This window comes from Rattus norvegicus, chromosome 9, assembly GCF_021556685.1.
Source record: "Rattus norvegicus strain SHRSP/BbbUtx chromosome 9, alternate assembly SHRSP_T2T, whole genome shotgun sequence".
NCBI classification, from domain to species: domain Eukaryota; kingdom Metazoa; phylum Chordata; class Mammalia; order Rodentia; family Muridae; genus Rattus; species Rattus norvegicus.
In genome coordinates, this window is record NC_141542.1 from 80,597,084 (window position 1) to 80,885,441 (window position 288,358).

General features: G+C 43.1%; 1 protein-coding gene and 2 long non-coding RNA genes across 8 annotated transcripts; 1 reads left to right on the forward strand and 2 right to left on the reverse strand.

Annotated features, from left to right (window-relative positions):
- Window positions 1-37,808: 37,808 nt before the first annotated feature.
- On the reverse strand, window positions 37,809-131,466 carry Klf7 (KLF transcription factor 7). Of its 5 annotated transcripts, none has more exons than XM_087566711.1 (5): window positions 131,382-131,466; window positions 130,110-130,349; window positions 88,238-88,865; window positions 50,514-50,637; window positions 37,809-44,102 (listed from the first exon to the last, which is right to left on the reverse strand). In XM_087566711.1, the coding sequence occupies exons 2-5, from the start codon at window positions 130,209-130,211 to the stop codon at window positions 44,051-44,053; spliced, it is 906 nt and encodes a 301-aa protein (XP_087422837.1). In that variant the 5' UTR covers window positions 130,212-130,349; window positions 131,382-131,466; the 3' UTR covers window positions 37,809-44,050.
- LOC103690543 (uncharacterized) lies at window positions 130,419-190,146 on the forward strand. Of its 2 annotated transcripts, XR_015629608.1 has the most exons (3): window positions 130,419-130,849; window positions 161,803-162,080; window positions 186,728-190,146. It is a non-coding gene; the product is annotated as an uncharacterized LOC103690543 (long non-coding RNA). The 2 variants fall into 2 exon arrangements; XR_015629609.1 differs by lacking the exon at window positions 161,803-162,080.
- Window positions 190,147-252,460: 62,314 nt separating this feature from the next.
- On the reverse strand, window positions 252,461-260,557 carry LOC148003761 (uncharacterized). Its single transcript, XR_015629610.1, has 3 exons — window positions 260,469-260,557; window positions 257,375-257,611; window positions 252,461-253,102 (listed from the first exon to the last, which is right to left on the reverse strand). It is a non-coding gene; the product is annotated as an uncharacterized LOC148003761 (long non-coding RNA).
- Between the last annotated feature and the right edge of the window lie 27,801 nt (window positions 260,558-288,358).

Consider the following 288,358-nt stretch of genomic DNA (forward strand, 5'->3'; position numbering starts at 1 on the left):
TCTTTAGAGATACCTGGAACACGGTTATCTAGGGCTCCCCTGCCGAGGGTGGGGTTCTCATCCTCTTTATTCGGCAGCAAGTACAGGAGGCTTGTTTAAAGCACCGGCGTGATACGGGTGTGAATTGGCATCAGTAGCTAGATTGAGAAAGTCAGGAGCCAACGCTCACCTCCTTTAAAAGGTAACTTGTCATTTAAGAAACCAAGCACACTTCTCCCTGTGTGGTAAAGGTCACAGTGTCCCAGGAACTGGAAGGGGCAAGAGGGCAGAACGTAGTTGGCTCATTTGGGGTTTTTGTTTTGTTTTGTCTCTTTGGTTTTATTTTTTGTTCCTCATTAATTAATTTATTTATTCACTTTTCATCCCGATTGTAGCCCCCCACTTCTCCCAGTCCCCACCTCACCTAGCCCTTTCCCCGTCTGCCTTGCCTGGTATCAGTGGGAGAAGCTGTGCCTAGTCCTGCAGAGTTGGGCTTTTTTTGACCCTTGAACAACCCCACTCAATGGCCCTTGAATTTGAATCTTGTTTTTCTTGTCTGTGAAGAAGAGAAAGTATTTACTAGAGAGTAACAGTCTCTGTATGTTAAAAGCTAAATTGTACTCCTCTCTGAACCCCCAAAGGTCCAACCCCCAATATCTCTGAGCATGACCTTATTTAGAAATAGGAGTTTTGTTGTTGTTGTTATTGTTGTTGTTGTTGTTGTTGTTGTTTGTGAGGCAGGGTTTCTCTGTGTAGCCCTGGCTGTCCTGGAACTCACTCTGTTGACCAGAGATCTGCCTGTCTCTGCCTCCCAAGTGCTGAGATTAAAGGTGTGTGACACCACTACCAGCTTTAGAAATAGAATCTTTACATATATAATTGGGTAAGGGTGTATTTTAGTATATCTGGTATTAGAAGAAGAAATTAGGCTGTGGATATAGTTCAGGGATAGAGTGCTTAGCTAGCAGGCATAGGGACCTCAGTTGAGTCCTCTGTGTCGCAGTAAATTAGGCAAATAAACAAGCAGCACATAGGACACAGGCACTGGCAGGAGAGATGCAGAAGAATGTCTTATGCAAATCGACTCGACAAGCCACAGAATGTCAAAGATTGCTGGCGAGCCCCAAGAAGCCAGAAAGAGGCTCACAAGGCAAGGGCCCTTCCCCATGAACTTCAGAAAGAAAGTGGCCTTGCCATCTTCTTGTTTGTAGACTTCCAGTTTTCACAATGGTAGAACAATATACCATGTGTTCTAAGCCACCTAGTCTCAATACTTGGCTACAGTATTAGGAAATTACCATGCCGTCAGTATTAGAACCAATGGCCCCAGAGCACACACAGCAGGTCCTCCATCCACACATGACACTCTAAAGTGAAGGAGTTATACAATATGCGGACAACTCCCATTTGCTTGGTGGGTCTTGGCTCATGCCAGAGCAGACAGGCATTCTCCAGGTGGGTGTCAGAACTTATCAGGTCCCTCGGGGAATCTCTGGGATAAGACAGGGCTGAGCCAAAATTCCAAGGTCTCAACTAGACTGGATGAAGGGACCGAAGCATAGGCTACCATTTATTAGGAAGAGCTGAATTGTTCTTCTTCAAGGAACACTAGGTCATAGTGTCAGGTCTGGCCTAATCTCTGCTGCCCACCGATGGACTTCATCTCTCTTGCAGGATCAGTCATGCCCCAGGTTCTAGGGCAACCGAGTCCTTAAAAGATGTTGAGGGGAGGTTCTGCTCAGAAAGACTTTTGGAGCAGTACCTGAGAAAGGCTCTGGAGCCAAATAGGCATGTCGTTCCCTAAATCTTGGTTTCCTCCTTTGAAAAATGGCCATGAGCATAATTACATCCTTCTTGTTGGTGGATATGCTGTCCTAACCTAGCCAAAGCTGGAGCTCCGATCTAAACTCATGGATGCTTCCCCATGTCTCGTGGGCCTGACATCTTTCTTTCACTGTGGTTGGAGATCTGGTTCCCACCTGTTCTCCAGCACTGGAAGCTGCCTTCTTAATCTAAGGCCCAAGCCTTTGTCTCGAATTCTTGCCTAACAGCTTATTTAGAACAAGGAGGCTTTTGCTGCCTCCTCCCCTACTAACAGGGAGGAATCTGTGTCTGTAGCCCCGCTTTCTTCCTAAACATACGCTTAATGCTATTTAGCTGCCAGCATGTGCAAAGGCTTGAACTCTCCACCTTTTTATGGTGTCCCTTCTCCCCCTCCCCTTTCTTCCCCCTTCCATGGTATATGTATGAAATGTGTGTGCTCATGTGTGTATGGTACACATGTGCATGTATGCATGTAGAAGCCAGAGACCAATGCTAATTCTCTTCCCCCAACACTTTTTTTTTTGGACACAGGTTCTTCCACTAAGACTGCAGTTCACTGATTGGGCAACACCAGCTAAGCACAAACTCAAGGCTTCTCTGTTTCTACCTCTTAGCTGCTAGGATTACAAATGTGCACCAGTAGGCTGGGGACTTTTACATGCTTAGTGAGGATCCAAACTTGGGTCTTCACGATGGCATGGCCAACCCTTGACCAACTAAGCCATCTGCTCAGCCCTTCATAGAGTCATCTCTGGTCCTCTGCCTTACCTTCTCCAGTGACGCTAAGCGGTGGGGCTGTCACCCACTGCCGCCAGCTACAGCGGATGTGCTTTATAGTGGCAGATGCGTTGTCGCTGAAAAATATGCGAGGACATAACTCGAGCAAGGCTCTGACATCTCTTTTTCGCTCTAGATTTCTGCAAGGACTTTCTAACTAATAGCACCCTGTCTCAACTTCACCAAAATGGCTTTCCTTGTTTTGACCCACAAAATTGTCAAAACACTAAAAACATGTGGGGCTGCATGGGCCCTTGAAAATATTTATTTAATAGTGTCAAACCCATCACTCATATGGTGCTGTACTAGATTCCATGATACGGTCTTATTTTATCTTAAACAGAGCAGGGCAGCAACATTGGGAAGTGAGTCTGCTTCTTTTCCAGTTACTTAGCTCATTTGCATTAGCTGCTCTCTCTACAGCGTCAGTGGATGCTATTCAGAAAAAACATCAACAATGCACCATAAAAACAAACAAATAAAAACTCAGCCACATTTAATCCCTATTTCCCCCACATTTTGTTATATTACTGTTCTTGTTGCTCTGATAAAATGCTTGGCCATTGCAGCTTTAAAAAGGAAGGTTTTACTTGTCTCCATATGAGAGGAAGGGTCCAGGAAGGCTGAGAAGGCTTGGTACAATGTAGCCTATCGTTATGTAACAGCAGGTGGGAAGAAAAGCGAGAGATGAATGGTAATGCACCCGTTGCTTGCTTGCTTGCTTTCTTTCTCTCTTTCTTTCCTTCTCTCTCTCTTTCTTTCTTTCTTTCTTTCTTTCTTTCTTTCTTTCTTTCTTTCTTGCCTCACCCTCTTATTCAGCCTGTGTGGTGAAGCAATCTACGTTAAAGGTGGGTCTTCCCTCTCAGGTAAACATTTATGGAAACACACTCATAAACATGCCCTGTGGCATGTCTCTGAGGTGACTCCAATTCTGGTCCAGTTGACAATGAATACTAACCATTGCATACACAATATGGATAGACAACTGAGGAGACAAATGTGTAGGGAGAAGGCTGTTGAGCTAACATTAGCTAACTACTAATTCTGTTTCATACTCTGCAAATGTATGCCATACAAATAACATGACGGGATTCCTCACAATAAATTTGCAAGTTAAGTATTTATCATATACTTTCTGCATCTATATGAAGGAGCTAAGGCACCAAAGAGGTTAAATAATTTAATCAAGATTCAAAACCTGCACACGCTATGATTTGACCCTAAGTCAAAGACTGACTTTGCACAATAAGAAATAAAACTCTTATATTGTTTCTTCCCCCTTTTCCAGTTAATTTTGGTTCCTACAGCATGGCAGAGTTAGCCAACGCATGCTCTTTTCAACTGTACTCTGTGACATTTGCTTGTGAGAGCCATAGTCAGTCAATGATATCCTCATTGTCCTGGCATAGAGCATAGTCATGGTGGCCTTGGGAATGAGGCTACAGGAGCTTTGATTCAATTCCATTACCAACCTTGAGAGAGGCTGGGACAAGGGAACGAATGAACTGGCCTCCCAGTGGAGTGGGCAGCTCACCACTGAGGGAGCCCACCCTGAGAGGTCTAGGAACTTGGATGAAATTTTTAAGAATGTAGGTAGGAAATGAATGGCAAACAATTTTCCATCTTCCTACCCTAATCAAAGAAAATGGCTTTAGGAAGCTAAGCCTCTACCCCTGTTCCTGTTTATGCCTTATAAATCTACCTCAGGTAACCTTTAGGGGATTAGAGTGGGTGGATTACCCCTGGCAATGACGGGAATTCCATCCACCGGCCAATTAGAACACACCCAGATCTGCCAGGAAAGTGTTTTACTCACTTGACTTTATTGGCTTCATAAAACAAGTGAAAGAAATCAGCAAGCTCACCATCCTGGCCAAGATGTAAGGCAAACCGGAGGCAGTACAGGCTCCTGGCTGCTACCCTTCTCCTAGCATGCTGTCCTGATCTATCACCACCTGTACAGCAAGCACCCTGTGGCCTCAGGAAGACATCAGCTCGTGATGCAGATCCCAGATTCAGTCTCTGCACCCCTGGGTGTGTGACCTGCATCCTTGGAGAACTCATACTGTTATTCTGAGTCTCGGCGTCCTTGTCTGTCAGTTTCAGGCCACTTTATACAAGCTCGAATGTACATAATTTAAAGCCTTAAAGGAAGCCAAATACTGAGATATGCAAAGGATCGCCTTGACTCTCTCATTACACTCCTGGGTTGGTGTTTACACCTAAACATAAATTATCTTTGCTATTATTGACTCTCTATTGCAAGTAGTGAAGAGAGAGAGGGGAAGGAAGGAGAGGGAGAGAGAGAGAACATGTGCCCCTAGCTTGCCTTTTCTTTCTTTGTCACTTCTTAAGGTTTCCGGGAAAGGAGCAAATAGAACAGAATGCCTTTGTCCACCCTCTTTCCCCTCCCCCGACCAGAGATGCACACTTTCTAACCCCTTTTGTCCCCTCCCCCATCCTCATCAGAGCAGTCAAGGATGTGAAAGCTGAGGCCAGTGAGTAATGCCAGGATTTGCCTGACCTTCGCCAAGCAGGGACAGTGTGCGGTTCATGTACTTTTCTGGGGTCCACCACAGGCTTTTCTGAACCTGTCCTCAGAGGCGTCCTGGCAAATCAGACTGGTAGGCTGATGCTGTTCAAGAATGAGAGCAGAATCAACCCTCCTTCCTGAAAACAATATATGTATATGTCTTTATCCCACTGTGTTCAGTGCCCCAAACAATTACTGACCGTAATTAACCGTCCAGAACAACAAGGACATTCTATCTTTCTCAGCTGTACTGCTATGGCCTGTGAGCAAAGGGCATTGTGCCTGAGCAGAGAAAATCCCCTGTGTGGATTCTGGGAAAACACGGCCCTTGCCACTTCCCTCCAACCTGGAGAACCAACCCCTGTTTATTAAGTTGGAGTTTCCTTTGGGGCAGAGTTCAAAAGAGAGGCAAGAGAACTTGTGCTTAAGAAAACTCTCAGTTTGTCCATAATTTCTGACAATCCTACTGCTTCGTGGGCTATTTTACCACAGGCTGGGTCTCCTGCAGGTGCATCTCGGGTTGGGAGGCTTCCCACGGCCTTGATGCTGTCAATATTGGAGCACAGTCAGTTAAAAAAAAATGAGGCGGGGAAGCAAAGGGGTGAGAAGTTACCATTCTTTAAACCACCGGAGGGTTCGCAAAGCCAACTTACCAAAATAGCGTACAAAAAAAAAATTTTTTTTTTGAAAAACAAATTCACCAGCAAACAGTTTCTCCTGCTCCATTTATTTCAACTAGTGTGGTATTAATAGATCGCCTAACAGCAGGGAGCAGGGAAATAAATGTATTCTCACTCACAAGGGAATGACTAAATGACTCACAAATGCAAAAATAAATAAATGGTTCCCCGTGAAAATCTGAAACTGTATTACCCCAACTGAAACAACGAAGCTTTTTAACTGTAACCTAACATGCTAAATCCGATCAGCTTTATTTGAGGCCACAGATAGATCGAGCAATCAATCTCTGTTATCCCCGGTTCCTTTTCATCTTCGTTTGCTATTTTTCTTCCTACGAGACATTTCGGTTCATTTCCTCAAGCCTTCTTCAGTTTAATGGCTGATTTTCCCACCAGGAAAAAAAAAATATCCCACTTCCTCCAGAGGGAACAAAGGAAAGCAGAACCTGTAAGGAAGCTTTAGAAGGAGAAGTCTTCAGACTATTCAGTGAAGAGGAAGCTCCCCGGGGTGAGAGGAAGATGACCCGGTAGATAAATACTGGGCACCCCAGCTTCTCTCAAACCTTCTGTTAAATGTTAACAGGTGCTGCCTCCCGACACTATAAAAAGATCAACTTTTGTCTCCTGTATAATTTGTGAACAGGTAGGCCCCGGAGGGCCTGAATGAGGTCATGCCAATTAACTCACCGGTTCCTGCAATCAGAGTGATAATGACATCCTTAGCAACCGTGCTATCACTATGGCACCACCCTCTGCTGTGAAAACCCTCTTCATCTAAGCAGGTTAAGGGGTGCCTGGCCAGAGCTGTGATCAGGGACCCTGCAGGCTGAGGATTACATTCACCTCTCCTCCTCACCCCCGCCCCGACCCCCGCCCCACCCCAGGGTCGCCCAGACACTCCTTCCCTAACGCGAAAGAGGAACGAGGGAAAAAAATCAAATCCAAACAAATAAACCAAACAAACAAACGAAAAACTCTGTCCGTCCACAAAAGTAGAGGCTCGGACTCTCCCCAGAGTCTACAGCTATTATGAGCTGGCTCTTCAGAACCATCCTAGTGAGAGGAACCATCTCTATGAGCCTCATCCGCCTGCCTGCTCCATACATATTTACCCCTTGCTTTAAAAATCCTCCTAATGGGGCTGCCTTTGCCAATGGACGCTCACAGCTCCTTCACAGGATGAGACTGCATATGCTGAAGGCAGGAGAACAGAAGGCATTGCACTGTCCAAGATTAAAAGTGCTTTTAAAACTCAGCTTCCTGGGACACACTGACTATATATGACAACCGGGACAGCAACCAAGAATACATCACGTAAGTGGGTAATTATCTCAACAAACGTAAGCTCTAGACATTTCGGGTTGAGTTCACATTTATTATGTGAACCCTCTGCCACCTGCCTCTTGGTATATTAGCTATTTGGGGAAAACTAATGAAAAAAAATGTGAGACAAATCAGTATATCCTTACTTTTAAGGAAGTTCAAATCTGTCTGGGAAAAAGGCAAGAGAAAAGGAGGAAGATAGAGACAATGCTCCCAAACCAATAATATGACTAAAATGGAAAGTAGTCTTTAGTGTGTGGAGTTCTTATAGATATAGACGTACTTAAAACATCCTGTCAGGACATTTAAATAGGTATTACAATGAAAAGCAGGAAGAGAGGAAAGAGGTGAGAAAGGCAGCAAAATGGAAGCCATTATATAGAGGCCAAGGAATAGCTAACACTCCTCAGAAAAGCAAAGAACATGGCTAAGTAGATGTTATCCACCCCCCACTTACCTGAGGTTTCATGTCCCAGTAGCGTCAGGTACCGGCTGTCAATCATGGTCTGAAAATATTAAGTGTGAAGTTTTGGAAATAAGCAGTGTGCAATTTTTGAACTGTGGTTGTGAGGAAGTCTCCTACTGTCTGGCCGCTTCCTGTCTGAATGACACCATGAGCCAGCATACATGAAGGTGTGAGTCTTACCTAGCCATTGGTCCCTTGGGAGCTGTCTCAGTTGTCAGGCTGTCCTGGGTAACACAGGGCTTATGCTCAAGATTGCTCTATTTCATTTAATAATGGCCCCAAAAAACTAGAGTAATGTGGCTTGCAATTCTATGTAGTCCATTGTTTTAATGTTCTCTTATCATTAGTTCCTATCATTAATCTCTTACTCTGCCTAATTTATAAACTAAAGCTTATCATATATATATACATATACACACTATATACATAACTATATGCATACACATAGTATATATACACAGTGTGTATATTTATGCATATATAGTATTTACACACACACATACAGGGAAGACATAATATACACAGGGCTTGGTACCACCTGTGGTTTTGGGTGCCTACTGCATGTTTTGGAATATCTCCCTTGGATAAGACGGAACTCTTGTACATTTCAGGACTTCCCACTTGGTTCTAGTATATGAGAGACTCTTTACCAAAAACTTCAAAGAAAATGTTTTTCTTTGCGGTTTTTATTTTTTATAAGCTCCTTCCTTTGCCAACAGAGTTCGCTCATTCTAAAATAATAATACTAGCACAAAGTAGGTTCTCTACAAATGTGTAAAGCAAAAGAGAAAAGGGGGAAGAAAGGAAAGAAGGAAGGGAAAGAAGGAGAGAGAGGGAGGGAGGGAGGAAGGCAGGGAGGGAGGGAAAAGGAAGAAGAGAAGGGAGATGAAGGAACAGAGGGAGAGATAGGGAGCAGGGAGAAAGAAGAGAGACAGGATGGGAATAAAGGCAGAGGGGAAGAATTTGCCAGTTGTTTACTGACTAGCTATCACAGGGCCACCTACACTCTCTCAGGTCACTTCCAATTGTGTTTCAGATAGTGTTGGTCCCAGTTAGGAAGAAGTCAGACAGGTCTGAGGAAAGGAAGGCAAGAGGGAGGGCAGAAGGAGTTAGTTGGGCACGATGGAAACTGCCAATGCGAGAAATGTATGTGGAACGGACAGTGTCTAGCAGGCAGAGCTGAAGACTGCATTTTCAGCCTGAGTCCTTATGAGCACATGGGTGGCAGCATATGACAAGCCTATGACTTCAGAGATGATTTGCAGAGCCAATGTTATCTGTAAAGTCAGCAGTTAGCATGTGTTTCTTATTGGAGGATATCAATTCTCTGTTTTCCTAATTAATTCCAGTAACATAGATACCCAGAATGCTGTATACCCCTCCCTGATTGCTGGGCAAACATTATTGAAATGTCAATATTTGCTCTTTTTCCTAGAACATCATTGTCAACAACTGCAAATCATTTGGGGGTGCATCTCTGATATTTAATGTATGGAGAGTGCCGATCAAAGCTAAATCTCTCTATTCTTCTCCATGCTTTCTCTGGTCACAGATCTGGCTGACTTACCAGCCATCATTACGGTCCACAAATGTTCCTCTTAGTTCCTGCCACCAATACCTGCTACAGAATGCAACTTCCATTTGCTCTCACAAGCCTTATGAGAGAGAACCTAGAGCATCGTTGGGCACTGACAGTCTAGGTCCTTACTCCTCCTCGTCAGTGCATAGGAAGTGGCAGCTCACTTTGCTGTCTCACTACTTGGCCCTCCGTCTCACTTAGCTTGACTAAAACATCCATTAAAAGCCCCAGCAACCATCACATGGCTTCATTACTGCAATGGTAACTACATATAACATACATTGGGACAATCTTGTCCCCATGTCAAACGAGTACGCAATTCCTTTCTCAGTGTGTTTGTTTTGCCTTAGAGAGAAGGGACTTTGTCTTGACATAGTTATTGACCTTTTATTAGGACATTCGCCATGACTCATCTGGAAAGATCCTCCCTGCCCCCCCCCACACACACACACTTATTTGTAGGTATTTGAACAGTTGGACTCCAACGCTTGGTTTCTTCTGGGAAAGTTCCCGTAGCTTTATTTTTTGAAGCACATGTCCTGTTACCTCATTAAATTATCATGTATTATTCTGGACATGAGTGGTCCCACTTTTTTCACATTATTTTCCTGTTCCCACTAGGAAAGAATTCTTGACTTGGAATCAGATCACATCACTGGTGTATTACATCAGTCAAGAAAGAAGAGCCTCAGCCCTTAGCCCTCCTGTCCTTCCTCACCACAATGCCTCTGAAGATAACTATAACTGCTTTATTCTTCCCAGCTATGTTGGTGGCGATCCGGGTGTTTTGACCAATCACAGGACCTGTAATGTTTCTCAGATGTGATGTGACTTGCTAGCTAGTCATATTTCTGATTAGCTATCACGGGGCCACCTATACTTTCAGCTTATTTCCAATTGTGTTTCAGATAATGCTGTTCCCAGTTAGGCAGATGATCACTGTAATTTCTGGTAATGAAATGGCTAGGGAGCCCAGCCTATGCTGGGAAGAGAGCCAGAGCCCGGCGCTTTGTGAGAAACTGTGTTATGATCTAGGACAGAGAGATGACGCCAAGGAGCTGGTTGGGCAATTACAGCAGAGATCAGCTTGAATCTTGATCGACTGCCTATTTATACTTAAGACTGGTAGCATTTTGAAGAGACAGCCCTCCATGAAAGCAACTCCATAGAGAAGGCAAAGATACTTGCTATTTTTCTCCTTAATGTACCAAAGAATCACTATGGGGCTTCCACAAATGCAAAATTACTTCCTTTCACCATGAACAGCAATGGCTTCCTGCATAAAGCCAGCCGGGTAAGTTAAGAATGGAGCCTTTGAGCAAGTGCTGTGGTTGGAATCCAAAATGTCTCACCGCTGTTGTAAGCTCATGCTTACAGTGTTTGTTTCTCAGCCAGTGGCACTGTTTTGGGAGGTTCTAGGAACTTGGGGGAGGGGTTCTTCGGAAGTCCTACCTGGCCCCTGATTCCTGCCTTTTTCTCGGCTTCTGGGCTGAGATGTGAGCAGACTACTAGAGATTCTCACAACCACGAGTTGAGGTGACCTTCCATAATGATCTGAAAGCATAGGAAACTGTGAGCCAAAATGAATCCTTTCTCCTTTTAATTGTTTTTGTCAACAATTTTGAAGCACATGGAAGCAATTATTGCTGTGAGTTTTTAATTTGCACATTGTAATTCACATATTTTGATTCATGATTGTGAGAACTTTCTAGAAAGAAGGAGAAAGAAGTAGCACAAAAGAGGATTATCAGCTTTGTTTTTCATACTTTCTAACACCTTGTACCTTGAATATAATTGTCCATTTCTTTTAAAAGTCCAGTGAAATACTGAAACCCAGATCTAGGTGGCTTCCTTCTGGCATCTTAAGTATGTCATCTAGAAATGTCACCCAACCACATAGCTATGAAGAGCTTCAAGGTAGACACCCATCAATGTTGAGTTTGCTTGTGTGGAGGAAGTGGTGTTTTGCTCCCAACAGGCTTTAGACCAGGTTCAGTCAATGAAAGAGAGTCCAGGGCCGGGAGAATAGAGGGCCATGAGTAAGTCTGTCTGCCTTAGCTAGCAGTTTACAGTAATGGCTGTGTGTCCTCTGTGTCTCTAGCTGCCTTCCTGCAGACCCTGGATTCTGTAACACTGACTTTCTCTAGGCTTCTCTAGGCCTAAGTGAGGCAACAGCTCTGGTTAATTTCTGAGTTGAATCTCCACTTCCTGTGTGGCTTTGCCTCTCTTCTATCCCCCACACCTCATCCCCCATCCCCACCCCGCACATTACTTAGAAGGAATTCAACTTTTCTAAATTGATCCTATCACAGCGTATAGTGTCACAGATCCAGATTAAATCTTTAATCAAATGTCAAGTCAACTTATCAAAAATTAAAATTATTAGGGGAGAAACAAGAGGAATAACATCAATATCTCAGCTGTGCTTTGCACGATCCTTGCTGCAGCCAGTAGCAGTAACTAAGCACATTGCTCATATTAGCCAATCAAATTCTCTCAAAGCATTCTGAGCTAAGTGCCACAATTATCGCCCACATTTCTAAAACTTTATGACACATTAATTGTAAAAAATACTTGGTCCATTCATTCTTTTTTGAGTAGGTTAATTGTATAATATAATGGGCTTCTTTATAACATTTTTATACATATGCACAGAGCACTCTGATTATACCCAATCCCTCCCCATGTTGTCTGTCTCTTATCTCTTTTTATCAATGGGGATTTGAGACCGAGAGAGTTTAAGTAACTTGACCATGGTCATATGGGTATCGAAGGTCAACCCGCTGCTTGGAAAGCATGTTCATTTAGTGCCTTCAGCTTGTAGCTAGCCCTTCTGTTCTAGTTTGCTTTTTGTTGCTGTGATAAAACATCATGACTAAAAGAAAGGTGAGGAGGAAAAGGTTTTTTTTCACACCTTACAGATTATTGTCAATAATTGAGAAAAACCAAAATCAAGTCAAAAGTTCAAGGCAAGGACCTGGAGGCAAGATCTGAAGCAGGGATGATAGGGGGTGGAGGCTTAATTGTTTCCTCTCCATGGTTTGCTTAGTTTGTTTGTTTGTTTGTTTTTTAAAGATTTATTTATTCTATTTATGTGAGTACACTGTTCCTGTCCTCAGACAGACCAGAAGAGGGCATCGGATCCCATTACAGATGGTTGTGAGTCACCATGTGGTTGCTGGGATTTGAACTCAGGACCTCTGGCAGAGCAGTCAGTGCTCTTAACCGCTGAGCCGTCTCTCCAGCCCTTAGTTTGTTTTCTTATACACCCAGGATCACCTACCCCCAGGTAAACTACCCAGAGTGAATGCCCCTACAGGCTTGCCTATTGGTACTCTTATGGTGGTAATCACTCAGTTAAGGTTCCAAATGACTCTAGCTTATGTCAACTTGACAAAAAAAACCTAACCAGCACATCTGTGTCAACCTGACTGAAGATTCTGACAACATCCCACACCTGTGTTGAGAAGATACAAGACCCAAAGAGAGCGACCGTTAAGGACCCCAGGCGGTATATTTTTGAATAACGCTGCTCTCTCTAATCCTTTGAGGGCATCCCCTCTGCTAGAGACATTAAAACATGTCTTTTCTATGTTTCAAGACACGCAGGAAAGAACAACTGTTGACAGCTATGGGAGACAACTATAACCGGCCTTCCTAGGATGCAGCGAGGGTGAGAAACCTGCCTTCTGCGCACAGCCCTCTGCGCAGGTGTGGCCTGGAGATGGCAGTGTATTTTGGCCCCATGAGCTCTGCTTCAGCTCGTGCCACAGAGCAGCTTCTGGAAAGGACGGAGGCTTTGATCCTCCATACCTAAAGGCTGAAGGAGGAGCAGCAGAAAATATTAATAACAGCAAAAGAAGAAACCTCCTTAATTGGAGGAGGGGAAATATTGCAAACAAAGAGAGATTTTCTAGACTCAAGTGGCATTCTTCCCACAGGCACCCCCCCCCCCCCACTTTCCTTTTCTAGAAATATTTTTTTTAAAGAAGAGTCATTGGTCAAAGAATCTCTTTCTCTCTTTATTGGCCTTTTTGTTGGTATTCTGTATAAGTTTCACCCCCACAGCTACCTGGCAGAAGCCAGGTATGCTCCGCCCCACAGTTGCCTAGCAATAGGCAGCTGTGCCTGACACTATAGAAGGGGGCTGCTTGCCCCCTCCTCTCCCTCTTACTTCTCTCTTACTCTTTGTCAATTTCTGTCCTTGCCCCCTTCCCACCACGTGCCCATGGCCGGCCGCCTTTCCTCTCCTCTCCTCTCCTTCTCTCATTAAACCTCTCCACGTGGAACCGTGTCGTCTTGGTGTGTTTTGTCCGGGCGCGGGCCGAGATTTAAACCCTAACACTTTCTCTTTCCATATATGTATATGGATTCCACATATAGATATGGTATGAGCTCTATGGTTTGCCTTTGAGACCTATTAATTTAAGAAAAGAAATAAAAAGGTATTGGATGCATAAGGCAGAGCACAGAGGGTGAGAGCAGGCCAGAGAAGGGTTAAGACTCGCACCACGTGTTCGAACTCGATTTCTGGCATGGATCAAGTTCATGTTCCTCTCAGGATCCGGTTTTGAGAAAAGGAAATGACAATATGCCAAGTATACATTCTAAAATGACCATGTAGTATATTAACATGCTCCTGGGGCCTCTGGGGACAGGCGTAAGGGAGAGCCTACAAGCTCCCTAGTTGCTGGGAAGTACGGAAGCGGCCTTCACTCTAAGAGTCCAGAGAAAGAATGGTCAACTAGTGATTGCCCCAGGGACAGCCTACTCAGCCTGTGGTTGATGAAATTCTTTGAGTTTAAAAAATTCTACTTCTTTTTAATCACTCTTTGCTGTCAATCCTATCCACAGACACTGGCAACGAGAGGGAACTTAGAACCCAGCAGCCTGGCCTGTTACTACTGCTTTCTAAGCAGCACTGACATGCCTTGCTTTGTATTGGTTTTGGTAGTGTGTTTTATGTTGAGTACACACACACACACACACACACACACACACACACACACACACACACACGAGATGTAGTTTTAATCGAGACCCTTCCAATTAAACTTAGTTTACACCTGTGTCTGATAGGTGCCGTTCTGTAAAGGGGGTTGGGTGGGTCTTACACGAGCTGGGGAGCTTCCTTTTCTGCTAGCTCGGTGTAGTCACATCTTTTTATACCCAGAGTCAGCAAGCGCCTTCAGTGCTGTAGTACTGAGAGCTATCTGGGATGGAGGTTTTCTTTAAAAGGGTTGGGGGGGCGGCACTTGCATGCAAACATTATCGCTACCTAAAATGAAAAAGGGAAGCCATCCAAAGAAAAAGTCCTATGAAACAGATGTGCCCGCAATTTTCCTTATTACTAAAAAGGAAAAAGAATAGCAGATGAAGAAAACAGAAGGCTCTGAGGCATGGTCTGAAAGACAAAGGAAATGGGGGTGGGGGTGGTAAATGAAGGCCTAACACCCAGAGCCTCACCTCAGCTGCAATTATCACGGGCATAGTCTGCTCTGACAGGGGAGACTCAGGCTTGATACAAAAGGGCTTTTTTCATTTCGGCTTCCTAGAGTTTGTGAATAACTGGCTGTCCAGGTGTCAATTACTCTGCTTCCTCCAAACACGCTTCCCCACTCCCCCTCACAGCACAAGCACTTAAGTGATAAAACCCCACTGGGTCCTCCGCAGCTCTCTTCTACCTCCACCTTGCAAGGCTGGCCTTGGTGGTCTAGAGTTAGGAGGTGGGAAATAGGAAAAGAAAGGCTGAGGGTAACGAGAAATTTCCACTTCAGAATTGAACAGCCCTCCAGCCTCACCTGGGACTAAAACAAAGTCCCTTACTGCCTTGCTCAGTGAGCCTGTCAATCAAAGACCTAGACAAAGGGCCATGTGCTTCCTTAAGCCACTGCAGACCTGCTAGAATACCTGATGGTGGGCACATGAAAAGCCTGTAGGCAAGAGGGACACCCTGACCTACAGGAAGGTGGACTCTGACTTGAGGGCCTCCAGGAGGGCACTCACTGTAGAGTGCCAGTAACTCCTTTCACTCAATGCTCTCCCCAAGAGAGCCAGAGAGTCCATCAACAATGAGTTGTCAAACTGAACAAAAGCCACAAGTTACACTGATTCTGTGGAGTAGCCCAAGGCAGCATGCTGTCACGGAAACTACACTAAATCTGCTTTCCCCTCTTACTCTAGTACATAGGGAAAGCTCCCCTCATCGGCGGCAAAGTGCCTAGTATGAATTTGTGTGCTCAAATTAAACTCCTATAAGCATATTTTAACGAAGCCACGTACATCGGTCACTTCTGTCAATGCTAGAAGTTGAAGGAACATTGGAATGAATACAGAAGTTACAGAAATAGAGGACCACACACCTGTGCCAAATGGATTTATCTAACTCTGATAATTTGCAATGATTTGGAGTAAGAGCCGATCCTGGAAAGCCCCTCAAAGAAGGCAGCAGCCTTCTTTTTGATTTGGAAAGGCAGCCAAAATAGAAATATAAGGGTGTAGAAAACACCCAGCTTCTTACATCGCTCCCCATTTGGAGGCTTTTCTCTATAGGGACTTCATCAAAGTTAGCATCTGAGACAAATCGGTGTGAGACGACCTCAAAGTGTTTGGCTCACAGAACTAGGATTGTCAATGTTAGCATTTTGTCCAAGCTCCACCCCACAGTAACCTGGCAACAGCCAGGTATGCCTGACTCTTTATAAAAGGGGTTGCTTGCCCCCCCCCTCTCTCTCTGTCTCTCTCTTTTCTGTCTCTCTCTGTCTCTACTACCCACTTGACTCTCCTCCCCATGCCCTGAATAAACTCTTTTCTATACCATACTGTCCTGTGTGTGACTGGTACCTCAAGCGAAAGGGACGCCTCAGCATGGGCCTGGGGAGGCATCCCCTTTCCCCCACACCTGACAACACATCCACCAAACATATTCCTTCTCTCTTTATCTTTTTATAAAACACAGCAGACTGTCCTAGACTGTCCTGTTCTTCATCCTGTTCTTCAGTTGTTTCAAGAGAGAGCAGCACAGATCTAGATCTGGGTCTTCCTGTGGCTTCTCATCAGTTTTAGAGGAAATGTGTGTGTGCCTGCACACACACACACACACACACACACACACACGTACACACACGTACACACACACACACACACATGCATGCACACACAGTTTACAAAATGCCATTCTCAGTCCCAACTCTCTTCTTCCTCAAGCCTGAATTTCAGCCATACCCCTCCTACCCTCAAACATGAACTTACCCCTGCAGATCTCCATTCCACCACAAACCTAGTTATAGCCTTTTTGATGTTCCTGTCCAATCAAACATAATTTCTTTTAGAAAGCTAATCTGGCCATCCAGGCTAGCTTCCTTCCTGCCATGTGTCAGCAGTTCTGCAGTCTGTGGTGACCATGCAGGCAGGTGAGTCACGGCCCTGGCACTCAGGGAGCACCCAGTTTGGTGGGACAAGACACCAACCTAGCAAGCATGGACATATACAAGTGTGATAATTAAACATGAGGCAGATACTGTGTGGAATTAAATTATGAGCTGGCAAACCCCACGGGCAGTGAGGGGCAGTGAAGGGCCATGAGTAGCATAGGCAGGTATCCTGCTTAAGGGAATGGTCAGAGAGTGTGAAGCCCTTCCTACATATGTTCTGTAGCCTGCCCTTCCCCATCACAGGCAATAAGCAATATTGATAAGTGATAAGTGTATCCTCCAGGTGGGATTATAAATCTATTCATTTCCTCATGCCCCGCCATTTAATCTGGTGTCTGGGATATGTTGCTTGAGAAATATTTGTTTGGTAAGTGCATATTAAAAGGAGAAAGGGCCAAGTTTAAAGATCACCACAGTGGTCAAGTGAGAGCTTATGATGAGAGCTGACGGTGTAAGGGATGTAATGTGAGACTACATGTGGTACTGTAGAGACCAAAGGAACTGGTGACTAACTGGAAAGGGGAGAGCATTCAGAAGAGAGGGAACCTTCCTTCATGACTTTGGACGTAAATTTCAGAGAAACTTGGAGAGCAGCAGCCACCCATTAAAACCCTTCTGGGCCCGCAGTGAGGTAACATTACACTGTTCCTTGCTGGTATGCTGGATGACCAAGTGTAGTCAATGTAGACACAGCTGCGTGTCACTGTCTAACCTGGCCTGTGTACATCTCCAGTCAGGATTCTCAGTGCACTGTTTCCTCTTGCCCTTGGGATAGCAACACCTGAAACTTCTGTGGATGTCATGTATTAAAGATGGGAGCATCTTCATGACCTGGTCATGACCTGGCCCCTGAATGGGGTCCAAAACCAAACCTGCTCTTCTCTATCCCTGAACATCTAAAACTACCCGGAGTTGCTTCAAAGTCGAGAAGGGAATAAGATTCGGGAATTTAAAGAAGAAAATAACGGCTTGGGTTTCGGGGCTGGGAAAAATGATCAATTTAATCTCTATAAAGCTGAAAGTTTTGGAGAAGAATGTATAGAGGGAGTGGGAAAAACTCGTCCAGACTGGGGATGAAGTAGACAGATAGATACAGGTGTCATCTGTAGTAAAAGTGAGATCATGGGAGTGGGAAGAACTACAGATCACAACATCTGGAGACCAGGAAGAGGAATAGACCCAACAGAACAGTGGAGCTGAGAGAGAAGACCAACATGGCAGGCAGCAAGAGACTCAACATCCCCCATTCCCACTCCATGGCAAGGCCAGGAGGAGCAGAATGCTGTCAGGATGCTGGTGGTGCTGAGGCCAGGGCAAGAGCACAGCGAGAGTCGAAGTCAGATTGTACCTGACGTCATGAAAACACACGGAGGCAGTGTGAATAGAAGCCTTCCCATGAGCTTCCAGAGGATACTGAAGCAGAAAGCTGAAGATGCCTCTCTCATGAGGGTCCGGAGGGTGAGCATCCATGGGATGAACAGTTTAAAAGATGTGGCTAAGGACATGTCTCATCAGGGACTCTTTTCAGAGGACTCATCATCATTGAATGAAAACACAAGTGCTTTGACTTCAAAAAGGGTCAAAGTATAGAAAGAAAGGAAAGGTTCCAGGCAGAGGCGCAGGTGGCAAAAATTTGTCTGCACAAGGACCAGTTCTGCCATTTGGGCAACCTACTCCTTAGCTCTCCCACCAGCCTGTAGTTCTCATCCCGTTTTAAAACCTGTCTTCCTTTTAACATTTCATGTCTCCAGTTCTACCAACTTCTGGCCTCCAAATTTTAAGACAGTGTCTGGTGACAATGCTTGGGACTCAGCTGGCACTTGAAATAGGTGTGATAATCAAGTGAAAACTGGACAAAGATGCACCCTCTTCCCCACTGAGACAGGACCTGAGGGGTCCTGAACTGCGAGGCAAGCTGCTTCTCTTGAGTTGTAAATTCTCAGATGTCTGGACCACTGGAGTGGGAAAGGAAGATCTCCTTTCTGGCCCTAGTACAAGCCCTGAAAGATAATAGAAGCTCACTAAATGTCAGCAGCTCTCATATTAATATTAACCATTTCCCCATGGAGGGGACTTGTTTTTCCCCAAAAGCATTACTATGGACTCTAAAGCCAAAAGATCTTTCATGGCTACAGCTAAAAGCCAGGACTTCCATGACAGGGATATTTGCAGGATCGGGATGGAAAGGGGGACAAGATGACCACTAAGTCTGGGACTCCCCAAAACCAGGGTCCTCTTTGCACTTTCATCATTTCTCCAGGTGAGGTGGCACCCTCCGGTCGGACCCGATAAGACTGGAAGAAACAATGAAGAATACATACAGCCTCAAACTTGCATTCTAATCTTGCATCACTCTGTTACCCATGGCTTCTAAAAAGCCTTTCTTTTGTGCCTCCTTTAGCCATCATGAGATATTAAACTGAATTCCAATTTATACCTAGTGTGATTAGGCTAACTGTAGGCACAGGTTACAAAACATGCTTACCCGCTTGTGTAATGTTAAAACTCTCTGTCCACTTTCTCTTTTTCAATCATGCATATGATTGAAAACATCCCAATCCATAAGGAATGAGGTTACCTGGCCCTCTCTGACCTTTCGTGGCTTAGTGATTTTTAAGCACAGGAGCATGTTTGAGTCACCAGAAGAATCTTGGGAAATGAAGCTCCACCTGACCCAAGATCATTATTCTGGAAGTCTGGGGTATATTTGGGACCCGTGTCTATGCTGAAATGCCCTGGGGTGTTCTGATTAATACCCATCACATGGCCCAGTTGCCTCTCCTGCTGCCCCATCTGGGGCTCCACTCAGGTTCTCAGCCTGCACGTCATTTACCAACATCTGCCCTGCCTTGGAGGGCCTGGGGCAGCTGCACGTGTTCTTTCTTGGTGTGGGCCAAGTGAGGGGTCTGTTTCTTGCCATCCTTATTAGGTTGAAGCCCTGCAGCCAGACATCAGTGCAGTGCTTCTAAAAAGCCATGTGAATTTGCCTTTAGAAATGGTTTCTGTATTTTTTTTAAAGAACCATCTATCTTTCCTTCCCTCTCTCTTATGAAATTTCGTGTGGGAAGCACATGTCCTCAAACTTGGATTGCTGATGAAAGAGAAGCTTGCTGTGTGGGTGAGGCTTTAATTCCCACAGCACTGGACATGGAAATATGCTCCATGAATTCCTGCTTCCCCTCAGCTCATGTGTTCTCAGCATCCCAGAGCCGTGTGCCTTACATTGGCATTGAGTGGCTTTGCTCTCCCCTCTAGGACATTCAGGACCCTAGGGATACATGTGTAGCTCAGAGCCTCCAGGAAAAGATCAAGCGATTGCTGATATGCCGTATACTCTTGAGTGATACTGTGGGACACAGATGCTCCCCGTTGAGGTGACAGACCTCGTGTCATCTTTGCACCACCAGAGGGTCACAGCAAATTAGTATTTCTCTTGATCCCTTTCAAAGAGAGGAAAATCTGTCTCCAGATCACATTTAAATTCTGGACTTACTGGCTATCTACATTTGATACTAAATCATACCCTGTCTCATAAAATCAATGATCATGCCTTTCCGTTGTTCCATGACTTTATATGAGGACGAATTACACTGGACCCATTACACACACGCACACACACACACACACACACACACACACATCTCCCCACCCCTAACCCCCAATTACAGGAGATTACAGGACTGTCCATGGCTATCAGCCTTTCTCACAATTTGGAACCCTGGGGGTCTTCAGCAACTTCAGATCAAACGAACAAAAGAGCTTAGAATAGCACCGAAGCACTTCCTATTACTGGGCCAGTGTTGGGAATGTTGTCACATGCAAATGTCACCAACACTTGAGCCTTGTCCTTAACTGGTGGCAAAAGGTGATAAAGTTAGTTAGCAAAAATATTCCTATTGTCCAGGTTGGCTCCCTGGAAACGGTCAGTCTTTACTCTATCAGGGGCTTCTCTGTAGACCTCACTATCTCAAAGTCCTGAAGCTTCCTGAATCCTAGAAATGACACAGGAAAAGAAAGAAGAGGTAAGAACAATAAACCAAGAAAATGGTTTGGGAGCTTTCTTACTTGACTTACAACTTACATTTACACAGATGTTGCAGCAATTGCCTGGGGCCTAAGGAGCCATGCAGTCTTAAACACAGCTGGCAACCATGTGAATCAGCATTGCCCAAACCAGGATCCACCACTTTAATCTATTGGGCCTCGCAGTAATTTTTTAAACCAGCAAAAATTGCCTATACTTACTATGTATATATGGCGAATGGCTGAACCAAGCTAATTCACATTTGCATTCCATCAGCTCTGTTTCTAGGAATGTAACCCTTGGAAGTAAAGAGTCAAAGGTGCAAAGATACCCATTTGAAAGTTTATGAGAGCCAGGCATGGTAGCTCACAACTGCAATCTTAGCACCAGGGAGGTGGAGGTAGAGGAGGGTGGGGCAGTATTAAGGAAAGTCTTGGCTGAATAGTATTCCATGGTGAGGCTTCATGAGAAAGGCAAAGCAAAAACAAAACAAAACAAAAAACAAAAAAGCAAACAACAAAAACCCCAAAAACAAACAAACAAAAAAAAATAAACCAAAACAAAAACCCAAAACATAGTGTGTTGGTTACATTTTTAAACTGCTATTCCATGCTTCATCGACTCAAAGATACCTGTAATTTAAAAAATTCCCTGCCCATAAAAAGGAAGAGTGACTACTGGTTATCATTGGCAGATTTTTTTAACTGTAAGAAACTAATTACTTTCAGAGATGTTATACTAGTTTTTTTTTTAAAAAAAACTTATAAGTGATAAAATATTTTCCCTTCCAAAGTGGACATTTGTGTAAAGGAGGCAGGTGATAACCTCAAGGCCACGTCCACTATGGCCCCCAGAACTCAAAGTCCACCATCAGACAGTTTTCTGTGAAGCCCATTTGCCTGACTGAGCCCCTGTGTGAGCACCATTTTCAGTTGAACTTAGCTAATAGGGTCAGGAAGAACGCTGGAGGCCTTTTCAGAGAAGTTGCTTGATGGGGAGACAAAGGAGACGGAACAAGCTGGACGTTATGTGTGTGAAATGTTCCCTACAGGCTTGAGTTGTGAGCATTTGATCCCAGAAGGCACGCTGGTTTAGATGCTGGAACTTAGGAGGCAGGGCCTAGCTCGAGGAAGCAGATTAGCGGGCACACATCCAGCATGGGTCCACGTGGAGATTTTACCCTTGGCCATTTCCTGTATCACTCCCTGCTTCCTGGTTCACTATGATATGACTATGCCTTTCTATCATGATGGATTGTACCCTTTGAAACCATGACCCTAAATAAATCCTTCTTCCATGAGCCATACATGCTGTCATGTGTAGATGCTGTCATGAAGAGTGGCCACAGTTCTGGTTTGTTTTGTTTTAAAGTTACGCCAGTGGTATGTGAAGGAAGAGGGTAACTACTGTGATCATGGAATAAGGAAAGGAGAGAGAAATCACAATAAAGAATTTTTGAAGCAATCTATATAATTTATCTTCTTCACAGTTGCACCAGTTTGGTATGTGGTGGCCCTGGGGCTTGTATTCCCTCTAGCCTCGACTGCAGAGCCAAACAGCAAATGCTTAAAAGGAGAACTCAAAACAGGAGAGTGACTGCTTGAAATACCTTTTTTTGCATTTAATTAGATTACATTATTTAAACAGTCATAATTGGATGATAAGCAATCATTTAAATTTATTGAATGTGCGATTTTTAAATTCCCAAGCATTGTACCAGGTGGAATGTTATTATCAATTAAATTAGCCTTCCTACCACTTTTGTTCTCAATAACTTTGCAGCCTCTACCCCTGTCATCTGGAATTTTAGTAGCACCCAAAGTAACAAAGACTCTGTGGTTACCTGTGTGTCTCTTTAAGTAAACGAAGTGACAGCTGTTCCCTTGTCCACACTCCCCTGCCCCCTTCTTTCTTTACAAAGTAATTTCATTCTGGCCATTTTCATTTTTATTCCTGAGCTGTTTCTTTCTACACACACACACACACACACACACACACGAGAGAGAGAGAGAGGGGGGGGGAGCTTAACTCCTAGTATCTTTCACAAATGGACTGCACAGTCTCCTCTAGTGCTCGCCCCGCCCACCCCAATCTGTTCTCTCTTCTTCCTCTTGGTTTCATCTCTGTATTCATTTCCCCTTCAAAAGCTGTTCTCATCCTCAGCATCTCTCCTTTGGCTCTCCTCATACCACGGCATCTTCCCTTCGCTCGTCTTCTCTACTCACTTGATTATTCTCCTCTGAGCTCTCATTCCTCTCTCCAAAACAACTCAACCACATTCTATTCTTTTGGTCCCTTTCTCTGACAATTTGTCCATTGTGGTCTAAATATACAGGCATAGGAAGATACAGAGAGGGAGGGAGGGAGAGACAGAGAGACAGAGAGACAGAGAGACAGAGAGACAGAGAGACAGAGAGACAGAGAGACAGAGAATATGTCAGGTTCATTAGGGAAACCCCTTGTGATCTTAAGACTGTGGCCATCATGAAACAATTCCTGGTTAGGCACACATACCCTTTTAAAAAATCAACTCTAGGTTTTTCTGTAGCTATTTTTCCTAATGAGAAGGAGAGACTGTTAAATTTGGAACAACTCCATGCACAAATATAACTCCCAGGAGACTGTTTCTTAGGCAGTTTATCTTCCAAGGCTGCCTTTTGCTTGAGACTCTTGTTTTGAAGTCTTTCCTCTTGTTGATACATAAACCAACTATGAACCTAAAAAAGAGTCTAGAATTATACTCAACTCACAAACAAGAAACCTGGCTGAGGATTCAGCCCTTACTGTATTTGAATTGGCTTATTTACTTCTGAATTGTGGATCTCGAAGCATACATAGTTGGAAAGGTCCTTGGCAGGTTTTCCTTTATAGACTGGGACCCTGAAAATACAAAAGGCTTGTACTTGTACTGGCCGTTCAGCAAACACTAGGCAATTTAAAATTTAAATTGACTAAAAGCAAAAACAAAATATGCATCATTTCTTAGTAACAGTGGCCATTTTTGAGCATTCAATGGATAAAGTGGCCAGTGACTACCAACATTGGACAGAACAGTTACACATTCCACATAAGCAGAAAGATCAGTTGGTCTGACATCGTATGGGCCGACGTTTAAGAATCAGGAGCTCGTGCAAGCTAAAACCCAGTGCACTACAATTTTCTTTTTACTTTGTGGTGGTTTACAGTATAGAAACTGGAGAGGTCACATACAGCAGGAAACAGAATTAAGTACAGTTTCATAAAGCTGATTGCTCATGTAAACGTGAGTTTCTGCTTGCAAAGCGTTTTTCATATCTGTCATCGTATTTGGAGCCCTGTGTAGAAGGAATGACTCGTACTCAACATCCTCACTCACAGAGAAGAGATTCGTAGCTGAGAGAAATTAGGGCTTGCCCAAGGCCAGGTGTTTTTTGAACTAGACGCAAATTCGAGTCTCCTGTCCAAAATCCCTTGATCTCTGTCATGTTGAAATGTACCAGGAAGATGGGAATTAAAAAAAAACTGATCAAATGTATGGAGAACACATTAAAAGCCAAATGCTGTGCCAGTGACCTCAGTATGTCACCTTATATAGCCTTCAGCCTGAGTTTCTGCCTTAGATGCCCTTCTGAGTGTAGCTCAGGCTCAGAAGCAACCACAGCCGAGGCAAGAGGGTGGAGCATAGGGGGAGCCAAGGAGAAACCAAGACATGTTGGGTTTGTTTGCTCTTGCTCATGACCGGTTGACTGGAGAGGAGAGGGAAACTGAGGAAGCAAAAATACCTCAGTCTTTTTGCCTAAGGAATTGGCTAGATATGGAAGCTCTTTCCTGACACCGTGCATATTCCTCTATGAAAATCAGGAAAGGATGCTGCTATTAAAATTGCCATGACCCCTTATCAGCAGGGATAACTCATCTCTGGTCACAGGCGCTTCCATCCTGTCCCCAACTCTGCATCCTATGTCCCCTCTATAGCACCTCTCTTTCTGGGTGCTCATTCTCACTGGGTCTTAGTTCAAATGTCACAACCTTAGAGAAACCTGTTGTAACCATTCTAAAGTTCACTGTCACGTGCCTTGTCTGTCTCCTTGTAGTGCTGTACCAGAATTTTAGCTGACACGTTCACACAGTATCCTCCTCAGTCATTGTCTAGGGGCCTTGTCAACTCCACCTGTTGGTGTATCCCTCAAACCTTGAACAATGTTTGGCATATTATCACATTGAATGCTATGTGATTTATTTCATTATTTCTGGACTTCCTTTGCTCCACAGATGCTAGGTAAGGTAACTAGGTTAAGGGAACAGAGGGGCGTAGACGTCTGTTCTACTGCTTGGTTTGATTTGTTTTATGCCTCTGGGCCGGTTTCGTGCCTCTGGACTTCCACACGTGCAGTTCCCTCTCCCTGGAACGCCTTTTCCTTGCCGATTTTATTTTCCCATTTTGTGGCTTAGTTGAGCTTCACTTCTCTCTGTATACCCTCTGCAGTTGCAATCCTCTCCTTTGGCAGGACAGTTTCTCCTTTAAGACCTGTGTGTTTTTGAGCAATGTGGATCTATACGTCCATAATAAAGCTCATATTAAAATTATAGCATTAGGTTGGGACACTAGCTTAGCTGACAAAGTGCTTACTACATGTTGAATTGAGTTTGATTCCCAGAACAAGTGTGTGTGTGTGTGTGTGTGTGTGTGTGTGTGTGTGTGTGTGTGTAAAATCTGGGTTTGGTGGTGTGTGTAATCCCAAAGTCCTGGGAAGGCAGAGATATGTGGATCCCTAAACAAACCTTAAAAGGTGAGCCCCAGGACACTGAGAGGCTCTGTCTCAGAAAAACAAGGTAGACACTACCTGAAGAAGTCTACCCCGTACACACACACACACACACACACACACACACACACACACACACACACAGAGAGAGAGAGAGAGAGAGAGAGAGAGAGAGAGAGAGAGAGAGAGAGAGAGTCATGATCCCAGGGTTGTCTTCCCATGATTCCCCTTCTAGAAACGGCTACCTTCCACTTACACTCACGTGGATCTCATGTGGATATCACAGGCTCCATTTTAATGATCCTGTGTCTTTGTAAAACCACACTTGGCCCTTGCTGATTCGTTGAGGTTCTGCCCCTAACCGAAGAGGAGGAGGAGGATGCCCTTAGTCAAGAGTCAGTGGGTATAGGGTTTTGAGCTCTTGGCCCAAACAGAGTCATCAAAGGCTTTCCCTAGGAATTATGGTATTGCAACCAAGAAGTCAGCGTCTCTGGCTTTGACAAAGTGCACTTTATAGCTATGACAGCCCCATTTTCTGATATGAAGGCCAAGGAGTAGAAGTTTTTATAGAGAGAACAGTGAAATAAATGAGCGGAGGGGAAGGCCTGAGCACTTGAGTTCCTAGTCTGAATGTTTCTAGAAGTATATTCCACTCTATATTCCTGTAATGAAGTATGTATATGCTAAGATACTTACAATGAACTCTGCTTTGTGCAAGGCCCCTTTATGTTGAGTTTCTGTCACCACCAAGGCAAGTGAGTAAGTATAAACACACAGTTCTAACTAATATAAATTGCCTTGTGCGTCTTTGAATTCCCAGTGTTTAGCACAGTCTTTAGCTTAGCATAGACTCATTAGCTAAATTAGTAAATTAATTAATCCCAACTCCTGTATCATATACAACACCAAACAAAAAATGCCTCCTCTTGTAAAAGAGCAAATACAATGGTGTAGTTGTGTTTCAGCTTGTAAAACAAAGCTGCCTGCTTTACTCTAAACAGAGTAGAGCATATCTTCAAAGCGAGCAAGTCTACAGAATACTTTAACTCAATTACAAACGAAGATTTGTTAGGCGATGTGAATCTTTATACAACCTATCATTGTTGGGTTAAATTTACTTGGTATGGGCTGAACAGCACACCAAGGAGAAAGAAAATTATTAGAGTTGCAACGTATTTTTTTTTTTTAATCTCAGGCTTCCTATTTAGGGTCCTGTAGCCAAACCTCCCTGGGCTAATGGAACCTCCCTGGGCTTCAGTGTCCTTCAAATACAAAGGAGAGGTGGCGCTAAGGATACAGGCTTAGATGGAGGCTGCTTTCCTAGTCCCCTGCCATGAGAACGATTATTTATAATCTAGATAATAAAGCAGTAAAATAAGATGTGCTATCAGAGTTGTAACCACACTACCGCCTGTGATCAGTGTGTGACAGTCACTGTCAAGTGTCTCCTAGAGGAAAAACAACTCGTTTGGTCCAGTGTTAGCAAGAATGAGGAGTGCCTGAGTCTAGAGCTACAGCACCAGCTAAAAAGGCAGGCGTCTGTTACTGGGCAGGGAGCGATGGCAAAGACTGGAGGCTTCCTGGAGCTGGTTGGCTAGCCACCTTAGTCCAATTTGTGAGCTCCAGACTGAGTGAGAGGCACTGTTTCAAAATAAGGTAGAGAAAGACAGAGGTAAGAACTGACCTTGACCTCTGGTCTTCACAGCTTAAACACATGCATGCATGTACACACACACACACACACACACACACACACACACACACACACACACTAAAAACTGAAAGTTCCTCTTAGACCCATGTGGGGATGATTTGGAACCCTTGGTGTCTTTCCTTTCTCCATCTTCATCATTTCTCCTTGAAAGCTGCTCCTCCAGGCAGGAATGTTTTCTAACAACAGCGTGTTGGCCCTGCTTACATTTTATTTTGAAGGAAATCCAAACCAGTGAACAAGCAAGTAAGTGGAAAGGCATGCTGTTGGGGAGGGGCAGGCATGCAGGGATCATTCTGTTCAGATCATCTAAAAATACATCATCAAAGACACTGTCCTCCGAGGGTGGGGCTTGTGGAGAGCCGCTGGTTCAGGGTACCAAGCTCACCCCAACCTGGAAAGGAAGGAGAGACCGGAAGCCACCCAGCTTAATCACAGTCCCTCTACAGGACCCGTTTTCCTACCCTCTTCCTGCCAGTGCTCTCCAAGAATTGTAGGAAATAGAGGTCCAACGTGGAAAAAAAACAACACTTAGCAAAGAAAATGATAAACATTCCTACCCAGGTCCCGTTTCTGAGAACACATTGAATTAGTTTTTGAGGAATTGAGTCATCGGAGAAATGACCAGAAGGAAGCCGGGGAAAGCCCACCTAGTAGCCCCACCAACTACTAGGTAGACTCTGAGGCGGTGGGGGCACCGTGTTTGGGAACCCTGAAGGGCAGTCAAAATGACTAACAAGAAAACCGCACACGTACTAGGAAACTCCCCCAGTGATTAAAAACTTTGTTTGTGATAATATGCATACTACCACAGGAAGCATACAAGGACACCCCGATGTTTCCCTTGTGTGGACTAGGGTGATTCCTGCAGACATCTTAAAGAGCTGAGAGGGGCCGGAATAGTACGGGTGGTGGATAATTCATAATTAGTGTGTGCTCAAGTCTCCTCAATGCTTGTAAAATTAATCTTAGAATATTTTTGGAAGTAATTCTAAACTGCAAGAGGAAATCCTGTTTAAAAGACCTGGTGCAGGAGGGGAAGTGGCCTGGTGTCTCCCTCCTCCTATGTCTTTTTTTTTTATTTGCAGTCGCTGCAGCACTGCTGAAGGAACAAAGCCCAGAGAGGCCTAGCAATGGGCCTCAGGCCACACAGCTCACCAGAGGCACAGCCGGAGAACTAGGGAGATAAATCTAGAGCCTTCTTCACCTATCTTTGTCTTCTAGTAGGCTGTTTTACACATGACAAGAAAGGCGTGTAACGTAGACACAGATCTTTGTCCTAATTGGAATGGAATTAGGGGTTTTTCTCTCACTGTGTTCTCTGCTCTTGGCTCTCGTGGAGCTGCCTTGAAGAATCCCTATGTTTCCCTCTGTCACAGGTGGATGTCACAGGTACGAATGAGGAGGAACTCATCTTTCTGTTAAGGTGAGTAGGCGTGCCTTCCCTGAAGGTAGGAGTTCACCATGAACTGTCAGCACACAGAGTTCAGCTGTTTGCAGGGCTAGATGGAAGGTTCTAGTAGTTTATCTCACTCTGAAAGGGCAGACCTTGTGCTATGCCCTGTGGAAGAGTCCCTGGGTAAGATGCTTTGCTCCTTCCTCACCTATGGCTTACCTATGACTACCTGAGCTCTAGAAGGATGAACACATATTCCTTGCCAGGGTTGAGTCCCTGGCCCTGAACAAGCAAAATTGTTTTCTTTCAGGAAACCAGAATGGGGGACCAGGAGATTATCAGCTTCTGTGGGGAGTCAGGTGATAAGTCATGCCAGGAAAGAAACTCAAAGTGGGGGAACTGTGGTGGAAACTAACATTGCACCATATGCAAGAAATGAGGAACCAAGGGAATTGGGAGACACAAATGAAGTGGGGGGGCAGAAAGGAGGGGGAAGTGTGGAAGGGAAAAAGGAAGGGAGGAGGAATGGGGGGAGGGAAGAGGGAAAGAGAGAAAATCCTTACATTCCCACAGGGAGTATTTTTCCCACAGTAGCTTTTCCACACCCCCACCTCTGCATCTTTCTCTGAATCCTGGATACAACGGTAATATGTGGGGGTTTTGTTTTTGTTTTTTGTTTTTTGCCTTTCTTTGCATGTCTTAGAGAGGACATGTTGGCTTCTGATTCATGGAAAAGCAATAGAACGGAAGATACCTTGCTCTGAGCCAGGTGAACAGGTGCTGGGAAGGGGTGCCCCTTTGAAAACAGGGGAACCAAACACAAGGCTACAGAAGAGAGCGAGTGAAAACAGAGGAGACGGGGTGTGGGGAAGGCCACCCATCCCTGCCTGCTTGTGAGCCCCGGCAGCAGGGGAAGATGGCTGACTTCCAGACACCCATCGACTCCCTGCCCAGCCAGTTGCATTTTCCATCCCCCAGAGCCAATCAGCTGCTCATCAGGGCTGCACGGGGAGAGCATCAAAGGGATTTAATAATGGTTGGCAAATGTCAAATTACATTGAATCTAAACCAAATTCCAGACATTTAGGACTGTGCAGTCATTAACAATCAATTAGCGCTCTCACTTTTCAGTCAAAGCATTTTTATGCTATTTCCTTTCCAGGATCAGGAAACATGCTTTGCCTGCCCCCTCCCCCACCCCCGCCCCCAGCAGTAGCAGGACAAGGCATGGGGCGAGCTTAGTCAGTGGAGGAACAATTGAGTCCCTGTTCTCATTGTGGCTTTACTTTCTCTTATTTGTTCTCCCGATAGAATTTTTTCAGGAGGAAACGTTTCGAGTTTGTACATTCCGTCCTGCAAACGTGGCTTTGGGGAAGAGAAGTCGTCTTTCCTCTTTTATGGGCAAACACAAAGGAATGAAAAGCAGAGCTGTGGAGAGTCATCCACACAACGGTTTTCTCGAGTTGGACACTAAGGGGTCTGTGCACCGAGGAACCACACATTCCAACCACAAGGGAGGGCGTTCTGTGAACTCATGTCACCTCTAACGGCTCAGCGCTAGGTGCAGGGGGATCACATTCCAGCAGCAGGGCCAGTAAGCACTGACCACAGAACAGGACATTGCTCTATTGATTACTGTATATCTACTTCATCCTTCCCTTTCCAAATTAGATCAGATTTATGGCAGGCCCCTTCCTGTTCCCCAAGCCGCCCACAGCATCTCCATCCTGTAGGTCAGGTGAAGGGGATAAGCAAGAACCTGTATATGAACATTTTAAGAAAGAACTTTCATAATCCCAAAAACTCCCACTCTGTTTGTGTTTCTCTATTAGGGCTTCCAGAAATGTTATTTTTAGAGTAAATTTCTCAAAATATGGAGAAGCCCAGATTCTACAACTATGACACATAGTCCTTCCCCTACAGTAGTTGATAAAATATGGACATAGAACTAGATTTAACTCAAAATGCTTTGTTGACAGACATAAATCTACCGCGCTCTAACATAGGGTTCCTTCAGATGCTCAGTCCTAAGTGTCTTCGAACGGTGAAGAGAGACTTGGCTGAAGATAGTGTCCCTGGCTCCTCTGTAGCACAGGATGGCCCACACTGTGATCTTATACCCCGAAGAAGGTGAGTCCTTTGGACTTAGTGCTTCATATTCCACTTAAGGCTTTGTCATAGCACGTCTCTGTGCAGGGTATCAGCTGCCAAGTGAAACAAGATGACTGACTCAAGGCCAACAAAACGAAGAGTCATAACTTCAAGGAATGTGCCCGGAGAGAATCACGCTCAGAAAAGGGGCAGAGAGGGGATGGCCACAGGGTCAGAAAAGGGTGCCTGCTGTCAAGACTGAAGGCCTGAGTTGGATCTCCAGAATCTATACACCAAGTGAAACTGATTCCCCAAAGTCAGTCTCTGTCTCTGTCTCTGTCTCTGTCTCTGTCTCTCTCTCTCTCTCTCAAAAACAAATGAACGAAAATGTATAAAGGAAAAGGCCCATGGAGGTTCCATTTCAGCACATCTTCAGAGGGAGCTGTCTGTGACTTTTTTTCCTTCCACTCTGAAGTCACCTAAAGTAAGGGGTAAAGGAGTGTCTTCACTGTGACCAGCTCTAGAAGACACAACTCTAACAAGAGATGCACCAAGCTAGCAAGTCACAACTGCAGCTGTTTGTAAATCAATATTTTTACAGAGCAAAACCAGGAAAGTGTTTATTTGCTTTATAAAAATATTACTTTGCTTTGCTATCTGATTCTTTCTGGATAGTGTCTCTGATATGAGGGTGCCCTGGAATGACTTGCCAGAGTCTGTTAAAAATATCCTTGTCTAGCCCACAGCACTAATTCCTGGCCATTATGGTCAAAATAAAGTCTGGAATGAAACAGAAAATGGTACTTATAAAACAAATGCTGGCTGAGTCTGATACCCGTAGTCATTGACTTCCACTCCAAGAAACATTGCACGCAGTAGTCTTCTGCATACATTTAAACTGAGGTTAATACTATTTTCCATCAGTGAAGTGAGCCAATTCAAGCCAAATTAAAATATATAAAGGCAGGTTTATTGGTAAGCTGCTCTTGCATGGGTTCACAGCTCCCAAGGAAGGAGTCCAGGAGTCAGGAGACAGAAGGGAAGGAGAAGACAAAGAGAGAAAGAGCATGATGCATGAAGAGAGAGAAAGAAAGCAGAGAGGGAGAGAGAGTAGAGGGGAGAGACCAAAATGCCTGAGTTATAAAGGGAAGAGCTTCTGGAAGAGGGGAAGCCCAGTCCCTGCGCCATAAAGTTCAAGGTAGGGATGGAATATGTCAGCTATGCCCTGTAACAGGTAGGGCCTGAGGGATATTCAGAGAACCTGGAGGCCAGGTCTGCTTTGGTACGTAAAATATACACCTGAGTCATTTGTCTGAATCCCAACAGTTAATTTCTGTTTAGGAATTAATTATTTCATGTAAGTCAAAGCCTACCCTACAGTGGTAGGACAGACTGCAAACTAAGGGAAGTGGTTTGCATTTGGTCATGTTAGAATCCTGTCTCTCTAGGATTCATGAGCTGACTACTCCGTTATTACAGATACTTTATTGTCTATGTGTCTTAAGGAATATTGACATCTGTAGAACTGACTCACCTTACACAGCATGTCTTCTAAGTGGCCGGCTCGCTGCCTGGCACAAGTACTTAATATGTGAAGATAGGCTGGAGTCTGCCGTGTACTTCTCAATTTTATGACTCCATGAGAAACCAGAGAGCCACTAATTGCATTTGTTATTTATTACCATCCTAAAATTTGCGGAGAAACAGAGACTTGAGTTGGGAGGTGACTGTACAGAAGAGGAAAAGAGAGTGCAAAAATGCTGGAGGAAGATGGGCCATGGCACTGGGACCGTCTTAGAGAGGGGTGCCCAACGGGGATGTTGGAATTGGTTCTAAGCAATAGGAGGACAGAAAGATGGGTGAGAAAGGAAAGGAAAAAGAGAATAAATGCAGAGAGAAAGGAAACAGCAGCATACAAAGCTACAGGATCCCAAGACCAGAAATTGAAAGTTAATGAAAGCCGAGGTTTAAACTTTGCCCATCACTTAGTACTGTTGTCAGGCACTGGGTACCCTCTGCTATGAGTTCACCAGAGCACGTAAACATTACCTTCCATTTATCATTTTCATTTCTAATAGTTGAATTCTTTGATCAGAAAGTCTGCACGTAGCTCCCATACATCTCAAAATAGTTTGCGGTTTTAATGCCAAGAACAGAATATGTCGTGGAATAGCAGAAAATACACCATTGCTACTTTGGCTCTGATGTTATTTAGAGTCCTAAATGATGTGCCTTTAAATATATCCCCACTGGCTCAATCATCTTCAACAGTCTAGAGAGCCAGTTGGCTTTATACTCAAGAGACCAGGGTTTTGGAAGCTGTCACTTCAAAAAACAGAGTCAAGCTGCATGGTAGTGATATGCAATCGCCAAGGTTATTTATCTAGAGGTGACCCGTTCCTCAGTAGCTGTTCCTTGAAGTCAGCTCTGCAGACCTAGGCTCTTGAAGATGCTTCTTTTGATCACATGGGAGACCTTACTGACAACAAATAGTGCTTCAGCCCCTTGATCCCCTGGTTGCCCCATGGCCTGGCAGGAATGGGTAAAGTGTAGCCTGTCTGGCTGTTTATCCCTCCAAAGTCAGCCACTATTTCTGTTTGTTTCACCTATAATGTCAATACCTCTCGTCATCTCTGGCTTTCGTGTGGAAGAAAAAACTCATGTTTATTAACTCATATTAAAATGTATCCGTATTAAGAATCCGTAAGACAGAAAGAATTGCTTCTTTTTGGCTAGTTTAGGTGACAAAACAGGAAAGACCTTATGCAAAAATAGAACTGTTGAATAGAACATGAAGGATCTGCAAAATGATTAGAAAAGTATTTAGGAGTCTGAGTTGTGTGTCTGTGTACACATGTGGGTATGGATACTGCCTAGCGACCGAGGAACCTCACATGAAGGTGAGTCCATTTTGAAAATGGACTACCCAGCATGCTTTGCTTTTCAGGCACTGAGTATTATCCATGGAGCAGGAATAAAGGAAGAGAATTTGTTACTGCCGCTTCCTACTCGAGGCTCCTCTGTTCCCAAGCTAACAGCGTACACAACATATATGTGAGCCCACCGTGAGAATGTCTTCAGAGCTGGGTCTTCTGCAGCAGAAGTGAAGCAGAGCACACACATCTGTTTCCCAAAGAAGCCTAGAGGCTGCAAGAGCACTCCGTCCGGAAGTAACGTCCCATCAAATCAGTCTGTATTACATTCACATGCACTTACTTTTAGATTCAATTTGAAATGTGCTCCAAGGAGAGGCATAGGGGCTAAACAATTAGCTAAAGAGACACGGTGCAGCAGACACTTCAGAGAATGGCAACAGACCATGTCTCTCAAGTCCTTACAGCAATTGGGCATTGTAATGTAATTCAAAGACAGGTAGTTAAAATTTGAGTTATTCTCTTATTTTCATTTATATTTTAAAAGAAAATAGTTACCAAACCAATGGTCTGGGAATGACTTTACTTAGCACAAACTAGAACCTAAATTTAATGCTTTAAGAAGCACATTGATTTCTGGGTGTGGTGGGCAGATGCCTTTAATGCTAGCATTCTGAAGGCAAGCAGATCTATGTGAGTTTAAGGCCAGTCTGGTCTACAGAGTGAGTTTCAGGACAGCCAGGGTTACACCGAGAAACCCTGTCTCAAACAATGCTAAGCATAGCAAAACACACGAAATAAAAACCAGCCAAAAGCACACTGATCTGAAGAAAATTACTAGGAAAATAGTTACTAGTGCAAAGGTATCACCAGGTTCGTGAAGGTCACACTTAAATAGCTCTAGCTGAAGAACCACAGCCAAGACCAGTAGAACTCGGCTACCTATCAATACCCCTGGGTTGACGTCATTGTGCAAAGAACACGCTGTATGAACCTGCACAACGGAACTCTCTAAACTCCACTGACTCAAGTAATACAGCGGCATTGGTAGACAACTCCAAGATGATTTGTATTCTGGGTAACTTGAGGGTTTCCTTCTGTGGTAAGTGGGGAGGAATGAAGGAGATGGTATCAGTATTGATACTGATGTGATTTGAAACATTGAGGTAGCTCTTGGTTTCCCTAAAGCAGGGACACAGAAAGTAAATGTATCAGGCTAGGAAACTGGGGGCCACCTCTGTCATGTGTGTAATGTGGCACCAATAAAGATCATGGACCCTCCTTAAGCCCCAGTTTCTTTCCTTATTTTTATTAATTATTTTAACTTTCAAAACAGTATATGTTTATTATAGAACATGATGTTTTGAATTGAATGGTGGACTTCTCAAATCACCCTAATTAGGATACTATTTCACATACCACCCATTTATTTACTGTGATGAGAACATGTCACATCTATTTTGCTTGTGGTTTTCAAGAATATAATTATTTGGGACTGGAGAGATGGCTTTGTCATTAAGATGACTGATGTTCTTGCAGAGTTATGTTACGTTTCCAGAACCTACATTAGGGAGTTCACAACCACCTCCTTCAGCAACAGATGCTCCAATGCTGTCTTCTGAACTCATGGAGCCTGCACTCACACATGCACACACATGCATGCCCCAACCTCCACAAACAGAAAATACTAGAAACAAATCTTTAAAAGAGGAGTGCATTTAAATCGACTAGAGTCCATATGTGGTCCAACAGATCTACTGAACTTCCTCCTTCCCACTGAAATTTTGTCTCCTTTGATCATCATCTTGTCCACTCAGCCCCACTCAGCTCTTGTGGCCTTCTGCTTTTGTGAGTTCAACACAGAAGATTCTCTCTATAAAGGACACCTTGCAGTATTTGTCCTTGAGGGTGTCCATTTTCTCCACTTAAGAGTCCAAATGGCTATGTTGGTGGACAGTTTCTATTCAACCTATATACTCTTAATAGAAAGCTGGAGGTAACTTAGGGAAATGAAAAATTCTCTGAAAACAGAACTAGTTTGTGTAGATTTTCTTGGGCATTTTATCATTAAAAAATGCCTTGGTTGTATGAATAGCTAGAGCAAAATCAGATGTACTTTTCAAAGGTAATAAAACTCAAACCAGTTAATACGGACAGTTTTGAAGGTTTCAGATGAAACATTGAAAGCTGGGAGCTGAAGTCAGGGAGTTGGCACATCATAGGTCAACCGGAGACCCATCACTTTTAGGTAGCCTCAAAATCTTATTTTAGTTAAAAATTGTAACCATCTCCTCTTCTAAATCTGTAAGTGGAAGATGAGCTAAAAACACTAAATTATTTATCAGTTCCATTGAACTCTGCGTTTTCTGAGACTTCTTAGTGCACCGTTCTCCACTGGGTACATAACCTCATATTATAACTACAGCACACTCAGCTTCTTCCCATCCAAGGGAAGCCAGGTTACCCTCTCAGACTACTGTTGGGTTCCAGTTGCAGGTTTTTATTTTTATTTTCTTAATTAAGACATTCCCAGTCTCATTTTTCTGATCTGCTAAAAAAAAAAATCAAACAAAAAGGCTCTGTCATATCCAAAGAGAACAAAGATAACAAAACAAACAAACAAACAAAAAACCAAACCAAAACCATAGAACTATTCCACATAAAGTATAGTCTTCCAGGGCCAGGCGAGCAAAGCCCAGAGACCGGAGCTTCTCTCAAATTTATACTGCATAAAATGGATGCCAGCAAGATTTGTCAACAATGAAAGGTGCTTGACAACAAGCCTGACCATCTTGACATCTTGAGTTTCATCTCTGAGACCTACATGGTGGAACGGTCTCCTGAAAGTTGTCCTCTGACCTCCACATACACTCCATGGTGTGGTGTGTGTGTGTGTGTCTGTCTGTGTGTGTGTGTGTGTGTGTGTGTGTGTGTGCATACTGGCACTTGCACATGCATACACACAAGTAAAAATGTTTAAAAAACAAACAACCCAAGTCTCAAGGCCTGTGAGATGGCTCAGTGTGGAAAAAACAAACAACCCAACAAACAAGGAGTAGAGGAGTGAGCCTTGTCCCAGGGTAATGTTGCAAAGCTATCTTTTCCCTTCCTGCTCAGAGAAGCTTCCAGAGAGTAATTTTGATTATGAGAATTAAATTGCTCATCTGCTGAGGCCAAAGCAGGGGACTAAGGAGTTCCACCGTTTTAGTGTTGTGTCTTCCCTCACTGGGTCAAGTTATTGCCTTTCAGCTACATTTGGGCCACTCCCCTGCTCAGAGGTGGTAGTGGAGAATTAAGACTTTCAAAAGCATTTCTCTGGCTCCAAGCACCTATTGTTAACATCACTGGACTTTGAAGTGGGAAACCAGTCTGGTATCACCCATCTATCTCTTGGCAGCTCCCAGCCCACTCCTCATACTCATTGTCCAGGAAGCATGGCCTGCTCTTGTAGCAGGTTCAGTCCCTGTAGCCATGGTTTCTAATGTGGACCCTTATTGATGCTTTTCTTCAGGTTTATGCCACTAGGGGTAGAGGATTTTAGTCATCATAGCCATTTTAGAAAACCCAGAGCTTGAGAAGAAACCCCCAGGAGCTGTGTGTCTCCAGGGACAGTGTTTATTGTTGCTTCCAGTTAATAATACTGCTTACCCGGGAGACTGGCTGGGCGAGGAATGCTGGTTCCTCTGAGTCCCTTCCTACCTTGATGTGCCTTCTAAAAGCCCAGCACAGAATCCATGTCAGAAAGCTCTTCCTTCTGAGAATTCTCTCAGATCTCTCTTCTCTTCTGCTCCTTGGGGTGCTTGTATCTGTTCCTTCTCTGTGGAGCCACCTGGGTTTTCCTGCCCTGCTTGGTCACTTCTTGCCCTTTCTTACCCACTGTTTCTTGTACATACCCCCTCATCCTTACCTCAGGGGTTCCCTCAACCTTCCTACCGCCATGCCTTCTCCACAAACCGCCTCAAATGATCCTTTCTAAACACACTCCTGGTTAATACCAGCACAGAGCAAACTGCCCCTTTTCCCTCATCAAATAATCTGCTTTCAATAAGCCTCACCCAGCTCCCTAAACAAATAGCACTCCATAATCGACCTCATTCGAAAATATTGCTTTTCATAACCTCTAACCATTTGCCATTTCTCCTTTAATTCACCATGAAGAACACACAGGCACACTCAGATGCGTGTGCACATAAACTTGCAGGCGCACATGCCCGCGTACACATCACCAGAGAAAAATGACAGTTTTGCCTTCCCTTCATGAGAAAGAAAAGTTGTTTGAAGAATATAAGGAGCCACTTGTGTCTACATGAGGAGTTTCTCCCTCCTAATGGAATGAGCTGAGGGGGAAAACAGTGAAACCATTCCAAGGCCAAACACATTCTACTTGTTTATTACACATATTACGTTCTTAAATAAAAATGCGTCACATAACATTTTTGCATAGATATCTTACAATATACCAATTTAAAAAAGAATTATGAAACAGACCAGTAACAAAAATAAATTTTTTCTTCATTAATAATTTTGTAACATTAACATACCACCATCATATAATACAAATAATAGTTTTAAATCTTAAGACTTTTGTACAGCAAAAAAACTTGACAAAGTAATATATTTATATATATATATATAAAAAGCTTAAAAAAAATAAAATGTCAAAAAAAGGCATAACCGAGGGCTATAAGACTGGGTACTTCTGTGATATATTATAAATACCAGAGAAGGCCTGAGAGAATGTGACAGGGAGGTGGGGAGAGGGGAGGGGCTGGGAGCAGGTCTTTCCAAACACACTTGTTAGACACGTCCGGCAAAATGAAAATGTATAGTGCAAAATTAAATGTCTTCAAGCAACTGTGAAGAGGATGATGGAGGGTAGAAAAAAAAGTTATGGCGGCTGGGAAGTCATGTGTTAAGAGCAGGAAAGGGAGAGGGTTGGGGTGTGGCTGGGAAGTCTCGTGTTGAGAGCAGGAAGAGGGGAGATGGGTGGAGGCCAGAATTGGGGGATGGTGTGGTGGTCGGAGGGAAGGAGGGGAGGCTCTGAAAACATTAGACATTTAGTTTGCCTCTGTGTTAGCAAGGGGAACTTGGCCCTAACAGGTGTATTTTTTCCTCCCTGGAATGAAGCAGAAGTGAAAATGGAAGAAATCAAATTGTCTGAGCTTGGGTCAGGAGATGCATGCTGGGAAGCAAAAGAGAAAAAAAATGGCCATGAGCCCCCAAATCTTTAGGACCTTGGTTTACAGAAATTATTCTACCTCTGGTCCCAAAGACTAGGATTGAAATGTCCCCTATCCCCACCCACTGCCCCTCCCCTGAATGTGGAACTAACTCCCAGTGGTATGCTTTGTATATACTGGCGTTCTAAGCATTCATCCCCCCCAAAAGAGATTAGGCACTGGTGGCTACCCCTCTTATACCTCAGTAGCCTGTTTCCTTCTGCGAAGGTACAGTAGGTACATGTGCACACCCATGCCGGTGTGTGCACACGCACCACCCTCATTATTCTGACGTGGGGTCCTTCGTATGGCAGTAGACAGAAGCTGGGCTCAAAGCAATTACGATTCCAAAGCTCACAGTTGAAACCAAAATCGTATAAATGGTCCCAACCAAGGATACATCAACCTTCCCTCATGACCAGAGAGGGAGCCCTGTTTGGAAGAGTCTCTTGTTTGGGATATTTGCTAACTGACAGCTTTGATCTCACTCCCGCTGTGGATCCCTGTTTCCCAAGGACTTACACGAAAATGCAGAACACCTGAAGAATACAGTACTATATTGGAAAGATGCTCGTAAGAAAGTTAGTTGCAGCTTAGCCATTCCCTTTCTGGGATCTGTTAGAGGAACCAAGAGAGGAGATTTACGTGTTAAAAACAAGAAGCCCTGAAGCTCAGGCATTCGTCGTGAGATACCACATTTCATAGGAGCAGATTTTGCTTCCTCTGACATATTTCTGTTGTCCATCTCAAGTGCTTCCAAAGATCCTCAAAGAGAAAAACAGGCCATCAGGAAGGGCAGCAATGGATACTTAGGCGGGGCCCTCCGGTTCCAAAGGAAGCATCACCGTGTTTCCCGAAATGCAACCCAGACACTCAGAACCAGGTATTCTCCTGCCCCAACTTCTGCCACTTCTATTTAAAAAAAAAAGTTGAGGGAAAGTTTTCATTAATTTATTTCAGCAAAGTCCTACTTACTGAATTTTCACTTGGAAAATATTCTAGGTGCAAGATTTCAGCCAGATGTGAGGTCTTTTGTTTTCAAAGGGAGAAAAATCAGACTGATTTCTGGAGTCAAATGGGTTGTTCATATTCTCCTCTTTCCTTCTGAAGTAACACACGCAGAAGAGGAAATATAAGTAGTCTCCACTTTTACTTTACAAAGTGACTTCCACAGAGAAAATCACTCAGAACCATGAAAAATAATCACGCCGAGATTTGCACTAGCAAACCGTTTCTTTGGGACGCAGAAGTGGAAGCTGCAGGCAGGACAGTTCTGAATGCTTGAGTTAGCCAAAACCCCCTCCCCATTTGTTTCCCTTGGATGCAAATAGACACAGATCATTTGGAAGCATATCCCAAATTCAAGTCCCTAAACAAACTCTTCTCAAATTCCAAAGAAGATTTAAAAATAAAAAATAAAATAAAACATCCTAGGAATCCATTCTGCTCATCAGACATGAGGTTGGCTCTCTTTTTACCCTGTTATCAGCAGGCAATCGAAGGTGGAAAAGGGTAGAGGTGTGCGTGGGGAGGTGACAGCAGGGAGAGAGGGGAGTGGCCGAAGGGCTTTGGGAAGGAAACCGGAACGGACAGGGAAATGGCCAGCATGAAGGTCATTTGGGGGTCTCCAATATTGTTTTACAAAAATGCAGCTTTATCACGGAATCCAAACATCTCTTTTTTTCTGGACAAAGTACTCATCTGCACAGGCCTGACGCCGGGCCAGTAAGCTGAGAGTGGAGGAGGCCAGGAGCAAGGAGCAGCATTACAATGTCGGGTCTCCACGCCCCTGAAGGTCACGTGGAGGAGGAGGAGGCGTAACTTGAAGTAAAGAAAGTTGCCAGTGGCTTAGAACCGTGTCTTCTACATAGCCAACTCTGGACCCTGGATAGAACGCTCAAGAGGACAGCCTGTGCCACACTGTGCCAGGCTTGCCCTGTCAAATTTGGGATCCCCTTGGAATGTTAGGAGGTAATGTCTTAAATTGTGAAAGGGATTTCGTGTTTCAAATATCCGTGACACTATTCTAGATACCCAGTCCTCTTGGGAGCCAAGTTCACGTTGAGGTTATTTCTTGAAAAACTTGCTCCCTCCAGAGGCGTCAAGTGACCACCTCTGCTGTTGAGAAAGAATGGAGGCCATGTCACCGACCTATTTCTAAAATGTCCAAGGGCTGCCCGCCCCGAGCTGAGGACTGGTTATCCTCCCCAGGTGTTCATCGGGGCTAGAGAAGAACAGATTCAAAGCCATGCGCTTAGCACCCACCAAATTCTCAGGCCAATTCCCACAGTCAACAAAGGACTCGGAAGCAAGCAAGCACCATCATGGTATCTTAGCGCATCCTGCTCCAAGAGAAGTCAGGAGCAGAGCACAAAGACCTCACTGATACAAAAGAGAAATTACCAAACGTTTCAGACACCAAAGAGGACCAAGGGGCCTTTGTTCTGCCACATTCAAATGAAACCACAGATGACAAGGGGGGGGGACGAACAGCAACGATTACTCTTTTGCATTTCTTTCTTTTTTTTTCTTTTTCTTTTTTTTTTTATAGAGCCTTGCATTGGTCAGTACAAAAAAAATTAAATTAAGTACTATAAACCTTAGTAATGACATTTTGAGAGCAAGAGCAGCTCCAGCCTGGGAGAGAACATCTGTAAATCGTGGCAGCCATGGCTTAATGCCATCCCTGGCGTGTGCGTGCATTCATGCTGGACACTGACTGCTACAGAAGGGGGAAAAAGAAACAGAGCAACAGAATCTGGGCAGTCTAAAGTTTTCATCTAGTGCACTGACTGGAGGCGCTACAGTTCAATACAGGTGAGGTTCAAGGTCCCTCACACATCCTTCATCCAAACAGGATGCAGCACACATTCAAATATAATCCCGTGGTGTGCCCTGGTGGACTGGCACCTGTATAGTGCACTCCATTGCAGTAACGAGATTGTCAGCAAGCAGTGCTCCAGAGCAGTCCTAAGTCATGTCCACTTTCAAATCTTTGGAATAAGTCAGATTTCTTTTTTCTTTAATTCCCTCCAACTAACATATACATAATTGCTTCTGGCAAATGGGGTGTGTGTGTGTGTGTGTGTGTGTGCGTGTGTGTGTGTGTGTGTATGTGTGTGTGTGTGTGTGTGTTTACAATGGTTTCTTTTTTTTCTCTTTTTTTGGTCTAAATTGAAAAAGTATAATAAAAAAGAAATTTCTAAAGGCTAGACCTTGAAATGCCCCAACTGTCCAACGGGAAGCTATACAGCATTTGTGACAAAGCGGTCCCTTTACCCTCAGACAAGTAGATTCAACATTTCAGTAAAACCAAAGTTGTAGAAAGCTGAGAGAGAACCCAAGTGCCAAGGATCTTGAAGGCTGCTGTCATATGTGTTTGTGATGCTTATAGTATTATTATTATTATTATTTCCTTTAAGAGACTTCAGTTTTGCATCCCAAATATGTATGGGCGGCATTTTAACAGTCAGTGGGTAGTGGGTGAAACAGTCAGAGGAGGGCAGGAGGGAGCCAGCTGGTATGAGGAGCAGCAACCGCGGACGGACCGAATGCCATTTTTGTTTGTTAGACGTGTCTTGAAGGGATGGTCCCAGAATATACAAAATATACAATCTGCCTTAATACCCACCCCGCTCGCTTGCATAGGCCAGTTAGTGGTCCTAAAGGCAGTCTTTGGAGTTTAGGCCACTGCCAGCTAGCTAAGAATGCGGGAGGAGAGAAACCAACATCGGGTGTGTGTGTGTGTGTGTGTGATATGCAAATGAGCAAAATAAATCCCTTGGAGTCAGCTTTCAGGGTAAATATGAGGCCTCTGTTGATCCTGGGTGCTCTAGGTCACAAGCCATGGTGGGTCTAGACAAAAGAACAACCCCCCCCAAAGAAATCCCCCCTTTACCCCTAGAGACATTGTAAGAGAGACACCTCTGCCCTTTCCTTAACGGACAACCTTCATTCCCACAATGGCATTTTGAAGTATGTATTTAACAAGTGGGTACCATGATCTCAGTGGGTGAGTGAGGGAGGGATGGGGTGATGTTTTGGGAAGCCTCTAGACGTGGGAGGCATCCGCAGGCTCCCCCGCTCCTGGAAAGAGTGATATTTTTGGCTTTTTGTCAGGTCATAACCCAGAGTTAGATTAAATACGCAGCTGCCCTTTGAGACTAGCGAGACTATGCTGTAACTGGTTATAGGGTAGCAATGACAACACAGGAGCTGCTCACTGCGAGCTGAGGTCATCACGCCTTAAGGAGGGATGAGAGAACTCTGATGTCCCGTCTGATTGGCTGCTTCGAGAGCTAGACATCCAGGTGCCGAGAGAGTCCTGGAGAGGTTTAGTCCATGGAGACAAGATAAAACATTTAAGCTTCCAAATAAGCTTTTTTTTTCCTTTTTCAAGTTTTCATTAGCAAAAAATCAGAGAGATTTAAAAAGAAAAAAATCTAGCACTGGCAAGAAGGTGAGGCTCAAGGGTATACTGTGATTTATCGTCAAGGACTTTATTCTCTTGGCCACTTTGCAGTCATGCTAGAAGTTTCCAGAATCCCTAGTGCATATGATGTGCGAGAGTCAGAAAAAGTAAGAAAAGAAAACTCCTCCCTCGAGAGTAAAGTCTAGAGAGATGCAGGCCAGAAAGGTGTAAGGTGTAAATCCATAGTCTGCCGCCGCTAAGGCCGTTGGTAGCGATTCAAAAGATCTCAGAGGTCCTAAGAAGAACCAAAACCAACCGACAGTTCTGTGAGGAAGTCTGACGTACAGAATAGCAGGACTTTGCACACACAAAGGACAAATAAACCAGGAGTTAAGTTTGGCTACCAAACTGCAATTTGGTTTTCTAGGTCAATCTCCCCCAACTATTTAAAGAGAAACATTAGTGCTACACATATGCAACCGTAAGATGTTGGATTCTCTGAGCACGTTGCACTGAGAAGTAAGTTATGCAAGCCTCTCGGACTGCCGGCCACCATGGAGACATCTGTTTGCTTGGTTTTCCCTTGGCAACAGCAGGAAGAGATCCAGTAGTGCTGGAGTCAGCAGCCAGTGCTCGCCCAGTTCACCTGGCTTCCTCCTTCCTTGTCTTCTATCATCTGGCTAGGGCAAGGCATAAGAAATAGATGTATATACTTTAAATATAGTTGAGTGCATGACAGTGGGTATGTGTGTGGGTCTGTGTGTGAGAGGGTGTGTGTACGTGTGCGTGTACATGTATGTACACAGAGGTTTGTAAGTGAGAACTTTCTTCTGCGAGGCAGTGCTCCCGCCTGAAGTCCAGTCCTCTGGTCACGGCATTTCCTTCGGACATTGGCTGCTGCCATGGCAACTCTGGCCTTTGCGGTTGTTTTGCTCTTGTTGTTGTTTACTTTTGTTTGTTTTTTTTTTAATTTTGTTCTGTTTTGTTTAGATATGTCTCTTCATATGGAGAGCAAGATGATCAGACCTGGAGAAACACCTAGAATGATAAAGAACAAGTGTGTTAGAGAGGTCTGGCTACTTCAGCAAATGATCAGTTCTAAAGAGATAGCACCTGTGAGTTCCAGAGAGAGGAGGCGTCAGCTCTGGTTAAACTGCTTTAATTCAAACCCTAGCTCTTCCAGTCACTATGTGGCTGATAGGGACCCTTGGGGCACGTCTCATACTTTCATTTCAAGGATTAAGCAAGATAAGTATTAGAATATCACATTACAGGCTGGAGAGATGGCTCAGCGGTTAAGAGCACCGACTGCTCTTCCAGAGGTCCTGAGTTCAATTCCCAGCAACCACATGGTGGCTCACAACCATCTGTAATGGGATCTGATGCCCTCTTCTGGTGTTTGTAGTGTCTTCTGGAGACAGCTGCAGTGTACTCATATATTATAAATAAATCTTAAAAAAAAAAGAATATCACATTACACAGATTAAGATTTCAATCCATGGTAACTTATGATTAACTGTTATGGCAACAATAGCTATCTAAGAAGGAACAAAATGTGGACGTGAGCTCTAAGCACACAGCTTGCTCATGTACTGAGTATACAGTAATGGATAACTGGCCTGTATCATCAGCCAGTGGAGCACTGATGTTTCAACACCCAGAGTGCAGTCTCGAGCTTTATAATGAAAGCCTAGGAGTGTACAGCCTGGAACTCCAGGGCCACACAGGCATAATATACTCACACCAAGGCAAAGAGCAGAGAGCAGTGCTCATAGGCTGAGTATGTTATCGAATGTGGGCACTGTGCTTGCATATCTCCAGTACTCTCTGACATCTCCATGGTGAGTCAGTGAGTGTGTGTGTGCACGCTTGCTCGTGGGGGCGCATGCATCTGTCTGTCAGTCTGATTCAGTATGTGTTGAGAGCTGAGTTGAGGCTACATAGGTGTAGAGTCCTGGAACAGAGACTGGGGCTGAGGCTCTTGGACTAACAGTTGGGGCTTGAGTTCCATAATGGAGCGCCTTCCTTGGCAGATGTTACGGTCATCCTCCTTCCTCTTTACTCTGGTAGTAGACACATGATAGTCTCTTGGGTAGGAACCCTTTTCTGTTCTCAGTAGTATAAAGCCGACTTTCCTTCTAAAGCGAAAGCCACGGCGGCAGTGACTGCTAAGCAACAGTCACGTGACCCGAGAGGCCAAAGTGGTTCTATAGCTGCGGAAATTACTGGAAGAGAGACATGTTCCTTCCACTGGGAATGCTAAATTGCTAGGAGATGAGCTTAGAGCTGCTAGTGTGCCCATATTGCTGCTGTGGAAAAACCTGCTGCAGAAGGAAGTGGGCAGGGGAAAGAATTTGAATGGTATCTGGGAACTCGGGTTTAGCCAACCTTAAAGACAAACTGAATTCCATTACTCATAGTTATCTGAGCTAATAATCTAAGCTAGTAAGTAACCTTTTACACTGACATCGGTCTAACAGGTTTCTGCATCTTACCAATAACAGTGTGGGCATTTCCATGTTCTAACAGTGCACAATATCAGGCTCTGGCTGAAGTAGCAGTTACAATGCATGTAAGTCAACAGCCATGCATGGGCCGGGCTGTGTGCTCTCTTTCCTTAAGCTAGCCCTTGCCTTCCCTATAACGACATTCCTAGGCATCCCTGTAGCCTAAGATGTCTCAACCACTCAAAATTCTTGCAAGGACCTTAGCAAGCTATCCATTCGGGTTTGCAGAGTTTCCTGTCCAAAGCAAGACTTCCCTATGTTTGCTCATTCTTAAACAAACAAATCACAAATCCACCCTGTTCCCTGACCCCATACACTCCACACCCTCTGTTTATGTCCATTCCTTAAATAGGCACATGTGTACAACAGGACCCCAGGAGATGACGAGGAAGAAGGACAAAAGGACAATGGAAAACTCATGGAATGGGAAAATTACAGCAGGACGATCCCCTGAAAACAGTACCAGCCTCAGAAGCTTATCTTGGCCCTTCATTTGGAGTGAACAAGTTATCTGGGCAATCCCCATGAAATAGTGGAGACAGATTTGATGTATTGTGAAACCGTGATAAAGCTAAGCGATCTGAGGAGAATTCAGCTTTGAACTTGCACGATTCTGTACTGTCATGGGGCCTACTGTTTTCCTTCCTTCCCTCAATCCCCCTCTTTGCCTTTAGCATCTAGAGGCTGCCCACGCCATTTCTGGAAACTCCAACTCTCTATCATCAAAGCAGAATCCTTGAAGATGACAGAAGACAGAGCAGCCTGTAGGATGGAGAACTGCAGTCTCCAGCAGTGGGTGTGAGCAGCCTCTAGCCCAGCAGTTCTCAACCTGTGGACCGCTACCCTTTCTTGGGGGTCACCTACGACCATCAGCAAACACAGATATTTGCATTAGGATCCATAACTATACCAAGATTAAATTTATAAAGTAGGATGGAGATAATTTTATGGTTGGGGGTCACCACAGCATGAGGAACTGTATTAAAGGGTTGTAGCACTAGGAAGGTTGAGAACCACTGCTCTAGAACCTAGAAAAGGGCAATAAATAAACTCCAGACCCTAAAATCTCTAGAATAGAAGACAGGCTATCAACACCTTGACCACAGCCTAGGAAGAGGGATGTAGGTTGAACTGGAAGCTATAGACTGTCTAGAGAATGATTTTGTAATGTAAATAAGCATGAGACATCTGTTGTCACTGGTTGCTATGGCAGCAACCTAGAGCATCAGTGGTCAGGGTAAAGCTAGGATCCTAGAGAAATCAGGAGAATGGGCACTTGGGATCCTGTCTGTCTTCAGGGTATGTGGGGATTTGAACTGTCATGTTAAGGAGAGGCCCCTAAGGGGGTTAAGCCCCTTTACTTTCTAGGTCCTGGGAACATGTCCCTGGTGTAGAACATTGTTCATCCACTCATGGGTGTTCTGCTTTTCCTCTGCTTCTTCTATAACAGGACATCTAGCCACATATGTTCAACTATCTGCCCTTATCCTGCAATAATTTTTCAGGAAAAAAAGCCAAGCCCTTTAGCATGTTATGAAATATAAATTGTGTACCAACTGACCCAAACAGGCATCTTCATTTGCTCAAATTCCAGGAAATGTTTGATATTTAGACTTAGAACAGGTTCCCCACCATTAAGATTTCCTCTCAAATTCAATATACCAGGTTAGGTACTTAGTTGGGACCAATTTATATTTATCAATTTATACTTACTGAGCTCAGCCTAGAAATAGGAAAGAGAAGTAGATAAACTGGGCATCTAGAAGTACAGAATCCAATCGTTTTAAGCGTACCACACCCCAGTACATATTCATAATGACTCAAAAGCCCACTGACCTTACACAACAAGGTCTTTAGTGATTGTGACTGCTGTATTATAGAGGACTGATGATGCCCACCAGTGTTCTCTTGCTTATGGTCAGGACCCTTTAGAGGCTAATACTTTTCAACACCTAAAGGGTTATTCCTGTCAGTACTAAAACACCCCCACTCAACTATCCAAGACCATCTACCTTAGTAACAGCCCCACCTGGATTCTAACAGTCTACTTAGGAGGCTTTTCTGTGTGTTCTCTGGAGAAGTGAGGGCCGATATGCCACCAGCAGTAACCTCATGCTCCCTAGGCTGTGAAGCACACATCCCTCTGGCACTGCATCACTTGGTGAGCTACAGAAGGTTGTGTTTGACGGTGAGGCCACACTAATCATCGCACTGGTTTTCCCTCCAGCCTGAACCTGAAGCCTGAGTGTCTTCGTAGGCCAGGCAGGGAAAGTATACAATGCAATGGGGCCAAGTATAACAAATACGCAACACCCCCAGACTGTCTCTTTACATTCGTGGTAAGGCACCAAGTATGCAGAAATAGTACTCTCTGTAAGAGGAACTAACGTACAACGTAGAACACCAGACATCAAATGACTTGCTCTCATGTTGAACAGGCAATAGGGAGTGGTGGGGATAGTGGAAAAGTAATCATCACAATACGTGACAGTTATTCAGCTCCAGTCCATGACAGCCATCTGGGAATGCAAGCCTACAGTGGTCAGATACAATCGTTCTAGATAAAAATATAAATACAGACCTGTTTTATATTTAACAACCTTCAGCATGAGCGGAGAAAACAAATATAATTACTTCATGTGTTTTTAAAACTTGCACACATAAAATGAAAACATAAATTATACATGGTATATGTTTAAGAGAGAGAATGCTGACTGCTCACACTCTGAGGTCGCACCCCTGCATTGTCACCGAGAGAAGACAACAGGGAACAGGCTCCTGCTACCAGGTGCAGATATCCTCAATTTCCAAAGGGCAGTGCCACCTAAGGAATGGCAGCTTCCCCTCATGCCAGGCCTTCCTCCCTTCTGCTCCGGGGCCTCATGACAGGTCTCAGACCTGTCTATTCTTGGCACCCTAAGCAGCAAAATGAGAGGTACTGCCTGTCATAAGACACTAGTGAGTTCCAGCCCTCATTCCTGACGTTGAAAATGGACTCCTGACGGAGGGCATGGGACTCTGGTGGACTCAAAATCTCCCTAGGTATCACCTCACGGCAGAGTCTATCTCCAGAGACCGCAGTGTGCTCTGGAGAGGAAACCAAAGCAAATGACTAACAGATGACCCATCGCTGCTATTCCCTTCACACCAAACAGGCTTGGAATATTTTCCCACATCACCCACATGAGTGGGTGACTGCTAATGTATCGGCTGCTCAAAGTTAGGGATTCCTCAGCGTGTTGAAATGGCAATTTCTTAGTCAGTGCTCACTCTCCAAAACTCGCAATGCCTGAGCCTCAACACCCCTGAGATGGGTACCTTCTGTAGCTACCTCCAACCACTACACTGGGACAACTCACAAAGAACTCATCTGCATCCTGGGTGATACAGTGGAAAGGTCTTCTGCACAGGGCCGTGGCAGAGTCAACACCTATAGGCTTCTTTACTGGCCAAGGCTGGCAATAACTCAATCAGGGACATGAGAGACAGAAGTTGAAGAGACTGCCAAACACAGAGACACTGACGGGGACACACGAAGGAGGAAAAGCTGCTGCCCTCTGCACATTCCAGAGGCCTTCTAGGGACTGGGATGGATACTGAACCAGGGGCTGTGTTCCTGGGTAGCAGACACAGCTCTCCAGGCAGCGGAAGACAATAGCTGTGACAGACATACTTCCTCCAGCCTGGGGGGAGGTTATCACTGCACACCAGGAGCCATAGGCTCTTTATTTAGTTCTCAGAGGATGAAGATAAGAGGAAAATAGCCTCTTCAGGAAGAATGGGGGAGGGAAACCAGGACTGTCCTTTATGTGCAGCCCAAAGGAACACCAGGCCAACTTGGCTTAGCATGGATTTGGACATCCTCACCCTACTCTCGAAGCAAGCAAACCCTCAGAGGAAGGTCTGGCCAGTGGGTAGTGCAGGTGTGGAGCACAGGGACTGGGAGAGGCAGGAAGTAAGGAAGATCTCATTTCCTTCCAAGGACAGCCAGGCCTCCGTGAACATCCTGCTTCCCCCTCACCCCCCTCCTGCTATCCTGCAAGCGGCTGTCCAAGCCGAGGGGACCCTGAGGCTTTCAGGGGCTTTATTGTATTAGAAGCATTTTTCTCATCATAACTGAGACCTTTAGTATTGCATTAAAAAGATGGTTAATTTTCTTAAGCTTCCTTTTAAACACAGAAATAGGATTAGAAGGGTAACGTGCTCAGATGCAAGCCCATTATTTGATTATGTCTAAACCTAATCCTGCCTTCACCTTGGCCTGCAGAGTCTCCATTTTGGGGTTTATCGGCTGATAATGCCAGGGCTGTCAGATACTATTACTTGGGTACTATCTGTTGCTGCGTGATCCTTCGACTATCAAATACTGAAGGTTTGAAATTGAGTTACAGGATGCGTTTGCAGAGTATTGCCATCTTTGGACCCTTGAGCATGTCTTCAGCAAGGAAGGAAGAGTCGAGATGTCCAAAGAGTAGGCCCATCTCCAATAATGCTTCAGGAAAAAGCCTTCCAAATCGGCCTTTTCCCTATTAACCAAACTTTTTCTTCTTTTCATTTGAAAGATGAACAAAGGTAATATGAATGATACCGAAAAGGTGAGAAGAGGCAACTTCTATTACCTTTTTCAAGATGCTGTTAATTCTCTGCCTTATCATCTTACCTGCGTGAGGAACAACGTCTTGTTTGTACCTAGTGACTGGCACTAGTTCAAAACCAGCACTGAGTGAATGCTACATAACCGAACAGAGAGCCTGAAATTGTATTACACGAGAGACTGCATTTTCTCACTCTTTCAAGCAGTAACCCAGTAAACCGTATTGCCAGGCTCACAGAGTTGGGCATGAGACAGGCCTGTTACTAGACCCAGTTCATACATACATACTAGCCTCCAACCTACAGCGCTACCTCCCTCCTCAGTCCAGGAGCTTCTAGGTCGCCTTACCTGTCGCAGTGGTTACACTTAAAGGGCTTTGCACCTGTGTGTTTCCGGTAGTGCCTTGTGAGCTCATCGCTCCGTGCAAAACGCCACTCACATCCTTCCCATGAGCACTTGTAAGGCTTCTCACCTGCAGAAGACACAGAAGGACCATGGTCAGCAAGGAAGGATCTCATGCCCGCTGGGTTCTGCTGCCCGGTGGCTAGTCTCAGCAGATGACCTCTCAGATCATTTTTGGTAGTCTACATTCTCTAAAGTAGAATGTTACTTAAAAAAAAAAAAAGCCTCCTAGTGCTGTGTGTTTCTTTTGTCTCTTTCCTTTTTTTTTAACCTTCAAACCTAGGACTGTCATTTCGGTTCCCAGAGTCAGGGCACTTCCTTCAACTGGTGAGGGATCAATTTTTATTTATTTTCTATTCCCCGGAGCACTCCGAGCCTCACGGTCCAAGCAGAAAGGAAATTGCTATTTTCATCTGAACCACAAATGCTTCTAATTCTATTTTTCTCAAGAACCTCCAGTAACTTACCATTTCAGTCTTTTTTGTCTCTCCCTGCCCCCTCCTCTTCCACCACAAACCATAGCCAGGGATCTAAGCGAGGAGACAAACACCTCAGCCTCCTGGAACCCGTGTTCCTTCCAGTAAATATGACTGGGTGGACAGACAACAGGACCATAACTGAGAGGGAGTAAGACGGAATTACTTCCCGACTCCCAGCATTCGTGGAGAAACTGCCCAGAGGTTCCCATGACTCAGTGGCTCTTTTAGAGTGTTCATATTGGACAGTAATATACATCATTGCAAAATATTTTAGAAGTCAATTTGTAGAGCATGTTTTAGCCGCAGGGAAGCTGCTGAGAAATATGAAATTCGAGCACTGGTGCCCAAGTGACCTTTCCACAGAATAAATACAGATGGAGTATACGTACGGACAAGTGCAGGACTTTTTTTTTTTATAAACCCATCACATCTGTCACCAAACAGGACAAATATTTATCCTTCCAACTATATAGTGAGCTGGTCCTAATTAAGTAGAACAATAATGTTTATAGATCCATGAAATCATGAAGTGGAGTCCCTGCCCACCAAAGGCAGAGGCGCAGAATGGTTTAGGATTCAAATTCCAACCTATGGGCAAGGCTGGTCAACCCTGGGTGACTGTCTAACCTTGGGTAAATTAACCAAGTTCTCCATGCTCCTGTTTTCTCAGGGATAACAACAGTGTGTTCCCCTAAAATATTTGGAAAGATTAACAATGTGGCTATGAATTACATATTAATTAGAAACAGTAGTTAGCACATGGGAGACTCATATAATCAGTAAATATTATAAAGTATGTAATTTGAGGTCTGGGGAGATGGCTCCCTACAGTGCTTGATGCATAAGCATGGGCACATGGATATACACTCCCAGCACCCATATAAAAGAGCTGGGCACACCTGTGCACACCTGCAATCCTGGCACCAGACAGGTGAGACAAGCAGGTTCCTGGAGTTCACGAGCCAGCCAGCCAGTTTGCTTAGCCAAGCCGGTGAGCTCCAATGAGAGATCCTATCTCCAAAACCAAAGGGGAGGGCAATTGAGGAAGACCTGATGCTGACCTCTTCCCTCCACATTCGTGAACAAACAGTTGCACATGTACCTGCATGCACACATAGACACAGCTACAAGAACACATACATACATATGTATATATAGGCATACCTCCATATCCACCCCCCACACACACACGCACACACGATTTCAGGCTACAGAGACTACACATCCAAAGTATGATGTATGCACCCATCTTCCTCCATTTTCAACAGCTCCATCTCCATCACATGTCTTTAGGAAGACATTACTCAGGCTCTGTATGTCATATTTTTTCTTCCCACATTTTCTTCCCTTTAAACTTGACTGCAATACATCCACGATTCTCTTTTTATATCATGTAAAATCAAATCTAACACGCTTGAAATTCTTATGAGCCCACTGCTCTACAAGACCCTGTGCAGAAGAGGAGGGAGACATGAATTTCTTTCAAAGGGAACCAAGAATACATAGAGTACTGAGAGCCTGGAAGGAAAGATTCATTTTTGGAAAATGTGTGTGTGTGGTGTGTGTGTGTGGGGTGTGTATGTGTGTGGGGGTGTGTGTGTGTATGTGTGTGTGTGTGTGTGTGTGTGTGTGTATGTGTGTGTACCATCAAACAGTGTTGGGTTTACCTTATTGCTAGCTCCTTGATATAAGACACTAGAAAGCCTATACCTGATGAAGGAAAGAGAAGAGACATTCTTTTAACTTGGGAGGGACTTTGCTTGAAGTCACGATTCTGTGCCTTCATCTTCACTGTGAGTGAACTTATTAGTAAACCCGTGATTTTGAAAGAAGCTATGGTGCATTCAACAGGCACTTACTGAGTAGACAATGAACCCCAATTTCTTGCCTGACTCCTATATTTGCATGAGCTGCTTGTGGGGAGAGAGGGGAGGGGGAAACCTCGTCAGATGTCAATTAAAAACACTGAGAGCTCATGGCTCCAGACAGTCAAGGCTGGAGCCAATGTAGTCAGCTTAAATACCAAGAAACAGGAAGACAGTTCAAGTTTGAATAGCTCTTTAGTATGTGGGTAGAGGAAAGACAGAGTGCACTCTTCAGGAATGTTCAGAATGAGAAGGACACCATAGGAAAAGCAAGACACCCAGGGCCCTGTCCGAAAGCCTGGTGGGCATAGTACTTAATGCTATGAATCACTCACAGCTTTGTTCTTTCACATGGAGATCTGATAAATAAATATGGAAATATGAACAAATTCCCTAAATGGCCAGAAATTCAAAATGCCTTCCAGTCCCAAAGATATTCAAACAACAACAACAGCAACAACAACAAACAACAAACAACACTGTCTAAAGGCTGGAGTTTCCTAGTACCAGGGACCAAACCCGGTCAAATCACAACAAAGAACTGAGAGAACACCATGAAATTCCACAGCAATAAGCCGATATCCTTTGCTCCAAATCACCCTCAAACTGGAACTGGTTGGTCCAGCATAGTAACCATGTTGTGAAGGACAGAGGCAGGTGTTTTGTTTCTTAAACAGATAACACTTAAGTTTTAGTCATTTTCCCTAAAATCCCACAGTTGCCTGATTCATTCCCTGCACACAGCAGTTCTATGCAGAAAGGAGTTCTGAGTCCCGGTGGCTGTGACACTTTTGTCACAGGGTAGAGTGAGAGAGCAGGAGGCTTGATGTGGCTCAGGGTCCATTCTCCCAGCACTGTCTACTGTGGTCAGGCACTGTGGGACAGAGCAGAAGGCAGGCCCCTTTGTGACTGGCATTTTAGGCACAAAATTATATTACGGGTGACTCACTAGGCTGATTTTGTTTTTGTTTTTTTCCCCTAATGTCTAATCAGTTTACCTTCAAGTTACCATTTTTGCAAAATACTCACTAATGAGAAAATTTAAATAATCATGAGAGAATGAGAGAATTTAGCAAAACAAAGGATCTGTGTCGAGACCACATAGAGTTCAGAGGTCAGAGGGGCAGAAAAGACATAAGGAGTTGGGACTACACCTCCCCATCCAGGAGCAGGGTACTTGGGCTGCAGTTCTTCCGCGTTCGGTGTCCAGACGCTTGGGTTGGTCTGTACTTGTGAGATGGGTTTGTAAAATTCTTATAGCATTTCTATCATGGCCCAGACTCCTTCTCTATGGACCCCGACTCCCCATTAGATCTGAGGCGGGGACACACTGATACCTAAAAGTCACCAGTTCCTATTCGATGAGTGTACCTGTGGGAAAATTCACTCACTCAGTAAAGGGTTTAACCTTCTTTCTTTATAAAGGGATTTCCCTGTTTGGAAAAGAAAATGAAATTAAATGAGAGAGAAGGAGAAAGGAAGGGAAGGGAGAAAGAGGAATTGAAGTGGGGGGGGAAGTAGGCGGAAGGGTGGGGCAGAGGGGGTACAGAGGAGGCGAGAGAGAAGGAGAAGAGGGAGAGAGAGGGGTGGGAGCAGAAGGAAGAGGGTGGAGAGGCATAGGTGGAGGAGAGGGGGAAGGAGAGGAGGATGAGAGAGGAGGGAAGGAGGAACAATGGGGAAAGAGAGATGGGGTGGTGGTGGCTGCTCAGCTCTAAGTGGAACAGGTTAAGCTGTTATGCAGTTCTTTGTCCCACCTGACCATCTCCTTCCCCCTGTCTTGTCTATACAGATATTCCTCCAGGATATAAAGATGAAGCACACGGCAGGTATGTGGCACCTAGAATGGCTATACCATTCAGCTTGCTGCACCCCAAAAGTGAGCAAAAATGTCCAGGAGAAAGGCTTTCCACACAGGTAGATTAAGGGACACATAAAACCTTGGTGGATCACATAGTAGATATAGGCGTCCCATTACAGAGGCGGCTCCGAGCCCAGCTAAGCGCCCAGCTCACCGTGAAGGGAGGAGAGCACTCTTCAGAACCCCCAGATTTCACACTGAATATCAAGAACCACTTTCCCTGCCTGGCAATCACCTCAGGAAACTTGTTTCTCTGGGGGAGGCATACCACCTCAGAGGTGATTTACAGCTGCATGAGGGCTCTTAAGGAGAGGTAAGGGTGCCTGAGAAACACAACTGACATTTATCGAGGTTGAATTACAGCAAGAATTCACGCACTTCCACAAAATGGATCTGAAATGGAGTAGGCTCCAAAGCAGCATGGTATTCTTCCTCCTTCTCACAGGGCCACTCTCCCTAAACTGTGATCAGCAGACGTGATCGATCAAACGCCATCATAAACGCTTTCAGAACATGCACCCTAAACATATGTAGATTTATTCATGAATTATATAAATGTACTAAAGTGCTACTATGTTAGGATATTGTAAAACCTATATTGAACAGAGCAATTAAAAAGAATGAGGGCAAATTAAATATAAATAAAGCCACACATTATTCTTCTTGCATTCAAAAAGACTGTAAATTAAATATAAATAGAAGTGATACATTTTTCCTGCTGCATTGAAATGAAGGAGTTGCACAGCCTGGCTTCTTGGGCTAGGGTCCTAGAAGGTAAAGGGAGTTGCACAGCCCAGCTTCTTGGGCCAGGGTCCTGGAAGGTAAAGGGAAGCAGCTGCTTCGGCCCTATGCCACTGGTTGGTTTCCACTCTTGGCCTGTAAGCTTATTCTTCTTACAGTAGTGAAAGAAACCTTTGGAAACTCACATCACAGCATGTGTCTCTTTCAGGGTACCTTGACATATCATAAATCCATACAATTGGCTTCCTTGACATTCCGTGGTGAATTTTGTCATAAGCTTTTGGATTTTGCTTTACAAATTTGAAAACCTTATTCTGAGGGCTGGGGAGATAGCTCAGTAGGTAAAGTCTTTTCCATAAAAGTATGAAGACCTGAGTCTGGAATCCCTAGACCCACGTGAAAATGTAAGCATCGTGGCATCTGCTATAATCTCAGAGCTCAGTGGGTGGAGTCAGGATACCTGAAACTCGCTGGCCAGGCAGCCTAGCAAAATCAGGGAGCTCTAGGTTCAGTGAGAGACGCTCTCAAAACAAATGAGGTATAGAGCAACTGAGGACGTTATTCAATACTCAACTCCACACGCACATATGCACATGTGCATGTTCTCTCTCTCTCTCTCTCTCTCTCTCTCTCTGTCTCTCTCTCTGTCTCTCTCTCTGTCGTCTCTCTCTCTCTCTCTCTCTCTCTCTCTCTCTCTCTACACACACACACACACACACACACACACACACACACACACACACACACACAATTTTTCTGTGAAAGGTGGCTATAGACTACACCAGCCTACCAAAAACATTCTCACCTTAAAAATGGTGAAATCTAAGTGTATAATGAATGGTCTCCTATCACTCTCAGAATAAACATCCCAAGGCTACAAGCAGTAGATGATGCAGTCAGGATGACCTGAGCTACCTTTCTCATCTCCTCTACCAACCTCCCCTTCCAGGAATCACCACCTGCCCCTTTGCTTCCTGCATGCACTCCCACCTCAGGGCCTCTGTCCGCCCCTGTTTTGCTCTATGCCGGGAACATTCTTGCCCTGTCACATAATTCTTCCTTCAGACTCTGGCTCAGAGTATACCCACCCTCTGTTTAAAAGTCAGTAAAGGGTGACACGGTGGCACACACTGTCATCTTAGCATGTGAGAGGTGGAGACAGGGGGATGCAGAATTCAAAGCCAGCCTGGACCACAAAGGGAAGCCTTGTCTGTAAATGAAATGGAATGAAAACAAGGTGTTTCCTAACAATTGTTTCCTAATCCACAGCACTTGGTTGCTTCTAAATGAGATGGCAAGGTATTAGTGGGTACTATCATTCCCTTCCTCAGCTTCAGGCAAGTATCCGTTTCCTTACTGCAATGCCAACAGCCCTGAGCATGCTGTCACAGGTTCTCTGTACAACATACCAAATTAACAACAACAACAACAACAACAACAACAACAACAACAACAACAATATCCCCCAAACCTATTGCACCTTCATTGTCAACGAAGACTGGAGTCCACACAGGAGAAAGATAGCTCCTGTGAATTCTAAGCCCTTGCTGCTGTAAGAGGTAAACCGTGCTTGGCCTTTTAAATCTGACATTCCTTTTGAAAGTAGACTAAAATGTGCTCCACTCTGATGTATTCCTTCACTGTCAGAGGTTGCTTCTATCTCTTCCCCATCTCTCAGGGCCTAAAGAAAGAGTCCTGACCATCTTTACTTCACACAGACAACCGAGGCCTCCAGCGTAACTGACCTCTGGAAAAGTGTCAGCTTATGAAGACCATTTGTAAGCCTCTGGACCGGACCAGAGAGCAACCCTGGTAGAGCAAATGCACCGAGCTTCAAGTTCACCTTTAAGATACAGACGGTGCCATGAAGGATGAGCATGAGGCAGGATCATGTGCTTGGGGAGGTTTTTAAGAGCCTTGTGAATGAGCACTGTGCATGCAAATATTCTAAATCCCCTTCCTGATCGGCAAAAACTTCACTTCTAATCCACATCTTAGAAAGAGAAGAACGTTGACATGCCTGGAGTTCTGCAAAGGTTAATTTGAATCCTTATTTATTTGCAATGTGATTACTAGGCACCTGGGCACGTCCAGGTTAGGGTCCTTTCAAGACTTGGATTAAGAATGTGGGAATCTCTCAGGCCAGGACACGGAAAGGATAAAGAAGACCTGCAGAGGCTCCTTTTCCCTTTAGGAACAACAGTCAGCCATTAGCAAAGAGCCAGGGAACGAATCACAGGAGAGACAATGCCATGAGGCCTTTCCTAATTTCAGAAAGAACAACCTGCAAACGTCTGCTCTGCTACTCGGCAACCCCAGCTCAGGTTATGGGAACTTCAGTTAAGAAGTTCCAATACTGAGTTACTGATAGGTTCTGCTTTGGAAAGTTGTCAGGATTTCTCTGTGATTCTAGCTGTATCTTAAGTAGTTTCTCTTTCTCTCCAATAGTGAATTAGCTGACAGAGAGAAAAGAAGACAAAAGCTATACTTCTCCAGAACATCAAAAGCATCTGCAACAGCTACTACAGAAAATGAAGAGCATCTCCACTAATCCCCATTCCGCACTGACCTCTCACCAAGGCCTCGCTGGTGCCAGGACCTGAGCCACCGCAGTTACACAGAGCATGGATCCATTTTCAGGGCAGGTCACTATATATCCTATTTTCAAATTCATTCTTCAAACAGCTTTAAGGCAATGGCCAGCTTGGGTTAGCTGAACTCTTCCCAGCCTTGGTTGTCTTTACAGTGGTTGTTCAGAAATAAATAACTGAAGTCACATCCTCAAGGATGTACAGGTCCTACACCAGAACATGGAGATGGGACAGGTCCTGACTTACTGTCAGGGCCTCTGGTCAGGACACTGGACACAAGCCCCATGTGGATGTGCCTCCTTGAAATGCCCTAAGAGAACCAAAGAGTTGAACCTAGAGTTGTAAAGTGGACCTAAAGAGCTAAGGCAGTGCAAAATGTTTGTACTCATAGCAGGACCATATTCCTGTAAGCTTACCACATGGATTCAGATATGCCATCAAAAGTAATATATTGTGGATTTTAAAGACTCACTCTAAAAGGAGTGGAGAACATGATGTATCGATACATTTTTTCATATTGATTTTATGTTATCATATCGGTTCACATTGGTTTATGTAAAGTATCTTGCCAAAATGACTTTTACCTTTATTTTTTTTAATTTTTGGCAGAGCTTTGTTTGAGCTAAGCAAAAATTCTTGCCAGTGAGCTGTAACCCTTAGTCTCCTTTTTACCTAAGTAAGATTTAAAAAACTGACTCCATGGCTTACATACATTTCTGCTCTGGACTGAGCTTCACACAAACCCCATGACCAACGCAACCTTAAAGGTTCATCCTCCTCCATTTTATCATCTTCCTGCCCATGGCACCCAAAGCCTCACACCCAGTGTTGACATTTCCATGTTCTTACGTGTGGGAGAAGCAAGCTTTCTCCCACACTCATAATCTTGCATGAATTCTCAAATACAAGGTAGCCACGCTCAGTTATTCTACTTTGGTGTATCCTCAAACCTCCTCTTTTCTCTCCCCCTGCTCCTCTTAGTCAGTCCCACTCCCTGTCACTTATGTCTCTGTCTGGAAGGCTCTGGAAAACTCCCTAAATGTGAAGCCATCCCTCCCTAGTTTAGAAGATTTTCCTTCTTGTTGCTACAATGGAATTGATCAACCAAGTCACCCAAGTCAATGGAATTGATCACCCAAGTCACCCTTCTATGAAAGAATATGCTCTGAGAATCTCTATGCATGCGTTTTGGAGCCTGATCAAGTGATATCCAAGACAAGGTGTTCAGGCGAAGGCAGTAGGTATGTGTGGAAGGAAAGAAACTTTGTTAGGTTTAAACAGCAACATGTGCAAAGGGCCTAGGAACAGAAGATTGGAACATTAAATCAAAAGACTCAAAGAAGCCTTCTCTGATCTCTCACAGCCAAACTTAATAGATGGCTGGAGTATCTCCCCAGCTAGAGAGCAAAGTTCACTGAGATCAGGAACCATGATTAATGTCTTTACCTTATTCACAAAGCATAGTATAAACCTCCTTCCTCTGTGTATGAGTGAGTGAGTGAGAGAGAGAGAGAGAGAGAGAGAGAGAGAGAGAGAATAAACATACATACAAAACAAAAACGGTATAAAAATATTTTAGCCTCTTTGTAGGGCTTCATTAACTTTCACCATTGAAAGTTTAACATATGTAATAAAAATGTGCTCCTCCATGATGTATTCCTTCACTGTGCCTTTAACATATATGTTAATTTTGACATATATATGCTAATGTATATATTCCACAAAAGTGCCATAAAAGGCTCAACATAATTTTTAGTTTTTGTCTCCCATAGCAACATCTCGTGTGGTGAATAATCTCTTATTGCGGAAGGTCTCTCAGTTCCGTTTGCACTAGAGGCCCCTTAAAGTCCAGGAAAAACAGTTGGACTCCACCCTCAGTCCTCATGTGAGGACTCTGTAATCCCAGCTGATGCTTCAGAAGCCATTGTTCCAGAGGGGAAAATGTCTTACTCTAGCTCTACTGGTGTCATACAACAGCAGCGTGTCCATATACAGTCCAGTAGTAGTGACCTTCTTTAAGACTTAGGAGTTCTTTAGGCTGGAAAGACGGCTCAGTGGGTAAATGCACTACCAATGTAAGCCTGCAGCCTGATGACCCAAGTCCAACTTCTGAAACATGTGTAAAACAGATGGATGTGGTGGTGTACATCTGTTATGCCAGCATTCTACAGTGGGATAGGAGGCGGAGACAGGAGAATCACCTAGAAGCTGAGTACCAGCGAGCCTAGAGTACACAGCACAGTTACTGTGAAAGCCAACTTTGCCACTGACATCCACATGCGCTTTGGGGCCTGTGCTCATCTGCTCTGATGAAACCTAGTGTCTTACTATAACTTGTGAACTACAAAATCCGACTTGAACAGGAGGTGTTACTTTAATCTGTGGTGGGGACAGCAAAAAGGATCTGGACCATGGGAGGCCAGGGAAAAGGGTAGGAGCAGAGTCCCTTGTCACGTGTATATAAGTGAGGGCAAGGACACAGGGCTTCTTCAGGAGGCTTACACTGCAAGTGGGGAACACACCGAGTCACTCCCTGGCTTACCCTGCCCTGCACATCACAGACAGAAGAACACACAGAAACAGACAATTCCTTTGCAGCCGTGTTCCACTTTTTAGTTCTTTATTCACAAAGCATAGCATAAACTTTAGGAAGCAAAGTGTCAGGTTTGTCGTGACTGTTTGAAATGTTGGAGGAAAACTGGGTTTGTCATGAAAACAAGGAAACGACTTAGATACTGAAATAAGTTTAACTGTTGAAACTTAAGCTTTTTCAATGGGGAACATGGGATTCCATCACACGTGCTTGGAGACACACCTCACATGGGATTCCATCACATGTGCTTGGACACACCTCACTGAGCTTCCCATAAGCCAAAGGATGTCAAAGGATAGTCACAGGCAAGTTTCTTGTCTAATTAAAAATGTACAAAGTGTTCTAATATATGTAATAAGTGTTCTAGTGGGGCTGGGCAAAGAACAACCAGTGAATATCAGACCCCCAACACTGCAAAGCCCCACACTGAATAGGACAGGTGTGCTGTTACTTCCCCAAGACTGTAGGCTCATTTACACATTTAGGCATAAAGCAGCAATTCAAGGTCATTCTTGGCTACACAGCAAGTTCAAGGAACCCCAAAGAGAGGGACAGAGGCGGGGGTGGGAAGGGGTGAAAACAGACAGCACCGTATTCAGCATTCTATGCTCTCAAGTTATGAAACAGGAAATGATGACCTCCTGAACTTGAGGCAGTTTAACTACTACTTTTTTTAAAAAGGCACCAAGATACTTACAAAAACATTTTTCTTGTTTTGTTTCTCCATGGTTTGAGTTTACTTTTAAAACTTTCTTTTCACCAGCTATTTTGGAGATTAATCTAACAAAAAACATGAAACTTAAATATATTTTGGAAATCTAAATTATACTTAGAGACTTAAATACATTTTGCTGATGACTGGTTACAATACAGTTACAGACTAGGTATATGTTAAATTTGAATAAAAAGTTATTAAAGCATTAATCTTTTTCCTTTCGCAAAACAAGTTCACCACCATGTGAAATAATTTCAAATTAATGCATAAGATGTTTCTTCCATTTACAACCACAACGATTCTTCTGTAAGTCAAGCTCCTACCATTCATGCTGACATTTAGGTAGAAATTTGACTGTTAAAAAATATGAGCTTCATTTAAACTCACCTTTGGTCAATCCCTGGGATTTGCTTTCAAACATAAAGATCACCACAAAGTATTAAAGAACAGGCTCTTAGCACAGCAAAACTTGTAAAGGATAAAATCATTCATCCTTGCCTCTCAGACAATGCCTGGATCCCTAAAGAGACAATCCATTTCCAAGACTGACAGCCCCAGAGTGTGTATCCAATTGAATATCGCGATGAGTTTATTCGTCTTGACTGGAATTTGGTAGTAAGAGAAGGAACATCCAAGTATAAGTAAGGGCTGGCCTAAATGATACCCCACCGTGTGAGGTGACCGGTGCTTGGGAATCGTGGAAAATAGAAGGGACTGGAAGGACAGGACAGGTGAGAGAAGCCAGAGCTGAGAAGGCAGACTGAGAATGCCGTATCTAGCTGATGATATCACAGACTCCAAACGGCACATCGAGCTAATGGCATCGAATGTACTGCCGTGGATATGCTGTACTTTTCTTTAGTGCTGACTAAAAACTGAGTAATACCAGCCTGAATTACTATTAGGATGAAGAGTTAGCTTTTTACTATGCATGTCATAAATATAGAGAGATGATATATATTTTTTAAAAAATAGAACAGGGTTATCAAAACCACTTGGAGCTGCTTTTCAAAAGCATATATACTATCAAATGGCTGGAATCAGCATCCTGAGTAAGTGTTGATTAAAATCATGATGGTATTAATTGTTTTTCCCTGAGTATACAAATTCAGACGGTAGAGATAAAGCCTAACCTCAGCCATTTTCGTAAGATAGTTTGCTTTAAAATTTAATAAGTAAAAAAATGTAATCCTATTAAACCCCAGAAAGCTCAAATTCAATAATTTACACAGAGGTGATGGAGGTCAGATGCTTCTTCTGAATGAGCTACCTTTCAACAGAGTATGTGCGAATCTAACTTCTTTAGAGGCAAATGTCAAACAAGTGAAGGGTTAAGTTGTCAGTAACCTACACCAATCTCTTCCAAAATGATCAACAGTTTTTCCAGAGGTTGGATCTCTCTGTTATCTTAATCAGCCCAACTTTCTATTTTACCTTAGCATAGAAGTCTAAGACAATATTAACCCCAAGATGAAAGTCTACATTTCTTACTTTTGACCAACGATAATGTAGGGCTGATGCTGTTCCCATGCCACTGTCGAGGCATTTAGAAGAGGGCGTCCACGAAATTGTCACCTGCCATTTCCAAAGTGTGGCCTGCCCACCCTCTCTAAATACCACCTATCTACACCACTACTTATTGGAGTGTCCACTCAATATGGTGTTTGCTTCCCATGTCACCCCTTACTGAAGCATTTTACTTTCCCCCCTAAATTTTGGTCTTCTCTACATCTCCAATCTTTGGCTCCCTACTTTCTATTTCTTGTAGATGGTTATTTTTTCATGGTACAATATTCTGTCCTGATTTCCCCCACCCGAATCAGATGTAAAGAATTTTTAAACAGGGACATTTTATACTTGCAATTCAATGAATACTACACATATAATAAATACTATATGCTATATTCTATATAATAAATACTATCCCAAACACTGGTACAGATGTTTTGCTGTTTGCCTCTTTCACCAGGAAGTGTCTAACACAGACTCAGATACATGTCTACACCCAATCCAACACTTGCTAATTAACAAGTCAGCGATCAACCAAACTCCAATAGTACAAGAGGCTTGTTACTGCCTTGCCTCCCAGATCCCACAGACCTTTAAGATGGATTATCTTAAAGATAATGGACTCTTCATCTCTGTCCACAGTAAGCAAGCCAGGTCAATCTCAGACTTCTTCTCTAATTCACGGATAGGAAAAAAAGAGGCTCTGCTTTGTAACACACACTGGGTTCCAACAGCATTAGTTCTAATATGCACCTGCCAATTACATGGCTGGAGATGAAAGTGAATGGGAAAGAATTGCTCCATCAGGGAAATCCCAGAGGGAAAGAACTAGGCCCACAGAAATACTGCAGGGCCCAGTGTGTGTGTGTGTGTGTGTGTGTGTGTGTGTGTGTGTGTGTGTATGTGTGTTGCCATGTGGAGAGGAAAAGCCTTCAACTCATTAGGACCATTAAGGCAGAAGTTCCCAAAGGAGAGGGGACATACTGAAATCTGAAGGATGTCAGGGACAAGGGCATTCTGAAGAGAAGAACCAATGTGAAAAGGCCCAGGTAATGATAAGCAGCAGTGGCTTTTCATAGCAGAAGTGAAGGGTAAATACATGGGGAGCAATGGACAGACAGATGGTAACAGCCAGACCAAGGGGCCTTAATTACTAACTGATTGTCTTGAGGTCAGAGGCCTTGAGCCAGTCTGTGATACCTTTATGTTTGGAATGTGACACAATGTATGACCTTCATACTTCCAGAAGCCTGTCACTACCACAGGCAGACTATCCACCTTCCCTATCCCCCCAGTTCCCGATGCTGCCCCCCCACTGCTACCCTCTATCCTTCTGTCCTTCCTCCTCTTCTTCCTTTTGTGGCCTAGAAGAGACTAAGCATACCGAGAAATCCATTTGCAAGCCATAAAATTACAAAAACCAATGGCAACACCAAGTGTATCCATTTCAGGGTTTCCAAGACATGGAAGCCTGGAGATCTGTCAGAGACACTCACACTCATGTCTGTTCTATCTTCTGCCCTTTCTCCCACCACTGTCTTTTCAATCTGCATTTGTCCTCTGTCTGATGCTTCCTAACAGGGATCAAGAAAACTTGATGATGAAGTCCTCCATGGAATCGACGTTAGTACACACAAGACCTCCCCTTCCCCTCAAATCTGCAAACAATTCAGCGCAAACACCTGACACCCACATATGCAGAAGCACCCCCTCACAATCTGTCAGACTACAGAGCCCTAACCTCAAACAGCCTGAATTTCTTCAGTGCTAAACCCACAGCTATAATATTTTCTCTTTATTCTTGTACTGAAAAATGAAGGCATCCTGGAAAGAAAATGTCAATGCAATTTGACTTTGCATTCAGGAAGGAGAAAATGTGCAAGAAATATTAGCATGTGGCCAACCTGACCCTATAGACTGGCTCTCTCAAGGTGCTGATTTCTTATCTGCTCCATACTATTCCAAAATAGTACTGTATTCCCACGAAATACAAGATATACACGAAGCTTCCAATCAGAACTTCCTCCACTTCACAGGGATCTAACTTCCACACACTTATTTTGATTCCCAAAGCACCACCAACTAGAATACACTAGGGATTGCCCCTCAGAAACCATGGGCCACATTAGGAAATTCATGAGCCAAGCATTTAATATTAGGAGGTCTGTATTATAGGCTAAAAAAAGAAACTACTTTTAAGAGCAAAAGCTTATAGCAGCAACCGTCTCCATTTACATACTTCTTAGCTACAGTAAGATCCCCTGACTGTTAGTTAGACCAATGACAGTAAGACTAAAGACCAAGTGAGGATCCACGTACCTATCATCCAAGTGCTACAGACGCTGGGGCATGAGCAATGCAAGCTCAAGGCAGATGGGGCTATAAAGCAAGACCCTGCCTCAGAAGGTCTCAAAAAGGGTTGGGGATTTAGCTCAGTGGTAGAGCGCTTGCCTAGCAAGTGCAAGGCCCTGGGTTTGGTCCTCAGCTCCGAAAAAAAACGAAAAAAAAAAAAAAAAGAAGGTCTCAAAAAGTAAAGTAGTAAACAAGTTGTTCTTGCATACAAGACACCTTTCTGCAGACTCTGACAATGTGACTGAAAGGGAAGGAAAGCAATTGAGTGAGCAAGCAAGCGAGCAAGCGAGCAAGCAAGCAAATAAATGCTCCAATGCAGTTGCTGGCTGATGCACGACTAAGCCCTGGCTGTTGAGACAGGAGTGGAAAGAGGACTTGCTAGGAGCCATCTTGAATAATGGGGACAAGCAATTCCTTACACATGGTCCTTCAGGACAGGGAACGCAAGACAACGGTAACTCTAGGTGTTGAACAACTTCTTAGAACAGAGCTAAGAGCCCAGGCTTCTTGTAAAAGAGGGAAAAAAAGAATCTTACACAGAATCTTCAGCTAGCTTGAATCTTGGACACAAAAGCTCTGTTAAGGACCCAATGAACTTATAGGAAACCAGACAAGCAGATGAAAAGGATCCATATCCGATGACCAGGACCTACGGCATAAAAATTATTCCATCACTCAATCGCTTTCCTTCCCTTTCAGTCACATTGTCAGAGTCTGCAGAAAGGTGTCTTGTATGCAAGAACCACTTAGTAGAAACACATACACATGCATACATGTACCACATAGGCACGGTCCTCTCCAGCAGGAAGCCTGGGTTCTAGTCTAGCTCCGGAGGTTACTATGCATTCTTAGGAGAGTTATGTGGTTTGTGAATTAGCTCTCCTCAACTAAATAGAGTTAATTCCTTCGTTGGCATCAGGTCTATTGTGAAGTACAGAGAAATGATGTCTAGAGACCAGTGGGAAGGGTCTCTGGATGACAAGCCCCGAGACTGCTGTTTCATTCAAGAGATGCTCCTCCGTATCCCAGCTCTTTAACACATGACTAGGTGCTGGTTAGAAAAGTAAAGGGTTTGGGCACTACAACATAACCTCCACACTGCATTTATAAATATAGCCCAAAGTCTAAACGGTACTCAACTACGGTGTGTGACTCACCGATGTCACATATTTCATTCAGTGAAATGTGTTTCCCTTTCCTAGATGCAGAATCAAACCCTGAAGGGATGTCTATGTTTTTGCCCAATACATCTAGGTATCTATCCTAGTGGGGGAGAGAGAAGGGGAAAGAATGAGAATGAATGTGGGGGAAAGGAACAAATGTTCACCTGGACAAGTTTAACAATTAATGTGTCACTGAGGAGTCACCTTGAATGAGTGGCCTAATTCTACCTCTTTTTAATGGCTGATGGTATTTTACAGATCATGGTGGGATAGGCCATAGGTTAACTCATTCATCAAGCACCTTCTAGAAACTGTATCCCTTAAGACCCTGAGCTGCTTTGTGGATAGCCTGTTCTTTAACCCTCTCAATAGCCCCCAATGAGACAGTGGCCCCTTTGTTTTTCTAGAGGAGAAATGAAGCCATTTACCAATTTACCTAGAGTACGAGAGAAAGAATGAAGGTTGCCGACCAGGCAATCTAACCTTAACTTACGTAACATTCATAATCACGACATCACTGCCTCTTTCAACAATTACAATAGAAAAAGAAAATGCACCTTTACACTCCCTTTGGAGATATGTTCTGATAAATGTTTCAATGGGAAAGAACATCAGAGCTACTCACTTAGTGGTGCTTTTAAAACATGAAGAAGCAAAGGGACGTAACCCACAAAGACTGGAAGCCCTCCTCTCCAAAAAGGTTTGAGGCCTCATGTATGGTGTACAGCATAGCAGTGCTACTGGCTACAGGAGAGAAGTGTGGGTAGGCAGTCCATTTTTCTTAGACAAGACTGCCTGTCACCTTTATTAGCATTTTCTCATTTTGCTTTCTCTACTTTCTCCAACATCTTTGTTACCTGAAACAGTTCTAGGGAAACCAAAACCAAAATGCCACAGGCCAACTACAGAGCAAGTAGTCATTCTTCACCAGTGTCTGCGATGGCTGTAAACCTTGCCAGAGACTGTTTCCCACAGTTTCTCCACAGGGATCGAGGTTCTCTCATTCCTCAGACATATCCTCTCCTATACCTGGCCCAAGCAAAGAGAGGAACTGAGCTGTGGAAGAGTGTTCTGTGGAAACATTTGATCCTGCAGAGAAGCTCCTTAAGATAGAAGGTAAACAACCCAAAATAGCTTCAGGAAGTCCCTGAAATTGATCAGATTTACTAGGCCCCTCCTTCCCAAGAATAAATAGTAAAGACTGATGAGAGTTACCTCGGACAAGACAAGCTGCAAAAAAGGACTGGGAGTAGACCCACTGCCTAGAACAAAGAGAAACCAGAAATGTTTAGATCAACTGAAGCACCTGGAGAGGACACACTCCAATCTGTTGAGCTGCCTGCCTGTGGGCTATACAGTGTGTACCAGGTTCCCAGCCCCTGTGAGTTGTCACCCATGCTGGGGTACACTGCATAGGCTGCAGCTATCTTTGAGTCTTTCTGTTCCTGTAAGTAACCTCAAGAAAACTCATTGGTTCACAGGTTGGTGGACTACTACTGTGCAGATGTATGCTGCATCTCCTCAGAAAAAGTCTTGTCACACGCCAAAGAGATAGATACACAACGTGAATAGAGAATAGGGAGAAGGCAGAGTGTGCAGGCTTTCCGAGTCTTCAGCACTGCAGATGCTGAAGGATTCCGATGTGATCAATCTGTACAGAGATGCATCCTAAGTGTACAATACACACAGGACTGCAGTCCGTGAAATGGGGGAAGAAGGTAGTAATAGGAGGAATATAAACTAGCTCAGTAGCTATTTATATTGATTACATTTCAAGTTATATTTTGGATATGTCAAGTAAATAAAACAGTATTATAATTAATTAATTGGGGCAACTAATTGCTTTTAATTGAAAGTGGTAGAAAAAATTTAATTATATACATGGCCCCCATGGTTTTCTGTTGAAACTTCTTATCGCCATGTTTAACATCTTGGACTTCACTCTATGAGTGTGGGACTATGAGCTTTAAAATGGGGGCCGGACATGATCAGGATTAAATTTAAGATGTCAGTAGAGATGGGCTGAAGCAGATGCTGGTTTGGGGTGAAGAGAGCAGGGGACCCTGGAAGGTTCTACAAGCATCCCAGGGAGAGAAGATAGTGGTTCCAACATGGATTTTACCATTCACAGAAGTTGAGCTGGAAAAAGTGGGAAGACAGAAAACATACGTAGACAGCAGTGACCTTAGAGATGGCCATTGGTTGAAAGCAGGACTGTCTCCCAGGGCTCTGCCATGTGCAGCATGGCCGTGCCGCCACTAATGTTTATGGTTTATCGAGTATCCTGAGGTTGCAGCAGCCAGTGTGCACGAAGCGCTTCTTCAAGAGACATGCATCATAGATGCCCTGGGGATGGTGGAATTAGAGCACGTTACTCCAAAGTGCTTTCTTTCTGAAGAGCTCAGACCAACTACCTCCAGTTTCTGTTAAGCCAAGAAACACTTTGGAATGCTGCCGGAAATGATGATAGTAATTGATGCTGAGTCCAGGAAAGAGGCTGAGAGTGCAGCAAATGGGACCCACTGGACTGGAAGGGGCGGGGTCTTTGCTATCGGTACCCTGCTTCTTGGTTTCCTTCCTAGGGAATTTTAGCACAATAGTGCGGCGGGCAAAAAAGCTTTACAATCACGCCCAGGCTTCAAGGTTGGCTCAACTCAATGACCACTTAGTGCAGACACCTACCTAAGCTCCTGCACTGAGAAAATCCTGCCTTCCCCGTAAGCGTTCAGCGAAATAGCCCAGATAAAGAACCACTGGACTCCCCAATTTTTTCCACTGACTTCCAAAAACTCGGTGTTTTCCCTCTCCTCCAGCCAATATTGATTCCTCAGAGAGGGCGCTGGGTGGAAAGGAAACTAGTCCTCGGGTCGCAGGTGAGGAAAGCACAGGAAATCTCACAAGAAAAGTGAGGTGGGCATTTCAGTGTTAACTGCACAGAGAGCAGAACACCAGCTTGAGGCTGCCGTGACATCAGAGGCCTGCTCCTTCCAGGGCAAGCATTATCATGAATAATTAAAGCCAAGCTCTGCTTATCAAAATAAATGAACAAAGGATTCTCTGACAGAGCAGTCCCTGCCCCCACCTTTTAAAGGCTGTTCAGGAGACCATTTTCCCAGCTCCATCTCTTCCTTCCACCCTGAGCATCTTCAGAGTCCTCCTTGTCAATTTGGCTAAATTAGCAAGCCTCCCCTCCATATGGACTTGCAGCCGTAAATCACAAATATGACTGTGCGTAAAATTATATAGCATGGGCCCAGTATAATAATAAACACATTTATATTTTATAACTGCTGTTTTCTCCACATCCAGGCTGCCTCATTGCCTGGGCCCCAGAGGTTCCCAAGTACTCCCCGCCGGCCCCCCATATCCAGTCTCTCTTCAAGTACCGTCTCCCCCATCTCCCCCGTCTCCCCGCTTGTCACACTCAAACTATCTGCCAAATGCCAGCCAGATCTTCTTTGTGCTGTGGCGCCAGGCAGGAGCTCCATGGGTTCCTGGCCCTCTATGCAGTCACACTCACAGGAGTAATCAGGTGACTTGTCAATCCATGGCACTGTGGGCCCTTGACCCACAGACCTCAAAATCTCAGTGGTCTGAGTCTCAATCACATCTGAAAGGACTTGGCGTTTGGACAATGTAGTTGTGTGTACAAAGATTTAATGCCTCAATAGAGCAAAAGCTGTTCAGCTAATTTTAAGTATCGCTTTATTCATCTCACAACAATCAAAAAAAAAAAAGTGTAACAGTGTACCCGTGGTAACTGATCCAATAAGCTTTGTGCACATGGCCTTGCAGGAAGGGTGCACACAGCGCTTTCCTTGGCTGAAAAGGGTCCTTTCCAGCCCTTGGCTTTGATCATTAAACATCCCGGTTTTGGAAGAAGGAGGGGACAGCAAGGAAAATCACAGGAAACTCTGTGGCAGCACGGCTGGGAAACAGGGACACACAAGTGGACTAGTAAGTGCTCTAAATGCTTAGCGGCAAATTCCAAACAAGCCAGACTCTATTATCAAATGGAGATGGGGGGTGGGGCATGCCAGTTACAATGGCTTCTGACGCTTACTTCCTGGCAGGTAGGACAAAATGAAAGGGAGAAATAGATTTGAACACACAGTGATTCATGGAAAGAAAGGAGCACACAAAAGAGAATGCACAGGCGCAGTCCTCAGAAGGGTGAGCCCTCGACAGTGACACTTGCTGTCCACTTTGCCGTCTAAGAGTCTGCCCTGGTTGGTGTTAGCCTCTTCCTTTTCCTTCAGATCTCTGGAAGACAACGAAGTACCCACTGTTCTGCTATTCCTATACCTGCTTTAGACAAGATGGTGCAGGACAGTCATTCTTCTTCACTGTGTGCCGTCTCTGAATACAGAGGAGAGAGATCACAGCACACAACGGCCAAGTCTAGCCCAAGTGAGTGCTCCTGCTCATTAGTGCACACACGGTTTCTGCATTTCCCAAGCCGTCCTCTTCTGAAGACATTTAACTCATCCATAACGGCCCTCAGAAAACGGGGCATGGGGGCAGGGTGGGGATTCACACCAAACAGAATTATTCCTGACTTGGTATTTTTCATATAAGCCAAAGTAAAAGCAAAGAAACCATTCTTTCCAACACAGCCAGGAAGACTCAAAAAATCAGGATGAAAACCTTGAATGAAATCCATACACGACATCCTTTCATTTCCTTGCAGTTCCTTCATTTGATTTCCCGGCTTTATAACCAAAGGCAGTGGCTACTAAGGGGCCAGGGAGAAATTTCTCTTTACACTTCTTGCCATCGATTCTCTGCACCTTGCATTTGTTTGCATCTTTCAAACTAGCTTGTGGTTGAGAATATCCACCTAAGACTGAGCACTACCCAAGGCAACCCATGGAGAGAATGCACCAGACACTCTGGTTTCTCCGCTTCTGTGAATCTGTCAGTCACTGGACAAGATGTCACTGCCTATGATTGCTGGCACGTGTGTGTTACGCAGAATAGAAACCAGCAAATCATTTATTTTCCCAAACACAACTAAACACTCTTGGTCTGTGTTGTCAGGGTTCCCCAAAGAAACAACGGGCTCTCAGCGGAAATAGCGTGAGAAGTTCTGCTACAGTCACCAGTGACTGCAGTTAGTAATCTTCTATTGTCCTTTTCATCTGTAAAATGGGTATGAGAATAACTAACTCAGCAGGTGAGAGTTAAATGAGAGGATGCGTGAGAGAGAGAGAGAGAGACCTTTGTACGCTACAGACTGATGTAAGGGACAGTATTGCTTACTTGAGTGTTTAAATGATATAGAAAGGCTATTCCCAGACTTGGTACCAAATTGCCTTCTCACCCTCAAAGCCAGCCTAAGCCACAATGTCTCGGCCTCTCCCTTCTTTGGCACATCTGCTGTGGGGAAGTGGCTAAATAACCATTGCATCTATAGGTCATCAAGATAAATATTACTGATTCCCAACAGAGTCTAAAACTATGGTCCAATAACAACTGTGATCCAAAACATGACACTTACTGTGACCCCACGAGGCCGGCTCACTAATGGCAATCTCTCCAAGTGGCAATGGATAAGCTAATCTGCGTGAAAGCCACAGATGTCACGTACTCCCTACAGCCACATTCACATGGATAAGAGCAATATTGTCGGCAGTATTGTGTCCAAACAGCAAGAACAGTGGCAGACAATTATAACAGCATATCGTCCATTGTATCTGGGGAGAGCATGTCTGACAATCTTATTTTCTACGCACGTGAATAAAGCTAAAAGAGTCAATGCATAATTCACATCTCCTCACAAAATGCACATATAAAGTGCATGTGCAGTAGACTGTGTCACTTAAGTCCTTTTATCCGAAACAGCACCGTTCTCCCTACAAATTCCAAATACTTCTAGGCTATTCCTTATGGTGCTATTGCAGATCTTAACAGTGAATGACGGAAAACATACTGGAGCAGCAAATCAAATACAATGCCAGGTCTCCTCAAAAAAAGTGATATTTTCAGGCTGGAAATACATTGCTCCTATTTCTGTACTGTAAGAGTTAATCTTTTTGATAGCAGGGAAATCGGTTTCATAAATCTCTGTGGGCACGCCACACGAGCAGACAGGTACAGAAAGACATACCACACGGTAGTGCAAAGCGCGTGTCCGGATCTGCCAGGCCCACTTCCAGCAAATTACTGCCCTCCCATATACCAGCCTGGAAACTCATGTAATTCAAACCTTTGCCTCAGCAAAGTCTCAAAGTGTTACAGGTCAGGAGCCTTCAGCAAAAGCAGTATGGATGGTGTTCACGAATGTTAATCTAGAAAGCTAAGCATCTAGCAGGTAAGGTGATCTCCTTCACCTCCTGAGGGGGGAAACAGCATATGTTCTAAGTCTCAACAGAAATAATAAGGTACATAAGCATCTATTTGGTCCATATTGTTAAAGACCATTAAACAACCTGGATGGTGCTCTTTCTTTTCTTTTCTTTTTTTTTTTTGGAGCTGGGGACCGAACCCAGGACCTTAGCGCTCTACCACTGAGCTAAATCCCCAACCCCCAGATGATGATCTTAAGTGGATAGGAGATACTTTTCAAGTTGTCTATAGCAACTTGGAGAGTAGTGGCGAGAGTGTTATCAGACAACTAGCTCTCTCCTCAGGTGTGAGGCTGTTCTGGGCATCATGGGATATTCAGCAGACTCTTAACCTCTATTCACCAGATGCCAGTATTACCACCCTCCACCTCTACCAAGATGACAGAAGAAATGCATTCCTCAGACCCGGGCAGATGTCACCTGTGGGGAAACTCTCCCCACCCTTGCCCTGGAACCACTGTATTAAGCAACTGATGATCTCACATTTGTGAAAACAGCAAGCAACTGAAGGTTTGCCTTCATGTGTAGTGGCCTGTTCAGCCATGAAGAGAAGGCCTCAGTTTCCCCTTGGACTCCTGACTTTCATGTTCCTGTTGAATCCCCATTAGTCTCAGTGCTTTAGAGTCTGGAAACATGTATCTGAGTAGGTCACTACCGTAGTGAGAAGGTGGCCATGTAAGACAGTAAACACACAATGCCCACCTAATCAGCAGAGTGGGTTAGAATTCAGCTCTGCTCCCAAGCACAGGGCTGCACCTACCCCATGCTGGGGGCACCAGTTCCAATCCCCACAAAGGAATGCTACAAGCGAGCACTGATCCATGCCAGAAGTACGATCCGATTCCTCTTCCCAGATATCCCAGCCGTCTTACCTGATGTAATAGGTGTTAGCATTGTGAGGCACGAGCATGGGAAGCCTGTTTTTAGGACTAAGGAGTTGAAGCAGCTATGTGGTCCACCTCCTTGCTTCACACCCCAAAGAAGACTTGATTCAATACCTGCATTTTTATAATTGCTTTAGAAATTGGGATCTCCAAAGACAAGAAATCTATTTTCTCAGAGAGTACAGAGGGAACTCAGAAGTGTGTACTGATGGTCACCTGTCACTGGGACTAATCACAACCACCCGAGACTTCAAAGGCCCTACCTTGAGCTTCCTTGATCAGAAACACAGTGTGGCCATATTACCATATCCAAGTAATGGAGGAGACAAATAGGGCCAGGTACAAGAAACCCTCAGAACTCCTTTGGGATTTTTCAATTCACACACTGCTTAAGTCGGCTAGGAACAATCTACAGCATACATTTAAAACGTTGCCATTCCTGCAATTTGCTACCAACAATGACTAAACCTTCCAATTACCAAAATTCTTCCCATCGGGATATACAACTTGCATAACCACAAAGCGATGTTTTGACCTTTGGTGGTTCCATACTAGCAAACGGTACACCTTGTCAATGTATAATATTTAGGAGTGATTAACAGCTAGAACTCTTAATACAGACAACAGGAACAACACTGTACCTGCTCTGGTATCCAATAAAGGTGAGATTTGTCTCTGGCTTGCTAAATGCAACTAATGGCTAGCTGGTTTTCTGTTGACCAATGGGACACACCACAGTCTCGACATCACCTAGCAGAATGTGAGTCCACCCTGTTAAGCACAAATGATTTCCCGGAGCCTGGACTTAACTCACAGTGGAATGGCCTGCACCTCCGTCAGAGTCTTCCTTTCATACTTCCGAAAGGGCCTAGTGACCTCACTAGGATAGAAAACCAGCAGCATCAGTAAGTGTCAAGTTAGAGTGAGTTGCCTTTGATCACTATTTCTGTGTACAGTCACACGACATGCTCAGAGTTTTCTCAATAAAACAGCTCCATCCCAGGGGAAAGAGCTGTCTCTTCAAGGGGCCCCAATTTACACAGACTTTCTCAACCATTTAAAGTGGATATCCTTGGAGCATGACTTCACATCTGAAAAACCCTCCTCACACTTCCAGTGAGAATTTCAGTAATGATGAAATAGAGACTTCTACTTGAACAGGTGATATCAACTGTAATTATACATTTTACTTAAAAACAAACAAAACCAAAAAAACACCCTTCTTAAGAATCCCAGAATTATCTTCAAGTTTACTTTGCTTCATATCTGGTCACTTGTTGTAAGTGATCGAGTTGTGTAAAATATGCCTTATAATTCTTTGTGGCTGCAACAACATACTGTCCTTAAGCCTAGGATATGCGCTGTGCACATCAGAGGAACAAAACCATAATGCCAAGTCAGCAGGGTCCAGAGGCCTTCCTTTATTACTTGGTAGGGAACAAAACCACCGGGAGAAAACCCATTATGTTTTGGTTCACTTTATTTTATACTTTGTGCACCGTGAATCAACAAGCCTTACAAAAGAATCCTGTCCGTTTAAGAGAGAAAGTGGCACTACCCTTGAGACGCTTGGGCTGCTGCTTTGTTAGTGACTTGGTAATTTTAATGTTTGTGCAGATTCTCCTGGTGCCTCTATCAAATACCAGTGTGTAATGTTCTGCCAGATTTTTTTTTCATAAGAAGGCCCAATCTATCATTTATGTGATTGGTCTTTAAATGCCTTATTTCTTTTAAACTACACTCATAAGGCATGCAGAGAAAGGAAAGACTTCAAGAGCCTAATGTGTTTTTCAGAGCTAAAGGGTTTAGTGGAGAAAGCGGGACGAGGGGACGCAGGTGCCAGACATTGTGTAGAATTCGCACTTATGCTCCATTAATTGCCAGCATATCTTCCTCTCCTCTTTCCTCCCCTCCCCCACTAAATCCCTCTGGAAAACAGCAGAGCAGCAGGCCCAGACTGGTACCCAGCAGCAACACCAGGAGCAGAAGTAGCCAATTACCCTCCAGAATACAAAGGGGGAGGGGGGAGAAGAAATGATGCAGTTACCTAGCAACCAGAAGGAGCAGAAACAGCTGTGTAGCAGGCCCAGGCTGGTACCCAGGCAGAAGCAGGATAGCCAATTAGCACACTGTATTTAATGCTGATGTGGTTTCCTAGTAACAAGCTGTACAAGTCTGTGTGTTGAATTCTCTCCCCCACCCCACGTTTTCCTCAATCATGCACAGTATTACTATTTGCCCTAATTACTGTTTCTCCTCTGCTTCAAGCAACCATTATTTTGTCCCCAGAGAAATTGGAAGAACTCAGAAAAAAAATCTTCTGTAATGACAGTATTTAGTTTCAAAATCAGTTTAGCTGTAAGCCTTGAAACGCTAAACAACAACAAAGAATGAAGAAAAAGAAAAGCCAGCGATTCTCCTTCTGCCTAAACGTCTAGGGAACCTGTGAAACCTTTTCTACATGAAGTGTTTGCATACAAGTGGAATAAAGGTATTTCTAATATGTCGTCCTAGCATTTGCCATGCTCTGCATCCTCAAATAGGCCGGATCCTCTCTGTACTTGAATTTATTCATATTGATTTTCTGATGCTCGCCTGAACACTAGGAACATAAAATGTCTTATTACCTGTATCACAGAAGGGAGATGGATCTTTTGTTGCTCTTTCTAAAATACCAATACTAGTTCCAACAGGCTCATGAACAATTGCGAATTCAATATGAGCAATCATTTCCTTCCTACAAGTCGAGGGGAGTGAAGGATACTGTGTATCCCACTGTAGGGAAGCTTCTACTTCATGTTATCAGTTCATACCACGCAATGAATCCCACTGAGGCAAGGTTGAACACCATGAACATACAAATAAGACAGAACAACTTTTAATATGACTTTTCTAAAATATGTCTCCTGCTATACTTGATGATATTCGGCGGAACATGTATCAGAGTGAGCATTTCCTTTATATTCTATCCACCACCACACACTGGACAGTTCGACTTTTCAAAAGTGTGCCCGTCAGAATACTAGGATCTTCCTGCTGACATGACACAGATTGAAGAACAATGCAATCTTTTCTTTCAGACCCCCCCAATATGGAAATGAATGCTCCAGAGGACCATGTTTGAAAGAATAGCACACCTAACTGGGCAATGCCCTATATGGAGGAGAGATGCTCCTTCTTGAATGCAACAGAAAGACTGGCATTCTTCATGATCTTTAGCTCATCTGGTGAAAAGGGTGGACTGCTTTGTCACAATACACCTGGGAACCTTGAAAGCTAAGTTCCTGAGAACAGAATGCACCACTTTCCTGATTTCCATATATTTAGTGTTCATCGTGGCTATATTGTGAAGGCAGAAACAACCAAAGAAACGTAAGTAGCTGTTATGACTCTAAGTGAGTTGTTCATAACATAAAAGAGGTCCAAATTATAAATGCATTTTAATCTGTGCACATAAACAAAAACGATCTTACCTGGGTGCAGATCCAAGCTTGGGGGAGAGAAAAGAGAAGATACAGGTCAGAAGAGAAGAGAGCCTTCCAAAGAGGCTAGGTTAGGACAAAACTGTTTCTCGGCTCTGTAAGGAACTGTCAATGGGTTATTTCTTGATCTTCGTTTACCTGAAGGCTTGAGCCTCATGCATCATAGGCTCTGAAAACTTTAGCACTGAGAGTCTGAGAGCAGAGCACCTACAAATGGAGGATAATGCCAGCTTTGCCTCACCAAATAACGAGCACGTGAAAAGCTGCTACCATTGGATTATTTAAATGGTCATGTCTCCACTAACATTTAGTATGATAACTGTCATGCCAGTATATTATCTGTACACAAAGCTGGAGAGAAGCTAGTCTTAGGAAAAGACAGAGAACCCAGAAAGGGTGATGAAGAGTGGAGTCACTTATATACATACATCATGTCTCCTAGCTGCCTTAACGATTCTTGATATTCTATAATCTCCTATGACCGAGAATTTTAAAAATTAAAAGAAGAAATCACCCTATTGTTTTCAGTTACATGTAAGCCAACAGTCAGCCTTATTTGCTGCTACTGGATCCTAATTTAAGGAAGGCTATAAAGAGAACTGGAGAAGGGGACCTAGGGCTCTGCCTCAGCTATCTGGGTAGGGAGTGCAGAAGAAAGGAATTGAGATTTGAGGAAACCAGACTAACCAGGGCCTTCAATATGCTCCCATTAGGAACTGTCTGGATGGGAAGGGTCAGGCTTTCTATGTGTCTAGTCAGCATGGAAGCCCAGATTCCCAAGCACCTCCATTGGCTTCTCAGAATTCCTCTATATGAAAAGCTGGTTTCCCAGTGATGCACTGTCAAGGCTTCAACTGTAACTTCCACGAGATTCAAATTAACTAAATCGAATGAAACAAATACCAGACAAATACTGCATGTTTTCCCTCATATGTGGAACCTAGACCTAGACTTAAGTATAAATACATCCATGACATGAAAGCAGAGAAAGACTAGGCGTGGATAGGGGCTGGAGAAGTCTAAAGAAGGAATGTGACCAACACAGGGTAATCAGGAGAATGAAGAAGTCACTCACAGACAGTCTAGTTACTTACATGCATGGACACACGCACATACATGCACACACTCAGAGACATGGAAAGCAGAAGGCAATATATGGGTATATGAATTGGACAAGTGAAGGGATAGGAAGGGGTGAGGAAAGGGAAGGGGACAACTACAATGAGAAATATATGCACACACGCACATACACATGCCCACACAAACACACACATACTCTAATATATCCTCCCTCTAAAACAACAATAGCAAAAACCAAACAAACCACTTTTTGTACAGCTCAGTCAGCTAAGTGCTTGTTCTGCAAACTTGAGGATCTGAGTTCCACCCCAGTGCCCAGAGAAAGGGCTGGACGTGGTGGAAGGAGTGCATTTGAAATGCCAGCACTGGGGTAGAAGAGACAGGAAGAGGAGGCTGGCAGGCTAGCCAGCCTGGTCTAATCAACCCGCCTCAGCTCACCTTGAGAGATCCTGTCTCCAAAAAAGGGTGGAAAGCTTCCTGAGGTTGCCCTTCGGCCTCCACACATGGGTGTACATGCACATGTGCACATGTGCACACACATCCCCCAAAGACACGTTGTTTTCCAAGGATGCTTTTATCTGTCATCTTTTTACTTTGGGGGAAATGACCATGTCCAAGTAATTGGTTGTCCTCTAATTGTTTTTGACTCTTTTTCCCAATTCAAACTGAATCACCTCATTATTGTTCAATTGCAGGAGATCAGGTGACTTAGAAAATCTATTGTCTGCTGCCAGCAAGGTCCTTTAAGAGCACCTTACCCCTCTAACATCTACTCCTTACAGAGCACCATGTCACTTTCCTCAAACCTGCTGACATGTACACAGGGGGACTGTGATCATCATGGCTCCTCCTGTGCTTCCTGTAACAGAAAACACCCAGCCGCCATCCTGACTGTACTCTCCCTTGAGAAGAGGTCCCAAGTCAACAATGTTAGGAAATTGCATTTTAAGCTTCTGTTCCAGAAGAGACACATTCTCAGAGATGAGGGTAAGGAAGTGCTTCTAGTAGAGTAATAAAATACTGATTAATTTCATGTTTCTCTCGTTTTTGGCTCTTGTATTTTAACATACTTATTTACTGTGTGAACACCAATTATCCATTAAAAGGACATCTGGAATAGGCGTCCCACAAAGCCTGTATTTATTACTATGAGTATAATGATAAAATTAATGTGCTTATTGTGTATATGCAGAGTTTAAACCATTCTACCCAACATGTGTTTGGATAAATTTATCTTCATAAATGTTTAGAGATTTCACATTACTAGATTATCATGTGGTGAAATCTAGATTTCTCAGAATCATACAAGTCTCCTATTAACTGTCTCCTGCCACCTCATTTTAGAATCTTCAATTCAGGCTCCCAAGTCTACTAAATGCAGACTATTAAACTCTCCCCCCTGGTAAACTCAGCCTTTAACCCCTATTCTGCATCCCGTCCCATAATAGAGGCCTAAATGAGTTTCTGCCTCAACACTGGATAAATGTCATTAGCAGCCATGTGTCTTAGCAACTTAAAGGCCCCTTTAATGTCTTTAAATTGTCCCCATTTCAGTTACTATTGTATAAATTCAAAGGAATCCTATCTACGGCACTGAGGCAGTTGAAAGTGGGCCAATAGGCCCCCTGCAGTCTGATGCTGAGGTATTTAATTTTATCCTGCTGATATGCCTGACCTTGAATTAGGTCTTCTATTTATATAAATTAGTGTATTATAACATTTCTGTCATTTCAAAGCATGAACAGCATCACTACACATCCCATGCAAAAAGGGAAAAGTGACTTTTTAATCCCAAATCTTCCATGCTGCCTCCTCCTCCTCCTAATAAAGCCCTTGCACTTATCCAATGCACATTCCTCCTGAGGATTCCTCAGAGTGGCCTTCCCTGTTCTCTGATGGCGACTGAGTGGCATGGTGCCTCATACCTATGGGCAATGTGACAGTCAATCTTGATTCTCAACTTCATGGGATTTAGCAGTGTCTCAGGTTGAAAATCTCTTAGCGTGCCTGTGGAGGGAATTTCCTACATGTTTAACAGGCAGGAAGACCCGCTCTAAACATGGCCAGCACCATTCCATGAGCTCAAGTGCCAGAGTGAATAAAAATGAGAAAGTATAAGTTCCAAGATTCATTTCTCTCTACTGCCTAACTGCAGTCACAATGTGATCAGCCATCTTGCCTGCCTGCCCCCATCTTGCCTGCCTGCTATGATCCTGCAGCCATGATGGGCTAGCCCCTGAAAGTAAGAGTCACAGTAAATTCTTTCCTCCTTAAATTATCAAGTGTTTAGTTACAGCCACAAGGACAGCAAGTACTGTTAGCCCTTAATACCCACTGGAGGGATAGCTGAAGATCAAATAAAGGGAGCACACAACTGTCACACTGGATGAAAACCCATGGGCCAGGAGATCAGGTCACACTGTGACTCTGCAGAGCCTGCTCTGTCTGCCTACCCTTCTAGACCTCAGTTTCCCCTGTGTGTGATGTTTCTTGCCATTCTTATTCCACAGAGATAGTGATTAATACTTATCATTTAAACAAACAAACTGCAGTATCGCCAAACAAGTTCCTCCTTAATCCTAATGGTGAAGACGGTAATGGCCATAAAGATTAACAGCTGGGCTTGCTATTTCCTTGTTCCCAGTCCCAGGGACCGAGAGAGTAGCATTTAAGGTGGTTCTAAGTCTTGGTTTTAAAGATGTTTTCCTTGTCCATCCATAGTCAATAGCATTTTCATCTCCTCTTAAGAAGAGGTTAGGAAGAAAATCTTACTTCCTCGTGTCATTAGAGCATGAAAGTTAAAAGCTGAGAACAGAGTGCTGTTTCTTGATTTAAATCCTTGCCCTGTGAGCTGTGCGATGCTGAGAAAATTATCTGACTTTTCTGATCATTTCATTTCCCATATGTAACTCAAGACAGTACCCGTGTCATTTAACATGAGAACTGAAGGGATACTATTCGTAAAAGATTTGTGTAAACAAGAACTGGCATACAGTGGTACTTTTAAAGTGTCTGTTGAACAGGTAAATAAACTAATTACGTTCAAATTTAAAAAAAAGTTTGCTATATATAATTATATGTGTATTATATGTCTATCAAAATTACTTCTGTTTACCTCCCAAACACCCACACCTGTCCCTTTGACATATCTTCTCATTTGGAATAAACCCTATCACCTCTTCAATTACAACTTCCCCAAAGCAGATGTAAGTGCCAAAGTCAACTTCACTCTTGTGTTCCCTTTGCTGGAAAGCACCCTGTTACACCTCTCAATGCAATCCTATCCCCTCTTGTACATTAAATACCTCCCTCCAGCACTGCCGTCCTGCAGAAAGAAATCTCCAAGAAGCACCCAAGAGAGCAGGGCCCCGTGAGTGACCCAGAAACCAAGATTTAATTGCTGATCTCTGTGTTGACTTTGTCTGCACAACTTACTCCTAACACAATGAACTCAGACATGCCTTTCTGTGAATCTCCAAACAAGCAATGCTGTCTCCTGTATAGGGCACTCTTCCTTGGCAGTCATTTCTTCTGAGAAGTGACCAGGGAGAAGTGGGAAAAACAGCTTTGTCTCTGTGCATAAGACTGCTCTCAAGAAGTGAAGAAGTGCATGCTGACAGGAGCCTGATATAGCTGTCTCCTGAGAGGCTCTACCAGAGCCTGACAAATACAGAGGTGGATGGATGCTCACAGTCAAGCATTGGACAGAGAACAGGTCTCCAATGGAGGAGTTAGTGGAAGGACTGAGGAGCTGAAGGGGTTTTCAACCCCATAGGAAGAGTAACAATATCGACCAACCAGATACCTCAGAGCTCCCGGGGACTAAAGTACCAACCATGGAGCGACATATGGCTCCAGTTGCATATGTAGCAGAGGTGTCCTTGTCAGGCATCAGTGGGAGAGGCCCTTGGTCCTGTGAAGGCTTGATGGTCCAGTGTAGGGAATGCTAAGGCAAGGAGGAGAAAGTGAGTGAGTGGGTGGGTAGGTGGGTGGAGAACCCTTATAGAAGCAGGGGGAGGGGGACAGATAGGGGGTTTTCGGAGGGGAAACTGGGAAAGGGAATAACATTTGAAATGTAAATAAAGAATATAACCAATAAAAGAAAAAAGAAAAGGCTGACCATGTCTTAACAGATTGTGTGGTACTAGGAATGAGTACTACGGGATTATTTTCTTAAACACTGGAAGCGAAGTTCCCCTGGTATTCAAATGTAAGGGTAATTCAGATGGTTGTGGACAGGATGGGGAAAACTATGGCCACAGCGAGGCAATAATCGAGAAAGATTATCACAAATATCAGAAAAGGGGGTGTCAAGGGCATCTAATGGCATGACTGCTGGACAGCTGAATAAACTACATGTCAACACTATACACACCTCCCTCTTCCAAGATCCTTCTCAGCATTCCTGGCATCTAGTTCCCTGCCTCGTTTTCTTGCCCCTCAACCCTGGATCCCATCTCTAACTTCCCCTCCTTTAGAAAACAGTATTTGGGTCCAAGTTACCAACTTGAGCATCATCTGTTACAAAAACCAACCCCCCTCAAAAAAGAAAAAGAAAAAAGGAAGAAGAAAAAAAGCCCACACCTCATTGCTTGATATCCTTTGGGCCAAAAACTTTGCAGAATTCAGCATTTTCAAAAACTCCCAAAGAAGAAGAAAAAAAGAAGAGCGAGTGTTTTTCCAGCCCACTGAACCTCATCTGTATAGAGACTAAATAAATAACATTTTAAAAATTCCTCAATGTGAGCAAATCTGCATCACCAACAATGCACTGTGTTTATGTGGAGAAGACAGAGGCGCACACATTTTATTTTACTTCATTTCACTTTGCAACTGTGTCTCCTTTCCAACATACATCTAGTGTACACACATATATATATACGTGTATGTATGCATATATGTATGTATGTATGTATTTATATAAAAACTCTAGAGAACTCGAGGCCAGTATCTCTCCTTTCTTTGGGATCCCTTCCTCAAGGCCTTTCTTTTTCTGTCCCCAAACACCAGAAAAGTAAGAAATATTTCTACCATCTTGGAGTGAATCTTATCCTTCAATATTTTGCCTGGATCCATCCACGGCCCATTTTTTAACTTCATTTCGACGGTTGGTCGGTCCTCTCACCACTACGCTCCTTCCATCAGCAAGCAGACCCTCCCACCCCACACCCCACTGCTGCCTACCCTCAAGCTCTCTCCAGCCCACTCCCTTTATATGTCGGCACTTAATCTGATTTTCCCCTCCATGCCTTTTTCATTACTTAGTTCATCCACAGCACATAAATTAGCGCCTTTGTTTTCAGTTCCCCATGTGCCCCATTCACACCAATTCCAAATAAATACTTGATTCCCATCCATTTAATCCAAACTAATTCATATTCCCTCTCCCATCCCCCACCCCTACTCCTGCCCCACTTCTCATGCATTTCTCTCTCTTACAGCACTGAGTCCCCTCCTTGTACTGTTCTTGTCTTTCGGGACCATTTAGATAGAGAAGATTTTTGTAGGCTGGATAGAGACTGCTCCCCTTGCTAGCTTAGGGAAGTCCTGTCCTATATCACTGCCAATTTCCACAGGCTAGAGCTCGCAAGGTCAGTTTAACTCTGCACCCTGGTGTCCATGAGCATCATCCCTCCCCACGGGCACATCAGCCCCTGGAGTCAGGAAAGAACACTCGCTCCACTGTGAACGCACTTCTTCCAAATGCTTGGGTGCAGAAACATCAGAGACACTGCTTTCTGATCTTGGAACACCCATGTTGAAATTTCTTAGGCATCAGACTCAGTTCAAACGCAAATCACTTTTGTCTCATAAGCACCTTATATACATCGTCTGAAGGTAATATTTTATAACAGTTTTTTTCTTTATCTGCATTTTGGCTGTTGTTTGTGTAAAAAGCCAGGGGTGGAATTGCCTACTGGTGTCAAATGGGGATCTCAAAAAGACTTGCAGAGGGTCTGCAGAGATGACTGTTGGTCCAGTGTTTATCACATAAGCATGAGGATCTGAGTTCTGATCTTCAGCGACCACATAAAAGAAAGGATAGATGTGATGATTCTTAATGATATTCTGCTATCTTAATGATATTCTCACAAATGGTGCCTGGTCCTCATCAGAGACCTTCCTCCAGCAGCAGATAGGAGAGGATGCAGAGACACTCATTAGTAATTATGTGGAGAGAGAGTCTAAACCAGAGATCTTCATGGGCTCCCTTCCCTCAGAGCTCAGGGAACCCAGAGGAAAGGAGGGAGGAAAAATTACCCAAGTAAGAGGGGATGGAAGACACCAAAATCTTACTTCCCATGATTCAGCGGGAACATGGCCTCAAATGGGCTCACAGAGCCTGTATCAGGTCCTCTGCATATAACTTTTGACTGTTAGCTTAGTGTTTCTATGGGACTCCTAACAGTAGGAGTCAGTGTATCTCTGATTCTTTTGCATGCTCTTGGGATTCTTTTCCTCCGAAGGGATTGCCTTGTACAGTCTCCATATGGAGGTTTTTGCCTTGTCTTATTGTATCTTGTTTTGTTGGATTTAGTTGTCTCTGAGAGGTCTGCTCCTTTCCGAAAGGAAATGAAGGGGGAGCAGATCTGGGGGAGAGGGGAGGGAGAGGGAGAGTTGGGAAGAGTGGAAGGAGGGGAAACTTTGGCTGGGATATACTGTATGAGAAAAGAATCTATTTTCAATAGTAAGTAAGTAAATAATTAAATAAATGAATAAGTAAATGAATGGATAGATAGATAGATACATATAGAGATAGATAGATAGATAGATAGATAGATAGATAGATAGATAGATAGATAGATGATATATATAGAGAGATAGGTAAGTAGGTAGATAGATTTTATACATAGAGATAGGTAGGTAGATAGATGATATATACGTACACACACACACACACACACACACATATATATATATAGAAAGAGAGAGAGATAGGTAGATAGAGAGCTGATATATAATATATACATAAATAGATGATATATATAGAGAAAGATAGACTATATAGTAGATAGATAGATAGATAGATAGATAGATAGATAGATAGATAGATAGATAGATAGATAGATAGATAGAGAGATAGATAGAGAGATGGGTGGGTAGGTAGGTAGATAGATAGATAGATAGATAGATAGATAGATAGATAGATAGATAGATAGATAGATAGATAACAAGTATGGCAGTGTACTTTTATAATTCCAGAGCTGGAGAAGTAGAGACAGGAGGATCCCAAGCATTCACTGGCCAGAAAGCCTAGCCAATCAGTGAGCTTCATGTTCAGTATGAGAGTATTTCTCAAAATCTAAAGATAGGAAGGAGATTGAGGGAGGCACTGAATGCTGACTTCTGGCATCCATGTGTGAACACACATGCACAACCCCCACAAACACACATACAAACACTAAAAAGGAGCAAGATTTTGGAACATTTGGGGTTTGTGGTCAAGGATACTCAACCTTTCTGTAGCTCTAGCTGACCGACTCATCTCTAGTTTGCATAAAGCTGTTTCAGTTATCGAGACCAGTGTCACCATCAGGAATGATAACCCGAACCACCACAGCAGTAATAAGAACAAAACAACTCCTACTGTTGTTAATAAGCTACCATGACCTGCCACGAGAACTGCCCATTCAACCTTGGAAACTATCTGTTATGTGGACACGATTACCTTTCTTTATAGATGAGGAGACTGAAGCTCAGAGGAACTAATGTCTATGAATCATAAGTCTAGTAGTGACAGAACACAAACCCAAGTGGACTTGGCTATAGCGCCCGGCTCATAACTGCTATTCAGTACTGCCCTTCTCATAAGAACACTAGCGAGGCCAGTAAAGATCCTTTTGAGAGGGATGTTGGCACTTCCGTTCATTACAAAGCAAGCAGTTGCTGGAACTGTGCATAACAACCTCCACCTCGGTATGCACTCTCAGTAGCCGGTTTTAAAGGACAAACCCCCAAGTAACATATCAGTCATCAGCCACCACCTGGATATCTCTGTGGGGTAACAGGTGGAAAGAAGAAAACGATCTGGATTTTTACCCACCACTCCCCAAATCTCTGTTCCTCCAAACTGCCTTGAAACTACACAAGAGGGAACCTGTTTGGGGTCAAAAATTCAGAAAGGTATCTATTCACTGCCATGCATTTCCCAACCCAGCACGTCTCAACACTCTTGCTTAATATTGCCTTCTCTGGTTTCCTTGGGGCACAGGAGGAGTGAGCTGTGCATTGCAGCCTGGAGGTACTGTAACATCTTGTTATTATTTTCTTCTCTGACTCAACAAAGAAATAAAAATTAAAAGTTGAGCATGGTATCAAGAGAGGGAAAGGACACACAACACAAGGAAGCATTGATGTTGGTGTGGGGAACTGGAGAACTTGAGCTGGAAACGCAAAAGCTGTGCTAGGGAGACCACTGCCCAAACCTAGCAAGAGTCACGCAGAGCTCTTGCTTGGTCCTAGGGGTGTATGCCTAAGTTAGGACATAGGAAGCAATGTGAGTCCTCCTCACTGCATGAGGAGTACCACGGATGCTCAAATCTATGGCTTCATTTTCCTTCAGGAAAACTGTTCACAGTCTCACGAAAACATCACGGGGTCCACCCGAACATCAGAGCTGAAAGAGGCCTTCGGGGCCATATTGTTTGACAAATGTGGAAAAAGGGGCTCAAGCAATAGACACACAGTCACAGAGTTAGTCGGTGGCAGAGCTAGAAACGGTACCAAGGTTGTCTGACTTTCTAGCCAAGGTGACTTCCTTGGTGACACGGGGTACAACAATCACCACCACCACATGCCACCACACTCCCATGCCTCACCCCAACCCCAGGTTGGATGGGCTGGTTTTAGGCAGGATCTCACTCTGCAGCCCTGATTGTCTGGCACTAACTTATGGAGCTGAGACTGGCCTAAAACTCATAGAGATCCAGCCACTTGTTCCTTCTGCCTTCCACAACCTGGGACTGAAAGGCCTGCACCACCATATCTGACCCCAGTCATTGCTCTTCCCTCATAGGCCATTACCCACTTACCCTGAGAACATTCGCTCTCTAATATCACTGGGGAGTCCCCATAAGCAGTATATAAGAACCATACAAGTGATACACTGTTAGCAACTCACTTAAGAACTACCAATCCCAGTAATTGCTCCTAGTGGCACTTCAGCCGACCAAGAAGAAACATCACCCCAAGCTCCAACCCCAGAACTGAAAACAAAGACCATCTCAAGGAAAATGGCCATTTCCTTCTTTGTTGTGTGAACCCCTGACTTCCAAATAGTCTCACTGCCCCAAAGACCAGTATGATTCCTTGGGATCAGCACAGAAATTCTGAGTAAAACACCCAGAGCCGCAGTACTCCCCCACCCATCCTTCCCACACACACATAGAGCAATGTAATCACTTTAGCAACTTCTCGGTAACAAGCTCATTAAAAAGCAATTCTGCCATCTCCCCATAAAGCACGCGCCAGAGAACAATGCAAAAGAGGAGATGCCAATTAATTATAGAATGATCACATCTAATGAACTCTGAAACCCTCCTGCTGTTGGTGACTTTGATAAAAAATCAGGGATGCTGGGAAAAGAGTGGATAGGGACACCCTGGCTACCTTGTTCAACTGTGAATGCTTTGAAATGAAACCCTTCAACTTTTAATGTTGATCAAACCTGCAGAGACACACTCACAAAACAATGGCCAAGGCCAGCATGGAGGGACTGGGGAATGTCACGTAAGTCTGTGAGTCCTACCACCACTATCCACTTCCATCAGCCTCAGGACTGCCTAGTTCTCTGCTGGGGTTGGCATTGCTTCTGAAACTAGCTCTCTCCTCAACCAGGCAGTGACAAATCCATGTCCTAAGATCTTAGGGTCGGAAGTGAGTCACTCCACTTCCTCTCTGTACCCTCCTAGCGAGCATGAAGATAACTTCTTATAAGAGAAGCCCATCCCACCACAAGGGGAACACACCCAAAAGAGGAAGAAAAGACCTGCGGCCAACTTGTACCACTACCTGTGTGAGTCCTCTGGTGGGCCTTTAAGTGGGAGCTTTTTGTATAAACTTTCCGGCACCCGTTAAACTGACAGCGATGGACCCTCTTCTTGTTTTCAGGGCATGTGTCAGCCCCTCCCCCTCCTTGCTCACTGTCACTCTGTCCACTCTTAACTGCTCCAGCTGGTGTCACGGCTGCTGCGGCCGCCACCCCTCCCACCTTCACTGAGCTGAGGGAAGCCTTCTTGGCCACCAGTTTCAACGTCACTGTGCCATCCACGGCTGAGAGAGTCTGTGAGGTTTTGACCAGATGGCGGCTGAGCTCAGGGGATGAGGGGGGCGTTAATGAGGTCACTGCGTTGAGCTGGGCCTGGTTGACGGCTGTGTAGCTGTCTAGAGAAGAGCTGGTTGGCTGGAGGCTGAGGCAAGTCTCAGATAGCAACTTGTCCCGAGAGAGCAAAATGTCCACTGCAGAGCTCTTCTCGCAGATGGTGGCTTCCACTGGGAGCAGCAAGGGGTCTAGGCGCCGGAAGCTCTCTTCAATGCACGGGGGAGGAGAAGCGTGGAGGAAGCAGTCCAAGTCCTCGCCAAAGGTCTCCGAGATCCGCCGGGGTTCTGTCTGGAGGTAGCGTTCCAACTCAAGGCATGTCTGTGAAGGAAGGAAGGAGAGAAGTAACCATCAGAGGTAAAAGACACCAGGAGACCATGCGTGTATTGACAAGCAAATGGGAAGGACAAAGAAGGTGCCTAGTACCTGAAATGCTCTTGCCTATGCTATGGGCCTGATAATTTGGTATTTACTCTTTGAGTATTTCTGAAGAGTTCAGCAGAGCCACATGGAATGACTTTAACCATTGTTGTAGAGAAACCCAGGGCCCCAGAAGGACTACCTTATACTTTCAAAATTCATAGAACCCCAACATCTAAATCATGATCTCTTCATTCTATCCATTCAGCAGGTAAGACACTCCAACCATTCCTAGGGCTTTCCATGTAAGCAAGACACAAAGAGAAGAAAAGACTGTACAACATGGTCCCATTAATTTTCAAAACAGACTCAATTAAGTCACAAAACTAAGTCAACTTTACAAATTGATCTGCACAGAAAACCATAGCTAACCAAAGAAGCAACTTGTAAAGCTATTAAGGCAAGAGCTAAGCCAACAGCCTCAGGTTGGGCCTGGGTTCCATGACCATGAGGAATAGATATCATTCTACGGAATGCCTATTATAAAATCCTTGAGACATAAGACAAAACCCCTATTACCCATACAGTACGTTATAACAAATACAATTGCTCTCCACTGTGTGGCAAGGGCATGGGCCTTATGATTGCTTAGCATCTCTGACTATCCAGTCAATGTGAGTTCAAAGACAGCAGTTAAGACCTATGAAAGGTGCCAGGTATGGTGGGATATAATTTTAATTCCAGTATTCAGGAGTCAGGGGGCAGGCAGATCTCTCTGAGTGTCTGGCCAGCCTGACTTAAGTAGTGAGTAAAAGAGTCATGAAAGACAGAAGATTATAGCACAACATAAACTTTTCACCAGGTAGAGAGAAACCAAAAAAGTTTAGTTTTAGCAAAAAAATCTTCTACCAAGGTGCTAAGCCCTTGCAAGATGATAAGGACTTGGTCAAAAGTAAGTCTGTATTTCAAAGTTCTCTATTTTGCTACTCCAGACTCTTACATAAAATGAGATTGCTAACTTGCACAATCACCTCACCTCCACCCTCTTCCTCTAAAGGCTTCAAAAAAGAAATGCTAATGGCAATTCAAAATATGACTAACTCCAGATTTACTGCCTCCACGATGCTTCAAATCAGCTAGTGTTCTGGTTATAGGAAGTTATTCTGTTCAGAACATATTCCGATGATATACCAAGTCATGTTGTGTCTGTCAAGGATTTTATTTTGGTAACACTTAAGCCAACCAGTTTTTAGTCAGATTTCAGGTGAGTCTTTGCATTTCTGAATAAGAACCAGATTCATGACCAAAAAAGGAGAAAAAAAAAAGAGCTTTGGGTTTCACCGCTGGTGTGCAATGGCATGAGCTGATGAATGGTTTCCATAGTCACTCAACATTCACATTACAAGTATTCATACAACTACCATGCCTGAAGCAAGGCTCAGGGATTTATATGATAAAGATGTGATTATAGATCCACGTAATGTGGGCACAGAGCACAGTCATAAGCTGAAAGTGGCATGAATTCACAAAGCGGGGTGACTGCAAATGCACTTATAAGTTGTTAAGGGGTCAGTGTGTAAGGAACTCTCACTGTCTAATGTGTGTGGTGCTCTCTAAGGAAGGCTTACTTGAAAGCTAAGTTCTGATGCTTTACTTGCCAACTTAATAAATATCTAGCTTGGTTCTCCCAGGCACTTTATATTACAAACAAATAACCCAATATCTTCTCGGGTTTAGAATATGCAATACCCTCTCTGGACCCCTTTCTGAATTCTGTGCCTGAACATGTCCCCTTTCATTTTTCACCTAATGGGTGTGAATTTTATTACCATCTTTCCACTGTGGAAGCCCTCGGTCAGCACCTAGTAGATTCACTTCTTGTTATAAAATTCTAACCTTTAAGCTCTTAAGCTCCCCTCTTAAACTGTTTCCCACCAAGTACAGTGCCTGGCATCCAACAGGTACTTGGTGTTTATCAAAGATGCAATTACTCTGTACTACTGCTGTGGTCATTATATCTCCTCCACTTGTCAAAAGTCAGTTACCCCAGTAACTGCCCCACCCTCGATCGATATCTAGTGAAGATTAGAAAAAAAAAACAAAAAAACAAAAACCTGGAACATAACTGTATATGTAGTTAGTTCCCTTCCTCTGTGTATGCGCCATCAAAATCTACGTGCCTCTCTTAGTTCTCCAGCACCTTGTAGATGTTTTTCCTGTTATGTTATTATTTTATAACTGGTTCAGTAGAGGAATCCATCATTACTGGGAGCAAGGAAAAGGTATGTTAATGTCCAGATATTTGGAGATTTTTCTAGATATCTATTACTGTTTCCTGGTTTTATTTCTTTGTGATCAAATGACAGACTTTATGGGTATCAAGCCCTTTAGATTTACTGAGGTTTCCATTACAGTGCAGAGGTATGGCCCATTGTGCTGAGGCAGGCAGTTTTAGAAATGACCACTAAAACATGGCTTTGAATATACAATCAGAATCAAGACTGTTTCTTGCCCTTTTGCCCAAAGAGGAGAACCAGAGATTTGAGAGGCTGACATGCTCCAGGTAAAAGTCAGCTGAGTCATGGGTTACTGGATGTCCTTGGGGTAGTTCTCTGTCTCCTGTGCAAGGATTAATGTGACACACCTGGTTGCCGTTGTCTGTGGAAGGAGTTTTACTATAACCCTGTCTATTTATATAGATTTCAATTCAAAGATGTGAAGTAAATAGATTGGTCTGAGGTTCAGATCCCTTCAGATTGTACGTTCTGAGAAGCTGGAATATTTTAAACACACTCAGATACTATTATAGAAGGATTTAAAAAACAGCCTTCTCAGTACCTCCCAGGAGTCTCTGCTAGGAACGAGGAAATATCACAGCTTCTAAAATCTGGGCTGCTTCAAAAAGGCTGTAATTTGTAGGATATCTTCCATGACTGTCAATCAGGAGGTGCAGAAAACTCCACACAGTCACTATGAGGAATTTTTTTTTGTCTTAAGAAAACTAGTCCCTGTGATATCCATTAAAAATAAATACAAATAAGTAGCTTAGATGAAAGACAGACTTTCAGCAGGAACTAAGATGAAGAGTTTAAAGAATTTCCTGTCACGAGTACAGGAACTAAAATGTTACGGGTAAAGAGAGTGTTATGATGAGATTACATCGAAGGAAAGAGCTCACTTGCAAAATCATTTATAAACATCTGTACGACTGCTTTAACCAATGCCTTCAATGTTCAATTTGAAATGGGGTGCTACTATGTGTTCATGGGTTTTAATAGTATCAATTCTACATACCCATATAGGTATATACAGAAAGAAATAAGTTTATATTATGTACAAGTATACATACAGGTATCACCTATAACTCTTCTGTCTTACTGAAAAAACTTAAAGGTTAAGATAGCCCACTAGCAATGGCACAAAAGCTGGGGTTCATAAATATGACCATCCATCAGAGGGAGGTAGAGCACACTGGAAAACCACGTGTTCTATGCACTGGGGCAAAAACTATAAGCTAAGCATAAGATCCCATTGTCTCAGAAAATAATGAAAATGAGGGATGGCCAGAAGGGAAGCAGGGTGCTGTCTAAAGAGGTCTTAGTGGCCAAATCTGGACTATGAGGGGACATTTAGTTAATGATAATGAATTGTAACCCACCAAATAAAACAAAACCCCATGCTACCATAAATGAATGTTTAAATAGAGGGAAAGGCACAGTTTTTCCTTGTATAAAATTATAATTTATGCTCACGGGTTTTATATATTACCAATTCTACATACCCATACAGGTATACAGCTGATAGGAATTTTAAAAAGAGTCATGAAACAAAGAACAAAGCAATAATGATACAATCACGACTCATCAATGGAAGCTCAAGTCAAGAGACAGACATGTAAGAAACAAGGATTTTTCCTCTCAAAGGATGGATGCCTCAACCAGACGTTAAGTCCAAAGACAAAACGTGGTATCTTCAGAATGGGGAAAGAGAGTGGATACCACCTGAACCACTTGATCATAGTTGCATACCAGTGACAACTCATATTGGTAACATGCATCCTCTGTAGGACATGTTCAAAGGGGAACTGCATTATTCTGTGGTATTCCTGCCTAAGGAGCATAAACCCAACCTAATCACGAGAAAACATCAGGCAAGCCTGAGTAGAATGCATTACACAAAACAACCGGCTGGTTACAAATGTCAAGGTCATAAACTATAAAGAGGCTGAGAAGCTATGACAGACTAGAAGAGATGATATAACATTTCAATACAATGGCTCTTAGATCAATAAAATATTGGGAGAACAATGCAATTCAAATAAGATATATATATATACATATATATATATATATATATATATTAGCTAATGGTATTTTCCCCAATGACACCTGGTGATGATAATAATACCACAGTTAGATACAGTGAAGGGAAGGAAGAATGAAAGGGAGCAAGCATCAACAAGCTAGTAATGCCTCTAGGCTATAAATCTCAATAGAGTTCACATGTTTCTTTCTATTCTGTGACACTCCAACCACTAAACTCCGGGTCTGGGTCAGCAGGTGTCAGTTTGATGACACAAATTATGCCTGTCTGCTATATCACCTTGCTGATGGAGGCTTCTTCTATCTGACCTAGTAATACAACTTAAGGTTTGATCCACTGCATCAGCCTGACTCCTGAACAAACCATTACTTTCAGCAAAGGGAAAGACTCTTTCCAAGTGCTAAATGATTCTCTTATATATTTATGAGTCACAGATAAGCTCCGTGAAGACTGTGATATCCCACCTCTGAAATGCATGGCTTCTCTGCCCAGTCTCCTAGTAAATATCATCTGAAAGTGGCTCTGAAACCATCATCCTAAAAGCTCCTCTAATAACTCGCTTCATGCTTTCACAGCCCTTTTGCTTGTTGAAACAAGCTTGTTAAAGGTAATAATCCAAGACCTGGCTTTAGAAAAAGAACAGAAATGCGCTGGTGAACAGGCTCCATGGGTGAAGGCGCTGGCAGCCATTCCCAACAGTCTGAGTTTGGAGTTTGACTCCTAGAACCCATGTTGTGGCAAGAGTGAACTGATCTCCACATGGGCACCTTGACATGACCCTACCCCCCCCCACACAACACTTATATACACACACAGTAAATGATTAATAAAAGTATTTTAAAAAGAAAAGACTTCAAACCTATTACTGCCGTACACTCTGCTTCTATGACAAGTTCCAGAAACCAGAGTTGAAGGAGAACAACACAATTCCAGTCTTGTAGCATATAAGCCCCATCGAAAATTCCCCTCCCACTGGCAGTAAGCACTTACTGTCCTGGGTTCAAGAGAAATGTAAAATATTTGGTTATAGGATGCCAAAGTCGCCAAATAGCTTTTGTCCAACCCATGCCTACTGCATCATGAACTATTCCCAAACCTATCAATGCAGAGGGCAAACTGTTACATCTCCCCTCAACACCTCCCTACAGGGTTTCTCTTGCTCATTTTTCTTCTTGACTTTTCCCCAAGTCCATATACTCAAAGCAACCTTTCCCCTGCCCTCCTACTAATCATTCTTCACTCACATTTCAGCATGGTGCCGATCTCCCACAGGAAGGCTGGTCTACAAAATTGGTACTGAGAAAGTGGACTGATTGCCTGATTGACAAATGTTGAAAGACACTCCTCACCAAGCCTGGACAATGAGACGTATCTGCTAAATGAATCTAAGTGCAGACACACTGGTGGGATGTCTGGATATTTAAGATTATGATCTTAAAAGCACAGAGTGCAGATTCTAGCCTAGGCTTCTCCCCCCACCACCACTCAGATACCTTTTAGGGCAAAATGTTTTAATTTTTATTCTGGACCTCAGTATAAAAATGAGACAAAGACATAGGTGAAGTATTTTTGCTACTACTTAATAACCGAGGCATGACGAGTGGCCCAAAGTCTTGGATCTAAATGTATTCAAGTTAAAAAAAAAAGGAAAAGAAATTACATTTTGCTAATGCTTATTTTTCTGGAATAATGCAAAGTCAAAGGAATAAAAGGGCAGCAGTCAATACCTAATTTGCTAATCAATCCATGGTCATTTGTGGTCCCCTTGCCAGTTGTCCATCGTCACAATAATCCCACTTCCCTTGCCTAGAAGGGTCAAGAGTTAAGCCTACACAGAGATAAGACAATTTTAAGGAAGACATATAGCTGCAGAAACATGGAGAAATCCAGCCTCCCACTTCTTGAAACATGCAAAGTCCTGCTTCCTCTGAGATCAGACCTTGACCTGGTCTTGCTCTTAATGATGGTAATGACTACTGATGACGATGCTCCTGGCAAGGAAGGGGTGAACTCTTGTTCCAAGCAAGAATGTTCACCCAGGTAATTACACACAGGTGAACTGCACTTGGCTGCCCATGGGAACCTCTTCCTGCCAATTATTATATGTGGTTTTGCCACGTGCTATTAACCACAGTGCCACAGTCCCTAAAGAGGCTCATAGAGAGAAAGAGGGGAGCAACCTTTTGCTTTCTCCTAGGAGGGCCCTAAAACTCACTGTGTGTGTGTGTGTGTGTGTGTGTGTGTGTGTGTGTGTGTGTGTGTGTGTGTGTGTGCTTTGAAATCTTCAGACACATCCCAGAATGGAAATTCAGCATGATACCAAACAGGCTACTGATAGGAAGGGAATCAGGTTCCTTTACTGGAGACATTTTCTAAAATATTCTTTCCAGAGGCTTTGTGGGTGTGCTTATACTTAGACTTTTTATCAAAAAAGACTTCATCCAACTCCTGAAATCAACAAAAAGATTCATACGGATTGATATGGGTAAGAACTTCATGGGTTTTCTCTCTTCAAAGGATAGGATCAAAGATGCTGACATATTTCCACTCTTTTGAAATTAGGGCAGAGCTGAAAGGTGGAAAAGAACCAGTGGTGTTTAGTACCATTTTTCTCTGAGGCTGGATGTGAAGAGCCACCACAGACAAACCCAGGAAGCCTGTGGGAGAACCTCAATTTCCGAGCACTAGAACTCTGTCGCCTCAACACTTTAAAATGGGTTGAAGAAGAATAATCTGTCACACAGAACATCCTTCAGGGCAGAATGAGCAAAGGAGCCAGTGTCCAAGCCACCTCCTACAGGCTTAGAAAGTCAGACTCAAGACCATTTTTACCATTTCTTGATTTTTATCACCAGCACATTAGCATAGAAATCTGGAAAAGAATGGATTCTGCCTAGAAGACTCCAATAAGCAAGATACAGTATAAGTAAATATCTTACTTCATGCGTTAGCTACTAGGTTTAAAAAAGAAAAACCCACATCAACAGCACACCCATTGGTAAATAGTATTATTTATTGCTGTCAGATCTGCTGAACTCCACAGAACAACCAGGGTACTGTAGCCAATGAAATTCCTTCTGACTCTTTCTCAGATCCACTGGTTGCCAGAGCTGAAACCAAATTAAACATCTCCCTCTAGCAATTTGTAAATTCTGAGAAACAATGCTGTGAAAATTAATTCTAAACAAACACAAAAGTTAGGAAATTTATATCGAAACCTCTTTAGTGCCTCTCCTCCCCAAATCATTTCCAACATACAAAGAAAATATTTGTTTGTATATTTTTCCTTGGGGAAGCCAGGAAGGAAGGAGATGAGATTAAAGGCCTGGGAAGAGGACGGTGTCTTTGAAATTACTTCCCCTGGGTACAAGATGTACAGCATCCTCAAATACCCCTTTGATCTTCCAAGGGATTTTTAGTTGCAATGCGAAAAGTGGATCCTACAAACCACCATGTTCCAAATTTGACACGAAAGTCACGCAGTGCAGGCAAAGCTGGATTTTGGGTTCTTGAAGGAAGATTCTAGGTTTCCCTCCTTGTCCAACTAGAAATGCCTGATCCTGCCTCTTAGCAACAATTTTCAAAGTAATAGTATCAACCGGAAGCCAGATGGACCAAACACAAACAGACTGACAAAACTCGGTTCTTCGTAGTTTTTTCTGGGTGCAGCCTCCCAAAACAATCCAATGTGAAGTCCAGTCAGCCCTCAGAAAGGTTCCTCACTGTTCCTCAGACACTGAACAAAAATTAAGTTCCAACTTAGGAGTGATTAAGATACTATTGCACACCAATAGCTAGACAGAGAGATGATTCCTTGTCTCCTCTAGGCATCTCTTCCAACCAAGCCACCATTTAGGACCAAACAGGTGAGAATACTATTTGCTACTAAGTACCCTAAAACCAAGTTTCATAGATGTTCCAACTTTAGTCATTATTTCATTCTCATGCACATAATAAACAGCCTGCCTTAAGAGTTGAAGAAAATTACTCTATACACTGCTGTCAAGAGCAATGGTCTATATCTGAAAATTAAACAAAACAACTCCCTAAGGTAGTGGTTCTCAACGTCCCTAACACTGTGACCCTTTAACACAGTTCCTCGAGTTGTGGTGACCCCAACCATAAAATTATTTTGTTGCTACTTCATAACTGTGAGTTTACTACTGGTAATGTAAATATCCGGTATGGGACCCCAAAGGGGTCTCGAGTTGACAGTCCTAAAGGAAAAAGTAAACTCCAGTTGGTGACAATGCTAAGCCATTCCCAGACAGGAAGAAGAGCTTCTCACAGAGCCCATGGACCTGGGGAAAGACCTCTTTTCTGCAAGATGGTGTCCCAAGAACAACAATGAGCCTGACGGTTTTCGGCGTCACCATTAATTTTCCATAAAGAGCAGTTTTCTTGACGAGCGAGCGCTTGTGTCAGGCAGGGCCTGATGCTTCGGAAACCTGTAATTATTCTTGGCTCCCCACCCCCCACAGCCTCTGCACCTGTGTCAGTTCAAGGCACCAGCTGGCCACGTTGTGCCTCCTGCCTCTTAAGAGAGGGGTGGGAGGGGGGCATCACTGAAAACCCAAACTCATGCTACTCACTTCCTCCAAAACGCACAAACAAAACAAAAAATTTTAAACGCACCAATCGCATTCCCTACCCCCCACCCCAACATGCCTTGCCAAAAGAAACAAATAAACACTAATTGGCTAGAGAGCTCTCTCTCATTCAAACTAAAATTACTGAAAAACACAGTTAACGGGGAAAGGTCTGACAAGGGGTTATTAATCCTGTTTTACAGCTCACTCGTACACAGCCCACCCGTTCCGATTAACCCTGTACGCACACTCACACACCCTCCACAAACTCCAGGGGCCTCCTTCCTGTCAGCGGCCAGGATGGGAACATGCCGAAACGATGACATCATCTCCCCTTCCTCTCCCAGGTCACTGCTCAGCCTGACTGGGGCTACTGGGATTATTTCTTATTTATTTAGTAAAGTCGTTTCACTGACACCCTCCTAGAACACTGTTCCAGCCTTCTCAGTTGGGTTAATTAAATATGCCCTTTCTCTACTCTCCGTAGTACACACACACATACATGCATACGCACACACAATTACTTCTTTGACTCAAGGCACCAGTGCACACATGTACCGTGTCCTCCTCTCCCTCTCAACAGCTTGAATTTCCCGAGAAGAGGAGGTTCAAAGTCCACTGGGACCCTCGGTGGCAGATGTAATCTAGTTGCTGACAATCACAGAAGACACTCAGAATGCAGCTTCCAGGAACCTCTGGTGCAGAATGTTACAGACAATGCAGGGTACGGGAAGAGTGTTGTACTTCCTCAGACCATGGAAAATGCCAGCCAGGGGCACAGGAAAGCAAGCCCTAAACTGCTTTTCTTGCCCAACAGATTTTGTGTAACTGTGTGCCTGAGGAATCAATTTCCTAAAATATTTAAAACGGCCACGTGACAGAGCAACCTTAGCCTCTCTGAGCTCAGTTCTCATCTACTGGAGGAATGGGGTGAACTTCTGAAGCATGCACTGTCTGTGGGACATGGATGGCTTGAAGTAGCAATGGGAAGATCAGAGCAAGACGGAAACATAGAAGGCAGGGTCAGAGTATGAGACGCCCACTGTGAGGGGAAGGGGTTTGGAGACCTGGACTGTGGCATGAGACCCCAACGCCTCAGACACTCAGTAATCCTGGCTTACAGAAGGCTACGATCTTGTTTTTCTTGGCTCCTCAAGGTTATCAACTTCATAAAGTATCTCAAACGTGAACTTAGCGAGAGTATGAGTGTGACAAAGACATCTGGACTCATTCCTGACTGGTGGCCTGCCACATCCATTTGTTCCATGAGTGAAAGGGTGGGCGAATGCAGGTATGAATGGATGGATGGATGGATGGATGAAGGAAGGAAGGAAGGAAGGAAGGAAGGAAGGAAGGAAGGAAGGAAGCAGCTCTGATTCGATCGAACAGCCATCAGTGATCACAATCCTGGAGACAAGCGTCCAGGAATGTGATGAACTCAAAAAAAAAAAAAATTCTTCACTGAAAAACACCAGAGACAGGGTGGCTGTCCGTGTTCAAATTTCTTAGGAAGCTTTAACTGTAAGTATCATGTCTGCTTCAGGGCTGTTTAGGATACGTTTATATGTTTACAGTTCAGAACAAATCCTATTCTAAGCTGAGAGGAAATTTTACTTCATGGAGTAGCCCTGGAATATGTACCTGAGTGGAAGAAAAATCCATTTCCTTGGCCCACAGAATTGCCATCTCCCTTGGCCATCTCCTTCTCTTGCTTCTAAAACACTGAGAGCAGCAGGTTGGACAAACAGACACCATGCTCTTCTTGCCCCCCCACACACACCCCGGCCTGTGAATCTGGCTCACTGTCTACTTTTTCTGCCTCACCCCTCAGCTTTCTTTCCCCAAGCAGGGTTCTTGCTTCTCTATAAAGCGTGTGAACCACATGTTCAATGGCTCCTCTTCAAACTTCTGCTGCTAATTCACTAATGGCCTGCCATCCTCTACTGCTTCACTATGGCCCCCGCTGACCTGCCTTTCTCCCTGTTTCTCTTTCACTCACTGCATTCCTTGGGCAGACATCATTCTAAGAACAAGTACCTTTCTGAGCCTAGTACCAGTTCCTGCCCTCTGACTGCCCGGTGTGTAGGCTCCTGGGTTACTGCACATCAGCACTGTTTAGCCTAGTATGTTTCAGTTCGTCTTTACCTACACAGTCCTTCTTTGGCTTGCCTGAACAAACCAGCCCAGAACGCCCCACCCATTCATCTCCATACTACTTCGTTTTATGTGCAACTTAGTGTTTACAAAGTTCCGGACTGATCTCGGCTTTCCGCTTTCGTGTTGAACTGCCCATCTTTCCCTACAAAGAAGAGCAGTTCAGAGAAGAGACTCTAATGTACCAATTAGCCCTGGCACACAGCAAAATGCCTTTAAGGAGCCTCTAAGATACTCTGGTTGAATGAACAAATGAAGCTATGTCTCAACTCAGAGTTTTAGGTAACGCTTGAGATGATCTCTGGAGCCAGGAACTCCATCCTAAAATGGCATCACATTGATGTGAAAGGTACCATCATTTCGCCTAGAAGGCACCTGCTGCCGATTCACACTCATCAAGCAGGAGGGAAAAAGTCTCCTCTGAAGACAAAGAAACCTTCTTGGCTTGCCCATTCCAGACAGATACAAACACCTGCCTGTTTCTTCTCTGCAGTCCGTATTGCATCATGAACTTCCAGTGCCACTCAGATCAACAAAACCCACCCCTCTCGGCACCCACATGATGGAATTATTTCTTATTTATTTAGTAAAGTTAACCGCTGTCCTGGGGGAACAGGGGGACAACGGAGAGGCTCGACCCACTCTATAGCATTTATTCCCATTGCTGCTATCACTAATGGGATGTCCATGACGAAGGCTAATCTGCCCACTGGACTCCAAAGCATGAAACACCTAACAATCTGGCCTCAAGGATTAGCAGCAATATAACCATCAAACCATAAGTAAGACGGTTTTCCATGTAAGAGTCCATTGCAGCCTGGACATGTCCAGCCACCACAGTTTTCTGCCATTCAGACCCATTCCGTGGGTGAGGTCCTTCGAAATTCTTTTGTTGGTTCCTTTGTCTATCTTTCCCATCATTTCCTAACAAAGAAGCATCTTCTTCCTCTCTGTTCCCTTTCAGAATTTTACATAAAAAAAGATATCTCTACTGAGAGGTACTATTTATTTCAAGGCATTATTCCATGGGTACAGGCTCTCAAACACTGGAAGTGAGCCAAAATTCAATTAACAGTGGATGGCGTTTGAACCAGCCTGAGCTGGAGGTGAAAATATTGAAAAGTGTCTGTACAGGATTCCCTTGAATGTGTGTACGTGTTTGCACGCACACTACTGACAGCAAGCGTATATTCCTTTTAATGCATTTCAGATGCCTCTTCCTAAAGCTGCCATGGTTGTGAGTCACAAACCTGTTCCTTTTCGAATTCATTATGTTAGGCCCTGGGAATCTTCCACAGGCTGCCTGGGAAAAGATGAAAGAGATGGTTCTCCACCGTGTAAGGAAAAGGCCCACTTCTGAACCACGTGTGAGGATGGTGCAGGTTTCAAATTAACCATCCAACCCAAGTTGACAGGAAGACTCAACTGCTGGGACCCTGAAGTTTGGATTCCCGTCACTCTGGCACCTCACTTAACCTTACGTGGCTTGACTGATATCGGATGACATGCACTTTCAAGCACACCAGACTCTCATTGAAGAAGAGACACTAATTTGAATCATCACTGCAGTCCGTCCTCTCTCCCCCTTTGTTCCTGTCTGAACCAATTTCCATAGAGTTTCAGAGACATCATCAGCCCATGCGAAGGGGAACTCCCAAAGGAATGAGAACTGCATTAGCTGTGGAAGGGAAATCTAATTTCCAATCCAGTTGCTTTGTTGTTTCAACCTCCAAGGAAGGTTGCTACGTATGCACAACCCAAATTAAGTTTTCAACCATTACCATGATAAAAAAAATTAATAATAATAATAAAAACTCTCAGGAGAGAAAAATGGCCCTTGGTACAAATCTCCTCACAGGATGAAGGTCAGTGCCACAGGACTTTGTGGGTGGTCTGAACTTGAGGTTTCAATCATTTTATCCAATAAAATAGCTAAGGACGTGCAAAGCATTGCACAGGACACTTACCACTTAGAGTGAACTAATTCTTAGTCAAACGAGGTAGTATTGTAAGAATTCTTAAAGTATTTTGTTGACATACCTCACAGAAACATATTATAATGGCCCAAATTACAGATTTCTCTTTGGTATGACAAGATAAGCCAATGTGATTTCCTAGTGCCCTACTTACTGGAATAAGGCTCATGGCAAGACACCAGGGTGACTACGTCATTAATTAACCTGAACCACATACCAGAACATCACTGCTAATAAACTCGCCCATAAAGAAAACATGTTTTCTCTACTGAGAATCCTGGAATGTGGGGCCCCGGCAGACCCATTACCTTAATTAAGGGGAATTTTGATGTTTTGCATGAACGTCTTACCATTGCAAGTTTGGTCAGATTTGGTTTGATCTTCAATGACTCAACATTCTTCTTTGCACGTTTTGAAAAACAAAAGTGATATCTGCACTCTCAGCATTTGTTAATGCCCCCATGAATGGAAGGGTCACTGTCTACAGAGTTCTTAAAAGTACACTGCGAGCTGACATTCCCTGATTTACTGATTCAGAAACCTATAGAAACCCACCATTTCTCTCTACAAACAAAAACCAAAAGAAACTGGCAGACAAGGAACAAAGTCATAACGAGAATACAGAATTTTTATTAATGAATCCAATATTTTGAGTGTAGGACTCTGCATATTCGATCCACACAATGTGAATCACCTGAATTATTTTTCAAACAGAGTTAATGTTCTGAAAACCACCTAAAAATGTTTATCAGTATTTTCACAATCTCACACCTGGGAGTCCCCTTGTGAGGCCCTATAGGCTTCTAGGATTAAAATTGCAATTTATAGGGAACCTGACCTAGTAAGAAAATTGGTATTTCCACATTTACACAGCTAAATCAACAGTAAACCCAGAAATAGAATCAAAAGGTTTCTGGCAAATAACAATTAGGTTCAACAATTCTGGTCCAACCTGGACCCCTGATTAAGGATCTCGGTGGAGTCTAAAGCTTCAACACAGGATTCCTCAGAAATGTTTGAGGAATAAGAATTCCCGATGAGGGAATGGGATCTTTCCAGCTCCAGGAAATCTGAGGCCCTTGTCTGATCTCCTTGGGCATCCCATCAAACACTCTCGAGCACACACACACACACACACACACACACACACACACACACACACGGGGGAGGTGTGTGTGCTAGAGAGATGGCTCGTCAGCTCATTGGTTAAGAGTTCACTGTTCTTAGAGAGAACACAAATTTTGTTCCCAGTACCCCTGTCATGCAGTTCCCAACTGATCACATCTTGAGATTCAGGGCAATCCAATGCCTCTGGCCTCTGAGGACACTCAAGTGTACATACACACTCCTACACAGATACACATGGATACACATAAACAAAAATAATGAAAAATAAGATTTTAAAAATAATTTTTAAAAAAGCAGAGGAGGAGAAGGAGGAGAAGAAATGAAAGCAATGGAAAAATAGAGCAGCAAGCCTCTTCCTTCAGAATGTGAAGATCCATCAAACATTTGCCCCTGCTTTCTACCTGGAATGTGAGCATTACTTTCAAAGCATCTTGACTGTAATCATCTGGTAGTAACACACTAAACTGGGAAAGGACACTGTAGATGAAGTGTTGAGTGTAGTTCAGACATGGGTGGTGGCAGATCATGTTAGCATCTTTGGGGAAAGGGATAACCAGACTGTCCTGAATAGCAAAGTCTTTCAACTTTAGGACTTTTTAAAGCATATATTATCAAGGGCAATATGGAGCAAAGAATGTAGACCAAAGTCAGGAGAACTTTCACCAGATCCTTTTACTTAAATTGTGTGTCCTTCAGTGAGTCACCTTGAACTTATCCAGCTAAAGGTGTTAATAAAACAGACTAGCTATATACAATCCTCTTCAATACCATAAAAATCCCGATTGTAGATATAATGAACTTCTTATGGCCAAATCTTACCTGTCTATAAGAAACTAAGTACGATGGAGATGCTATTTACCGGTCTGATCCCACCACACATAAAAGCCCAGGAATCTCAATCATTGACTTGAAACTACAGCATCTAGCCCATCTCGCAGACAAAGTCCAACTGTTACCCTGTCACAGACAGTATTATTTCTGTACATAACTGCCTGTAGGCATTCAGTCCTCTTCCTGATAAACCAATAGTTCTCAAATACAAACAGGGCCAAGGAAAATAAGATATATTAGGGAAAGGGATAAGGTGGCAGGGAGGGGTAGGGACTGTGGTAAACTGGATGGCAAATACCATCTCAAAGAGAGAGAGACTACAATAGTTTCAGCTGGCTGATATCATGTGGGAAATGAAGACCCAATGTTGACCCCTGCCCCCCTTTTTAAAAGAAGCTTCAAATTTAAGGCTATCTAAAATGTCCTGAGTGCTTAAACTATTAAAAACTAGAATGTACAAGACAAGTGTATGTCCCGCAGGAGGCACGGAGGCTTCTGTTTGAAAAGGAGAAGAGGGCGAAAATCCAGGCACATCTGTACTGTTCTTTCCTGCTGTGGACTCTGGCTCTGAGGTACCTACCAACTAGGAAAACCCAAACCATTCTCCATTTCCTGAGGAAATGCCCCTTTGGAGGAGAGACCCGCTGGAAGGGGTACTGAGCATGCGGCATTGCATGCTGGGTAATGCAGTCCTGGATGCAATCTCTATTCCTGAGCATCTCAGCACAGGGATACAAACTTCGGAGGCAGTAGCAGGCAGACACCATGACAACACACAGCCACCCTGAAGCTTCAAACTTCTGCTGAGCTCAGCCCGGTGTTTGGTATAATTAGCCGCTGTTCAGTAAAGTAACTTTTATATGAAAACATTTTTGTATGCAATAAAACAGTCATTTATGAACTTGATGCCTATGTTTTAATGTAATTTTTTGGTACTCTATATACCTTTCATATTTAATTGTTTTATACAATTTCCTATGTGTACACTTTGCATATGGACAACTCAGACTGCTCACCTTCCTAGCAGCCATGTCTACCCTCCCCACAAACCTCTCCCACTTTCACGTGAGTTCATACCTTTCTGCTTTGTTTTGTGAACCATCAAGATTAACCCGGGCCATCCATATCTGGAGCTACACCTCTTAGAGCCCGGTGGGCTCAGCAGAAGGTTCACAGCTAAAGACATGCTTTTCGGGCTGGAGAGATGGCTCAGCGGTTAAGAGCACTGACTGCTCTTCCCAAGGTCCTGAGTTCAATTCCCAGCAACCACATGGTGGCTCACAACCATCTGTAATGAGATCTGATGCCCTCTTCTGGTGTGTCTGAAGACAGCTACAGTATACTGATATAAATAAATAAGTAAATAAATAAATAAAATATTTTTAAAAAGACATGCTTTTCTTTCAACTGGATGACAAATGTTAAAGATTTTTATTAGTACAGCCATGTCTGTCTCTTATTGCATGTTCTTCTATGAGGGGACTGAGACTCTCTGAGAGGTAGGACTGTCTAATAGGATTATGACTGAGGAGAAAGAAGGTTCTGGTGGGATGATAGGCTGCTATCTGAATGGTAGTAAATCATTAAGAAGCAGGGCCTCTGTCTTTCACTGCTATGAAAGTATTTCAACACGCGCTTTGTGAATTTCTACTTTTTATTTTAATCAGGCACTGATGGGAAACTGAGGGGCTCCTGTACCTCCTTGTAAGTTACCCATGGTGTATTATACTGGTGTTTCCAATCCAGCTATGGCAGCCAATGGCCCTTCTGCTCCTGGATAGCCATTCAGGATCAGTCAGGACATCTGGCTCAGGAGCTGGGACTGTGTTTGTGTTTAGAAATACAAACAGAAGGTGACCTGGCATCTATGTAACTAATAACTGGGATGGACTCATTGCTAGGGCAACACAGAAAAGGAACCAATGTATGACAGTGGAATGACAAAGTCACACTTGAGGTAGACCCTGACAAATGACAGTGCTTTTGCAGCGTGGAGGACAGGACAATGAAACTCTAGAAGGGTAGGCCCCACGGTACAGGTGAGGAGGCATCAAGGCCACAGTGTGGACTAGGGAAAGAGTTCCAGTCTAGGGGATCCGACACACATGATCCAGACTGGCAAGCAAAGCACCAGCCAGGCCCGGAAAAGGCCAGGGGCACTCAGCTTCGGGTCACATGGTTGGCTTCCTCGGTTCTGCTGCACTGGGACATCCTTTGAAAGGCTCTGGCTGCTTCTCAAGATGTTCAGTGGCAAATCAGGGAAGTGGTATTTCTGAAGCTACATTTCACAAAGGTTTCTCAGGCATCGCTTTTCCAGATTTGTAATCCCAACATAAAGTACATTCATAACAAACACAAAATAGAATCAAACCACAGTAAGAAATCAACACAGATATACCCCTACCCACAAATATCTTTAAAATATATATATGTGTGTGTGTGTGTGTGTGTGTGTGTGTGTGTGTGTGTGTGTATGGGGAGAGAGAGAGAGAGAGAGAGAGAGAGAGAGAGAGAGAGAGAGAGAATGAATGAATGAATTAGATCATGGGAATAACTTGTCCCCTACACAAAAATTTTTCATACAAGGAGAAATCTTCCTACAAAACCCTCAAAAAGGTTTGGTCAAAGATCCAACCACAGGTTCATGGCCTAAGTGTGTTTTTCTCTTTTGCAACATCTCACTGTGGATGTTTTTCTGGCTTTCTACGTGAAGAGGAAACCTCTCCCATTCCTGTAGGCCGCAGTTTTTGACCCGTCTGTGGCAGCCAATGGCATTCAAGGCTCCTGGGAGCCATCACCAGATGCAGGGTGGTGCTATAGTTCCAGCTAGGGCACCTGGTTATGGAGCTGGGACTCTGCTACAGCTCAGGTTCAATGCTGGCCACCTAGGAAGGGCTCCAGACAGAGCTCCCTCATTCACCATAGAGTGCTCAGGCATGCCTGACCTTTGAAAATCCAGCTCCAGCCTGAAGCTTCCAGACTGAAAACAAAAGTCCCAGGGCTGCAGGGAGTTGGAAGCAGCTCACTGCATGCTCCAGGCCCAGCCCCCACACGCTTCTCTGTGACTGCAGCTGGCAAAATCAATACAGCAGCATTATGGACTCTGCAATATCATGAGAGAGCTTCAGTACTACCTACATGGAGCGAAGTGGGGGAGAGAGGGTGGCAGATGCAAGAGAGGATGCTATCGGGCTGGAGAGATGGCTCAGCCGTTAAAGGCTAGGCTCACAACCAAAAATATAAGAGAGGATGCTATCTTACACTAACCATGCCAGGGAGGCAGCAGCCCTGACGGGACAACAGAGGAACCCTGTGTTCCCTTAAAAGGGAAATTCTCCAGGTCCAAATGTTGTCACAGTGCACTAAGAACAGCTACCCAGGCAAAATCCAGGAGGCAGAGTGCTGGTATCTGGTAGCTTCTTGAATGTCGAGGAGAAAAATTCATGCCAAGGGGCTAAGGCAAAAGTTCGTAAAGTGCATCAAACACACATGACGTCCCCTCATCTGCAGCGATACATGCTTCAAGTATCTCCTGTCACTAATTTTCCACTCAAATTTCTTGAGTCGCCTTCAAGCACCAAAATGAACACTTTTGTTTTGTTTAGTTTTGCTTTCACCAGGACAAAAGGCGGAGAAGACATTATTAAACCTGTGCCAAGACACTTGGCATTGCCATCTTTGAGTCATTTCCACTTTGCCTAGGACTCTAACCCCAATGGACACCATTCCCACTGTTAGGTCTGATGATTCAATCCCAAGGTCAAAAATCACCACCAAAGCCCATAATTCTCAGTGAAATGAGACTCCTAGTGTTTGCCTTCATGAGAAATCACGTTGTCTTCCAACACCACACCTCAGTAGTGCTAGTGACAAGTGTCACTAAGGGTGAACAAATTAAGTTTTCAGATACATTGCACTCCCCGTGTCCAAGTCACAGCCTCACTCAGCTTCTCAGCTTCTCGCTTTTGAGTCTAAATAAAAGTGAAGGCATTCCCTACTGTAAACCAGACATTAGTTCAGTCCATTTGCTGTTAAGGGAGAACTAAGTAGAATCAGACTCCAGTAGCCTGTTCTGCTTGTTAACATTCACATCTGTCAACAGATAACAATGGCATCCTGCTGATCAGGCCTCCAGCAGAACTTCAGGACTAGAACATTCACCACAATCTACCTTCAGAAACTACCCACCGCCAGGATGGCCACAAGCCACCTGCTGCTTTTGTATTTAGGGACTTTGGTGGTGCTATTCACTAACGCATCATCAGGGTCTCCTCTTGTCTAGCATGATTTACTAAGTCACATAGAGACATCTATCAACTTTTCCTTTTCTTCATCCCTCTTTCTCCCACACAAGGGAAGAAAAATAAAAAAGAAAAAAAGAAAAAGAAAACTTTAAACAACACATTGATTCAATGCTAATAACAACATTCAATTCTAGAATGTGGGAGGCTCATTTTTAGAACAACCCCTCTCTACCTCAGACATTAAAATCTACTCACTTTATCTAAAATGGAATGGTATTTGTTTATAATCTGCAGGCCTCTTCGAATAATGTCTAGATTGTTTCTAATGCTCCTTACAGTGTACGTGTTTAGAGCTGGCCACTGGGCCACATTCTTAGGAAAGGATTTGGAATTACAAAAAAAAAAAAAAAAAAGGGATGAGCACATGCTCAGTTACAGATGTTACTGTCTAAAAAGTTTTGACCTATAGTTCAAATAGATACACAAGGCCACCATACTGAAAATATGGAGGGTGATAACATCTTGGTTTAGCAACATGCAGCTTAACATGGAGAAAGGGATTTTATACAACCTAAGGAGATTCAAAATAATGAAACGCAGATGTTCGAGAGTTCCAAGAATTATCAAATATCTGTTCCATTTTAGAGTCTTTCTGAGTAGTAACTATAAACTTCTGGGGAAAATTCTGAGAGATCAGTTTTGGGAAGATGGGTAGGAAAGTTCCTTGGCTATGTCAGATGTATCCGTGGACACCATCCACTCTTGGCAGCCCATTGCTTTCCTCCTGTTCCAAATGATACTTCACTCTTTCATATTTATTTTCTTCTCTTCTTGTCCCACCTCTACACACTAAGCTCCATGGAGCAGGGCCAATGCCCCTTTGTTTCACTAGTGTCCTCAAACACACTCCACAGAGCTTAGCCCTGTCATCGAAGAAAGAGAAGAGTCAAGGGATGGAGGAATTGAAGGAAGGAAGGAAGGAAGGAAGGAAGGAAGGAAGGAAGGAAGGAAAAAAACAAAAAAGGGAAACTCTGAGTTACAGCTGTAGATGGAGCAGGCACCCCTTCCTTGTCAAGCATCCACTGGTTTACTAGGGACTAGGAGTATGATGTAAAGTGAAAAAGAACAGGCAGGTAGCAGGTGGGCAGGCAAAAGTGTGGGAAGCCAGGGAATCTCGTGTTCTAGTTGCTCTGTTTAAACTACCTGCCCACTAAGACTCCTGGCAAATGCTCCTTTCATTTTCCCTCCATCTTCTTCTTTTAGGCAAAGTCATTCCCTAAATCATTCCCTTTAACTAGCTCCATTCTACCACTCTCCCAAATACTAAGAGGAAATATTCCCTTGAGTCCTACTCCCGAGCAAGGACAATGTCTGCTGGCGCTGATTTCTAGTTCCCTTCTCTCCCTCAATGATCCTTGTTTTCCCCAACCTTCCCATCACATCCTCTGGAAAGCTCCGCCTTATTTTAGCCTCCATTTTCTTATGGGAGGTGTTTCCCTTGTCCTATGGTTCCAAGAGAGCTTCACTGACATAAGGAAACCCTGCTCGACAGAATTCCTTCTATCCCTTCACCCACTGCTGCCCAGGAGAAATGAAAGAAGGATGAGGAAACAGGTCAATGCATGACTCTCCTATCCTGTCCCTACCCATCTCTCCCTCTCCCCGGAGAGCTGTCTTCTCCTGGGTCTACCCTCTTCACGAGCCCAGACACAGTGACTCCACTGAGCCCAGATAGCACAGACAGACAAACAATAAGCATCTGCCCAGTGGAGACTCAAGCCAGGGCAAGAAGTGGCTAGAGATAGGGACATGGGGCTGAGATTGCTCCTGCGGTGTCTGTGTGCGGCCTGGGCAATAACACAACTGGTATTTGACATGCACCTGTCTAGCTCCCGTGTCGTCTTCAGGAAGGCTCTAGGAAGAAGAATGGTCCATTTATTGCCCCTGCTGAAAAAGCAGCAAGTATTATTTTTTTTTTTTGGTTCTTTTTTTCGGAGCTGGGGACTGAACCCAGGGCCTTGCGCTTCCTAGGTAAGCGCTCTACCACTGAGCTAAATCCCCAGCCCCTAGCAGCAAGTATTATTATAACGCTCTCTCAATGGTCCAAACCTCCTAAGAACCCTGCTCTCATGTAAGCTAACACATATGACTACACACACACACACACACATACACACACACACATACACACACACGTACACAGACACAGACACACACATGTACACACAGACACATACACACATATATACACATACATACACATATACATGTACATAGACACACACGTACACACAGACACACACACATGTACACACACAGACACACAGACACACACACACATGTACACACATAGACACACACACATACACACACAGACACACACATGTACACAGACACACACACATACACACAGACACACACACATATATACACATACATACACATATACATATACATACACACATGTACACACATACACATACATACACACACACACACACACACACACACACACACACACACACACACAAACATACACGAAGACATAGCTGGCTCATCATTCCATTACCTAGACTGCTCTTTAAAAACTAAAAAACTCTTCTTCCTCCCCCAAAACTGTCAATAAGTGTTCTCATATGGTTTTGATTGAAATTTTATGCACTTCAGCATCCACAACAGATATTTTTTATTACTTTGTCTTGTACGCAGAAGGAAAGTGACTGGCTTTTCATTTTCAGAGCAGAAAGGTACAGAGGCTGGGCCCCTCCCCCACCTCAGCCACAGCCCTTCTTTCTCATAAAGGCAAGGTTTTTCTAGGCATTCCTCCTACCACACCCACGCCTCCTAAGAAATGCCTCAAAATAAAACAAGTCTTAGGATGAGTGTGTAGGCCCCATTGGAGGAGGCTAAGTAAAGGACACATAAGTCCCTTTGTACCCTTTCTGCAGCTTCCCATGAGTCTGTAATTATTTCAAAATAAAAAGTTCTTTAAAAAAGAAGCAAGTCCATGCTTTAAGGGCCAAGGCACAGTGGGGGGGTCCCTAATGTAAGAGAAAGGGGACCTACTTAGGGAGAGCAAAGATTTACAAACATCACCACTTCTGGCCTGCCTACTTCTATGGTCCCAGCCAGTTTTTGAACTATTTTAGGATATATTTGATTTTTAAAGAACATAACAGTGTTTTCCAATGAAGCTAACTGTCAGAGTTATGAGCTTTGAATGTTGCTACTTGATCTGAACCATTTAACATTTTTAAATAGTTGAGCCTTTTTATCCTCTCTTAAAAATCAAAAGTAAATCTTCAAAGTATACAAATATTTAAGTTTACAGAGAAAGGTTCAGCTCTCCAGATGGAGTTTATCCAACTCATAACTCAAGCATTTTATGGCCACACTTGCCTAAAAATCATATTGGTGGCTAAACCTAGTTGCATGCTCCAGTGTTCTGTAGCATTCCTGATGCTACAGCTCAGGTTCGGGAAGGTGAGCTAAATGTGCGTCCCAAGAAATCCCTGGAGAAGTGTTCAGGAGGCTGATGACTATTAGCCCAGCTTCAGCTCTTGATGACTATTAGCCCAGCTTCAGCTCTTCTTCCTTGTGGAAATCTACAGCCTAGATCAATCAGAGCTGTGAACTTCAGAGACCCTCAGTGGATTCTACCTAAAGTCTATCTACTCAAGCAGACAGACCAAGAAAGTCCTGGTAGATGACACAACTGCCCAATGTCATCCTGAAATTCAAACTTTCACTTTGAAAGGACATGAAGGGACAGCTTTGCCTAAGCCAAAAAGATAAATGGGCTAAATGCCCAATGGCCCAGCATCCAAGCCCAGTCCAGTGTTTATTTGAACATTTAATATTGTTATTCTACCTCCGTTTAACCAGGGAACTACAATTCTTAAATTCTGATTGTTTTCTCTTTTTAATTTGTTTGTTTGTTTTAGCCCCTCTTGAATGCTGAGATCTGTCAGAAGATTTTTGTCCCTCATAGCAGCATCGGGCTGGCAGTAAATGGTAGCTTACCCTTTAAATGGGCAAATACCATACACAGCCAATGTTATCACCTCTCCATTAACTTCATTCTGCCAGACTCTCTCCTTGGCTCCTAATATCCATGCCTATGGCAACAGCACTCTTCATTTGCTAATGTCTAGCATGCCAGGAAAAGACTCTCCTTAGCCCTTCTATCCAGCAAACTCCCCTGTCTAAATTCTTGGTGCCCTGATCATGTGCTACATACCCAATCTTTATTCTACCATCACCCACAACCACCTCACGTAATGTCTTTGTTTTGCTTATAATCACGAGAGAAAAGAAATGTCTAAACACCCTTCTTGCTCTACCTACAGCATGTGGACTTTCCAGCAGCTAGTAAGGGCGGACATCTGCTTTCTCCTAGGTCACATCTAGTCACATTGGTTTCTTAGACAAGAGTAAGAAATCAGAGTCAGCGACATGGCTCACTGGGTAAAAGTACTTTATGTGCAAGGCTGACAAGACAACCTGAGATCAAATGCCTAGACACACACAGACAGACAGACAGGCAGACAGACACACACACACACACACACACACACACAATAATAATAATAATAATAATAATAATAATAATAATGTTTTAAAATCTTGTAAAACAAAGAATAAGAAATTAGCGGCATGTGTTTTGGTTGCGGGACACTGAGACATAAATCTCAAAATGATAAACTTCCTTCCTGCTGGGTAGCTTTCATAGTGGAAGGCACTATCTCCATAGCCACTGGTAGAGAAAAATCAACAATGGACCTACCCAGTGGTAGACCCTACATACTGCAAAACCCTGCCCAGCAAGCTGTACCTACTGGTGGCATGACCATTATGGAGGTAACCAACCACCTTCCGATTTGATTTGAGGCCCATTCTTGCCTGATACTATCCAAAAGTCCATAGCTAGGTAGGTCACAGGCCTTAATGTAGAACTTTCTGGTATTGTTTTGCTAAATGCTCATGTTGCCAAAACTGCCTTCTAAATAGGCGTTTATACCCACAGATTAGGAAACTCCGAGTTTTAGTCAGAATGGCTTCTTTTTCACTGGGCAGCAGTCAGTGCCAAGACCAATCACTGGTTACCGATCACTGAGAATGAGTGACTGCTGAATGCTGGCATAGTTAGCTTCAGCTGTCAACTACATAAACCTAAGGTCAGCTGAGAAGAGAGAACCTACTGAAGAATTACTCAAATCAGACTGGCCTACGGGCTTGTGTGTTTAGCATTTTCTTAATCACTTTCGTTGATGTAGGAGGGCCCACTCCACTGTAGGAGGTGTAATCCCCTAGGCAGGTGGGCCTACATAATAGAGGTAACTGAGCAAACAGAGGGAGCAAGCCATAAGCAGCATTCCTCCATGGTCTCTGCTTCAGTTCCTACCTCCAGGTTCCTGCCTTGGCACCCTTTGATGACAGATTATAACTTGTATACCAAAGATGCCATTTCTAAGTTGGTTTTGGTCAGTGTTTGATCACCAATAAAGAGTAAACTGGGACAAGTGCTGGGCCCTAAGTGGGACATCTAAATCAGCCATCCATCCCCCTTGACTCGGGGAGTATCACAGGGAGAGGGAGAATAGGGAGGAGCAATGCTGTCTCCTGGATACGGCAGGACTGCAGTACTCATGAACTCACAGCAGCTATGGTTATCTGCACAAGATCAAACAAGTCAACATTACATCACAGAGCAGGAAGTGTTTAGCAAGCACCCAGACCTAGCTGAGGACCTATTTGGCCGCTGACGGCAGGGAAAGGTCAATTTTCTTCTGGGGTATGGTCCTGGTAGGATGTCTGTGCTCCTGTGGGCAATCCCCCACGAGTGTATATGCAGGCAGCACAAACTGAACTCACTGAGTTACTGTGGGGGGAGGGGCAAGAGGGCATGAGAGTGGAAACAGGTGCTGTGGGGAGAGACCTGAGAGGAAGTAAATTGGTCATGTATAAAAGTGACAAAAACACAGTGTTATTAAGATTTGGCAGGATTTCTTGTCTGTCATTGGTATTAAATGATTTTCTGAGGGGGAATAAAAGGTAACCTGTATCAATACCAATGCTCCCCACTCGGAGACGTCACTCTCTCCATGAGTACTGTCATTAGTTAGGTTCTTTAGGGTACCAGACTCCCATTAAAACAAAAAGTCCTTAGGGATACCTTGCACATGCCTGCCCTTTTAAAAAATATCTGCGAACTGTCTAAGAAGTGATGAACGGCCTCTCCTATAGCACTGGCCACTGTAGATACAGCACTCTGGCTATGTCCCTGGTGACAGGAAGACATAACAAAGTCTCTCCCCAAAACCCAAAAGTCACCTCACTCCCCAGTGTTCCAGGGGACATGAAATGAAAATGTCATTAGTGTCTGACACTTGATTCCCAAAGGCATAGGACCCACCCTGAACAAGAGATAAATAGAGCTGCAGCCATGAAGACTTCACAGGACTTGGCCTGCCCAGTCAATGTAGACTCTACTCCTTTCCTACCTGCAGGAACCCCATCCAAGGTCACTATGTCTCCTTCTTTCCTACCTTCAGTTACTCTGGACCTACCAAGGTTATCTCTGGCTGAGCCCAGAGGCCATAATCCAGCCAGCCACATACTGTGCAGCGCCTCCCTTAGAAGAAAGGGTAGACACTTACAGGATTGTCAGGACGGGTCTCGGAGGTCCAGTAAGTCCAGGACTTCCTACCCAGGTGAGTGCCTGTCCTATCACAGAACAGCATGTGACAGTGTGCATTGTGAATGAGTCACTGAGCCACACAGGTCTGCCTTCAGAGCAGAGCTCTCCCTTCCACCCCCAAAACCTAGTTTTTCTTCTCTGCACACACACCACACTACCAGACAAGACATGTGCACACGCCTACCACAGCCCAGAAAACAGTAGTGAAGCTTACATCCATGTGTCGCTCAAGCACTGCACTCCTGTTATTACGGCGCCTGCACTGCAGAGGGGAAAACAGAGTTTGATGGCTTGTTGTGGTTTATCCTTACAAGACTAAATCCCTCAGATTTTCCATGGCACCATCGCTTCAGTCTCATCCACGATCCACATTTCTATCAAGTTAAAAAAAAAAAAAACCTATCTGTAGTGTCGTTCCTTACTAAAGCTGCACGTGTTTTAAAATTTCTTATTAAAAATGTCCGTTCATATGGGACAATCGTGAAAGGAAAAACATGAAGTTAAAAACGAATAGTATAAACTTTGAACCAACGGTCTGCCAATCAGATATCCTGGATCTGAAGCCTGTTCTCTTCATCTTAAATGGTAATAACAGTGTTAGTAATGCGATTGAAAGGAAGAAAAGAGGGAGCATGGAAGGAGAGGCTAAAGGCAGGAGCTACTCCAAAGCTCATTTGTCCCTGTATTAGAAGGATGTAAAGAAGCGGAGAAGGGAATAAAACTGTCTCCCAAGGTGATTCTGTGTAATTTAGCACCGTGCTCACAAAACCCCTTGGAGTGCAACCCACCCTCCCCTAAGCATTGGCTTAAGTAAGCCATGCTGAACCCACACCGTGCACCATGCACTGTGCACACATGCAAATGCGTTTACATTATTGCAAAGGGGGCTCAGGATTCTTGAGAGGCCAATCCTGGCTTGGACTTAATGACCCCTAAAGCTCAGCTGGGTTATTTGCAAATCGAGGGGGAGGAGAAGGGAGGCCGTGAAATGTCTAGAGCTCCTAAAGTTTTAATCTTTATAAGCCTGGGTCTCACGGTGCAAAGGCCAGAGGAAGAAGTCAAAAGACATACACCTTGGGCAGAGCAAACAGGCTGCAGTCCACTTCTGGTTGGTAGGCTCCTTTTACACCTGCATCCCGTCTATCTTTACCCCTTCTTTCCTTCTTTTTCTCCTTCCTCGCTAGAAATATTTTATAAAACATTTTCATAGCAATCCACTCTGACGGTAATGAAAACGGCACTTGGAGTTTCAAACTTGTTCGAACACATACAAAAGGAGAAAGGGTAGAGGGAGGGGAGGAGGGATTGGGACTGACCTTGAGTCACCATTTAGCAGTCAGGAATTTTACAAAAGAAAAAAAAATAAGAGATTGGAGAAAAGAAGGGGAAATACTTCATATTACTCAAGTCAGAGGGGAAGCTTTAAAGAAGGTAAAAATGACCCTGAAAAAAAAATCCCCATCTGGGCAACAATAGTGATATCCTTAGTAGCACAAGGAAGCCAATATAAAAGAGTAATTCCTTTAAGCACCCCTAATGTAGAAGATCATCCTGAAAGCGCTGGAAAATGAAGGCCAAGTGGCGGGCGGGCAATTTCTGAATGCCAATGGTAGGAAGACGGCAGAGCACTTGAGACCTGGAAAGGACTTTTTACATAAAGAGCATCACTTCTTTAAGCGAAATAAGTCCCACAAAGTCAATTTCCATACAAAAAGAAAGAAAGAAAGAAAAGAAAAACAGGCAGCTAAAGCAGAATTCTGTACATGTTTCTACATCAGGGTTTCTAAGAAAACCCCTGAACTGATTATTCACACACACACACACACACACACACACACACACACAGTGTTTTCCCACCATTTGTTGGTTTAGTCTCTGAAAGAGGCAAAGGAAATCATGACAAAAGCATTTTTGTTAATGAGTATGCGATGCCTGATGGGGGAAAAAAGATTTCAAGTGGTTGGTTTTGTTTTTTTACTTAATTTTATTTTCTCACTTAATTTTATTTAATAATCTATTACTTTTAAGTGTCATCATAAATAGTACTAAAGGGGTTGAGGAGTTTTGAGTTTTTGTTTCTCCTTTTAAAAAAATAAATCCATTTTACTCCCATTTAAAACAAGAAGGAGGCTGCATGCTTAGGAAACTCAAAGTCAGTTTCTTTCCAAGTTGGAAAATGTTGCAGATACCAAGAAAGAAAGAACACTCAGGAGCAAGTATTCCGCACAGGCGGGGGAGGGGCAAGACAGATGGTCTTTTCCACCCCATATTTCCATGATCTACAACAGAACCCGGATGACTAGGAAAAAGTGAGATGCGATTTGGAAATTGCCTTATAAAATAGAATCAGTCCCAAACAAAGACGTTCAACATGATGGAGAGATTAAAAAGAAAATTAAAATGGACCCTGAGTGATGGAGAAGTCAAGACTGTCCCTAGACAGTAACTGTTAGGAGGTGACAGTGCCTCAGAGTGCTACTAGCTTTGGGCTCAATCCCAGATGTATGCTGTCTGGGCCTGTGATCACAAAGGAAGGGGGATACGAACTTCGGAGGTGAGATTAACTTTACAAGTATGCCGTCCTGTCCAGAGACATCTAAAGTATAAAGAAAACTGGAACACGCATACTAGTCAAGTAAGACACAACTTCAAGCCAGTGAGCTTCCTGTTTGTGTATCTGATACCACCATAGTTCTTAGCTTCATCTCCATAGTAAACCTGAGGGAGGAGACTGGAGAGGGGGAAAAGTGCTTGGAGGAGGAACACAAGAGGAGAAGCTGTACATGGCAGAGGCAAATGCTAGAACTACGTTGCACACGGATGCAAAGTGAAGCAGAAAAATTAATAACATTAGGAGGAAAGTCCTCCTCTGGCTCAGGTATGCCTCGTTCAAATGATTCACTGTTTCAAGAACAAATTAAATTATACTCTAGTTAAATGAGTTACAGAGAATTGGGGAGGGGGGGTGAGATGAGGAGGAATCTGTGCTAAAAAGGAAAAAAATAACTTCAGTGGTCGAGTGTGACATTAAATTAAAAAATACCCACCCCAAAACAAAATCCCCCAAATACCCAAACCAAAACCAAAGAAGAAAACTGTTACATCAACACCTGAACTTCTAAAGAAAGCCCTGAATAAGATGCGGCACAGGAATCCTGGGACTTCCATTGTACAGACAGGGAAAGTTCACACAATAGCAGCTTCACTGTCCACTCTAAAATACATGTTTGAACATCTAAGGCTCATAGTTTCTTCCAGATACTACTCAAAGGAAGAAGTTTTTTTTTTTGTTTTGTTTTGTTTTTTAAAAAAGGCTTTTTCTATTTCTGAGTATTGGTTAATACAGTAAAAAAATGAGTAAGCTTACAAGGATTGAAAGTCTAAATCCAGGGGGGAAACAACATCCTGAGCACTGTGCAGTGCTCTGACACCCAGGACAGCCCGTGAAGTGGAGGAGGGATGAGAACGCCTTCGCCCAGAGTCATCCGGAAGGGACACAAGTAGCCAAGGAACACTTTAGGGCAGAGGTTCGTAGTCTGTGAGTCAAGACCCCCTTTGGTCACATAGTAGATGTTCTGCTTATCAGATATTTACATTACGATTCATAACAGTAGCAAAACGACAGGTAGGAAGTAGCAAAAAGAATTCTACTGCTGTGGGTCAGCACAACCTGAGAAACTGTATTAAAGGGGCGCGCGCAGCGTTAGGAAGGTTGAGAACTGCTGCTTCAGGGAGACTGCCACCCTCCCTATTCACGGGGACCCTCCTAGCCTGGTTTCTCTGTCTCTAAGAGCACAAGAGACGCAAAGTCTACGAAAGGAAGGAACGCATTCTACACCAGGCCGGCATCTGTAAAATAAACCTCTTCATAGGTGCCGAATTAAACCTTAAATTCCAAGATAGACTCTTTGAGTTTTATAGCAGTGCATGTGCAGCTAGGCCCCTCCCCAAGAGAAAGCTCCCAACATGAACAACCATATCAAACGATTGCTTTTCAGAGGCCTATTCGCAAACACCCCACTTTATCACAGAAAGAATATTTCTCATGTATGTGAGTGCTTCCATTATGTCTTATTTGAAGGAGGAAAATGAAATAAAATTCCTATCTGAGATATTTATAGATCTCATAAAACCTGATTTGCTCTCAGAAGCTGCTGTAGGCTCAGTCATCAGGTAAGCTGGAAATGGGCGGTGTGGTAACTACCACTGTATGATGTTATATGGGCCTAATTCTGGCTCCAAGAGGGGAGGTGGGGAGAGGGGAAGGGGGGAGGGAGAGAAGAGTGGGGATGTAGATGGAAAAACCTCAGGAGAAGTAACTTATATATAAGACGGAAGCTAAAGTAAGGAGGAAAAGTCCGATATCTGTATGAATAAGTCAAGAAAATCCCAAGGGCGTCAATCACCCTAGGTCCAATGTCTGGGATCAATGGACTCCTTTGCCTAGTTCTAAGTACTAGGAACATTTGCTGAGTCACTTATATGCCCTATGCTGGGTCACAGAACCAGCTCTTAGGAATCAATAACTCCATTCCAGATAAGGAATAAGGCTTGGCAACGACCTTCCCAAGGCTCCAGGTAGGTGTCCATGGAATCTGTGTACCACAAGACACTAGAACCTTAGGAGCACCTGCAAAATGCATAATTGAGAAAACCAAGGTTCAGAAAGCAATATCTACAGGCTGTTGAAATCCTCACAGGTCTCCTGGTACCAAGCCCCCGTCCCCCAAACTAAGGGTCAGAATACACGTAACACCTGAAAGTGTTGGAGGCCTATCTAGGTATGGATTCTGTCAAACCCCTTTCATGGCATGTGATTTTAGGTAAGCTACAGGCTATCTAAAACCACAGTGACTCCATCTGCAAAGTGGGAAGAAGCAGAAATCTATGTTTTGCATGGCTACATAAATGGTAAAATGAAATGAAATATAAACTCAAAGTAGACAATCTTTGGCAAGTATCTGACATGTATTAGTATTGTTCTGATGTTTTGTACAATGATAAATAGTAACCAGATGTAAGGAGGGAAGACGTAGGCATACTCCAACACCACTTTTGCAACTGGTTTGCTGTTCAGCCACTGTGAGATCATCTCCACCTCGAGCTCCTCACCCCTGAGTAGGAAATTCTGGAACATTTGCCTGCTTCTCAGTTACACACAGAGTCAATGGCAAGAGGCCATGAGCCCCTCAGAACTTTTAACTTCAATACATCTGTTTGTGGAGATGCTCATAAACAAATATAAAACTCTTTATCTCGGAGTAAATTATCTCTTGGCCAGTAGTAAAGAACATAAGAATCTTGAGTCACAGGGGAAGACATACAGTTAAGGACAGACAAGTTTTGAGCCCAGAATTCATCCAGTGACTCGATCTGACATTGAGCAGAATCTCCTATGGCTCGCAGGAGAGCTGCTGTGCACACAGCCTCCTCACAGACCTGCAGTGCCCTAGGAGGAGCTGTGCCCCTTGAACAGGCACTACAGTGCCTGATGAATAAAACATGAAGACTTGAAATGTACGGGTAGGTAGAATCTATTTCTGTTCTTTCGTAGATTGTGGATATCTGCCGCCTCTCCAAAAATAAGCACCAAGACTATGTCCACTCCATTGGATTCTGCTCGCTCCACCCTGGAAGGTGAATGTGAGTAGGGTCAAGAGCAGGCAGGCACTCTCTTGCAGCAATCGCTCCATGGCTAATTGCCATTTTCACAGCTGGGCTGAGCTTTCCAAAAGGCATCCTTCAACTTTGAGCCCTGAGCTCTTCTCCTGGTGGTCTCTCTTGCCAACCATGCCCCTTCAAAGATAGTTTATAGATAAAAGGACAAAGCTCCAGGAGATATCATTTTGCAAACATCACAGTTTGAGAAAGAGGCATTTCTAAGGCTTCTTTGTGAATGTCACCACAAGCTCATAGTCCTTACCACAGGAGCCAAGCTTTGCATGATTTGGAGGCTGCCTCTTTGCCCGAATGTCCTCGGTAGCGATTTTTCTGCAGTTTATTTTTGTCCCTCTTACTAGAAGGATGGCTCCTTTGAAATTTATATATATATACATATATATATATACATATATATATATATATATATATAAACAAAGTCTACTTCCAAACAGTGTGCTCAGAAAAAGAGAGAGAGAGAGAGAGAGAGAGAGAGAGAGAGAGAGAGAGAGAGAAGTGGTACCTAATGTCTATCTGTATGATAGACAGGCTACATGCACCCATAAATTCCTTTAAAACCATGGCAAGAGGTTTTAAACTAAGGTAAGTGGAAAATCCTGAATGCAGACTTACCGAGGATAAATGATCTGAAATGTCATATAACTAGATATTAAAAGCAGAACACCACAAGGCTTCCAGAAGTGGAATCTGACCAGGTTAAGCAAACTCAGGGTGGGTCAGAGGAAATGTGAGCCAAACAGAACTGCCTTAGACACACCAAGTTTGGAAAGCCAAAATATGAAGGGTGGAACACTTAGGCAGTTACCCCTAACCAATGAGCTGGATGAGGAATAGTTATCAGCTCTGTTCTGCTGTGTTAGAAATATCTGGCAATCTTACAATTCAAATTATACAAGGCATAAAACGCTCTGACGTAAGGGTTAGGCACCTGTGAGTGGTGTTACACCTCTGTATATCAATGGTTCAAATCCGCGGCTGCATACTGGAATCCACTAGAAGCCTGACAAATGTGGAAGTCTCATTGAGTCTCCCCCAACAAGACCCCAAGTTACCTGGTCTATGTGACTGAGAACCACCGTTAAAAACACAAATCTTAAACCATAGCCACAACAAGCATCCAAGTAACTTATGGAATGTCTACTGGAGTCAGTAAACCCCAAGAGATTAAATATTAAAGAGTAATTATCAAAATCATAACAACTATGTTTTAAGCAATATAACCTAAGTGGAAAATGTGACAAGAAGAAAAATGTTCTATGGAAATAAAAGAGTTGGACACAAAATTGTGAAAAAATATTAGCAGTTGCTATTGAGTAAGGGAAACAGTGAGCTGATTTCCTAGAAATATAGTAACTATCTAAAAGTTAAGGATATAGAATTTAGACCAGCAGTTCTCAACCTGTGGGTCACAACCCCTTTGGGGCTCAAATGACCCTTTCACAGGGATCACCTAAGACCACAGAAAACACAGATGTTTACATTATGGTTCAGAACAGTGGCAAAAGTACAGTTATGAAGTAGTAACAAAATAATGTTATGGCTTGGGGGTCACCACAACGTGAGGAACTGTATTGAAGGGTCGCAAGTTAGGAAGGTTGAGAACCACTGATTTAGACAAAAAGAACAGTGGAGGGGAAAGAGATGGAAAAAGAGGTAAAAGGAGAAGAAGCCTAAACTAAAAGCAAAGGCGGTGAAAGCGACACACCTCTTTTGGATGATATCTGCCACTCCTAAAACAGGGAGGATTTGCTAATGTTATACAGGCCCAGTCTTGGAACAGCTTGATACTTAGAGGTTTTGGACCCATCCTGTGTGTAAAATGGAGGCTTGAAAGCTGACCACAGGAGGTCACTGAGGTAGGAAGGCCATTCCAGAGCACTGACAGAGGGAACCAAAAGGCCAAAGGTTAGTTTGGTGCTAACATACCAAAAACGGGGCTGGGGATTTAGCTCAGTGGTAGAGCGCTTACCTAGGAAGCGCAAGGCCCTGGGTTCGGTCCCCAGCTCCAAAAAAAAAAAAAAAAAAAAGAACCAAAAAAAAAAAAAAAGAAAAAGAAAAAACAAAAAACAAAAAACATACCAAAAACAACTCTACGGGAGACTTAACACTAATTTTATATATCAACTCCTAGGATTCTTCAGTCTGGAAGTTCATTTATTCTAGGGTATACAGAGAGTTGTATAAGATGGCTAGTTAGTGAAGCTGGATCCTGAGAAGGGTCACCGTATCCACAGAAGGAACAGGGAGGACAGGGAAAGAAAAGCCAAAGGTAAAAATCAAAGGGACGGGGCTTTGAAATGTCCTCAGCTATGGCAATAGTGAACAATCCTAAAAACCTTTGTGGCACAAAACTAAGGACCCGAGAACAGCAAAACAGAGTTCTGGGAAAATAAGGAAGAGTTCAACTATGGGGGAGAAACTTCAGCTTCTCAGTCCTTGGCACAGGAGAACCATGGGGTGAGTTCCAGGGAGAAGCTCTCCCTTTAGGACCAGTGGGGAATATGAAGGGTAGATGAGCAAAAGAGGAGTCTGCTCTCCCTGAGATGACGGCTGTGTGAATATCCATATTCTGTCTGTGACACTGAACCTTCCCCTGCTTTATGAGAAAGAATAGTACCTTTTGCTTCACTTTATACAACATTCCAATCTTGCATCTACCCACAGCTCCAGAGAAGTTAAAACACGTAGGAAAAGACTTAGGAACTGGGCCATGAACAGGTGGCTGTTTTACACAGTCCCTTGGTTTTACACAAGTTGTCACTGTCACGGGGTCAGTTCACAGTTGATGCTTTCTATACAACCCAGGTCTGTCTTTTATCCAACTTCCGAGGACATACATTTTGATGCACCTGCCCATCCACTTGTTACGATTTAAATGCCACTCCTTCTTGTGAGTGGCATTATTACCATGGGGGCTCTTGCTTCTCTCCACACAGAAAAAAAAAAGCATATTTTTATTCTTTCAAAATCACAGTAGAGTACTGAGAGTTGGAAAAGAATTACATTAAACTACTCTATGCTTTGATCTAGGGCCCAGGCAATGTCAACGTGTTTGTTTGTTTTTGTTTGTTTGTACTAGTACCCAGAAATAACAGGAATATTTTCTCGTGTCTCTTTGAGATGGTAGAATGAGAAATAAGCAGTGATTTGAAACTTCCTCCAGTGTCAGCCCTGGGTCCCAGAGTCAGCAGGGCTAACAAGAACCTGAAGCATACAACACCTCCTTTGGCTGCCACATCCCACAGTGATTCAACCCCAGTAGTTCAGGGTTAAATAAACCAAAACCCCCTTCAGGATTTGAAATGATAAGATTTCAGAGTCTTCACTCTGTTACAAGCCAGAGGCCAGGCTTTCAAGATGACCCTCAGGAAATGTTAATGAGTCCATATTCAGAAATAGATACTGCTTGTGGCTCTACATTAATTGTTTTAATTACGTCAAGTCATTTCCGAATGACACAGACACAGACGCCATTTCCTGGACATTATGGACATGTGAAGTCACACTGTTGCTTACCAGCCCCGAACATGACCTGAGCTAAAAGCATGTCCATGACAGAGCTAAGCAAATCTCATGCCTGGTTTATATAAACAAGTCCATGAGTTTAAAAAAAAAAAAAAAAAAAAAAAAGACAGGACAGACATTGTCTGTTCAAAACAGTACTGAAGAGTTCATTTTTGCAATGGTCTCTTATTCTCTATCATTTCATTTTAAATGTGGCCTCTTCTAGAATGAAGGCACTGTGGGGCGGAATCTACATCCTTTTTAATTTTGCATCACCCAAATACAACAGTCTGCATAAATAAGGGGTTAGGAAATGAAACATTTAACATGGAGTAGACTTAAAATAGTTTTATACATAATATTTTATTGAGCGCAAAGTCTCACACAGTCACACTGGGTCTACTGGCAGCTCAATCAGGAATGGCTTCCCCGTTCTCATCTCAAGCAGGTGGGCATTGAGACTCATTTTCCCCAAGGCAGCTGCTGACTCAGCACACACACAAAGGAGGTGGCGGACAGAGCTCCTGTGACCGAAGGTGGGACAGACAGATTGCAGTCCACCAGACCGAGTTCTTAGGTTCACACTGAATGACAAGCTAGCATCTTTGGCCCAAGGCAATAGAAATGATGTTGCAAGGTAAGAAGCAGGGAGCATCAGGAGAGGAAGATCAGGACCACTCAGGCAAACACACGTCTTAAAAAAGTGGCAATACTTTATTGGGGGGACATGAGATTTAATAAGAATGTTTTTTTTTTCATGAGGATGTTCTAAGATGGGCATGAAATACAGGGAAAAGAGTAGTGTTTTCTAGCTCGTCAGTGCTATTTATATACATTACTGATTAGGTGTCATTAGGAGCTGTAGAATTTTCTGGGTCCTTTCTTGGCAGAGTGGGCTGGCAACTGAGGTTAACACATTTCCACCTGTTTATGCTAAGCAAGCACTCAGCTGATTTGGGAGAACAAAGAGGTGAAATCTCTGCCCTCGCCATCCCAGCATTGCTGTTAAATTGGGGAGCTGTCCTAAACTTTCAGCAAATCCTAACTCCAACATGCATGCTGGTGGAGCTGCTGCTGCTGCTGCTGCTGCTGCTGCTATAACTGTAGCTTCAGCTGTAACTGCAACAGCAAGGGAGTTGGAGTCTCAGCACACAGCAAGTGAGCCAGCATCGGGGAGGCACTGTATATATTCATCAGTGACGGATCCAATGTTAACCAGAGGTGGGAGTATCTACCAACGAGCTGGCCGAGTATCAGAGCAGGTTTCCCACCAACATGAGCTGGCTGGGTCTGGCCAAAGTACACTTCGTACTAAACGAGAGGGATTCTGTGAAGGGAGACTCTTCAGAGCCGTAAGAGAATGGCTATTAAAAGCTCCATTCCGACCCTCTCTAAACTATCTCCATTTAAGTGGAGAAGCAAATTAGCTTCAACAGGCATTTCTATTTAGAAGGGGGCTGGGAGAGAAGAGCCCACATTTGAACACTTAAGGTCTCCAATATGCCCATCCATAAATCATCTCAGGGCAAAGCTGTCAGCCTGTATCTTCTACTTTGCCTTTTAAATGGATAGGACCCCCCCTCCATCATCCCTCTCTCCTCAGGGTGATGAGTAGGGGTATGTGATACATGGAGAACAAAGAAGGGTGAGTTCCTTTCCCTTCCTAAGGACAGGTGTAGTAGCAACATCTGCACTGACATCTTCTCTTACTTTAAAATACCAAATTGCACACAGGTAGACTGAAAGGTTATGTGGCCACATGAAGCTGTGTGTATGAAAAGAACATAAAAATGAGTCTATTACAGAAAGGCTAAATGTGTGACTGATGGCACTCACACGTGCTCTCATTTTTTAAAGCCACGTTTATGAAGTGGCTGCATCTTCATAAAGAAAAGCTGGAGAATCTGGGCAGTTTTGATTCTGTTTCAAATTTAAAAAAAAATATGATTTACAGGAATTGACGAACACACAAATCACATACAAAAAATAAATTAAATAAATAAATAAATAGCCAGCTATTTTATCCTTTCAATGTGGTTACCAAGGCTCCTTTGTGTCTACAAATTTCTCAGGGTGGTGCTGTTGCCAAGAAATTCTAATTCATGATAAGGTTTTCTGCAAATTGGGACAGTGGCAAACCTGCGGATACGCAGACCCTGCAGTTTGCTTTGTCTTTCTGTGTGAGACAGCACCTGGCTGCCCAGCCTGTGGAAGGCAATGCAAAGGGAAGATCACACAGAGGGAGAAGCAACATGGTGCACGGACCAAATCCCAGCTCCCGGTACTATGAGGCTGTTCTTGGAAGGCAACCATTTCTGTAGGTTTTCCTCTAGAGATGCCTCATACCAAAAGCCCTCATAAAAAGTGTTTCAGGGTGCCTGAATCTGAGATGAAATTGCAGAGTTACAGGGACACTTTAGTCCTTACAGACGCCAAGTGTGCCATTAGTTTAAAACAATGGGGGAACGGAGGAGGAGGGAAGAATGTTCTATGATTTATTTATTTGTTTCCAGTAGCAGTGGAAAATTTTCTCCAAGCAAAACGGAGGCCTGAAATTGACCCCGTTTGCCAATTATGAATCAGCATTAACCACGATCCTAATTCCATAGGAGTTTTCAAGTAAACATGTTTCTCGGTGGCATGTAGGAGAGTTAAGTGCAAATAATCCTCAGTGTCATTACTTAGGCTGTCCTTATGAAACGGCATGCTGGGAATAAAGAATCTATAAAAATCGTACCCCTCTGTAGAGTCTGGAAGAAAATGAAAGTGTTATATGTGAAGTGCTTTCTATTTTCTGAGTCAGCAGTCAGTTCAAAGAGTCCAACTTCCCTTGTGACATTCAGGATGCGTCTCCCGTCAGCATCAAATGGTACCCAAAAATCTACTCTAGCGTCTGTCCTAATCTTAACTGTTTGCAACTTTTGATCAAACAGCTTTTGAAATATTTCCTCTAAGTTTTCAGAGAGCTTAAAGCTGGCAGCCTTCAAAGTGGTGTCAGCTGAATGCCATAAATAAGGGACCACATAAGCGCATAAACACGGCGTAATTTACAGTTACATGACACGCAGAGATGACATTACTTGGGCCGAAGGCTTGAGAATGCAGTTAGAGTTCAGAGCTGGAGAGCTGAGGCTCTGGGATGCCCATCTGGGTTTTTAATTACACCAGCCATTCTTGGAGTTGGAATCCCGGTTGAGTAGCCCTGCCCAAGAATTCACGTTAAAGTGACACAAGGAAGCACTGTCTCCATCGCTGTCTTTGTCATGGGCTCACATAGCAAAGTATCCCACAGCCTAAGTTTGAAGCGACGTCTACGCACAGTCCCTCCTCAATTTCCCAATGCACAGATGTTCTTGGGCTTATCATTCAGAGCCATTCTCTAGAAACCAAATTAGATTATCAGGATATGCACCCCACCCCCACCCCGCCGTGTGCATCTCCCCGAGTATATTGCTCACTTTAAGAAAAACATCTAATAATGATTCCTCATTTGACCTCTAAAATATGATTACCCCAAGAGCATCGGAAACTTCCTCCTGCCTGGGGTTTTTGTAGAAACCTTCTTGAGCTGTTTTGAGCAAAGGAGTCTCAGAATTTCACCATCTGGTTAATTTTGAACTAGCAGTTGCATAAAACCACCACTACCCCTTAGAGTCAGAAGCAAGGGGGGCTAGTGTGGGGATGGGGAGGCAGGAAGAGATAAGGCTAAAGGTTTTGTCATCAGCAGGAACTCAGGGTCCTGGTCACCTTTACACGAGCAGCTGTGAACAGTCCTGAGCAGACAGCTCCTGGCCATACTACCTTGTTTAGAAGTGCTTGCCCGCAAGTCATGTTTCCATGTGGACTTGGGGAGGGGTTTTAAGATGAGAGAAGATGGCAGTTGGAGACGGTTGAGACAAGAAATAAGAAAGAGGGTGGAAGTGAGAATTCCTTTGCCTGGCGATGAAAAAAAAAAAAAAACAACTAAGCTAGAGGTTTCTACAAGGGGGAGGAGGAGAGGAAGAGCAGAGCTGGCTTCTGGGGAAACAATAGATCTAATACAACCCCTAATTGTCAAGCCAGTGATGTTTCCTTGAAGCTGTGCCTTCTGGATCCTCTAGGCCCATCTAGAAAAGCAGGTTTCCTCTAAAGAAGCCCCCCCACCCCCAACCCCAGGAGCAGGTTTTACTACCCTGAAAACTTGAACCAAAACAAAGTTGTGTGATTCATCTGGAGGGAACGTTGTAACAAATAAAGCCAACTTTCTTCCCTCCAACACTGCTTAACAGTTAGTCACAAACAAGGGCTGCCTCGGGCAGGCTGACTAAATCAACAGATTCCCTTCCCTAACCAGTCTAGACTGTAGTTAATATGCAACTGATTCCACACCAGTGGGCTGACACGGTGAGAAGGCTGCTTTAGAAAATGAGATTCTGGCAACATTTTGGCTTACTTCATATCAAAATAAAAAGGAAGAAAGGATGTGGGGAGATCCCACATGAGACATGCTCTTGTTAAGGACGATAGGGAAGGATGTATTAAAGAATCGATGTGAGTACTCTGTCTGTGTGTTTAGTAAGGGACAGCATCTCCCAGCCTTCCAACTGGAATCCATGCCCTACACAGACACACAGACGACACACAGACACAGGCAGCCGATACCTGGAGGAAAACTCCGCAGCCTCCAGCCAGGCAACAACTAGTAACAACGGCACAGTGTGAAGAGTGAGCGTTTTACCACTGGCTTCCTATACCATGAGCTCAACACCGCTTCCTAAAGCAGCAACTGTTACATCCCAGCCTCAAGCTGGCAAATCCTGCTTTGGATCCTGGCAGAGGAAACTCAGCCGTTCATTAGCCTTAACAAGCTGCTGTCACGGAGCAGAGAAGTTACAAGAGCAGCCACACACCAAGGATCGCAGGGCCCTCCCCAAGGGCAAGGGTTTTTGGGTTTTTTTTTCCTCCTCCAGGATGGACTGTACAAATTCACACTCCGAACCGTGCAAATCCAGACTGTCTTTCTGGACTTTCCACGGTGCACACTGTAGAGTTTTTAAACACCCATGGTGTCCCCTATCCCCAACCGCCCCGCCCCCATCCACCACCATCTTTCCTGCAGAATGTCCCCTCAGCACCTCCTAATCGCTGCTGGAAAAACCACTGTTTCCGCAGCAGACCCAGCACTTTCCACTGACCAGCACTTTCTTTATTCCACTTCACAAAGCCCAGTGAACTTGTCCCCCAGTCAGGCTTCAACGTCCCTGAGATGCCAAGCGAACTTGGCACCGGTACCCTTTAGCATCCTAGGAGTTTTCTAAACTAGTCCTCTAAGACAAAGTAGGGAAGCACAGAAGCACACACCACCCTTTGTCCAAGGTGGTGCTAACCTGAGAGACACCCCAAACAAATAAACAAGACACAAGGACACAGTAGAGGCTGCTCCTTCTGGAGGCATTAGCTGGGGAAATGTACAATGCATTGTCAGCCTAAGAGAGATACATCTCGTCTTCCTTGTACATATCCTTAAGCGTCTTTTGTCACCTGGCTTCTCTTCCTACAGCTCACCTTGTATAATCTAAAAATCAAGCTCCTGTTCTGAATTGACACTCGCTAAATCACTGGGAAAAAACACTCCATGCCACCCTCACCCAACCCCCCTTGACGGTCCTCAGGACCAGTTGAAATAGATAAAGCTGATTTAAGTACTAAGACCAGAACTCCTGCATCTAGGAACGTGGTATCCTGTCAACCATTGCTCGACCACCTTCCCACCCGGCTCCTCCAAACCCCAGAAGTTCGCCAGCAATTCTCTTGCCGGGGGACAGCGAGCCGACAACGTGTGCGCAAGGATGTGTGTTGGTGACAGAAACGCAGGCAGCTAGGACCAGCTCAGCTCAGCACACTAAGGGGTTAGGGGTGGGTGGAGAGGTAAGCGCATATGATTGTTTCACAAAACATTTTAAACAACACACAGCCAAAAAATAAATAAATAAGAAAAAAAGAATTAAAATGTTTTTCAACTCAAAGCCCACACCAAATGCAGCCCCTGCGTCTCCGCCGCCGCCACACGATTTACACAAGTAATTTAAATCATTCACCTGCTGCCAGGTCTCCTCCAGGGATGGCAAAGCTGAGAAGTAGCCGGTGTCGTGGACAAGTTGTAGCTCCTGGAATATACTATAACTAGCCAACACGTCCATGCTGCTGCTGCCGGGCAAAACCGGAGGAGAAACCCTCCCCCGAGCTCAGCTGGGTCTGTTTGTTTGTCAGTCTGTCTGGCTCACCCCCCAAGAAGGCAGACATCCAGTGGCCCTTTTGTTTTGTTTTGTTTCAGTCAACTAAAAAAAGGAGAGAAAAAAAAAATCAATGCAGGAGAGAGGGAGAGAGGAGGTGAGAGAGGAGCGAGTGAGTCGGGTGGATGGAGAGAGGGATCCAGCGTGTACAGTGCAGATGACTGCCAGGAAAAGGGGACTTCACGGGAGTAACAATTCCCTTCCAGGGCTCTAATCACTCCAGCTCGTGGATCAGGAAGGGGGACGCAAACTCACTGACACGAAGCTGCCATCTATATCTGCAGCGCTGTTCGCTCCTAATGCAATCTTTGCTCTTTATTTTGGGAGGTTGCATTTTTTTTCTCGCGATCGCTTCTCGCCCCCCCACCCCTTCCCTTCCCTCCCCACCCCCAACCCCATCCTCGCTAGTTTGTAGTCCCCCCCCTCCCCCTTGTCTCCTCCTCCTGCTCTTCCCCCTCCCCAAACTCCCTCCCTCCGCCCTGCTTTGCGCGCAGCCGTGGGATCTCGGAGGAGGACGTCCATGAGGCCGCGTGTGACCATGTAAGGTAAACAGGGGGCTCATGAAGTCACTGAGGACCAATGCGGCACTCGGAGCGGACCCTGGGGCGGGGCCAGGCCCCGACGGCAGCCGCCGATTGGCGCGCTGCGGATCTCCCTGCTGCCTTACAAGGCGGTACAAGGCAAGCTATTTTTAGAGGGCTATATAAGGGGGTAGAGGAGTCCGCCAGCCGGCCGGGGAGCTCGAGCGCTAGGGAGGGTTGCTGCGACACTTGCGCTGGCTCCCGGGACTCCTAGGCGGCTGGGCTCGGGTTGCGCGCTGGCCTCCGACCCTAGCTGCAGGGCTCGTCCGAGCCGACGGCGCCCGGACCCCGTGCATATCCGAGGGAACGGGTTGCCGCGGTGGCCGATCGGGAGGTGCGGTCCCCAGTCCTGGGTTAGGATGCCTCCTGCGGGAGTAGCCGGTAGAGCGGCGGTGCAGCCGTCGGGGGCAAGTAGCTCTTTGTACTCGGCCTTCCTGCCAAGCATGGGGAAGAAGGGTAGCAAGGGAGAGGCCAGGCTCAGAACAGCGTCACGTACCCCAAACTAAAGCCCAAAAGCCAGTTCCGAATTCCCCACAGGGTGCAGAAATGAAGTGCCAGAGGAGGAAGTGCCTCACAATGGCAGAGAACAAAGGCGAGCTGCGCGGAGACTTGTTTGTGCCCGCCCCCGACGTTGCACGCTGGCCCCGCCCCGGCCCGCGCGCCTCCGTGCGCGTCGCCGTTCGCCTATCGCCCTCCTGTTCCCCTGAACGGAGCCTAAAACCTGGCCGGGAGTCTGATGTCTAGCATATTAGAATGTGCATGAAGAAGAATAGGAGGAGAGTAGGTAGAATTAGGGTGCAGGTTGGAGCATGCAGCCAGCTAGCAGATCCTTACAAGAGGTTTATCCAGTAGCTTCCTGGAGGAGTGTGCATAGCAGGGGTAGAGCAAGGCTCTAAAGATATCGAGATTCTGCAAGCTCAGAGATGGAAGCCTGTGCAATGCACGTGGTTAAGAGTTGCCCAATTGTTTGCTTGACCTTAAATGGCTAGTATGGCTTCTCCAAAATACACCGAAAGCTGGACTACTTTAGGAATAACTACAGAATTCAGTACTTAGAGACAAGAAACATCCTTGTACATTCAATTTCATCGTCTCCATATCATTCCCTTCTGTTGATAACAATATTAAATTAGTTTAAAAAAAAAACAAAAAACAAAAGATCACCCATCCCCCAGAGGAAATTAAATAAATTACTAAGATTTGAGAAAAACTGGTTTATTTGCCCTTTAGTGCCTGAGATTCTCGTTAGTCAAAGAACAAAACTCACTGTATTAATTCATTGAGGTCTTGCTTACAATATGCGGCCACCGATTAGCTCCATGACTTGAGCAAGTGGCAGTGACGGCCTCTGCTTCCCAGGAACAATCACAAGAACAAGAATGCAAATCTCTGCCATTCTTGTTAGAAGAAGCAAAATGCTGTTTGCAATTCTTCTAGCATAGTATGTCACTGTTAGAGGCACTAAATGTTAGCTGTCACTGTCCTCAGACTTTAAGCAAGGAAATTAAATAGTACCTGAACTAATAGTCTCCACAGGGAACAGGCCAGGGTTTAGAAGAAGAAAGTGAGGTAGCAAAACCTTGCAATTATTGGTTAGATCTCACCCTGTCCACTCTTCCCCCAAAGCTATCTGATTGTAAGTCTTGGGCAGAAATCTATTGAGAGATCCTAATGCAGATGTGTACATGCGTAATAAGAAAACGAAAAGAAAAAAGCAACCTTGGATACAGCAAGATCACATAATTTGCTGTTCAAGACTCAAGGCAATTAAATTATTGTATTTTATATTTATACTATTACTATTTCTATTTGGTTGTTTTGGATTTTGTTTTTGTTGTTTTCTTCAAGGCAATGTTTCTCTATTTAGCCCTGACCAGTCCTGTAACTCATCTTTGTAGACCGGGCTGGCCTCAAACTCCTGCCTCTACCTCCTGAGTGCAGGGATTAAAGGTGTGCTCCACCACACCTGGCTTATTGCAAGCTTTGATCAATATATATCTTAACTTTGGAGTTTGGAAATTTGGGAAATGTTGATCACACTCTTCGTACATTGACATTCTATGTGCCCAGTCTCCTTCCACCCTCAGCATGCCACCCACATAGGGTTTTCAACTTAGAAGATGAAGGTCTCCAGGCTTAGTATATAAATTAACGATGGTCAGACAAGCAGAAAGTGACCAGGCAGTGTGCTTCAAGTCCTGGAGAGTCTGACTTATAAGGCTTCTGCATGAGCTCTGCATGGCAAAACATTGAGGTTTTGGTTTTAAGTTCATATGTGTTTATTGACATTGCTCTGGTGGGTTGGAAGACTGCCGTCGAAGCTTTCCCTGTGGAACTTTCAGGCACCCAGCCTACAAAATGAACAAACAAAACGACGTTTTACAAAGTAAATCCTACAAATTAGACTTGGAGGTCTTTTTCAAAATGTTATAGGATATTTAAGAACTCATTCTAAGGGGTGTAGGCAACAAAGTGCTCTAAAATGCATGGTTTCAACATTCGTCATATTTAGATATTGTAATTTTTTATTTGTTTTTAATTTACTACCTTCCCTTTCCTCCCTCCAACTCCTCTCATGTCCCCTCCTGTTCCCTCTCAAATTCATGGTCTCTTTCTCTTGAGGGGTGTGTGTGTGGTGTATGCTTAAATATGTAAATATAACCTGTTCAGTCCATTTAGTGTTTCTTGTATGCTTATCATTTTAGGGCTGACCTATTGGTATTGGCTAGCCAATAGGGAGCTCAGCCCTGGAGAAGACTGTTTCTCCTGCTCTTAGCCTTCGGTTTGTTTTGTCTACAGGGTGGGGCCCTGTGAGATTTCCCCCTTCTCTGTTACCACGTCTATTGATATTCTGCTTGTTCAAGTCTTTAGGCGCGATACAACCCCACAGCAGATTTCTTTAGTCTTCTGGCTCTCAGGATCTTTCTGCCTCTTCCTCCTTGATGCTCCCTGAGTCTTGGATGCAGGAGTTTTGTTGTGGATATAGCAGCTGAGGGGAGGCACCCCCAGATTACTTGTTCTCTCGGATTTGACAAGTTGTGGTTTTCTGTTCTGGTATCTGACTAGCAAAGCGACATTCCACTGATGAGGAGTGAGAGCCACCCTCATCTGTGGGTGTGCAGAGAAGGTGGCCGAATGAAGTGGCAGTAATGGGTTCTCCTGTAAGATCCTGGTTAGTTGACTAGATCTCCCTCCTGTTGAGAAGCCTTAAGTCCAATTAGAGAGCTGATGGTTGCCGGCCAAGATGAGAGCCCTTGCGGTTACCAACCATGCTAGTTGTTGTGATTCACAGGCTGGGTGCCCTTGCTTTCCTCTCTTGGAAGCTTGGATGGTGCCTTCCCCTGCTGTGAAAACTAATCCTCAGGGAGCAGTCTTTCAGGTCAGATCTAGTTGGGACCCTCTGGGTGCAACCTCCGAAGTATATGTTTTCAGCAATAGGCACCTGCCTTCAACCTCTGGGTGGCAACCAAGGCCAACCGAAATAACCTAAATTGTTTAGGTCTCTTGGACTCCATTGGCCAGCAACTCACAAAGAGGTTTCTCATATATTGGGAGTTTTGTTGGGTATTTTTAATAGCCTAGAAATTCTAGTTTCGTATTGCAAAAACACATGAAGTATCCCGATATATAAAATGATCAATAAATTAAGACCATAAGGGAACAAAAATAACCTGCACTTTTATGACCCACAAATCAAAATCCTTTGCAATATCTGGTATTTTTTCAGCTTTTCACATCAGGTTTTTACTACTATGAAGCGTTGGTCTGTTTTAATGGATGAAGATAATGGAGTTCAGACAATGCATGTATTTTGCTCATCGCTCCATGTCTATTTAGTACCGGAAGTAAATTCAAATATAGGTATTGCTCCAAGTTACCTACATAATCTGTCTCCTATGCAAACACTGTCTTTGGAAACACTGATGAAAGTATTCCCAATAATAATGGCTGAGAGTGGCGGTGCATGCCTTTAGCATCAACATCTGGGAAGTAGAGAGAGCCAAATATCTGTGCTCAGGCTAGCTAGGGCTACAGAGTGACAGTCTGTCTTAAATAAGCTAGTAAATAAAACGCTTTGGAAGTGGCACTGCAGGAACCACACAAGAATAAATAATACTAACCCCATGAATTCAGAAATAGGAATATTTTTTAAAATAATAAAAATGTAACATGGCTGGAGAGATGGTCAGTAGTTAAGAGTGCTTGCTGCTCTTGTAGAGGGCCCTGGTTTGATTTCCAGCACCCACACGGTGGTTCAAAACCATCTGTAACTTCGGTTCCTGATGCCTTCTGACCTCTGAAGACACCGGTCACACAAGTGGTCCCACATGCAGGCAGAATGTTCATACACATAAATCTTTAAAACGTTTTAGTTGACTATGTAAATAGGACACAGTTTGAATCTGAATGTCCTCCATGGTCTCATGGTTTGAATTTTTGACCACCACCCTCCCGCCCCCAGCTGGTGACGCTGGTTGAGAGGTGGCAGAGCCTGTAGAAAGTAGGGGCTGACTGTCCACATTAGATCGCAAGTGGGGGAATCTCTAAAGATGTACCTGCCTAGTCTGGTCCTTCTCTCTTTGCTTCACAGTTCAGTAGATGTGACCACTCTATTAATGTCCTACAGCCACAGATAGAACCCTCTGTATTAGTTAGGGTTTTACTGTTGTGAACAGGCACCATGACCAAGGCAACTCTTACAAGGACAACATTTAATTGAGGCTGGTTTACAGGTTCAGAGATTCAGTCCATTATCCCCAAGGCAGGAACATGGCAGCATCCAGGCAGGCCTGGTGCAGGCAGAGCTGAGAGTTCTGTATCCTCATCTGAAGGCTGCTAACAGAAGACTGACTTCCAGGCAGGCAGCGAGAATGAGGATTCTTAAAGCCCACTCCCACAGTGACACACCTACTCCAACAAGGCCACACCTCCTAATAGTGCCACTCCCTGGACCAAGCATATACAAACCATCACACCCTTCCCTGTAGAGACAGAATGCAGTCTCTCCAAAACCATAAGCCCAAATAAGGCTTTCATGTGCTATAAGTTGTTCTGAGCAATGGAACTTGGCATGAAAGTAGCAGATAGGAGACACATCACTCACAGATGTAAGTAAGGCGTTCATTACACCAGATAAGTTCAGCTTCATTTATACATGAGTGCCTTTTCCTACTGTGCTTCGGACTGGTAGAGCTTCCTCAAGGAAAAGCAACTTAAAATAGGGACTGGATTTTAGAGCATTGTTTTTTTTTTTTTAATTAAAGGTTTGTTTGTGATTTTATTGGGAGCTAAAAGTTGAAGTTAAATGCATGCAGCAGTAAGTGGACTCAGTGGTTTTTAAAACCAAGAGTAGATGAAATGGGGAAGGAATGGTGGTAGGAGAAAAAGAAATCGTACTTAAATGTAACATTGTACTTAAATATAAAATTCTAAAAAACAACAAAAAAAAGAAAATTTAAAAACTCCCAAGATGCCTATTCTGTGTGGTGCTGGGGGAGGGGAGAAAAGGTGTCTTTGAACAGCTCTCTGCTAATTATAGAATAAATAAGATCACAATTTTATTGACTTGCTTTGCCTATAAAATGCAAAGCACCTGTCTGGGGTGTGGAAACAGTATGTCAACAGTATGTGTTGTGTTATGCTGAGAAATTTGAGTTGAAACTGAAGCAAGATCTTCCTGGGTTACCCTGGCCCCTCCTTACCTCCCTTGAAGTTGTGGCAGAAGTTGAATTCTTTTCCTCCAAAGTGAGCCATAGCTAGTAAGAGTGTAACCCTGGGACTTCCCACTGTCTCCCCTAAGAGCCTCATGTAGCACACATCCTACCCTACACTGGCAGAAACGTTTCAGTAGTAGGCCTTGCAGATTTCCCAGTTTCAGTCAAATGTTCTTTGTTCAATCCTCTGTTGTTCATCAAACCTAAGCACAAAAGTGCAATTTTCCTTGGGTTCTCATTCTGAAGGGCCTCATCCCACACATAACTTTGCTTAATTCAATAAATCTGATGTCCTTTCTCTTCTAAGCCAATCATTTCCTATTAGTATATAAGACATAAACCATACAATGGGAGGTGAGAACTAGTCATATCCTAAGCCACTTTGTCTAATTTACAGCAAAATTAAAAAAGTGTCATTTTGTAAAAATGAGAGACTTCATACATTTCTTCAAAGATCTCTATCCTTTCATAATCAAAGTCTTCTTTTCCAATGCAACAATAACCTTGCCTGTTAATTTTACCTTCATTTTGAGTTCAACTCTGCTGTTCTCATTTGACAGTGGCTTTCTGACCTTGCTCTCATTGGCATTATGAACCCTTCTACCTCTTGCAAGATCTGCAGTTTCATCATACAACAGAGTTGAATGTATTTGCATTATATTGCCTTTGTCTTCATGGGGTAGGGGAGAATTAAGGAGCCTTTGAATAAGAGACCAACTTACCAATGGTCTTATCATCAATAAATACTTTCCATGCATAGATATATCACAATGAGACTCATTAACATGTCTAATTAATATGCAATAGTAATTTTAAAATACTTCCAATTATCATGACTCCTTTCCGTCTACACTCTTTTTTTTTTTTGGTTCTTTTTTTCGGAGCTGGGGACCGAACCCAGGGCCTTGCGCTTCCTAGGTAAGCGCTCTACCACTGAGCTAAATCCCCAGCCCCTCCGTCTACACTCTTACTAAAAGAAAATGTAAAACCAGGGAACATTCTGTGGTTGCATCATGTAAACAAGAGTATCTAGCAAGAGGAAGAAGTAGATTAAAAACAGAAGACAAGATTTAAATGTGGAAGATGTAAAGAGGGGAGAAAGAAAAGAGAGAATTGCCCCTGTGATTCAAAGTCAAGAAAAAAGAAATCAGCTTTCTGTGACCTCTCGTCTTGTATTAGTTATTTTTCTGTTGCTGTGACAAAACACCATGACCAAGAAAACTTACAGAAGTGTTCAGTTTTGGTTTATAGTTCCAAAGATTTGGAGTCTGTGATGGTAGTGACAGTGTGGCAGCAAGTGGCTGGCATGGTGGCTGGGGCAAAATGCTGGGAGCTCACATCTTGAACTGTAAGCATGAGGTAGAAAGTGAACTGGAAGTAGGGGAGTCCTTAAGCTCTCAGAACCCAACCACAGTGGAACACTTCCTTCTGCCTGTAGGGAAAAGATGTGCCTCCTTGAGGAACGTGGCCACTGTGACCATAGTGACTGCTATTGTCTATACAAAAACAATTTAATTCTATGTGTATTTGTCTTAGTTAGGGTTTCCATTGCTGTGAGGAGACACCATGACCAAGACAAGTCTTATAAAGAAAAATGTTTAATCGAGGCTGGTTTACAATTTCAGAGGTTTAGTCCATTATCATCATGGGAGGAAGCATGGCAACACCCAGGCAGACATGGTGCAGGAGGAGCTGAGAGTTCTACATCTGATCCAAAGGCATTCAGGAGACTGCTGTCTTCCAGGAGGCTAGGAGGAGGGTCTGTTTGTTCGCCACTGTAGGGCTGGTTCTGATGCTGTCCTGTTCCCCAATTGGTTCTTGATCTGTCAATAAAGAAGCCATGGGTTAGCTGATAAATGGAAGGAATAGGTGGGACTTCAGGGTCCCTGGAGACGCAAGGGAAGAGAGACAGAGTTGGCCACACTTCTGAGGGAGAAAAGGTGACCAGTCATACAAGATATTGCTAGTCTTGTAAGGTAGAGCAGTGGCCTCTCCTACAGGTAGGCAGTCAGGGATGTAACTGAGTGACTAAGTTTAAGGTAGGTGGGAGGTACAGAAGTAAGAGTATTGATAAGGGCATGCTAGATGCTAGCAGTGGGAATTAAATAATGCCCAGCAATTGTGCCAAGAATGAACAACTCTGTGTGTGTGTGTGTGTGTGTGTGTGTGTGTGTGTGTGTGTGTCTTTTATCTGTGGATTCAAGGGAAACTGAGTGGGGGCTAGTAGTGTTGCCTATTCCTGCAGCTTAGGCACGGTAACAAAAACTACATGCAACACCCCACAGTGACACACTTCCTCCAACAAGGCTTCACCTATTCCAACAAGGCCGTACCTCCTAATAGTGCCATTTTCTATGGGTAAGCTTATTCAAACCACCACAGTATTCCTTATGAGTTTTGTGAGCATGGACCTCACTCTCCACATGGGTTCAGTTTTGGGACACTGACATGCTGAGAACTCTGAAGGTGATTGGCCAAAAAATTTTGGTCTTGGTTGAATTAACCAAGAACACTTTGCAAAGCTCCTTCTAATGTTGCTTCACGTGGTACCAGTCTTTCTGTTTTTAACTTTTCACAATTCTGTGTTAATAGTTTAATAGAACATTTATTTTAACATAAAATGGCAAAGCCAACACAGAACATTGAAGCTTGCATTATCCTGGGTCATACATCTGGGTAAAAGGATGACTTACGTGAATTGTTGGTTTCAAGTGTGGGCAAGGGAGACAACTTGCTTCTCCTCCTAACTTGAGTGATCTATTGCTTAACAGAACTTTGTCTACCATGATGGAAAAGTAAAGAACTCAAGAAGGCAGCCAAACCCCATTGTTAAAGATGTGTAGCCCAGTCTCTATGTGGTTTAGATGTTTAAAGCCACTGTTAGGACATGATTCCTATGAAAGCCAATGTCATTAGTCACTTATCTAGTTGTGAGTACTAGCCCTTAAAGCACTAATGAATATACAGTCATTCAGAAATATACAGAAATTCAATCGGTCCTTCAGCATACATTCAGTAAAACACTCAGTCTAACAGCATATTGTGTGAATGGCATAGGTTGAAAATAAGATGATAAACATAGATATATCACCAGAGTCACACAGTAGTACTCTGTCCTAGGAACTAGACAAGGCACTAGAAACATCTAGTCCAGTGGTTCTCAACCTTCCTAACTTTACAACCCTTTAATACAGTTCCTAGTGTTGTAGTGACCCCTGGCCATAAAATATTTCATTGCTACTTCATAACTGTAATTTTGCTACCATTATGAATCACAGTATAAATATCTAATGTGTGACTTCCCCCAAGGGGGTCGTGACCCACAGGTTGAGAACCACTGATCTAGTCTCTGCTTCATGGGACTCAGTGCTTGCTTCTGTAGCATTTCTTCCAGATAGCACTCGGTTCCCTTAACAGTGGGGAAATCTCTGCTGGCACACAGGGTTGAGCCACTATGACTAAACCTGGTAGGCTGATTTTCTTCTTCTAAGAACAGTATCAGAAGCCATTAGGGGGTTTCTGAGCAAAGATTTAAAGAAAGAAACCAGCAGGAAATGAGAAAAGATTTTTCTAAATGATAAAAAGTGACTTTTACTGTAGATGGACAGAAATGCCAAGCCAGGTATAAAGGTAGTGATAAATTACACTCCCATGTTTTGGGGATTATTTCCCATTGTGAATGTGAGGCAGTTTTATATTTTACCCTGAACGTATTTTGTTGTGACATGTTGAATGCAACACAATGTTATTATTAATACATTACATATCAATGTCACTTTTATTGGAATATTATCATTTTTCTTTTAAATGTGCCATTTCCAAAGGGTTCCTTAGGTCGTTAATAGTAGTTAACAGCAGAATGCACCTCAGATTTTGTAATGGAAATCAATGGGAAAATAAGATTGATTTGATAGAAAGTCTCTGTGCTGCAAACTTTGCTGACAATGCCCATTTCTTAAGTGAAGGCTGCCTATTCCACAAGTGCCCGATGATGAGTTTTTATGTATATGATGGATTTGAGTAATTTTGAAGATTAATAATGTCAGCAGCAGGTTTTTTTTCTGACCCAGTGGCTTCTTTGAATGCTACTGAATTTTCTTTACCAAGAATGCTTATTCGAGTGGGTAGAAAAATCTAGTGAGTTGCAGTTCTTAGTGGTGATCACTGCTCTTCTCAGGAGGAGCCAAGCAGAAACTGGGACATTCTACTCCACAGCGTCAGTGGAGACAACTGTTCAGTGCTCATCTGACACTGTTTGCAGTCCTCCACCAACTCTCCTATCTTTGCTGTTCATATTGGTCAAAGATGGCTTTAAGTAAATGTGGTCATGTTTTACCCTGGGAGTCGTTTCATTTTGGCTCTTTGACAAATGCTGTTTGCCCATATTGTTGCATACAAGTTGGGGTGCCTCTGCTTGGGAAGACAAAACAGCCCCATTTCACAAAGACCCAAAGCAAGGCAATCCAGAGAAGACTCCTTCCTACACCCAACCTTCCAAATGTACTTCTACCCTATCTCCCTGTGTCACAGATTAATTTCCCTTTGCTTTGTGAGTACCAGTTCTCCCAATCCGAGGAATGGCCACTCCAGATCAGTTCCTTTATCCAATGTCCTTTCTGCACACTCGTTCCATCACAACCCTTTTGAGGAGACAACTTTGTCTGAGAATCATCTAATCATCCTACAGAGATTGTTTTTACCATCTGTAGAAACATATCAGTTTTTAAATAACATATTCAATTTCGGGCTGGACAGATGGCTCAGTGGGTAAAACCTTTGGTCCACTAGCTTGAAGATGGGATTTAGATCCACATCATCCATTTAAGCACCAAGCAGACACTGCAGCCTGCCTGTAATCCCAGGGTTCAGGAGTCAAAGATAGGGGAATCACTGTAGGAAGCTGGCTAACTCCACTGACTGAATCCGTGAGCTTTGGCTTCAAATGAAAGACCCTGTCACTTATTATATAAGGAGAGTAATCAAGGAAGACACGCAATGTCAAACTCTGATCTCTGTCTGTACACAGATTCACACATATGTGCCTACCTAGGGACCTATACATATCTGTGAATACACACACACACACACACATACACACACATACACACACACACATGTGTACATCACACAGCTATGCATTCAAAGAATAAAAATAATTCATTTAAATTTTCTAATAAAATATGTTTTATTTTAAATAATTATTTAAAATATTTATATTTTATTTATATTGAAACTAAAAGTTTTAAATACTATTCCTCTTTCTCCAGTAGTTTAGACATCATACCAGCTTCTATCTAATTGGCTAAACTAAAGAAAATGTTACTTCAAATGATGTCAAATAGACTTCAAGGAATTGAAAGTTCTAAGATTTCTAAGAAAATCTCTGTGCTTTCGGGTTTTTGTATGTATCCTACAGCTCCAGATTCAGCTAGCCATGAAGCAGAAATCTCTCATACACCCAAAGAATGTTTTCAATGGGCATCAACATTTTTCTTTAGTGATTCTCTAAGCAATACAGTGAGACAAGTATTTACACAGCATTTACATCATATTAAGTATTAAGAATAAGCAAGAGATGATTTAAAATACACAGGAGGATGTGTGGAGGTTATATGCAAATACTCTACCACTCTATATAAGGGCATTGAGCACTGGGGAATATTAGTATTCAGTAACTGCATTATCTGTATATATTAATACTATGTTTAATGTATAGTATTCAGTATGTATGTTGCTGTTTTGGGTTTTTTTTTAAGGCAAGCACTCATTTTATGGTTCAGGCTGGTATGAATCTCATTATATAGCCCAGGCTGATTTCAAACTTGTGATTCTCTGGTCTCAGTCAGTCTCTTGATTGCTGAGACTACTGTCATGTGCCAGCACACCCAACCTCTTTATTTTTCTGTAAGGTGTTCCCCAGTTGTGTCAGCATCCCTTCATTATGACAAAGTACTGAGAAAATTTAATTAAATGGAAGAATGGTTTACGCTGGCTTGTGGTTTTAGAGGGTTTTTTGTCTTATTGTTTTTGTCTTTCTTTGGGCCATGGTTGTTTAACTCATCTCTTTGGGTTGCACAGTACCTCATGACGGGAATGTGAGGAGGAGAAAAGCTAGTCACCTCTTGGCAGCTGGATGTAGCGGGAAAGAGACAACAAGGATCTCCAATGTACAGTCTAGGGCACACCTCTCCTGTGACATAAGCTTCTTAACTGGGCCCTACTTCCTAAAAGTCCCACCATATCTTAACAGCTCCACAGACTGAGGACCAAATCTTTAGTAGTGAACCTTTGTAGGTTTTAAAGCTAAGTCATAACACAAGTCTATCCAGCAAATACTCATGTTCATATTTATTACATTTTAAAAGAGAAACTGTATGATCTTAATATCACATTACACAATACAGTGTGAAAAGGGACTGTTTTTATGAACCAGCAGCAATTCTGGTGAGGAAGAATTTGTTAACTACAGCTTCTCCCACATCATCAGAGGTTAAGATGCTGTCACTAAATGACTTTTAAAGATCGCTTGGTCTTAAAAGAGAGCTCCTTCAGAAGTTTTAAAGTGAGTATTTGGCAACCTTGAATTTCCCCTTTCTTATTTGCCCTTACCATGGCAACCCCTGGTCTGTGATTTCATTTTCAGAATGGACTGACTTAATACAAAATTGCCCTTGGTAACATGTGGATAAACCATGGTATCAATTTTTATTTAATTTTATTCTTGCCTATTACTTCTACTCCAAGAGAATCATATGGACAAGTGCAATAAAAAAATAAGATCTTTAATACAAAAACCTATTCATATTTAAATAAAAGACAAAAGTCATACATAAAGGGAAACTGAAAGAAGAAATATAATAGATGCCCATTTGATAATCTAGCTAGGTCTCCCATTAAATACCGATCATACTGTGATTTTTTTTTTATAAATTAGTTCCTGGTAAATTTGCTTTGTGAATCAATGTCCCTAGAGCGCGCGCACACACATACACACACACACACACACACACACACACACACACCCCAAAACAACAACAACAACAACAACAACAACAACAAAAATTTAAAAAAAAACTTACCTCTGTGAATTTAGTCATTTGACTTTTAAACTGGTGGAAGAAAACTGAGCTACAGGTTTTTTGCTTCTTGTGAGTCCACTACCCAGATTCTCTCATTCAACACTATATAATTTCAATTACTCAGAAGGTACAGACAACCTGTTCTGTCAAGTACTACTAGGTTGGGGATTGGGCCTACAATGCTGAATGTGATGCTTCCACTTTGAGAACTGCCATGTTAGCTGAAGACAGAGCTAAATGAAAACTAAGGAGAGTAACACAGCTGAGGTGATTGATCATTACGGCAGATTTCTTTATATGTAAAAGAACCAAAATACTAGTAGAAACAGAAATGGAGAAAATCATGTTGAGCTGCCAAGATAATAAGAAATTCTTGGGTGGAAATCCAAACGCTGGTCAGATTCCTCATGGCATTTTCAGTGAGTGTCCTAGAACTTCATGTTCCCAACATTGGCTTTTAGATAGTGTTTCCACACCACGATCAGGCTCAATGTACCACCAGCAAAGGTAGACCAGATGGCTGTTGGATGGACTCTCCCACCAAAAATAGACAATACAGGCAAATGGTGCAAATATCACCAAAGCAGGATAAACTCACCGAGCCTAGTTCCTGCAGAGAAAGGGAAACCAGAGCAAAGTTTAACCACTGCCAGAATTGTATGCCACTAAAATAACTCTATGGAAGACTGAGGCTGGAAGATAAGTAGCAAACACAACTGAAAATGTGAGCAAATGAGAAATTTCAATAGCTTCAAAAAGCTAGGTTTTCACCTGGCATGGTGGTACACACCTATAATTCCAACACACTGGATGTTGAGACAGGTGATAGCAAACTCCTGACTGAGATCAGTGTTGGAACACTTATTTAGCATGTGCAAGACCCTTTGTTTGTTCTGCTTTTCTCTAGCATTGTGGGGTGGAGGGTGTGGGAGGCTGAGAGCAGCAATATGGTAAGGGGCTGGGGTCAGAGACCAATAAACAGCAATATAGGTGGCCCTTAACAAGGAAAGGACTTTTAGTGTCAAAAACTCGTGATTGGAGTAAGCTTCTTAGCCATTTCTGAGACTTAGATGATGTCTGACTTCTCACATTGGGCATAGATCTGTCTTCTGTAGTTCCTGCCATCCCAATATGTCCTTTTCCATTCCTGTACCAACCCTTAAAGACCATATTGACTGCTACCAAATCTTCCCTGAGTCTTCCTAGTACCAAACATTTCCTTTTAAGCTATGTATCTAGGTGCTGGAGAGATGGCTCAGCAGTTAAGTGCACTTGATGCTCTTGCAGAGAACATGACACCCACATGGTAGCTCACAAACTCTGGTTCCAGGGATTATGATGCCATTTTTTGGCCTGCTCAGGCACTGCACATGTGGGATACATTTTGTGTGAGTCTCTGTGTGTCTATATACACATTCATATATATTTATTATAAATTATATGTGTGGGTATATCATGTGTGATTTATTATACATTATATACATACATATTATAGGTATTATATATTGTGTGTGTATCCATATTCATGTGCATTTACTATATATTATATGTATATATATTATAGGTATTATATATATATATATAGTGTGTGTGTGTGTGTGTGTGTGTGTGTGTGTGTGTGTGTGTTTTCAGGCAAAAGACATGCATCTAATCCTTTGGTTCCTTTAGATGTACTTACTCACATTTCAATCCCCACTACAAAATAGAATTCCAACTATATTTCTACCACTTTAGAGTCAGTTGTTGGACACTGTATTTCTATTAAGGTGATTTCAATCTAATTTTTCTCAATTATACCTTAAGTTAACTTAAATTAAATGAAATCAGATAAAAACCTGTAGGTTATTTTTTACATGTGCTGCTATCAAGACGATCTTAATCTTTGTTAGTTTGTCCCCTTTAGGACTTTGTATCATTAAATATCACTTAATATTTTGTTTATGTTTCCTATCTGTCAAAGTCTTTTTAGGTTCTTGATTTTATAGTTTAACACATTTGCTTCCCTTCCTAACTCCATGCCACTTAGGCCTACCCAGTGGATGAGGCTGAGAATTATGCCAACATACACAGGCTCGCTATGTGCCTGGCCCTGTGTAAGGGTTTTACACATATTATTCTGTGCCTACCCTGGTATAGGCACAACACAACCTGTACACCCACTGTCCATCTACTTAAAATAGTGGGGCACAGAAAGGTGAAAAGAGCAACTCCAGGCTGCACAGTTCTGGAGAGAGAAGGATATGGAACAAACCCCAAAGCCCGAGTGTCTTGCTTGCCACACCACTGTGCTTGCCCTATCAGGACTCTGAGGGTGGTGTCTCTGGATGACACTAGAATCTTCCCAAACCCTTTCTACCCTGAGCTCAGTCTGACTTCGTCTAAGCACTGGGCTGACCGATCACACACTGTACAGCTCATCACCTCACCTATAAACGATACCAAATGTACCAGTTACATTTATTGCTACTTCGAAGGAATTTCCTGACAAGCAACAGAAGGGAAGAACCCAGTCTCTTCTACCTCATAGTTTAAGGAGATAGGGCCCAACATGGGAGGGTGACTATGTGGGGGGCAGTGCACTGTAGCAGGAGGCTACAGCTTTTGCTTCCTCTCCTCCTTGCATCCTGATAGAACAGGAAGCGGAATATGGACAAGGAGTGGGATCAGCTGTCATGAGCCACTTCTTCCAGAGAGAGTGACTGTCTCCTAAAAGTCTCACAACATTCTAAAGAACCACCAGCTTGGGACTAAGAATTCAAATACATGCACATTCAAGCACCAGCACCAGCACCAGCATAAGTTTCACTGGCTGTGTTGCTTAGAAATATTGTGTCCCCAATCCTCCTGCCTATACTTGGGTCATCACTCAGGCAGAGCCATTACGCTGCTTGGCCTGACTCCTACTTAAAGCAGAGGTGTTGATCCCTAGAGCATATTGCTTATCTTTCTGAGTCCATACACTCTATGAGTTTAGTTGTAACTCTTAGAATTTTGTTAAGGTATTATGTCAAAATAAAAATATAATCATGACTTAGAAGATTTTGGTGGGCCTCCAAGAAGGCTGCTATAAGAATTCCCACAGTGTTCAGGGAATGGGGGTTTCTACCTTAGGTCTGTCTTCTGAATCTCCTTCATATTTTCCTTAAATGATTTTAAAGTGGCACGACTCACTCTGCTTTAAAGTTCCAGACTAATCTATACCCTTTGCTTATAATTGCTCTCTGGCATGTGCCTCTCTGACCAACTTTCCCACATTCTTTTGTAAGCTGAGTTTGCTGAAGAAACTGCAGGATACTCAAGCAAGGATCTTGACAGTCTTCTCTCTCTCTCTCTCTCTCTCTCTCTCTCTCTCTCTCTCTCTCTCTCTCTCTCTCTGCATATGCACTGAGAAAAGTCAGCACAATTGAATTTCAGTTTGGAAGGCCCCCCGTCTCTGACCCGCTTCTCTTTGGAAGTCAGGGCAGACCTTGCTCTTCCAAGTATGGCCTTTAGACCTGCACCACCAGACAAGCTGGCAATGTAGAACAGCAACTCCATCTAGACTTACAGAGCTGCAAAGTGCTTTTGAATAAAAGTCCCCAGCAATTTCTACATGCTAAAGTTAGAGACAGGAGGCAGGGGAGAACACTCAGTGGATAAAGCACTTGATGTGCAAATGTGAGGACTAGAGTTTGGATCCTCTGCACCCACATTAATGCTTAGGGGTAGGGGACATGTGTGCTGGGCAGTTTTATAGCATCAACTTGATGTAAGTTAGAGTCATCTGAAAGGAGGGGACCTCAGCTGAAAAGAAGGCCTCATATAAGATTGAGCTATAGGGTATTTTCTTAATAAGTGGTTGATGGAGGAAGATCCAGCCCATTGTGTGTGACACTATGCCCGGTCTGATAGTCCTGGGTTTTATAAGAAAGCAACCTGAGCAAGTCAGTAAGCAGCTCTCTTCCATGGTCTCTGCATCAGCTCCCACAGCCAGGTTCCTGTCTTTGTTGCTTCTGATGGTAATCTCATACATAGAGCCATGAGTGTAAAACCCTTTCTTCCCCAAGTTGCTGTTGGTGATGGTGTCTCATCAGATCTATGGTTGTCCTAGTTAGGACAGTGTGACACACTCCTGTGGTCCTAGTGCTCTCTAGGAGGAGACAAGGGATTGCCTGGGGAAGCTGAGTAGCTAGGCTTGCTGAAAGTGCAAAGATCTGGGTTTGGTAAGACACTCTGCCCCAGCAAATAAAATGGAGAGCTGCCACCATCAAGAAAGACACCAGATGGCAATCTCTGGCTTCCATACACTCATATGAACACAAATCACACACACACACACACACACACACACACACACACACACACACACCACACACTCACCATACCACATACACTACACACACACACACACACACACACAAGCCTTCTGAACTTGTATGTAAGTAGCATCATTAATTTCTAAGGCAACACCATCACCTACTTATTCCTCTTGACTTTGAGGGTAGGGGCTTATTTTCCATAGCATCCCGTTGCACCAATGATGCCTTCTCTGTCATAATTAGTTTTTTTTGGGGGGTAGGGGGGCACTACTGTACCCGTTCCATTACTGTAACTTCCAAGAAAATTCTTATTTGTTCCAGATTAGATATTGGATCTGGGAATCATCATAATACCTCTTCAGCTGAATAAACAGCCATACTTCCAAAGCAACACTCCTCTTGCCACTATTCTTAATCCTCAGGATAGTTTCTAATATTGCTAACCCTACAATACTATATATATATAGTCATATTTCCTTGTCCAATAACAGAAGTTATGTAGACATTGATATAGTCAGTATGGCAAAGCCCTGCTGTCTTTGGCCTATGTGCTTTCCACTGAGCAACTTGAGCTCCGAGGTGTTATTTCAGATTTCCACTCCATGCTGGAGGGTTCCCTGGACCAGCCTGCATCCACTTCTCAATGCAAACCTGTACTCCCCTAGCTTCTCTAGCTAGATGTGGTCCAAGGTATACTTCTGGCCAATAAGGTGGAAATGGAAATCTTCTGGCATGCACAGGTTTCCCAGAGCTGCTGTGAAAAGTACCAAAATGGGGTGGGGGAAGGGCTTAAACAGCGGTAACATCATTGCACTGCTCTGAAAGCTGAAAGCTGAAATTGAAGTGTTAATCAGATTGCTTCCCTCTGGCCAAGGGAAGGCCCAGTTCCAGGCCTCTAAAAGTGGCTTATGGGTGACTGCTTCATGTTTACTGGGCATTCTTCCAGCATGCATGTCACTGAACCCACATCTCTCCTTGTCGTGAGGAAACCAGTCATATTGACTCAGGTGCTCACAGATGACCCCCATTTTAATTTGATTGCAACCAAGATCTTGGCTCCAAAGATATCCATTCTCCCAAGGTACAAGGGGCAGACTGCAACATGTCCATTTAGGAGGAGCTCCAGCTCAAACAACACTGAAGGAGTCTCCAGTTTGGGGAGGCTTCTGTTTTCCTCGCAGATGGGACAGCCAATCCACATCTTCCTTGTGCCTTTCCTGTCTACCTCAGTTAGCTAGAGATGCTCAGCCACATTTTAGTTATGAAGGGACAACCAAGAAGACTCAGGGTCAAGCAAAGGAAAAGAATCACTACCTGGATACTTTCCTGCACTAGAAAATTAAGACTGTGTGCTGACAGATACTACATTTATATTTTCCTATTACTCTAGCCAAGCATTTCCCTAAGATAGTACATATTGCTTTTCTAGAAAACATTTGCTACCAGATTATGTCTACAGATGCTTTCCAGTGAGAGGGCAGTTGAATGAATTGAGGACTGAAAGTAGGAGCCCTTACCTGCTTTGGGGGCACATGCTGAAGGGCAAATGCTGAAAAGGGTGTGAGTCAGGAGGACCATGGGTTTAGAGCCAACCCGGAGTGTCCACACCCTTGCAAACCCTTTAAATATGCTTTCTAAAAGAAACATCTGGGCTGAAGTCTGAAGCCTGATTACAAATTTCCATCTATCATCTTTGAAGGTAGTTCTTTTTCTTTCTTTCCCTTTTCTTTCTTTTCTTTTCTTCTTTCCAAAGAACTTTTTTAGGACAGAGTCATGGCCATAGGCAGTCATGATGAAGTCCTGAAGAGGGAGAGCATAAGAATAGATAGCAGCTGTGTGCCATGATGTGGTCCTCGAGGGGAAAGAGACAGAAGCTTCGGTTCCAGAGAACAATGGGGATGGGAGGTGTGTCTTGCACATACAGATTATTGGGGGGGAGGCAGTAAGGGAGAGTAAGCTCCACATAATGTAGCCTAGGCCACAGTACCTAACCTACTGCAGGTAGTTACAAGACAAAAAGGCACTGGGTAGAAGTTAAGTTATAACTAGGGGTTATCTAGGCATCAAAGGGGCTGGACTTACATGAGAGTAGAGAAAGGCAAACTCTTCCTCAGAGTTGCTAGGCCACCACAGAAGTTGGTAGCTGGTCTTAAGGGACTGCTTGGGTATGATATGCCTTTTGGGAGGTGGAGCAATCAGAGGTTCTAACATTACCCATGGAGCTGTCTTTGCCCTAACCCTAACCCTAACCCTTTGGCTCCACTTTTTCTTTATTCTTTCCCGAGACTCATGTTGCTCAGGCTGGCTTCAAGCTTACAGTGTAGGACAGAGTGATTTATTCCTGTTGTTTCCACTTCCCTGCGTCGTGGGATTACAGTCTTAGGCCATCACACTTAAGATATTTGGTATTTAGGGTTGAAACAAAGGCTTCAAGCATGCTCAGTAAGCACTCTGCCACCGATGTTACCTCCCCAGACCTCTGTGTTCTTAAGGACAATTCGGTGTCATCACACCTGGGAGTTGCGCTTGTGCTCCCTTTACAGAGAAATTGTATAGCGCTCTCTGAGTTCTTTTGCTCTGTTTCTTGAGCTTCATTAGACTCTTGGCTTGTCTTCTTCCTTATGGGGTTCAGCTTTTGAAGGTGGCCGTTGTTTCTCAGCCCCCAGTGGGTTTCCTGGAAATCTAGTGAAAGGATCCTACTTGCTATTCGTAGTGTCTTCACTAAAACTGGTATGAGAGAGAATGAGGTTATGACTTGAGGTTACCCTCAGCAGTGGAAAGTTTAGCAAGTCCCTCCATGGATTAGGATGACTGAACATGGGAGCATCTCTGCAGTTCAACTTCAAAGTCCTCCACAGAACTCCAGTCCCTCTCAATGTACTCGATCCTGCAGTGCTGTCTTAGCGTTCTTCAGTGAAAGTGGTTGTTGTAGTTTCAGTGGTCACACTTGATAGAGGTGTTCTCTTGGTGCTCTGTGCAGGCTATGGTCTGTGGTCCTCTAGGCAGAAGGCCTCCTAAGCGTCTGGCCCAGTGCTTCTCTTGGAACCCTATTTATAGCTCTACCTCCAGCAAGAATCAACTCTAATGAAGACTTGTACTCAACATTCAGTTCACCTATCTCCTGCTTCTTGGCTCCAATGAATGTCAGGGTTTGAACAAATTTGGGTTGATTATCTTTATTTTTAACCAGAATCCTAATGAGAACACATTTACAAATAAAGAGTCTCCCTTCCCTTAGAACAGCTCAGGCATTTAGTATTTTATAGCAAGGACTCTAAATAATTGAATAACAAGGTTTTAGGCACTGCACTTAAACGGGACACATGCATCACATATTCAGTGTATGAAACTCACCAAGAAATTCTCAGTCCTTGCATTCTTAGCCTGTGTGATAGATGAAATGCCAGTGCTATAGCCCTATAGGAGAGAGGACACTTTCTGCCTATCCACACGCTGAAACAAATCCAACTCACCCTTGCTCTGCCTGCCCTTCAAGACTCCAACCCCTGTTTTCTTAGTATTTATTTCTGCATAATCACATGTGCATGTGCATGTGCACGTGTGTGTCTGTCTGTCTACATGTGGGTATGTGCACCTGAGTATAGGCCAGAGGAGGATTTAGGATCCCCTGAACCTAGAGTTATAGGCAGTTGTGTACTACTTGCTATTGGTGCTAGGAACTGAATTTGGATCCTCTCTAAGAGTAGCACACTTAGCCACCAATCCATCTCTCCAGCCCCATCCTTGTTTTTTAATGCTAATTCCTTTAGTCAGTTACCACAATGGTTACCTGTCTCCTCCTTCATTTGTACAGTTGTGGCTGGAGGGAAGTTTAGTCAATTTATTTGATTTGGTTTGTGTGGTCGTTTTTTTTTCAGACAGTGTTGCTGCTATGTAGCCCAAGCTGTCCTGGGTTTAGGTGAGCCTCCTGTCTCAGGCTCTGAAGTGAACCACTAATTTTATTCTAGTCCAAGCTGTCCTGGGTTTAGGTGAGCCTCCTGTCTCAGGCTCTGAAGTGAACCACTAATTTTATTCTAGTCAGAGATATCCCTAGTAAAAAGTTGTTGTTAACAACAATGCCAAGCAACCAGAGCTTCCAGGGACTAAGCCACTACCTAAAGACTACACATGGACTGACCCTGGACTCTGACCTCATAGGTAGCAATGAACAGCCTAGTAAGAGCACCAGTGGAAGGGGAAGCCCTGGGTCCTGCTAAGACTGAACCCCCAGTGAACGTGATTGTTGGGGGGAGGGCGGTAATGGGGGGAGGATGGGGAGGGGAACAGCCATACAGAAGGGGAGGGGGAGGGGTTAGGGGGATGTTTGCCCGGAAACCGGGAAAGGGAATAACACTCGAAATGTAAATAAGGAATACTCACGTTAATAAAAAAAAAAGTTGTTGTTGTTGTTGTTGGGCCTTGAGGATGGCTCAGTCAGTAGAATTCCCACCATGAGTGTAGTACTTGAATTCAGAACACTAGCATCCCCATAAAAGCTGAGGAGTGGCATACATGTAAAATCATAGCACTGAACACAGAGAGACAGACATAGATCACTAAGCTCATTGGCCAGTCAGCCCAGACAAAAATCCATGAGCTCTGCTTTAATGAGAGATGTGTCTCAAATATAAGGTGGACAGAAGGACCCAGCATGATGGCTCGGGAGTTAAAGGTGCTGGCTACCAAGCCTAAAATCCCAAGTTTGATCTCTGGAAGTTGTCCTCTGACCTCCTCATGTGTACACATCCACACTAAGTAAATACAAATATTAAGATGGCAAGCAGTCAAGGAAGTCAGCCAACGCCAAGCCCTGGCCACACACACACACACCCGACTATGGTCGCATACCTACACATGCATACACCCACATGTACATGTATTTAAAACACACACACACACACACACACACACACACAACACACTCGTGCTTGTGTTTGTGTGTGTGTGTGTGTGTGTGTGTGTGTGTGTGTGTGTGGTTTCTTTCTCTTTTCCACCAGGAAAAAAATCATTGTGTTTGAGAGTAGATCAGTATGTCAAGTTTTCTTGAAATATTCTTGAAAGCCATTTTCTGACTGAGATGTCTAGAGGGCATATCTAAATGGGGCCACCAGGTAAAAAAGCAGGACAGCCTCACACACTTAGGAGGCATGAGAAGGAATAAAATGGAAAGGGGAAAAAAATCTTATTAGGTTTTATAGGTCAGGGAAATCCTTTCTAGCCTGGATTTCTAAACTCTCTGAATTTTAATTGAAAGTATTTCTCCAGGGTATTTACTTTAACATGACTGTGCACTCTCAAAAAAATATTCCCTATCCATATGAGAAAAATATTACAAATATTCCAGGAAGACAAGATTGCATTAGCAGGAAGAGTTGATGATGTGCCCCTTCTGTGTGGGACAGTCACCATAAATTGCTGGCAACTATGGGATGCCAAGCCTATGTGGAGCATCTCTGCATATGGGGGCGAGGGTTACAGCGGCCCCCTCCCCCACCAAGGACTCACCATTTTAAAATTTAAAAACAGCTCGTTTTTTTAAAAAGAGCAATATTCCTCTCAAGATTTATGGACATCTACACCAGAAAATGTCCCCAAATTAGTAAAAGGTGAGTTTGAACAGATTTGGAAATTATTGTTAGAAATGAATGAAAACTAATGAATAAAACTTTAAGCCACTTTTGTTTTCATTTGGTGTTCAAATGCAAAGTACTGCTTCTTCTTTTTTACTGTACATACACACATTCCAAAAGGCAGACATTCTCTCTCTTTCTCTTTTTTTTTTTTTTTTCCGGAGCTCAGGATCAAACCCAGGGCCTCTACCACTGAGCTAAATTCCCAACCCCCAAAGGCAGACATTCTTAATTGTTCCTTTGTATCCCATGTAAAACCAACTGCTAAGTATTATTCTCCATCCTTAAAGAAACCAATCCATGTTAACATTTTTGTCCATTTTTTTCTTTCTGAATGTAGGCTCATTACTTCAATTTTTATTGCTAGTTATTAATGAGGATTATAATGCCATACTGGTTTAAATACTGCCTTTGTCTTTCTGCCTCAATATATGTTTTTATATTATATATTTTCATCTTCATTGTGTTACCGAAGCACATATTTGCCCTGAAGTATCTGAAGTACGTAATATGCAAAAATCATTGAATTGAAAAGAAAGTGAGGTCAGGAGTCATGAAGAAATGTCCTTTAGCCTCCCTATGCTGGAGTTAATTAGCTCGTGTCTGATCATGTATGAGAAGGAACACACAATTGAAGTGTGACTTGGCTGTAGAACCTGGTTTCAAAATGTGCTTTTGTTCGAAAGTCTTTACACCTTATAGTGCATTGAATGGTCTCAAAGCAAACCCACCCGGGTGAGCCATAGCTTTTACTGGACAGTTTTTTAAGAAGTCTGAGTGGGAAGCTTGGCAAGCTTCCTCTGAGCAGGCATCCCTGATTGCCTCTCCCAGCTCTGACTCGCTTTCTACGCAGGTGCCCCAGGGAAATCTGCTCACTGACAATACAGCAGAGGCTGCCTCCTTCCTGCTCTATAGTCCTGCCTGCAGTGGGAGTGAGGTTTCCCTCTCAGATTCCGAGCTGAAAACCGGGTCTTAGCATACAAGGAAGCTCAGTACGTTCCTATTCAGCTATCCCTGGTCCAGAGCTCATAGCTATGGTGTCTCTCTTTCCTCAGTCTCATTCTGTCCCAAGGAACTTTGCGGCATCTGAATCTCAAAAACAACAGTGCACTGACATAGGCAAGGCTCCACTCACAGCATGTGGAGCAGAGAGTGCTTTGACCCAGCATGAAATGCAATGCTAGCTGGGAGTCGAAGGATGATGGAAGCCATTCTCTCTTTGAAACCTGCAAGACTATTCACTTCCCATGCTAGGGTACAAGTGACACTTTCCAGTATTCGGCCAATTGATTCTAATTTTAGCTTAAGCACTCTCTTGTTTTTACTCTCCGTTTACATTCAGACCTAACAACTTCTTCCTTGGTAAGCTCTGAGGCCCAATTGCATGTGCCCAGATTTTACACATATGTAGCATTTCATGGGAACAATGATTGATTTTCTTTTTTAATAAAGTCAGCTAGTGTAATGGTTGACTTGGGAGTAGACATCCAATCAGGGTGAATTTCAGAATGTTTCTACAATTTAGCTGAAGAGATTGGCTCTAGCTGCATTGATCTAATTTTGGGCATAGCCAGGCTGGGAGCCTGAAGTCGCCATGTTACAAGAATGAAGCCAGAGAGGAGCAACAGGAAATGGTGAGGCAAAGCTAAGAGATAGACCCACCTACCTTGCTGAAGACTGAATCATACTCATCTAACGTTTCTCCTGTTCTTGTCATTTTAGTTATAAGCTCAATCTTTAGCCTGAGTAACCTTTCATTGAGTCCTCTGTCACAACTTTTATAAAATGATCTCCTAACAGATTGCACAGGACAGTTGTTTGTTTGTTTGTTTGTTTTTTCCAGAGCTGAGGACTGAACCCAGGGCCTTGTGCTTGCTAGGCAAGCACTCTACCACTGAGCTAAATCCCCAATACCTATACAAGACAGTTTTATGTCAACTTGATACAAGCTAGAGTCATCAGAGAGAAGGGAGCCTCAATTGAGAAAATGCCTTCATTAGATATGCTGTAGGCAAGCCTGTATAGCATTTTCTTAATTAGTGGTTGACGGGGGAGGGCCCAGGCAATTGTGGATGGTACTGTGTTGTGTAAGAAAGCAGACTGAGCAATCCATGAATGGCAAGCCAGTAATTAAGCAGCACTCCTCCATGGCCTCTGCGCCAACTCCTGCATCCAGGATCCTGCCCTGCTTCAGTTTCTGTCCTGAGTTCCTTTGATGATGAACTGTGACATGGACGTGTAAGCTGAAAAACTTCTTTCTCTCTAATAGCTTTGATCATGGTGTTTCAACACAGCAATGGTAGTGCTAACTAAGACAAATATCTCTTTTTGCTACATATATTGTAGAATAATCCAGTTATTCACGGTATTGTTGTAAATTGAAAATGTGGTAATTTACATACAGGAGCTTTCAAGAGTGCAAACAAAAACGAGAAAGACTGTCAGCATTCTTCCATAAAGGTGACATCCTATTGAAATATTTTTCTTCCCATCATGATTGAATTTGTCATACCTTCTTTTGAACTTAAATTAATCTCAGGAAAACCTACCACTAAGTGAATAAGCCTAAAGCCCTACTCTTCTCTAATACCTCTTACACTATCTGTTCCCAAATTCCAACAGATGTACTGAAATGTCTCTTTAGTCCATTCACTTCTTGTCACTACTTTGACCAAAGTTGTCATTAGTTGTTATATGAACTGATAAACTTGGATTCCGGTGTGGACCACTGAGGAAAGAAAGGCAGGTTGGGAGTACTGATTATTTACTTGCCACATGACAAAATATACCAAACATAATGACCCAAAACAAACCAAAATAGATTGAGTTATTCTGTAGTTTCTGTGAGGTTGTGTTTGAGAGTAGCTCAGCTAGATGGTTCATTTAGGGTCTCTTGTAGTTAAGGTGCTGGCCAAGGTTGCAGGCATCAGGGGCTTGGCTAACGCTGGTCTCCTTCCAGTTTGGTTGACTAGAAAAGGCAAGGTAGGGGTCGAGTTCATGCTGGTTGCTAGCAGGAGGGGCCACTTGTGACAAGGGGTATCTTTTTGGGAGTCATTTTCATGACATAGCAGCAGCCTTCTCTTACAGTGAGTGGTGTGCAAAAGACTTTAAAGGAGCCACAGCCTCTTCTAAAAACTAACTTTGGAAGACAAATGCCATTACTTTCACAGTGTCATTTGAGGTATAATGATCAGTGCTCTCTGGTGTGAACAGCGGTACCCAGTGGTGAAAACACTAAGAGCTGTGGTCGTCTTGGAAGCTGGCCACAAGATGCTGAAAACTTCAGTTTGGGGTGTTTGGTTTTGCATGTAAACACTTAGTGTCAAGGTAGACTCTAAATCGGGTAACAAGCTAGATTTATGAACTATGGTACAGATACGCAGTAGGAGTCATCAATACAGGGAGGGTTGCTAAAGGCAGTGATCTCCCAGGCATAGAGAGGCCTGTGAAAGACAGAACCAATGATATTTAAAGATGAACAGAGTAAGGAGGGCTGCATGCAGAAGACAAAAAATTCAACAAGAGAAATGGAAGGCCAAGTAATACCATCTAAACCCAAGGAGTTCCAGGGGGAAAATCCCTAAGATTCCTCTGAACTCTAGGGTTCTCTCATGTCAGGCATAACTGTAACTATTAATTTTATTAAGGGATGGAGACAATTGAAACAGAATAGGGGGGAAAAAAACAAAGAGGTCACAGGGATTTTTCTGTCTAACAGATTCATTAAATTTCTCATTCTCTTTGATAGGGCACAGGATGTATGCCCATGCACTTGCCTGTGGAAGTTGGAGAGCTACCTCAACTGCCTTTCCCTATGGTTTCCCCACCTGACTTCTAGAGCCAGGGTCCCCTCTCTGAACCAGAATTTCCCATTTAGGCTTCACTGGCTGGCTGAGAGTTCCAGGGTTCCTTCTGTCCCACTCCCCCACTGGAATTACAAGTGCAGTCTACTACACCCAACTCATTCATGGGTGCTGGAGATTTGAACTCAGCTATTCATGATTTGTAGAGCATGCACTTTATCCACTTGTCTTCTCTCTGTTTTGTCCTTATATTTCTTCCATTTTTTTCCCAGTCACAAAAGACTAAGTTGTCATCTAAAATGTCATACCTGATATTTTAGGACAAAAGAAAGAAAGAAAGAAAGAAAGAAAGAAAGAAAGAAAGAAAGAAAGAAAGAAAGAAAGAGAGAGAGAGAGAAAGAAAGAGAGAGAGAAAGAAAGAGAGAAAGAAAGAGAGAGAGGGAGAGAGAGGGGGGAGGGAGGGAGGAAGGAAGGGAGGGAGAAAGAAAGAACCCTATTAATTTTATTAAAAGTAAACTAAAAGAATTGTTTTGTGTTTATCAACTTAATGTATTCGTCATAGACTATCATAGTTTGTAACAATTTTGCACAAATTGTGTTTTGGGTTGATTTTTTTGATATTTTGATATTTTGATATTTTGATCATTATAATTCCAAGAATCAAGCTTTAGGCCACAGAATTCTATGAAGTATGAGTATGAACTACCATTAATACATTTGAATTTTTTTTATCTTTTTGTCTTTGAAAACCTTCAGGTTCTGTCTGTATGACTCAAGAGATTTGTTTTGTTTTATTTAGGGCAATTTTAGCCAATCTATTATCTATTTATCCTGCACCTGGCCAAATACATTTGCTCTGACCCATTTCTTAGACAGCTGTTTTCTGTTAACTTTCCAGGGAGAAAAGTACTTGGTCAGCCAAAGAAAATACTGCAAGTGCCAGCAAGGGAATCTTGCATGATAACTTAGCAAACCGATTCTATTTTGACCCTCTTCATTCTGTTTCAGAGCATTCAAATTCAAGTCCCTTCAGGTTGGACTGAATGAGGAGGAAAATATCCAAACTTTACATTAACCCATAAATAACATTCTTCCCATACAAATGAAACCTCCAAATGGAACTAAAGCCTGCACTTCCAACTATCTTAAAGCTAAGATTGGAAGTCCTAATATACCCAATTTTCTGCCCTCTCTTTCCTTCATTACAGAATTGGCACAGGAAACTCTCTAATCCTTGCTGGAATCCTGCCATCTCTGGCAGAGAGCAACGGACTCTTCAATTGTGACACAGTAAAGCATTTCACAAAGCTGTGGAAGGACAGTTCTGGTGAAAGAAAGCTACTCTCCAGCAGTTTCAGCCCTGACTTAGCTGTTGTAGTCAGGGTGGCCAGAGAGCCACCCCCTTAGGGAATGCTACAGTTTACAGATTGAAATTGTACCTCACCCACATTCAGGTGGTGAAAACCTACCTTCCAGTGCCTCAGCTGTGACTGTGTTTGGGGGTGGGAATTTAAAAGAGGCAATTGAATTAAAATGGGGTCATTACTATGGACCCTAAACTAGTGACCTTCTCAGACACAGAGGGAAGACTAAGAAGGAAAAAATGATTACCTATAAATGAGAAACAGAGAGAGAGAGAGAAAGAGAGAATGCTCAAAAGAAACTAATCTTGACAATGCCCTGAACTTAGATTTCAGCTTCTTGAACTATGAGAAAAATTGTTTCTGCATTGAATGCAACCATTCTGTGACATGTGGTTGTGGTGGCACTTGTACACTCCTTCACTCAGCAACAGTGATGAGCAGCAGTAGCTCCATGTCTGTGTTATTGGGAGGCTGGCTCTTTGAATCCAGAAACTCAAATGTAGTAGCCAGTGAGCTCCACGTCTGCACCTCTTGGCTAATCAGGCTTCTCTTTCTGAGTAGATGGAGTCTTCCCTCCTTGGTTATTGGTTATTTTCTTGGACTCAGTTATTTTCAAATCCATGTACAAGATATTATAACCTAAATTAGTCCCAGCAGGAAGTAGCTAGAGAGCTAGCTTCTTTCTGTGAACGCACACATGCATTAATAACTGATAAATATTCTAATAAGTGTTTTAAAGGTCAACAAGAGGCAGATTCTTGGCAAGGCAAAGAAATCGTGTACATAAGCTGTGTGTGTGGGGGGGGGGTGGAATTCAGAGCCTGTTTATGTTTTCCCTTTAGGTCATGTATGGAGGCATGAGGATTTATATGACTCCACCAGGAATAGTGAACGCCTGTCCTGGACAAGTTGGTAGAGACACTTTTCCCTTTAATTCAGAGTGTGTGTTTGAGAAAATTTCCACAAGAAATGTATTAAACACAGGAAATGGAGAGCATTAACTTAGGAATTGAAATAAGGGGGACAAGGTGACTTCTTGGCGTGCATTACATTATCCCACCATGTCTGTAGGATTTGGCTTCTCTGGGATAGCACCATTCCATGCAGACTTCCCAGCCTCTCTGAGAAGGAGGGGATAGAACGGGTGGGGAAGAGCCAACTGACAGATACTGACACAGGATTCCCAAGCTGGTCCTGCATCTGCCACCTAGAGTAGGACTCTAAGTCCTGGTGAGGTGCTCCTCTGAGCATGCGTCTTAAAGCACACCTGCATTCTTCTGGAAGGCATGCACTTGTTCCACTTGCTAATGCAGTGAGTGTGTGTGTGTGGGGGGGTAGCATTCAGTGGTTTTACTTCCATTCCTCCTTATTTATAACCATAAATACAGGGACAAACTAAGGCAAAGGTCTCCTCCTCTTGGCATCCATAGGAAGCATATTGGTTCAGCAAATCTTCCATTTCACTTCGGTTTATTCTTCTTTGTGCTAAATTTAAGTCAAATTAAAATCAATTTTCACTTCTTAAAATGGTAAGTTTGAGGTGATCTGCTGTAACGAAGCCCTTTATCTACCTGATCTCTCTTAAAATAGCTTTTTACCTGAGCAATCGGGGAGTATGAATTCTGGGTTGTGGGATTTACTGCCTCTGTCTCTTTTTTCCTTGTTTCTGCTTTCCCCTTGAACACTTCCAGAGTGCTTAAAGTAGTTTTGTCATGTAGACATATTATGATGTAAGATCTATAAAGTTATTTTTCTTTACAAATCGGACATCCACATCTAAGTGAATTAATAAACATATCTAAGGTTTTTTTTTTCCTCTCATTGGTGAAAGTGAACTTTGCAGTTCAGACCCAGACAATAATGTTTGTATTTTGGGTCAAACTGCCTATTTTGCCCCGATGAATGTGCATCATAGTCAACTCCAAGGCTCACTCAGTGCACTGGAGACAGAACACACATCCCATACTTCCTAGCATTCTCTATGCTATGATCCACAGTACCCACTTTACAAGACAACTGGCTATGTGTGCAAGGTACGCCTCCGTCATGAAAACCAGTATTGTCTTTCTATCTATCATAATGGTTTCCAGAGAACACAAGTCACAAAATCCTGGCATACAAATGCAGAAATCATGTTCTAGTTCAGACGTTGCTCTTTCTAGTTGAGGAAACCCAGAGAGATGAGGTGTCTTCTCACCCGAGGTCATCAGCATGCTAAGGACAAAGCCTACTGAACTACGTACAACTGTGCCCTTTGGGTTTCAGCTCACTATGTTTATCCCAAGCTTGAGACATCCCTGGCTTTCATTTCCTTTGTCCTGGCTTTGGCTTCTATCTACTGCGTTGTTGTTGTAGTATTGTCACATCGTTTCAAGGCATGAATGACAATAGGTCCCGGATAAAAATAAGATCAGAGCACAGAACAGCTCTCCTAACTCCCCAGGCCCAGCTGTGTCTGAAAAAGCATAAAGACATGCACTGCAAACAGGACACTACACGCTACTCACAGGCTCTCTTCCCAAGTAGAACATTCTCAAAGGATGATTTTTTAAAATGTTTTTACAGATAAGATAGAGAAAATGTATGCGTCTATTCAACTTTAAATAATCATGGATAAGTGAGAATAGAATTTGTTTTAGAAACCAATAGAGCACAAAATTTGAAAAAAATGAAAGGCGATACTTATTTGAAGAGGAGAGATACTTCTGAAGTTTGATATACACTTAACTAGATGTAAAAGTCTAAAATAAAAACAGTTGTAAAGAATGATTTGAGACAGCTGCTGCGGTAAATGTGACACCAGAAGATGCTCAGCCGGTGAGAGGTGGCCTTTTAGGGAAAGGTAAGCATGCTCAAACTTTTATCACACTGTACTTTTATGGAAATATGTTACAATGGAAAGACGCCCATGTGAAAAATCATAAACCTTTGACTACAAATTGAAGATCTATAATTTAAAATGTTTTATGCCTATAGGAATCTCTTATGCAGGCATGTCTGAGTACCATGTGCTTGTCTGGTACCCACAGAGCTCAGAAGAGGGTGTGGCATCCTCTGAGACTGGAGTTACAGCTATGAACTGTCACGTGACATAGGTGCTGGGAACCGAACCTGGATCCTCGGGAACTGCAGAAAGTGCTCTCAAATACCGTTCCACCACTCCAGCCCCCACTACAGGGATTTGGAAGAAAATATTTACATGATGATTATGGTGGTACAAAGGAAGTGTACTGAATCTGATCATCAAAACACAACTGCATATCAATAACATCGAAGGAACAGTAAACTGAGCTTCAATGTATAATAGGTTAGTATATGTATGACCTAAAAATATTTAGTTATAATTTACTAGATTACCTCATGCTAGATGACTGCTTACTGTCTTTGTCAATAACCTATTGACCAAGTAAAATCACCAGGACAAAAGAACCCATTGCATTAATTTTTCATGTATTTATATTTTTATGGCTTCTCAATTTGCACTCTTTGTCCATAAGAGCAATAACTAAGGTTGTAGATTTTGTACTTTCTATAGAACATTTTCATACTGGGAGGAAATAGTGGCCATCCTTAGAAAAATCTTCCTTTGGCTTAATGGCCTTAGATTCCTTGTTGGAACAAGACAGGGTGAACTTGGTAAAGTGAATGCAGACCCAAAAACTGCACAGTCTGAGATATGAACTCCTTGGGATAGGGCCTAAGCCCCATACAACCCTTTCCATGGTCAAAGACAGAAACAGGGTGTGACGGTTTGTATATGCTTGGCCCACTATTAGGAGATGTGGCCTTGTTGGAGTAGGTGTGTTACTGTGGGCATGGGATTTAAGGCCCTACTCCTAGCTGCCTGGAAGTCAGTTTTCCACTAGCAGCCTTCAGATGAAGATGTAGAACTCTCAGCTCTGCCTGCACCATGCCTGCCTGGATGCTGCCATATATCCGTGATGATAATGGATTGAACCTCTGAACCTATAAGCCAGCCTTACAAGGATGTTGTCCTTTACAAGACTTGCCTTGGTCATGGTGTCTGTTCACAGCAGTAAAACCCTAACTAAGATACAGGGTTCTAATTACTCCCTCTGGGGAACGGGGTGGGGTAGTAACCTTAGGAGTCAGATGTGAAAAAAATGTCAAGTTCCAAAATAATCCTTATAACACAGGAGTTATACAGGCTATTAACTTAGTATACAAATTATATTCTAGGATAATATAGACAAGTATTCAAAATCTTCATTAAAAATCAAATATGTAAATGCATATTTATCTCATTTCTATAACCTGATCAACATTATAAGTAATAACTAGATAATTATGATGTGGAGGTCTTAAGTTCTATTTCTGCTAGTTATGGAACACCAAGGTACAGCAATGAGGAGTTAGCTTTTGTTAAAGTAGTTATGTGGGAGGCAGCTAATAAGAATATATTGACATTATATACACTTGTTTTTCCACAAGAACCACAGCAATCAAATCACATTAAACTTAAAAGAATGCACTACGATACTTACTACCTGAAGGTGACCAACAGATCTTCTTTAAGCAGCTAATGGCGGAATTAGGAGAGTAATGTTTGATTTGCCCACAAAACTCATTATTTCTTTTTCTATTCCTGGGATTCATTTATCTCACTTATCTGTGGCCTGTTTAGTATGGATCTAGGTCAGTTTTAAATGAGGAAGAAAAAAAAGCATTTGGGGTAATGAGAAGTCCATATGTTAAAAAAAAAAAACCACCTGTAGATATAAATAGACTGCAGGCCTTCCTTAAGTCACAAACACCACTTATGAACACAGGTGTATGTGAGCAGAGCCCCGAAGAGTGCGGAATTGATCCAGCCAATGTTATTTGTGTAGGTTCCATTAATGAACAGAACCAATGTTTGAATGGGAGGCTCCTACCACCCGCTTACTGAATTACGATGAAGAAATAGTAAACAGAAAGTCCCAATTTTTATATTTAAATCCCTGAATATTTGAATGCTAACTAATATACCAGCTAAAATGCATATGTATTTTTCAGATGTAGACACCTCAGAGTCTATGTCAGTGGTTCTCAACCTTCCTGATGCTGCGACCCTTTAATATAGTTACCCATGTTGTGGTGACTCCAAGCCATAAAATTATTTCATTGACACCGTAATTTTGCTACTGTTGTGAATCACAATGTAAATATCTGATATTCAGGATATCTGATGTGTGACTTCAAAGGGGTCACCACCTACACTTTGAAAACCAATGATCTACATAAAAGACATGTATGAACCATCGTGGGTCCATGAGTGTATTAAAGAGGGATAATCTATTGTTCTTCATTTGAGGAAAATCGAGTTTTCTGTATTTGTAAGCCTGTTTCCAGAATGAGAAGCAAACCACCTATGTTTGGTAAAGGAGTGTGTCAGTAGAGCATCACATTGGCTCGTCTGCACAGCCTTTTCTGCCGACACATTAACATGTCATACTATGCAGCACTGGCTGCTGGATATAAAGTGCATTAGCTCAGCTCAGTGTAGCAAACCACCGGGGCATACCATATGGATCTATTCTCCTCTGTCTTAAAAATGATCATTTACACAATCTTCCTCAATCTCTGTCCATTCTGGTCTTGTCTCCACGATGAGCAGTCATCTGTTAATTTCCCAAATAGCCCCTTTAACAAGCCACTTCCACTTTTCAAGCCCTGTGTGCTGCGCTGCATTTAGTTGGAAGTTAGTCTGATTTTTTAAATGTCTAAGTTCCCATCGTTTATGTGGTTTTTTATGGTCTCTTCACATGTTGCCTCCATGCTAATTGGTTTTTTTCTCAATCTTATTTCCCCCCAAAAGCACTGTTATTTTTGCTGTGAGCTGTTGGTTTTGGTTCTTTGGTTTTTTATTCCTATCTAAAATAAGAAATGGAGATGAAAGATCATCACTTCTATGGAACATTTCTATTCACTTATTATACTAGTAATGTAGTATATCTGTCCAGTAATTATTATCCTTAAACCAGTCTCTCTCTCTCTCTTTCTCTCTCTCTCTCTCTCTATATATATATATATATATATATATATATATACATATATATATGAATATATTTAACTGTGGTGGTTTGAATGCTTGTTCACAGACACTGGCACCATTAGGAGGTGTGACTTTATTGGAGGAGGTGTGGTCTTGTTGCAGGAACTGCGTCACTGTATAGGCAGGCTTTGAGGGCTCCTAGTGCTCAAGTTCTGCCCAGTGTGAAGGAGAGAGTCTCCTTCTGGCTGCCTTTGGATTAAGAGGATCTCAGCTTCTTCTCCAGCACCATCTCTGCCTGCCTCTGAATCTATAAGCCAGCCCCAGTGAAATGTTGTCCTGTATATGAGTTGTCTTGTGTCTCTTCGCAGCAATGAAACCCTAACTACGACAGTAACCGAGCCTTCCTATACATTTTATCATTTAATCCCACCCCAAACACCCACTACAGATACCGATCGACTGGAAACTACATATTGAGTAGGGACCATGTCACTTTGCCACCCAGTTCTCTCTTTTACTTGCCATCGTCCCGTGTACTTCCCCAGTACATAAAATCTGCACAACTACGCATCAGTGTTGTAAGAGAACAATGGCACTAGTATTAACTTAGTGATGCTAACACTGTAAGACGAACAAATAGGCATCTTCAGATCCGACCAAAAGCTTAAGCAGCATTTAAAACTTTGTTTGTAAGGGGGAAAAAAGGAAAATGTTTACTTCCTGTTTTGGGAAAGAATCTGACTGTCCCTGTAACGCAGACTCCAAACAGCACTGTATTCTGGTGCTGCGGGGCTTGAAGGGAGAAGTCAAAGAAACGGAAGCCTGGCTTTCATCGTTAGAAACGTGTGATCTAACCACAGAGCATGACCTCCAAATGAAACACCTTATAGGTGAGTATATGGCATACTGAGGAAAAGATGAGCTGTGAAGGTGATTTCTTTTTAAGATTTATTTATTTATTTATGTGAGTACACTGTTGCCACCTTCAGACACACCAGATCCCTGTTGCAGATGGTTGTGAGCCACCATGTGGTTGCTGGGATTTGAACTCAGGACCTCTGTTAGAGCAGTCAATGCTCTTAACCACTGAGCCATCTCTCCAGCCCATGAAGGTGATTTTTAAATGGGAAGCAGAGAAGAGCAATCCATAAACACCTTAATAAGGAAGGCCTCCTAGAAAAGATGGGTTTGTACCTGCTTGTCAGAGGGCAGCAGATGAGCAGTGGTGGGGGGACTTTGGAGTACTAGAGCCTTCCAGAGAAAACCACAGAAGGGGAAATGGAATCTACTGAGGAGACAACAGAAAGTCTACAGGCAAGAGAAATCCCAGTGATGAGAGAGCAGTCCAGAGAGGATGTCGGTGCGGGAAGTTTGTTAAGCCTGTGAAAAAGTTGGACCTGTTAATGTAAGCATTAGTAACTGTTGTTAGAGGGTCATCAACTGTGGACTTGAGGGCAGCTGGTTTTGCTTTTGAATGTTTTATGATCTGGATAAATGAAAGAAAATCACAGCAATCAAGTGACATGCTGTTAATGTATGCACTTATATACTATGTGAAATATATAATATATAATATTCAGTAAGTCATGTGTATATAATGTATATATGTGTGTAATATATATGTGCATAAGCCATAAATACATATACATATACATATACATATACATATACATATACATACATACATAATACACACACACACACACACACACACACACACACACACATACATATACGGCTTAGCCTACACTGAGCAGCGCCTCCTGGGAAAGGAAAGGAGATCTGATGCTATTTTCTCCCACCTTGAGCATGTACAAAAGTTGTTCCTCCCATGGATCACTACCAGCTATTGACTTACACTTACACTTGCCTTTCGTCTAGGCAATGTTCTATAGATCCCCCTTAACTTCCTGTTCTTCCCAGACTAGTGACCCAAAGCATATCCAGAACCTCCCATTACTTGTGATTTCACTTTTCCTGGTCAACCATGTTCGGAAAATATTAATATCTGTTTTGATTTTTTCAATAGATCATATTCACATGACATTATATGACATTTTATCCCAATTGTTCCATTTTTTATTGGTTATAGTTTATAATCTCATACTGTGACCAATTCATAAATTAAACATCATTACAGGTATGGGTCAAAAGCACAGTTCATACAAAGTTTGAGTCTACTCATGGCTCCAGGCATCTGCATAGGATTGCAGAGGGTATCCCCACCGACTAAGAAGGATCTGCTGCTACCTCAGGGGAAAGAGGAATTCATTTAGTACCCATACATCAGTCTAGGGAGACCCGTCTATTTTCTCTACTAAGCTCTATATAAACTATCTTACTCTTTTCAATACCCTACAGAATTTATACTCACCCTTTTGGGGAACATGGCCATTGTACCAAGTGATGGATCTACTCAGGAGTTAGTTTGTCATATCTTGTTACTTGTTTCATAATGCCATTCCTGAATCACTTGTGTCTCTAACTTCATAACTCTTCTAAGAACACCAGTGTATTACATTTTGGGTATCATCTGATATCTGTCTTTGTTTTCAGGTACACAGTGGGCATTCAATAAATGCCCTTCCATCAGACCTAATTTTTAAGTCAAAGGAGAAGTCAATGGTTTGTAATTATGTCTAAATCTTTGTGACTGGAGAAGAAAAGAAGTGAACATGTATTTCAGCCTTGAAATGGCATGGGAAAAAATTTTTCCTCTGTAGCAATTTTAGTAGATGATATTAGATTTACCATGTAGTGGGGATCATGGAAGTGCAATACAAAATCCAAATGACAGTATGAAATATATTCTGTGTGTGTTCACAAAACTCCATGGGATTGATCACCATCCCCTTGACGGAGTTAATATGAACTCCACTGGCAGTAACCCATGGACCTCTAATAGAATTCACCGATGGGAAATAGTAACAGTTCCTATGGAAGTATTACCTTCACTGCCAGTCGTGATCTATGGATGACAGCCTCCCAGAAAACACATTGACACAATAGGCTGTAATGGCTCAGATGGGGCCTTTATGTGCTATCGGGCCAGTGATCCGCAGACAATGTCTCACTGGGAGGTTTCTCAATTGCCTTCTCCAGAGCTTTTTCTCATTCTCCCACAGCCTGTCCAGGTACTTTCCCTGAGCTCAGGGACATCTGCCTGTGCTCTTGGACCTCGAAACTTGCCTCAAGTTATTTCCATTACACTAATGAGCCCCAGTAAAGCCAATGAGAAAATGAAGGATAGCTACAGATGAAAGATCTTATCTAATCTGAAATAACATAGGAATAGCTGTGTTTGCTTAGGAAGTATAATTAAGCCCCAACAATCAGGGTTGCATTTTATATCAAGTCCTGCTGGCCAGTTTGAAGACTGCTTTGTTCATACCTAAAGAGGTTACGCAATGTCTGTGCCTGCCAGTCATTCAGTCAATGGGTATTTGATGCACCTACTAATAATCATGCATGGCATATAAAGTAGGTCTACATTGTAGCCCAGTGTCTGAGCCCAAAGAACTTTCAGTTGAGGGCAAAAAGGTAAAATTGACCAAGTTTACCACTTGGGACTGAATAGCTGAGTTGCTGTATTTCATGTACTTTAAGCTGTGCACAAGTGTGCATTTGATGCTGAAAAAAATCATTGTTTGAAACATTAGCCCTTTAATCAAGAGAAACAATGGCCACATGACACAGCACTGGACAAGAGATTGGGCTGTCCCTGGCAGAGAAAGTCAGCTAGTAATAGATACTGAAAAGCCCTGACTCACATTCTTAAGGTAAGTCAAGGACATATGAGAAGGAGGATTTGGGGAAGGGGAGAGATTATTAACATGTATTAGCATCAATCATGCCCCAGACACTTGACAGATTGCCCCATTTTACCTGATCACATGTCTAAGAGGTAGTGATTGCTAGTCATTTCACACATGAACGGTGGCTCCCAGAGATTACTGGTTTGCATAAGGCCACACAAGTAGACAATGACAGAGTCAGGCCTCAAGCCCAGATCTGTCAACTCCAAGGCTTACACTCCTTTTGCTCCATCATGCCAGCTCACTTTGCTTCATCTTGACCAAAGCACATGCATAACAACTGTACCTGCCCCCCTGTTGAGTAAGCAGAGTCCTTTGATGTTGTCTCCTGACTCAGGGATAGGTGAGAAAAACGGAAAGCAAGAGGATACAAGTGAAGGACAGACTCAAGTGGCACTTTCAACTAATTCACACAGCTAAAGACAAGCCTGATTTGTGCCAAGATGCCATGAAATACATCAGTCATCCATCCTGACTGGTCAGTACAAAGCCAGTTAAGATCTAATCTATGTTTTAAAATATCATCACTCGAATTGTACATAGGATGATGAAATTTGAGTACACACGCTGTTTTCTTTAGAAGAATTATGTTGCATCTGAATGCATCTCTAAATACGAAAGAACGCAAGCAAATAGTACTTATGGCTGGAGAGAAATCCACGCTAAGAAAAATTCAATTCCAGGGGTAGCGACCAGCAAGTCCCAGATGCCAGGAAAGCAAGAGGCTCCTGGGACCCAACAGGGATGAGATTAGCTGAAATGTCCAACAAAGGGGAGGGGGAACCTGTAGAGACCATGTCCAGAAGTTAGCAAGGCCCCCAGTTGGGGGATGGGGCCACCCACCCTTCTCAAAATTTTAACCCAGAATTGCTCTTGTCTAAAGGAAATTACATAAAATATCCAATAAAAATAATAAAGGAAATAAAAAAGGATTAAAAAAGAAAAAAAGAATACAATTCTTAAAATCGTGCACAAACTATTTAAAAAAAAACCCTTAAGACTATAAGAAAACACACTCAAGGTTTTCATTGTAAGTATATATGACTGTCTTGATTTGGTGAAATGTGTGACATCAAGGAATTATTGTTGTATTTGTTGTATATGTATTTAAAACATAAGTGATCCTACTCACTATACCTTCACCTTCAAAATCTAACTCTTTAGACACATTTTAACAAGTTACTGGACATTTGCTTTTCTCTACTTATAAATGAACATAAAATATATCAACGATATATTTCTGTTTTTTAAAAATGAAGTAATATAAGCTGTTGAAACATTTTACACATATTGTAGCATGGATGTCTTCTCTTGTCAATACATAAGATCCATTTTGATCTTTTTAGGAGCTACATGGTATCTGTGCATGACTGCCCAGCAGTTTCAAATATCATTGATTATACAGCGTTTTCAGTGTTTTGATGTCTGATGTTGCCATAAACACCTTTGCACATTTTTGCACACATTTATGAGTATTTTGATAGGATATTAGAAAAATTCTCTAGAAGTATCATGTGCCTATTTTGTAGACATTCTTGATTTTATTTATTCTTTCTCTATGTAATTTACTGATGCATTATCGTACCAGTATTACATGTAATGGTTAAGAATGCATTCAGTGTAGGTTTTGATTATGTATAATTTCTAAATATGATGTAGCCTTGATACCTGCGCAGTTCACTCTCAGTCACGGTTGATGGTCCCCATGGGAGGGAAAAAATCAAGCATTATCCACATAGGCTTTGAAGCCCTTCCAAAACTCATACTAGTAATCTGTAAGGATGAAGTTTAAGTAACCAGAGAGAGTTTTCTGGAAGACCTGGAACTTTAGCTACAGCTTGAAACATGAAGACTGGTGTAACTGAAGGAGTCGAGAATGTAGAGTCAGGACCATGGACAGAGCAGCGATGGGCAGGATGGGATTAGGAGAGTGGGTAGGAGACTCATAAGACCTTAAGAAGAAAGCTTTGAAAAACAGATAGGAAAGTCCACATGTAGCATAGAAATAGGAAATCAGGACCAATGTACAATCTTGGATAACTTTTGCAAAACTGGATGCCATGTCAAGTAGATAAGACCACAAATAATTAAGTGAATTAAGTCATAATTAAGTGCAAAACTGCATAAAATGAATGAACGTGGCTTATGGCTACCACTTACAGAGGCCAACTCTGTGTCAAGACTTCTAAGGGCTCTACATCATCCCTTTTAATCTTCTGGAACCATCGTTTAAGGCTACTCCGGGTGTATCTTTTGTCACTATGTATGATTTAAGTGTTAACACATTTACTTTCTACAACTTCATGAAGTATTTCTTCCCCTAAATGGGACCCAGTAGGATTAATCTATTTAGGATTGGGCAACTATGTGGCAGAATCAGAATTTGAGGCCACAAACCTGTGGCAGATATTATCCAGCACCCCAACTCAATCCCATGGCTTCATTCAATAATTATCACACCCAACTCTCAGAGAGCACCCCATTGCCTGTGTGGAGGCAGGACTTGCTCTGGGCTGAAATGAAACCCTCTAATAGAAGCTGTGCAATTCGGTGTTTTGTGCTTTGGAGTTCCAAGACTTTGTTTGATATCTACTTTTATCACATACTGAGTGACCTCAATTTCCATGAAACGTTTTTATAAGGTAGGGATGTAACAGTGTCCACTATATGGAGTCGTGACATGTAACGGTACTTTTGAACACCACAAAAGAACCAGAAGTACCCAAGTTATTTTACAGAAAATGCTCTAGCACTTAGGAAGGTATTTATAGATACAAAGCCCATCTTGATGTCAACCGCCTGATTACCTACTTGGAAGGAACCTCCAGAGTGGAAGATATGCAAATTCTTAACTATAGGCATTTGAACATTGCAGTCCATTTTCATGGAAGACTGGGTTCTGAGGTGTTCTGTCCCTATGTTCCCTAGAAGCCATCACTAGAGAAGGAGTGGAGAATTAAACCGTGCAAACCCATAGAGCATTCTAGGATGCTCACACTGAAGGGAAGATAAGCATCCTTGCTGATAGGGGTATGCTAAATGTTAAAGTGCCTAGAGTTTGTGTGCCACTGACTGGATGTATAATGGTCTTCAGTATCATCAAGCTGGCAGCAGAACAGCCCCGCAGGGGAGATTAGCAGGATGATTTCGTACTTTAATGGATTCCTTGAAACACTTCCTAGATAACACCATTATTTGCATTTTCCTGGTGCTAATCCAAATGTTGAGATTCCACTGGTTTGGATAAGACACACAATAGGTTTGTGCCAGTGGGAAGTCAAAAGAAAGGCGTCACAATACTCATCCTTATTACTGTAAGTGCTTAACCTAAATAATTAAGCCTATATAGTTAATAAGCATTGGGATTCGTGGACCTGTACTTACAGACAGAGTAAGACAGAAAGTCAACCAAATCTACACGGGAAAGGTTACAGGAGACTTATAGTCAGGATTTATCATACTAGAAGGCAGAAGTTGAATATTCAGAGTCGGAATGGACTTGGATGTGTTGTTTTGTTCTTTAATAGGAAGGGGGCAAATCCACCTTAGTAAGACACTGAAAAGGAGAAATCCTGACTGAAAACTGATGTGGAAGGAGTGTCAAACCCATACCCATCAAACCACTCATGGCCTTAGTTCAGATCCATAAAGCTGCTCCAACCCTCTTTACCAAAAGCCATAGGAGCCCTTTGGAACCACCCAAGGTCCAGGCTAAGGACATCAGTGCTGGCATGCAACTGCCCCAAGGCTGCCTGCCTTCTGCTTGGCTCTGCCCCTGTACTTAGGCCTCCACTGGAAGGAAAGGAGGGCCCTAATCACCACTGCTTGCTTTCTCTGTGAGCAGCACGTGTTTTCAGAAGGCTACTTTCTAGACCTTCTAGAATACTCACAGAACCTTCACATTACCTTCCACTGTGATCTTTACTGACTTCTGGCTCTGGGAGAAGGAAGCCCTTCACCATGCTTTCTTAACCCTGGTACTTCCCACACTTGGGAGATGCGAAGCCATGCCAGAGTTTAGCCCCAGCTGCTTCCTCTGTGAGACGCCAGTATAAGAGGTGGCATTCGGTCTGGATATATGGGTATCAGGCCATCAGGCCCAGAAGTGGACACACACAAGGGACTTTAGGAAATTAGCTTCACTGAACATACATACAGGGAATGGACTTTTCCTTAAAAGCAGAGGTTCTTCCCTCTGGCATTTCTCGTGCGTTTAATGCGCTGAGCAGCTCAAGACTGCCTGGTGCTATGAAGCTGGATTTGAGCGCATGGCCATCTCCCCCAGTGTCTGAGGCACATGGGTCACGCCACAGCGTAGTTTTCAGTACTGGATGACCCAGAGCCAACAGATTAGGACCCAGGACCTTAGCTCTCCACCTCCTTACTTCACTAGCTTGCTTCTAGACCAAGACCTGCAGCACGAGGAGGAAGAATACTACTTACCCTATTGGAGAATTACGAAAAGCAAGTGGCATCGCACAAACTGCTTATTATGAGATAGGCCAAAGAGAATTCAGAGTCTTCTGACTATAATTTCAAGGCACTCCGTGTGGACTTTTTTTTTCCCATGGTCTTTGAAAACCTTTTTAAAATAAATCCTACTCACAGATAGCACAGTGCAAGCTCTCACCAGCTGGGTGGCTCACACCAAATCAAATAACCGTTAGGTAGCTAGATCAGATATTTTTCATCGGAGTGTGTTATCATCTCGTTCTCTGTTCTGGCTCTGAGGCATCTCTACCCCATTGCAAACCACCAACCTGACAAAAGATGCTGAAGTCACCCCATCCTGTGTCAGTTTCTCACACTGTTCCGGCATCCAGCAATGGTATTCAGCAAAAAGTGTACAGCCGAGTAAGGCTCGTCCACCAGACAAAGGGATGCCGACGCGACGTGTTTACGAAATGCTTCACACCATAGAAGCTGGCCATTCTGACAGGCATATTTTAACAGGAAATAAGGCAGCTTGCTTTCCAAAATGCTTGTTCTTGCATCTCATAACCAAAGAAGGAGAACCACAGATTTTTTTTATTGGCCCATAACCTTTCAGTTATGTGAGTTTGGCACAAAATGACATCTGTTAACACAGCAGGCTGCCTCTTGGCATTCCAGTGATGGCTATATTAGGGCCACCACAGGGCCCAGGCCTGCCATAAGCCCTTCGTGAATCAAAGTGCCACTAATTTTTCCCTAATAAAAACCACAAGATGGTATCCAGGCTGTGCTTTTCAATCTATATTGTTCTGCCATGCAGTAGCAAGATCATGAATTTTAATTGCCTACTGAGATTTGGTCCTATAACCGCACCATGGGCCCGACGCCACTGTGGAGAGAAGGGTGCAGAGTCAGTAGAGCAGTGTTTTTACAGGAAAATTTGATTGCAGTAAATCCCGACGACTGAGAATAGATTCAGCGGAGGGTTCTCATTAAACACGAATTCTCCCTTTCCCCCCTGCACTCGCTTCACCTTCTCGAACATTTTATAAATCTTATCTTACATGACTTACAATAGGACTAAAACATGCATCTTACTGCCTTCCACAGACACTGGTAATAAAAGGCAGAGATAGTGGGGATCAGATAGAGGAGAGAGAACAGGAGGCCGGTGTTGGCTGTGGCTTCATCAATAATTCATCATCTCTCAAAACCGAGGCTCCCTTGTAACTTCCTCTTTAAACTGATGTTTCTCTAAGTCTCCTAAGTAGCCAGCCTTGAAGCAAGGAATCTGGACCCCTGACTTGTCCTTAGTCACCACACCTGTGGACACTTCCTTCCTTCATGTTTGTCAACTCTGGTCTTTACCTTCACCCCTGCTACATCACCCTAATAGGACCTTTCTCATCTGAAAACTGGCAGAGCAACTGCTTGGTATCCCCGAGTCTCTGGGTATTATCCCCAACACCACAGAAAGATAAGATCATTGGGAAACTGGGTCCCCCCCTGTTGTAGGGTTACAGGTTGGCAGCTCTGGTTAGAAGCAAATCTGGGTTAAATTCTGCGCAAGCCACTTGCTAACAGTGTGGCCCCAGACAAGGGATGTAGCGCAACCATGCATCATTTTTTAAAATGGAGCTGACAATTCCTACTTCAGACAGTGTTGGTTCCAATGGTCAGTAAAGTAAGCATCAAGTCTCTCATTATATAACCATTTGGCACCATCTACTTCTCCTTTGCTTTACAGACCTTCGATTTCCTCTTACTAAAATAAAGCTACGGTGAGATTATCTTCTGTTTCAAACCCTATGCTAAGTACCAGACAAACACCAAGGAGTTTCGTCTTTTGAGCAAGGCTTTTTGTGATAAGTTGCTTTCCCAACATGCCTCTTCTACAATAGCTCCATAGTTCTTCCTGGTCTTCCTGAACACGTGTCTTTCTCTGTCAGCACAGTTCATAGTTCACAAGTGATGTCATTCCTTTTCCTTTCATCTCTGACTGATCACCATCATCTGGACATACGCACTTTCCAAGGTTCACCTCAAATCCATTATCTTCACTTTTAACCCAGGCTAGCCTCCCTTCTCCACAGGACCTTGTATTTGATCACTGCCATCACCTACTGCCAGTCCTGCACTTCTTCTTCCATGGATCTCTCTCCTATTAAATGAGGATGGCCTTCAGATCCAAGCCAGTGGGCCACCTTACAGGTTAAATGACCCTAGGATAAAAACCTTTGGACTTTCAGCCTCTAAATATAGCCCCAAAATGCATGCATCTTGTGTGACATCTATAATGGTAGGTTTTTATAGATGGTACAATATCGAATGTCAATTTAGTAGCTTTTCTGTTGCTGTGATAAAACACCATGACCAAAGTGACTCATAGAAGGATGTGTTGATTTGAGCTTATGGTTCCAAAGGGATAAATGTCCACCGTGGCAAGGAAGTGTGGCAACAAGCATCAGGCTAGAAGAATTCACATATTGAATTCTAAACAGGAAGCCAAGAGATCATGAACTAGGCTTTAAAGCCTCAAGGCCCACCTCCAGTGACATATTTTCTTCGGCAAGGTCACTTCTCCTAAGTCTACCCAAATCATGCCACCAACTGGAGATCAAATATTCAAACGCCTGAGCCTTTGGGAAAACAAATCATTCAAACTAGCACAGGCTAAGAAAGGAATGAGAAAACCAATATACTGGCTTGGTAGTCACCAAAGAGAGCACTGGTAGGGCATCATTCTCAGGAAAGGCTCCTGCTGAATGGACAATTCTTTTCTAGATGTTCTTAGAGATGAGGAAAGTGTTTCTTGGTCTGTGGGCATATGTCAATAAACAGGCAAAATCCTAGTCTCACAAGAAAGACACCAAGGAAGTGTTATCTACCCCACCACTGGAGAATTAAGCTGACAATCATAGGCCCGCAACTGGATCACAGTTTCCCATCACAGAATTCAGACCACAAGATAGTTGTGTCAAAAGAACTGTTTAGATAGAATGGATTGTGAACAGTAGCAAATGAAGAAGGTACCAGAGTATGAATGGATTCTGTTTTACAGAAGATAAACCTTTTTACTGTTTTTCTTCCATCTTTACTAAAGAAACCATATTCTTTCTCCAATCTATAAACAGAAGAGTATTTGTATTTGCAAGAGTGAGGTCAAGTTTCTCATGCCCAGAAACCAGAACCCAAGTGCCAGAGAGTGGGAAGAGCTGTACTATCCCAGGGGGTCAGCATTAGGAATTGGAGGAAGAACACAGATTCTAAGAAAACTTGTCATAATGACAGCAAAAGGGCACCACAAAGAGGACAGGGTAAGATGAAAATGTCCAAATCAAGAATCACATATCTCAACCAAAAGCAAAGAAACCAGTCAATCAAAGCAAAAGTGTGGCCATTATCACCTTCGTCATCATTATCTCTCAAGATGAATACTGTCCTTTCTGAACCCTTTGGCCTTAGATGTGTTTGGAAGTCAGAGTTTTTTGGAGTTTGGATACATTAATTAAATAGGTTTTAGTGCAATATTTCTGGAGCAAATGTCACTAAGTGAAATTAGAGACAGTCAACAGCTTTTGTCATTTAGGTCAGGCGTTACTGCTTAGAACATTGCAATACCAATGTACAAACAAAATAATTTTTTTAAATGTTGAAGCATCTCAGAATTATCAATAAGAGTGTATAGACTAAGGATGGCTTATAAAGTTGTGGACACTGTGTGAAGGCCTCCAAACCCCAGGTGGATTGACTCTTGGGTGATAGTCATCACATCTACTACAGAGCAAGGGAACTGGAACCTCGGGATGCTAACAGACGTTTCACTGTCACCTGATACTTCACAGCAACCTGTGGACCTCAGCCCTGAGTGGCTAGTTTGTTTGATTAACCTAGCTCTTAGGTTAGCCTCTAAAGCAGAATGATTCCCAATGGCAGTGTCATACATACTTTGTACTTGCCTTTCCTTTTCTCCACTGCCCTTCCTCCATTGCTCCTCGTCAGCCCAAGAACTCTCCTCTTTTCATGTTTTATGTCCCATGTATTTACTCCACTTCTTTCTCCTCCCTCCACCTTAATATCTTCTCTTCCCTTCAGTTTCTGTTTCATATCACACACACACACACACACACACACACACACACACACACACACACACACACACAGGTTTTCCACAGGAGAGGAAATATATGGTATTAGTTTCTAGTGTAGAATTTGTACATGAGTGTCCCATTGTTCTTGACCAAGTTGAGAGTCACATGGAAAAGCCACTCAGTAAGCCACAATTTCTAAGAAAATTCTGATTTGACACAGATCCAATTTTTTTTCTTTTTTTCGGAGCTGAGGACCAAACCCAGGGCCTTGCGCTTGCTAGGCAAGCGCTCTACCACTGAGCTAAATCCCCAACCCGAGACACAGATCCAATTTTGCTACACTCTGATGTTCATATTTTCTTGTATTTCTGCCATACTGGCATTGCCATTGACTTTCAATGGTCTCTTGATATTCTGAAACTCTTCCTTAATGACCATCTTACTCAGGCGCTCTAGAGCAACAAAACTAATATGAGAGAGGGGGGAGGGAGGGAGGGAGAGAGGAAGGGGGTTGTTAGATTGGCTGACATAATACATATGTGCATCACTGTCGGCCTACTGGAAAGGCTGGCAAACTCATATCTGTTCCATCCACAGGGCTACATGCTTTAGCAGCCCCATCTAGTGCTGAAGACTTGTTTTGAAGGCATCCACTGGTCTTCAGTTCACACTGGAAGCTGGATTCCATGTCAGCAGAAGTTGACAACGGCAGCAGCAACAGCAAAAGAAGAAGAGGAAGAGGAGAGGGAGGAGGAGGGGAGGGAAGAGGGAGAAGAGGAGGAGAGGGAGGAGGGAGAAGAGGAGGAAGGTAGAAGAAGAAGGGAGAGGAAGAAGGGGAAAGGGGAAGAGGAGGGGGAGGAGGGGAAGGCAGAGTAGGAGTAGAAAAAGAAGAAGAGGAGGAGGAGGAGGAAGAGGACGAAGAGGAGGGGGAAGAAGAAGAAGAAGAAGGAGAAGAAGAAGCAAGGAACAAAGGCAAACAGGCAAAAAATCTGGGCTACTAACAGAAAGCACCACCCCATCCATGTCTCCTCCCCTTCGATTAACACTTCCAGGAGACACTCTTACACACACACACACACACACACACACACACACACACAGAGAGAGAGAGAGAGAGAGAGAGAGGGAGAGAGGGAGAGAGAGAGAGAGAGAGCTCTCTTAGTCGATCCCAGATCCAACCAATGTACCAACAACACAACTATCACAGTGACTTTGAGTTATATTTAAGCTAATAGAGCCTCGTATTCTAAAGTCGATCATTTATACTAGCAACCTTGTCTTTTAAAGGTACATATTTAAGGTTATTTAAAAAGTTATTTTGATTCTACAATATCACCAGCAATTCCCTGGCCCTACAAAGGCAGGCAGAGGTAATATATTATTTTAAAAATCATTTTTAAATGACATAAATGAAAATAAAAAGAGCCCATGCTTCCTTTGGTCTGCAGATTTTAATCTATGTATTATTGTTGTGGAGGTGGAATTAGGCAATATTTGCCGATCTAAAGTGCCTAAGCAATTGTCACTGTCTCTGAAGGTTGCTGCCTAGCTTTCTCATCTGTTCCCAACAGAGTCCTGAAGCTACCCCTGTAAGCAAGGTGCAGTTCAAAACTAGAGACTCCGCAGGATCACAGGATCATTAGACCTGTGGCCTGGGCTCATTCTTCCAGCATAACCCTGAGCGGTGTCTCCCCCTTAATCATTCCTCATAATGACAAAGTCAGCTGAAACTATGTGGAGAGAGGCAGGGAGGCAGATAAAAAGAAAGAGGAACCATCTTTCTTTCTCGCCTGATCTCTTCCCTGAGCCTCTGTACCATCTCAATGACCTGGGTTCTAGCACCATGTAACATTCAGATAAATATATATCTTAGTCCACTTGAGAGAGGGAGTTGGGTACCATGGAATGAAGAGAGATTTCCTGATGGTATGATGTGTATGTGTGTGTGTGTGTGTGTGTGTGTGTGTGTGTATGCGTGTGTGTGTGTGTGTGTGTGTGTGTGTGTGTGTGTGTGGAGAGAGAGAGAGAGAGAGAGAGAGAGAGAGAGAGAGAGAGAGAGAACGAACACAGGGATTTATATGCTACAGCATCAGAAATCAGTTCTTTCCACTATAGAGTCCTTGGTTCCAACTCAGGTCCTCAGGCTTGCACAGCAAATGAATTTACCCCACTGAGCCATTTCTGTTTCTTTGTTATGAATTTGTCATAATTCCTTTACGAAGTCCTGGGAATTGAACTCAGACCTCACACAGGCTGGAAAAACATTCTCCCTCTAAGCTCCAGCCCCAAGCTCAGAACAATTGTAAAAAGTAGTAATTTCCTAAATATTTATCGTCAGGAAGCCTCTCTGCATTCTGTGGTACCCAACCCCCTCTCTCGAATGGACTCTCTTCTTGGGAAGTAAATATCTGTTTATCGGCATGTGGTTTTCCCAAACATTTGTTTTCTGTTACTTAGTCAAGTCACTGTGTCTTGACTCGGATTCTCTGAACCTGCTAAGATGTGGCGTGTGGGCTGGGGCAATGAGAAGCAGTGTTCTAGCTAATATGTGTGAGGATTTTCACTCGGCCACTGTTAATGCCGAGGAGGATGAGCTGCCAAAATCTCCCTGTGATGAAATGAAGATATCTGTGGTTTCCTATTGCACTACTGATAATTCACTGTGGTGTGATGGGATTACACCACGGCAATGGCACATGTACGTCACACTTGGAAGATGCTATTTATTGACTTAATGTGGATATTATTGCCCTTGTTTATCACAGAGAAGTCTCTTGTAGTGATTTGAAATATAACATGGTTGCCGTTAATCATCCCGAATACAAAATGCCAACTTTAAACTGGTTACACTGTATTAAATACTCTTCAAACCAGAAAGCAATTTGATTTTCAAGTTTGTAAAAAGCTACATGTGTCAGATTGAGTGTAAACAGCGCTCAGAACACAAATCTAAGTTTCTCTATAGCTAGCTTTAGGTAATGTAAGCTGTATGGGTAGATGGCTTCTGGGTAAAATGATTATCAGAAATTTTAAATTGTTCTCCCCACAACCAGGAAAGAGCCTGTTTTCTTGTTTGTTTGTTTGTTTGTTTGTTTCTATACTCACCTTGAGGACTAGTTAATAATTGTATCCATATTTTCAATATTGAACTCACAGGAATTTGCCCTTTAAATGGTGGTAGTGTCAAACAACAGCAGGCAGCGAGCGGAGAGGGACGATGCTTTCCCTGCCCCTACACTGTTCAGTTGTGTGCTGTCCCCATAGCCTTGTTTGTTACCAAGTTGTGAGGCCGAAATTACATTTTATAGATCAAAAAACTTTGAGGGAGAGGGGCTCCTGCTTTTTTCTCATACAACAGAATGGGACTAATAACAAAAATCGTTCACCACGTGCACACTAACTGTATAGCCCTTTAAAAATCTGGGCTGTAGTACAAAGGAAAAGTGGCGTGTGGCTTTCTACAGAACACTGACTTTGCAGGGAAGAAGGGCTTGGTCCATCTTTAACCTGCCTTTTTATTAGTATTATTAGATGCAGGACAGTTTATCTGCATTGTTAAATAGCTGAGCTTTGAGGGCTGCTCCTCTGTCTCTATCATTTATAAGGAAAATAACTCAGTGGGTAGTGTTTTCGCATCTTAAAAATGTATGCCACAGTTCCGTTATTTTAAATAGACTATTTTAATTATAGAAGTAAAACATGCTCCTCGTAGGCAGCCCACAAAATACACGGGTGAAATCAAGTCTCTTAAAGTGCCTCAAGGCTGTGTTTTCAAAAAGCTCTTGTAGCCATTTTGAATGTTAAAACATTCACTTAGAGACTCTTGTGCCTTTTCTTTTGACATGAACTGATGAGCCAAGGAGGACGGACCCGTGAAGTTAGGTAACTTGGAGATTCGATGTCATTTCAAATTTGACTTCTGTCCCCTGCACTTCTCTTCTCCAGCATATTTATTTGTGACCACTTTGCAGAGAGATTAAAATGAAAATGTATGAAGAGTCCCAGAAGGTAGTCTGCTTTGAAAAGCTGTTTACTTGCCTGGGGCCTGGTTTGGGAGGTGAAAGGTCAGGGGTAGTCATAAGAAAGCCCTGTGGGCTGTCCATTCAGTTGAGCTCAGTTCTCTTTCATCTCTGTTTTTGTTGACGCCAGCTGTGCCTACCTTAATCCTCCCTGTGCATTTACATCTCTTTTTTTCCCTTAATAATCAATTTATAAGCGAACCTTGGGAGGGGACTGTAGGGACAAGGGAGCAATGGCTGGAAGCAGGGTTCAGGAAGAATTAGAGGGAGAAGAAACCTATCAGGTAAGGAACTCCTGATGAAATGGCAGTGTTCACCGGCATGTTTGTCGAGACTTGATTTGAGAGCATCAGTGAATACCATGAATCATAACCACTATCTCAAACCCAAACCCAAGGGATGCCAGTGTGCTAAATGTCTTGTGAGGATTTCAAATTGCTTCCCATAAATGATCTTTTTGCACAATGAAACAGATGATGGGTGGGTTCCACGATTCTGAAGCTATTAAAAACCAGAAGGTAAAATACAGCTAGCAGAATGCTTCCCACCCTGCATCACTAAGATGTTCTGCCTTAACCCCCCCTTTCCAATAACAAAAAGTTTGAGGTGAAATAGGGGTGGGGGGTTGTGGATTTCTGAACCCTGGTGTGTAAACAGAGGGAAGCTGGTGATAGAAGGGGAAAAAAATCAGTCAGTATGTCCTGGTCAAGTTTGGTCTAAAAAGCCAAGAATACAATATGAACACACTGACCAGGGAAGAGGCTTTAAAAGAGAAAGGTACACAAAAATAACAAGAGTCCCAGAAATGGACCACAGTAGGCTAACTTCCTGAAACACCCAGTTAGCAGTCTTTTACATGGCTGAGGGTTAGATTGGTACGTTGGTGCTTGGATAATGCCTGGTTGTGGCTTCACCTGTGGAACGCAGCACTTTGGACTCTCATGCTGAGGTGTAAAGAAAAAGGGGTGCTGCTGCTGTGGTCAATCTACAGGGGGAAAACGGGGGTGGGGGTGGGGCAAGAAAACATCACAGCCAAAGACTACCTTATCGATGTTGAAGGAATTTTCTGTGCATTATTGCTTGTTTCTTTTGCAAAGGAGAAAAGCGTCTTTAATATTAATCTCAAAGGTGGGGTAGGGTGGGGGAAAGAAGACAAGGCTGCCTCTCTGGAGACACTGAAGCCCTGGCTTGATGTGTTGGGTAGGGAAAATGCTGGGTGCCCCTCAGTAACCCCTGGCAACAGCCATTCCCAGAACAGCTGTCAAGCAGTGACTTAAATGGATGACCCAAGTGCTGGCTTTGTTTTTTTATTTGGCTGCTTGTTTTTTAACCCTGATGTATGCCTACGAACACCTGGGGACTCTCATTCTTTTGGGGAGAAATACGCTGGCATATATTTTATGTTCAGAAGGTACTTTTGCTTAAATACCCAAGAGAAACGGCTTCATTGTCTATGAGCACCAAAAACCTGTTAAATATATTACTCTTAAAAGCCCGAATCCCAAATTTAGTGCTATCACAAGTACCATCATTCTAATTAATGCTCTCTGCCGGAATTTAAAAAATTGCACAGCAGACAGGAAGGCTTCATTTCTCCCCCTCCAACCCTTGCCTTCTCATGTCAGACGACTCGTATTGAAACCCTAACTCACACACAACTTGGATAAACTTAAGGCAACCATACTACTCATATTGAAATCCTAACTCACACACCACTTGGATAAACTGAAGGCAACCGTGGACCCTCTCCACACCTCTGTTGGACATTTACAAACACAAAACTTGATATAGGACCTAAGTGGAGGAGCGAGCTCCAGGGGAGGCACTCAGCATGCTGCCCAGCTCCTCCTGATCAGTGCCAAGAATAAGATAGCTGGCCATGCCTTACTTAGTAAGTGCACAGTGCTAGAGACTGTCTGACGATCACTAGGAAGAAATAACTGGGGCTAAGAGCCTCTACCACAAGATTTCCTTATACTTCGTCATTTTGCACCTTTACAAATGTCCTTCTGAACTTAACAGCCATATTTTTTATCATATACCACTCATGTACATATATTACAAGGGACATATAAGTTAAATCACTTAATGAATTCATAAACCTGCTCAGCGGCTGGGCCCAATTTTCCTGAATACCTTTTTTGAGTTATCAAAGCTCCAAGACCACCAGGAACACTGCTGATCCTGCAAAACTGCATTCATTAAACTCGCTGAGCAAGAGAAAGCAGCACCTTGGCAGAGTCTCCGCACTTTCCTGAGGGGAAGGAGGAGGGGGCGTGTCGTGTCTATCTGGTGTAGGGTGGGCACAAAGTGGTCTGCAGCAGAGCTCAGAATAAGCGGAACTGGGCAGGGGTAGGTCTGAATTTGTAATGAGAAGAGCTTCTCCAAGTCTTCTTGTCTTGCAACAAACTGGACTAATGTGAAAAAGCTCTTCAGTTGTGTCTGCTGTGTATTCCATGGCTCGGATAGTTCACCTACTTCGTAAATTTTATGCTATGGTTTTGCAAGTAGTGATCACTGCTTTGATTTTCATCCACAGTCATTCACGTTTTCTCTCAAACAGCATGCATGATCTGCACCATTAGGGACACTGGTACTGATGGAATCATTTCACTAGTTGCATTTCTTAAAATGCCTCACAAAGCAACTAATGGGAAGAAGGGGCTTTGTTTGTTGATTTGTTTTGGCTCATGGTCTAAGGGGTGGCCAGTCACAAGAGGCAAGCCACGGCAGCAGGAACTTGAGACAGCTGATCATGTTGAGTCGGCAGTCAGTCATAAAGCAAACAGAGAAGAATCCTGATGGTCAACTTTCTTTTCCTTCCTTTTTTTCAATTCAGTTCAAGATTCTAGCCCATAAAATAGTGCTACTACATTTAGGGTGGGTCTTCTTATCTCAGTTTCCCTTGAAGATATGCTCAGAATTTTATCTCTCATGTGATTCCAGTTCCTGTCATGTGATTGTTTTCTTCTGATTCTTCTAATTAGCACTAATTTATTTCACCGATCTAAAAATTTACTACTTTTGCAAGTCATTTCCCATAAGGATGGAATCTTATCTCAGAAGAAACTACACAAAAAACAAAGCAAGAAGTGTCTTGAACACATGTCTTAGGTTGTTATTGCTGGGATGAAACCCCATGAGAAGGGGGAGGGGGGAAAGGATTTATTTCATTCACAGTTCCACGGAACAGTTCATTATAAAAGAGCAGTGAGGAAAGAATCCTAAGCAGGGAAGGACCCTGAAGGCAGGCTCTGATGCAGAGGAAGGAGCTTCGTGTATTACCGCGGTACCTGAGCCTTAGAAGTCCCGTATGGTGAGCAGAAGCCAGACTCCCTCCCTTCCTATGCTTGACAGCAGTTCAAATTAAAACATGCTAAGTAAAAAGAAAATTATCTTTTGAGTCTCCAACAACATTCTGACTCCCCTGTGACAATTTTTACTAACTGCACATCAGATAGAGGGCTAATACCCAAAATATATAAGGAACTAACAAAAACTAGACATCACGAAAACAAACAACCCAATTAAAACTTGGGGTACAGATGTAAACAGAGAACTCTCAAAAGTAAAAACTCAAATGGCTAAGAAACTGTCAAAGAAACGTTCAGCAGCCTTAGTCATCAGGGCAAATCTGGTCTACTTTGAAATTTTATCTTACACCTATCAGAATGGCTAAGATCAATAAAACAGGTCTCAGCTCATGTTGATGAGGATGTAAAGTAAGGGGGACATTCACCCATTCCTGGTAGGTAGGCAAACTTGTACAGTCGCTGTGGAAATTAGTGTGGCTGTTCCTCAGGAAGATGGGAATCAATCTACCTCAAGATCCCGCTGTACCACTCGAGCAAATACTCAAAGGATACTTCATTCTAACACAGAGACTTATTCAATCATGTTTATTGCTGCTCTATTCAGAATAGCTGGAAACTGGAAACAACTTATATGTCTCTCAACAGAAGAATGGATAAAGAAAATGCAGTACACTTACACAATACAGTATTACTTGGACAATTAAAAACTGAAATCATGAAGATTTCAGGCAAATGGAATTAGGAAAGAAAGATCACCCTGAATGAGGTAACTCAGACCCAGAAATACAAATATAGTATATGTTGTGTTTTATAAAAAGAAAAAGGCAGGGATATGTTTGGTGGAGACGAAATATGGTGTGGGGGAAGGGGGCCCATGCTGAGGCATCCCTTCCCCCTGAGGTACCAGTCACATGATAGTATCATATAGAATAGAGTTTATTTAGGTCATGGGGAAGGGAGTTGAGGAGGTAGGAGAGAGAGAGAGAGAGAGAGAGAGAGAGAGAGAGAGAGAGAGAGAGAGAGAGAAGATGGAGGAAGAGGAGGAGGGAGAGGAAGAGGAGGAGGAGGAAGAGGAGGAGGAGGGAGAGGAGGAGGAGGAGGAGGGAGAATAGAGACTGGCCATGAACTTATGTAGAGAGAGGAAGGAGGGGAATGGGGAAAGGACAGAGAGGGAAGACAGGAAGACAGAAGAGCAAGAGAGAGAGAGAAGGGGGCAAGCAGCCCCTTCTATAGTGAGTCAGGCACACCTGACTGTTGCCAGGTAACTGTGGGGCAGAGCCTAGAGGAAATGCCAACAGTATATATTCACTTATATGTGGATGTGAGCTGGTAAGTTCATGACAACCAAGCCTCTGTAGAACCACAGAGTAATGGACTACTGAGGGACAGATAGATCTCCCTAGGAAAGGAAAATGGACAGTTATGAATGGATGGGAACAGCAGTGTATCAGGTAGGGATGAGAAGAGTTGGACGGAGGGAATACAGAGTCAAATAAAGAGGTATTTGAGGGGTAGTATGAAAACCTAATACAAAAAAGCTTCCTAAAATATATCATATATAAAAGTGGTATAAATGAATTGCCAAATAATGAGGGAGACAGAGCCACAACTGGACCTCTTTTGTCACCAAACAAAGACTCCAGTTCCAGGAATAGAATTACATCTAATTGAGTTGTTAGCCAAAGGGGACTCATGGGAACCCACAAACAACCCAGGCTGTTGCCAAAACTACAGGCTGCTCTCCACAGGCTGACAGCAAGCCCCCGTTGCTGTAGACAATACCTCCACTCATTGAACATAGAGGAGTTGAGCCAGTGCCTCTATAGAGCCTTTGCCCCCTGCTTGCTAGTGTCTTTGGTACAGAAAGGTACTCTTCTTACTACCAAAAGAGAAACATAAACACCAACCCAGCTACAAAAACTTTGCTCTACAATGGTGTCCTGCCTGCTAAATACACTGGGGCAATGGCACCATAAAGCTTGTAAGAGTAGCCAACCAATATTTGATTTGACTTAAGGTTTCGAGAGACATGACCCATACCCAATGCTGCTTTGGTGACAAAGAGCCTGAAACTAGATGGTGACCCAGGGGAAAACCAAATACTGTAATTCTACTAAGAGCACACGCCTTTAAAATGACCCCTGATGGCCTTGCCCAGCCATCTTCAGAGAAACTTCCTCCTGCAGTAGATGGAAATAAATACAGAGACACACAGCCAGCCTCATGAAGAGAGTGAGAGACCTTAGAACACTAAATGGGATGTCTCCATCGTATCTCTCATTTCAGGGCTCAGAGAACCAGTGGAAGAGGAGAAAGAAGGAGTATAAGAGCCAGAGGGATGGGGGACAGCAAGAAAACAAGGCCCTGTAAACCAACGGGACTGATGTACACATGAACTTACAGAGACTGAGGCATCGTGCACAGGGCTTACATGGGTCTGCACCAGCTGGGGTCCTCTTGCTGCAAGGAGAAGCAGACACATGCCCCGAGCCCTAACCAGAAGCATTGATAACCAGTCGATGGATAACCACTTGCAAATGAAAACTTCGTTTTCTTCAAGGGAGTTGCACTGGGGAAACAAACGACTCTGAAGGGTAGGCTGCTTGCACTGCAGTAGTTGGTCAAACTCACTGGCATCCTTGGGGGTTCTTGTCCCAAAATGTTGTCAGAGCTTTGTTTTTAATCTTATTTTATATTTAAATTTTTATGTGTATTTTTTCCTCTTTGTACTCTTCAGGTTCTTGGGGTATATACCAAGGCTTTCAGTTTCGTGTTACAGGCAACGACTGAGCGTGAGAATGAGTGGCTCTCTGATTCTTGTGCCCTCTCTTGGGCTCTTTTACTTGGGCTTGCTTGTTTTGTACTACTGCGATGTGTTAGTCTTTGTTTTGATCTAATTATATCTTATTCTATTATTACCACTTGGAAACCTGATTGTTTTCTAGTGAGAGAGGGAAAGGGGATGATCCAGATGGGAGGGAAGGGAGGTGGAACTGAAAGGAGTAGGGCGGGAACTATAATCAGAATCTATTATGCGAGAAAAAAATTTATTTTCAATAAAAGAAAAAACAAAGAGGCTGTATATTTGATGTTGTAAATCCGCAGAGGGAGAACTGGGCGAAATCGTGAGCTTCATGACACTCTAGTGAGGAATATAAGCTGTGTCTCGCCACGATGTTCCTTGTTACTTGATTTTCCTATGCATCTTAGAAGAGCGATGGTTCAGAGGAATGACGGTGAATATGGTCTAGTCCTTAGCCCTCAACAAAATCCTCCTTCACCACCAAAACAAATCCCTTGAAATAAGTTCCGAGCCGTTCACTAGCCTTTGAGCTGGTCAGCAGTATAATCTCTCCCCTATGGTATTCCTATACAAGAAGTTCATGTGACCAACCTTAACACTGTATTTGTTTTCATCTCCACTACAGTAAGTTCGGATAGTCAAGAGAAGACCTCTTATCCACCCAGATGCTGCTCAACTTTGCCATGTCTCCAAAAGACAACAGTGTTTGATCTGCCCAACTGAATTAATCTGGAAGGAAAAATGTCCTTCAGATGAGCTATTCAGAAACCCTTTCTGTTAGCTATTGCTGTTTTCCTGTTCAGTTCTTGGGGAGACTTCACAGTTTTAATTTTCTTCCCCAGACTAAGTTACTCTTGTGTCTTTCATCCTCTTTCTTCAGATTAATTAATTACAAATTAATCTTCTGATGTGGATATGTGCTTCTTCTCTGTTGCATGTGTCTTCCTCTGAGTTAGGAACACAGGAAAGTAGCTATGATGCGAATAATGTTCTAATCACTGAGCAGTATACACTGATCACCACGAGTCACAGAGGGGTGAGTGGATGCTCAGACACAATTAGGTCCTTCACCTTTGCTCAGGGAAATGACAATTTTCCTTTAGTACATGTGCATGTAGTTACATCTTCATAGACATATTTTTCTTGCATTCATTACTTAAAAAGAAATGAAGATGGTTAATATTCTCAGACTTTGTCCTTTGTTATTTTTTACAAAGGAAAATGGGTACCCCCACATCACTAATATTCCGAGCATATGTTTCCTCCCCCTGCTGGGTGATCCACACTGGGTTTGCTTTTGAGTCAGGAGATGTCTTTGACTTTTGGCTACAGGGTGGAGATGCTGGAATAACACTGTGGACACTTTTGTGTGTTCATTGTGAGCAAATCCCCCACCCCCACCCCTTTCCTAACCAGATGTCAAATGGGTCATGTCTGAAAACACAGTTCAGATTTCTTTATTACAGATTATTCATTTTATCTGTATATATCTTTAGCTGAAATTATCCTGGGGAACCTTTGTGTTGGAAGCACAAAATGATATGAAAAGTCAAGGTGCATTTTTTTTTAAAGCAAACCTAAAAGCTGAAGGTAGGTGTTGAAAGCAGAAAAATCATTCCTTGAACTCCCCAGGAGTTGATCAAAGAGGCAGCCATAAATTGCAACAGAAGCAGAGATCCACTCTGCTCTGAAAGCCAGCCAGCACATTGGAAATGTTTTCCTATTTATTCCATTAATTCTGTGATAGCAATCTCTACTGACAAGATTTGCAAATCTAATCATTTATTAATGAAACCTGTCTGGTGGATTGTACCCAAGATCCTCCTGAGGTCCCAGCCTCTATGTGACCACAGCCCTTTGCTAGCTACAAGCTTATTGTCTTGACAGAACGTGACATTGGAATTTCTGAAACTGTCAGGAGAGAGCCAACTCAGTTGTAGCTTATGACTATATTCAAAGATGGCCGCCAGGCACAGCCTTGCTCCAAGGACCAGCCTACTGGCCAGTTTTCAGGATCCACACAGCAAGCATTGTTTCTTCTGTCTGCAGAGAACATTCTCTGTGAATCCCAGCCCAACATGTGTGGTTTTAGGTTTTGTTGCAGACAGGAATGAAGAATTGGACCTGTTTTTGCATTATTGTTAACTCACCCTGACAAAGATAAGGTTGACCCGACTCTTGACTAAGACATTGATTTTTTTTCCTAGAAATTTCTCTGTGGTTTCAGATACTTCCAAAATATCACCCCGTTTCCTTGGCGACCATCTAAGCTTTATTCCCTATGAACCGACATGGCTTGATTCATCAGTGAACAGCCAGCAGCAGCCACACAATTTACACGCTTCCTAAAGATTTCCTGGAAAGAAATCCCTGCCCTGAGCTCTTTCAAGGGCTCTGTTTTTGATGTCTCACAGAGCATAGCTAAAAGTGATAATAATAATAATAATAATAATAATAGTAATAGTAATAGTAATAAGAATAACAACAACAACATCCTGTAACAAGTCCACAAGGAACAGCAATGTTGATGGAGATAATGAAATGCAGAAATGAAAACCCCTTACCAAAGCTCCCTCACATGTGCCTAAGCTCTGTTCATTAATCTGTGATAATTAGGCTCTTTTTTGCAGAGGTTAACAGCAGTGGCCCATGGTAATTAAGAATTCTATCACTACCAAAGGGATTAAAATGCTTCTAGTGTGACACCTGTCCAGCTTTTAGTACATGTTATGTTTACTTTAAGTATGGATTTCCTATGTAAGGAGTATGTCTGTCTGTGTGGGGTATGTGTGTGTACAGAGAGAGAGGGAGGGAGGGAGAGACACCTATGATCTTATATTACTTTCTTCAATGAGAGTTAACAAAGTTTTTTAATTGTAATCTAAATAAAAGAGTAACCTATTGCTTGGATCATTAATTTTTTTGGCTTGGCTGTATGACCTTAGAGAGGTATCTGATGCCCTTTGCCTCAGTTTCTCTATCTGTAAGATGGTGTGGTAATAGACTCTTTTAGAGTGCCATAATTTAATAATGGTAACCATCAGAATTGCTAGCATTCCCTGATGATATACATTATGCCATGTGCTGTTCTGAACTCATATGTGTCCTCAAAACATTTCAGAGCAAAAGAGGTTGAATAGGCTGCCAGGACCACTTAATCCAAGTCACTCAAGAACAAACTTCCTCCAAAGGGTAGTTCATTAAACAACATTCTCTGTTTCCTCTAGAATGAGAATTACTTACACCTCGTAGCAACTTTACTTTGGTAATATAGCCATTTGGCTTAGGCTGGATATAGTAGCGTGATTCCATCCATGATAGACTCCATTAATAGAGACTCACAAGATGGAGAAGGGAGCTGTTTCACCTCTGTGCAGTTTTGGTTATTAGGCTAAATGAAGTAAGAGACGCAAAGGTCTTATTGCAGCACTTGGTGTATGTAAGTGTTCAATAAACAGTAGCTGGTGTCATCAGAGATGTGCACTGCAGAAGCCAAGAAAGGGAATATCGTGTATTTCCCTTGCAAATTTTTATGTACATTGCCCATCCCCTTACCTACAATGGATGTTTTCTAAGCCCTTGGTAGATACTGTGAATGGAGCAGAACATACACCTTTCCCTTCATATTCAGTCAACCGTAGATATGATGTACAAAAGAAGATGACTCATATCCTAGGATGGTGGCACAGTCTACCACGTTACTCAAAACATCACATGATTTAAAGTGAGAATATTTTACTTCTGATTTTTTGATTTTATATATATATATATATATATATATATATATATATATATATATATATTTGGTTCTTTTTTTCGGAGCTGGGGACCGAACCCAGGGCCTTGCGCTTCCTAGGTAAGCGCTCTACCACTGAGCTAAATCCCCAGCCCCTCGATTTTATATTTTTTAATTATGGTTGACCACAGGCAACTGAAACCTCAGAAAGAAATATACCTAATAGAGTCTAGACTATAGTCATTTCTAAATTTATTTAATATTAGTTTTAAATATGTAGGTGTGCAGTTTGTGACATCACAGAGGAAAGAAGAGAGAGGGGAAGAGATAGGAGATACTTCATCTTGTCAATTGACTTAGAAGCCACCTCTCTGAGCTTGTCCATAACGACGGTTCCATGAAGGTTTAACTGAAGAGCCGAGATACACTCTGAACTTGGTCAGTACCATTTTATGGACAAGGGTGCTGAACTGAATTAAAAGGAGGAAATGAGGGAGAGAGGGTGCTAAATGCCAGCGTTCACTGCTGTCTGCTTCCGGTCCACAGACACCCTCCTGCTTCCGTCACAGCTAGAACATTCTTACCACACTGGACTGCGATCACAGCTGGGAGCCACAGTGAACCCTTTGCTCCATACAGTGCGTTGGTTGGGTATTTTTTTCACAGCAAGGAAGGGAGAGAGGGAAGAGATTTCTAATCCTTAAACACCCCAAAGGCTGAATTTCAAAGGCCTCAGGTCTCATGAGGGAGAGTGATTTTGCCTGTATTTTGAGGGGTTTTTTTTTTTCCAGACTAAGTCAAAAGGAAAACTGACATAGAGCTGCCTTGCCCCCAAAATAGGGTTCATTTTTATCCAGTGTTTCAGGACTGCCTCCCTGGTGGCTTTAGTCACGCTCTAGCGAAGGCTAAGAGTGAAGGTTTCAGTGGCGACATGAAAGCCCCACACTGGAGCCTGGCAGAGTTTCCATAGCAGCTGCCACATCCATTAGCAGTTCCCAAACCCTCTCCCCAGATGAGTGTGCGAACGGGCAGGCTGGCACTTGCTTTTCCGGATCCTGCTTTGACTTTTATTGGGGGCAGGGGGGCTTCTAAAAGACTGACACTTTCATGGAAAGAAGAGGAAGAGAAAGAGGAGGAAAAGAGGAGGAGGAAAAAGAGAAAGAAGAAACAAGGAAGACTGAGAGAGAGAGAGAGAGAGAGAGAGAGAGAGAGAGAGAGAATATGAATCTCTGTCAGCACTATACTTGAATTAAAGGTATTCCAAGAAATGACCTGGAAGTTCTGCAAGATCTTCAGACAGAAAAATCATTCGCAAATCTTCCTGCCGTAGGTGAGAGTGGACTGACATCCAAGTTTCCTACCAGTTCAGTTTCCTCCTGGTTTTCTTTGTAAAAGCAGCCTTCAGCTTGTGCATGCTGACACCGTTGCCTGTAACATCGAGCGACTCTAAACCCATATAGTCTTGCTCTCCCCAGGTGTGGTGAAGAAGGAGAGACAGTTATTTGCAATAAGTGACATATTTTTGGCAGGGTTTCTTATTCAAACATCGAAAGGAGATAGAAGCTTTAACAAAAACTAAGCAGTAGCATGCTACTGTCACTTGCTATTCTGTAAACCTGTTTAAAAAAAAAAAACAAGGGGTTGGGGATTTAGCTCAGCGGTAGAGCGCTTGCCTAGCAAGCGCAAGGCCCTGGGTTCGGTCCCCAGCGCCGAAAAAAAAGAAAAGAAAAAAAAACCAAAAAACAAAAAACAGGCCATTGGATTGTACTGAATTCCTTACCACACCACATCTAATGGTCCAAATCAAATGACTTCACTCATCCAAGACAGAATTAGGTTGCTTATCTGACCTCCTAAAAAAACTCAGAAGAGAGCAATGACCAGTCCCCAATTGTTCTCCATTTCTGTCTTCCTATTTGCTTGGTTAGAACACCCACTATCATACAGAAGGAGGTGTTTTGGTTCTGGAGTCACCAAGAAAAGGCAATTAAGATCTTTAAACTTATCTTGATGTAATTTGGTTTCAGGCCAACTTGTTTGTACTGGACATTTTGAAAATTCATGTCAATCTCCTCATATTGCCTGGCTTCCATCATATGAAGTATCCTTGTTTTCCTTTTGCCAGCTTAACCTGAGAGAAAGTAAAATCTCACCTTTATCTCTTCTCCTAGGTCTTTTTCTCACTTAGTCTTAACACAAAGGGTCCTTTTCTCCCAGTTTGGAGTGGTGGAGCTGCCACTGTAGAATAAGAAATCTTCATGCGCTGGGCCTGGCACAGATGAACTTGGAAGGGAAATTACGAAAGCAGACATGGTTTGGCTTTGCCGTAAGAGAAAACCAAGCTCTAACAACGACAACAAAGATCGAAAGAGAGAAAATGATTCTTCTTGTTAAAGTAAATTAATTAGTTGGATTTATATGAGGAGACAGAAGGGAAGGAGCCAGGCTGTGTCCCACATTAATAACTCCCTCAGGAGAAGCCAGATTGGATTGAAAGAAGAGGACGGGGGAGGGGCCTTCATGCCACCTTGGAAGGGAAGGATCTTGGGTTTTCCTCTTTTTGCACTCTGTCACCCCTGCAGACACAAGCACACATCCCGAGTCTGACATGAAAATGATGTCATCTTTCTTTTTGACTCACCAACCAGACTACATTAATCCCCTACAGCGTGAAGGCCAGCAGGAGGCTGCTTAAGGGACTTCAGGCCTGTGAATAAATGATGACCCATTGGTTAGGGGGCGGTAGCCTAGATACATTCAGGATGCATTAAAGCAATTAGCTGGGAGAGAAGTCAGAGTACAATTTCCAATCCCCAAGAAGGACCAGGCCATGCCTGGAACTGGGTGGGGAACTCTACAGCTGTAGGTTGGTAAGAAACACTTAGCAAAATGACTGCCCAGGAAAGGATCGTGCGTGGAGTCCTGCCCTTTGGCCTGGTTTCATGCTGCCGCTGCTGAGTGAGGAGAGGGTTTCAGGATGGTGAGAGCCAGGAACTGGATTCTCCTGTAAATTACTGCGCTTGAGCCAGCCCCGTCACAGATATTTCTGGATTGCGGCTTGCACACTGGTAACCCTGGTTGAGTCTGGTCCCAGGGATGCTTTTGGCTTGGCCAGAGCATTTGCTCTGGCCCAGTATTTAAAACAACAAACAAACAAACAAACAAACAAACAAATTCAAAGCAGTATTTTTAAAATTCAGAACAAATTTTTAGATCATCTTGAAAAGCCTGCGGTGTGTTGATGCTGGGTTGGCACAACTGCCTGCCCCCAGGGGGGCTGGAGTAGCTTTGTGGCTCTCCTTGTCGCCCCAGGTCTCTCTCTTCCCTGTTACCAAAGCTCCTCGACTCCGCTCATTTACATGTATACGGACCCCTGCCTGCCATTTGAGTTTCTGATCTCTACTCCATCAATTGATTTCTTTCTTTTACTTCCTTATGTACTGGAACAGGAGCTGTAAGGATCAGGTTGGCCTGGACCTAAATATGTAGTACACGCTGGCCTTAAACACAAAATCCTTCTGCCCCAGACTTTCAATTCTGTGATTCTAGGCACCCACACACCACCAGGCCATCTTAGACTTCTACCTGAAATGGCTTCTGAGTTTGGGTCAATCAGAAGTATCAGGTGAACTCTAGAACTTCCACGTCTGTTTTCTTCATAGATTCTCTTTAATCCCTGCTCTCTAAAGGGCTTTCATCTATCGGACCTTGCATATGAACCCTCCTGTAGGCACAGCCATGACTCTGAGTCTGTGTCCTTCCCAGATGAAGCTCTGTAATACACTGTTTCAATGCACTTAGAAACAGCAGCTGACTGTGAAGTAGCCCTGAGAATAAGGAGGCATGGGAACGGGGTTTAATTGCAGAAATGTGGGCCTGTGTGGATATTCATCAAGGGAAGAGCAGCCAAAACTATCCTGAGCTAAACACAATGCTTCCAGGCAGTCTCATCTTCACTTCAGCATGAGGAGATGTGAGACATAGCCCCTAGCTCCTAGGAACAGCCAGCCAGACCTCCCCCCACCCCTCCCTTCATATTCCTTCTTCCCTGATGTGTGCTGTGTGCATCTCTGAGCCAGTAAACTCCCCCCACCCTCACCCCCACACACCGTTTTTGTTCTTATTCGAATTTTCAATTGGAAATGTCATTTAAAGACAAGCAATTGTGCCAGTGACTCCAGGAGATATGGTCCCACAGCCTGGACTCCCTCCTCTGAACCCTCAGATGCTTTTCTCACCTCTTGCTTCCTCCACTCTCTTTCCCCCAACCACTTAAGGCCTAACAGGAATGAAGTGCTAAGGGGAACTTCCCTCCCTTTCCCCCTCCCTTCCCCTGCCCCCTCTCCCTCCCTCCCCTCAGCTGCACTACATTTGGGCACTTCTAAAAGGCATGTCTCACTCTTCAACTGGCACCCTAGTCCCAGTAAACAATCACATTGTTTAAAACTAAAGGGCAATCCGTGTTCTGAAGGTGGCTGAGGGCCTGTTTGACTACTATGCTCCAAAGATGAGAAGGCACTGAAAAAAAAGTCCAAGGTACACAGTCAGAAAATGAATAATTCAACTTCCCTCACACGCCGAATTAACCTTGACTTATTTCTTGCTTCCCCGCCCCCATCACGCCGACTTTTGCCTCTCTCCAACTGGAGTTGGCTGAAACCACCCAAGCATGCATTTTAATCCCATCTGGGAACGTCTTCTGCTCTATTTGGATCACAGAACATGAGAGCAATCCGGTAAGTACGAGTTCCCCACAGGAAGGGGGAAGGGGTGTCCTGAGAAAGTCTACAGTGAGGGGTGCTTGGGGCATCATCCACACCCATGAAAGATGACCACCAACTAGCTTTCAACTGATACTGACAGCCAGAAGATGAAGCAATTCAGGATGTAGGGAGCCTCAATGTTTCTATTTTTGTATCACTCATTTTTCTTGACACAACTCCCTGCCCCAGCTTCCTTATAGTACTGTCAAACAGCAACACCTACCACCTTCACCCCGCCGGGAAAATAAGAATCTTCATCGGGTTTTAAAAGGCAGGCGGAGAATGTTCTTGCTTTCTTAAAACCAGCTCACCTCTCACAGGTAGAGTGTGGCAGCATCATGTGTTCAGCACAAAGCCGCATGTTGCACGAGTGCTTATGTGCGTGCGTGCGTGCGTGCGTGCGTACGTGTGCGTGCATGTGTGTGTATGTATGTGTGTGCGTGTGTGCATATGTGTGTGCACATATGTGCATGTGTATGTATGTGTGTGCGTGTGTGTGCATGTGTGTGTGCATATGTGTGTGTGCATGTGTGTGTATGTATGTGTGTGCGTGTGTGCATATGTGTGTGCACATATGTGCATGTGTATGTATGTGTGTGCGTGTGTGTGCATGTGTGTGTGCATGTGTGTGTGCATATGTGTGTGTGCATGTGTGTGCATATGTGTGTGTGCAAGTGTGTGTGCATGTGTGTGTGTGCATGTGTGCGTGTGTATGTATGTGTGTGTGTGCATGTGTGTGTGCATGTGTGTGTGTGTGTGTATAGGGGGTGGGCAAGTCCCCTGACATAGAAAAGCCCGTTCTTCCAGGAGATGCCCCGTTTGTCCAGGAGATGCCCCTAAGGTCCTTCTCTTGACCACTTTAAAGGAAAGGTAGAAATAAGTAGGGAGACAAACGTGCTTGACCAACTCAGAGAAAGGTCTAAGTAAGTCACTGGACGTGTGGTGCTTTTCTTGGTTATGCTGTGAGAGAGAGTCGACAGGCATGGTGATGAATGCCTGTGGTCTTTGCTCCTTTGAAGGCTGATGCAGAAGGATCGCTTGTTTAAGGCTTGTCTGCATTACAGAGTGGGTTCAAGGCCAGCCTAAGCAACTTGGTAAGCATCTGTCTCAAAATAAAAAGTACGAAAGGGGCTGAGGAATCTAGTTCAGTGGTGGTTTAAATAAAAATGGCCCCCATAGGCCCACAGGGAGTGGCACTATTAGGAGGTGTGGCCTTGTTGGAGAAGGTGTGGCTTTGTTGGAGGAAGTGTGTCACTTGGAGACAGGCTTCGAGGCCTCAGAAGCTCAAGCCTGGCCAGTATGTCACTGTCACTTCTTGCCAATCTGGATGTAGAACTCTCAGCTCATTCTCCAGCACTATGTCTGCCTGCACGCTACCATGCTTCCTGCCATGATGATAATGGACTCCAAAACAAAACGGTAAGTCAGCCCCAATTAAATCCTTTCCTTTATAAGAGTTGCTGCTGTGGTCATGTGTCTCTTCATAGTACTGGACTAAGACAAGTTCAGTGATAGAACACTTACCTACCATGCCCAACCCTCAGTCCTGAAGAAAGAAAAAAAATGCTGTAGCCGTTCAAATGGTATCCTTAGGGGTATTAGGAGCTGAGGCAAAAGGGAATCTGGGTTGAAACTCGCTCTTGTTAACATAGGCAAGCTAACTTCTAGAAGAATGTTGTAGATATTGTCCAAGAAAACGTTCTGCAGTGGTGGAATGTCCTATAGATGTGTTGCTCAGTGTGAAAGCCACTAGCCATCTGTGGCCACGGGACAGCTGACTTGTGGCAATTTACTCTTTCTTAATTTTAAATGACTTACATTTAAAAGCAGCTTTGGGTAGTGGACAGTGTCAGAGGAGATGGCAAGGCAGAGGCAGCATCTTCTACATCACTTCTCAATGAAGCAGCCTTAAGAATGTCTATCTCCAAACACTTCATTCAGAAATCCCGTCCGTGTTCTCCAACAGGAGGAAGGAAGAAGCGAACACTAGATCGAGCTTCCTAGAGGTGCCAGGCCTGAGGAAAGCACTTCCGAATTTGAAATTGAAACTCCGACTCTGCTATAAATAGTGTCGCCCGTCGGTGCAGCTGGGGAATCTGCAGGTGACAAATTGAAGTGTGTGGCCAAGAGTTACAAGACGAATAGCTGGCAGAACTGGAATTTTAGTTCCTATTATAAATAAGACGTATTGTTCTCAATGCTAACCTCATAGAGAGAAAATCAGTTAGCAAGTTCACGGCTATGTCGGACTTGATCTTTGGCTACTGGATTTTCTTGGGTTAGAACTGAAAATAATGGATAAAGGAGCGACCTATGTTCTTGTGCTTGTTGGTATTAACAGTGGGACACACTCAGGTCTGAAGTGGTCCCTCCCGTGATTTTCCCGTGATTTTGTTGTTGTTACTGAAGGAACTGAAACCCAAAAGAAGTCCATAATTAGGCAAAAAAAAATGTGTCCCAAGGAATAAAATCCCCTTCCCCAGTGGGGAAAAACAAACAAACAAATAAAATATAAAAAAACAGCCTCTGAAACTATCAGGGTCCCTAAAGGAGAGCAGGCTTTCAGAGGAGGGTCAGTCTAGCACCCCTGGCTATGGCTGATGAAGAGAAAGCATTTTCCTGCTGCTAGCCATTCACGGACAAGGTTGGTGTTGATTATAATTAGAGCCACCTTTCTAGGAGGGGGTGGGTGCTTCCAATGCCAGCTCTGCATTTGCATCTGGCAGCTGGGACGCTGCCACCTGGCCTGCTCTGTTCTCCAGAGACCTCTCAGCTGCTTTCCCGGGACAGGTGTGATGGGGGCAAGGGAGGGAGAAAACAGCAGGGACAGCGACCATCCTGCAGGCAGCCATTCACAGTGTGAGTCTGCCCTGCTCATGCAGCAGACTTCTGCTATTCCAGGACCCCTCAATGGCTGCTCGCTTTCTAGACCAATGGGCTCTCGGGTGATAAGTTCAATCCCCAGTTCTGTCAAACCTGCAGTTTCTTCCATGACCTACTTTCCTCACTCTGTGGTACTGCAACAATGCCTTGCTCTGATCCTTGTTTAGACTCATTTTTTGCCTGCCATGGTAGGAAGCCCAGGCTTTTGCCAAGCTCTCCCCCCACCCCACCCCCACACCCCTTGAATCCCTGACAAGTGTTGATGGGAAGAGAAAAAAAGAGAGGGGGAAAAAAACAAGGGAAAGAGAGTTTTTAGCTCTCCCATAGACTCTCGGGCTCCAGAGGGACCAAAAACTGGCCCATCAATAAGAGAAAAATCAAGATGTGCTTCTCAATTCAGAGCAGAATTGGAATCTGAGCCTGTTCCTCTCTAGCGATCTACCTTTCACAACCCACCTCCATTTCCTCAGGGATAGTGAGAAATAAGCCATGCAATGTCAGGAATGCTCTGGACCCCACAGCATCAAAGAAAGTGCTGCTTCTGAAGGATCAGACTTCAAGGAAGATTTCTCTAAAAGCATGTCCACCATGTCTTGGGTGAGCCAGCCCAACAAAATCCTTTTCACACTCACGGCCCACACCTATTATTGAGAAAGTGGAGTGATCAAGGCCCAGAAGAGTCTTTGTGCTCTGTGAGTCAAATGTAAGATCTGCAAGCAGACACCAGGTAACTTGACCCAGGAAATAATACAGAAGAACAATAAAACCATAACCAGCCTTTATTGATTGGTTTCCATTGCCACGACGGTCCTGCGTGCTTTTGAATTTGTGGTGTGCCTTCTTGTCCAAGACCCCTGGATACAGATCCTGCGGACGACCTCATGTCATAAATCCTGGGGTGCAGGGCAGAGTGCCTGGTTCCTAAGGGGCCAGCTTGGACCTGCATCATCAATCTCTCTAGAGCCCGTACCTGCCATGGACTCTGGGTCTAGCTTTAAACTACCTTCAAATGCCGCCTTCCAGTATTTTCTCATCTCATCTCAAATACTAGGATGACTTTGGTAGACTGTGACCTCCACGGCCTCCAGCAGTCTCTCCTCTGGCCACCTCTGTGAACCCTGAGCTGAATTCACCCTGGCTCCTTCCCCCTACTTGAACCTGCCAACATACACTCTTCTGAGACACCCTCCCTGTTTCCTCTCCTAGAGGACTGGGGCTTTCAAAATGACCATGCTGGTCTCAGGGTGGAGGGCATCCCAAACCCCAAGTCCCTTTTAGTCCAGGGTGATGTGTGCTTTGGAAAATGTAAAGGGAATTCCAGAGATTCTGAGAGACTCTCCTCTGGGAGTAAAATAGAGGGCTCCTCAGGGATGTCCTTTTCTCTGTGTCCCCTCTCCCACTATATCTGCTCCTGAGTGAGGATAGAGTTTAAAGCTGTACTGTGTGCCTCAAAAACCACAGAATGCACTCACTTTGGACCTACTAAGAACATAAAGGTGGAAGGAAAACTCCTGGGAACTTGCTGTCATGAAACAGTTCCCTAATCTGAAATGACTAACTTGCAGGTTTAAAAATTACTTTGGGGTTGGGAAGGTGAGTCAGTGGGAAAAAACACTTTCTGTGTATACAGGACTCAAGTCTGTATCCACAGCACCCACATAGAAAAAGCCAGACATGGCTGCAAGTACCTGTAATACAGCACAGGAGTTGGGGAAAGGGGTGGTAGTAGGGGCAGGATGATTTCTAGGGCTTGCTGACAGCCAGCCTAACTAGGTACAAACAATCAAACAACGAAGAAACCCAGTAAGCTTCTGGGTCAGTTTCAGATTATCTGGTGTTTGCTTATAGATCTTGCATTTGCCTTATAGAGCACAAGGATCTTTGGGGCCATTTCACTGGTTCCTTGGTCACTTCACTTTCAGTAACAGCCGAGACCATGAGTGTGACCCTGTTTCAAATGGATACGGCAGAGAACAATAGAACAGAATAACTGTTATCTTTCTCTAGGTGCTATGAACACATGGGTACACAAACCTGGGCGGGTGCACACTAATTAAATCACCGGTGGTCAATTAATCATATCTTTTTGTTACTTTTAGCTGAGAGCATCTACTGGATGGAGTTACCCACCCATGATCAACCCTCAGGAGGCTATGTGGCAACTTCTTACTCAGTGTTGGTTACCGCCATCCATCCCCGCCCTTCCCCATCCAACTGATTCATCTCCTGTGCCTCTCCCCAAATTGCCCCAGTAAAGACAACCTGTCCAACACTGCACCTCACTTCCTGGCCTTAGCACTCGTCTCTTCTGCACGTTCCTCCTCATCTTCACATAGCCATTTTCTTCTCTACTGAACTCAAGTGCCTCCTCGCCCAAAAGAAGTCCCTCTGCAGCTCAGCCTTGAGTGAACCACCCAGTAATTTCCCTGCACACTATGTATTTATGCCCTTCATAGAACTTAGCACTCTATAGAAGTGTCTTGTTTAATACCTCTTCGAAAAAGATTGTTTTAACTTCCAGCTATAGAATGAATGCCCAGGGCTTAAAATCACCTGCAGTGTTTGTGAGTTTCAGTGGGTTCTCTGCCTTTCCCCCCTTCCCACCTCCTATTCCTTCCTATCTCTGTTCCTTCCTCTACTCTCCCTCCTCCTGATTTTGGCTGATGTGCCTCAGCTGAGCTATTTTCCAAATTGTGAGAATCACTTTGTATGCAATGGCTGACATCCTAGTTGGGACATCTCCAATGAGGCTTGGCTTTGGTTTTGTTTTGCTTTCTTTTCTTTTCTTTCTTTTTCTTTCTTTCTTCCTTTCTTCATTCCTTCCTTCCCTTCTTTCTTACTTCTTTCTTCCAAGCTGGCAATGCACTCAATATGTAACTGAGGCTTTTCTTGACTTCCTGATCTCCTGCCTCTACCCCAGTCCACCCAACAGTGTACATCCCCACGCCCAGCCACCATTTGGTTTTCAGTAATTCCTTTAAATTGAGTGCTTCTGTGGTACATCATGAGGGTTTCTTAGCTTCCGTCCTTGTTTCCCCGCATCATTATGGTAGCTTTTAGTCTTTCAGACATATTAACATATGCTTGATTATGCTCACTCTCAGATGTAAGTGACCCAGTTTTAAAACTCAAATAAATAGTAAACACAAGGGCCCGGCAACTTGACAGAAGCCTGCCTGAAGAGAGTAAATGTACTAGGAGGGCCTGAGAAGGAAGATTTGGAGAAACAACACCTCCCCTTTCAGGTTCAAAGCCACTCAGGAAAGCTTTGAACACCTGCATAAGAGCCTCTGCTCTGGTCTGACCTCTTCCTTCAGCTCCTTGCAACCTCTGAAACCTACCAGCTCCTCCTGATGATGCTGTCAAGCAAGATGACTACAACTCACCCTCCCTCCAAAGGAGGAGCTCTACCCCTCAGTGAGCAAAGGAAAAGGGGTTCTCTAACAAACAACCTAAGACAGAAACATCAGGCAAGAGGTTGGTGGCATAGGACATCCTTTCCTGGGGTAACTGGGCACCTTTCAGCTCCAAACATGTCTGCTGGCTGGTTTGTCTAGAACCCGGTTGCTTTGGATGCTGAGCAGTCACCAGGACCAACAGGCAAAGCTCTTTCTCCATCCTCATCAGATCAGAATAGTACAATCACACCCTCATGGGTAGTTCTGTAGGAACTGAAAGCAGAGGAAATATGGGTACTTCCTTACGATGCTATTTCTCTCTAACCCCTCCCACACATGGCTTTCAGCACTGGCTTCTTCTAAGTGACCACCACACGTCTTTCCATGAATTCTCTCCTTTGTGCCTTGTGAACTCATACATCCATATCTGTAATTTACAATAAAAAGACACCCTAAATTATAGACTACTTAAAGAACGAAGACCAGAGCTTGACACCTGCTCCTGCCACAGAGGCTTCAGAATGTCTATGTTGCTCGTCCCTAATGAACTGTGGGATTAGTGTGAATGATACCCAAATAATTGCCTCCCTTCCCCAAAGAAACCTAGACAACTTCCACATCTGGTCTGCCATATGATTCTCAAGTAGACATCCAAAATTACATTTTCAGAGACAAGGGGGTCGGGGGAGGAAAGGTATCAAGAAGAAAATCATATCTGGGTCAAAAGCCATGAATGAAATTAAGAAACTGTGTTCTGAGTTCCGGACTCACATGATCACTGTGGGTCAGCCATCAATATGTAGATAGGAAAAAAAATAATTGGCATAAGCTCCTTGAAATTTCTGCCTATAGGCTCCCCCAAGGAGGCCTCAGGGAGATTCAGATCGCGTTTGAACAGCCAGGGTTTGATAATGAGAATTGACATTCTAGTGTGTACTACAAAAGACACTTCCCTCCTGGAACCGAGAAAAGTACTTTAATCAGCCAAAAAGTTGCTGCTATAAAAAGGGGAGGAAAGGGGAGGAAAGAACCCCCCTCATTGATTGTTTCTGCCCTGTTGCTAGGCCCTGCTCCCACCAAATGTGCAAGCCCCTCTGGCATTAGCCGTGCCTACCTCATTAATACCATTTGTTCACTGCTATGCCAGAAAACCCAGCTGATTCCCAGGAAGCGAGGTACAGAAGGTGGCCCAGGGTTTCCGGGTGCTTAGGCGCACAGTTCACACCTCATGTGTTAGGAACTCCCTTGCTTTTCCAACCACTCTGAGGATCTGGGAAATGGGAAATGGGCTTCCAACAGAATGGTCTCTGGCTCCTCCTTGCCTGGTCAACCCTCCAGGGCGTCTGCATGATAGTTATTAGTTATAAGTGGGGGGGGGGGGAAGATCAGAAGCAAAGATAAAAAGGTTAAAATCACATATGAGATGTGGTGAGTGAACAGACCTTGAGATTGAAAATGGTAAGTCTGAGAAAACCTCCACCTTCGCCGGCAGAAGCTAAAGCTAGAACAAAGCAGGCGCTATGCCCAAGGCAGAAAATTAAAAATTGAGCAGCTTCCCTTCTGAGAGGGGGACCATAGGGTGAGTTTGCTACATATTCGCCTCACCACCCTCTGTTCAGATTACCTGCTAGCATGCTGATTTCCTTCATCCCTTGCTTCAAGCTGAAGCAAACACCCTAGCACCAATCAGCATGGATGCTAGTACCGTCCACAAGACAATAATCCTGGCAAGGTTTAGCGAGGCGTCCGATGCTCTGGCTTGGGGTAAATAGCCACATGCTTAGTACAAACAGCCAAACTTATCCTTGAATCTATGTCGGAGTCCAAGGACATGTCCCTTCCTGTGTGTATCCTGCAACAATTTATTGCCCTATGTGGAGTACAAAGACAAGACACCCTTGGTGTGGGTAAGAGCATTTCTGAAAATCCAGCCCCAGAGGACCCTATGAGCCATAGCAGAAACACATGGCTTCTCTGTAGCTTGATGTTTCCCTTTCTTCTGACTTTTTTCCTTCCTTTCTCTCTTCATTGCTTCCCTCCTTTTGCATCCATGGTGATAGGGTTTATATCCAGGGCCTTGCTCATGCTAGACAAGTCCCTTTGAACCAGATTCCTGGATCCCTGCTTTATTTACTCTTTCAACGGTGTTTACTACAAGTACACTACCCATTAAATTTGCTGTATGAAATAAGAAAAAAGCGAATTGGAATAGATAAAAGAGGTCTTGAAACCCAATGATTCCAGCTTGAGATGCCCTTAGAGAAAATCAAATGGCCTTCCCTTGAACCTCCCCAGCGCTACTGGTTTCCAGATTCTCACAGGAGTTCAGAAAAGGCAGTTTGGTTTTGTTGACACCCAGAGTAGCCACAGATTTCTATAAAGTGACAGATGAGAACCCAGGCAGATGGAAAAGGATGGCATACAACGTTTCTAAAGCATGATTGTCCTGTAAATGTTCCCTCTGAACACTAGAAGAGAAAAGCTACTCTGGTACTCTGATGCTCTGGTCTGAATGCTTGTGTTTTTACAAACTTCACAGGCTGAAGCTTAGTCCAACTGCAATAGTCCTATGCAGTAACCGTTGGGCAATGCTTCCCCAACAGGATTGCTGCCCTATAGAAGGGCAATAGTGTTGTTTTCCTTTCCACCTGGGGGGAAGCAAATAACATCCCAAGGAGTAATCAGGAAGTGAACCCTTACCAGACACCAAGGCTTCCAGCACCTTCAGCTTGGATTTCCTGTCCGTCAGTCCTGCCAAGAAGAAATTTCTTTTGTTTGTAAGCAATGCAGTCTTATAACTAAAATTTTATATTTTATATAAAAATATAAAAAAGCAACCCATTTTTATAGCAGATGGGATGGATCAGACTCCCCTGTCCTCTGTTCTTTCTGTTATAAAATCTAGCTAAGGAATATGGTAAGCCATCCTGCCAAGAGTGGTACAGAAACAACAATGAGAATTTAAGATAAAAGGCCAAGGAAATGGGCAGAAAAGAAGAGCTGAGACTAAAAGACACTACAGAGAGAGCCATTAAGTGAGTACCATGCCTCTGGTTTATCTCCTTTGCACACAGAGCTCTCAAAGGCTCCCAGCTGAGCTTGGTACGGTGCAGAATATCGCAGGGAGAGTTTGGGTTGCCACGTAGTGAAGAAAAGTTGAAGCAGAGTCTGGAAAACATGAAGTCAGCCAATTACTATTTGTTGCCCTGGATGCTCATTTTCCCTGTGCCTGTCTATGGACATGGTCATGAATATTTTTAATGATGACCTATACTACGCTGGTCAATACCAAGGTGGAGAGCTGTCATGGTAATGACAAGTTTGTATATGTCTTCTTTTGATGAGAGAGGGAATTTGAACTGAGATGAGAGCATGGGTTGCAAAAGTAAACTCTTCAAAATATATGTGTCTGGCAGGTCGGGACCAAGCCATCTTGGGGTGGTGAAATTCAGCCACCGTTGTGAGACGCTACTTAGAAAAAAAATCTAGTACATTCCTAGACAAACTATTCTATTTGTGGCTGACTTTGACTAACTGCCTGCCAAAGGTAAAGGACTTTCTCCAAAGGCTTGAGTGTGCCTAGGCTCACACTCAGGGTGAGTTGGTAATGTCAGGATTAGCTTTTCCATATCAAAGAAAGAGCCCATGTGGCCACACTCTGGTCTTTGTTATCCTATCATCATAGCCACAGTAGAAAAGAAAATCAGTTCAGATACCAAAATGAGAAGGAAAAAAATGGATAGGCATTGTGAAGAGTGGGGGTGGGGCCGGAGATGAATAATAATAGCAAAAAACTAAAAACAAAGTGAATAGCTTCTTCCCAAGACTGCTGAAGTGCAATAGCCAAGCTATTCCTATAGAATGAGAGTTCTGCATCTAAAGATGGAGCCCTCATTCTTAAAAGGGGAAATCACAAACATCTACCTATTCAATACTGGGACTATGCCAATCAAATATCAGGCACTTCTCCCAGAAGAGGGTATAAAGGAGGTGAGACTGCAAGTTCAGTTCCCTTCTAGACCTTAAAGACTCAAATTCTTGATCTGGGGCTGCTAAGCTAATTCTCATTACTGAACAAGTTAATGAATGTGTAAAAGCAATAATACAGGAACCACAGAAACAACTCATATATTAAGTATATGATTCCAACAATATACAGAATGAAAAAATAAGTTTAAACAGAAAATGTCGGTGAAAACTGTGTGTTTCAAAAATTCTAAGGAAGGCTCTCCTTGATTGACACCATATACTTTTCTTTTCTGTTCTTTGGTTCTGATCCAAGTGGAGCATCCTGATCCAAATATAGATAGAAGAAAGAAGGGAGCTGTTTCTTACAAGACCAGCTAACCCTCAAAGTGTTAAAAAAAAGTTCTGTTTTAAGTGGAAAGATCTAGATTGTTTCCTGTAAGCTGCTTACATTACAGAAAAAGAATGAAGGTCAGAGTAGTTGTATATGGTCATGTCTTAGTTCAGACTGTTACAAATTATCATAGAGACTGGCTTAAACTATCTGAGGTCTCATTCTCTATGAATAGCTGGGATATTACAGCTCAACAATCTTGAAAGAGTCCTGTTCACTTTGCCCCTAGTTTTTGTTATTGTTATTCAACTTATCCCCTCACTTTGGTCCATTTATTCCTTTCCATCTTGGCAGTTACAATGGCTTTATTTTCTGAGATAACAGTTGTGATAGACATATTGGCCACAACATTTATTTCTCACAGTTTTAACTGCTTGGATATCTCAGATGTGGGACTGGTAAGACCCTCCTTCCTGACTTGACAGTGGGTGTCTTTTTTTTTTCATATCTTTAAATAGCAGGGGAAGGAAGCAAGCTCCCTAGTGTCTCTTCTTAAAGGGCACCAATCTAGTTTTACTAGGTCCCCATCTTCATTACCTCATGGCTTCCCCAAAACTCCAATTACAAATGCCACCACTTTGGGAATTTGGATTTCAACAAATGAGGGGGAGGAAGAAATAGCTAGCATACACTCTATAACAGACCAAGTTAATGTCCTAACCATTACTTTAGAGGCTGAGCACAATGCCTTACACCTTGAACTTTACCTCCAACTGGTTAAATAACCTTGTCTCATTCCTGAGAACACATGTGCTTCAGCTTCTCTCCATTTAATATCATGCTTGAAACTCCTGAAACTCTCCCAGTTGGTCCTGTGATAACACTTAACCTACACCAAGCTGTCCTTTGGATGCTAGACATACAGACATGCAGTGGATAGTGAGTGGGTAAGCAAGGCGCTCACCTTATAAAGAGAATATTGGAAGCATTAGTTAGTGGAAAATATGTAATTTACTGATCTTCTGTGGAAGATACACTTTCCCTGTTTTGTTATTCTTTCAAACGGGATTGAGCATCTTAGAACACGTTCACTGTCATGGTGTTCCGTTATGTATCAGGATCAGTAATACCAAAGCATTAAAACTAATAGTGCTGCAATACAGCAGCTGGGTACAGGAGCGCAATAACTGCTGGTCTTGAATATTTTCCCTTTTCTGTTTCTTGCCACTCCTTCCTGAGTCACTCTCTTTCCTTCCAGGTTACACAGAACATCCTATCTCTTTGGATGTTGAGCCAGCAGGTTGTTAATTACCTCCTGTGTGTAAGTCTTGTATCTCCAGCTGATGAACTGGCCATTTGAGGACAACCACTATGTCTAATCACTTAAGAGGCCAAAGAAGTGATAGGCTCAAAATAGGCTCTGACAAAATATCTGGATGAGTAATTGGCAGCTTGGATAGTTGGAAAGTTGCTGCTCCGTTAGAGCTCACCATTTGACCCCTGGCTACCCTGGTGATGCCTGCATCTCCTAAACTATCAGAGATAACTTTGTTCTGCTTCTCCTAAGTAAATGCATTCTCTCCCATAGCAGGTGTTAAGTTGATATTAAGTTTGTGCTAGAAACTCAAAGAAACCATGACAGAAAAAAAAATCAAAATGCAAAGCAATTCCTTCTGTGGAAAAAACATCAAAGAAGATTTGAGAAAACCATTTTGAAAGTGGTTTACAGAGACAGCAAGACCACCTAACACCAGAGACAATCAGATGGCAAAAGGCAAGTGCAGGAATTTAAAGCAACAGAAACCAAGACTACTTGGCATCATCAGAGCCCAGTTCTCCCACCAAAGCAAATACTGAATATCAAAACACACAGGAAATGCAAGATTTGGATTTAAAATCACCTCTCATGATGATGATAGAGGACTTTAAGAAGGACATAAATAACTTCCTTAAAGAAATACAGGACAACACAGGTAAACAAGAGGAAACACAAAAATCCCTTAAAGAATTACAGGAAAACAGAAACAAACAGGTGAAGGAATTGAACAAAACCATCCATGATCTAAAAATGGAAATAGAAACAATAAAGAAACACAAACGGAGACAACCCTGAAGATAGAAAACCTAGCAGAGATCAGGAGTCATAGATGCAAGCATCACCAACAGAACACAAGAGATAGAAGAGAGACTCTCAGGGGCAGAAGATATTATAGAAAACATTGACAAAACCATCAAAGAAAATATAAAACACAAAAAGCTTCTAACCCAAAACATTCAGGAAATCCAGGACACAATGAGAAGATCAAACCTAAAGATAATAGGTATAAAGAGAGCAAAGACTCCCAACTTAAAGGGCCAATAAATGTCTTCAAAACAATTATAGAAGAAAACTTCCCTAACTTAAAGAAAGAGATATCCATGATCATACAAAAAGCCTACAGAACTCTAAATAGATTGGACCAGAAAAGAAATTCCTCCAATCATATAATAGTCAAAATACTAAATGCACAAAACAAAGAATATTAAAGCAGTAAGGGTAAAATGTCAAGTAACATACAAAGGCAGGCCTATCAGAAATATACCAGACTTCTCAACAGGGACTATAAAATCTAGAAGATCCTGGACAGATGTCATACAGACCCTAAGAGAACACAAATGCCAGCCCAGGTTACTGTATCCAGCAAAACTCAATTAACATAGATGGAGAAACCAAGATATTCTATGACAAAACCAAATTTACACAATATCTTTCCATAAATCCTGACCTACAAAAAGATAATAGATGGAAAACTCCAACACTAGGAGGGAAACTACACCCTAGAAAAAGCAAGAAAGTAATCTACTTGCAAAAAACCCAAAAGAAGAGAGACACGCAAACATAATTCCAACTCTAACAACAAAATAACAGGAAACAATCACTATTCCTTAATATCTCTTAACATCAATGGGCTCAATTCTCCAATAAAAAGACATAGACTAACAGACTGGATATGTAAAGAGGACCCGGCATTTTGTTGCATACAGGAAACACATGTCAGTAACAAAGATAGACACTGCCTCAGAGTGAAAGGGTGGAAAAATGGTCCAAAGAAACAAGCTGGAGTAGCCATTCTAATATCTAATAAAATTGACTTTCAACCAAAAGTAATCAAAAAAGATGAATAAGGACACTTCATGTTCATCAAATGGAAAATCCACCAAGATGAACTCTCAATTCTGAATATCTATGTTACAAATGCAAGTGCACCTACATTGATAAAAGAAACTTTACTAAAGCTCAAAGCATACATTGCACCTCACACAATATTAGTGGGAGATTTCAACACCCCACTCTCAGCAATGGACAGATCATGGAAACAGAAACTAAGCAGAAACACAGAGAAACTAACAGAAGGTATGAACCAAATGGACTTAACAGATATCCATAGAACATTTCATCCTAAAACAAAAGAATATACCTTCTTCTCAGCACCTCATGGTACCTTCTCCAAAATTGACCATGTAATCAGTCACAAAACAGGCCTCAACAGATACAAGAAGATTGAAATAATCCCATGCATCCTGTCAGATCACAACTAAGGCTTGTCTTCAATAACAACTAAAACAACAGAAAGTCCACAAACGCATGGAGGTTGAACAATGTTCTACTCAATGATAACTTGGTCAAGGAAGAAATAAAGAAATTAAAGACTTTTTAGAATTTCATGAAAATGAAGGCACAACATTTATGGGACACAATGAAAGCAGTGCTAAGAGGAAAACTCATAGCTCTGAGTGCCTCCAAAAAGAAACTGGAGAGAGCATACACTAGCAGCTTGACAGCACACCTAAAAGCTCTAGAAAGAAAAGAAGCAAATATACCCAAGAAAAGTAGACATCAGGAAAGGATCAGACTCAGAGCTGAAATCAGCCAATTAAAAACAAAGAGAACTATACAAAGAATCAACAAAACCAGGATCTGGTTCTTTGAGAAAATCAACAAGATAGATAAACCCTTAGCCAGACTAACTAGAGGGCACAGAGAGTGTGTCCAAACTAACAAAATCAGAAATGAAAAGGGAGACATAACAACAGAATCTGAGGAAATTCAAAAAGTCATCAGATCCTACTACAAAAGCCTATATTCAACAAAACTGGAAAATTTTCTAGACAGATACCAGGTACCAAAGTTAAATTGGGGTCTAAACAACCCCCATAACTCCTAAAGAAATAGAAGCAGTTATTAAGTCTCCCAACCAAGAAAAGCTCAGGACCAGATGGGTTTAGTGGAGAATTCTCTCAGACCTTCATAGAAGACCTAATACCAATATTGTCCAAACTATTCCACAAAATAGAAACTGAAGGACTACTACCCAATTCCTTCTCTGAATCCACAATTATGCTTATACCTAAACCACACAAAGACCCAACAAAGAAAGAGAACTTCAGACCAATTTCCCTTATAAATATTGACGCAAAAATAGCCAATAAAGCTCTCACAAACTGAATCCAAGCACACGTCAAAACAATCATCCATCATTATCAAGTAGCCTTCATCCCAGGGATGCAGGGATGGTTCAATATACAGAAACCCATTAATAATCCACCATTAAACAAACTCAAAGAAAAAACACATGATCATCTCATTAGATGCTGACAAAATTCAACACCCCCTAATGTTAAAACTCTTGGAAAGATCAGGAATTCAAGACCCATACCTAGACATAGTAAAAGCAATATACAGCAAACCAGTAGCCAACATCAAACTAAATGGGGAGAAACTTGAAGCAATCCCACTAAAATCAGGGACTAGACAAGGCTGCCCACTCTCTCCCTACTTACTAAATATAGTACTCAAAGTCCTAGCCAGAGCAATCAGACAAGGAAAGGAGGTCAAAAGGATACAAATTGAAAAGGAAGGAGTAAAAATATCACTATTTGCAGATGATATGATAGTATATTTAAGTAACCCCAAATGTTCCACCAGAGAACTATTAAGCCTGATAAACAACTTCAGCAAAATGGCTGGATATAAAACTAACTCAAATAAATCAATAGTCTTCCCCTACTCAAAGGATAAACAGGCTGAGAAACACCCTTCACAATAGGAACAGGTAATATAAAATACCTCGGTGTGACTCTAATCAAGCAAGTGAAAGATCTGTATGATAAGAACTTCAAGTCTCTGAAGAAAGAAATTGAAGAAGATCTCAGAGAATGGACAGACCTCCCGTGCTCATGAATTAATAGGATCAATATTGTAAAAATGGTCATCTTACCAAAAGCAATCTACAGATTCAATGTAATTCCCATCAAAATTCAAACTCACAGAATTCCAATTCTTCATGGAGTTAGAAAGAGCAATTTGTAAATTCATATGGAGTAACAAAAAACCCAGGATAGTGAAAACTATCCTCAACAATAACAGAACTTCTGGGGGAATCACCATCCCTGACCTCAAGCAGTATTACAGAGCATTAGTGATTAAATACTGCATTGTATTGGTACAGAGACAGGCAGGTAGATCAGTGGAATAGAATTGAAGACCCAGAAATAAACCCACACACCTATGGTCACTTGATCTTTGACAAAGTAGCTAAAACCAGACATGGAAAAGGATAGCTATTATTTCAACAAATGGTGCTGGTTCAATTGGAGGTCATCATGTAGAAGAATGCAAATCAATCCATTCTTATTGCCCTGTACAAAGCTCAAGTCCAAGTGGATCAAGAACCCCTAGATAAAACCAGATACACAGAAACTGAAAAAGAAAAAGTGGGGAAGAGCCTCAAACACATGGGCACCGGGGAAAATTTTTTTTTAAAAAAAGTGATTTACTACCTTGATTTCAATGAGAAGTAGCCAGATTACAATTTACCTCCACATACAGAGATAAAAAGATCTGCTGTGCATCTGGCTGACAACCAAAAGCTGAAGCTTCCACAGGAAATTCCAAATTTCCAATTCAGTTAGAGCTGTTAGTTGGAAGGGTTTCTTTTCTTTGTCTTAAAAAAGTAAGTGTGTGTGCCTGTGTGTGTGCATGATATTTTTATTAATTCTTTAAGAATTTCATACATTCATGCAATATATTTTGACCGTAATCATTCCTACTACTCCTAGGAGTAGTAACTACCTAGGCCAGTCCTCTACCCCTATACTTCCCCCCAACTTTGTGTTCTCTCTCTAGGTCTCTCTGTCTCTCTGTCTCCGTCTCTGTCTCTCCTTTCCATTTTGGAATATTTACTGGCCTGGTCTTTGTGTATAGTATGAAGGCAGCCACAGCTGCTGCCCTGTCATCCCCAGAGCACAGCGTTTTACCTTGGTCCTCCCCAAACTTTGGCTCTTACAGATCCTTCTGGCCTCTTTTATTTGATTGTCTCTGAGCCTTGGTGAAAGGGATGTGATACAGACGCCCCACTTGTGGTTGAGTACTCCACAGATACTTATTCTACATAGTTTGACCAATTACAAGTTTCTGTGTTAACTGCTATCCACTGAACAAAGAAAATTCACTGATGAGATCTGAAGGCTGTACTGATCTGTGGATCTAGACATGCAAATTTAGATGAATGTCCAATATATGTTCTTTTAGCAAACAACAGTAGATGATTTACCCCAGGGATCTATGACCAGATTTACTGTACAGGTGTGCTTCTCCTCTTCCTACACAACAGGCCTTAAATTCAATCAGAAAGAAGTTGTATTAATGCAACTATTGTATCCATGTGCATATATTCCCATGATAGCCAAGGTAACTCTTAGGAAATAAAGCATTTAATTGGGAACTTACTTACAGTTTCAAAGGTGTCATCCATTGTCATCATGACAATGAACATAGAGCTGTAGCATTAGCTGAGAGCAACATCCTGATTCCTTAGGCAGAGAGGGGGGTAGGAGGGAGGGGAGGAGAGGGAGAGGAAGAAGAAGAAGGAGAGGGGAGACACTCTTTGCTTAGAGCTCTCACATCAGGATCAGTTCCCCCATTGCTACCCCCTTTAGCTACGTACAGCCCTTTCAGATCCTTTAAGACTCCAGGTCAGGCAGAGTCTCCCTGGTTTGGTTCTTAGCTTGTCCATTCTGTCTTATCCCAAGACTGTGTTGCCTCCTACAGGAAGTACAGATCTTGCCCCATAAGATACATCATGTAATTTATGTCCTAATTGAGAAGCACAAATCAGCAAACAACAATGACTTTGCTAAGCTCTCACTTGGATTCAAACCATATGCGAACATGGTTGACCAAGGATGCCAGAAAAAAAATCCCCCATTATAGCTATTAGATATTTATTGAGACTTGGAAAAACACAGTTCCTCTGTATTGAGCATATTTGTACTACATATTCAGATGCAGCTACATATGCTGGTAGGGAGAAGGGATATCTGAGTCAGCTTGTACCGAGACAGGATGGGACACCTGAGAAAGACTGAAGTACATTGATAGAAAATGGACGGCCATGATAGTAAACTTTGATAAGAAGATGCATGGATGAATGGGAAATTAGCCAGCTTTTAGAATTAGCAGAGATCTGAATACCAAATGCACTGTGCTCTTATTCTTGTTCTCCTGCTGGTAAAGTTTAAAGACCATTTAGTTGTACCAGAGTCTCAGATATTCCAATCTCTTTGTAGAAGTGTCATGAAATATAGGATCCACCAGGACCGGTCCTGTTGTCTTGTCAGTGATCTAGTGACCAGAAATCAGTCACCTTGTCACCAACACAAACTTGAGCATGGGTTCTCCTTCATGCAAAGAAACAAGCAGTTTTTTTCTACCTCACCCACACTGTCCTTCACTCCATGGTGAAGGTTACCTTTCTTATCCACTGCCTCCCATGGCTCTTGTGTAGATGGCAGTAAGTCTGTAGTCTACAACAAGCACTCAACAAAAGACTCGTCATCTGATGTACTCCAATGTCCTTATTGCATTCTGTACAATTCCAGCCCAAGAGCTTGACAAGTGAACATTACCATAATTCTCTCTTCACATTTTCACTCATCCCAGACACGCCTCTGCTTTCCTCCCTGGCTTTCCATTTCCTTCTGTGGTTAGGTTGGGCCAATCCTCAGGTTTGGGGTGGAGAGCCATGAATCATGAACATGAGTCTGTGGGAACAGCCCCACCCCCACCCCGGGCTCTGCCTCTTGTTCTCCACATCCTGAACAGCCACCCAGTAGGCTGCAACTCTGACTCGTCTTCCTCCATGACCAATCCCTTCAGGAATGCGTTTGTGAAATCTAGAACAATCTTAGGGGTAAGGGAACAGAGTTATGGCTTTTCCCTCTTTATGTGCTGAGCTGAAAGAGAGCCCCGAAGGCCTGTGAATGCATTCTAGAGATCTGAGTTCCCATGCTGAGTTATTTCAAGCTGCTTTGGATCCAGCTTCCTCACATATAAATGAAGAATGCTCATAGTGAAGCTATCACATAGCTATAGCCCAGAAGCATTTTAGTAGAAAAAATTTAGAAAGAATATGAACATTTTCTCCCTCAGGAGGTAGATTGTTAGAATAGTTGGAAACATTCAGCTCAGGTGAGTTCCAAAGACACCCTAACTATTCGTTTAGCTTCATGGAGACATCCACTCCCTCTGATCAAAATCTATATGTCCAAGTCAAACCCATTTTCCTGAATCTGAGAATGAAGAAAAAATATTAAAAATAGAACAGGTAGCTGAGAAGGGGCCAGAGGCAACTGGACAGGGACAGGACTAAAGAGTCTTCTCCACACTGGTTGGCACCTTCTTTATAGAGTTAGCTTTGAATTCTGCAAGGTTACAGAATGCTCCAGCCCATTAGTGCTCTGTTAATAATTGCTAAACTCACAGCACGCCATCTTAACACATAGTTTAGAGGGGGCATTATTTTATTTTACTTTTTAAATATAATACTTCTATTAATTCTTCAATAATTTCAGAAGTGTATTTTGGCCATATTCACCACCAACTTCTCATAGACCCTTCCCTACTTCTCTCCTCCCTCCCAGATTCATGTCCTTTATTTGTTTATGTTTTTAATAGCCCACCAAACCTAGTTTGTGCTGACTAGATACTCCTGATTCTGGGGCCGTGCACTGGCGCACAGTCAATCTACCAAGCACCTTACCCTCAAAGGAAATTGTTTCCACTCTCCCTCAGAAGCTGTCAACTGGATAGTTTCTTAGTTAAGGATGTGGGCTTGTGAGCTCCTTCTCCGGCTTACTTTTTTGGAAAAGGTAAGAACTTCTCTGTTGAAACAAGAGTTGACCTTGTTTAGCCTTGAGTTTCCCAGGATGTGATGTTCTGCTGTACAGGCAAGGCAAGGCAAGGACAAGGTCGAGCATGCTGTATTCATCACTTTAAGGCATTACCTTAAATGTAATGTGTCAAGTCCCTATCATTCTGAGTCATTGGAGTTCTTTTCAAAAGCAAGACAGTAAGATTGAAGAAAGACATTTTTTTTGTTTTGTTTGTCTATTTGTTTGTTTTGGACACAGGCTCTCACTGTGTAACTCAAGCTAGCTTTGAATTTACTGCCATGCTCCTGCTTCAGCCTGCTGAGGAGTGGGATTACATGTGTGCACCACCACTCATGGGCATGAGAGAGTACTATGATGTAATCTTGTTCTCAACTAATGCCTGTAAGCTCTAAGATGTTTGATAGTAAAAGTAGCCCTGGTGTTTGCCATCTTCTAAGATGAGATTCTGAAAGGATAGGCATCTGCTTCAGGGCTGTCGCTGGGTACACATGTGGGAGCTCTACACAGTATGGAAGAATCAAGGACAACTGACCAAAGCTGAGCCTGCATTATTTGATAACACTGTGTATTCTAGAGCCACATCCCCTCTGTGAGATCAAGGACACAGTCTCCTGGCCACAACATTCCTGTGGAATGATTGGTAAGGCTCACACGTCTCGGTCTGCAAAGGAGAAGCCAATGTAGTAAGCTGATTGCAACAGTGCTTCTATCCTGATATCCTTGCCTTAGCCTCAGCAGAATATTTATTTCCCCATGCCTTTAGCTGGAGCCGACCTTGAGATTCACTTTGGCCAACAGAGCACTCACTGTAAGTGACAGTGTGCTGGTCGCATGCCTTAACCTCAGCTGGAATTAAGCTCTTTCCCATGGGCTCTACAATGACCACATGAACAGTAAGTGCTTCTGGAAAGGTGTCACATAGCCCAGCCATCCCATTGCCCCAGCCAAAGAACTATTTGAGAAAGGAGTAGAGACTTCCTAGACCAAAGAGCCTTCAGTCCACCTAACAATGACCCCAGGTATATGTATGAGCTGAAGCAAGACCAGACAATGTGACCCAGAGCTGTGTAATTGCCGATTCATAGGTTTGTGAGCACACATACATACTTATTATCTTATGACACTCAGTTTTGGGGTAACTTGTTAAGAGCAACAATCAGTATAGTTACTCCTCGTAGCGGGTTGATGCAATGACTAGACATTTGCATGCTCGATTATCCCACCGATTTTAACTAAACATGTATGATGCAACAGGTCCTTCACAGGGATACATATCTCTGTTCTTTTAAAGCTGCCGTTGTTGTTGTTGTTGTTGTTGTTGTTGTTGTTGTTGTTGTTGGTTTTGGTTTTGGTTTTTGCCTTGGAGCCAGGATTTCTCTGTTTAGCCTTGGTTATCCTGGAACTCACTCTGTAGAACAGGCTGGCCTCGAACTCAGAGATCCATTTGCCTGCCAGAGCTCATATCCTAATGAGCACAAACCTAATTGAAGTAAATAATTATATTTCTAACAAAATATTGTTTAGCAATAAGTGGTATATGAGACATTTAAATGTATAATAGGTTCTGGAGAGATGGATCAGTAGGTAAATTACTTGCTATACAAAGAGGAGGACCTGAGTTCAGATCCCTACCAGCTATGTAAAAAGCCCAGCAGCACTGTAACATACACCAGTAATCCCAGTGCCTACTTGGCAGAGACAGAGGTATCCTTAGGGCTTGCTGGCCAGCCAGCCAGTCTAGTCAATCAGTGAGCTTCAGGTTCAGTGAGAGATCCTGCTTCAAAACATAAAATGGAGAAGCAATAGAGAAGGACATTCAATGTCAACCTCTGACCTCTGCATGTGCACACACCGGCACACACAAGCACATACGCACATACGCTCTTAAAAATGTACATTCATAAAAATTAAATAAATAAAACTTTAATATAATAATAATTTAAAATTAATGAAAAGGCATGGTACAGTGACAAAGCTTTTAGTTAGGGAAGCCTCAGTGAAGAAAGTTGTCGATCTGAATGTTAAGAAGATTGGAGGAAAGGGCTGTTAAGCAGAAAATTTAGTAGTGGAGAAGCACTGAGGGCAGACCAGGGTATGTGAGGACCAGAAAACTGGAGGAGGGAGTGATAGAGGGAGGTAAAGGACTGAGTATGTTGAATGAAGAATTCAGATTCTATGTTCCATGTACTAGGTGAGCCACCCTTTGCTCTTAAAACAGGAAGTGACACAGTCAGATTACATGGGTTCCTCTGGCTGATAGGGATAGAGTAGTTATGTTTGCCCAAGAAGGACTAGTGTGGGAGCTGAGTAAAGGGCTCCTATAATAACTCAAACTGGGCCAAAGGTGTAACCAGGGAAGTTCAGAGGAGCATGTTCTGGAAAGGAAGTGGTGACAGCAAGTGGGGTGGACAGGATGTGGAAGTAGAGACAGTTGAGAAGGGAATCCTCAACCTTTGTTCAGTAACCACAGGCTAGCCCTTCAGCCTGAGATGTCCACTACAAGTAGAGACCAAGTGTTGGGAGGGCAACACTGGCCTCTTGATCTGGAAAGGGTTACTACTAGAGGAATAAATTTAGAGCCTGGGTGTGGGAGATCCTGAGCATGAAGGTGATAAACTCTGGACTGGATGAGGTCACCAGAGGCAACTAAAAGAGACAGAAACCCAGGATAGAAACCTGGGACATGCTGGCATACACAGGTTAAGTAGTTGAGAAGGAATTGGCAACCTGGGACATGCCGGCATATACAGGTTAAGTAGAGAAGGAACTGGCAATGGAGCCTGGGGAGCAAGCTGACATCATAGACCCAGCACGGAGGCCATATCAAGTTGTGCAGAATACTTGCAGCAAACCAAAAGGCTGAGAACCTTTCAGGTACTTCTGCAGCTGGCAAGCATACGAATGCCCTTTGCCCTCCTTGGGGCAGTAGTAACTCACAGAGCATGCAGTGGATTATGAAATTGTATTTGAAACTCTTGCCCCTGCAGTCTTCTCCTTTGGGTAGCTGATAGTTCATTCCAAGCCCCACCCCAACTCATCTTAATCCAGCTGCTGTCTAAGCTCCTGGATGCTCCATAGTCCTGGTTATATACATAATGACCCACCAGGGTAGTGGGCATCTGAATCCCTGGGAACTGCAGCTCCATAATGATAAGGGTGGCATATACTTTGTTCTTGTTCTAGTCCTGCTCCTAGGATGGTTCTTAGTTACAAAGAAATTCCTATAAATATTGGGGACATAAAGGGACAGCAATGACATCTCTTCCTATCCCTCCATGAATAGACACAAAGCATTTGGCCAACATTCCACACATTGGAGCTTCTCTGGGTGGTATACTGCCTTACCTTTCAATCTTTCTTGAATGGGACACCGTTGCTAAAGTCAGTTCACCTGTCCCTCTGGTGGCTTCCTAGATGCTGACTTCTCACCTTTTGGCTGAAGAGACTCTTCCTGGTGACCTGTGCCATGTCTACAGTCAGGACCAGTCACGTATACCTGTGTATATACCCCCCCCACCAGGATGTCACCTTTAAGGTTTTTGTGAGCATTCACCCATTGTGGAGTTTTCCTTCTTCTTGGTATTCAGCTCACACATCTGCAAGGTGTGTGTGGATGGATAATAGGATGGGATTCTGTCAGCTTGACCCAAAGCATTGTCTGTATAAAAGTCAATGTGATGATATCTAGCCTGGTATTGGGGAATGTGTGCATGACTTTTTGCTACCTACAGAACATTTCTTTTAGCATGACATTTTGTCCTCAATGTGCCAGTGTGGCTCTATCTCAAAGCTTTGCTTCCAGTAGCTGATTTAGACCCTTTCACGGGAAGGCATTCACCAGCCATTGCAATGGACCAAGAACAACTTCCCCAGCAACTTGAGTATGATTTTGTTTTCTGGAACATGGTATGTTAGAAAGCAGAGTGCTGAAAATTTAACCTCATCTGATGTGAACAACAGACCAAACTTTAACCATTATGTTCATTCTCTCTCTCTCTCTCTCTCTCTCTCTCTCTCTCTCTCTCTCTCTCTCTCACACACACACACACACACACCCTCCCTCTCTCCCTCCCTCCTTCCCTCCCCTCCCCCATCTCATTCCCTCCCCTCCCCCATCTCATTCCCTCCCCTCCCCCATCTCATTCCCTCCCCTCCCCCATCTCATTCCCTCTCCCCCACTCTCTCAAATTCCATCTTGCAAAGGCTTTGGAAATGGTGGTGAGCTTAAGTCTGTGACTACTGCTATAACCTGCTACCGTGAGGAGCTCATATTTGCTTGACCTGTGAAAGGAAATTATCGCAGAGTCAAAATCAGATTTCAGCAGAAGTCAAGACACATATTAAATGTGATGCTTCACAGCTGAACACAAACCTCCTGCTCCCACCTCCAACAGGCTGCTCGTGGCTGTGTGCAGACAGACACTTAATAAACGCTTTTGATGACGGTCCCTCTGTCTTAAAAAGGAAATTAGATTGTTCTGACAGTATCACCTCATCGCTAAACGGCTAGTTATTAGCCAGCAGCCTGTGATCCTCCAGGTGTTTGAAAACTGATTGCTTCGTGTTCTGCATTCCTCTAGTCCACATTTCGAGGATGAGCAGCGACCTGTATAATTCCCAGTGTAGGCAATGTGTTTGTCCCTTATAGGTCTTTGGGTACTCAAGGGATATACACACAACTTCTGTTTTGTAATAGTTCATTCACACACGTACACGATTTAAAAACCACTCGTTTGCACATCCTCTTTTGATTTAAAAAACTTTCCTAAGTTCTACATTGACTTAATGAAGAATTTATTGGTGTCAAGTATGTAAGGAAGGGCGCTGGCTAATGTCTGTCTTCATGGTAGCTAGCAAGACAGAACACTATTCACTTTCTTCTGGAGTTTAGCATCTAGTGATGGTAATTTCCTATTGTTGTTAGAACTGTGGGTGAAGTGAACAGGTTTTGTGATGCAGAATAAATGGGATGGCCTTTCTGAATTGGAAAATGTTAAGCTGAAACATTTTTTAAAAGCAGGAGAAGGAGGAGAAGGCGGTGAAAGGAGGAAGTAGCTAGAACAAGTGCCCTGTAGTGAGAAAAGGCTTAGCTTGTTCCTGGGCTTAACAGAAAGTAAAGGGCAGTGAACTGAAGAGATGTCGGGTACCTTATGGACAGAGTGCACATGCATCCCAGCTTGCAAGAACAGACATGGTATAGATCTTTGTTCCTGTGCAATTATAAGCAGGACCTCCATTCACTCTCAAAAGTGGCCTGGTTTGCATGATGTATCGTCCTACTTCTTAAAGGGCATGTCAAAGAGTTAGAATTTTATAATATGTGAGACAGGAAATCATTGGAGGGTATGAGGCAGGGATGTGACAGGCTAGATTTATGCCTTAGGATCGTTTTACCTGAAGACACAAAGGGGTCAAATGTGGATGTAGAAAGAGCTGGGAGAATGTTATAGGGACAGAGGGAGTAGCTGGTGATCCACAGAGCACCGTATTGTAAGATATGTTACTGGTAAATAACATTCCACCTTCTTTCTCTGTATCTCCCAATGATGGTTCCAACAGGGAAACATAGGAAGTCAAGGCACACTGACATATACGGGCTAGGTCCTTATCCCACTGTTTCAGGGCTCAGCCACTACTCTTACCCACAGGAGTCACAGAAGAGAACTGTCATACCCGATGGGATAGCATACAGTCTAACTGAAGGTCACTGCAGGGATACAAGGCTGCATTCCCTGCCTACACTCTCAAAGTCATTCCAGCTCAGAAGTTCTTAGGGAATACTCAGGCCTCTGCTGCAGTTGCACCCCATACTGTTACCCTAACATCTCTGCAGTTGTTGCCCCTCAGAGCGCACCCCCAAATTGCCTGCATGCTGATATCTACTACAGAACCTGGGAACTGGGAGATGTGTCCTGTGATTCCAGCTTTCTTTAAAATATATCGTTGGTGTTCTCTCTCCTGAACTCTCTGTATCTAACCAAGAGTTGCCCCAGGTGCTACTGTGTGCATGAGAAATGTTTTCCTGTTGTCTTTTATGTCCTTTGAGAATGAACTGGCCCAGTTTGTTCTGACCTGCGTAACTTTACTGTAATGGTTGCATTGGTTCATGATGCCAGCAACCTCCTTGCTTTTAACTGCATCCCAAGTATTTATTTCAGACCTTGTAAACCAACAGCACGTTAAGATCCTCATTTTCTATTTCCCACATCTAGGTTTTATTTTTCCTACTTGAATTATTTCCTTAAGCAATGTAAATTCTTTTTCTATTTCTTTGTTTTTCGATGAGATTATTCCAAGTGATCCTATATAATAATTTAAAATGAATTGATATAAATTACTGTGGGGCTCTATTTTTATATATCCCATTACCGTTGAGAATATAATTTGTCATAGATGAAATCATAGTCTACCCGTCCCTAACTATGATTTAAAAAAAAACTGATTCAGGGCCATTAGAATAAAACAGGGAAAAGTGGCAGCCTTCTTGAAGTAACATCCTAAGTCTTCACTTTCTCACAGGTGAGAGAGAACAAAAGCATGTGTGACTATGAAGCAGGAAGAGTGGTAGGTTTTGTACACTGCCAGCCCTGGGGCTTGATATACATCTTTTCTGGTAGTCTCTGGTCTGGCTTCAAGCCACAAACTGCCCATCCACACCATGGTTTATAGTAAAGGCACACAGGAGAATGGAGTGTCTCCGTATACTTGATAGTTTAATTCTCTCCATTCATTTGTTTAACACATACTTTCAGTATCTACTATAGTTCTATGTTCAGGAAGCACTAGGTTAGGCACAGAGTAACCTAGAACACAATGGTTCATCACAGGCCCACTTGTCAAAACTACCCCCAGGGTAGTTCTATTAAGATATAATAGATTCCTTCAAAAGTAGGACTTAATGGGGAATCTTTAGGAAATTAGGAGTGTGGTCTTGAAGGGGATCATGGCTTCAGCCCCTCCTCATGCTCCTGTGCTCCTTGTCATGAGATAAGCATTTTTAATCCACCATTGGTCATGTCTAGCTTGTGCTCTAGGACAATGCTTATGGAGAGCCATTACAACTTCCAGTGTCCTATGAATGGGCATAGTACCCACCTTAAAAGAGTCTATGAAGATCAGAAGAAGCCCTAGTGGAAACTATGTGTGACCCACAGTATGCATCTGTCTGTGAGCCTTTTGTTTGTCTTCATCACAGAGTCTTCATTCATTCACTTACTCCTTCATTCAAAAATAAGCATTTGTTGATAAGTAGATTGTGGAAGGCTCTGTTTTAAGCTCTGAACATAGCAACCGAACAAAAAGAACAGCGTACCTGAAATTATACAGCTCTATTCTAGAGGAAAGAGAAGGTAATGAATAAATAAAAAGAAAGCAGGCAATGATGAATGATAAGATTAAAGTTAATCAGGAAGACAAGATAGGAAATGAATGTGGAGTGGGGAATTGGCTCGACACTAAATAGCCAGAGACAGCCTGAGATAGCAGAGATGGAGCTGAGACCTAAATGACGAGGAGATAATTCAAACAAGCATATGAAAGAAGAGCTGTATAGCCCAGAGGTAGGCAAGAATGGCGTGGAGGGCTTCGTGTGTATAGTAGGAAGGATAAAGGCTTGGGTCTGACCATTGTGGGCCTCTGAACTTCTGTCATAGGATCAGTGCAATGGCGAGTTCTCAGAGAACTTAAAGCAAAGGAGTGGGCCTGGCCTCCAAATCTGGTTGGGATGGCTTAGGATGCTATCAGGAAGGAGGGTAATGGGATAGCAGAGGGATCAGCATTTAGAAAGCTATCTTAGTCATCCAGCTGTGGGATAGGCCATGTTGGACCAAATGGTAGTCACAGCATGGGAAGAAGTGAGCAGATGCTGGTGTCTCTCAAAGACCACAAGATTTGAAGCAGAGAATGTTAAGGAGCAAGTGTGTGTATTTTGGAGCCAGTGAACTTACTCCAAAATAGCTTCATTGCTAGAAAAACAACAGCACATCCCATAGTCCAACCTGGCAGCCCTGGAAGGCATTTCAGGATTCACCTCTAACTACAGAGATGTTACAGCATAGTAAGTTGAATTGTGTCTTCCTCTCTCCAAAATAATATATGCTTGAGTGTTTGCCTCTTGGACTGTGCTCCAGTTAAACCTAAGGTCTTTACAAAGGTGATCAAGTTAGAATGAGACCCTTAGGAAAGTCATGTTCTAATATCCAGAGAAAGAGAGAGGGGCAGAACATGAAGGTAGTGGTCAGAGTGATGATGTAGAAACCGAGGAACAGGGCTCCCTGCAAACTGTGGGAAACTGGAAAAGAGGTATAGAGTGGCCCCAAAAGTAATGGCCTAGCAGTATAATGTCAATCTTAGCTTTCCATCCTCTGTTGTTCAAGACACCCAGTCTATGGGACCTTTGCTGTAGCTGACCCAAGCTAATTCAGGCAGCCAGTGTCCCAGAAAGGGTAGTCACCAATATCGACTCTGGTAGTTTCCTTTCCTGTATGTAAAAGACAACATAGGCCTCTTATAGAACTATATCAGCCATGGTGAACCACCTCCCCAGGTATTGTACTCAGTGCTTTCATTGTTTGAGACTAAAATTTTGTTGCCAGAACATTACCAAGTAGGAAAATAAAAAAAGAGAAAGGAATGGAGGGAGGAAGGGAAGGAGGAAGAGAAGGAGGGAGGGGGAACATTTGTAACAAAATTCTATGGGACATGTGGTTCTTGAGTAGTAATTGTGATACAAGATTCCATTTTAACCAAGAAATAGAGGAGACAAGGCAACAAACATCAATAATACAATAAGTCTAAGGAAAGTGACCCTTGAGTGTCACTTTCTATCTCTATCCTAGATAATAATGTTCTTGAACACCCCATGTCTCTGTGTGATGCTGATAGCTGGTTGTGAGTGAGTAAATGAGAGTCTTCTTTGGCTCCTCCAAAAGAAGACAAATGGCCCTGAGTTGCAAGATGGGGTTTGATCGGAGGGGATCCTAGGCATGTGGAAGAAGAAAGGTGTGCAAACCATGTCTCTGTGTGCTGAAATATGGCACGCAGCTGCTTGTTAGATAAGCCAGTCTCCATTGTGTTAAGGATGAGAAGCTACCTGGGTCAAGAGACAAAGCTCAGTATAGGCCAAGCAGGGCCTGTAGGAAATGGAAAGAGAACATTGCATGGGAGAAAGGGGGAAAGAGGTTATGCTACCACAGTGGCTGGCTTCTGCAGTAAATGCAGTGAATAAGCCATGTGCTACACCAGTCATCTCGTACTCACATGAGTACCTGAAAGTGTTGAAAACTCCAATCTTAGTTCAAGCTGATTCTATTCCAAAAGCAAAATTCAAGTCATGGATAACGGCGTAGCCACACGCCCCCCTTGCAGATTTGAACAGATCAGTCAGTCACACTGCCGGGCAGGTGTATCTCTTTGTTCACCCCTATCTCTCACACACTGCAGGCTTACTCTAGATACTTGCTCCCTCCTTACATGCTGGATTGACTTAAAACAGATCTGAAACATACTTCAAGACGACGAAAATAGTTTTGCATTAAAAATAGAACTACAACAGCGGCACAGATAGACATTTAAACAAAAGGTAACCAAATCTTCTATTCTTCCAGTTAATTCATTCTTTTAATGCTGTCAGAAACATGTAACTATCTCTTACCACTAAATTCAAATCTTTGGTTCTAGCATAATGTGTTTCTGATCAACCTTGTCAACTTAAAAAAAAATAAAATAAAATAACCCTTTCTATTTATGCCATTGTAGTAAAGGATTCCCTTCTCCCATGCAGCAAGTCCAGAATAAAAGTGGGTTGTTGCCATAGCAACAGAACACAAGGCAGAGAACTCGAAAAGGGAGGTCTCTGCTCCCAAGGCCGTAGCCACAAGAAAGCCCCAGGCCTCTAAGTGGTGGCAGCCAAGAAAAGCAACCTGCCAGGACTTTATACTGTCAGGTGGCAGCCTGCTGTTAGCATAAGGTTCTGCAAAATTAATTATTTGCATAATTCTGGATCATACGCTCAATGGAAAATAAAAATTCACTCATGTATTCATTGCCATACTTCCTAGACAGATTTTTCTCTTGGAATAGCCTGGCATTAGCTATTTTCTCCAACACCTAGCACACAGGTGCCTTGTTGCTAGAAGCTGCATAAAAGCTATATATTCAGCTACTTGCTGGTTTTCTTCTTCAAGCTGATATTGTTCAAGGATCTAAGGACAAAACAACAAGAACAACAAACTGAGAGTGCTGTTTGGTGAGGAGACCGATGTACGTAACAGACATGTAGCCTTCCTCCCTGACCAAGGCATCACAATTCAGGAAGACAGTAAGCCACACTGGAGAAGTACAGAAAAGGAGAGAGACTAGGGTGCATCTGGTTCTGTTTGGGGATCATCTGGCAGAGGAGACAGCACAGGGGAAGGCCTCACAGTGAAAGAAGCCCCCATTCCAGCAGGGATAGCAGGGGTGGTTCTCTTGTATTGGTCAAGAATCTGTAAGGCAGATAGGGAGGATGCTGAGCTCTAGGTGGAGCGGGGAGAGAGCTGGCTAAGATTTGGGCAGGATATGGGCATCCCTTGCAACTTTATCTTTGGATCCTAGAGCTGCAATTTCTGGGCAATGGAGGCAGAAACATGACAAGGCCTGCTGCCCAAATGGCCTGAACTAGCGAAGAGGTTGCTGGACAGAGACAGAATCAAGAGTACCTGCCTAAAGCTGCCTCAGATACCTGGGCAAGAGACACACAGGAGTATGAACCCAAGCAGGGTAACAACACTCGAAGGCGAGAACGGAGTATCCAAACAATAGAGTCACACAGCATCTCAGGAAGGCTTGTCCTCTGGTCCTGGGGCTACATTCACCTCTCTGTACCAATTTTAACAATAACATTACATAGACTGAGACATGGCTCAGAGGGTAAAGGGGCTTGCTGCTAAGCCTGATAACCTAAGTTCTATTCTCAGTCCCCTGTGGTAAAAGGAGAAAACTCACTTTTGTAAGTTGTCCTCTTTCTTCTACATATACACCATGGTACACACACACACACACACACACACACACACACACACACACATACACACTTAAATGTAATTAAGCAAAAAGTGTGAAGAAGGTAAGCCACGCTCTGCCACAGTCAACAAACCCACCATTCCATCACACAGCTTAGGCATTCATGGAGCCACTTGAAACATCACGTTCAATCCTAGCAGCTGAGCTGATGGGCAGGCAAACATACGCCTTCTTGGATTTATCCCAGTACAGTTTCCTATCATTAGTGGTCATGGAGGGTCAGAAAAAGAAAGGAGATCTTTTAGAAAGATTCTAAGCAATATCTCAGTGTCAGCACAGAGTGGCGAAGCAAAGTAAAACTGATAATGACTCTTTCAAAGATACTGTCTGGCTTCTCTGATCCTTCTGGTCTGTCTCTCCATAATATTAATTTTCAGTGCATTCCAGTGGGAAAATGGGAAAGTAGGGTGTGCTTCTTCCTCACAATGGATGAAGAAGCAGGCATGACTAGAAAGGAAACAGAGAAAGCCAGAAGGAGCCAAGCCAGAGCAAGGAGTCTGGCCTTTCCATTTCCCTGGTTTTATCATGTAAGCCTGCTCTAATGAGGTCACTGTCTTGAAGACAGCCTGAGCAGATCTCATCTAGAAGGAGGAAGCAAAGGCCTGGGTAATTTTCCAGATAATTTCCTTAAAAGAAAAAAAAGGCAACCTCTCTCTCTTCCCAGTTGTTTATAACTGATATAATACAGGAAGTCTCGATGCCTTTTAATGAGTTCCCAAACACAAGTTCTGCTATTTAATTTTTTTTAAGCTGTACTTGCCTAAAATATCTCAGTAATTCAAGTGGAAAGGGAGCCTTTTGCCTAAATTATGAAAACGACCTCAATTTATTCCATGTAGCTATGGAGAAGTAGGCACTGCTTGGTATCTGGGCAGCAGGAATCAGTTCCTCCCCTCACAGGGTTGGGACACGTGGGCTCCTGGTTGTTGGAGTGGGGTGACGGGGAAACCCATGCTCAAATTCAATACTGTATCGCTTTCTGCTTTTTCATGATGAATTTGTGTGTGTCTGTCATTGACTCGTTGTTCATCTACCCAGCCTTGCAGCTTCTTTCTATTGAGTTATAGAGTGGAGATGCAGGACTTAACACTACTGATTGCAGCAACGGTTCACTCAGTTCTTGCTAGAGGATCAGCCCTGGACCGGGCTTGTCTCTGTTGTTTACAGGGAGGGATGACTGAACAGTGACAGTGACACAAAGAAATGATCTTGTTGCTACTTCTCTTCCAATGCATCTGTCCAGCTCTTTGCTGCTAGTCCTGTGTCTGCCACCTTGGGCTTGTTGGCCACCAGTCAGCATTCTTTTCTTCCCCTTCCTTTTCCGGTGCTCCAGGATGGAGGGATTGCCTCCCGATGCTTTCCTTCAGTGGAAACCTTAGACTGCACTGTGGTCCATGGGCTGAAGAGACAAACCCTGTCCTGTAACTGGGAACAGACCTAGAAGCTCTGTTTGCCTCGTAGAGGCTCACAGACAGAAACTTCAAATTTGGGTGAGGATCAGAGGCAACTCCTTCAGGTAGGCATTCAGACTGCCACACTGCCCTCAGTAGTCAGAAGAACCAGAAACAAAGGTGCCCACAAGGCCACTCAGGTACCCAGCTGGAGAGCACCCCACCCGTAAGTCACCTCTGCAGTAGGCATTGAGGAAGGGTCTCTCTGCTGGATTTAAACATCCTCCGAAGGGCAGGGATCTTTTCTGATATAATTCACAGGGATGCATGTGATTAGACATGATTTCCCAAAAGCAAAACGTAAGAGCAGTCAGCAGACTCTATCCCAAGCATGGCCTCTAAGTGGTTAAGGCAGGAAGAGAAAAACACAGGGAGGAGGGAGAGAGAGGGGGATGGAAAACCAGGGCTCTGAAGTCTTTGTTTCTCTCCCATCTGGCCGGCAGCCAGAGGCGAAGATCGAAGAGACCTCTCCTTTGTCCACTGATCTGACAGTCATCCTGTGTTACCACTCGGCAAAATCAAAGTACAGTGCATTCACAGGTTTATGTCCCGAGCTCCAGAGGCTGCTGGGAAATCTACGGTCCTGCGCCGGATGGCAGCAGGGTTCTGGGCTGCATTTCTGCTTTCAAGGTCACAATACAAATTAAGAGAGCTCCACTTTCTTCCAGAGAGTCTGTCATTGTTAGCCTTCTCCTAGTCCTCCATGGGGACCCAAAGCATGCACTCTGTGGCTTTAAGGGAAGAGAGAGCTCTTCCCAGCCCTCTCCATCAAGTCTGGTTAGGCTTTAGCATGTAAACTTCCAGGTCATAAATAATTCAAAAGATATGAAGACAATTTTCTTCCTTCTCCATCTATCCCTACATACAGCATATCCTCTTCCTGGCTTCTAACAGACGCTAATGTAGTCAACTGGCAGGAGATGGCCCTGGTTGCTGACTCACGCCAGGCCTGGACCCTGCCCACTCACAGACACCGCGATCTCCTTTGGAAATGAATGATAAAGAAATCCGGTCCCAATCTGCCTATCTTTCTTCTTTTTATGTCCCCTGTTTCTTCCTCCTTCTTTCCCCTGACGCATCCCTTGTCACACAATTGAGTGGCTCTCATGGTGGCTAGCCACCTACAACAGTTTCACCAGAGATGCTTGGGGGCTTCCCATGATCCCGAGGGCAGCTTCTAAGGTAAATTCTGAGTGCACAGGGAAGAGAGAAGAGAGAATACGCCAAGGATGGGAAGAGGAATGAGACAGACAGGCCCCTTGCTACCCAAGCTGAGAACTTGTCTTTTCATTCAGGCTGAACGTATATTGGGAAACCTGACTGTTAAACCTCTTCCCAAACCAAGAGCGTCTAGGACTCTTGGACCCCCTGATTCAGCAGTATAGGGAGAATGGAAAGAAGGCTGGAGACACAGGTACAAGGGCAAGGACTAATGAGGATAGAACAAGAAGCTATGCGTTCTCAAAGAAAGGACAGAGATTACAGGGAAAGTCTATGTAGCCCCACGGCCTGTTTCCTTTGCCTTCTGCTCTTTCTTTTAGCCGTGAATATTTATCATATGAAGAAGCATTCTCCATCCCAACCCCAGAGGGATTCCTTTAAAATCTTCACGATCATGATCCTCCAAATATTAGTTCAGCTCTAAAGTACAGGGTCCTCTGTGAGGAAATAGATCGTTTACCCTTCTCACCTCCAAATGCTTGTAAAGAAAACACAGTGTCCCAAGCATCGTCCTGTCCATTATTTTGTTTGCTTTCTTCTCCAAACCACCTGAAAAGTACACAGAGGGGTAGCACTAAGCATGTTCTAGAGAGAGGCTGAGCTCCCAGAGAGGACTGGTGGCTAACAAGTCGACCTTACCCATGTGTACCCAGGAAGGGGGAGGCTCACCTGGTAGGTTTATCTATACAGACATTAGGCTTGTGGTTTAGTAAAAGCATAAAACAACAAAGGGTCAGAAGTTTGAGGAGGGGCTCCCCAGTCTGGTGCTCACCTTTGGTCTGAATTCAATGACCTGTTTTGTTTGCCTGCATACTAACCCCCAAGCCCACCACCTCCATATTTGATTGTGTATTGCTCTCCCACCCTGGAAGTTTTTTCTATTCTCCAGAAGGCTAAGGGCAGGAGCTTTGAGAGAGCAAGTGCTCTGATCACAAACCTGCGCTGGCTTTTAAAGACAGACCGTTAGAGCCACCTCCCTTTTATAACCTCCCCCACTGGGGCTTGTTTCTGCTGAGGGTGTTTCTCTAGAACAGCAGTGGTGTCCTGGTTCCTATGAGTTCTGTTTCCAGTTCACTGTACGTGTGTATTAGACTGACTGCATTGTTTTGTGACTCTCCTCGATGACTCCTTTCTGACAAAGAAGGCGTGTACGAGAGTGAGAGCACATCCTCTTTGGAACACTGAGAAGGCACCATGGACTTCCTTCAGGAAGCCGAGAACGGGATGAGATAAGCCCCTGTCCCTGAGCATCCTTAGGTCGTGTTCTCTACTTCTTCCTCTTGATTTATAATTCTACAACCACAGGGTTGCTGGAGTACTGGGGAAGAATCATCTACATAGCACACGGCCTTCTAACAGTTCTTACTCCACTGCCGAGAATGGAAGGCGTGGTTCCCTTTGTCCTTATTTGACCAGAAGGCAAGGCAAGGAATGGTGCCTCAGTGCCTGTGCTGGAAACTCCCCAAATAAGCCTACAGCCCGGTATGGCCTCTTGGCTAAACGTTTGCACAGTTACTCAAATGAAGCTGCAGGCATGAGTCAGGAGGGAGAAATAACCTCAAGAAGGGGGGCAGGGAGGTTTAGGCGACCCAGGGCTGGGAGATGGTACTTTACCGAGAGCTGTGCACAACAGAGGCTCCGGGGACAAACTGTGAGCCCTCCCCCTACGCTGCACCACCTGCCAGAGCCATTTGCAAAGCAGCTTGTAAGAGCAGCTAAGGGAACGAGCCACTTGTCCATCCTCTGTGCGGGAGGCCAACAAGGACTTTAAGCATTGCTGAGAGGGGCAATAAAAAGACATTAAATATTTTATCTGTTTTGAACACTCACAATTTGAACCAAGGTTATACACAAGCTGTGAACCCAAAGCTCTGGGATAGCACTGACTCAGCAAGGTTGGATCGAGCAGAAACATGAAAAGATAAGTTATTGGATTCCAGTGTTAAGCACATAGTAATGAGCAGATCTCTAGATCTATCTATCCTTGCCTTGCAGAGATGGGGTGCCAGCAGCTGGTGGCCACAGGTTATTAAGCCTTTATGGCTTGCTTCATTTTCTCTGGGAGGGAAAATTAAGCTCCCCTTCAGGCTGCTCGGTGCTATGCTCCAAGGCTCTTAAAGGAAAGTACAGTTGTCTTTTGAAAAGTACTTCACTTCAAGTTTCCAGAGGGTTGGTTCCAGCTCATCCCCACACCACATACAGATAGCAGTCTTCAGAAGGGCTTAAATCCATGATGCAAAAAGGCACCGTGTCTGTAATGACTCTTGCCTTATCGTCTGCTCCACATCCTGTCTAGATTGTGTGTCATACCTGCTCTAACGTAAATGGTAGGTTAATAGATGCCAGGCTGTATTGTTTAGGGGACAATGACAAGAAAAAGTCTTTACCAGTCTGGTTCAGTTAGAATATTTTTCTGAGTATTTTAATTTGTAGTTGTTTGAAACCTTAAAAAAAAAAGCAGAATCCACAGATATTGTGCTGGATGGATGAACTAACTCTCTCTCTTCCTCCTTCCTTTCCTCTGTCTCTCCCTCCTTCCCACTCCTCTCCCTCCCAACTGAAGTTCAGACCTTCCAGATGCCATACTTCTTCATGGTTTTGTTTATCTTCTTCTTGCTTATTCTGGATATTGGCATTCATCAACTCTGCTGCCTCAGAGAAATGCTAGAAACAGCAGCTTAAACAACAGGAACTGATTTTCTGAAAACTGGAAGCTTGAAATCCAGGTGCCAATTCCATGGGCCCTTCTGAAGGCCTTGCTCTGGCCTTCTAATGGGCGATTTCCTCTGGCATATCTATGGTCTTTTCTCTATGTTCTTCTGTCTCTTATGGAACACTATTCATAGTAAATTTATCATAATTACCTTCTTTCAAACACCAGTCACATCCAGAGGTACTATATGATTTCAACACATAAGCTTGGGAAGGTCTCAATTCAGTCCATAGAAGTTATGATTTCTATGCATAGATCAATGTTGCTAGGCTTTGCCTGCACAGAATTTTGGCAAATGCAAGAAGATACAGGATCTGCCTTACTGTGCCTGCAGACCCATGGGCACCATCATCTCCTCTAAAAGGTAAAATCAAACACACTGGTCATTTGGAGCAAAAAAGCAAAAAGAAAGAGACATTCAGTATAATAGTCTAGGGAAACAATTCTCTGGTGAAGGAAAGAGAGGAGTTAGAACAAGGACTCTGTGCTCTACCTCTGACTGCACTGTGTCTGGTCCCTGTCATCAGATTCTTTCATTTTGTGGCTCAGTCCTTTGTACAAAAGTGGCTACTGCTGGGTGCCTCTCTTGGTATCTCATGTAAGCAGCCTGTTTGATAACCGGAAGAGTTTTCAATAGAGGTGGAGTTCAGCACTGGACCACCTCAGGTTTCAAGTGAATTCAGGTCACACCTTCCTTCCTGAGTCACTTTCTTGGTCCTTCCCCAAGTGGCCTGGTCATTTCAGGGGTCATATTACCACTGCCCCAGACAAGAGTCCCTTCAAGCAGAAGGGTGGTCTCTCCCTTAATCCCCAAAGCATCTGCCTATTCCAGCCATCCACACCCCCACAGCCACCCTATCCAAGGACAATGATACTAAGACCTCTCAGAATAACTTGTGGCTTCATAAGGACAGGATAGTTAAAGTGTAGAGTCAAGAAAGGGCACTCCTGTGACATTTGTTATGCTTTTTAAAAATATCATTTAGGCTCTTCTGCACTAAGCCCATATGTCTTATTTTGAGATGCTCCTGAGTCCAGCAGGCGGGAGGCATGACAAATTTGGCATTTCAATCCATATGTCCACTTGAATTCCAGGAATACACATAGATTAGGGTCATGTAGCACCTTCTGGTAAGTGGAGTCAGAGGCACATATCTATTCTGACGCACACATAAGGAAACAAGGGAAATTAGCAACAAGAATAGACCAGAAAAGATATCTCTCATCTATCTTCTTTTTATTTCACAATTCAAGCCTATATTTTTAGAGGGTTTTTAAAGGGTTTTATAAGAAATTCTTGATCAAGCAAGATTAGGAGTCAAACAATGAATTAATACTCTTGTGATACACAGGGCAAAGAGCAGTATATAGAGAAATAAAAGTATAAATCTCCTTTATCCAGGATTGCATTGAGTGAAGAGACCTAAGTACACAAAGTGATGATGCACAATGGAAAGACAAGAAGCCTGACAGTTGCATCTGAGAGGGGCAGGCGTTTCATACTGTGCGGATGGATGATCACCCCGTGAAAAGGGTCATGGGGGAGATGACATTTGAGCTTGGACTAGAGTCTTAAAAGCAATATGGTTTCACTGAAGGAGCCTGAGCAAGGGCACTGGAATAGATGGGAAGCCAGGCTAGGAAACACATTGGCAGATCCTGGCTGTGACTGTGGCCCAGGTACTAGGCAATCTACTCCTGAACTGAGGGTTGACAGGGATGTGCTGAGATAGAGCAGAGGAGACAGAGACTGGGAAGGGTGAGTGAGATTGATCTTCTCACCCTGGGTGAGAGAAAGAACAGAGACCAAGGTCCTGATGCTGACCAGCTTTCTGTGCTTCCCAGCCAGAAGCCCTCTTAACTCCCTTCTCCTCCTTCAGTCCCCTAGAGACAGCATTTTACCCCTTTCTTTCTCATGGAAGTCCTGGGTCATTCCAAGAATGTAGCCCTGACCTCTGAACTCATGAAGAAGAATGCTAATCATTTGTGACCAATTGGCAACCAAAAATCCTCACAGCCCTCTGGCTTTGGGTCACCCATTTGCCACCAACCCCAAAGCTGTTCTCCATTGTAGTTTTATGTAAATATATATGCTCAACTGTAACTTGAATAATTTAGGCTTTCGGTCATAGACCTCTGTTCCCTTCTGGATTTTGTAGTGACCTATAAGCATCTTTTGTCTATCTTCCTCCATTTCAACAGCCCTTCCTTTTATTTGTGTATCATCTATTATCCCAGGGGTCACATGACATGGTCTAGGTTAGACTTGCAAGACACTTTATCTGCCTGTCCTTGTTGATATGACAGATACCTCTAAACTTAGCCGTTACATAAAAGACCTTCCCTTGGTTATTTGAACTAGTTCTAGCTTGGTATCTGACATTTGCACATACAAAGTCTCAGAAATAGTCTTCGTGTGTTACTGTGGATGTCACCATACTGTGCCCTACTCTGGTGTGAACTGGCTATGTGATCCTTGTCTTCCAAGTCCACTCTATTCAGAAGAAAGAGCTTGGTCAAGGCTCTACATTGTTCTAGACTTGGGTTTCTTTATGGGTAATTGTTCAAGCTAATCCCCTACCATCTTTCCAGCCTTACCACTCAGATTCTAAATCACCACTGTATTTTGAAAGTATTAGGGATCTTGAGAGTCTGTCTCATAAACCACCTGGAACCCAGTCATTCCACTACCTTTACCTAACACCATAATATGTCCTATGAATACCAGCTAGACAGCCGCTTCCAGCAACACTGAGGCATTAGTCATGGTTTTATGTCATTGAACACATGTAGGCGTGACTTAAGAATAGCCTTAACAGTTAACTATTTTCTTGTGAGCAGAAAGGTTCTTGGGAAGAGTGAAGAAGACAAGGGGTTGGGTAGGAAGCAAGGTCACTCATAGATTAATTGAGCTAGGATAAGTAGAAGGTAACCCCCCAAAGAAATGTCTAATTGTTAGGTTTGATATCAGAGGGGAAAGTCTCAAGCTTTAACAAGCATGAAAACAGCCCAATGACCTTGATGTGGTTGAAAATAGGCACAAGCCAAGAACTGGAGAGATAAACTCTACTTAAAAAGAAACACACGGGCAGAGCAGTGACAGAAGGGAGCTTAAACTAGGGGTAAAGTGATGTACCTAGGAATGGAGAGACACAAGGATTTAAACAAAGTAAATAGATAGCTCAGAGGTTAACGAAGAGTGCTTGCTGCTCCTGTGGAGGACCTAGGTTAAGTTCCTGGCACAAACTCCTATAACTTCAGTTCCGGGGTTTCTAATGCCCTCTTCTGGACTCTGTGGGCACTGCAGGTATGTGACAATTACTAAAAACCACCTGTAGGTAAAACTCCCAAGCACTTAAAAATAAATTGTTGGTGTTTTTTCAAAAGGCAAAGGAGAAAGCAGAGAAGAAACAACTTCCTGAACTACTGCATATGTTCTGTCAGTGTTTGAAAAACCATAATGGTGAGTGTCTTAGTCAGAGTTTCTATTTCTGCACAAACATCATGACCAAGAATCAAGTTGGGGAGGAAAGGGTTTATTTAGTTTACAATTCCACATTGCTGTTCATCACAAAAGGAAGTCAGAACTGGAACTCAAGCAGGTCAGGAAGCAGGAGCTGATGCAGAGGCCATGGAGGGATGTTTCTTCCTGGCTTGCTTCCCCTGTTTGCTCAGCTTGCTGTCTTGTAGAACCCAACACTACCAGCCCAGGGATAGCACCACCCACAAAGGGCTGGGTCCTCTCCCCTCCATCACTAATTGAGAAAAATGCCTTACAGCTGGGTCTCATAGAGGCATTTCCTCAACTGAGGCTCCTTTTCTGTGATAACTTCAGCTTGTGTCAAGTTGCCACACAAAACCAGCCAGTACAGTGAGTATTGGGAAAGAAAAAGAAGATACAGTCTAGGACAAGGGTCCCTGCATTTTATCCTTGGGCTTAGGCAATTAAGGAGTGGGCAAAGGAATGCCATGAAGCCCAGTTCAGCCACAATCTAGTTTGTGCCCACATAAGGATGAATCCTGATCTTATATATTGGATATTTTATCGGACAATTTGGTACCCTGAGTCAAGGCCATTTTCTGAATTCAGACACATGACAGTACCCTTCTCAGCTGTTCTACCAGTGTCTCTGCCTTGTCCAGGATTTCCCTGATTCTATGAAAGCCTCCCATAGGGAAAATCAGACAGAATGTGGAATTCCCATCCTTTCTCCCCAACTTTTAGTCACTGAGAGCTCATGGATTCATGCCCTGGTCCCTTCCTGTTTGCCTGCAGCAGAGATTTCAATGCATCAAAGTGGTTGGCTTTTCCTTCTCCCTGGCCTTGACATCCTGGCACCTTTACTCCTGCTGCCTAAGGTGTCTTCTATAAAATCAACGACCCAGACTCGGTGCCTGATTGAGACTTGTTACTCAGAAGAACCAGACCAGACCCAGATAGGCCAGACTCTGGACAGGGTTGGCAGTGTGGTTAACCAGGAAATGTTTGCAGAAGCTTGAGCATGCGCTTTCTTTTTAAGTCCCAAAAGGCTAAATAAGCACAACAGACCTCTGCTGTGTAATGACTGCCGTAAGCTGCACTCTACAGGGCAAATGGAGACGCTGCTCTGGATAGCGTCCAAAGCTCTTGGTCGTAAATTCCTCCTGGCAGGGCGGACACGCAGTGCCTGTTCTTAGGACTCCGAGTTGGAAACACAAACAAGCACAAGCCGCAATCACATCACGGTAGAATCACACTTCCCCTTTGGAATCACTTTCCCTGGTTCAGAGGCTGCCATTTAGGAGACTGCGACTGTATAAAGCCCAAGAAACGTGAGTTGTTTTCTTCACTACTGGATTCTCTGTGTCGCTAAGTCTCTCACTCAGTTGTGCTTGTGGCTAGCCCCTGAAGGCATGAGAGCCCACACCTAGAACTCCAGCATAGTTGTAAAAACGTCTCGTCTACTTCTCCAGAGAACCTCTAGCTATGGTCCCTAGGTTACCTAACTCCTAATTCCCATCTCTAGTCCACCTTGAACTTCTCTAAGGTTTTTCCCACTAATCACCTCCTTAGACCTAAAATGACTGTTTATTTTCAATACAGTTGTGATTGCACCCTGGAGGGAAGAGTAGTCTCTGGGAGTTTAGGCAAAGCTATCCAAACTTGGATGAGACCCATTGTGCCATTTCTTACCAAAAAGGGCTACTGCAAATAACCAGCACTTCCAAACTCTTGGAAAGTTAATAGACGGCACAGGTGTCAAAAGTCAAAAAGGGAAGGGACCTCTTTTGGTTCTCTGGATCCATCCGTACTACTCCTACCATGGAGCCCTATTTTTTTTTTCTTTCTTTTTTTTTTTTTTTCCGGAGCTGGGGACCAAACCCAGGGCCTCGTGCTTGCTAGGCAAGCGCTCTACCACTGAGCTAAATCCCCAACCCCTCCATGGAGCCCTATTGAAGGTCCTCTCTGCCTTTGCCCAGGGCCTGCCATGCTGCTCAAAGTCTGCCCGTTCAGAACAGTTTCATGTTTGCCCTCCCCTATCTTCAAAGTACGTGTTTCCACACTCCAGTATGGATGGCTTCTGAAGCTGCCCTCTTGCCATGTGCAAGCCTAGCATCAATTACCTTTGTACAATAGGCCTTCTTACTCGTGAATTTATTTTTGACTTTCTAAGTATTTACAGAATTAATTCTTTAATACTTCAATAAAGCAATTGAACTCTTCCTTTAGCTAACTTCCTCCTGTTAGTGGAGACTTAGACTTTGAGTCTATACATTTACAGGATTATCCAAGGGTTTTCCTTAAAGAAAATAGAGTGGGCTGATATTACTTCAGCATTAATCGCCACACAAGCTGTAGCCCTAACCTGGATTTGATGCATGGCTGCAATTTCATTTAACCATCACGATGACAAACACATCCTTTACCATCTATAAAGGTTGTCAAGCCTTAATATTAAAGGGGAATAAAGTAAAACTTGTGGCCCAACAAAGATGGCATTGCTATCACCCGGGTCTCATTTAAAGCTCAAGATTTTATAGCTTCCTTAAAGGAAAAATGGCCAGGCCAGGCAGCCATACCAAAGCATCCTTTCTTCTCTCTCTCTCTCTCTCTCTCTCTCTCTCTCTCTCTCTCTCTCTCTCTAATACAGTGGTTATTCACATTCCAATGTGAATAAAAATTAAAATACAGAGTGTTGTATGTTTTATGGCTGATGCAAAGGCTCTTCAAGGATAATTCTGAGTTTATATGATGTTCACATTAGGTGTTGATTATGGGACCTAAAAATATCATCCCTGAGATGTGTCTCTTCTATTGGAAAGCTTTCTTCAATGTGAAGTCTGCCAGGAGAATAGAATGTTTATATTGTTGTGAAAATTTAACCTCTCTCTCTCTCTCTCTCTCCCTTCTTCCCTCCCTCCCTCTCTCCCTCTCTCCCTCCCTCCTTCTTTCTCTTTCTCACTAGTCTTTCCACCTTTTAGAAGGAGAATTTGATCCCATCACCTGGAAAGGACAACTGACCCCTTCCCTACCCAGGTCGTTACTTAACAGCTTCACTGTTGTAATCTGAAGAGACATCTGAAGCATCGAGCTTGGCTTTCTAACCTGCCAACCAGGTACACTGGATGGCAAAATCCAATCCCACCCATCCATTTCATCTCTAATTTTCCAGGTAGAGACCTCCTAGCCCATCACATGTGTCCCGGATTTCCCAGGTTATGCAGCCCTGTTTCATCCTTTACCTCTGCGCAGGTTCATGGCGAATGGCCTGTGTCTTTGGATGACTTTTTCATCTGTGTCGGGGAAAGGAAGGCCCATTAGACAAATCCAATGGGACAAGTTCAGAGAGTTTGTCAGTTCCTGTCACTTTCAGGGCTGGCTGTGCAGTGGAGCATGGACTCGAAACAGACTTGTCAAGATAGGCAGCTCCCTTCTGGAAAGAGTTTATCTCAATTGAGAGAAAGCGTGAGGGTGAAAAACATTTAAGGGAAAAAAAAGCGCTGGCATTTTGGTCTGGGAAGCTGTGAGGAGTTGCTGATGAGTAAGTTGAAATAAGTCTGTCTCGGTCCTCAATGGATTCCAGGTTCAGTAAAGGCCCAATAAAGGAGAGAAAGCTATCCTTTCTTATCAATAATCATTTCCAAGGCTTTCCTTTTATTACTATAAGAGACATGAAAAACAATGTCTTATTTCACTAAGAAATGGACAAGGACTGTCTGTTTCCACTGCCAAGTTCGGTACATTCCTCCATGTAGACCCAGCCTCCTTTGCTGCCTCATTCCTTTGGCAAGCAGTCAGGGATACAAGCTAAGTCCACACCCCTGTTACCCAACTACACTCCTTTTCTCCACCCGCTTGTCAAGAGTTCTCTTCTAAACTGACCTTCATGACACCTGTTCTCCTCTACTCAGTCATTCCTTTCAGAGCATGCACAGTGATAGCTACCATTAAAAAGACCTCACTCTCTGTGTTTCTGTTTTTAGCTGCCAATCTTTTTAATGCTCTTCTTAGCAAAGTTCCTTTGTAAACTTCCTCCTTTTCCAACTTTCTAGAACAATGTTCAGGAAACAGAAGGTTACCAAGGTCACCAGGGACTACACAAAACCAAAGCCAATGCTAGTCTCAGTTGGTCTCCACATAATTAGTTTATTTCCTTGCTCATTTGTCTAGCATCTGGCCCCTCAATAGAACTGTTGTACTATTTACCAGCTATTCCCAGCGCCAAAAATACTGTGAGTCTGGTATATTTTAGGCATTTAGTAAAAACTCATTGAGTGAATAATTCAATTAATCGATTAATCATTAAGGGTTGTAATGAAAGCATGGTTCATGTGGTGCCTGTGTATCAATAGTCAGGATAGAAAGGAAGATCTTTCTGTGCCATTTATTTATCCTCATATTTTCAATGGCCTAGGGCATGATTTTTTTATTCTTAGGAAATGGGTGACAGGAAGATATGGAGCCAATACTCGTGGCTTGTACCACTTAGCAAGTACCAGATTATCCAATTTCATTTTTCTCATTCAGTAAAGACAGTCACTGGGACCATACCTACTGTGCAGATGAAGAACCTAGGGCAAAAAGGGAGATTGAACGGCCTTGTTCAAATTCACTCAAACCTCAGTTCAGTATCAATGAGGACGTAGTGAGGACTCCTAGCTCCCTCCTCTTAAATGCCACCAATTCACAAGACATCCCAGGAGTTGGGCTGGTACAGACAAATGTTCAGTCAGATTTTCTAAAGCACAATCCATGTTCAGTGAAGAATATTTGTGGCAATGTTTTTATTGTCAAAAACCATTAAAGCAATGGGGTAGAATATGATTTTCTTTCTCCTTTATGCTATCACACGATGTTTACAGCCATTATTCACTATATATATATATATATATATATATATATATATATATATATATATATATATATAGAGAGAGAGAGAGAGAGAGAGAGAGAGAGGAATCATACGGCTAAAGGTGCCAGTTAAAACACAAGATGTCAAGTTCAATTGAACTGAAAAGGAAGTACAAACAATGTCTTTGAATAAGTCCATCTCCACTATGGCACGGAGCATACTACTCTAAAAAAAATTCATCTAACTGAAATTCAAATTTAACTTCGGTTCCATAATTTGATTGCTAAATCTGTCAACCTGACCATTTGCTGTCGCCATTCCTATACATGTCCCATAATGCTGCTGGATAGGTTTTGTTGAGACAGATGGAAATGAAGAGAGGAGACATCTTTGAGCAGACTCTGAAAAGATAAAAGCCATGACCTTTCAATGAGGGAAAGAAAGACTGGTCTGCCTCCCGAGCCCCCCTGAGCCTTACTTCAACACACAGATCTTGTCACTGCAGTTCTGACATTGAACAAGTGTGGACAGTTCCTTACTGCCTCCAGCCTCAGTTTCCATGTCTGCAAAGAAGCAGTAGATTTAATTGTTGGGAAGTAAGCAAGTGCTGTGGGGTGACTGGCTTCCCTTGATCGAGAGCTTTGCCTGATGCTTTTCATCAGAAACTAGAATGGTTAGGAAAAACAAAGCCAGGCAACAAGAGACACAGAGAAGAATCTGTCTTCAAGTGTATCTGTGGGGTTGCATGTAAGATGAGGAGATGGGAGCCAGATGGGACAGTGCACACAGAATGTTTAATGGGGACACAAGAATCCATACTGACCTGCTTTTCATTTTAACAAGAATAAAAGAAACCAGGTTTTTGAACAAAGTGAAAACTTGGTAAGTGGGACAAAAGGAAGAGGATCCATAAATCACTCTCCTTGAAGTGTGTTTAAAATGGTGACTTGAAATGCATGCTAAGAGGAAGAAAATATCAAGACAAGGCAGAAAGATGGTTGGAGTTAGAATTAATGCATTTAGAAGAAAACTTACACCATGACTATTTGATTTAATGGGTATTCTGAAATAGAACAATGGTATAGACTGAATTATGTTCTCACAAATTCATATGTTGAAGCCCAGTTTGATTACATGAAGTCCAAAAGTTGAGATCCAACGTTACTCCAGAAGACAGGAAAGTAAAAAGGGATTGAGGTGGTGGGTAAGAGAAGGGAATGCCTGGATGCAGAGGGCATTAAGTGGGGAATGGGAAAATAGAGAGGAAGCATCAATGGGGACAGGGAAAGGAGGCCAGTACAGCAGGAGAGGAAGAGGGGGGACAGATAATACTAAGGATGCTTGACTAAAACCTCAAAGAATATTTTTCTATTTACCTAAAATTATGCACATACACATATATACACATATATGTTATATGTCATATATAATACATAAGATAGATAGATACACACATGCATACATGCATACATACATACATACATACATACATACATACATACATACATAACATATAGTTTTGCCACTTGGGCTGTCTAGCAAAACTCCAGTACCTGGCACGAGAAACCCCTATTTGAGTGGTTTCTCAGCATAGTTCAAGAGACTCCCAGAACAGTGTATACTAGTGCTGCCCTTCATGGCCTGCCACACATTGATGATTCGTTCCTATTGCTGAAGATACACATACTTTGGACACAGGACCTGGAAGACTTGAGCTAAAATCCTTCTCCCTGAGGCTTAGTTTTCATAGAGCCAGAAGATACAAGACAAACTGCCAAGGAAGAGAAGCAATCAGCTGCCTTCTACAGTGAGATGCCTGTGAACAGCGAGCCATGGACAAAGTGCCTAGAAGGGGCACTAGTGTCACCCGCATCCTGGCTGAAGTCAACAGCTGTGTGATTGTACTCACATCCCACCCGGAAAGAACGAAGTCGTGCCTGGTACTAGAAACATAAGCACCCATCAGGACTAGTGGGGCATGAATCTCACTGCCACCATTTTACTAGAACAGCATAATTCCTAAATGCATACTGAGTGTATCCTTATACACACATATTAAGTGTAGCTCTTACTCTTTATCAAAAGAAAAAAAAAGCTTCTCTTCGGAGCAGACAGATACCATTACAGAAAACCACAACTGATAATGAGGCAGAGATCAACTGATCTTGGGGAGCCCAGTGCCCAACGGATACATCTACAGCACAACTCTTGCACCTAACCAAGGGGAACACTGTGGGAGGAGGAAGAAAAAGTGCCAGAAGATCAGGAAGTCTGATGTGAGGTTTTGTCTCTTAAAAATGACCGTGAAGCTAAAACCACAATACCTCAATACTACGGCTGCGAAGATGGATAATCATAGTATCACTACACATCCTAATGCCAAAGTAAGGAAATCTCATAGCATCCCGCCCACCCAAAGAAGGAAGGCAACAGATGAATGCTGAGAGAGGGAAAAATCTGTCTCCTCCGTGGATGAGCTCTCTAATGAGTCATCTGATACAAAATGGTCAACCATGAAATAAATATGTATGTAATGCACACATAGATGTGTATATGCACACACAAGCAACAATAAGCTCATCAGGTTGTATGTATATATTTATGTGCATATATGTAACAACAACAATTGTTGGTATTCTGTCTAAGCTCCACCCCGATAGCTACCTGGCAAGAGCCAGGTATGCTCCACCCCGCAGTTGCCTGGCAACAGCCAGCTGTGCTGACACTATATAAGGGGCTACTGGCCCCCTCCTCATTCCTTCTTGCTCTTCGTTCTCTTCTCTTCCCTGCTCTTCTCCTTGTCCCTTCTCTCCCCATCTGCCCCCTTTCCCCCACATGCCCATGGCCGGCCTTTGTTCCTCCCCTCTTCTCTTCTTCTCTCATTAAACCTCTCCACATGGAACCATGTTGGCTTGATGTGTTCTGTCTGGACGTGAGCTGAGATTTAAACCCCAACAACATCAATAATAATAAAGACATCCAGTGAGGGGGGAGCGGTCTCAGGGAGGGAACATGGAAGGGGTTGGAAAGAAGGAAAGGGAAGAGGAGAAGCTATGTGATTAGATTTTAATATTTCTTAAAGGTGGAGTCTAATGCAATAGGATCAGTAACCCTACACATTGTCCCATCTTCTTTCTTTCTCCCTGTACCCAACCACACACAGAGGAAAGGCCAGCAAGCACACAGCAACGCTGACACCCCTAAGTCAGAAACAAGCCAACACTACAGTCTGACTACACCGACACCCCAATCTTAGACGTCCAGCCTGCAGAATGGTGAGAAAATACATGTCTTCACTTAAGTTGTACAGTCTACGGGTCACTCACACTGACACCGCCAGGCAGTTAGGTAACCGAAGCCTGTTCGGAAGAGGGCTCATGTAGACAGTTTAACAACCTTACTGCACAAAAAGACTAAACTTGTTTGGTATCAAGTAGCAAATGGAGCAAGAAAGAAATGAACTTGGTGAGACAAATGAACAAAATGAGCTCACAAGTATCAGAATGAAGTAATCAGGCTTGAAGCCTCTGCCCCCTTGCTAGAGCAGTTTCGGGTTTATCAAAGGCCTGAACAGAAGCAACAAACACTGATCATACAGAACGAACACAGTTTGAATTGGCAAAGGCATCTGGGATAGCCCTGAGAATATCTTGTGCTACTGGAAAGATTTGGATTCCAACCTTAAAATTTCACGGATATATTAATTTACCCATTCTGAGTAGTTTGTTTGGATTATAAGGAAAGAATAAGGCATAATCACAACCGATCTCCTCCCCTAGGTTTCTTCATTCATGATACTAGAGTAAAGGATAAGAGGAGGATCTGGGGTTGGGGATTTAGCTCAGTGGTAGAGTGCTTGCCTAGCAAGCACAAGGCCCTGGGTTCAGTCCCCAGCTCCGGAAAAAAAAAAGGAAAAAAGAAAAAAAAAGAGGAGGATCTGACTAGGAAAAGTAAAAGTTACTGGTCACATGATACATGAGGTGATGTTCAGAAAACCTAAGCAGTGTGAAGATGAGCTTGAAAAGGTAAATAACTATTATATGACTAAATGAACACATGGGTGGATGGGTGTGTGGGTGGGTATATACATGGATGGATGAATGATGAATGACGGATGAGTGGATGGATGGATGGATGGATGGATGGATGGATGGATGGATGGATGATGGATGGATTGGACAATGATCACTACAAATGTTTAGAGAAGTCCTCAAGAGCTAGCCTCTAGGTTTTTTTTAACCTCTTGACCATAGGCAGTGACCTTTCTCTGGTAAACTGAGAACACCCAGTGCATGGCTCCTCTCCTCTGACTATCTGAGAAATCCAGACAACATATTATTTGCTTCTGCTATTCCAAGGGTCTGGATTCAACCTCCTAAACTGGGATGCTGACAATCTCATTAACTCTCTAAACTCTGTCCTGTTACCCTGTCATTATGGGAACCTGCTAAATTGAATCATTAATTCATTGGCTCCTTCATTTCTCCAACGAATATTTATTTGTTGCTTTCTATTTTTAAGTCTGATATTGGTCTCCATTCTGGGACATAATTAGAAAGCAAACACATACTTAAGCTTCTGCTGAGAAGAAACAGGAAATAAACCAATAAGTAATAATAGCCCATTCAAGGCAAGCACTATGGAGAAAAACTAGTACCAAAGAATGGAACAAGAGGGGGGTGCAAAGTTTAACAGTGTGGTCAGGGAAGGTGTTCTATGATCTTCTAGATGAAAGTGCTCCAGGAGAGGGGTGTACAGAGTGCTGGGATGGCACTGTACTAGAAGAGATGCCATTTGTGAAGCATAGCATCAAATCGAGGGACAGCAAACATAAAAGAGAGTCTAGGAAAGAGAGGAGGCTTGTGTGGTGACTTACAGGTTCTGGTAAGAATTGTGTCTTTTAGTTGAGTCATTGAAAGCATGTATTTTTATTAATATTTTTATTTATTCTTTGAAATTTTCACACATACACAATGTTTTTGGTCTTATCTACCCTCTACTATCTCTTTTCATGTCTCCATCGTTGACCCACTTACCTGTCTCTAACTCATCTGCATGTCCTTTTTATCATCATTATCATCATTAGTGCTGCATGTATGAATGGGTATGGGGCCATCAACAAGCATTGTCAACCCACCAGCAGGCACATCCCCAAAGAAAAGTGACTGTTCTCTCTCTCTCTCTCTCTCTCTCTCTCTCTCTCTCTCTCTCTCTCTCTCTCACACACACACACACACACACACACACACACACACACACACACAGTTATCAATTGCCAATAGATCCTGAGCTAGGGGCAGGACTTCAAGAGTCCTCTCTCAACCATGATGGAATTCTGACTGGCTTGATCTTGTGTAGGTCTTGTGCAGGTTACCATGCATCAGCCATGCCCAGAAGACAGCATTTCATAGCTCTCCTCTCTATTCTCTGCCTCCTATACTCTGTCCAACCACTCTTCTTCCAGAAACACTGAACCTCAGGAGGAGGTTGGCATGGATGATACACGTACAACTATGTACTCACACTGACTTGAATTTTAACATGATTTCTCTGGCAACTCAACTGACAGTATAAGAAATAGAGGTAGCATGGCAATGACAAAAAAAGGGAAAGGCAGTTTTATAATCTCAGTGAGACAGGATGGTATAGTGGGACAAGTGTTGGTAGCAGAGATATCAAGATTTTAAACATATTCGGGATGTAGGGCCAACAGAGTTTTCTGATGCTGGTTTTCATGTGAGATCTGAAGATGGAAACTCCCTTTTCTAAATATCCCTAGTTTCTACACTGGCATTGCTGTAGTAAGCTTCTGGTAAGAGAGCTTGCCTACTGATGATCATGCCATTGTGATTTAGACTGATGGTCATTTCGTTCCTTCATCCCTCTCCCAAGCCCAACCCAGGGCCCACTCTATGACCTCCACTTCTACCCACCTCATTCTATACACACTCGGACTTCCACAGAGTGGAAGAGTGAATTATGGGAGAAAGGATTTACATATATGAAAATAAGTGTGAGTGGGCATGCTGATTGATTCCAAGCCAGGTCAGGGCTAAGGCAGAGCATCAACTCATGCAGAATTGGACTAAGATGACCAGAGCACCAGGGTCAGCCACTGAAACACTTCTAGCTTTCCATTCAACCTGTTTCCAGACTTCAAGACCCTTTTGGTAAAAATTAAACTTATACAATAACAAGTTAAGAGTAAGAATAAGTAAAAAGTCTAAAGACACTGGTGACTGGGGAACATTCTTAATCTTAGAAAACATAAAAGGAAACAAGGAGAAAGAAAGAAGTAATAACAAAGTAAGAAGAATTTTTCTGTTATGAAAGCCAGCGGTACATTTCACACTATTGTATTCCTAACTTTCAAAGAGAATTCAAGCCATCAAATGCTTGTATTTTATTTTATGACTTAAAGTCAAACTTATTTTAAAAAAAGTAACAGTTAAAATGGCTCAGTGGGTTGAACACTTGCCATGAATGTGCTCCTTAGAACCTATGTAAAGTTGGATGATCTAGTGTGCCTCTCTGAACCCAATACAATTGGGGTCACAGTGTGTGTCCAGGTCAGGTCCAGACACCTGTTCTTAATAGGCCAATAAAAACAGCCAAATTAGTAGTGGAGAGCAAGAAGGGGACACTTACTTAATGTAGCCACATTGAGAAGAGAGACAAAAAGATCCAGCAAACCCCCCCAAGTCCTTCATGGCCCTGAAATAAGATCAAGGTTTAAATGGAGGACCAAGGATATGTGCATCTAAATAGCCCCAGTCAAGATGTGGTCCCACCATTGGCCCATGGTCTCCTGGTCTTCAGTCTCATCCTTGAAACTGGTCTAACAAGATGCTCCAACTATGTTAAATCTTCCCAGGGGATAAGATCACCCTCTAGCTGGTGCCTTTTTCCTTCTCCCAAAAAGAGATTCCTTGGGGAATTTCTGTTTGGAGGCAAGGTCCATTGTTTCAACAGTCTGATGATCTGATTGAGAAATGCAAGTATCTCTTTAGAATCTCTTCATTTCTGCCATGCTGGTTACATAATCACAGCAAGATGGCAGGTGGTGATAAGGCCAACTCACAGGCCAACTCTAGCAGAAGAGAGACCCTGCCTCAAACAAAGTAGAAGGCAAATACCTTGTCCTCTGAGCTCCATATGTATGCCATCTCTCCCTCTCCCTCTCCCTCTCCCTCTCCCTCTCCCTCTCCCTCTCCCTCTCCCTCTCCCTCTCCCTCTCCCTCTCCCTCTCCCTCTCCCTCTTCTTCTCCCTCTCCGTCTCTCTCTCTCTCTATCTATCTATCTATCTATCTATCTATCTATCTATCTATCTATCTATCTCTATCTCTCTCTCTCTTATGCACACACACTGAAATAAAATCTTTTTATAAAGAAAACTAAAAGAATGTTTTCTTTTTAGGCCGTAAGAGTAAGGATGCCAAGTGTGACCAACGCCCTTTGTAGTGTTGTGAAAGCACATCGGCTAAATAGTTCCAAACATAATTGATACATCAGAGCCTGTCCTTGTGCTTTTCTGCTTCATGATCAGAATTACCAGACCTTCAGAGATACTCAAGGCTATGTGTTCAAGTGTTGCTCCTTAAAGTATGTAATACTACACTGCTCACATGTGGAGATGTTTCTTTCACTGACTTCAGTTTTATTAGTGTGAACCACCAAACCCTCAAAGATTGTGCTAAAGAACTTCGGAGGCCTGTTTTCAACCTCCTGGTGGAAAACATTACAAGATGTGAAAGTAGTTCTTTTCTAGGGCTCCTTGGGTTTTTATTCCTCCCACAAAGAAACTGGGAACCATCACAAATTAAACACATTCCTCAAGGTTCTAAAGAGGCAGTGCCTGCTGGGTTTTTGTATAATCAGCAATAATCTTAACTAATGTTAAAGGGCCAGCTTCTGGTGAAGAACTCACTCTAGCAGTAGGCTATAAACAGGAAATGTATGCCTGAAGGGCCTTGAAGAGTTGTTGGTGAAATGAAATGACACTGGTGAGCCTCGATGTCAATCCCTGATGAGCTCTGTTATGTGTTGAACAATCCTTATCTGAACATGCTTATGATAGGACTTAATTCAGATTTGTTTTTCAGATTTTTGGGATGTTTGCATTGACTTTAACCTTGAGCACGTTATAGTGTGTTTCCGTTCTCCATGTCTGGAAACACAGCAGATGCGGCGGTTTGCAGAGATGCCCTCATGAGATCAGCTGGTTAGCAATCCCTCATGGAAAGAGGATCCATCAGACTGCTTCTCTGGGGGGGGGGCAGAATCAGTGAGAGAGGAGACACACAGACAGACAAATGGACAGACAGACACAGACATAGACACAGAATTGTTAGACTGACTTGCACAGTAATGGCTGGTTAGTCTAATAAATGGCATCTATAGGCAGTAGAGCAGAGGTTCTCAACTTTGGGTAGCGACCCCTTTGGAGGTCAAGAGACCCTTCACAGGGGTCACCTAAGACCATCTGTACATCAGATGTTATGATTCATAACAGTAGCAAAAGTATCCACAAAATAATTCGATGGTTGGGGGCTACCACAATAGGAGGAACTGTTGCAGCACTAGGAAGATTGAGAATCACTGTGATAGAGGCAGAGAACCCTGCACTATCCAGTGTGAGGAGCTGTATCCCTCAGCAGCTCTCCCTGGAGACTGGAGGCTGACATCAATGGAGGGTGGTGAAGGAGCAGTAGACTCAGGGTGCAAGTCACAGTGTCCCTCCTCAGCGCTCATTGTATCTGAGCAACCATTCTGAAAAAGGCTCTTCTCTCAGTTAAGCTTCTCCAGAAAAGCCCTCACAGAAATGCAGAGGAACAATTCTCTGCCCAGCTGCCCAATAAGGTCAACCATCACAGAAAGAGTCAGCTCGTGAGATGTATGAAGCCTCCAGGAGACCACCAGGAACCTCTCCCTTTCACAAGATTCCCACCACTATGTTATAAAATGTAAACAACCAGCTTGGGCAGGGCTTCCTGTGGTGTAGCTGCCAGTCAGCATCCCAGGGGGATTCACAGTAGTATAGATGGCCATGTTATCTCTGCTCCTATAAGAAAGCCCAGTAACTTGACCTTCAATATGATAGTTTTGCTGTCAGTTGCCACTCTAGCTGGGGTAAATAGACATCTATGTATTCTCAGAAGAAATCACATAACACATACCTGGGCTGAAAAACCCCTAATCTGAAATTCAAATCTGCAGAGTATCACATCAGTATTCATAAAGTTAAAGATTTGAGATTAAGAATGTTCAACCTAGGTCTGGAGAGATAGCTCAGCCATTAAAGGCTAGGCTCACAACCAAAAATATAAGAATGTTCAACCTATATAAGTCTTTCTGAGATCTTCATTTATTTTTATTTTATTTTATTTATTTATTTGCTCTAAAGATTGAGGAAGCTGGATTGGCTGTGAACTAGAGTACTAGGCACTAGTCTTGTTTTGCACATGTGGACTAGGGCTTTGGGACTCAGAACTGTAAAGTGCCCTGGACAGCATAGCTATCATATCTACTAACAACAGCAGACATAGGGTATCGAGCCCATGGAAGCTATGGTGTCCTGCCTTCACCTACTTCTGCTCCACATTTCATTAATAAATGAAGTCAGTGACCCTGATAACCGTCTCTCCATTCCTTTCAATGTACCTAATTTACATGTTGTCGTAAAGTGCCTCAGCATTAGGTCCCTCCTGCGGGCTCCATTCCTGACCCTTGTTTTGTACTAGCTGATTAGAAACATGGTAGCAATCAGTTCTTGAGTACCCACCTATCATCAGCCTTGCCTAGGATGTGCCCCTGGGTAAGGCCATTAGCTGTAGGTGTCGTAATGAGGATGTGGAGACAAGATGACTTATTCAAACCACAAGTCTTGTCAGTGTGGTGACAGAAATTAATAGATTCCATGTTCATTAGCATACGTCTAGCTGGAAACTATTACTAAAGCCAGAACTTACAAGCTTCAGTGAACAAATTAATGAGAAACCTTGAACATTTCTCAGACAGACAACACAGTTAGTTTGAGCAGACAAACCTTTTGGTTAGAAATTACATCTTAAGCTGAGTAGGGTGGCGTACACCTATAATTCCAGCTCTTGAGAGGTGGAGGCAGGAAGATCTTCAGTTCAAGGCCAGCCTCTGCTATATAGAAAATTCAAGGCCAGCCCAAGATCACATAAAATATTTACATGACAGTTACCATAATTGAATATGAACTAATTGATTGTATGTATCTTGAAGTTGGGTCTTATCCTGTGTATTAGTCAGGGTTCTCTAGAGAAAGGGAACTGATAGACTGAATATATATATATATATATATATATATATATATATATATATATACATATATATTATTTATATATAATATATATTATTTATATATAAATAAATTATATATACATGTGATTTATTAGAGTGGATTACAGCCTGTGATATGACATTTCCAACAATGACTGTCTCCCAAAGAAAGGTTCAAGAATACAGTAGTTCCTCAGTCCAAGAGGCTGGATGTCTCAGCTGGTTTTCAGTAGATGCTGGAACCCTGAAGAAGTAGGTTCTAATGCCAGTGAAGAGATGAACTTCCTAGCAAGGTGAGGGCAAGCAGGCATGAAGCAAAAACTTCTTCTCCCATACCTAGGTACCAGAAAATGTTGCTCAGATTAAAGATAGCCTTCCTACCTGAAATGATCCAATCCAGAAAAACCCCTCACAGTCACATCCAGGAGCTTAAGTTATAGTTAATTCCAGATACAATCAACCTGATAAACAAGAATAGCCCTGGCAGCCTGCTCTTACTGCAAACAGATCTTTATTATTTAAAAAGTTTGTTTAAGAACTTCCACCTTACAACGTAAAGATATACATTTCCACTATGGGAAACAAAACGCATGTTAAAGCTTGTTGGCGGAATTTGGTTCTGAACACTGTAGTCTCCAGTAGACAACGGCACATATTGACTTGCTGTAGACTCTATTCTTCAGAGGTTGACATAAGTTATCAATATTGCTATAAATAACATATAGTGCTGGGCCCTGGGTCTAGCAAGAGAAGGTGTAGAAGCTGTGTGTTAAAATCAAGAGCATATCTAAGCAAAATTCTAGAAATCCCACTGTTTCTAGGCCAGGAAAAGAGTTCCCTCTATATTACATTTCTAATGAAGGAGGAGGTGTGTTTAAATTGAAAAAAAAAATGTTCAAAGAGTAATTTTTATGACAAATTGTTTAAAGTGAGTATGATAGTTTTTGTTACTGTGATAAAATACTCTGACAAAAGCACCTGAGGGCGGAAAGGTTTGCTTTGGCTCACAGCTCAAGATACAGCTCATCATGGTCGGGAAGTCAGAGCAGCAAGATCTTTGGGACTCTGGTACATTGTGTCCACAGTCAGGAAGCAGAGAACTATAAATGCTGTCCTCTGCAGTTAACCTCAATTAATCCACTCAAAACAATGTCCCACAGGCATGCTGGAGGCTACCCTCGCCAAGGTGATCCTGTACAGGCATGCCCAGAGGCTCATCCCAAAGATGATTCCTGACATCAAATTGACAATTGAGAATGACCATCACAATTCTGTACACAAAAATCCCTGGCTCAGAAGGCTATACACACAAAGTGTGCAACAAACGCCTACTCAGTTTGATTAGTCTAAAGATAGCCCAGTGCTTTAGAAGTCATGGCATAAGAGGATCCTTTGGAAGGTCATCTAATTCTACCCCACCCTGAAATTCCCTTTTGATTCTCAATAGGGAAGTCCACCGCCTGAGGTGTTCTGTGATGAGAGGTCCTGTAGTTTGAATGTGGTTTGTTCATGTATTGGAAGCTGGGTTCACAGAGAGCAATGCAAACAGATGATGGAACTTCTCAGTTACTACTTAGTGGGAGGTGAGTGGGTTCTGACTACCCGTTGAAGGAATTAGTGCAGGTCTGTGGCATGGATTAGGATTCTCTGGAGTGCATTCGTTCCTACAACAGTGGGTTAGTATAAAAGAGTAAACCTCCTTCCTCCTTCCTCCTTCCTCCTTCCTCCCTCCTCCTTCCTCCTTCCTCCTTCCTCCTTTCTCCTTCCTCCTTTCTCCTTCCTCCTTTCTCCTTCCTCCTTCCTCCTTCCTCTCATTTCCGTTTTTACCAGGTTACCTCTCTCCTTGCATATACCTCCTTCCCCTATTTCTTTGTCATGTTGGGTTGCAGCCAGGGACCCATTACCAAATGTCAATGTCATGCTCTGCAGACTTTTCAACCACCACAACTTCCGAACTAAATAAGCCTTTCCTTTATAATTTACCTAGCCTCTAGTATTCTGTTTATAAAATATAGAAAATAGCCTCAGAAAAGAAACCCGTGGTCTCTCAAATCACCTTGCAGGGTCATTACATGAATATGGTTCAGGACAGATTTTGTGTGTACAAACCCTTTCCTCCTCTTAAGTAATGGGTTTCCCTATGTCCTCCCCAATGTTTCATATCCATAGTCTCTGTCCAGCTTCTGCTTCAAAGAAGGACACACGATGGTAACTGTAAACAACAGATCTTCTTCAACCATTAGCTAATCCCCACACTCTTCACAAGGTAGTCCAGCTTCTCTGAGTGAAGGAGATGCCCCCTCCAAGGTAGTGTTGGTAGGGAATATTCCCTTCATCTCTTCCAGTCAGGTTGGCCAAGCCTTAGCAAACTGGCATCAGGGTTTGTGTCTTCTCCCAACCAATCTGTTGCCTTTCCTTCTTTTCTCGGAGGCTGATCTCCTAAGAACCTTGCTCTGGAAACTGCATCTCGCATCTGTTCTGCAGAGACAAGCAAAGACAGTTGTTTTGTATTTTGGTCTTCCTCATGAGTTGACCGCCAAAAGGCAAACCTGTCCAAACATCCAGGCAGATGAAGGGCACTGGCTGGAAGACCACTAGACTACACTTGTGGTCCTTGATATTTAGCTCTTAGAGGAGGAATCTTTTCACCAAACAAGACCTTCAGTGAAGCCACAAAGCAGAATGAAGTGGCTGTACAGAAGCATCTGTGGCAGGCCACAGGGCCTGAAAGAAATGGAAATCAATGGACCAGATAGATCAGTGGTTCTCAGCCCACACCTGTACTATAGTCTATTGGGGGCATTTTCAAAATACAAGTATTGGGGGCCACATACTGCTGACTCAGTTTGGCCTTACAAGAGTCTTTCAGGTGACTTAGGAACCACTAAACCCTCCAGGGTTCCATTTTCTATTGATCTCTAATTCCATAATACTCCACAGGTAGCCTTTTGTTCAGACATAGTGTAAACATTTAAAACAAGGGCCCTCACCAGCCAAGGTTAGAGAACCAATCCTTGCTCCTACACACACATAGAGATTTATTTTTAATTATTCATGTCCTCTCCCCAAAGGCAAGCAGACAAAATAGCAGGTGTGCTAACATCTTCTTGGCTTCTTTTCACCCCAAGATCAAAGGGCTTCTAACCTTCCTGGATCCTACTTCTCTACTGCCAGATGTCCTCAGATTCAGCCCCTAGACCTGCCCAAAATTAATTACTGAGTCCATTGAACATTAGCCCAACCTGGGCTGCCCATGGGCAAATTTCACAGGAGTTGTCAATAGATGCCCCTGAGCTTAGCCTTTATCCAAACTTTTATTTTAAAAAGTCATAGCTGAATGTGATGGTGTGCTTCCATAAGCCTAGCATCAGGGAAAGCTTAGGCCAGAGAAGAGTAAGTTGAAAGCCAGCCCAGGCAATGTTGCCTCAACACACACACACACACACACACACACACACACACACACACACACACACACGCAAAAACAACAACCCCAAAAAACCAAAACAAAAACAAAAACCCTCCCATTGTTTCTGCTTCCCTTTGCCTTCCTGAAGCTGGAGACACGCTATGAACAAATGCATGCCCCAGCTTTTGTGTTTTATTTTATATCTGATCAACAGTAAAAAGAACTAAACTAGGCAGTTCTTGAACACATATTTGGCCCAATATTTGCTTCAAGCTCCAAAGTACCTGTAAATCAACATGATTGAGTTTCTTCTGATAGTTTTTTAAAAGGGAGCCCATTTTAAAAATGTGATTGGTTCACTTAGTAAGCACTCTTCTGAATGTTCTATAGTGTGTAGCTTATTGTTAAAATTTATAGCTTGTGTTAGAGCTCTATATAGTGTTTGGGATTAATGGTCAACTGGTACCTAGAGACCCTTTCACTCTTGTTACCTGCTCCCTTTTAGACCCATGTAGAAACATAGCTCTGGCCCTCTTCTCTGGGCCCTTCACTTAGGAAATTCAGTTAGACCAATGATCTTATTTCCAATTGATTGGCAATCTGAAGCCTGCAATAGCAGAGTCAAATTCAGTGCCTTTAGTTCTCAAGAACCAATGGGCCAATACTTAATACCCTTTCCACCGATGAGCCAGAGTTAACCTATGCAATTTTACATGTGTTCAAAAATATATGGTATTACTTTGTGGGTGCTCTGCAAGTGACTTTATGTTATATATATGATCTAGTAGTTTTCAGTCAACCACACATAACTATTCTTCTCTTCGGTAAATAATCATGTATTGGAACACACATATATATTAAGAGTTTAGATTATAAGTAGCAGCTAGAACAATTTTCATTCCACCAGTTACCAACACAAAAATCAAGAAATAAAACACATATACATGCACATATACACACACATCACCTCACTGCCTACCCCCCAAAAGTTCTTATTCATATTCTGTCAACGTGCCTGGCTTCTAGTCACTTACTGACTCCCGTCATCATGCATGTGTTTGGGCTGTTTATATACTTTATGTAAGTGGAATTCTGCTGTGTATGCTATTTTCTGTCTATTTCATCTATTTCAAATTTGCCTTGGGGAGCCTCACCTGAGTGCCGCATGTAGGAATAGTTCTTCTGTGTTCTTTTCCATGGACTGAATATAACATGAGCTATTCATCCATTCTACCACCGATGGGCATTTTGTTGTTTTCTGGAAAGGCTACCATTATTAACATATCTGCTATACACACACACACACACACACACACACACACACACACACACACCTTTCTAAAATGATTACATTGATTTAAGAAAAAGCATTCTTAACAACACCTGTTTGTTGCTCCTGTTATTATATAAGGGGTGGGGTTAACTCATTCTGACCAATGGGTATCTGAGATGATTAATTTTCCTTGTTTTCTTGGTTGGATCTGGAATCAGCTAAGGGATATGCCTTTTGGGGGGAATCTCTAACGGTACTTCCTGAAAGAGCTGAAACTCTTCCCCAAGAGAGAATGGCACCATCCTCAAGCATCCTAGATAGGAAGAGATAGGAAGGAAAAGCTGTGTTCTGTGCCTTCCTGCCTTTGTTCCTTGCTGGCGGGTGCACCTACTCTGTTGTTGCTGCTGTTGCTGCCATCTTCACTGACATAAGAGCCTGTCTTCTTTGACCTTCCAACCTGGACTGAAAGCTGGTGATGGTCCAGGAAACCTCCAGGTCTTCAGTGCCAGATTGGGACTACTGGGCCATGAGCCTCATGAACTGAGAAGCTATTGGCTCCTCAGCCTCTCCAGTGTGCTAAAGGCCAGCGCTGGGCCACTCAGCAGATAGGTGTAAGCTAAGTTAGTAAGTCTCCTTTGGAATCATCCCATCATTCTGTTCCACTAGAGAACCCCACAACAGTATCTCATTGTGGGGTGCGTGCGTGCGTGCGTGCGTGCGTGCGTGCGTGCGTGTGTGTGTGTGTGTGTGTGTGTGTGTGTTTGTCCACTGAGACAATGTGGTATTTGCATAGCATAAAGAAACAGATTGATTTTGTTTAAAAAACAATAATGCCCACAGTTGCATGCTTATTTTTCATGTTCATCATTTTGGGTCAGAAGCAATACTCATATGAAAAAAGTTAACAAATCCCATCTTAAACCATACTCAAGGTAAATTCCAGGTACTGTATAGACTACAATGTGAAAGGTAAAGTAATTTTTTAAGAAAGTAAAAAAATAGTTTTTTGATGACATGGGAATGGAAATATTTCATAGACAGGATTTTTTTTTAAAGTACTTACTGTAAACAAGTGAGCAAATGAAGAACAACCAGGTGCTACATAGTAACATTTGATCAAAGAGTCAGTGTGACATTATGACAAAGTGTAAATGTCAAAGTACCTTGGGGTTTGTTTCACCTGCTTTGTCCCCAAATAAATGCAGGGCCTTTCTATGCTCACTGTAGCCTGTTTTAACTCCTGAGCAAAATGACACAGAGACCTGGTATTTTTATTAACATCTCAAGAGCTAAGCTGGGCAGGTTCCAAGTTATTCTAACTTGACTAATCTGCCTGTTGGTCCTTTACTTGCATCCGAGTCTTCCCCTGGCTTGCTCTGGTCCATGTGTGTCCTCATGGATGCTCTACCATAGTGACCTCATGGTGAATTCTCTTTGTCTCTCCACATGTTCTCTCCATACCTTCTCCTTCTTTTCCTTTCCCTTCTTCCTTCTCCCTTCTTCTCCCTATCCCTTCTTTCTTTCCCTCTCTTTCTTGCCAGTCTCTCTGGGACTCCCTCACTGGGCTCAGATGACTCTCCCCTCTGTCCTCTCCCCCCACCCCAGCCATAGGCTGATCAGCTCTACATTAACCAATCAGAGATGGTGGGAAACAATTTTTATATAACATTGAGACCAGAGATGCTTTACCATGCCAACATCTGGACTACAAACAGATGTCCAGGCATAGAAATCAGCATCTGAGTATACAGTACACAAAACCATCCCCCAACACATAAGCATACAATAGGCTACACTAACCAGGATGGTAAAAAGCACCCTGCATAATCTACATACAACAAAACCACAGGCATTTCTAAGAACATATCCTGTCATTAAGCAACACATCCATGAACCGTAAAATTAAGAATTTCTTTTATCAAAGGGGTCATTAAGACAGTGAAAGGGGGAACCATGAAAAAACACTCCAACACACAACATTTAAGAAGACCCATATCCACAAGGGTCATTTTAACTGTCCAGTATTCTTCCATACAATGTAGGCATCACAGTCCAGTGGTTTGCCTACCTGCTAGTGATGACTGTTTATTCCACATCTTATTGTTCTCTATCCGAAAGAATGCAGCAGTAGAGCCACGGAGACACCTTTGAATCTTTTCTTAGCGGATTTCCAAGGCTTGCTGGGTCACTCTAGAAAGCAGAGTTTCGAACCACAAAGGCCAGTAGCAAGATACATCCCCATGAATGGTTCTCTCTTACCTAGCAAGCCTCACTCTGCAACTGTCCATACGTCCATTGTCTGCTCCTGTTGAAAATCGTTACACGATTATACAGTACCTCTTCAGCTCAAATAAACACTGTAGGGACTTTTTATAAATGAAACTGAAAGGACATAAACAAAATGGTCAGACAATAGAACACTAATATTCTTATAGTGAGCTAATGCAAAGCAAGAAATGCATTCACATTCTGTTCTGTCAGGTGTAATGTGCTCTAGGCAAGACTATCCAGAGTGTCTGATTCCAGTTTCTCCCTCTACAAATGCAAAGATAACTAAAGTTGCATGTTAGAAGGGAAGTTCCTAGTATATAGTGACTAGTCAGTTAGTGACTTTTCTTATTGCTGCAATAAATACCAGGCAAAAAGCAATCCATTTAAGGAATGGTTTGCCCCGGCTCTCCCTTGGTGGAGCCATGATGCATCATAGTAGAAAGGCCCAGTGGCAGGAACACATAATCAGCTGCTCACGAAACAGGAAACAGAGTGAACAGAAAGCCCCCTGAGCTATCACCGGGCTCACCCTCTAGTGATCCACTTCCTCCACCAAGGCTCTACCCCTAAAGGTTCCACAACTTTCCCAAATAGCACCTCTAGGCAAGAACCAGAAACATGAGCCTCTGGGGGACATTTCATAGCTGAACTACAGCGGTTGTGGCTGGCACACGGCAGCACTCAGAATGTCCTTCCTCCTGCTCTTTAGTGACGTTTTTTCATGAATCAAATTTAATGAGTGTAAGAGATAGGGATAAATTTGTTCGCATATTGGGACATAAAAGGGGGAAAAAAATCATGCCTAACAAGATATTTCGCCCTCTACGCTGTGTCTCTCATCTGAGGCTGGAGTGACACAGAGGACTGCAGCACACTGAGATCCCTAATTACTTGGCTCCCATCAGTAATTGGGCAAAGCTTCAGGCAGGAACTTGACAACGTGTGTGTCACATTTCTTTTGCCCCAGCAATCCCACTTCAGTAACTTAGGAAATAATAGAGAATGAAGAAGAACGAATGAGTGTGGGTGTTCGCTGAGAGCTTGTGTGTTACATTAAAATACCAGGGACAACATTGATGTTCATCAAGAAATTGGCCAAACACACTGGGATCATCCACACAGCAAAACAACGTCAGAAAAGGCAATGTGGCTTCTTATTTAGAGCCTTACAGCACATTAATAAAAGGTTGTTGTAAATAAGGCAGATTACAAGACTAATATTTTAAATGAATTATTCTATAGTTGACTTTAAAAACGTGTAAATCTCTCTGAATGTATATATAGAAATATATCTTGAGTATGGATACAAACATGTTTGTCTGCAGGTGATAGGGTTATGGACTCGTTTCTCTTTGTCTTGGGTTTTTTGTTTTTGTTTTTGTTTTTGTTTTTTTTTTACAAATGTTTTACCTGGGTTTTTAAGTAACATGCATGCATTGCTTCTATAATAAAGGAAATGATAAGGCTATTTTAATTTTGAAAAAAAACTTAATTGTTGCAAAAAAAAGTGTTAGTTCTGGAAAATTCAACTCTGCAGATCCTGTTTATTCCTGTGACGAAAGAGATGTCGTTGCTGCTGTGCCTATCTCTAGGCCTTGACACTGCTGCTGTTCGGAACAAGTAGTTCTTCGTTGGAGGAGACAGCTCCCTGCATTTTAAGTGTTTTGCTGTATCCTGGTCTCTATTCACCAGGTAGCACTTAAATACACCAATCCTTCCCCCTAGGTTATGACATCTAACTACATCTTCAGGCACTGCCGTGTGAATGAGTGTGCCTAATGGTGGCTCTGGTGTTGTCAAGGGCACCAAAGCAAAACAGTCAGCTGATATCAGTAATAGCAAACGGAAAGGGCAAATACAAAATTAATGCCCCTATTTTCCATAGCACAGTGATTATGGTAGAAATTAGATCCAGAAAAAGCCTTTTCCTGGCTTTCCTTTATCAAACGATTGAAAAAAAATGTGTCTGGGGAAATTCTGGAAACAAATACCCCCAAAGTCCACCAACATATTCAGAACTGGGGGGCAGAGGGGGATGCCAAGAACATGTCTCCTGGATTGTTAAAGCAATGAATTGGTAAGATAATCTTTCTTGTGGTTGGTAGGCTCAAGGGGAAACAGGTCCAGCTGATAAAATGATAACGAGAGTTAGTTGACAATTTTCTCTGAGTAAAATGTCGAGCTTGTAAATAATTTAAAAATAGCCTGTCATTCAAATGTGCCGTGTCCTTTAAGAAATTTTAATCGATGCAAAACACATTTCTCAGACACTAGCTCTAACCCCTGTGAAAGCAGCTATAGGAATAAACAAAAACAAAACAAAACAAAAATCTGTGACAGCAGCAGACAGTATGGCAGAAGGTGACTAGGGAAGGCAATGTGAACCTTAACCCCGGAATCCAATACCATGACAATATTCGGTAACCTGGAATTAGTTGTTGTGACAGTACGCGCTGTGGAAACACATGGCTTGTTCAGCTCTTTCTTGCTCAAGGGCACTGAGAAGCTGAGGTTTCCATGGGCTCCTCAGAGAAAACCAGCAAGCACGTGAGCTCTGTGCAGTTTGCCTGCCAATGGACTCTTTGGTATCTTTGCCCAATGCCCAGCATTACAGAGGAAGAGAAAAGCAGGGCGGGGGAAGAATATAACAAAAGGCAGAAGAGGAAGAAAAGACACAGGCAGGCCTAACAAAACAGGAAAGTGTAACAGTTACCTGAAATTGGGGTTCAGTGCTCCCCTGAGAAGGCAGTGCACACTGTAGATTTGAGGAGAACAGTCTGTGCTGATCCAACAAATACCATTAATCTCAACCAACCCCTCTTCCCACCCAGCACCCAGGTCACACAAGGAGGAGTAGAGACAAGTCTAAGGTGACATGTGCAGTTTCTTACCTCCTCTGGGCCACTGCAGGGGTCGGGGGTGGGTACAGGAACTTAGGCACCAGGGATCTTCACACCTTCCAAGTTCCACATCACCAGTGTGGTATCATCTGACTCAGCTGAACTTTCTAACAAAGGAAGCCAATCACTGACCGGCTCACAGTGTCAGGAGACACTGCCAACAGCAAAAGCCAGCCCTGTCCCTTCAGTTTGGCACCAGGGTGAAAAAGACTGGTCCCTGTTTGAATCTGAACTCCATTTCTCTCTCTCTCTCTCTCTCTCTCTCTCTCTCTCTCTCTCTCTCTCTCTCTCTCTCTTTCTCACCCCACCCCCATTTTCAAAAACCGACACAGATTATGAAGACATCTAAATTGCCAGCATGGACGCTCTGGTTTGGGAAATGAACCAACACAATTAGAGAATAAGGACGTCCCCTGAGTACTTAACCAAATTTGGCTAGCTGTTTGTTTTTAATGAATTGATTATCACTGGTAATCATGAGGTATCCGTATTGATTCTTATCCCTTAAATCTTAGATGCTATATAATCTGCAAAGCTGTTAATCCTGATAGATTTAAAGATAATAGATAATGATGCATTATTCATAAATGCTACCCAGCAGGTATTCACTACGCGACTGTTAATCTCTCAGTGTATCATTTCCACTGTCTTCTGTTATTAGTTTATTTAAACCAGATTGCCAGAAATATTTAGAATGATAATTTTTAACATCCACCCATATAGCAAAATATTGTTTCCTTCCTTCAGTCCAAGGCAACCATGGAGACTGCAGGAATAAGTCCCTTCCCTCCCTCTACCTGGCCTACACACAAACACACACACACACACACACACACACACACACACACACACACACACACACACATGTATACATGTGGCTTGCCTCTAGTATTGACGGTAAAATAGTTTCCAGCCCGTTTTTGTCCCAAGGTCAATTTGACTCAAGTTCTACCTTTTTTTTTTCTTCAAGGAGGAAGATTTCCTTACTGTTAGCATATTTAAATTCCTTTGCAGATATCGAACCAAATTTGCCCAGGCTTGAGCCTCCTGTGGCCTTTTACTCAGGGCTAAATATTAACAAATACCCATATCAGACTGTTTCTGATGAAACATTAAAGATTATTCTGGTTATATGACTTCTAGAGTCTCTGTTTTCTGTATGAAAACGCCAAGGCTGTTCAAAGAGCCTCAGTGGCAGAAGGGAACAGGTTTGTAAGTCGCTGCCTATGGACCTCCTGGGACTTAACAGCACAGGGCAAAGAAGTAGCTGATCTTGGCAAAAGAAGAAAGATAAATAATGTTAACCTCCAAATCAACTCCCCTTAAAATCGCCACTGTCAACTCCCTCCACTGGTTATGTTCCTGGGGGCAGGTTGCTATGGTATCCTGTCTCACCCAGAATAAAATGGCATTGCTCCTTCCAGCTGGGCAAAGGTTCTCAATCCTCCTCACACAAGAGAGAGAGAGAGAGAGAGAGAGAGAGAGAGAGAAGAAAGAGGTTCTTTTTTCTTTTCTTTTCTCTCTTTCATTATCTGTGTACACTATGGCTCCAATGCTCATACTTCTTGGTATCTTATTTGTAACTACTTTATTCTTAAGCCAGTTACCACACCATTCTGGGAAGAATAGGATCACATGTTTCAAGAAGTAAACTGGCTTGAGGAGATAAGGGAACAGACTAGAGAAGCACAAGTACGACATGAGTGGGAACCTGGGAACTTGGCAGTAGAGATGCTTGTCATTTCCCTGGTACTCCTCAAAGAGCCCTGGGTCCTGAAGCTTCAGAAAAAGGATGGCTCTCTCTCCTTGGCTGGGACCCTTACAGCATGAGTTATACCTTGTTGCATAGAGGACACACATCCACAGTCTGAATGGCTAACCTTTGTCAGACTCCACGGTTCTTTTTATCATCTCATTTGCCGAGAGCTCAGATCAGCCCCTGAGGATGGGTAATGTCAGCCCCCCTTTAAAGGGGGTGAGCAGTACTATCCATCCTGCTACTCTGGGAAGAAGCCTTTAGAGGCACCTGGTCCTGATGGGCTCACAAGGTAAACACAGAGTAGCCGCAGTCACATCTTGGGGCTAACCATTGGGTTCTGTTTATTTGTGGCTTGATTCCTGTGTTTGCCCTAAGAAACTCTGGGCAAATCCAAATCCAATACAAATGAAATCGCATGGACTACAGGGAAACTGTAGGGAGAAAGCACATGGCATGCTTTACAAAGTCCTTCCAACACCACACACATAGCGTTGCAAGACCAAGCAGAACAAAGGCTCTACTGTAGACTAACTGCACCCTTCACATTGCACGGAAGCAAAGCCATTGGGCTTTTCTCTTCTGTTGCTGGTACTGGTTAAGAATATGAAACACTTATAACACTGAGTCCATAGTTGCATATACAAGCCATGTGTAGCTCGTCAAATAGTGAATTTTTGTTAGGTTTGGTTTTTTAATACATAAAGCTTTTCTATTGTGCCTAGATCACAACTATATATAACAAATACATTAAAAAAAACCACACAGTCTTTGTTCCAACAAAGTTTTTACTCTAAGGCAATTAAGTGAAATGTACACAAACAAATCTTCTGCTACAAACCGAATGAAGCTCTTACACAGAGCAAGCAAGCCAGGACTAGCACATAGATTCGCTCGACTACAATAAAAATCACAGTGCTCTGCTCCGATAAAGAGCTTTGCTCCTCTGAGTATGTTTGTTCCCCCTGGTCTGAAGGATCTGAAGAAGGTCTGAAGCATCCACCCTTTGGTCTTCCTTCTTGAGCTTCATGTGGTTTGTGGAGCAGAGACTAAAGGAAAGGCCATCCAGAGACTGCCCCACCTGGGGGAATCCATCCCATATACATACAGCCACTAAACCCAGACACTATTGCTGATGCCAAGAAGTGCATGCTGACAGGAGCCTGACATAGCTGTCTCCTGAGAGGCCCTGCCAGAGCCTGAGAAATACAGAGGCAGATGCTAGCAGCCAACCACTGGACTGAGCACAGGGTCTCTAATGGAGGAGTTAGAGAAAGGATTAAAGGAGCTGAAGGGGTTTGCAACCCCATAGGAAGAACAACAATATCAACCAACCAGACACACACCCCCCCCCCCCCGCCCAGAGTCCCAGGGACTAAACCACCTTCCCATATGTAGCAGAGGATGGCATTGTCTGGCATCAACGGGAGGAGAGACCCTTGATCCAATGAAGGCTTGATGCCCAGAGTAGGGGAATGCCAGGGTGGGGAGGTGGGAGGGAGTGGGTGGGTGAAGGAGCACCCTCACGGAGACAGGGGGTGGTGGGATGGAATGGGGGGGGGTGTTCTGCAGGGGAAACTGGGAAAGGGGATAACATTTAAAATATAAATTAAAAATATCCAATATAAGAAAAAACAAACAAACAAACAACAACAAAGAGGTTTGCATTGGCATTATTCTGCTTGCATTTCCTGAGGTGGTAAAGGGGCGGTGTCATCTTTATTTCCAGACTTAGATCACTATCAGTGACAGAGAGAGCACAGGACTCTGCTAAGAAAATGCAAGTCACCAGGATTGTGGTGTTCAGACTGTTCAGCCCAATCATTGGTCATTAATGTTGACAAAGATGTGTGTTTATAAATGGTCTTTACCTTTGATTCCATATAGGCTTGGGTAGGACAAGTGTCTAAGTCAGGGTTTCTGTTCCTGCACAAAACATCACCACCAAGAATCAAGTTGGGGAGAAAATGATCTATTCATCTTACATTTCCACGTGGTCTTCATCACCAAAGGAAGTCAGAACTGCAACTCAACAGGTCAGGAAGCAGGAGTGATGCAGAGGCCATGGAGGGATGTTACTTACTGGCTTGCTTCCCCTGGCTTGCTCAGCTTGCTCTCTTATAGAACCCAAGACCACCAGCCCAGGAACAGCACCACCCACAGTGGGCTGGGTCCCCCCCCCTTGATCACTAGTTAAGAAAATGCCTTACAGCTGGGTCTCAGGGAGGCCTTTCCTCAAGGGAGGCTTCTTTCTCTGTGATAACCCCAGCTTGTGTCAAGTTGACACCCAAAACCAGCAGGACAAGTTTGTTATGTGTACCACAGCTCTTCTGACCACGCTTTTATTCTCTCTAATAAGTGGCTGAGGACAGGTGAATCTAGCGGGGCTGCTTGAAGAAATCAGAAAGAGCAATGAGAACACAGGATGGCTGCACACCTCCTCTCCAGGAGTGGGGAATCTGTTTCCTCTCAGCCACAACCCCTTCCCACTAACACTACTCTGCTACGCACATGTGACACAGCACAAAAGCGTCCTCCATAAATTCGACTTTAAGGGGGATAATACTCGATGTTAAATCGTTAAATTAAATCATTCTTTACAAGGCATTTTTACAGTTTCAAACCATTTTCCCAACTATAACTGCATAGGAAATTAATTACTGCATTAGTAGTTCCTCGGTGACTCATGTAAACAAGGCTCTTACTCAAAACAAACACTGCCGGGCTCCAGTGTGAGCTCACATATTTGAAAACATCTGAAAGGACTTGTAATTGCAGAGAAATATATTCCTGCTAACTTTGTTGCCTGTCTCATTCTATCCTGGAAAGAGTTATAGTCCAGCTTCTACTGGAGTGCATGGCATGCTATACTTCTTGCCTGTGTGGTGCTAGCTAAGATATAGGAGGACCTGTTAGAAGTTCAAGGGGACCAGGGACAGTTAGTTATCAGTCTAGTAAAATCAGTTTTAATATTTCAAATTGTATATTTAAATTGTATTTAAATTGTATATAATTGTGTATATATAACACAATAAATTGTATTTAAATTATATAATATATTAACTATATTATATATTATAATATATAATGTATTAACTATATTAATATACAGCATAAGCTATAATGTATTTTTATATTAAGCATATTAGCATAAGACAGCAACATGATGGTGTAAATTAATAAATATTAAACATATATAATTAAGAAGACAATGTGCTGTTTCATCTTTTTAATATGTTTCTAAATTGAAATATGTTTATAACACTTTGTTCCTTTTTTTAATCTCTTCAGCCTCTCCCAGCTAACCTACCCTGAACCCCTCCCATATCTGCCCACTCTCAAATCAATAGCCTCTTTTTCTTTGATTATTATTGTTTCAAACCTGAGTGTATCTGTGCATAAATATATATAATTTTCAAATATCTGAGCCCCTCATGGTCTGTAAGCACAACAAAAGTTGACTCTATTATACATACTCATCCTAGTTCCAAAAAAATATATCGTTTCCCTTTGTAAACAAATGGTTCATCTAAAAACTAATGTGACTCAAAGACAATACCTTCATCAAGATGGCTCCAAGTAAATGTTTTTATTGCTCCCATGCCTAAGTAAGACAGATGCAAATTCTATATGAATGATGCAAATTGGTTTCTTATGTGACTTAAATTTCTTCCCAAAGACCCATATTTAAAGTCTACCTGAAAGCTACAATATAGTAAAATATCAAGGTTTACAAAGCAAGGTTTTTCGAGAAACATAATCGGTTGGGTAGGCTCAAGCATCATCATTGAGATAAAAAGTATATTAGAAATTAGGGTATTTGAAACCATACCTGAGCCCCAGGGCAAGTGTTTTATGGTCTCTGGACCAGTGCAGAGAATAAAGTCACATATATGTACATATATTCATCTGACACTGAGGAATAGACCAGTTAGAGACATATCCAAAGAAGGTTAAACTTCAAGCAAAAGCCAACTAACCATTAACAGAAAATCAAACTATGTACAGTGCAGTATCAGCAACAAAGCCTGAACTGCCCTTACCCTTGCAGCACAGATGAACACAATACTGAACAAAAGAAGCTTCTGTGTGGTTGTAAAGAAGACAAACTATGTCTGTGATGTCAGAAGTTACAATAGTAGCAACCTGTGGAAGAGGGAAGCAGTGAATAAAAGGGGTCCAGAGAGCCTAGAGACCCTAATATCTTCCATTTCTTCATACAGCTAAAATAAGACTACTGTCTGGCTTCACTCTCTCAAAGTTGTTCTAGCTATACACAATGTTATATGCACTTTCTGCATAAAAGTTACACTCCAATTAAAACCAAGTTAAAAATAGATAAAAATATCCTCAGTATTACACATAGTTCAAGGTGTCTTTCACACCCTCTACAGGGGAGCAGGAGCCTCTGTGTCCTTTGGAGACTAGCATTAATGAGCCTTTCTAGAAAGAATCCTCATTGTCTCAGACAGATCTTTAAGAAAAGGGAGTAGCTTGTAACCTCTCTGAACCCTAGGGTGCCTTCTTATAGGTCTGTCCCAAAGCAATCAAGCAGACTGGGATTCCAGAGGGGCTGTCCATGGTTCTAGCCAGATGAACCACTTGCCAAAAACTGTCAACTTCCTCACTGCCTAGAAGAAAATGGTTCTGGTTTGGACAGTGCAATGTGGTAAAGAACAGATGCATTCTGCGATCTGCCTGTGAACATCCTCAGAGGAGAGTGGGTACTGCAAAAGTGATTCCACAGAGTTAAGAAAGGGAAACCTTCATTTGATCGGAATTTTCTTCAAGAAATGCAGCCAAGGCCATACAGCTTGGTGTGACGGCCTTGGGGTACACAAAGCTCTGTCACTGTCACCGTGCTATTGCTCCATTGAACTCCCAAAGCTCCTTGGTAAGCAAGACAGGGAAGCTCACCTATGGGAAACCAAACCCATTGCTGAACTTGGATGGTACAGGATGAGACATGAACATTACCCCAGCTCTGGCTCCCTGTTCCTTATGTCAATTATCTTACCTTCTTGGAAAAAGGAGCATGTCTTATAGATGCACTCTGAATCAAAGGGTTCATAGTGTCTTCCCCAAGAGAAAATAAGATGAGTTGATGGTTGTGAAGAAAATTCAGGATGCTCTTGCCTCTCTGGGCAACTGTCCCATTGAGATACATCATCATCATCAAACCTGGTTGTTCACTACAGTAATAACTCTGGGTCTAGGAAGAGCATGGTGAGCTGTCCTTGTCAGTTCTCCTAAGCTATCTCTTACTTGTCACATCATCCTCAGTGAGCCAGGGCTACAAGAAGAAGAGGAAGAAGAAGAAGAAGAAGAAGAAGAAGAAGAAGAAGAAGAAGAAGAAGAAGAAGAAGAAGAAGAAGAAGAAGAAGAAGAAGAAGAAGAAGAAGAAATTTTCCTTATTACTCTTCAAACTCAGAGGAGCAGAATAAAAACTGACCACGTGGGGTTGGGAATTTAGCTCAGTGGTAGAGCGCTTGCCTAGAAAGCGCAAGGACCTGGGTTCGATCCTCAGCTCTGAAAAATAGAAAGAAAAAAAACTGACCATGTATTGCTGACAGAAGATTAGGTAACTGAACATGAAGGGCATCCCTGTCTTCTGGGGCCTTCTCTCCCATCTCTGTGGATAAGCTCTCCCAGCTCATGGCCTCTGCTAGTGGTGGGGTGGGCATATACATCTCCAGAGTCAAGGAGAGGGTAGGTAGCTCCCTTAGCAGCCTGTCAGTTTGAATTAGTGTCTGCTAACTACCCCCTAGGTTCCCTTCAGGGTTTCTGATGTTTTTCTTTTCGTCAATTTGAGAATATGCTTTAAGAATTCCCTTGATAAATCCAGACTTTGAGGATATGATTAATGCTCCTTCATGATAGCGATAAACGTTGCTTTTGTGTTTCTATTGTTTGGAGGTTGAGGAAAGAGCATGGAGGGCCTCTGACAACCTAGGAGAAGACACTTTATATAAGTATCTAAGCTACGAGGAGCTACAGCTCACAGAGGACTAATGGCAGATAAAGAGAAAGCATCACTGAGGTAACAAGCCAAACCAAGGTGAAGGTGAAATTTGATTTCACCCCAAAGGGCAACTACCTTCACATTGTATGACAGGAGCACATTCGGAGTGACAGTGAGCCATGTCTCCAGGCCAGGCTCTTCAAGCACTCCCAGCAAGGCCAACTCGGTGTTGAGAAAATGAGAGTTCCTTTTACTCAAGCATATAATCATATATTTCCAGATGAGAGGCACACACTCAAAAAACTGATTAAAGCTTTGGGAAATTGGAACTATAGAAAGGGAGTAATGGAACTGGCCTTCCGTGTCCTCAAGAAGAAAAGACTGGTAAGGAGAGAAGGCTCACAACCACCCTGTGAGTGAAGGAGTGCAGGCCGTCCAAGAGCCTGAGAACCAACTTCAGGCAAAAGCAAGGTCATTAAAGAACATTAAAAATAGACTACATGTTTTTTGCTTGTTTGTTTGTTAGCATAACTATAACCAAATATCTGACCAGAAGCAATTTAAGAGTAGGAGAATTTATTTTGGTTCACAGTTTTGGGGTACAGTCCCATGAGGACATGAGGAAGGCACAGATATGATAGCTTACAACTGTGACAATGAGAGGTGGATCAGTGATGTCATTATGCAGATGAATGCAGGTACAGGATAGGACAAGGCCTGTCATTGGACAAGAAGGAAGGATGGGTGGGAGGAAAGTTTAGAGACAGGGAGAGAAAGCTGGAGTGAGAAGAAGCAGTGGAGAGAACAAGGCGGCAAATGTTAAGATTCCTCTATATGCATAGTTACAGGTTGCTATGACTACTCTTAAGGATGGGTGAGTACAGGATTTTGTGCTCTTTAGATGGGCAAATTATATCTTATCAATTGGATCAGAGGATATTGTGTGGCATGTTCTTTCATGTGGCGACTTAAATACTTCAAGAGAGTATATGGTGGCAGGATGCACTGGGCCTGCCACCGAATTGGGATGTGTATGTCTGACGTGCCCTAGGAACTAGATGGGTAGAGAGATTGCTACCCAGGTCAGAGAGTACTTGGGGCAGTGTGGAGCCGCTGAAATAATTTAGAGCTAGTTCCAGTGACCCACTGGAACCAGTCGTGTCTCTTTTATTTTTTACCGCAACAGATCAGGAAGCAGGGAAGGAATGTACCAAGTGCTTCTGCCTTTCTCCTTTTCCTTTCATATTGGACCCCAGCCCAGGGGATGTTCCCATCCACACCTGGGACCAGAAGAGTCTTTTTTCCTCAGTTAAACTGCTCCGGAAACACTTTCTCATACATACCCAGAGATGTGTCTCCAAGGTTGTTGAACCTCCAGTTGCCTTCACAGTAAACACTAAGTACCACAATTGGTACTTAAACAAGATCTTCAGATCTTTGAGTTGAAGCCCCAGGAACCTCAGAACCATCCCCAGTATGAAAAAGGTCTTGAGTTTGTCTGGAAACTTGGAAACTTGGGTACCCTTCCTTTCTGTGTTGGCTTGATTGGCAGTTCAAAAGGACTCCAATGGATGATTTTAGGAGTGCAGCTTATGGCCTTGAGAACGACTCAAGTCAGAAAGATGACAGCAATGTGATGAGAATTAGCAGCAGTCAGTCCAGCTTCCTTGGTGAGCATCTAGATGCTGTCATAGGCCTACATCATCTTCCCAAAGAACAGGTCAGCCTTGAGTCCATCCACTCCATATAATAAGTGGCCTTCCTGATCCATAAATGAGATCACCTTTGTACAGTCACTCAAGAGTGGCACTTCGGAGTCATCTCAAACTCATCTGCCTCCACTGCTCTTCTGGCAGTCTACAACCTGCCATTCAATGTTCCTTATCAGTGTTCTCCCTCCCATTCCCAGAGGCGGGAGAATCCTACGCCATCATTAACATACATCAATGTAAAAAAACAAAACAAAACAAACAGCTAATAAGACTCAAACTCTCATCTTCTCGGTTCAAGGTCATTCTAAATGTTGATCACCTCCACAGAAATCACCAAAGGAACCTGTTTCAAAAACAAACATCTTCTAAGACCTAAACAACTGACCAAGAATATCCAGGGTTGGCACTCAGGAATCTGAATTTTTAGCAGACTTTCTTTCCCTGCATGGTGGTTGTATTCTCCCAAGTATCAGAAATCTACCAGGTGAGTCCACTAGTTCAGGTTATTCATTTACTTGTCCAACAACACATGACAAAAACAGTCCCTCTTTTCACTGATCTACTTACCAAAAAGTCTTAACTGGGTTTATCAGTACAAAAAGGATAAATAAAATATAATGTCTTTATATAATGAATGGGCAATGAAAAGAACCAGCTACAGTTATACAGATCCGCCTAGATAGCAGATAAAAGAAGAGTGATAAGAACTAGACAGGAAAGTATATGCTGTGTGGTTTGTTTATGTGAAATTTAAGAATAGGCTCCAATGTGATAGATGTGAGAATTACAGTAATTTGTAGGAGATAATAATAACTGTGTAGAATTGTTCTTTAGTTTAATCTAGACACATTTAAATGTATGTTAAGGTTTGCATACTTTACAGTCTATATGACCATATATAAGTTATAATCTGGGTTTCCACAAGGAGATACTATATAGGAAAGGGGAGGACTTGAGAAGGGGGAGAAGGAAGGAGGGAGGAAGAGAGAATGCTGAGAAATTCACAGCATCATATCTTATGGGTCCAAGCTTCTTGGCATGCCTTTGAAGGCTTCCACTATCTATCAGTCACCTGATCTTTTAAATGAAAGTCCTATCATTTCTCCAACCAGATGTGTGTCCACTCACTTTTGTGTGTGATTTCAATGAACAAAACATATAGTTTCATATTTTCTTCCTCCTCTACAGTCATACCTCAGCTACCTAAAAGTTAATTCTCTCTGCATCCAAACTTTAATCATACTTGAATGTCTAACCTTGTTCCTGGGGATCTTTTTTTTCTTGATCACTGTGAGTTGATAAGAGATGTTAAAGTCTTAACTCCTGGCATGCCATCTGGTAGGTCTTTGAAAATGTCATTAGTTAATTGTAGTGCTACTGAATCCATATTGGGTAGGCACTAAGCTAAAGACTGATCTTAAATGTCTTAAAAGAAGATGCTGCACAAACACATGGACAGAAAAATTTCATGTAAAGATGAATACAGAGATTGGATCAATGTCTGCAAGACAAGAAACACCAAAGCAAAAAACAATCCACTAGAAGTCAGGGGAGAAAAACAAACAAAGATCCCCTTAGAGCCATATGGTGAAAGAGGTAAGACATCCATTTTAGATTGCTAGGCTCTAGAACTGTGAAAGAATACATTTTTCTTTCTTTTTTTTTTCTAAACTGTTTAGTTTACAGTAGTTTCCTACAATAGCCCTGGGAAATAATAATATATTAATCTTACCCATTATAACTTCCTTGTCTTGTCTTCTAGTTCTTGTATTCTAAACAGAGCTCTTGGTGCTTGTGGTAGCCAACCTCTTATATCGTCTACACAAATCCTGACCATACGTATACATAGGACGTTTTTGTAAAGTCCCCTCTCTTATTGGCAGGACTGGCCTACATTACAAATAGTATACTATGGAAATGATGTATTATTTCTAAACATAGGTGTTAAGGTATATTGAAGATTTTGTCTTGCTGCCTCGTAGAAATCAGTGTCCTGTCCCTATCACACTCAGAGGTCCTATGAAGTTCATCTAGCAACAGTCATCATAAACATATCATTTATCAGGTGTGGGAGCACACACCTGTCATCAGCACGTGATTGATATAAACCTGGAGACAGGGAGATTGCGGGGTGGAGGAGCTCATGTATGCTCCACGGGGCTTGGCTGCTGGGGAGGTGGAATGTCGCTGGGCAGGTGCTGGTCCGTAGGGAAGTGCCAGGAACCACTCGGGGAGGGGAAGCATAGCCTGAGGCACAGGACAATCAGAGCTGGTTCGGGGTCCCTGGGCCCCGATGAGGCCATCTGGTTTTCAGGCTCTTGGATATTCAGGTACCGCTGGACGCCGTGGAAAAGCTGAGAACAGAATGGGGATCCTCAGCCTCAGGGCCAGGGGGGAAAGGGGCTGGGGAGGGAGGGGGGCTCCAGCTGGTCTCGTGGAGAGAATCCTTGGCTTGATGGTGACAGTGGACTTGAACTTGATTGGTCATGGCTGGGAGCACAGAGAGGCCTTCTATGGGAGATTAGGTGGTGGCTCTATAGGTGAAGGCCTTCTCTGTGGCTCCGCATGGCAGATGGCCATGAAAAGAGGCAGTCCATGTTTTTGAGGCATTTATTGTCATGGCAGAAAGTGGATGTGTAAAACCGTACCCCACTTCTCAGGGTGGACCTGAGATTAAATACCTTTTGCAGGGAGGAGTGTCTGGGAAGGAAAGCTTATTGGCTAAGCTCTCCAGGCCTTTAGGTACCTCATTAAAAAGGAGATCTGTCTTGGACCTATGTGACCACAGGTCATGTGCTCTACATGTAGAGGGGATTGGGGTATTGCCCTTAGTAACTGACGGCCATAAATCTATGGGGACTGTGGCTAGTAACAGGGGTCTGGTACCCAAGAACAGGAGAAGCACCTATCAGGGTCTCCATGGTTTCAAGCCTTAGCTCAACCAGCAACCAGGCTACCTTTCATGGTCCCACAGGAGATCATAAGTTCAAAGCCAACCCAGGCTACAGACTGAGGCCCTGTCTTGAAAAAAAATTAACTATTAATTAATATAAATCAAACTCACCATTTTTGTAAATGGGCTTAATTCAGCCCAGCCAAAGCTGTTGACAACTGCAATCCTGGCTACGGTCTTGCTACTTCAGCCTGTAAGGTTTTAAACTAGTCTTGGACTCCAGTGAACAAAAATTATATGAGATTATAAAAATCTGTTCTGAAATACTACATTATGGGTGCTTTTTGTTTTGTTTTGTTTTACAGCAGTATATAAAGGGTAGAACTCCTATCAAGTCATCTTATCTTTTCTTTGTAAGTTCTTGACTACTCAACTAGATTGCAAACTGTATCATTTTAAGCTAAAGTTGAAGATCATTTGTATCCACATTCTTATGCACCATGCCTTCTGAATACATGTGAATGAACAGGTATGGACAGTAAAGCTGTAGAATACTGTGGAGAACTAACAAGCACACCTCTTATTTAAGGATCATTCATGAACTCTTCTCTCACAGCGAAATGCCCTCAGAAGGCTGAATCTGAAGCTATTTTGAAGCCTTCCTTCTCCCCACCCCACCCCCTTCCCTGCCTCGCTGGTGTTGTTGGCTTCTGAAATGTAGGTCACCTCCAGTGGCATGACCTAATTAGGAGATGTAATTTAACAGGGGGGAAAAATAATAAAAGAAATCCTTTGGGATGGCAGGTTTGAAACAAAGAAAAGTGGTTCTTCCATTTTTTTTATTTTTTATTTTTTTGATTTTTGGCAATAGATTTCCGACTTGAGATACCTTCGTCTAAGCCCCAGGCTACACAGTTTTCAAAGCACAAAGCAAAAAGGTGGAAGTGTGTTAAGAGCATCTGGAAATGATGAATTTATAATGACCACGTTATATGTGGGAAGAGCAGCCTTTACCTCACTAAAGAGGCTCAGTGGGGCTGCTTCTTGGCAGCACAGCAGTGGGACTTTGGAGAAAACACTATCGCTGATGGAAAGCATCACACACTCTAAAGACCTGAAGAGACCTTCCCGATCCTCTAATCCAAGCCCTCAGGAAGTGCCATGACACCTGTTGCATTTGCAGCACAATAAATGTCCTTATGCAACGCATCTAAACAATATAAACAATGGAGGTGGATCCCCCTCCTTCCCATGAGTGGCACTCTTATTTTTAAGAAGAGAAAATAGGTAAGCAAGCTAAACAAATTTTAAAGATTCGTTACAAAATTAAGTTCCGGGGGATGTCATTGGGCCAGGTTGGACTCTGTCCAGCTCCCTCGCCTCTTCCTCTCAGGGACATAATGCTTGGTTCCTGTAAAATGTGCTTAAGTGCTTTCTGAATCACCCTAAAAACACTTGACTACACTGATCATAATTGAATACATTATTAATTCTTTCTTTGAAATCTGATACCCCATGTTTATCATTAGGCAGTCAACGAAACTCAAAAGCATCGAGTATGCACAACTTAGCGGCTGACATTTATCAAGGAGAAAACTATTAAACTATTCTACAGAGATATAGGAAGTCAAGGTAACTTACCTAACAATCAAATAGCTAATAAGAAATGTTCTAGTTTGCTTTGTATTGCTTAGATAAACAATATGACCAAAAGTAACTTGGGGATAAAAAGATTTATTTGCTATAAATGTCCGGAACAGCATTTTTCAGGGAAATCAAAGCAGAAACTGGGAAAAACAGAGGCAGGAACTTTGGGGGCTGGGGGTGCTGCTTAACCTGAAGAGACCTTCCGGCTCCTCTAATCCAAGCCCTCAGGAAGTGCCATGACTTGTTCAGCCTGCTTTCTCATACAACCTAGGACTACCCACCCAGGAGTGCCACCACCCACAGTAGGTGGGCTCTCCCACATCAATCAACAATCAATAATGCCATAAAATATGCCCAGAGCCAACCTGATGGAGATAATTTCTCAAATGAAATTGCCTTTTAGAGGGATATGTCTAGGTTTGTGTCAAGTTGACAAAAACTAACCAGAAAGTAAAGGCAAGAAGCAAATTCAAGTAATCTGACTACAGAAATGGTGGTCATCACTTCCCTCCCTGACCTTAAATGAATTATGAATATTTAGTTCCTATTCTGAAGATCGGTGGACATTTAAATACACTGTAGAGAGCAGATCCATTTCTCAGCATCAGAGATTGATCCCTGACCATATTTTATCTTCTTTTCATTCCATTATTCCCACAGGAGATGTCATGCTTCTGCATGAACCAGCAGTTCAACTACTGGTGAGAGTACCACTCCCCAAGGAGGGACTGGACATCAGAATCTACAACCATTTCCCCAGCATCTTGGCTCTGGTAAGTACAATCAAGAGGTGGGGTGTGGGAGTTCTTGTCTTCTGTCCAGTAAACATTAGTATGCCCAAAAGATGGTGCTGCTGGGAATAATGAGACCCCACTGCACATATTTTGACTTACAAAGCCTGGGGTCATATCAAGAGAGTCAAACTGAGGGGAAATGAGACTGCCAGGCTTCCAATCCACTGAGCACTTGGTCTCTTAAGGTGAGGGTGTCACTCATAGAGAAATGCACTCTTGTTGCCCAAAGCAACAGAACTGTGACTGCCAGGTCTCACCAGGGGAAGGAACAGGCCATATAGAACTCCAAGTCCTTCCCTCAAAGGAACTTACTTCAGTTACAATAAGCTTTGAAGGAGGTAAAGTTTGAAAGTGCTCACACAAACAGTTAGGAGAATGATAGTCATACATCATTACAGACCAACCTGTAAGCCAGCTACCTTACTATAAAGAATTGAGGAAAAGGGATCTTTCTTCCTACCCTCCTGAGATAAAAACAAATTGCAAACACCAGATTTCTAGAACCTTCCCTTCAAGGAAGTCTAAATCTATTGTATTCATCTGTGAAGCAATTTATGCTCAGGGCATTGCTGAAAGCACCAGAGCATTTGGCTGGCAATTAATTGTGTTTAAAAGATGACTGTGGTCAAGGAAAGATAAACAATCAAAAAGGCCCAGTCAAAACTCGTCATCCCAGGGTGATAGTGGCATACCAAGCAATGCATCCTTGAGCAGCTACAAAAGCAACGGCTCAGAGGGAGAAGGCTGAGACACAGGAGGATAGATTTCACTAAAATGACCCAGCAAATCACTAAGGGAGCAAAAAAAGCTAACAGTAATGGCAGTCCCTCAAGAGATGAGTGTCCAGAATACTTCAACATATTATCTAGAATGGACAGTTCCTCACAGAAAGGAAAAGATGTGTATAAAGTCACAGAAAAATATGACCTGGAAAAATACACAGTAAAACTATGAGAGAGGCCCAGTGGACACAGATTTTTCTAGTTGCAATTATCAATGTGCTGGAAATACCAAATGAAACTGTGGCTAAAATAACCACGGTGCGTGGGATGACAATGCTGCATCCAACAGAGAACCCTCCTTTGCATATGTGTAAGTTTTTAAACCAAATGGAAGTTCTTACTGTAGTAAAAATTAATGGAGGATCAATGGAAGACTTGAACTGACAGAAAAAAAAGGAATATCAAACCTATGTGATTGATAGAGTTTATACAATCTAAAGAGATAGAGTCTCAGAGAAACAAAGAACATAATACTATTACATTGAGAGCTGGCTTTCAAAATTGAAGGCAAAATAAATATTTGTTGAGAGAATTTGTTTCGAGATGTCTTTCTTTAAAGTATTACTTGTAACACTGAAAGAAGCATTTTGGGCTAAGAGCAAGACAGATACATACTAGGAGATAACAGTGCTGAAAGTAATTATACAATTATAAAACCATTATAAATGCATCCCTCTCTTCTCTCTTAATTGATTTAAAGCACACTTGTGTAGGACACTATGTAGATAATATATTATAGAACCTGTAACATAGAGAAAAAGTGATATATTTGTCAATAGTAACACAAGGGAGATGGGTAGAGAAAATACAAGCTTACTGGGCCAAGAAAATAACTCCAGAAGGTAAGGGAAAGAAGTAAAGAGAAGCAAAAATGATAAAGAAGAACGTGAATATCACCCAGTAATAGCTCTGTTTGTCCCCTTATTCCATAGCTTATTAAGAAGACATAAGATTGCATGAAATAATAGCATCAACAGAATATTACTAGATTTATTTGTAATACTCATGACACCATGTACAAAATAATAACACTCCTCAACACAGGGAAAGGAAACATGGTCATATAGGAATGTTCCTATATTCCACTGGAATTTACTCAATATGAATCTGAAGTCGTCCCTGCTGAGTTAAGATGTAGATGATCCCAAGAGAATCGCCTAAGAAAATAACTATTAAAGGGGGATTAATCAAGGAAGCTGAAGATATTATACACTCATCAAAGTTAGTGGGATTGTACAGCACAGGGATTGCTGATCCAAACTATAGACTTTAGTTAATGATCAATAGTGAATCATGAACTATAACCCACATCCCGCCAGTAAAGCAAACTATTAATGGAAAATATGGAGAGATAGACTATAGAGAGTTCATCTTTGGACTTTTGAATAATGTTTCCACAAAACTAAAACTTATCTTAAAAAATAGTTAATGAGAATAAAAGAACTTAAAGTCCTTAACTAGTGATTTATTTATATCACCAAAGAAACTGAAAAAAGACATTAGGAAATGCTTACTTAATGTTTTAAGATGAAAGAAAGAAGAAAGGGAGGGAGGGATGGAGGGAGGGAGGGAAGGAGGGAGGAAGGGAAGGAGGAAGGGAGGGAAGGAGAAAGATAGTAAGGAAAAAAGAAGAAAGAAAAAAAAGGACAGCCCAGAGAACAGAAAATAAGGGCTGAAGAGATGACCCAACAATACACACTGATTTGTAAAGGACCCAAATTTGGTTCCTACATCAGGCAGCTCACAAGTACCTGTAACTCAAACTTGTAAGGGTGGTTCTGATGCTAAGGTCCTGTTACCCAGTTGGTTCTTGATCTATCAGTAACAAAGCCAGGGGCCAATTACTGGAAGGAAGAAAAGTGGTGGACCTTTCAGTCCCCGGAGGGGGAGGAGAGAAGATGCAGGGAGAAAGAGAGTAGTTTTCAGCATGCTTTGGAGGGAGAAAGGGTGACAGCCATGTGAGATCTCAGGCAGAGCAACCATATGCCACTTCTCTAAGTGGGAGGTTAGGATGTTGAGCCGGAACTAAATCTAACTGAGCAACTAAGGTTGAGGGTAGATTTAGGGCGCTGAGCTAAGAGTGTTGAGAAGGGCATGCAAGCTGTGGAAGATTAGAAGCACCCAGCAATTGCGCCAAGAAGGTAGGTTGAAATTGAGCATGTGTGTGTCTGTGTTCTTCATCTGTGGATCCAATATTCTCTGGGCAGGGGCTGGTAGCTTAGTCTGCCTGGAGCTTAAAGTGGAGTAGCGAAAACTACATGCTACACCAACTCTGGACATCCAATACCTCTGCACTCTTGTGGGCATGTGCATGTGGCTAAAATAAAAGTACAAAATACTACTGCATGCTCTATAGAAGACAAACTTAAATCAAAATGTTAAAATATATTGAAAGAGAAAAGGCAAAAAAAATAATCCACAGGAAAGCTGGAGTATCTGTACTGGTTTAAGACCAATCATTTTAAAGCAAAAATGTTTCTAGAAACAGAGGAGGACATCTTGTAATGACAAAAGGATCCAGAGACCAGGGAAATGGCTCAGTCAGGAACTAAAGTGCTTGCTATGCAAACATAAGGAACTCCATTTGGATCCCCCCAGGGCACACAAAAAGCCCAGCATGGCAGCAAGTCTGTAACCCCAGCACTGGGGAGGAGGCTAAGACAGGGGGAATCCCTGGAGCTCACCAGGAAACCAGTGTAGCCCAAAACAGAAAACTGTACTGCACAGAAAGAGAAATCTTAGATAGATAGATAGATAGATAGATAGATAGATAGATAGATAGATAGATAGATAGATAGATAGGGGGAGGAAGAGAGAGAGAGAGAGAGAGAGAGAGAGAGAGAGAGAGAGAGAGAGAGAGAGAGAGAGAGAATAAAAAAATGACATGAAAGTGTCACCCAAGATCATCACCCTCTGGCCTCTACATTGATATGCACAGGGGAAAGCATGTGTGGGCACACGTGCACAAACACACACACTTATTGTTCTCCTTTTAATTAAAAAAAAAAAAAGAATCCTTCTACAGTAATATTTAACAGTTGAGGGTAAATGTGTACTTAACAGAAAAGCACCAAATTGCATGGGACCAAACTGACAGAAATGAAGGGGAAAATAATGATTTAATAACAGCAAACAGGAATTAAAGCACACCCCTTTACAAAATGGATCAAAACCTAGGCAGAAGATCAGCCAAAAAGTAAAAGGCTTCAATGGAGCAGGCTGGCAGGTGTTTGCACTCCACCCTACCCCACAGAAAAGCAGTTTCTTCTCAAGTGCTTATAGGTGGGTGTAAATTGTATCTTCATAAGTGTATTTTTAAATTCAGTGGCATTCTACAAAACATCTGACCAGTACCCTCCAAAACCATGACATTAAAAAATAATAAGGGTAAATAACTTTGAAGTCAGAAACGTTTACAATTCAGGGCAGTTTGTGAATGTATCCCCAAAACTGTGGAGGTTTCTTGGAGAGGATTTTGCAACAAGAAAGAGATGTTTAGGGGAAAACCTAATGAAATCTGTTGATTTTAGCCAATCATTAATTATATGCCAATGCTAGTTCTTTATTAACACACATAGTAATTCAAGATGCTGTCAAGCAGGGAAACCATGTGAGAGCTACACAAAAACTCTGTATTATCTTTTCAAGTTGTTTGTAAACCCAATGGTATTTTTGAATGCCTATTTAATTTCTTTTTAAGAAATCACCACCCTAAATTATTCTTTAGGAGTTAGCTTTAGACTACTAAATTCGCCCTCTCAGTTTGATGAAAAGTGATTGGGGATGGATGCTGATAAATAAGACAGGAAGAGGAGAAACAAGAAGGTTGAGCCTTGGCAGCTAACACTGGGGAAGTTACAAAGAAGCAACTAGAAAGGAGGGAGGTGCCTGGCTGGCAGATGGTACTGATGCTGGGTGTGGAGTAGGAAATACTTGAGGAACAAAGAAAGTGCAGGAGCCCTCAACGGAAGATTGACACTTCTTTCTCTACAGACAATTCTAAGTCACTATCCACCTTCCAGAGCAACAGAGAAGATGCAGGTGACTGTGGACTCCATCCCTCCTCCTCCAGGGACTGGTGTCCTGCAGGGCATACAGGACGTGTGCAGTGTTGCTTTAGGACACAGTCTTACAGGAATCGCTTATAAACACAGACTGCGTTGCCAAAACAAGCAAATGTTCAGGATGTAGGACTCATAAAAATAGCAAGACGAGCATCTGATCAGAATATAGAGAGGAAATCGCTTAGCAGACACTTATTGGGCATTTACTACAAATCATGTCCTAAGTCCAAAGCTGGGGATAAGAGATAAATGTGCTGTCTGCCCCAGGAGAAACTGACAATAATCAAGGTGCATCTGTCTGGATGTGAGAGGGGCAATGGTGGGGGAGAGAGGACTTAGGTTGAAAACTGAAACTATAACAATAACAAGGCCACAGGACCAACAGCAGAGCCCTGTGTCCTCCCCTCCTGTGAAAGCTGGGATGAGAAGTCACCAAAGTACATGCTGAGGAGTGGGGAGAGAAAGGGCAACTGACCAATGAGCACTGCTGTACGCTAGCCCGAGCCACGTCTAGAACTCGTCTGTGCTATGTCATCCCATCACACCACTGCACAGGGAGATGGACTTTCAACCCCCACTTCCCAGACTGTTCAGTGACGGTTTAGAGAAGTCAAGATGACTTTTCCAAGAACACGGAGAAGAAATGCTGGCACCCAAGAATACATTCTCCAGATCCAAGGACTTAAACCTTACAAAGCTGTGCTTGGGTTAAAGGATGAGAGCTCAGATACACAGATATATGTCCCCACTTTAAAATGAAGTTACACTGGGGTGAGAAAAACAAAAACAGAAACAAGCTAAGCCCTGTATTCTTATCACAAGCAAGGTCAGTTTCGGCCAGGGGAAGGACATGAATGGAAACAGAAAGAAAGAGATGGTGACCGCAGGTTTGGCAGCTCAGTGGAGCTCCTGCTGTTCTAAGTACAGGGAAGGGACATTCTCTGTTAGCCTTCCCCATGCCAAGACTTGATCCAGAGTGACAGTGACACAGCAGAATGAATGAATAAATAAGTATGTGCTGTAAGCCATCATTGCTTTAGAATAGCATTTGCACCCATCTAATGCACGCTCTAATACAAGTAGGTGGTGGTGCATAGAGCCAATGAGGAAGACAGGGGAATTGATGTCTAAACACTGCCAAGAGTCGGGCAGTTTATTTGCTAGAACTAGGGGGTCTCAGCTCCGTTAAGGGAAGCCTTGTAGCTGTATCGAGACACAGTCTTCCTATAAGGGGCATGAATGATTCTGAACATACTGTGTAGGTGCAGGCCCATTTATACCAACGTGTGGAGACAACTTGGCCATATTTCTGATTCCAAAAGGTATTTTAGCCAAAGCAGGAGAACATGTGTCGCTTAAGCCACATTCCAAGAGTGTTCCTTCCATCTCGTGCCCTTGAGACATTTGGGACAATAGAGCCTCTTTCAACCCATGTACTCAACTTCTAGACCACAGAAATCTGTTTATTTCTTCTCTCCATTCTGAGATAAAAGTTGGCTCTCTTATTTGTTACACTTGCCTGTTGTTGATATGACTTCATATTCATTAAATCTGAATGTATGAATTTTAAGAAATTATATATGGAGTGTGAATATCCTTATATAGATAGAATCCACTTGAAGATTCTTTTTTATAAACTCACTTTCTTACATTTTTCCATAAGAACTTCATGATAGATTTTCTTCCTTTAATGAATCCTGAGTATGCATCCATTATGACTGTGAACCAAAAAAAAATGTAGCTGAGACATGCATATTGACAAGTAATGGGCTGTGCCCACGCTGAAATGGCCCAGCAGGCAAGACTTGGTGCTACAGGGAAGGTATCACCAGGATACAGGGGTCACCATAGATGACAATCCTGACAGCTCTCAGCTATTCCTGAAAGTTCTTTCGCCCCAACTATCAATGCTGTGTTCTGTTTCAGAGGAAAAGCATGGAACATTGGTATTGGAAAGAAATATCTCAGGCTGGAGAGATGGCTCAGTAGCTGAGAGCACTGGCTGCTCTTCCAGAGGTCCTGAGTTCAAATCCCAGCAACCACATGGTGGCTCACAACTATCTGATGCCCTCGTCTGGTGTGTCTGAAAACAGCTACAGTGTACTCATAAACATAAAATAAATAATTCTTTTTTAAAAAGGAAAGAAATATCTCATTTAGTCAGATTCTACTTTGCTTTGAAGAATTCAAAAATTCAAAAGGCTGTAACTTAGTCAAGACCACAGAGCTTTACAACTTTGAAGAACATTTCTATGTCCATAAACATTTCCAAATGTGGGGCTCAGGCTACAAACCAGAGCAGGGTCCAGTCTACTTGGTACATGACATTGGTTCCGTATTTCCTCTTGTCCACATTGATTACTGTCACCTAGCCATCACCTGGATGTATCGGGGCACATATGGGCCTTGTGATACTGAAAGGTCACAGAACTCAGGAAAATCAAACTAAAAGATAAACATGAAACCAGGTATATAAGAAAGAACACACATTTAGAATAAGAAAGCAAAACCAGGTGCATTTGTAGTGAGCAAATATTGCATACATTATAAATCCAGAACAGTGATGTAATCATTTATGAGTCAACGTCTGACACACCTCTACAATTACTGTCCCTTTAAACTGTGGGCTGGATGGTCTCATCACTTGTTCATGTGAGAATGGTTATGTAATAGTTTTATGAAGGGGAAATAGAATGATAATTTGCCTTTGCTCTTTCATCGTTGTTCAAATGTTTCCTTTCATTATCTATGGTTCAAAAAGGGCTTCCTTCAATCTCATAACCCATTAGAGGCATTGCCTTAGAAGCCTCTAAGATGGCTATCAAATAAAGAATACATGGACCAAGCTTTTTCTCACATATATGAAGCATGGGATTTGCAAGTATTTTCTATAGAGTAGCTTCTGGCTGTGCATATTTAAAAATCTGCTTTTTCCCCGTTTACAAAGTTCTACCATCTTCAGGCAGCTTATTGATAACCTATAAGAAAATTTCTTTACCTCCATACCCAAGCAACCTGAATTCTCAGGGACATACTCTCTTCCTGTCCCTTGGTACCACTTTGTACAGGAGAGGAAGTCTTTGGGAGAAGGGAGGCTAGTGTACCCAAAGCAGATTCCCTGTTTCTTTTTAAACTCCAAATTCATAACAGCCTGGGATCCTGATAAAAAATATTTTGTACATCTGAGTTTAGTGGAAGACACCTTTAATCTCAGCACTTAGAAGGCAGAGACTTGGATTCCTGTTGGAAGCTATCCTGGTGTACAGAGAAAGTTTCAGGTAGTCAGGGCTACATAGAGAAACCCTGTCTCAAACAAACAAACAAACAAACAAACAAAGCAGATAGATGGATGGATGAATGGATAGACAGATAGATAGACAGACAGATAGATGATGGATGGGTGGATAAATAGATAGATGATAGATAGATAGATAGATAGATAGATAGATAGATAGATGGATAGATAGATAGATAGATGGGTGGGTGGATGGATGGATAGATAGATAGATGATAGATGGATGGATAAATAGATAGATGATAGATAGATAGATAATAGACAGCATATAGATAGATAGATAGATAGATAGATAGATAGATAGATAGATAGATAGATAGATAGATAGATAGATGATGGATAATTTTGTTCAAACAGAGTCTACCTCGATCTCTTACTCCCACAGGCAAACCCTCTGCTTAGTTTGAGTATTCTTTGGTCAACCTCAGATCCATGAGTACGGAGCCTTGTAAATGAAAAACCTTAAGGTTACAATTCATTGACTTCGCAGTAAATCCATCCTTTTGTGGCACTCAGAGACTCTTCAGTAGAAACCCTTTAACCCTGGACCTTAAAGGAATGTGGTGGTTACCCTATTCACCAAAAGAGTATTTCATAAAAATCCCATCGCTATACCAGAATGAAAAACAAACAGAAAAAGCCCTTGAAAAAGCTGAAAGTTATGGAAACATGCATGGCTGGTTCTGACTACAGTGGTGCCTTTCTGGAAAATAATAAACTGTTTGCAAACGTCTGTCTGTTCTGGACCATCAATGGCTGACTCTGGTATCTCCCAGGGGACAGGCATGTCACCATGTGTACCTTGTGCACCCATCCATCTATCTATCCATCTCCCCGTCCCTCCTTCCCTCCCTCCCTTTCTTTCTTTTTTCCTTTTAACAAATTTCTTTTAATTTTTGAAAATGCCAAAACTTTAAGAACAACTTGAACATTTGGTCTACCAAAATCAAAATGCAATGTTTTAGAACTTTCTAGCTTTAGCCAGTGTTTGTTTGTTGCTTGTTTGTTTGTTTTTAAGATTGTAAGTAATTTAATCACACCATTTCTCCCTTCCCTGTCCTCTCTCTGAACCCCCCCATTTACCCCTCCCCACTTTCCTTCAAATTTCTTAGCCACTGCTTTCTCTTCCTGTGTCAAATGTGGGAGGGAAGAGAAGGGAAGCAGCATCCACCCATCAAAGAGCCTAGGTTAAGAAAAACAGAAATTAAAAAAAAAAAAAGACAAAAAAATCCGTGGGACCCAGGTACCCAGAGAATTGACTTCTCCAGTACCCCATCTCCCTGCCAGCCCTTTGATCCTCTGAAACCGCTACCCTCCGATGGCCTCTACCTGTAAGGTCAGGACCTTGGCCATACGCCAGGTGAATCCAGATAAGAGCTCCCAGAGACAGCTGCAGAGGAGGCCTGCACCTTTTGTTCAGAGTGTATCCCTCAGTGCACACACCCTGTTCTCTTCAGTTTCTTCAGGTCTGGGTCTCCCTAGACCCCCAGAGTTCCAACTTTCAGACACTTTTATCCACATTCAGGGCAAGAGATAATAAGGTCCCTTGCCTTAAGGTATGTGTCCTTAAACAGAACAAAACCTTGCACAAAACCTTAAGGTTTAAACAAAATGTCTTATAGACTAAAGGTTTAACAAAAAAAAATGTCTAGGCTCTTTAAATAAGATGTGACACTAATCCTCACCACCTCCACTGAATGGGCAGAAATAAAGAAGCAGAGTTGGGGTCATTAGCTCAGAATGGGAGTGGCAGGCTTATAAGGTGAGCCGGCTGACTGTGGTGTAAGTTCAGAGATCAGGGTAGGGGGCCAGCAGCAGGCTGGCACTGCCATGCGTACTATCCTGCTGGCTACACGCACATTCCCAAAGGGAGGTGCCAGTTCCCAGCAGCTCATTTTGTATTCCTTGCACTGTGAGCAGCAACCAGCCCAAGGGAGTGAGGAGCTGGGAGGGGCACACAGAAAGAGAAGGACACATTTAAAAGGAAAGATTTACGAGGCCGTGAAGATGCTTCGCCCTGGCTCCTGAGTGCAGGAGTATGACTTATTTATTTTATTTTCCTTTGTAACCAAAACCTTCCCTGGACTCCCATTGGCCTCAGCAGAGAAGGGAGAGAGGGCTGGCCCGTCAGGCGTTGAGCGCTGGGCCAACGGGAGATAGTGTGGCGTGATGCTGACGCAGCCCACTGACAAGCCAGACAGAGGCCCAAGGGAGCCGCTGGGAGCTGAGCCGCCAGAGCCAGGCAGGTAGCAAGCTGTCAGACTGGGGAATTGTGCAGAGGCACTGCCGGTGGGGTGGGGCCAGGCTGCCGAGACAGGCAGGACAAGGTGTGACTCTGTTGCTCAAACATAACTGTTCACCAACTCTGCTTTGAGCATGCCCAGCTGCATCAGCATCGACCGTTTCCTTTCCCTCCCTCATTTCTATGAAGACAGAGAAAGCCAGACCAAGAGCCCATGCAAACGAATTAGCGATATTAAAAGAGGACTTAGTAGTCAGCTGCCTCAGTGGACAGCAGCTGTCCTGGGGCAGCCTATTGGATAGAAATGAGCTTCTGTTCTGGGAGTCAGGCTGGGGCTAAAAGGAATTTTGCATAGTACTGGGGATTTCTGTGCTCCTGGTTCTAAAGAACAAACTTTTGAACTACCTATGGCCTGGCGAATTGCCTGTCTACAACCCAGGCCTCCCAAAGAAAGAAGGATGGGGTACTCAGTCTGGTACTCTCTTTTGATGGTATGAAAGTTAGGGGTGAAGAGAGCAAGGCCCCTGGTAAACCTCAATTTTCTTCAGGGACCCCAAAATTCTCAGTGACGTGCCCCTTCATAGCAGATTGTAGCATTTTTCTTTTTCTTTTCTTTCTTCTTTTTTCAAAGCCCTCCCATTTGGGGAAATAAATCAACCATTTAGGGCAAAAGCAATAAATGAATAATATATAAATGCATAAATAAAACTTTGTGGCTGGGTGTGCTGACCCACTGTGCTCTCAGAACTTTTCAGAACTGTGAGCATATCCGACTACCCTCTCCCTTGATAGTGCAGCACACATCAGCTTACAGCACACAGAGCAGGTCCTAAGTTTCACTCCTTAAATGACAGGGCAGACAGGACTAATATAGTGGCCAGAGCATTCAGACTTATTTGATCCACAGAGACATTCAGAAGCCTAATGGTCATATCCTTCTTGGAGCTGAAGACCCTTCAGCTCTGCCTAGCTACCCCTATCTAGAGAACAGGTAATGTCATGTCCTATCTATGGATGGAACGATAAAGGCCTCACAGTCTATCTGGGGAGATGGTGAACTTGGAGAAATAGTGTCACATTACCTAAGGCCCTAATGTTATGAGAGGCCATTATAAACCTTGGGTGGCACTTCAGAGTGGCTATAGAAGCCAGTCTGCAGGCCTGAAGCAGGTTGACCATGAACCACTGCACATCTGTATAAGGGCTGAGAAAGTATGAGAAACTCCTGAAGGTGGAAAATCCCCCAGAGGAGGGGAGAAGGTGCTATAATACACGAAAGCAATGTGGACACTGTGAAGGCCCAAACGTCAGGAGAGTGCTGTTTTACCCATTGAATTCCCATTGAATTCAAGTGTCTTTCCATCTCATGCTCTGTATGTCTATGATAAGTTTTCAACTAATGAGCCAATGAGAAGAGATCCTGCCTACTTCCAGTGGTCACTGGAACAGACTCCTTAGAAATAAGCCACGTTCTCACCTCAGGAAAACCCTTCTACCTCAAATTGGAAACCCAGATGTGTTTTGTTACAGTAGATATTTTTTTTCTTGCTGTGTTTATATTCCTGAAAGGAAGCAACACACAGGAACTGTCCCCACAGAAAATCCTGTTCAAGTTAACCCCTTGCTTCTCAGGTCTCCTTCTGTCATTCATTGCCACAGAACCACCCTCCCGGACTCTGTCATAAACTGTCTACACAGTGACCAGTTTTAACACACCTCCAACGAGCCATTAACTGTTATTACCATGGAGTCTGTGAAGCAGCTCGCACAGATTGCCCACCCCAAAGCCAACACAAGCAATTACATAGCTTGTTGACATGCAGCCCTTTGTCAGGCTTTATATACAGATCAGGACCTGTACTGCTGGGGTCAGTCCACATCAGGGTCGCCTGAAATGGGGTCAGCCTGAGTCAAGGGACCTCATGATTTGGATTTTGATTGCATTCTGGGGACCCGCCAGATAAAATGTCCAGTACTTGGTAGGTTCCCTCCTCCCCTCCCCCTCCCTCTCCCCCTCCCCCTCTTCCTCCCCCTCCCCCTCCAGCTTTATCGTACTCTAGCAGGTGTGAGACCAGATGGTTGACTTTGTCTCTCCGTTCCACTCACTCACTCATGTGTTCCTGGTAAGTGGAGATAGTATGAGCCTCATAGGCCTCTTATGGAACCTGAGCACCGCCTACCCTGTGGTCTCTTCACCTAGCGGTAAACAGGAGATAAAGACCAGCTGAGTGTGCTAGTCCCCAGCTATCGAAGCCAGCAGAAGGGTCTCCTTTGCTGCTCACATCTTGTGCTTTCCCTATGTCACCAGACCCAGATCCACAGGAGTGTAAAACGCCATCTGAAAACACGCCTTTAGAACCTAACAGAGCTAAAGGAAACCTCATACCAGGAATGACATTTGTTTTTTGACACTCTATGACACACTGTTTTTAAACATGCTAGTGTCAATCGATTTGAGGATTTTGTTGAACGATTTTACCGTTCTTGTGCCCAAAGGCTTTTTAAAGCAAGGACTGATTTTTTTTTTTAAATCAAATAGATAAATGGATAGCTGTCGCAGTTGAAATAATAGCGGTATGGGCAATAGGGCTGGAAACCTCACATATTGCTATTTAACTATTTCCACGATAGTCTAGGGCTTTCCTGACAGTCTGGGGGAGATGTAGTGGGCACCTATGCTGTCCTAAGCCATCTTGCACGTTGTCAGCCAGGCTCAAAACCCATGTCTGCAAAT

What these genes read in the sequence shown, in the direction of transcription:
- Klf7 (XM_087566709.1), bottom strand. Translation starts at nt 130,211, where the DNA reads ATGGACGTGTTGGCTAGTTATAGTATATTCCAGGAGCTACAACTTGTC. An exon ending in TGGAGGAGACCTGGCAGCAG is followed by an intron (nt 88,866 to 130,109) that starts GTGAATGATTTA and finishes CTTCCTTCACAG; the next exon opens with ACATGCCTTGAGTTGGAACG. An exon ending in AAGTGTAACCACTGCGACAG is followed by an intron (nt 44,103 to 50,513) that starts GTAAGGCGACCT and finishes TTATCATTCTAG; the next exon opens with GTGTTTCTCCAGGTCTGATC.